The sequence below is a fragment of the Paramormyrops kingsleyae genome, chromosome 20 (assembly GCF_048594095.1).
Source record: "Paramormyrops kingsleyae isolate MSU_618 chromosome 20, PKINGS_0.4, whole genome shotgun sequence".
Classification (NCBI taxonomy): Eukaryota; Metazoa; Chordata; class Actinopteri; order Osteoglossiformes; family Mormyridae; genus Paramormyrops; species Paramormyrops kingsleyae.
In genome coordinates, this window is record NC_132816.1 from 16,109,738 (window position 1) to 16,342,057 (window position 232,320).

The 232,320-nt window shown below is 46.7% G+C and overlaps 4 protein-coding genes across 13 annotated transcripts; 1 reads left to right on the top strand and 3 right to left on the bottom strand.

Annotated features, from left to right (window-relative positions):
* Window positions 1-10,590: 10,590 nt before the first annotated feature.
* Window positions 10,591-160,149, bottom strand: ryr2a (ryanodine receptor 2a (cardiac)). 8 transcript variants are annotated; one of them, XM_072703262.1, is made up of 105 exons: window positions 159,998-160,149; window positions 115,178-115,297; window positions 110,338-110,442; window positions 103,670-103,684; window positions 100,410-100,484; window positions 99,883-99,961; window positions 99,177-99,289; window positions 98,478-98,577; window positions 95,970-96,066; window positions 92,286-92,360; window positions 91,353-91,509; window positions 90,417-90,581; window positions 89,896-90,017; window positions 89,594-89,777; window positions 87,323-87,458; window positions 86,657-86,752; window positions 85,070-85,188; window positions 82,407-82,540; window positions 82,068-82,309; window positions 79,897-80,089; window positions 77,591-77,807; window positions 77,384-77,488; window positions 74,052-74,155; window positions 72,252-72,335; window positions 71,613-71,772; window positions 70,918-71,065; window positions 69,736-69,944; window positions 69,093-69,267; window positions 68,054-68,262; window positions 67,556-67,899; window positions 67,261-67,378; window positions 66,605-66,765; window positions 66,288-66,447; window positions 65,939-66,025; window positions 64,140-64,366; window positions 63,143-63,947; window positions 62,018-62,218; window positions 61,764-61,869; window positions 61,509-61,652; window positions 61,106-61,379; window positions 60,148-60,262; window positions 59,764-59,896; window positions 59,370-59,473; window positions 58,213-58,348; window positions 57,439-57,625; window positions 55,571-55,682; window positions 55,164-55,284; window positions 54,592-54,761; window positions 53,413-53,633; window positions 52,642-52,732; window positions 52,184-52,324; window positions 51,518-51,681; window positions 51,256-51,334; window positions 50,612-50,701; window positions 50,107-50,244; window positions 49,838-49,915; window positions 48,248-48,323; window positions 47,735-47,761; window positions 46,536-46,659; window positions 46,333-46,448; window positions 46,061-46,122; window positions 45,073-45,194; window positions 44,136-44,185; window positions 43,204-43,264; window positions 42,663-42,901; window positions 42,428-42,509; window positions 41,832-41,962; window positions 40,517-40,837; window positions 39,683-39,923; window positions 38,914-39,001; window positions 38,257-38,349; window positions 37,959-38,129; window positions 37,330-37,389; window positions 36,106-36,240; window positions 35,770-35,882; window positions 35,594-35,690; window positions 34,822-34,928; window positions 34,514-34,565; window positions 34,238-34,288; window positions 31,972-32,071; window positions 31,233-31,312; window positions 30,845-30,921; window positions 30,679-30,752; window positions 29,149-29,166; window positions 26,807-26,887; window positions 26,535-26,623; window positions 26,316-26,444; window positions 26,116-26,220; window positions 25,631-25,712; window positions 23,797-25,100; window positions 23,291-23,358; window positions 23,008-23,149; window positions 22,819-22,905; window positions 22,518-22,742; window positions 21,499-21,629; window positions 21,043-21,085; window positions 20,641-20,774; window positions 20,205-20,265; window positions 19,953-20,099; window positions 19,658-19,792; window positions 17,856-18,012; window positions 17,558-17,622; window positions 14,214-14,314; window positions 12,625-12,676; window positions 10,591-12,226 (listed from the first exon to the last, which is right to left on the bottom strand). In XM_072703262.1, the coding sequence occupies exons 1-105, from the start codon at window positions 160,043-160,045 to the stop codon at window positions 12,131-12,133; spliced, it is 14,895 nt and encodes a 4,964-aa protein (XP_072559363.1). In that variant the 5' UTR covers window positions 160,046-160,149; the 3' UTR covers window positions 10,591-12,130. The 8 variants fall into 8 exon arrangements, with proteins under 8 accessions (XP_072559363.1, XP_072559366.1, XP_072559365.1 ...); XM_072703265.1 differs by lacking the exon at window positions 47,735-47,761 and having other exon boundaries at window positions 55,571-55,679; XM_072703264.1 differs by lacking the exon at window positions 47,735-47,761.
* A 1,449-nt stretch (window positions 160,150-161,598) lies between these two features.
* On the bottom strand, window positions 161,599-179,798 carry mtr (5-methyltetrahydrofolate-homocysteine methyltransferase). Its single transcript, XM_023830893.2, has 33 exons — window positions 179,468-179,798; window positions 178,605-178,807; window positions 178,070-178,159; window positions 177,312-177,381; window positions 176,839-176,931; window positions 176,513-176,619; window positions 176,144-176,203; window positions 175,602-175,696; window positions 174,929-175,029; window positions 174,702-174,763; window positions 174,384-174,451; window positions 173,774-173,853; window positions 173,236-173,348; window positions 173,013-173,153; window positions 172,736-172,921; window positions 172,291-172,470; window positions 171,885-172,001; window positions 171,669-171,809; window positions 171,071-171,160; window positions 170,820-170,972; window positions 170,454-170,561; window positions 170,077-170,177; window positions 169,560-169,627; window positions 167,249-167,369; window positions 167,046-167,127; window positions 166,235-166,333; window positions 166,059-166,134; window positions 165,663-165,818; window positions 164,510-164,706; window positions 163,766-163,966; window positions 162,699-162,891; window positions 162,470-162,582; window positions 161,599-162,110 (listed from the first exon to the last, which is right to left on the bottom strand). Exons 1-33 carry the CDS (start codon window positions 179,781-179,783, stop codon window positions 162,024-162,026), a joined length of 4,068 nt encoding a protein of 1,355 aa, XP_023686661.2. The 5' UTR covers window positions 179,784-179,798; the 3' UTR covers window positions 161,599-162,023.
* Window positions 179,799-180,094: 296 nt separating this feature from the next.
* On the bottom strand, window positions 180,095-205,176 carry LOC111853696 (alpha-actinin-2). The gene is made up of 21 exons (XM_023830894.2): window positions 204,828-205,176; window positions 198,842-198,956; window positions 198,437-198,556; window positions 198,009-198,095; window positions 197,567-197,654; window positions 196,633-196,711; window positions 194,784-194,865; window positions 193,387-193,472; window positions 192,833-192,925; window positions 192,484-192,714; window positions 191,928-192,075; window positions 190,840-190,990; window positions 188,636-188,744; window positions 187,653-187,793; window positions 187,326-187,508; window positions 186,041-186,175; window positions 184,755-184,934; window positions 183,676-183,822; window positions 182,077-182,142; window positions 181,376-181,534; window positions 180,095-180,838 (listed from the first exon to the last, which is right to left on the bottom strand). The coding sequence occupies exons 1-21, from the start codon at window positions 204,960-204,962 to the stop codon at window positions 180,680-180,682; spliced, it is 2,694 nt and encodes an 897-aa protein (XP_023686662.1). The 5' UTR covers window positions 204,963-205,176; the 3' UTR covers window positions 180,095-180,679.
* Window positions 205,177-206,012: 836 nt separating this feature from the next.
* On the top strand, window positions 206,013-229,748 carry heatr1 (HEAT repeat containing 1). Of its 3 annotated transcripts, none has more exons than XM_072703719.1 (45): window positions 206,013-206,033; window positions 207,983-208,143; window positions 208,269-208,485; window positions 208,790-208,931; window positions 209,250-209,351; window positions 209,452-209,592; window positions 209,727-209,938; window positions 211,235-211,365; window positions 211,479-211,578; window positions 211,698-211,808; window positions 211,905-212,022; window positions 212,124-212,231; window positions 212,691-212,786; window positions 212,887-212,975; window positions 213,105-213,316; window positions 214,279-214,394; window positions 214,911-215,105; window positions 215,610-215,793; window positions 216,286-216,434; window positions 216,830-217,022; window positions 217,270-217,442; window positions 218,071-218,235; window positions 218,578-218,820; window positions 219,195-219,326; window positions 219,429-219,532; window positions 219,832-219,981; window positions 220,488-220,597; window positions 220,755-220,876; window positions 220,962-221,090; window positions 221,518-221,748; window positions 221,944-222,073; window positions 222,340-222,503; window positions 222,597-222,646; window positions 222,900-223,023; window positions 223,192-223,332; window positions 223,432-223,730; window positions 224,365-224,515; window positions 224,738-224,896; window positions 225,358-225,492; window positions 226,302-226,406; window positions 226,579-226,747; window positions 226,908-227,062; window positions 227,493-227,651; window positions 228,837-228,945; window positions 229,416-229,748. In XM_072703719.1, exons 2-45 carry the CDS (start codon window positions 208,002-208,004, stop codon window positions 229,502-229,504), a joined length of 6,456 nt encoding a protein of 2,151 aa, XP_072559820.1. In that variant the 5' UTR covers window positions 206,013-206,033; window positions 207,983-208,001; the 3' UTR covers window positions 229,505-229,748. The 3 variants fall into 3 exon arrangements, with proteins under 3 accessions (XP_072559820.1, XP_023686780.2, XP_072559819.1); XM_023831012.2 differs by lacking the exon at window positions 206,013-206,033 and adding an exon at window positions 207,339-207,426; XM_072703718.1 differs by lacking the exon at window positions 206,013-206,033 and adding an exon at window positions 207,429-207,475.
* Window positions 229,749-232,320: the final 2,572 nt, after the last annotated feature.

Sequence of the window (232,320 nt, forward strand, 5' to 3'; positions counted from 1 at the left end):
CAATTTAACCACATTCACACCTGACTTTGCCTGACAGCCAAATACTAGCTAAAGGTAAGGACACTGTTCTCATTACAGACATAGGCAGAGAGATCCTTCACAGAGACTTTCTTTTCACAGAGTTCTTCTTCATGAGTCTGGCATGTCGTTAAAGACTGAAAACTTCAAAGACAAAACGTCGATTCGTTCAGGAAGATTTGAGTTGCCAGTGGCAGACGTCACCTGAATATGACAGTTTAATGTTGTGATGTCCCCCCTTATCCTCGCATCCTCTGTTTTCCATCCTTGACATCTCATAAATTTAATACTTACAAACCAAGACACACACCTATATATATATAAAAAAAATCTTTCTTATGCTCCTCCTCTTGGATGTCCCATGTGTGTCTGTGTGGTCATCTGTGTGTTTGCCCCCCAGATAGACCACATTTTAGCTACATAAGAACATAAGAAATATACAAACGAGAGGAGGCCATTCGGCCCATCAAGCTCGCTTGGGGAGAACTTAACTAATAGCTCAGAGTTGTTAAAATCTTATCTAGCTCTGATTTAAAGGAACCCAAGGATTCAGCTATGGAATGAAATTATGGATTGGGCTGTTTATCAACTCTTTGGTTAAATTATTAGCTGTAGAGGTTGGACACAAAGTTTTATACGAACAATTGTGAAATTCCTGACCTTTTTTTCTGAGGCTGATGTACCTTGTAATCTAAAAAACAGCCTGTTTTAATATGCTGCCTGAAGAGAAATGCTTTTATTTGGAGCTCCTGGGAGCTGGGAGAGAGCAAAAATGTGGACAGTCTGGCAAGGCAAGAAATTGAGAAGGAGCAAAAACATGGACAAAAACAGATTAAGAAACACTGCCCTATGATGGACAGGCATCCCCTCCAGGGTGACAAGTTCTTCTAGAGCAGTGTTTCCCAACCCAATCCTCGGGGAACCCCGGACAGTCCACGTTTTTGCTCCCTCCCAGCTCCCAGCCAATCAGGAACACCGAATACCTGGTACAGGTGGCTGGGAGTTGAGAGGAAGCAAAAACGTGGACTGTCCGGGGTTCCCCGGGGGTTGGGAAACACTGTTCTAGAGATTGTTTCCAGGTTCTATGTGACCCTGGATCACCATTTGGAAGATGGATTTAAAAATTACCAGCAAAACCACCTCAGACCAAATGCTGCATGTGGAAAACCTAACCATGTTTTGAACCAGGATTCAGCTGTGGAGAACCACTTCAATACCTTGCAAAAATTCACCTCATGTTACGGATTAATAGCCTCACTATTAACTGAAGTTTCCCTTGCGCTTATAAAATATGCCAGAGTTTAAGCAAAGAATGGATTACAACGGAGTTAATGGTTGACGGTAAACATATCATTCTTAAATTATTCAGAGTCGTATTCAGAGTTCCTACATTCAGTAAACAGTTTTCAAACCTGATAAATTAATGTTTGACAGCAGTTAAATATAAAATGATTTGTTATGATGATCTGGGTAGAGACCAGCTGAAATGATTTGCCATAAATAATGACCAGGCATTGGCCATGAAACAACAACTACTTAGAAAGGCTGCTGTGGAAATTAGGTTTTATTTTCAGCAGTGACCCGAGAACAGCATGGAACAAGACAGACATGTAAGTAAAACAAGGGCAATAACCGCATTTATTTTCTGATCCATGTTAGCTGTAGTTTTCGCTCGGCTGTTGCAACACGCAGAAATAATGTGCTGTCTGTTGTTAAATCTGTGCTGAAACGGCTCCTTCAGAAGATCCTAGCTGATGTACTATGCATCATTCTGGCACTGTCCGTATTTGTTAAGTAAACACGCATCACTTGTGCAAACACATCATGGATCTTAAGACATTCAATGAAAGACAAAGTACCCCTTAATCCCTACAATGATGTAAATACTGCTAATGATTGCATCTTGTTTCATATCTGGGCACGTGTCCATCGAGTATTTATTAGGGGAATGCAAATTTAAAATAGTTATTTCATCTTCACTGCTCCAAAACGACTAATTAACTTCCATCCATCCATTGTCCAACCCGCTTATCCTACTGGGTCGCGGGGGGTCCGGAGCCTATCCCGGAAGCAACGGGCACGAGGCAGGGAACAACCCTGGACGGGGGGCCAGCCCATCGCAGGGCACACACATGCACACCTAAGGGCAATTTAGCAACTCCAATTAGCCTCAGCATGTCTCTGGACTGTGGGGGGCACCAGAGTACCTGGAGGAAACCCCACAACGACACGGGGAGAACATGCAAACTCCACACACATGTGACCCAAGCAGAGACTCGAACCCAGGTCCCAGAGGTGTGAGGCAACTAATTAACTTTTATGTTATAATTTAAATTAGTTGGCAATAAAAAAGACAGTAGTTTTTGATCTTCGAACAAGAACTTAAAAATAATAAGGCAACTTTTAATCCATATATTATTCACGTAGCAATCAAGTCCAAATGCTTAGGAAGCTGAAAAGGGGAGCTGCAAATGACCATGAGGAAAGGGACATGAAAGCTGTATACGATAGTCGGTGTTACTGATTATCCAGAACTGAGAAGGAACCACTTTGCGATGATCAGTAGTGGCATGTAGTTCCGTGCTGGAGAATGGGTTAAGCGAAGATCACAACGCAGAAGACAAGAACCTTGTGCACCAGTGTGACAAATCACTCACTGAACTCTGCAAGCATCACAGAAAGCACATCCGCTAAACGCGAGCGCACCGTAAACTTCTCGTCGTTGCTGGGCCTCCCACTATTTTATTAAGACCCACGCCCCACCAGGAATCAGGTTGTGGCTCAACTACAGTCAGTCTCAGAAGCCTCCAGCTAAGGAGCTGAGGTGCAGATAACTCCGGGAGCCGCTGTTCCTCTCTGCCTTCAGATAAGGCCCCACCACGTATGCTTAGCGGCAATCAGAGCCACAAAAAAAAGAAAGTCTGACTTCCAGTCGCCTAGAATTTCAATTCTTCCTGTGAAGAATAGTACACTGGACAGATGGGATTAAATTTAAATCATCTAGTCGACTGTGGAGAGGATGTTAAGGAAAAGGGAGCCGGAGACTGACAATAGGGGCGGGGTTTAGTGCTGGGAAGGCGGCGAATGGGGCGCAGTGAGATAGTGATGGAGCCACCCCCCCCCCACGTGGATCTTCTGAGTAACTAATCAATCTGCGGAGCCCCTCAACTGGCTCAACAGCAGCCACTGCTCAATGGCCATCGTGGTAAAGATAAAAGGCTTAAGACCACCACGGGCCACCGTCTCCGAAATTAATCCTATTTAAAATGTTCCTTGAGCTTATCAAGGTTTACTATGTAAGCATTATAGGTGCCCTCACTAGTATGTGTGTTACTGCGGTGCTAATTTGAAATGTACTACTATTCTATTTTTACACATAAGTATGTAAGACAGCAAGCGAAGTTTTCTTTCATAGAAGCAGGAAAATATACGCACTTGGAATCAGATGCCCTGAAACCTGACGCGCTCTGCTGCCGCGGATAAACCTTGGCTGAAGATTCAAATCCAAAGACTGGATGGTAGGATAAACTGGAACTTCTGACTGCCCGTCTCACGGCGGCAAAACCAGGTACTTACCTCATTTACAACACTCTGAGATGAGATTCAGCAGCGTTTCACAGCGAGTTCAATTCCGCAACAGGTCCCTCAGTGGGTTCAGCACGAAATCGAAGACATTAGGCCCCCAAAACAAACATACACCCACTTTGGTATCCATGGCGATTCTGGAGGGAGCTGAACACACAGGAAGAAGTTAGCTTAACGCCTCAGTTGTGGCGGGGTGATAAATTCAGCCGAAAAGGGATGGACATCTCCAGGAGATGCTGTAGGACCTGACAGGTTGGCTGAGATAAGGAACTCTTCTTGTTATCTCCTTCCAGTGCAGGTTATGGTTCCACTTCAAAAGCCATGGTGAAATTGAAGAGGTAATGTATCCAGGAGGGAAATTAGGTGTTTTTTTAACAGACTGTGAAGGAAAGGCAGTGCAGGTAGCAAGAATGGTGTTTAAAGAGGAGCTCATTTCAGTGTCATGGATATGGGATCAAAGGCATGGAAGATAAACACAGATGAATGCAAACTTTGTCTCGCCATCAAAACCATCACACACAGAAAATAGCCGCGAGGTTCGTGGAGCTACACAGAAGATGCAAATTGCACTCACGCTGATGAATTGACAGATAATTCAGTTCTGTTAGCTTCACCGATGATTTACTTATTTGACGCGATTCTTAGCACCGCACAGACTATACAGTACAGATGACTGAACATGAGGCACAGGAGAGGGAGACTGAGATACAGGTTGCATGCTGATTGGTGTGGCCTTGGCGATTGGTCACAGACCGGGGAAGATGGAACACAGCTGCTACGCGCCAGTGAGAAAAGAGGTTTTGCAGACAAAGGAATAGAAGGAGGGAGCGGCAATGCAGATCCGACGACTTGCTAGCAAGACCGGTGAGAATGCAGAACCGGATCCAATCCACATTGCGTTTACAGAATCGGAACAAAAATACAGGCATCAGCAGCAAAATTGGGTCTCTTGAGACAAAACATTTTAGTTCAACCCGATTTTGAATAAGCACACTACCACTTACAGTACCTACTGACTAAACACGCGGGTGGACAGTCAAAAAACTTTTTCTGAGTTTGGCTGTCAGCACAGTTACTGTGTTTCGTCTTTGGGGGGTGTTGTGGTGTTTAGGTGCCTTTCATCCATCTATCTGTCTTCCAGCTGCTTATCCTGGTCACTGAGGGGGTCTGGAGCCCAATCCAAGCCGCACCAAGAAATGAGTACTGAGCATTAAGTGTAGTCAGTCATGTGATCCATGCCCAGCCTGCATTTCCACATTGCATCTGTTTAAGGGTCCCTGGGGCAACAGAAGATATCTACTATATTCTTTTACATGTCCTTCATTTATATTTCACCCAGGTTCCCTTTGAGCTGTGAGTCTATCAGCTGACTTATTCCTATCGCCACACTAAGAATGTTCTTTTTTGCTTCACATTACTGCTACTTAAACGCTATTGGCTCTAAGCATGCTGTACATGTGACTATCACACAGGAAGAACTCGACTGCAGCTTTTGCCGAGAGATGTAATTTTAAGAGATTTAGACAGAGGTAAAAGTAAAATGAGCTTCAATAACAAAAACGGCTTATAAAGCTGGTGAAATTAATATCAAGGTTTCACTTCAATAAGTTCGGTCTTAAGGGACAAAGCCAAAATCTATGACATGAAATAGTTTATGCAGGATTACTTTCTGAAAGAACAGGATGTTTCTTAAGGACGCGGATAGATTCATTTAGAAGATTCTTTATAATTTATATTTTAAAATGCTTTTACATGCTGGTTGCTGCCCCTTTTCTGGGAAGACGATGAAAATCCCTGGTCATTTCTGTTTGACAGCTGAAAGACTAGCATGTAAATAAAACCTTATCTTACAGAATCCCTCGGGGTCCTGCTGGAATTAATTTCATTTGCTTTTTAAAAGCAATGTGCATTCACAAGATAAACGGCAACAATGACGGGAAACATATGCTTTTGCTTATGGAATATTAATCAGATGTAAATATTCAGGCATTTAAAAAAAAAAAAAGATTCGATTTTTTTTAAACAATTGCATTCTGGATTCCTGGTAAAGAAACGTCTGGACATGCCACATGACATTTTTGTGTGCAATTTTATCCACATACGATATGACTCAGTAACAGACTCACCTGGGAGCAACAGAACGTTTGCCATTATTGTGGCTTCATGAATTTTTTTAATATATCTACTTTAGAATCAGTTGCTTTCCGTCTCACTGGGCATCTGAACATCTCTTTTTCGGAAAGCAGACAGAGGTAGAATTTCTCCTTACAGCTAGGTGCACAGTTACTTGCTAATAAAGCATCAGAGACCAGCAAGTGATCGAATCACATCGACTCATCCTTATCAAGGCAGATCAGCACGTCGCGCCTGACTGTCCTTTGTTCGGAGAGGCCCGCAGCAGCTGTATCAGGAGTAGATCGCAATCAGCAAGGGCCTGGGACCCAATTCTGGTTCCATGTTCCATCTCAGAGATGTAGTCTCTCCCCAGCCGGTGTGGGACAGGATAAAGGACATCGCCCAATTCTTGCTCACGCAGCCGTGACCTTCTGTCACTCTGAAGCTCTTTTTAGCCACTGCGTCGCTTTACATATTTATTTATTGATTTCTTTGGTCGACCGCGTGGCGTCTAAATGCTAATTTACTGGTGTACCAACTCATGTAATTGGTCAAAGATTGAAAATACTTCAGTTGAGTACCGCCCCAGGACACAGCATAAGTTCCCCTTCAGGTACGTTCATAACCTGCAGGTGGCGCAGTGGTTAAGGACATGAACGGTTTAGGTTCCGCCGGGGCCTCTGCAGCAGTATGTCAGTATGGTTTGATTTTTTTATCACTCGTGTGGATTGTGACAGAATTCTAGAATAATATCCTTGTCGGGAAGAAGCGTCCGTGCGTAGCGGAAGGCAGCAGGCGGTGCTGGCTTAAGGAGCATTTTTTTGAGGGTAGTCTCCACACAGGCAGTGGCTCCGCCCACCAGATCTGGATTCCCACATGTCCTGATGCCGCTGTGGATTATGGGAAATGATAACAACGTGGGTTACTGTTCCACTGTGCATGTATGAGTGACATCCGCTACAAAAAAAAACATGCTAAGGAAGATATTTTACTGTAGGGTGACCAGATAATCCATGTCATCCCGGACACCTTGAGCTACTTCAGGTTTTACAAACTACCTTAAAACCGAAAGGCTCCTGTGCTTGGTTAAATAGTTCAGTTCTTCTCGTGCTTTGACAGGTTTGTTTCTTTGACTGAAAGACTCATCCAGCAGTTCACATTAACATTAGTGACACGTGCATGATTATAGGAGACTGACCAATCAGCACACAGCAAGAACTCGGTACTTAAGTGAAATCCAGGTCCTTTTAATTGAAATGGTAGGTTGCAAATCCTGTCCTAGCTCAAAGTGTCCGGGATGACATGGATTATGTGGTCACCCTATTTTACTGAGATATTTACTGAAGTGGTGAAGAACGTATCACTATTTATAATAAATTGCCAAGAGATTTATGATTTAAATATACCCATGTATGTTATAGTCATATAAAGTTAACCCATCCATTTGAACAATAAAGCTTCAATCCTTCAATCTTTTCACTAAATGTCACAGCTCCCCCTGGTGTCACAGACACGGCAGTGACTATTTCAGTGCTTAATGTGAGCACGGCTACATGCTCGGAGCTCCCAGTCAGAGGCCCCCCCACCCTCACCCCCTCGCTCTCGGTCACACGGCACATGCTATGAAACCAAAGGAGGAATTAAATAAACAATAAATAATGATTATTGGGACCAAGGGCTCAGGCACGTAGGCACAGACCTAATTACACGGCACGATGGGAGAGATCTCTCGCTTTCTTCCTAAGCCCTTTTACAGACATCTCAGAGCAGCAGTCCTCCGGCGCAGAATGGGAGCGGACCCTCGTGGGGACTCCCCAGACGCATCGCGGAGGGGCAGGCGAGCACGTACGCCGCGGCCGCTCTCTCCGCCACCCACAATCCTTTGCTGTTCCGCGATACGCGGGTGCCAAGAGGCACGGGGACCCGGCCAGTGATTGTTTTCAAAGACGACCTGATGAATAGCTTTTTAATGAAAATGTTTCTCTCTCACAAAGAATAAAGATAAAAAGCGGGGGGTAAATTTTCTTCTTTATGTGCCTGAGAGTCTCATTTCCCGGCACCCGCTTAATACTCTCAGCGTGATTTTACCAAATAACAATAAAACAGTGGAGTAAGCTGCTCATATCTGACGGCTTCCAGGGCTTGTTTGCACTCTGGAACACACCTTCTCGATAGCTCTCAGAAATCCTCATTCCCCAAAATATAATGGATCCCCTTAATTCACTAGAAGTATACAAAACAACTGCTGCAAAGCATTAACTGTATCATGATAAAAAGCAGGCTATGGGTCAAATGAATCTTTCCCTGGAAACGAGTGTCCAGATACATCTGAAAATTGCCAAGCAAATATGACCCCCCCACCCACCCACACACTCACCCACCCACACACTCACCCAAATGTGGGCCCCCTTATTTAACCGCAATTAAATTCTCATCAGCAAATCGATACTTAGTGTGACCCCTATTTTAACTTGGGGATCTGATGCAATCAGGACAAATTTGCCTTTGGCTGATTCAACATCAGAGTTCAAACTACACAGTTCGTCTACGAAGTCCTCCTTTTCACTTAAAATGAATATCCCTACTCCCACTAAAGCGTAATATTTGCAGCATTAGTTATTTAATAAGTGATTATAGTTTTTGTTAAACGGTTAGATGCTTAGACTGTGATAAAAACCTTCTGTAAGAGTTAAGCTTAAGCTTCGTTGTTTACATGTTTGTTCAGAAACGGTCTGCTGTGGCTGAGATATGAGGAACTAACAAGCGTGTCTCTCGACGGTAAAGGCAGTGAAATTTTGACGGGTTGATATGAAAGAGACTACTAGAATACAAGATGTTAGGTTTTTTAAGGGCCCTGAACAGACACTCTACTTGATGTTACAAAAAGAGAGCGAGGAAATGGAAACCTGGGGCAGACTGCCGTGTGTGAACAGTTTCGACGCAGCCTACCAGAGGACGGCATAAACCCAGCTCCTCCCGGCACCGGCTCTCGCACCCAAGGCTCTGCCCTGACCGACAGCGCAGTCATTGTCACAGATGACCTTGACTTTGGCGGCACGTTAGCCTTCCGATCGCTCGATTTAAACGAGCCGCCGAGACGTCTTATCGCCATCAGCAGCTGACAGAAATCGTAACACACATTGTTCGGTTAAATTGCAGGCCGTACGAAATTTAATGCTTTATTTAGCCAGGATTTAGGATTAATCTGGATATAACAATGAACATGGCGTATATGAAGACAAAGGGTGTGCGGGTATATACTCCACATTGGGGTATGAAATGCACAGCGCCTGCTGCACGGCTCTCGCTGGGAGGGATAGTGTCTGGTCTCTGGGGCTCGAGCTACCTCTGCCTGTGTGGATCTTGGCGGTCCCGGGGGGAGGGTTGTTGAGCACGAATTGGAGCGGTGTGTGCACTATAATGGGACCAGGGGCCTCGGGTGGGAGTGGGGGCGAGTTCCATGCCATTCCTCAATTAGCGAACTGCAGCTGGGGCATGGTGTCAGGTTGCCATTCTGGTTCTTTGCCCCAAATCAGCCCCGTAATAAACTCGATTGCAGACACTCGAGCTTCTAATCTATCAGCCGACACCGAGAAGGTTCCTGCGGTCACCCCAGTTTGGGGAATAATTACTATTTATTATTACTGTGCTGAAACCTTTGAAGGAAATTGCCTTCAAAAGGTCATCCTTGGGATGGTCGTCCATCTCCCATTGGGCGCCCTTAATCAAAGCTGGTTAAGCGGACCAGAAGACGCTGGTCAGGTCTCTGAGCATCGCGGACGGCTTTGCTGCCTTCACGTGCAATTAGTTCGGTCATGTTGTGCTTATAGCCAAATCGGTATTGTGCAGCCCTGCACAGGTCCTGTGTAAATATTGAGTTGGAGCTTCCCCCATTCCTGAGAGTGCTGTCACAGGGTTACTTAAGGTAGTACGTTCAGACATAGACCCATAAGATTGCTGTCCCTGACAGAATACCGCTGGTGTACTCTGTGAGCAAGGAACCTGAATCGCCTCAGTAAAATATGAAGCTTTTTAGATGGGTTAAAAACACACATTTATCTCTTTATTGATGATTTATAAAGAATTAAATTATTTAAATTATGCCCCCCACAACCCAGCCCAAGATAACTAGTTGCGAGATAAATGGATTAAAAGTATGTCTCCTTGTTAAAGGTCTCTTCTAAATTCAAATTCTTCAATATCATCAAAGTCATATAATGTTCAAAAGGCTTCTGGGGGGTTAATAAGCTCTGTCTTCACATGAAAGGAAATGTACTACAAATTGTCATAAAATGGCTGTTTAATTTTCTGTTCGAAATTAAATGTTAGCCTAGGTGCAAAGATGTGGATTTGTGTCAGTGCGCGATGAAACACCAGAGAGATCAGCACATGTACAGGAAGTCCAGCCCTGAAGAATTCTGTGAAGAGATTGAATCGAACGCTACTTTATAAAATCACTTGATTCATCAGAGGAAAAAAAACTGAGGGGTATCGACAGGACTGATGACAGTCTGGCTTTTATCACCCTCCTCTTGACTGAAAGAATCGCCTTTCCTTGGTCCTCTGAAGAGCTGCACTCCCTTGGAGATCCCGCTGATTTAGCCACAGAGTGAAATTAATGTCATACTCGGCGTCCACCTCTTAAGGCAGTTCTGTGTGCCCCTGATTAGAACTTGTTGGCCGTTGCCAAGACGACTGTCATCAGAAGATCAGAAGCCAAAGTGAATCCAGTACTTGTGTTTCACTATCACAGCCAAGGTGAGGGGGTGACATTTTACCTGGAATGGGGGGGGGGAGCACAAATGTAATAATAATGGCTTGTGTTTGGGGTGTACGACAATTAGTCCTCCAAGAAGGTCCTTCTTGCCACACTTCAATAAATAATCTCATTTATTTTCAAAATCATGCAAATCCAAGTTATCTTAATTTCTCTTTACAGTTTACACACAATAATATAATGCAAACTCTTCATGGTACACTACTTAGTGACAATTCCCATGGTATTTTGAGCATTGTTATCAAAATTCTTTACATGAGTAAAACACCACTTATCTAAACTGGCTGCTTCCCAATTCCTGTTATTGCAGTGAGTTCACATTTTAGTATAACATGTAAGAAAGCGTGTTCGCCGCTGATGACAGGAGGATGACGGTGCGCTATGGCTTAATGACCGACGTGCGCGGAAAACAAACAAACGAAGAACAGCGAACACAAAAACCCGACGTGTAAGCAAAGCATCCTTAAAAAAAGAACACCCCCGTTTCCAGACGCAGTTAGTGGCACTGACAGCTTCTTTAATATTCTGAAGGTTTTACTTGCAAAGGTTGCCATTTCATTTGGAAACAACCAGCAACAAAATGGGTCAATCTACAGACAGCAAAGTTACAATGATGCCCCCTGATATCCCCGAATGAGTATTGCTTCGGTGTCAGTCAAAATGAGTCAAGAAAGTATCCTTACCTACATTATTTAAAACATGGTGATGGATGAACCCTACGACCAAAACTGTATATATAGCGTTTCTGCCTGATGATATTGGTCTGGAATTTACAATAAAGCCCACAACACTTTAATACCATAGATATAAGTAATCTTAAACCTAAAAAAACATTTTGTGTGACACTGACCAACTTGCGTCTTTAAACATTTTTTCTCATTAAACTTGCATAATAAACATGCAATTAATTTTCTTTTTTTTTGTCAAAGATTGATTTTTTTTTTTTGTTAAACCTGTATACAAAGATTAACTCTGTTACTGTATTGCATAAGAGCATTACCAAAAATCAAAGGATTAAAGTAAAGCAAAGGAACCGGTGAGAGGTGAAGGAGCTTGATATAACTACCCGACGCTTGTCCTGAGGTGCACAAACACTCACGCACGCACTTGCACACGGACGGCAAAGACGGCACGTGAGACGCGGACGACACATCGGCCAATGGGCGTATCAGTGACGTGCTCATGCACTCGACTTCTCTTGCTTGCATAGCTCAACCCAGGCTTGGTAAGGCACTATTTCCTAATTGCTGCCCACTCCATCCACACAAATTACGTCATCCTTGATGAAGAAATCAAGAGGCTTAGGATGAGCAGGATATTCGCCTTTTTTATACATGTGCTCTCAAAAGAAACATCTCCCATGAGTCTCCAGGAACAGTTCATATCAATGTCAGTTTTTTTCCCTTTTTCAAAATTTTCTTGTTTTTTTTCGTTCTCTTTTTTTTGCTTTTCGATGAGTTTTTAAAGCAAATGTAATAGATGAAGCATTGAGTCATCAAAACACAGCCTCTGTGCTCCAAAAGCACTCAGGGAACGATATACAGTGTATCATATATGTACAAAGTCTGAAAAGCATTCCAAATAAATAAAGTAGTCCTTAGGTAATTGGTCATTATGACTGCAGTGTAAGAAAGTTCAGTTGAGCTGGTCTTCGTACTGTTTCCGGAAGCAGTCTCCAGCCGGGAAGAATTCCCAGCAACGCTCTTGGTACATCTTCCACACGTACGACTCCTGATGGACAAAACGGCCAATGGGTTTGCGTTAGATTTCATTGGTGGGTACCGAGGATCCCCAGTACAGAGATCCGGCAACCTGAAGGCGAACCATTAGTAAAATCCATTCGGCACGCTCCATGCGCAATTCCAAACAGCCCCAGTCTGGCATTTGCTTACCCAACACTTACAGGAGCTTGTGTCATTCAGAAATAATTGGGAATATTGGTTAACTTTTTTTAAGCAGGTAAAAAGCACAAATAACCCAAAAGCTACTGCAAAAGTCACACTGGTGCGCTGAGCAGCAGGACAGGCAGCACGGGAGCAAACAAACAAGCGTCACGGATATTAATAGTCATGCAGAACGATCTGTGAAGCGTTGTCATGCGCTGTACGGGCAGCGGAAGGAGGTATTACCTGGCCCGTGTGCTCCGTTTCATCTTTGTTAATGAGATACATAACAAAAAATCTGCAAAAAGAGTAACAAGTCAACAAACCAGCAGGATGACTTTTCCTGGTGGATAAAACTCAGCCCACGAGGCTGATGTCATGTGAGCACGTCGGAAAGATTTCGGAACGGCACGAACAGTAAGTGACAAGTACACAAAAAAAGTATGCATCTCAAGAGCTACTAAGCGACAAGTAGAAATTAAATAAGTGTACGCAAACATCATCTCTGTAACAAAGGCAAAGAGTCTGTTTAAACGAGTCATTCTGGACGATCGATATGGAGGTAACATGAAAAGGTAAACAAACGGATGCAGGAGGGGGTCTGTGAAATGAGCTCACGTATCACCGAAACATTAAAATCAGCTTTCAAGTAGGGGGATCATAAAGACACCGGTGGGGGGGGGGGGGGGCTGCTCGAGTCCCTCTGAAGTTCTGAGGAAATTATGAAGTTGGGGGAGATAAATGGGATTATCACGGTGATCTGAATGGGGAGCCAGGGAGGATGCATATTTATGAGTCGTGTTAGGTATCTGAAATTACGACTGCGGCCCATTAAATAAACAAGCCCTCTGAAGGTCACAGCAGGCACTAAGGGCTTAATATTCTACACTTCAACATGTTTGATGATAATCAAACATAAAAAATTTAACTGGTACTGAAGCGAATATCTTCAAAAATATATGTCGGCTATTCAGATTCCGCAGAAAAGATGCAGGCTGAGATTTTGCATAAATTGCACTTGATCTCAAAGATTTACTGGATGCACTGGATACTTTATTTCCTGATTATCCTTCTAATTTAGTGGTATATAATTCAGTGTCATCCCCTTGCACGGCCACATTTGCCAGGAGACCTTGAACGCCAGGTGTCTGATCTTCAGACACATGCTGTTGACAAGGTGACTGCACTTGTCGAGACTCTAGGGGGTGCTAATGAGGCGGCTTATTTAAAAAAACATTAACGGCACTCATCCACCTCTGCAATTTTGTCAGTTGATTAGATGTGCATAAGACATAACTGATAAGTGATATAAAATTCCCCTCTAATGTCTGTTTAATTCATGTCAGGGTGGTACATTAATAAATGCTGCCCATTAAAATAAACTCATTTGGTTCTTGTTAAATCTACTCGGCATAAAATTACAGAAATATCTGTTCAGGTCCCACCTTGCAAACGTTAAATACTATTTCATCCTTCTAGCAGCTGTGGCCATCACCTCTTAAGTAGCTTCACGCTACTAACTTCTTCCACTAACACTTTACTTGCGAGGGCGCAAGGAACATAGTAACTCAAGTACTACTCAAGTACAAATCATGAACAAATGTATTAACTGCATGAAATACATGAACTGTTATGATAGATTAATGATGATCAAAAATGCGATCAGTACGTAACTAACACTTAGTTTCTGGTGAATTAATACATTAAGTAAGAGTGTACTACCTCATTATTCCTGCCCCTTCAGGTGTTACCCTTTTCCCTATCTATCACGCCACTCAGCAGTGTGAGAAATGTGCTGTGCGTCTCTGACCCCTCCTTCTCGAACCCCAACTCACAGATAGTTGGCCAAGTTGTGCTCCTGCAGCGTATGGGTCTCAAAGCCATGGGGTACCGTGTCAAAGTAGTCATTGCCGATTCCGCAGATGAAGCATTTGGTCTACAAAGAGAAAGAAAGTTTCTGCTGTGGTTAGCCTTTCAAGACAGCCCCAGGCTACAGCTCACAGTTAACCTTTTGCCACAGTTTACCGTTAGGCTCATGCTCCGGCTCACTGTTAGCTTCACCCTACAGCTCACAGTTAACCTTTTGCCACAGTTTACCGTTAGGCTCATGCTCCGGCTCACTGTTAGCTTCACCCTACAGCTCACAGTTAACCTTTTGTCACAGTTTACCGTTAGGCTCATGCTCCGGCTCACTGTTAGCTTCACCCTACAGCTCGCAGTTAACCTTTTGCTACAGCTCACTGTTAGCCTCATGCTCCGGCTCACTGTTAGCTTCACCCTACAGCTCACAGTTAACCTTTTGCCACAGTTTACCGTTAGGCTCATGCTCCGGCTCACTGTTAGCTTCACCCTACAGCTCACAGTTAACCTTTTGTCACAGTTTACCGTTAGGCTCATGCTCCGGCTCACTGTTAGCTTCACCCTACAGCTCGCAGTTAACCTTTTGCTACAGCTCACTGTTAGCCTCATGCTCCGGCTCACTGTTAGCTTCACCCTACAGCTCACAGTTAACCTTTTGCTACAGCTCACTGTTAGCCTCATGCTCCGGCTCACTGTTAGCTTCACCCTACAGCTCACAGTTAACCTTTTGCTACAGCTCACTGTTAGCCTCATGCTCCGGCTCACTGTTAGCTTCACCCTATAGCTCACAGTTAACCTTTTGCTACAGCTCACTGTTAGCCTCAAGCTCCGGCTCACTGTTAGCTTCACCCTACAGCTCACAGTTAACCTTTTGCTACAGCTCACTGTTAGCCTCATGCTCCGGCTCACTGTTAGCTTCACCCTATAGCTCACAGTTAACCTTTTGCTACAGCTCACTGTTAGCCTGTCACTATACTGTAGCTCTCAGCCTCATGCTACCGCTCACAGTCAACCTTATGCTACTGCTTACTGTTAGCCTCTCACTACAGCTCACTGTTAGCCTCTTGCTACAGGTTCCTGCTATTCTCTTGATGCAGTTCCCTGCTGCACCACATCCGCCAGTGCAAACATCCTGCAGCAGACCAGTGCATGAAAATAATTGTCTCTTCTCCATATGGATGCACATACACACGTAAACTGTTAAACTAGCAGTTACAGTCAGATTTTCAAATTTCTGCTACTGTATTATTCAAATCTAAACTGCAATTTACTCAGTCCAATAACTGGTATAGATAAAACGTAAAATATACACATTTAGCAGCTGGAGTGTTTTATAAGTTTATTTAGTTGGTTGTTCCCGCTATTACTTTATATCCGGAAATGGTGGCGTGTGGTTGGTTCTGGGTCATATCATAGGGAGCCTGCATTGTAACATTTCTCTCTACTGTAAGTTGCTTTGAATTAAAGTGTATGATACACAAATAAATGTAAATGATATCTATTGTAAGAGTGAAGATGATAACAATAATCAATACTTTATTGATCCCCATAGAGAAATTGTCTTGACACCTCCCTCAAATTGCTCTATTTTGTAGAGCAAGTTGTCTGTGAAGGGCAGCCAGCCGTAGCGGCACCCAGGGGTTAAGGGCCTTGCTTAAGGACCCGCAGACTTGCTGAGGCTGGGTTTGAACCGGCGATCTTCTGATTACAAGCACACAGGCTTAGGCACCTGAGTCACTCGCTGCCCCCTAACTCCTAAATAGCAGCAGTAGAGGGCTGTGGGATGTAATGATGAGACGCAGACTCAGAGTCATCTTCTTCTCCGGCTCATGTGTCGTAATGAGTGGCAGCGCCGCTTCGCACCCAGATGCTGCCAAAACCACGTAGGCCGTAATCTAAACTCCACCAGTAACATGGATCTATAAGTCACGACAGAAGAGAACACCGGTGCTCGCTTTGAACACCAGCCTTCCCCGCAATTTTGGCCCCAATGGATCTCACACGTGTATGTTTCGCTTCGTTAGTCACGTCAATCCCCCACCACGACTGTGATCTCAGGTGTGCTTCTGAGATATCCATCAGGCTGTTCAAAGCAGGCCGGCAAGGTCCCGTGATCGACCCCGCAATCGATAATCTCCAATCACTATGCCTGCCTGCTGTTTGGATTGTCACTATAACCCTTCCAGAAGCGTCAATTCTGCTTTTTGGTGGCTGGGCTGTTCTCAATGCGAAATGCTGTGCATCACTAACATCATCCTTAAGTCCAAGTGACCTTTACACATATAATTGCATTTAAAGTTAATCTAGCAAGCAGTTAATCCTAATTATAGTCCTGTTTGTCAGACAGTCCAGATACTGAGGAAGAGGCTGAGCTGATCTGTGTGACTGGCCTTGATAGCTGTGTCAGTGCTGTCCTCCCTGTCAGGCTAATCTTATTTTTATGCTACACCCAAAGAAGGACACTATAATTACCAAACATCTCTATATAGCCATAATAAAAAGCAACAAAAGGCCTTACAAAGATTCTAATAATACATTCGTCTCTTGGGATTAATTCCTGGACATCCCACGGATAACAAAATATGTGGATGCTCAAGTCCCTTATATACAATGGCATTGTATTTGCACATTACTATAGACGCAATCATCGTACACATCAGCAACAGTGTAACATTTTCTTTCTTTTAACAGTTACAGATTGCTTATGAAATATTTATTAAGTAGTGAACAAACGAGGCGAACATTGCTCAAACTATGAGTGCTGGGTAGAGACTGAGGATCTGTGAAATGGCGGGAGGCTACAGCGGGGGATGTGGATTCAATGTAGTGCTTGGTGCGCGAAGTCTACAGCGGGGTATGCCTACACATCACTTCATCAAACATCAAAGTAACATTATCTATTTATAATGTTGACTTGATCTTATCTTCCGCTACTGGCATGTACTGCCTTACTGGTTTTTCCCGGCCTCCCTTCTCCTGCATCTGGGGCCCACGAGTGGCACTGTTCCCCAAACACGTGACAATAAAATATGAGACTTGAAACACCACCGTTCCAGAGCCAGGTGGGCTGTATTCTTGTAAATTCCCAGTATATAAGCGTGAGTTTTATTTTCTCTCAGCAACCAGGAAGAGAGCCCCCCATACTTCACTGGAATCCCCATTAGCGTGACAAAGCACCTGCATGGGTTTTTAATGCATTCTGATGCACGCTGATGTCTTTTTGGTTCATCTGCTGCTCTTATTAAAACCCTGGTCTCATGTCTTCATAACCACCCCTTTGCACTCTCACGCAGTCCTCCTGCTTCCACGACGTGCTCACCTCCATGTCCTCCTTCACTTGCTCCTGCTGGTCTCGCAGCTCACCAAAAGCATCAATTATCAAACCTAGGAAAAAATAAATAAGTAAAAAAAATATTCATGGTCAGTCCGAAATCCATTCCTAAGCTGTGAAGTGGGAGTTTTCTATGAAAAAAAACATCAGATATTCTGACACTTGGATACTGCCTTACATGTCAGAAATCATAAACCGAAAATCCAAGCAGCGTGACGTTTTCAGAGGCAAAGGCCATGAAGAGCTGAATGATTCAGGCTCAGACAGGCTCAGCAGTGAGTTTCACCTTGAATGATGGCCAGCAGGATGACGATGACGAAGAAGAAGAACGTGATGTCAAAGATGATCCTGTAGATCTCGTACTCGTCCCCTGCCGGGTCTTCTATCTGGTCACCGATTCCACCGCCGGCTCGCACCCCCACGTACATGTGGAACATGTAGCACTGCGAGTGCCATAAAAGGACAAGGTCAGCGCCCCCCTCCCAGGCCAATCTGCCGTGGCATGCAGAAACGCAGGCTGGAGTCCAAGGGGTCGAAACAAACGTTATACTCCACTGCCCACTGCAACAAGTGGAACGGTGTTGATCTGAGATTTCTTTTTAAACTCGACCCTCTTTTTTAAACTCGACCCTCTTTGACCACCGTGGAATACTCCATAAAGGTCTGCATCCTTGTTTCTCTGTTCGCTTATTATGTTCAGCGGGGGGAAATTTTTCAAAAGGTCAAAAGAAACACAGAATGTTGCTTAAGGAGGGGGGTGTCAAAGCTTGGTGCCCCGTAATTGGTTTTCCTTTGTCTTGACTTTACTTAATCTGTCCTCCACACAATATGCCTGTGTCATAAAACTGGCAAGTCACAACGCCCCCTGGTGTCTGTCCATGCAGCTGTTTGACTGTAGAAGCTCATTTCCATAAAAGTAGTGGAGCTCTCGTCAATCCGAGGGATTTACTTCCTGGCGAACTGAAGGTCTTAGCCTGAGCTAAGCTGACAATGGTCTTTCTCAAAGGCACCCTCGCGTTCCTTTCAAATCCCCCCCCCCCCACTGAACCCCCCAACGGCCACATCCTTAATAGGAAAGGGGAGCTGGAAATCCGATGTGGTGGATGGCTGAATCTGAAAGGATTAAGGAAGTGGCCTCCATCCATGCTGGAGTCTCCAGGCCTCATATAAGGTTTTCACTGAAAATGACTCCCACTGTTAAAACACAAGTTGCTTCTCCAAATTAGCTATATAAATTTTTCCGTTTTGGTCGTCTCTTTTTGTTTTTCATTTCAGGCAACTGATATATCTAGCAATGTTACATTTTATCCGCTGTACAGTTATGCATTTTCCTGCAGGCATACAGAGGGGCGGCGCTACAGGGACACTGGCCGCAGCTGAAAGCTGATTGGCTCCCAAAGTGTGCCCGCCCCTGTCATTCATTGAATCAAAACATATTATTGGCTACTGATAAGGTTGGCCTTTCTGTATGAATTATGGCCCGTTATGCCCACACCTAAAAAAAAAAAATCCAAGAATTACTCTTGCTGTCAAGGTTTCAGGTTAAACTCTTCTGAAGAGCCAAGAAGAGCTAAGAACAGCAACGTGACACCTGCCAAGTCCACAATCTTTACTAAAGTGGACTCCTCTTAGCAAAAGGTTATAAAGTACCATGTTTTACGTCGCAGACATTTTCACCCTTAATTTGCATACATCCACAGGAAACAACAGAAGCCGATTACTTTGTGTGCCCTTCATTTTGTTTCAATTAACACGTGGCGCAAGTAATGGCATGGCTAATTTACAAGCCTAGATTGGGGGGGGGGGGGAACCTCAGCAATTAGTGATCACGTCAGGGCAAAGCTGATTAATTAATACCACATTTAACGAACGCCAATCATTAGGAGTTCACCGTACCTGCGTTTCCATCAAGATGAGGCGAATAATGCTGTGTGTCATTTTTACTCGAGCGTGAAAAGCTTAATGAGGTGACGACGACAACCAGCGCATCCTCTGATTATTAGCACACATTAGCGTCACTAATCAAACTACAAAAAAAAAGGGGGGGGGAAGGGCGGAGAAAACCGGAAGGGCACAGCGAACACTCACAGTCAGCATGTCGTCACACTTCATGTCCGGGGACTCTCCATCTTCGCTCTTGTTGTAGAACTTCCGGAAGAAATTGAAGGCTACCACTGTGTACAGGTAGACCACCACCGCTAGCAAGCCCACCGTAAGCACCAGCTAGAAAGCAAAAAGGTCGGCGAGCTTCACCTGAAGCTGGTGAGCATCCATTGAGATCCCTTCCAGTAGCCCTATATGTTACAGTGCTTCACCCTTGAGATCCCACAAAGACCACTAACTTCTACTCCCCAGATAGACTCCAGGGGGCGCTCCACCGTACCTGCTTGCCGTTGTGCGTGACAGAGGACAGGATGGTACGCAGGGTCTTGAAGCCCATGGCGATGTCCAGGAGGTGTGCAGCAAAGAAGAAGTTGTTGTAGTGTCCCAAGATGGACATGGTCATATACCAGGCAAGGTAGAGGAAGGACTGTAAACAACACCAATTTAAAAAAGTTATTTCATCGGTCAGATAAAAGCACCAGTCCAAGGTGGTGCTTGTATTTACAAGGATGAGTAAAGATGGCTGACATACGTTGTCTGTGAAGACCACACCCAGTTTCCAGATCTGATACTTGACATCAATGGAGTTCAACCTGTCGACAAGGAGAATCCACTCAAAGTGATTGAGAGCACATTGCCTGATTAAAATGCAATCAAATCCCAGGCAGGGATACAAAACAGACACACAAGTTAAGTTATGATCTGAATAACAAGATACAAATGCAGGCATCAGCGTCTTTGGAATTCCCTGTGGCGTTTACTTGTTGGATATCACTGCCCTCTTCTGTCAGGGAACGGATATAACTTCACGATGAAGTCTGTGTTCCCAAATTCAAAGGTAGCTTTATAGAAAAACTAATTAAATATGGCTTGTCAGTTCATGGTGCCATTGGCCAGGGCTAAGATGAGTCAACACTAAGATGAGTCAAAGCAGATTATGGCTGTCCTGGCCTGCAGGTTTGACTCACACAGCCGCCAGCGAGCTGTCCTTCTTCGGTTTTCTCTTCTCATGGGCAACGCTGAAGTCCAGGGCAGCTTTATCCATGCCCAGGAGCTCACTGATGCGATCGTGCCCATAAAACTCCCCATACTTGTCCATCACCTACAAGGGGGATGTTACCACAATGAACTGTATTTACAAGACATTATAAATGACACCGTAGAGTCTATATGCTGCATCTCACTGCACTTTATCATAGCCCGTTAAAACAACCTCAGAACCATAAAAGTAAACCAACTGCATTTCACACAATTTAGACCTTAAACAGGCACACGCTGTTTCATTCGACTACACTGTTAATCACTCCATACTCAGACACAGGCAATCAATTAATAATCATCAAAGTTGTATCCAGTTAAAAATTACCCACCTTTCTTTTAACAAATTTGTCCCAGTAGTTATTCGGGAAGGATCTGAAAATCGTAGGGGGAAAAAATTACAAAATGGCTCTTCCATTTTCTTTAATTATTATTATTATTTTTTAATGCCGTAGGCTTTCAAAGAAAGTTGACAATGTTGAATACAGATCAGTAGATATACTTGAATCCATAACACTGTAAAATCACAGAATCTTCTGTACACTGCCGTACAACCTCATTACATCTTCTAATGTTAATGTTTCCCTATGCGGGTACTGTAATACCTTTCAGAAGCAACTATTAATGCAGCAAACTTTACCCTCATGAAGAGGCACCCCTCTGACATCATATGATGCACCTCGACACTTGGAGGGCAATTAATCCATATTGGGCCCAGTTTGACCCTAATTTCCATGCAACCCCCTACCTTCTTGTGTTAATTAAAAGACTTGTTACAGTGGACTCACTGCGTGTTAATTACGAGTCTGTCCCATTGCCCTTTGATGTCATCTTCCGAAGGTTGCTCCGTTATATACAACCCATCAAACTCCAGCTTCCTCGCCACCTCCTTCTCCCGTTTGAAGATCACCAAAGGGACCTGGTGCAATTTCACATTACTAGGTAAACATGCCGCATCAGAATTTTACTGTTTCTTAAATGAAAATGTTACTTTGTAACACTTTACGGGATTTATGGTTATTGTATGTTTTTATGCATTTGGAAGTTCTACATAGAAACCAATATTGCATGTATTTCATCGTATATACTACTATGGTGCTTATGGTAGTGGCCCTGGTTTCTTGATGTATGTTATACAGATGCTATTTTTATATATATACTATAGTGCTCACAGAAAGTCTTGGGACACTTGATTAATCCAGTAACAGAAGTCCACTGGCAAGCAGTGTTTAACATAACTGCATAATCTTCTGCACAGACATACTCTTTTTATTAAGTGCCATCATTTTTTTGACTAACTCATCCAGTTCTGTTCGTGCCCTGTTGCTGTTAATCGCAACTGGATTCACTGGCTCCCAAATACTAAACACAAACGTTTGGTGTTACTGCAAAGGTGTTACTAATTAAAAAAAGCATCCAACGAGACTGCTTGCCAATGAACTTTGGAACTCCAAACAGCTCTTTCAGAATTATAATTTGGGTTTCAATTTATTACTGGTTGTTTCTAATGTGATATCTTTTTTGTAAACAAATAAATAATGATTTTTTGTAATAAAACCTACCAAATCAGCAGTATTTTTAACTGAACTAAGCAAGTGTCCCTACACTTTCTGTGAGCACTGTATTTATGAGCAATTTGACCAGAAGTGGCCACACGATCTAACTGCAAAACGATGGTGCCTGAATCTGTGACTCCCAGTTCTGTTCATATCGCTCAGTTTACGAAAGACCAGCGTTAGCAGCCAGGATTATCTGGCTTGTAAAAGCAGGTATGCATACATGTGGTGGAACGTCGCTTAGGGCTTACTTTCAGGCAGTAGTAGCCGATGATACAGAAGAAGGATATGACAGTGTGCAGGACAGCCAGGATGCGCAGTGTGGGCTCCATGTAGCCACTGCTCTCTTCCAGTACGAAATGCACTGTCACTGGCTGATGGGGAATGTTGTCCACAGGCGTCCACCTGACCCTGGGGTCCGGCGTTTCACTGCACACCACCTCCTTCTCCTCGATCACGGCCGAGGACGTGGACACCTGAGGCCGCAACGTTTTCAGACTGCGAACTGCAAGGCATGCGGAAAGGGGCGGGTCCGAGCAGACATGACCTCACCTTGTAGAAGAGAAGGATGAAGTTGATAGCGAAGGCCACAAACAGAGCCAACATCCTCATGTTGTAGAAATTCCGAGCAAAATAATTCTGGAGAGAAAGCAGACGAGTTAACATGGGCGCTGGTGCCTCAGGTGTAAATATGGATTTGAAAAAGAAAAGAGAACGAGAAAAGGAAGCCAAGACTCCTACAAGCAGCTTCCTTTGGTATGCAATGATCTTCTTCCAGAATGCAGACTCCTGAAGATCTGGCTCATCGGTCCTGGAGAGCTTCCGGATCTTCTGCTTTGGCTTGCCGCTTTTGACTTTGTCACGTTTCTCCTCGTTTTCTCCCCTGGAAAGAGTTAATGTAGCGTTGGAAAGTACAGTGGCAACTCTATACCGAAAGATCTAGCTAGTTTAAGTGACTGTGGATGCATAGAAGATGACTCAGAATGGCCCGCGGAGATCCCAGAATGCTCGGGGCGATACGCACTCTGCCTTTTCAGGCTCGCACTTGCTCTCTTCTTTTTCTTTCTTCTCTTCCTCTGGAGGTTCCTTCTCCTGGGAACAAAAATAATTATGAATGAGCATAATTACGCAAGGTGACCACCATTTATAAAGATAATTCACAGAAATGTGTAAATAATGAACAGCCATTCCTTCCTTTATTTGAGGCGGGAAGGGGGGGGGGGGTCTTCTACAGCTTTAACGTACATGCTGGGAAGTACAGCCTGGTGCAGTGCTGTGTAGCTATAATTAATGCCTTCACACTGACCTGCTCTTACACACACGCCCCTCACCCTTACGAGAACCACAACTGTGCACAGGAATAAGATGTCTGTACTTTACATTTAAAAACAGCTAAACTGATTATCTGAAAATAAATGCATTCCGCAGAGGCTGGATTCATAAATAATCTTAACAGGTACATCCGTAGTTCCAGTGTTGGCACAGTATCAAATAATGCAATATGCTGTAGTTATACATTTGTTCCAATACCTCCCGCTTCTGTGGCTCTGGTGAAGGTGGGGGAACTGCAGGAGTCGGAGGGGTCAGGATATCAGAGAGGCTGGCGTTTGGATTATGAGGTATCAGCTTGTACTGTCCGCCCTCCCTCCTCAGATCTAACCCAAAAATATCCGACAGCAGTTCCGAATCTTCAGTAGCCACTGCCAGATCTGCCAAGTCCTCTTGGGCTGAGGATCTGTCCGTGAGTCTCTTCTCGCCCTCCTCCCCTTCTCCACGGACCTCATCCTGCGTAGGGTCTGGCATGTTGGCCAAGAGGTCTGCCACCTTCATCGACTTGGCCCCCTCCACCAAACTGCCCCCCAGGAATGTACTGTACATGATGCGGAAGAAGCCCCGTGACACACTGAAGGTGAAGTGGAAGAGGCCCATCAGCACACTCCAGTAAAAGGAGATGAGCGTCATCACCATGTCCTTCATTGTCATCTTCTTAACCTTCTTCACCTGTTTCTTAAGGCTCTTCATGGAAAGCACCTTCATCAGCAGCATCACATTGTAGCGCAGAGCAAACAGCGCAGTCCTTACTGTGGTGACCGAAAAGAAGCCCATATCTGGGTTCTCTTCCTCGGGTTTCTCCTTCTCGCTCTCCTCCTTGCTGGCGGACCTCTCGCCGGCATCGGACATCTGGGCAGCCAGCTGCATCTCGAAGATGGTGTCTTCGCAGAAGTTCACGAAAAGCTCCATCTTCTCCTTTTCCCCGCCTTCGTTAACGACATCAAAGATGAACTGTCTCTTGGACTCCTTGACCTGCGGCTTCTCCCATTGTGTGCGGCTGGACTCGCTGATCTCAAAGTAGACGCGCTCGATGCGCTTGGCGCTCCCCATGATCTCGATGCGACCCAAGTAGGGCTGGAAGTAGTTAAGAACGCTCTCCGCCAGCTCCAGGAAGGTCTGAAGCCGCGTGTCATGTGGCATGTGCTCTGATAGATTTGTTAGCAAGACAGCCACGTTGAAACCAATGTCTTTAGCAGGCTCATGAAACCTCTCCACAAACTCCTCGTAGTCCAGTAGCTCATTCTCATCCGTCTCAGCACAGGAGAGCAGGAACTCAGTCTCTGACTGGGTGTAGTGTTTGTGGCTCTCCATGGCTTTGTGGAAGTCCCTCTTTGAGATGACCCCTTTTCCGTCTGGGTCATATTCTTTGAAAGCATCTGATGACGTCAGGTCTTTCAGCTTGAGGAACATGTCGAAGAACTTCAGAATCATTTCCACGTTGTTTGAGGACTCCACTAGCATGTCGACCATCTGCTTACCAATAGTTCCATTCACAACATTTCCTGTGAATCAAGAAAATACCTCGTATAAGGTTAATCACTAACATCTTCATATCTGCATGCCAACAAGAAACACCTTTCAAAATCATGCTATAACAAGCATGGTGTACAATAAACATTAAGACTTCCTGTATCCTTTTGCTAGGCAGTTTTGGAATGGCAACTAGAACCATGTGGTTAGAGAACTTGACATCAGCCAACAGGTTTATTTAGAGTATTTTTAACAGATCAGTTTACACATACAATGAAAAAGTAGAGGTGGGACCAATTCAAAAAATGTGGTAAGTGCAGACCTGGGTCACTGAGGGCAATGTAAGTGAGAAGAAAACCACATAAGCTAACTGAGATTGAGGGACACATTGAACGAATCATTACAGATCATCCCAGGCACCGACACCCCCCCCCCTCAGTTGCCATTGGTTTGTGGCTTTGCAGAAAAATCATCAGATTAATGAGTTAGATGCAAATGTGAATGTCACCCCCTCCCATTCATTTTGCATTTATCCAGGTTTGCAAAAGCAGACCAAAGTCACCTTCCAGCATGGACAGCAACATCACAACCATATCCTTCTGAAGATCCATCAACTCCTTCAGCAACTCAATCTGGCTAGAATCCTTAAAAAATACAATATTGCAGCGAATTACGAAGTGAAACAGTTTCCACGCGCTTTTCTGCAATTTACTCTGTAACACATTACATGAGGGGGCACAAGTTACTTAGTAACTCACTTACTACTCAAGTATGTCATGAACACATATAGTAACTGCATGAAGCCGTTAACTGATTAACGATGAATGAACATGGAATCAGTATGTACATTAAGTAAGTGTGTACTACTACATTAAGTAAGTGTGTACTACTACATTAAATAAGAGTGTACTACTACATTAAGTAAGAGTGTACTACTACATTAAGTAAGAGTGTACTACTACATTAAGTAAGAGTGTATTACTACATTATTTGTGCCCCCACAAGTAAAGTGTTATCATTTATTCAAAGAAGAGTATAAACACAGACCTGTGACAACTTCATCTGCATGTGAGCAAATACATGGAGAAACCCAACCACTGCATCCCATAGTCGACTATGAGCCAGACTCTGCTGGTTCCCAGTACAGGGACCCTAGAATGACAGCAGCATCTATCAGTAGCACATATGCATCAGAAAACACTATACTGGTCTACGTTCCACTGTGTCACCACAGGCTTCATCGTTACCTGTATGTACTCCGTAAGAGTATTGAAGACCTGCTTGGCGACATTGATCGCTTTGGAGAAATTCCGCTGTCCTTGCTCATCAATAACATCTTTTCCAGAATAATACCAGTAGAAATCACTAATGGACTCCTGCGGAAGAAAGTTTAATGAAACATATTGTTGTTGTCCCTACACGACATCAATAATGCATAGCTGAACACATCCCTACGTCGATTTTACCTGGACTCTGAGAAGATAATCGACAGTGGAGATGATGATGTTGACTGTAGTGTTATTCCCAGTCTGTGTCCTTAGGTAATTCTGAAAATCTACAGCAATAAACAAGAACCATTAATAGTCAATGAATAAATAAGTGCAACTGCACCAAAAAGGAAATAACACAAGCATCCTCTTTCCAAGAAGTAAAAATGAAAACTTTAAGGTGACATCAGCGGAATCTGAGCGATGAGGCGTGCAGCATCTTTCCAAGCACCCTGGAAGCCAGGACTCACCTGAGTTGTGTCCCTCACACAGGAGCTGCAGGAACCGAAACAGGTCGCAGGTGAACTCGTCGTCTTGCATGACTTTCTCCCCTGCACAGTGCAAAGGACACGACAGCAGCCTGTGAATGTCACCACCCGGCCCGGCACTCAGGATCTTTGCTTATAGTTGCAGTTCATATACAGAGCTCTATCTGAGGTGTATGGGCCATACACCTGAGAGTCCATACAGTGTAGAATGATACCATGGATGAAAATGATGAGGGTGGACTACAGGAAGGAGGCCATGACCAACAGCATTTTATATGTGTGCATTTCATGCTTGCAACAAGCCCCTTCTTCCTTGGTATCGCAGAGAGGTTCTTTTAAGTTGTTAGCCTAGCGGTGAATGATAAGATGCTCCGACATCACAGCAAGCATTGTGTTTTTGAGTTTTTGACGGCCGCATGTTTCCATGTGGGCGCCTTCGGCTCGTCCAGGGCGTTGTTGGGTACACTGAGGTCACACTGTGATAAAATGCTGCTGTTGACCATTGGAAGGGGGGGGTGGGGAGAGGGGAGGGGCGTGACAGATATGGCGGAATGAGGAGAAATGGCACGATGATGAGAAGGCGATCTGGCCAAGATTCCATGGTGCATAATGCTCTGCCACATGATGGGAAACAAAAGGTACGGAGAACCACGTGGAGAGAAAACGACACACATTTGGCCTCAAACAGGCTTGAAAGTGCTTGGTGCCAGGAAAATGCCATCTGCGATTGTGCTGCCCTGCCTTGCTCTAAACCACAGATCCACAGCCTTACAGAGCAAAAAATCAGCATTCAACCACTTAACACTTTCTAACAGCGACCGCTGCCACACAATACAGGATGCAGGCTATCGTACACGTTAGCCATCGCCGTGTAGAGCATGCACAGATAGGTCAAATTTAGGACAGGACAATGATTGTGTTTTTTTGTTTTTGTTTTTTTTTTACCCCAAACACAGCTGGGTTTAGAAGGCCTGGGCACTCTCTACATAAGAACACCACCTCCCATCGAGGTACAAAAAGGGGGGAAAAAATAAACAAAACGTCCACACAAGATGGAGACTGTGTGCCACTAGCATGCTAACGCTAACCGTCAGTGCACTTTCAGGCTTATTTCTAATGCAATGATAAACCAGATCGGAAGTCTGATTGATAAGTTATGTATGTATGGAAAACACTATGTATGCGAAACATGCTTTATTCTGTGAGTTCAGATTACTATTTTTTTTTTAATTAAGCACTTAAAATGAACTGAACATAGGATAGAAACATGACTACAACTATGTGTAACTATAGCAATTTATAATATTCAGGCAATAAAGGCATTGTACAGTCTTCATTAATAATAGTAATAATATTAATCCCCTTCGGGAAATTTCCTTATGCCTCCACCAACTTGCTCTCTGTAGGTGAGAGCAAGCTGGCTGTGAAGGGCAGCCACCCATAGCGGCGCCCAGGGAGCTGGGGGTTAAGGGCCTTGCTCAAGGACCCGCAGATGTGCCGAGGCTGGGCTTGAACCAGCAACCTTCTGATCACAGGCACAGAAGCTTAGCCCACTGAGCCACATGCTGCCCCCATGGTAGAAAATAATAATTTATAACTTATGATTTGTTGAGGTCTATCTATTCTCTGGATGCGACAATGTGATTCATTACACTGTACAGAAAATAAAATTCAGCTTCTCTGATTCAGCTTGCTCTGGTCTATCATTTTCCCTGTGCTTGATAGTTACTATTTCAAGAGTATCTGAACATGAGACTTGAAACAAAAACATGAATGGAAAATACGATATCATTGGAAACACAACACTGATCATCAACTGGATCACTGGAATAGACAAGTCAAGACACGCCATAACAAAACGAAACAGAAAAATAACAAAACAGAAGTACGACACTGACTACGTCACAGAACACAGAATCGAACAGCTGGAGTCCTCGGAAGACACGGGTGTCGAGAAACCTCCACTTTCACAGATCAGGGCAGCCAATAAGCCACATTTGAATGCACCACAGACTACAGAGAGGAGTAACACCACAAGATCTTCGACACATCCAACGACTGCAAAGAATGGGTCACTCCAAATAGCTCACTGCTCTTACATCTAGAGTGCCAGACACTGTGCAAATCCTGAGAGTGAGGCGAAAACAGCTCGATTGGCCACGGTGCTACTGCATTGGCTTTGTACAAACAGACCAGGTTGTATCGTGCTAAGGCAAGGGGGGTGGGAGCGGAGGGGGAGTTGGGGGGGAGGGGGGGGGGGACGGCTCAGGACCTGAACAGAGCTGACACAAAGCTAACGGGAGAACGGCAGAGTTCATAATTACCACGCTCATGAGTGATGACTGAAAAGGGGAAGACAATACATTAAATCAAAGAAAAAGAAGAAAAAAAAAAGAAAAGAAAAAGTAAGAAGATTACAAAGATGTTCAGTATTCAGTTTTTTTTTTTTTTTAGCACAGAAATTCGAGGGGAATATATAGTGTAGAGATAAAGAGTATGCCAAGTGAGAGAGCAGATCGGCGTCCAGGATTCATCCAAGGGTATTATGACAAAAATGTGGGTCTTTTTGTAGACGCGTAGAAAGGAGCAGATTAATTCATCAATCGAGGGAATGCGTGATAAAGTCGAAAGAGGTGAATAATTTGATACAATTCAATATATTGCTTGTTTCAGTCTGGCGGAAAGAAAGCAGTGCAATGAACGACGGGTGGATCCCTGCAGTTCTCATTCCAATTTCAGTGCGGTGATGAAGAATAGCAACGATGCCACTCGACATTGCAGACATGCTTTAGAAAACAGGGTACCCAGGCGTTGCACCCGGAGTCACCTGTGAGCGGACGGTAAAGCAGGTACGATGCACGGGGCTCCGCCCCCTTGCACTGCACGATAGGTGCAGCAGGGCGGCGCCAAATCGCAATCCCTTACGGGCCAGCAACACCTCCGTTCCCAAACACGCTGGGGGCGCCATGCTGCTGTACTCACTCCGCCATTAGTGAACATTTTTGTCATAGTACCCTTTTCGCCAGAGATATAACCCATTCAAGAGACGTTACAACCATGATGTGCTGTCAGTTTCACCCAATTCTTACAATACAAGTGTTTTGTTTGGACAAATAACCTATTCATAGTTACTTATTGCTTCATAATTTAGAAATTTCAATGTGAATGTTGCGAAAACAAACCCACTGACATAAAAGACTACAGTTTTTGCCAGGATAACGTTACTGAGTCACACTGATATACATACATAAGGGGTAAAAACTAAAAAATGTTTACGGAGACATGACTGACATATACATCGGAAAGTAAAAGTGAATATGGATGTAGACGATGTGCACGTTGTTTAAGGATTATTGTATTATCACAATAATGTGCAGTATAACTAATGGCACACAACAATGCAATGGGGAAACAAGACAAGAAAGTAAATTTTGATGGTCTGGCATAGCACTCACAAAGATAATATTTAATCTGAGCTACATCTATCATCTCATCTCATTTTCCCACCACTTCTCCAGATGACGGTTGCCATAACGATTATTAAACGTAAACTTCCGTTACAAAATGTCGCTCTTAAACCTAGGAATTGTAAATGTATTAACAGCACTAAATTCAAATTTCTTCATTTTTTGTTATTATTCAAATTCCGTTATTTATCATTCAAGTGGTAGCTTGGAGGACAGATTAGACCTTCCTTCTTCCAGAACCTTCCGTACATTTGCACCTCGGCCACGACGCTAGCGAGCTGCCCGACCCCAGAAACTCAGGACGTGTTCGGAGGTGGGTAGGCCGCTGCTTTCCGGCGGACACACTCTCTGTTGCCCGCGTCCGTTCGCGCGGCAGAGCGCGTGTACCTGAGCCCTCCTCAGTCACCATGCCCAGTCCCTCCGCTTTGTTCTGCCTTTCGAAAGCATTGAGGTCGAGCACGCTGAAAGGCAAAGGGCAGGTGCGGGTTAATAGGCTGCGGGGGCCAAGGGTGTGGTATGGTTGTACGGAGCGGGAACGTGGGAGACGGCGAACCTGCAGGATAGCATGAGGCCCGCCAGGCTCTGAAAGAACCCCACATCCTTCTTGTCCTTCAGGTAATCCAGCATTTTCTGTCAAGGGGACAACAAGAGAGCAAACTGAGCATGTGGGGTTTTGGAGGGCAAACTGCCAAGGGCTGAAGACCCTGCGTGATGAGGGGGGACAATGGAATAGGAGCATCGGTTCTAGATCAGTGTTTCTTAACCTGGGGACCCACAGTCAGTCCATGTTTTTGCTCCCTCCCAGACAGTCCACATTTTCGCTCCCTACCGATAGCTGGGATGGAGCAAAAACATGAACTGTCTGTGGGTCCCCGAGGCCCAGATTGGGAAACACTGTTCTAGGTGCTTTTCCCTCTTGTGGCTGTGTGTGACGTCCATACCTGCTGGACGGTGGAGTTCCCTCCGTTCAGGATAGCGATGCCCAGCTTCAGCGTGGACGCCACCATAGGCCCCATCTCACCTTGGAATAAGGCCGAGAAACACGGGAATGAGGAGAAATTATTGGACAGACCCAACCCAATTGTAGAGCCCACTACAATTAAAGCATAGAATGACCTTCTTCATAGTTACTGGGCACTTCATAATTTTACAATTTTCAACGTGAATGTTGTGGAAATAAACCCATCGTATCGGACGGCTATTCGCCTCCGTAGCTGTGCATTTAAAAATATATAATGCACAGCTAGTCGCCCATTATTCCTTAGTTAATGCAGCAGCACTGTCGGTTTGTATATGCTGCACATTATTCATTCATGAATGCAGGAGAGACAAACTTGCACCTGCGCTACAGCCTCCCTGACTGTGTTCATTGGTAGAGCAGCACAAACAAATGTGTTTCATTTATATGGCCTCCATGACATTGTTTATTTATAAAAACAGCACAAACATGTTTTTTTATTTATTTATAGTGTTCATTGTGCTATGTCCTTATGAAGACAGAACAAACACTCGCCTATGTGATTCCCAGCATGCTGTTTATTATGGTGACCTTCAGTCAGTGTGGGTTCATTTCATAGATTCTCTGCTGTAGATCCACAACTCTGCTTCGTAGAGCCACCACTTTCCGTGCGGTTACTCTGCTCCCTCAGGAGCTGACTGGGCAGTCCCGTGATAAGCTACCTTTGCTGGCACTGATGGTCTGCAAGACCATCTCAGCGGCTCCTCGGTCATGCAGCCTGGCCTGCTGGTACAGCAGCTTCTGCTTCTCCATCTCCTTTTCCTGCATAGACCAAGAAGAAAGGCCGGCGGTCAGGGCCTGGGGAGCTCAAGCGCAGGATTTCCCAACGTGTCACATTCCACGCATCTGCTGCTGCAGTGGTCTGTGCATCACATGGCGCAAACAAAACATGGACCTTGCATTGTTTAACGGCACCTCATACAGCAGATCTCATAAGATTTCACTGTTTTTCCTCTCTGTTAATTAATACTTAACATCAAATACTCAACACGGTTCACAAGTAGACCATTACTCCTGGGTTAGGGCGCTTACTGAGTTTATTATAAGTCAATGGGCAAGTCTGTCTAGTTCCTAATTCTTGCCTAGTAAGTTGTGTCTTTGTAGCAGAGGCGGACATTTCAGGTCCAGAAAGTAAAAATCCAAACCAGGATTTTGTTCCAACCAACCAGCTGAGTACTTTGTGACTGTGACTCTTTATATTCAACTGGTTGGTTGAAACAAAATCCTGGTTTGGATTTTTACTTTCTGGACCTGAAATCTCCACCTCTGGTCTATAGCAGTTATTGGGCCAAGACCTGTTACTATGGCACAGTATATCACTTAGAACATGGTCTAACGAAAACAAAAACATTTACCTAGTTATGAGGAGGCCTCGGTGGGGGGTTATCAAGGACTTAATGGGCAAACCTACTTCTCAATTTATTGGTTCCCATTGGGTAAAATAGATTGATTGACAATGCAAGATGATTGATAGCCATTGGTTGATAACATGATAATCCCACCCACTTGGGTTTTACACGCGTCCCTTGAGTTTGGAAACCTAATATTACACACAGTAAAGGATCCAATCAGAAGCACAACAAAAAAAACCCAGCTGGGTGTGTAAGTGTGTTAGTCTGTAGGCCTTGGGAAATTCAGCACAGAACCCTGTACAAAGAAGGGAGCCTATCAGACGGCATGGCGGGTCAGAGCTCATTTCTTTGGGACAGCATTTCTGGAGCAAGGACGGCTGGCCGAGGCACGATAGCAACACAGAGGCGGAACTGGGACCACCTTCTCTGCCTCGCTCTCTCCCTTCCACGGGGCGGGGGTGGGGGTAGAGAAAGAAAAGGAATGACGGATGAGCTTTCAAAAACATGAAGGTCAGAATGGGTCACTTTGCCCTCGAAGCATAAAAAAAAAGATAGATAACATGGTTCAGACGAAAAAGGATTTTATAAGAATACCACAAAATGTGGAAAAAAATCAAAAAAGACTAACAGAATGCTGTTACCAGAGAGCATACCACGTAACTGGAAATTCTGGTGCTTATATCTGTGATTATATCGCACTGTGGAAACAAAATTTTATCATTTCATATTGCATTTCAGAGCTAATATTCTTAACCAATCAGCAAACAGGACTCTGAGGTAGAGGAAATGATGAAAGCACTTCCTTTTTGCTAGATGTAGCCATGCTAATATCTCAGCAAATCACACTGATGTTGCCACCTCGACCTTGCTAATTGCTGAATGGCGGAGAGATGCTTGTATTACTTATTTTATCCTTAAACATAGAGGCACGACTGACTCGCAGCTGTGACAGGAGGTGAGAAAACTTTTACCTTCTCCATCAGACACTTAACAGAAGAGCATGGTTGAGTTTCCCCTAACAGCTATGACCGAAACAGCAGCACATGGCCCTTGTTGCCAGTGTCCGGCCTCATCAGTTTCGAGGAAGTCACCACTCATTCTGTGTTTCTTACAGTCCAGGTGGGGGCTACACAGTGGTGGTGGTTCAAGTGACGCCCCCTTGATTCTGTAAAATGTTTTGGGTATCTTGAAAAGTGCTATATAAATGCAACTTTCATTCATTCATTCATAATGTAGGACTACTTAAGAGGGGATCACAAGCTTATTACGCCATAGAGAGGGTGTAATGAATGAATTCTAACTGGGGTGTACAAGATCACCATTGCAGCACTGATTGCAGGTACTATCAACGTATAACTGCTTCATACAATGCAACATCAATTAACATCAACTTGGAGATAAAAGACAGGTTGTGGAAATCCAGTAGGGAGAGGTGAAGGTCGGGGCAAAATTAACACATGCTGTCTGTCAGCCAATCACAGGCTGCCGCAAGCCAGAACATGAATAACAGGGACAGAGCCGCATTTTTTAAAAGCTTTCCATTAAAATAGGTCAGAAATAGCAGGAAGTCACCTACTTCGAAACTTTTAACCTCTTCACCATCCTCATCCTCTTCGTCATGGCAACTCTGGGGAAGTTGGGAGTTTAGAGATCAGGGCCACAAATACTGCAGCACAAATTAGCATTTTAGTCCCATTTTACAGAAGCCACCTTGTCATCTGAACTCTTTTTACAATAAATTCTTTATTACGTCAAGTGAGCTGCCCTCTGTTTCATTTAACAGTTTATCAGTCCAACATGTTTTGATGTAAAGAATTTTGCGATGAAGACGGAAAGCACTTAAACACCTTACTTTTGCCATAATGTCAGCATAGGCCATGTAGAGGCAGTCGTCGTCCAGCTGACTGTTAAAAAGGATAACAAACATCAGGCCAAATTGGAATTTGCCAAGAAAATAAGTCTAAAATAAGCCTCCCATCCACAAATTTATACTAAACAGGCAAAATGATTATTAGGCAGCTAGGTGGCTACTTAATATATCCATTTTAAAGGTAAAATGTAATATTTAGGTAGGACAAATGAAGGCATGAAAGCTACCGGTCTGAAAGCTGCGGTTCCTGTAGCTTATCATTTCCCAAATATGTCAGGCTGTTCACTCACCACTTCTCCGTCAAGGCAGTGCGGCTGAATAGCTGGATAAGCTGGTGCAGAGGATCGATTCGTTTGACGCCCTCGTCCTCCTCTGCCGGCTCTTCGTCTCCCGGTTTCTAAAACACAGGCATCCTCTGAGCCCCTGCCAGCATATCCCTGGGGGAATTTACCCACCGCCCAGCCCACTCCGTCTGCCAAAGCAAGTGAACTCTAAAGCGCCACTCTCTCCCTGAGCGCTGTGATGGCAGCTCTCCATTAAAGTATGGGCTTCAACATGGGCAGCCCAAAAACATAGAGCAGTGCAGCCCGTTATTGGTCCACCCATGGTCTCTGCCTTCCTTCCCCCATGCCCGGGATGGACACCATCTGAGCTGAGTCCTGGTTGGGTCCCATGGAGGGGTGACATCGTGGACTCGACTTATGAATTGTGACACCATGGGTGCAGACTTCAATTTGCCAAATCACATAGGTTGGCACGGAGAACCGACTTATCGAAGGACTTTGGCTTTGATCTTGATCTTTGATCTTTTAGTAAGCGAGCCCCCACTCTTTCTTCTTCTATAGTGTTAGCAAGCCTGGGGGGGGGGGAGTTTTTGGTTCCTCTCCTCTATTTTTGTATTTTTCTGTATAAATGGTGCAGTAATGCATTATTGCATACTTATGTGAAAGCACCTTGTTGTGAAACTGCTGTGTTGCCGACTCTTGTGGAAGGCGCTATATAAACTGGATTGAATAAAAAAAACACACACGAAGCAGGACTTCTGCGGTCAGAGCCACTCACCGCCAAATCCTCTATTAACTTATCCTCAAAGTAATGCTCCTCTGCTTCTATCCAGGACTTCGCATAGCCCTGCAGAAACAGGTTAACAGCCCGGTGCCTGCAGGGGAGACAAATCGCGGGTGATAACTACAGCGGGGCACACACACGTCTGTGCACAGGCCTGGGAGCCATCAGACCTGGGCAGGTTGTAGAGGGGCGCCATCCTGAAGCAGGCCACCACAGCCCTCTTCCTCTGCTTGGACAGCAGCTTGTGCCACACGGCCTTCTTGCTTCTCTGCGGATGCTCAACCTAAGGAAGACCAATAGCGGTCTCGTATTACATCACTTCCTTTAACTACTCTGCTCATCCTGAGGCTAAAGCGCGCGCATTTAATACCGTATTAAAGGGACGTAATACATCTCTGGATAAAAATCAGCTAATGCATAAAACATCACTGGCTCTTCAGAAGAACAAAGCTTTAAGAATTATTGATGGTGTGAGATCCTAGTGCTCTCCTACAGTATGCACCTACCTGGTCCAGATGAAACAGCACATGGGAGATGTCCAGAACCCTCTCCACGGTCTTCTCGGGGTCTGTGGTGTCCTCATTTCGGTTGGGTAGGTCTTTATACAAAGCCATCTGCCACCGGATCGCCGGGTCTTCCAGCTGGAATATGAGGCAAGCAGCAGCCTGTCTTAATGGGTATGCTGTGGTTAACTAAAGATTCTTGGTCTTCCACATAAGCTCCCCAGTCCTGTGGTCCACTAAGCTTAAATTCCTTCTCATGTGCATCTGTGATTGCACAGACTGCTGATTATTTCTTGGGTGATGGCCAGTTACTTGGGTGATTGCCAGAGAAGTTACTCGAGGTGTGAGTGTCTTAGGAGCAGTGGATCAAGATGCAAAGCTGTTTTCTTCTGGGAAGATCACAACAATCATCTGGCCAAACAGCCTTCAAGGTCAATGCCTTTGACTATATAGTAAAAAAAAGATTTACTATATAACAATAACACAACGGTCCAATACAGGCCACGAGTATTGAAGCTATAAGCACATATGTTTGGGATTGCCTAAAAGAAGAGAGGAGTGAGGGTCTCACATGTTCCTCTCTGAACCTTAGACAGTGTGAGTACCACCTGGTTCCAGACCACACCAGAACCTGCAGGCCCCTCATCCTAATCCTAAGAACAGCTGTCCAGTGTGCCCCAACCCGGAGATCGAGACCTTACCCTACTGGTTCTACACCCACTTCATCATAAGGTTCAGTTTCTAAATCAGTAGGTGACCCAGAGCTAACTTGGGCAGAAGAGTTCGTTTGAGACGACATGCACATATGCGTGCAGGTGAATGGAGAAGGGTCATGAAAAAGGAGGGAAGGAGCGAAACGGAGATGTGTTCTCCACCGGCAGGGGCGAGGATGCAGAAGCAGCCGAAGATAGCTGTCCTTGCTTCGTTAAATGTCACAGCCATGCTGCTTTTTAAGAAGGGACACCGATTCGCCTATGTCATCGATTCCCATCTGCTTTGTATGCTAAGGTCATCTTGTTATCACCAAAATAAAAAGGTCACGCATCCGACTTTTAGCGCATCCACGATAAACAGCACAAGGGGCAAGAATCTGTGCACAAAAGCAAACTGATTAGGGTGGAACATTTAGGATGCTGAGGGGAAGCCAGTGCCAATAACGTCACAGAAAGTGTGATGCACCGATAACGTCACAGAATGTGCGATGCGGGCCAAAGCGCGCTCACTCACCTTGCCCTGCAGGTGGAGGTTATTGCGAATAATCTCCCGAACCTCGTCCTCGGTGTCTTTCTGTGGGGAACATGAATAAATCCATTACATTCATTGTCTCCTTTGGTAGCGATGATCCATATACACCATGTTCAGCTGTTTTAGAAACAACATGAAGTCAAACATACTAACTAAATGGTGTGTAGCCCTACTCCGTTCACAAACACTATACTGTCACTATTTACTTAAACTGAATTGCAGATGCTCCTCTACTTACAAACGAGATACGTACCGAACGGTCGTTCATAACTTGAAATGCTCGTAAGTCGTTATTCAACAACATTTTAGGGTATACGCAGGTACAAAGAACTAGGATGCTGGGAGTACGCTAGGAGGAATTGGCGGGCGGGAGAAAAAAAAAATTATGTTACGGACAGGAAACGGGAGCCCAATGAACACAATTTGGACTTACAGTCCTCTTCGTTCGTATGTCTGAAAGTTCGTAAGTTGAAAGTTCGTAAGTAGAGGAGCGTCTGTATTGAGAATTACTAATCATTTTGTGACTTTATTCTAGCTCCTATACTGCAGGGGGGGGGGGGGGGTTGGTATATGCAAGCACTAATTGGTCGGTTCCTCGACTGTCCCTGTACCTGAGTGAAGCGGTTCTTGGCCAAGGCGATTAGCTCCTGATCGCCGGGGGCACAGATGTTCAGGCCCACAGGAAGCATTCTCTTCAGGGCAGCCACGATGAGCGACGTCTGCATGGAGTATCGGTCTCCCTTCTTCTTCATCTTCTTCCTCTCCTGGTCGGACACGGCTCCCTGTTTCATACGAGACGTACACATCGTCTGTGCGATCTCACCTGTTCCTCGCCGTCAGAATGATCAATGATGGTATTAACCAAGATAAATGCGGCTAAAGTAAATTTCCAATTGTGTGAAAACTGACCTTAGACATTTTCGACTTGGTATCGGTGATTAAAAAGGACATGTTGTTGATCTCATTCTGGACCACAAAGTTCTGCTCCTCGCGTTTGAAGTTCTGCAGTTACAGGATACAGGTGCAGATCATTACATCATTACAGGCCTATGCAACATCAGTTCCCATTACTCTTCACTACTTATATATAAAAATATTAGAATAAAACACCTTAAAAGACCAATATTTTGTATCACTAGTACTGCATTTCACTGATCATCCATCCATCATCTGTTTGCTAATCCAGGCTGGGGTCATGTTGGACCCCCAGCCCCTATCCCAGGTAGCACCCAGGATAAGGTAGGACTGAGCATTGGATGGGATGCCTGTCCATCACAGGGCACATACATACACAGACTGTGGGCAGTTCCGAGGGACCCCACTCAGAGTACGGGGAATGGCAGAGGGAGAACATGCAGACTTCACGCACATAGAACAGAGGGAGAATCTGAATTCCCAATCCTCTAGTTACCCACTGAGCCGCCATGCTGCCCAAACATCAGAGATAACGATGAAGAACAATCAGTGCCAGTTATAACAAACTTAAACTGTACTGCAACCTGTAAAGGAACTAACTGAAACTGACTTCAGCATGGCAATTATGAGCATCAGCAATGTTTGTCTTACATGAGATTTAGCCCAAAATATGAAGACTTCGGCCACCATCCGGAACAGTTCCTCCGCCTCTGGGTTTGGTTCTTTGAGCCATTTCGCTCTGAAACAAATTCAAAGTCACTTGCAGCGGCAATTAATAATATCGGAGGTCAAGAACGAAATAAGGCTTTGAAACCCACAGTGGGGAGAATTACCATGTACTCTGAGTCGCCGATTTGTTTAACCCACTTCCCATTGGTTATGCTGTTTGATTTCATTGGGCGATTGACAGCCCTCCATGATTTGCAAAAATCCATTTCTCCTATGAATATATACAGACCACCATGTCTGTGAATATATATCCACCCATCCATGAATCTATCTTTGAATGGCTTATCCATTACTGGGACACTGGGAGGATGAGGTTGGAGCTGATATTAGGCAGCATGGAGCACCACTAAACACACCATAAAACTGCACTCTAAGCAGTATGTGCTGAAAGTAAGTCAGGGCCCAGGACAGGTTTATGAGCAGATGCATAGAAACCTGATTTACACCCGGAGCATGAGGTGAATTCGGATCCAAAGCTATTAAGGAAGGAGGTTCAGCAAAGACCTATGGACCCTCCTGCCGTTGATAGACTGCAGCACCTCGCACCAGCCCTTCCAGGAGAAGGTAGATCGAAAGGCAGATAAAATGCCTCGGGATAGATATGGAAGGTGGACATGTGGTAACTGGAAGAGAAAAAACTGTATAATCCAGCTTGCTGACGTTTGACCAGAGAACCAACCAGCAAGAGTACCTGTTGTAGTCGACGAAGCGGATGAGGAGCGGGTAGAAGGCGTAGAGGTCGCGCACCAGGATGGTGAACTCGTCCAGGATGAGCAGCTCGGCCTCAGACATCTCGCCGCGGCCCTCGGCCTTCATGCTCTCCTCGTCCAGCAGCACAGTGGCCGCCTTCTTCTTCAGCTTCTCCATCAGGGGCAGGAAATGGGTCTTGAGGAGCTGCGGCTTGGCCTTGCTGATGATGGGCTGGGAGAACACTGGGAGGGAAGGAAGGGGATAAATCAGGAATGCGGAGGACTTCTCCTCCGCAGCCAAGACGCTTCCCTAATGGAGATCAGTGGCAGTCAAGTTCCAAAATGTTTAGCGAGTGATGTGTAAAAATCTTACAAAAGTTGATCGGGGGAGTTTTACTTACACAAAAATGTCCTGAGGGCAGAAAAAAATGTTAGGTTCAGAGAGATAACCAATCAGATTGTAGAGAAGGTGAGTCCAAGCCCCTAGAGGAGGCGGGACCAACCAATCAGATGTCTTGGTCCCGCCTCCTTTAGTTGCTTGACCCACCTCCTCTATAATCTGATTAGTTATCTTTCTAAACCAATCAGCTTTTTTTATTCTGCCCGTAGAGCATTTTTATGTAAATAAACCTCCCACAAGCACAAAATCACCATAGGGTACATAATTAAACAATAAGATCACCACTCCAGGACACAACATGAAGACGGACTTGAGGGTGGAGTTTTCTGCATGATGCACCTATTAATTAGGCTCCACCTGAAAACAGTGTCTCTCCCCGTCCTCATGTCTGGCATCTTCCCCATTGGGGGGGGTAGAGACAGGCAGCGTACTGTACCTGCCAGCCGCTTCATCCAGGCCCCCTCGTCGATGCCCAGGTTGTTGTAGATGATCTTGAGGATGTTGCCCAGCAGCGTGTTCATGTGGTCGGAGGTGAGCGAGGTGCAGCAGTGCTCGGCCGTCTCGGGGCTGCCCTCGGGGCCGTACTCCCACCAGTGCGACATGTAGCTGCACAGCATGGGCAGCACCACCTCCATGACGTGGGGCATCTGCGTGTAGCGGACGCCCGACTCGGCCAGCTCCATGATCTCCTCCAACAGCTTCTCCAGAGAGGGGATGAGTGGAGTCACTTCCTCCACCTGGGCTGGGAGGCCTAGAGCTATTGGTGGGGGGGGGGGGTGGGGGGGGTGGTATGGATCAGGATGTGTATGGTTTCAATGGGGCCCTCCATCCAGTGATCACTAATTTACATGTACATAGCTGTAAATGCAAAACATTTTTCTTCGTTTCAAACATGGAAAATTATTGTCCATTTGTTTGAGGACAAGCTTCGCAATCGTGAATTTCATGAAACTGAAAACAGTGGAAATCCTCCACAAAACCATAAATGCGCATTGAGCATGTCAGAGTTTCTCTGTGTATATACACCTCTGGAAAAAAATTGAGACCTCAGAATCTGCATTCTTAAATCCTGGTTTAATCCTGGTTCTGCTGGCAGAAGGCTACACTGGGAGGCAGGCTGCTTCCAGGCGGCTACACTGCGAGGCAGGCTGCTTCCGGGCGGCTACACTGCGAGGCAGGCTGCTTCCAGGCGGCTACACTGCGAGGCAGGCTGCTTCCGGGCGGCTACACTGCGAGGCAGGCTGCTTCCAGGCGGCTACACTGCGAGGCAGGCTGCTTCCGGGCGGCTACACTGCGAGGCAGGCTGCTTCCAGGCTCAAAGTTTCTAAGACAGCAGTACACAGGAACAAGGTGAAGCAGGAGACACTGGCGATGACCAAAAAACAGGTAGAGGGCAGAAGCAACTTTCTAATGCCAGAGATGACCGTCAACTTATCCGGCAGTGCCTCATAAATCAGAGGATGCCCTCAAGTGACCTTCAAAAAGAATGGGAGACATTAAGTGGTGTGAAGTGCCCTGCTAGGACAGTTAGCACTGCTAGGACTCCTAGAAGCCCTTAAAGACCCCTACAGCAAGGAAGAAGCCCTTCATCAGCAGGGAAGAGCCAGGATGGAGTTTACAAAAATGTATATTTTACACAGACGCATTCCCATAAACTGAGAAATAAGTGATACTAAAAGCATTGCTGTGGTCTCAATTTTTTCCAGAGCTGTACATTTACTCTTGGTCAGGGCTGCGCCTGCGTGCCTTACCTGTCCTGTCACGAGAGCCCTTTGTGTTGTAGATGGAGTAGGTATTGTACTTATTCAGGTAGGGCTCCAGGAAGGACACGGGGAAAGCCCCAGAGAAGGCTGCCAGACACTCACCCAGCGCTGGTCTTTGCCTGAAACCAAAGGGCCACCAAGCCCAATCGGTCAATGCAGCCAGGGTTGAACCAATTAAAAGAGTTCATTGGCAAATGGTTTCCATTCCATAAAAAAATCTAATTTTAAGAATCAGACTGAAAACAGCAACATTAATTATCAACCACTTAATCACATACAATGATTTGGCATCAAGTCATTGGAGTCCATTACTAGAGCTTCCTCAAGTTCCCTAAGACGAAAGAAGCCATTTTGATGACGAAGGAGACAAAGATAATGGTTGTTAAAGCTTAGGCTTCTTTGGTATGTTCAAAATGACACTTCAAACATTGTTCGAGAGCCACATGAAGCATGCAAACGAGGAATCTTACAAGGACAGAAACTTTCATCATGCTGCCAAAGTTCACCATAATAGGTCAAGAAGCTGTAAAGCCAATGACTTAATGTAGACAGATCCTACTGTGGCTGAAACACATAACAAGTACCTTTCCACATAGATGCTTTTGCTAGTGCCAAGTGAATACAGGCTATTTAGGATCCTGTAGCAAGACACCTGAACATCATCCACTGCAGGGAACAAAGAAGAAACATCCCATTACACATGAGAGCCACCAATTCTATAATTTCACGGTATTCCAGAGATAAACCCAAACTGACAGTAAACCCAATTCGGGAACCCAAAGCCGGTACTTTGTAGTAGGGTGTGACTGGTGCACCTACGTATCAGATCTTCGCCGAACAGGTTCTGTCCTATGTGCTCGAAGAGGGATGACAGGACGGGTAGCAGGGCGACGGTGGTGTAGTTGATGATCTGGGTGACTCCCTTGGGCTGGCTGCGCGTGTGAGTGAACTGGCCCTGCTTCAGGTTCTCCATGGTCTTCTCTAGGTCCTCGGCTGCGTCGTCGAAGAAGGCCCGAAGAGCTGCCTTCACCATATCCAAGCCCGTTTTCATCACCGTCCTGGGCAGCCCAACCCAACAAGCCAGTAAGTGTGTTCTGCTCTACTGGATTCAAAATCCCGATACTGATAACCCAAGTTCTTCCCTGTTCCAGGCTAAATTTCCCAACTCTATTTTTTCAGCATGGTATTATGCGGTGCTCATTAGCAATCCTGTGGGCTCAAATAAACAACTCCAGTTGATGGTACCAATAATTGTCCAGCACATGTCAAAACAAAGTACATAAAGATGATCTTTAAGCTAGATGCCAGGATTCCCCCAATTCCAGTCAAGATTCGCAACTAAGGCTGCAGCATCACCTACCGTGCGTCCAGAGTTTGGCCTAGAATGTGAAGACAATTCACAATAGAGGTAGCATCGTTTCCTGAAACAACAGGAAGGTGGAGGGTTATACGGCTGCAAAGCAGGCTACAGGACGCACCTCTTCTTTGCCAATGTATTTGTATCCTGGCATGTGCAATTTAAACCCCTTTACATATGTAATACATGGAGAACCACACTCATGCACAGATGCAGAAAGTTGGGTAATAGATGATAATGCTAATGGACATGCTAGTTTCATCTTAAAGAACAAAAATAAATAAATAAAAACCCAGGGAAAGGATCTGGTTGGACGAGCCACACTTTTGTAAGCCAGTTTAAGGGTGATTAACGGGTAGGTAAGAATATTTACACAATATTTACAAATGAGATCAATGAAAGACTTAATTCTTAAATAGTTATTTTCCCTAGAATATGAATTAATTCAAGAATTGTGAATATGGCTACCAATAAATCATAACAAGGTAGACGTTAAAAAGTTTAACCAATAATTTTTTAATATTCCGTTCACCTAGAGGACTGTCAAATGTCTGACTTGAATGCTACTTTTTATACTCATTTAACCAGTAAGGGCATCCTAAAATATAATAAAAAAATTGAAAAATGTGGAGCAAATGTACAAAAAAAAAGTGGGAAGCACAAGTAGGACCAACATTGAAGCCTGACATCACTCTACAAAGCAGTTTCCTGCAGAAACACCCGCTTCAGTCCGTGCCGGTGTGCATCTTCACTAGGGACACTCTTCCCGCACATGCCCAGAGGACCGCGGGTTGCTTCCGCTCACCCTGTGCCGACATGCAGGCTGAGCATGCAGGCAAGGCCTCGGGCAGAAGCGAGAGAGCGGGGATTGGCACGGGCGAAGCTGAGAAGCCGGCACGCGCACGCGCACACGCACACGCACACGCCATCCTTACCGAACAGCGATATCCTATGTCTGACAAGAACTCCGAGTTTGCAGAACAGGCTGAAGGAGAGAGGGAGAGGGAAAGAGGAGAAAACAGAGACAAAGGAGGGAAGAAACAAAGCTGAGGATGAGTGAACCGAGTGGAACACGATGACAGCAGGATGGTTACGGCATGTTAACAGGACCGGAAGATTGAGCCGAGCTCGGCCTGCACATGACCGGACAGGGTGACACACGTTCTGGATGTCAAACTGGGTTAGTGGTACGACACTCACAGGTAAGGGCACTCTGGGATGACCTCTCATAGGCACTCCGCTTGATGCACAGCCACGTGTAAACACACCATTTCTCAAAATTAATATAAAAATATCACAGCCCAGCTAAATCTGGACACTGGACAAATACGAACTTACCCTATTTCTTAATGATACATTTTCATTTCTTTGATGTTTTTATCATTTCTGAACATTTTACTGTTATTAGTTTAAAGCAAAATCCACTTTAACGTAGTTCACTTTTAAAAATACTATTTCTTATGCTCTTATTTAAAATGAATTCGAGGAAGCACTTCTTTCCACAGCGTGTAGTTAGAACATGGAATAGTCTGTTATTGTAGCACAAGCTAAAACCCTGGCTTCCTTTAAATCAGAGCTAGATAAGATTTTAACAACTCTGAGCTATTAGTTAAGTTCTCCTCAAACGAGCTTGATGGGCTGAATGGCCTCTCGTTTGTAAATTTCTTATGATCTTATTTAAAATAAATTTGAGAAAGCACTTCTTTACACATAGTCCTGACTGAAGATAGCGTAGCTGATTTTAAGGACACATCTTAACTGATTTCCCAGTTTCTCCTACCAGTGAACAGAACCAGGACAATCGTCAGGCTCCTCCTCACAGGAATGAATTCTGACGCAAACGGAAGTTCCTGAAGGCTGGCATCTGCTCACCTGGTGACCATCTCCTTCTCCTTGTTAGAAGCGTGTCCCCCGCTGCTGAGGGGTCGGATGGCAGTGGACAGGAAGTACAGACGGTGATTTTTGAAGTACTGGTCAACCAGGGGTAGCACCACCTGTGGCAACAGAACATGAGGTTTCACCCAATTGTCAACCCAATGAAATTTACATTATTTCATTAAAACATGCAAGTATTGCATTTAAATCTTTGCAAAACTGCATCAGATTAAAACAAGATTAATGCATTTTTTTCCATGCATAGATATATTTAATACCTGATAAACTCTCTGTGGCCATTATATTAGGGCCACCTGCTGATTTACATAAAATTCTCCTCCGAACAGCAAACCGTGGATGACACTGAATATATAGGGCATGCAGACAGGATCGAGAGGTTCAGCTACTGTTACTGATTGCATTAAGACTTGCGTGATTTCAAAGTGATTTTAAGTGTGGTATAATTACTGAAGCCAGTTGTAGCATCTCAAAATCAGCCACCATCCTAGGATTTTCATACATAATAGTGTCTAGAGTTTGCAGAGAATGGTGCAATAATCCGAAACCATCCAGTATAGCCAAACACACCGTGTCAGTGATGGAGGTCAGTGGAAAATGGTGGGACCCCTTCAACAAGAAAAGCCACGAACGCCAAAGTAACAACTCAGTATAACAGTGGTGTGCAGAAAGGCATCAGAAAGACAATATACAGTACAACTTATCTACTCAAACTGTTTGTGGAGTCAAAAGTGGGTATTGAATAGTTCTGCAGTGCCTCACATTGTTTACAGCGCAAACAGTTTTTCTATTCTTGCAAGCTGAAAGAAAAATCCAGACTATATTTCCTTTAAAAAAAAAAGATGGATATTTAAACTACTATAAGAAAATGATGTCTACAATGAAGTCTCGTGTGCATTTTTTTTTTTAGAAAGGAAAACAATTTATGGTGCAATTTCTGAAGAGCAAATAGGATCAAGAGCCAGACCTTCCCAAAAAACATCTGCTGCTCGTGAGAAATCTTCTCCCCTTTAGGGCGAGTGCCCACATCTGCAGAGAGGAGGGACGTTTAAGGGTTAAGAACATACATACACACACAGGCAGTCACACAGCTGGCGATGGGGTCCTACATAACAAACCAAAAATGACCATCATTCAGCTCCCAGTCAAGGACGGAAGTTCGGTTAAAATGCCAGATCCATAAACAGATCAAAGGACACTGCATTTTGTTCACTGCTGTCATTCAGCGCCGACCCTCACCGAACTCCATCATCTGTTCTTGGGCCTCCTCCACATACTTGATAAGCTGCTGCAGGAAGGTGTAGGCAAAGCGCTTCTCGATGGAGGGCGTGTCCAGCTCCTGCTCCTTCATAGCCCTGCCAAGGAAGCGGGACGACACGATTGGCCCGACCGCAAACCGGAGCTGACCAATAAGCATCCTCGCTTTTCCCAAAAGGCTTTACCTTGAGACGGTGTAGCCGTTGATTTGAAAGAACTTGAGGATATCCTGCGCCTTCTCCCTGTCTTTCGCCTTTTCTTTGGCGGTAAGCGTGTCATAAGGAACCAGTAATGGGTGACTTCCTCCCCCTAGTGTACAAACCAAATTAGATTACATAAAGCAAAGTTTGCCCTTTTTCGAATTTTTCAGGATCTTCTCTGGCTAATACACCAAATTCGGCAGTTGATATTTTTTCCCCCCTCAAGATCACCCAGTGATTTTATCAGTTATGTCTAGGGAGCAATGGACAGCTTCCGTTCCATGAGAGGCACCATCCACGATGATTGTGCTGTTTTTGTCTTCAACGGAGCAGTTGACACGACAACCGTCCCAGAGTCAAGCACTCAAAGTGTGAAAATGGCAAAGGCGGCAGTTAGACTGAAGTGCCCTCCCCCCCAAGGGAACAGGTGGAGTGCCTCTCAATCATTCGGCCAAGATGGCTCTTAAAAAAAACGTCCAATCAGTGAGACGGGCCCCCAGCCATCACGCATTCAGGAGATTGAGGGCAGTTGTGGACGCGCGTTGAACTGCTCCTCGAGCACACAGAAACTGACATCTGAGTGTGCAGGATGTACAGTTCAGATGTGATGCACACGACAGGATGGACGGCGTACTGAATCACTTCGAAAACCAAGGATAACACCAGACTGATCAGCAAAAGGGCATGAGAACACAAATTCAAAAATCAGTGAGAGCTTTGTGTTTATAAAAGTTTCTCAGCTTAACACGAATGCACCACCCTTCACTGTTACATTATATTTGAATGAAATTTATTTTGTAGGTGCTTTTACACAAAGAGGAAACTGGGTCAGACAGTTCCTGGACCAGTTGGGGGCTAACAGCCTTGCTCAAGGCGGTAAAATCACTCTGCTAACCATGGGATCCGAACCAATGACCTTCTGATCACGGCCACAGTGTCTTGACTCACTGAGCCACACATTGCCCCCAGATCTATGCAGACCCATTCATCTACAGAATGAATGATGGTAAAGAAACTGATTGATTCAAATTGAAGATAGTGAGCTGTGGCTCCTTGAGGTTTTTATAAACACAATCACACAGCCGCGTGGGTGAACTGAAGCGGTCAGAGCCCCCAGCTAAGGTCGACTCCGTCTACAAGCGTGTCGGCAAGAAACACACCGTGAGAAAGCGAACGGGCTTTACCTTCATCTGTACACAATAAATTCTTGTCTATGAGATGTGCACATTGAACACAGGAGACAGAGAAGACAAATTGACAGGAATCAATGGGCGTCAAGACAAGGGCAGTTCCCTGAATGGCTCAGAAGGCATGGCGTTACCCCCCCATACACACACATAGGCTCGGAGTGTAGAAGACATCTACTGACAGCTGAATAGACCACATGGTTTACGTGTGGGAATACTTGGAAGAGTGTCTATTTTCTTATTCGCTTGCGACAGAAGGGCAACAACGTAAAGCGTTACTGCAAGTAACAGGTACATCTGCATGGGAATGACATGCTAACAAGGTAGTGGAGCCATAACACAGCTGTGATTGGGCACTTTGCAGACACCAAAGTCTTGGACATTGTCGGAAAAGGGGTAGTGGGGGTAGTGGGACCCCCACCCCAGGGAAGGGGCAACCATAGTGGGAGCAACAAGACCATGTTCACATGGAAACCTGCCTTCTATGAGCAAGGTAACGATGACTACTACCTTTGGATTCCAGCTCCATCTTCTTCTTCTTAGCCCAAATATTATGATAGTTCTCTGCAAGCAGCTCTGCCATGGACTGAAAAACAAGACTGGGTTGTACATTTATGCCAACGACTACAGTTGGATATTTTGCTCAAGCAGTTCAGTTTAAGCATCCATCCATTCATCCATCATGTGCCACTTATCCAGGTTCGGGTCGCAGGGGCAGCAGTCTAAGCAGGGATGCCCAGACCTCCCTCTCCCCAGCCACCTGCTCCAGCTCCACCGGGGGATACCAAGGCGTTCCCAGGCCAGCCAAGAGATGTATTCTCTGCAGTGTCCTGGGTCTGCCCCGGGGCCTCCTCCCAGTTGGACATGCCTGAAACATCTCCCCAGGGAGGCGTCCAGGAGGCATCCTAGACAGATGCCCGAAACACCTCAACTGGTTCCTTTAGATGCTGGAGGAGCAGAGGCTCTACTTTGAGCCCCTCCTGAATGTCCGAGCTCCTCATCTCAACAGTGAGCCCAGTCACCCTGCAGAGGAAACTCATTTCTGTTGCTTATATCTGCTATCTCGTTCTTTCGGTCACTACCCAGAGCTTGTGACCATAGGCGAGGGTAGGAACGTAGATCGATCAGTAAATTGATAGCTTTTCCATCTGGCTCATATTTACAGCATCTGCATTAATGTTGCACCAGTTGGGCAAACTCCCATGAACCCTCCAGTATCCTTGTGAGGGGGAAGAGCTGGTCCAGTGTTCTGTGACTAGGATGGAATCTGCAGTGTTCCTCCTGGATCCAAAACATGTGGACGCAAATCCAAAGATATAATTACAAAATCGATCATCAAACTGCAACCTAGTGTGATCTGGAGCCAGGTCATTCCTCCCAATCACTCCCTTCCAGGTTTCACTGTCTATACCCACGTTAAAGCCTTAACCCAGCTTCAAAGTCCCCCAGCAGACCAAAGCAGTCCCCAGAGGGGGCACCGTCCAGCATCCCCTCGAAAGTTTCCAAGAAGGCCAGACACTCTGAGTTGGTGTTCGCCAAGTATGCACAGACAAGTGTCAGAGACTGTCCTCCGACTCAAAGTAGAAGGGAGGTGATCGTCTTATTCACTAAGGTAAGGCTATAAGTAGACTCATCCCTGCCCAGCACCTCTCATCAGGGGCAACTCCAGAGTGGAATAGAGTCCAGCCCTTCTCCAGGAGTTTGGCTCCAGAGCCCAAGCTGTTCATCATGGTCAGCCCGACTATATCTAGTCGGTATCTCTCTCCCTCCCGCACCAGCTCAGGCTCCTTCCCTACCAGAGAGGTTACATTCCATGTACCGAACGCCAGATTTGGTAGCCGACAATCGGTCTGCCGAGACCCCTGCCTTCGACTGCCCCCCACCATCTACGCTGCACCCGAACCCCACAGCCCCTCCCGCAGGTGGGGGGCCCTCAGGAAGCAGTTTCAGCAGATGTCTCAAAAGGTCCAACTGAAGGATTCCTCCTAGTAGACTATGAATCCACAAACTGCATCATGCTTGTAAATCTGATCAGCAGCACTGCTATCCATCCATACATGAGGGATTGGGAGGGGAGGGGGGCATCTGACTGATACTCACATGCAGGTCCCTGGACAGGGTCACATTACTCATGTCAATGGGCCGTGGGGTGAAACCATGTGTGCCTTCAATAGACAGCTGAACGGGAGAGACCACATCAGAACCAGTTACTTTCACACAACGACAGAAGCTACCAAGACGAACACGTACACGATGCTAGCTGTTAACCAAAAGGCTATTCAGTCGATGATGCTACCAGAAGACCTTATACCAGTAACTATTGGTGCTCGCTGCACACGCATGCACACTGAGGCGAACGGCAGCGCCACCTGGCTGGACTGAGAGACGCGGCGGGCCCGGTTGTGCAGGCCCACTGTCTCGCCCTCCCTCATGCGCTCGATGGTCCACCCCCAGGCGAGCATAGTCTTCAGGGACTCCTTGATGGGCCACCGGTATACCTCCTTATCCTGAGGTGACATGCAGACAAGGCCACAGAGGTGTGAGATGACATTCGGGCCAAGCAAACTGATTAAAGGGCCCAATTCCTCTTATATATTCATGTTTTACACAGTGAACATAGCATATGCTTCTGTAGTTGCCTAGTGAATCTCTCTGGATCAGAGAATAAATAGCATAAATATACTGAATCAGTTAAGAAATTTTACATGAACAAATTAAAACATCCCGGTTTTGCATGTGCCCAGTATGTACGGAATAAAAGCATAGCAGAGGGTCCTTCAAGCATGTCAGCCATCAGCAGGTAGGTTACATGACCCTGGGCATTAACAGGAAGTGGAGGCATTAACAGGAAGTGCTGCCGTCAAATCGCATTACCTTCTCTGACAATGCTTTGTAGGGCTTGAGTAGAGGATGCACCTTGGAGGCGTCACACAGCTGCTCCCCGTGAACCCAGCCGTTGGCAAACTGCAACACAGGACACGCAACGACACAGGGTTCGAAACCAGCTCCGCCCGCAATCATGTGTGATCAGCAACACACGACACGTGACAAAATGACTGATCAGTCCATGTACAGCACAAGGCAACCTTATTATTAACCATTAGAATTTAAATATTACGCATAGGGAGGTAGCTGAGTATCAGTACTGTAATCCTCTCCGGTAAAATTAGCAATTAGCACTCAGGCTAAAAAGATCAGATCAGACCAGAATTCCCTTTACTGGCCAGGTACAGCTGCACACACTAGGAATTTGTTCTGGTTGCATCGGTACATACATTCACAGACAACACAGAACATAAGTTCTAAGCCGTGTACTCCAGCAGTACGCAAAACAGAATATGTATTTATTTCACAACCTATACAAATGTATCTATGTGAGAAAAAAAAACACTTTTTGAGTCAAGGTATTAAAGTTTTTTTGTTTTTTTTTTTTAACAGGAAGCCCGTTTGAAAGTTATAATTAAATACATACCATGATACCCCCCCATTACACAGAAATACAAGGCTAGACTCATCACCTTGTCCGTGGACCACTTTTCATGGGAGTGTTCAGCATATTTGTTGATGAAGCAGTCCAGCTTCTCCGGGACGGTGACACTACAATGCAAGGTTGGAGGGGGTGGGGGGTGAACAGGGGGGGGGGGGGGTGAACAGTGAGGTATTGCTTTACAGTTCCTCCACAAAGCCTAATGGACTGATTTAGCTCAGGCCCTGTTTTTCAAAAGGTCTTAAATTCCCATTGGCTAAGAGTGACTGTCACACGTTAAGACAATTCCTTACTTGGACGTGTCTGCAGGCTGGGGGGTGAAGTTGCCCTCGGAATCCATGGATGACTGTTTTTCCATCATGGCCACGTAGTTGGACTCCATGTAGTCTGGGGGCAGAGCCCCCGCTACAGCACTCAAGCAGGGTAGGGCCAGTTTAAAGAGCTCCAGGTCATACCTCTGTGTGGCAGGAGAGGGCGGGACCAGTAAATGAGTGACAGGCATTCCATCCAATCAATATTAGCTTTAGATAATCATGTCATCTAAGTCATTTACTCGGGCTGTTGCGTCATACATATTCAGTGAAATCATGTTGCATGAAGAAACATCTTATTGAATTCGCAGTTTATCATAAAGGATGTTTATTAACAGGAAACATATAGTTTATTTAAATGCAGCTTTTGCCATTAACAGATTCACTGTAAATTTCATACCAAGGTCACAATGAAAAGTTATGGTTCTGCATTTTAGGTGTGTTCTCCTTAGGTTAAATCGGCAGTAATTTTACTCTTCAACCACTAGAGGGCACAAGGACATAAATTTTCTTTAAAGAGGCGGCAATGGTACAGAATCAGAAATGGCACATTTTTAGCTTAGAGATGCTTAATGAATAAGCGAGTGAAACCTGCTTTGAATTGTTCTTGTATTGTACTTTTTCCAAAGGGGCCAGTGTTGTCTCTACCTTTTGGGACAAAGCATCGAATATTCCCCAGAAGAGCTTCCGAGACAGGTGCAACTCCTCATCCGAGGCGGCTCCGAAACTCCCCCACCCTCCGGAAAGACAGTAGTATTTCCAGCAGCGCTCGTAGTGGTTGGTCAGTAGCTGGAATAGAAACGGCCACTCAGTGGGATTCTGGGAGTGGAAACGGCCCTCCCCTTCCCGCCCCACTCCGATCAGAGCAGCGTGCCCATTAGTGCTGACATAGGCCCATTTTAGGTGTGGATGACTCATGTGCACCTGCCGGTCATGACACTTAGGTCAAAGAGAAGTCTCACTTTCTCTACAAACACAGCAGGTGGGCGGGGTCCCGGCCCCACATGGATGATGTCACAGAGCCAGGCGGCTCGGAGCTGAATACGCGAATAAAGCGGCGAGACACCCTGATCGACTCCAGCGGAGGATGAAAGCTTGTCACTCACCTTCAGGGGCATCTTGGCGTGCTCGTTCAGAAGGGGGACGTCGAACACGAGCCGTCGGAGGAGGTGCTGCATCATGGAGGGCCTCAGCTTTCTGTGGGAACGGAGATGAACACGTACCGATGGAAACACATACTGGTGGAGCTCTGAACTACAGAGGCTGGGGAGATCACTGCAGCAACGAAGGACGAGGAGAATCTTTTCAGTTTCTCTCCCTCCTTCTACAACGACGACTTCCCGATCCCAGGGGAATCCAGGAACCACACAGTCAACATGACGTGATGCATCACCAGGGTAAATTCATGGTGGTCCATTCTGATATAATATAGCATATTGAACACCACAGATCCAAATCCTATCATGTGGCCAAAAATCTTCATATAAGAAGTTCAACTTATGCCTGAAAATTCAGATATGACTGACGTGAAGTGAATGGCAATTCAAAAACGAAACTAAGTGCAACCAGAACGGAATTTATTCGTTTGATCAAAAAAACAATACTGCTCGTAAATGTAACACATATTACTTATTCACACAAGTGCATAATACATGAATATAAATGTAACTTAATGCACTACAAATCCTTAATCACCTATTAGTAAAATGCATTAAAGATGACAGTTCGCCGTATTACTCACTCAGTTCACATCCTTCTGTTTACGTGACTTACATATGAACTGAAATGCGTGATCCCATGCACACACACTAAAGCGTCAAATGTATAAGTAGAGCAGAAGCCATTTGCAGGCGTCGTGCAGTAGGGGGCGCTCTCACCCGCACATGGACAGCAGGCACTCTTCGATGGCGTCGCGCTGCGCCTTGGTGAGACAGCAGCCCTTGGACAGACGATACACGGTGTGCAGCAGCGAGTCGATGAGCGAGGCGTACGGTTCCGTGCCGGCGAACAGAGGTGCGCACTTGGTCAGCAGGGGCAGCACGGCGGTGCACAGGTAGCGGTTGAGCGCCAGGGCCATGTCGGTCGCACTGAGGGCCGCCTGTGGGGGTGGGGGTGGGGGCTGCTGAGCACAGGACTCGGGGGCAGCTTCTTAAAGACCTTGAGTTCCATTTCCCACTAGAATTATTAATCGTCTCACGATGGCCTTAGAGCAGGGGTCTCCAACTCCAGTCCTGGAGAGCTACTGTCCAGTAGGTTTTCTATCCTACCTGGCTTCTGATGAGCCACATCTGTTACCTGAGAACTGGTGTGACTCATCAGAGACCAGGTAGGATAGAAAACCTACTGGACATTAGCTCTCCAGGACCGGTGATGGAGACCCCTGCCTTACAGTATTACCATTTTTAAATTTTTTATTTTTTTTTCCCCAAAAAAGCAGGGGTCAGACAGTCCTTGGAGCAGCGGAGAATAAGGGTTTTACTCCGGGTCCAAACAGTGAAATTGCACTACCGACCGGATCTGAACCAGTGACCTTACGATCACACACGCGTATGACGGGAAGGTGACAGGTTTGAATCCCAGTGGAGCTGCTGTGCCTTCGAGGAAGATTCAAGAGTTTATTGGTGAACGCGCAGTAAGTAGCCAGTTAAGCTGGACCACGACAATCTTTCTTTGCGAAAACATTGTGTTTCATTTCCAGCCGTACAAATGGATGCTGTGAAACTGTAGCCTCAGCAAAAAGCTTCTGCCCGGACAATGAAGTAAACATAATAATAATCTAAACAACACGTGGAGATGTGAACCGCTAAAATACGATTAAAGAAGCACAGATCCGTGACCTTTCTGCTGATAATACAACATCGGGGAGGGAGGGCTGGGAATTAACGCTCTTTCTAAGTAGTGACCCGGCTGTTAAATAAGATAAGCTGGGCTTTGAGGAGGAATATCAACCTGTATTTCTGGTAATGAAGTCAGCCGCCGCGTGGCTGGGAGTCGAGTGGGCTGGAGCCAGGCTGGCTCTTACGGACGCAGGGCGGCGGCGTGGCGGAGGGACTCACCGTGTCCAGAGAGGCCGCCGCCCGCAGGTCCGGCAGGAACCCCACTTCCAGCAGGTGGAGCAGGAAGTTCTGGTCCTCGATCCCGTACACGCGGTCCAGGAACAGGACCATGGCAGCTTTGTGGTCCGGGCAGAATCCGGCCGACATGTCTGGCTCCACCACCGTTCCGTCTGTGCATATGTCCGCAAAAACAGACACACGCGAGACAGAAAGAGGCTGAACTGAAATCAATAGACAAACCCACTAAATGGCTAAAATACAAATATCACGTCTCCATCATAATGCCTTTTCATGGATTTGTTTACCCTAAAATAAAATACCCTCTCATGCAAACAAAAACAGACCCTGCTGTAAAACGAGTCTAAGCAACAACAAAAGCATGTTTTGGCTATTATCTTGGCTCATTAGTTCAAGTCGGCTAAAGAGCTCCTTTAAAATGTCTCCTTCAGGGGATGACAGATAGCATAGCATATTTCTGAGTGTTTGTCAACAGAAGATGATAAGGGAGGCCTTCGGTCAATACTCTCGATTTTGGGGGGTTATCGGTGGAGTGATTGCGATCGGAGGCTGACCTTTGGCAAGAGTGGGCATGGGGAATGGAATGCTGATCACGCCCTCGAGGTCCTCAATGGGAATTAAGGAGCGCAGGATGGCCCGGATCCGGATGGCCTCGCCCTTGCCGGCGTGGATGAGCTGGAAAGCACGGGACAGTCAGGCTAATACCTGTCATGCTTTCGTTAGCGAGCTCAAGCTGCAGCCGGGGCCTCGAGATGACCCAACCATGACGCCTTTGTCTTGCGCCAGGGTCAAAACATCCAGGTCAAACAGCTGCACAGACCGCTGAACCCAGCTCTCGTCCTGACTGAATGACCTCGGGACAACGACTGCAGTTTCCTCACACAGGGGGGGACGGCTACACGTGTTCGCCGGGTGACACTTTTATGGAGGGCGCTGGAGGGGGGTCTGGCCGGTGACTCACGTGCATCTCGGGGGCACAGCGCCCCAGGAGGTCAATGAGTGCCGCGTAGAAGGTCATGATGGCGTTGCCCATGTGGATGGTGTCGTCCTCCTCGTCTTCCAGCATGTCACTGCTGAGTAAAAATGGGGGGAAAAATAATAATGAAGGGAAAAAAAATAGGCCCTCACCTACACTGCTAACTGAACAGGAAGCCTCCATGTGTGGACAAAGAAGCACATCCATGCCACGGGGAAGAGGCCTCCTCAGAATCATAGCTGACAAAACACAATAAATGATGATCCCAAAATCCAGGTAACTCAGGGCTGGCAAGACAGCCTTTCAAAGTTTCTCATCAGGAAACGACTATACGTATATACCGTATATATTCACACAGATGTACGGTTGAGTTGACGCATTGGGACGGTGGCCCATTTCGTGTGACTTCGCAGGCGGAAGCGGGGACACTTACACAACACCTGGCGTGCAACACGGTCCGACAGATCGGGAGCAGCGCAGAATAATGAGGAACTACTTTGGGACGCGACACGGACGGTGAGTCCAAACCTGGCCCCCTCCAGTCCAAAAGTTGTCAAATAGGCGTCTCGCACCTTCGGTACCTTAAGGTTCATGAAGTGCAGCACCTCTGATCTGGCGGACACTGATTAGATGCCAGGGATACCCCGACTCTTCACTTGAACCTATCTATAACCGCATTATTACCAAGCCGAAAATAACTGAAATGTCTCTCTGCTGGGGTGGCGTGGTGCTCAGCACAGCTGCCTCACAAAAAGAAGGTTCTGGGTTTGGTCCTCGGTCCATTCTGTGTGGAGTTTGCACGCTCTCTCTGTGTTTCTGTGGGTTTTCGCTGGGGGCTCTGGATTTCTCCCATGGTCCAAAAGTGTGTAGGATAGGTTTATTGGTGCACCTAATTTGGCCCTGTGAGTGTGTGTGCGCCCAGTGGTGTGTTGGCGACTGCCCAGGGTTGATTCCTGCCTGTGCCCATTGTTCAGTGATTTCAGAAAATGGATGGATGGGTTTCTCTGCTGACCTACACTATATGGACAAAAGTCCCAGGACACTTGGCCATTACACCTACAGGAACTTTTATGACATCCCATTCTAAATCCATAGGCATCAATATGGAGTTGGTCACTCATTTGTAGCTATAACAGCTGCTGCTTATCTGGGAAGGCTTTCCACAAGATTCTGGAGTGTGTCTGTGAGAATTTTTACCCATTGATCCAGAAGAGTATTTGTGAGGTCAGGCACTGATGTTGGATGTGAAGGCTTGGCTCACAATCTCTGTTTTAGTTCATACCAAAGGTGTTTGATGGGGTTGAGGTCATTGCTCTATGTGGGCCAGTCAAGTTCTTCCACACGAAACTCACCCAACCATGTCTTTATGGACCTTGTTATGTGCACTGGGGCACCGTCATGCTGGAATAGAAAAGGACCTTCCCCAAACTGTTCCCACAAAGTTGGATGCACAGAATTGTTCAAAATGTCTTGGTATGCTGAAGCACTAAGAGTTCCCTTCACTGGAACTAAGGGGCCCAGCCCATCCCCTGAAAAACAACCCCATACCATTATCCCTCCTCCACCAAACTTTACAGTTGGCACAATGCAGTCAGGCAGGTACCGTTCTCCTGGCATCTGCCAAACCCAGACTCGTCCATCAGACTGCCAGACAGAGAAGCGTGATTCCTCACTCCACAGAACACGTTTCCACTGCACCGTGCTGTCAGGATATTCCATCATCTGCTCTACGGTCTTGTCAAACCAGTTTTCATGATGTCCCTTTTTCTCTTGTTGATGCTATAGATCATTCTCCCCATGCTTAGAACCACACAGAAAGGCCACGATGAAACCCTCATCAGAGATCCACCTACAGGGTTCTGCTGGACTCAGAGGTGGGTGAGGGACCATCCCGGGTCGGGTCCTCCGAGATCTTAATGGCCTCCTCCATGGCAGCCAGGAGGCCGTTGCCGCCCTCTCCGCGCAGGGCGGGGCCAAAGCACTCCGGCCTCCGGATCAGCAGCCTCACCACCACGTTGGCGTTCTCCTCCACACTTTCACCTGCAGAACCCCCAAGAAACTCATCTCTGCAAGCAAACGTCATCTGACACATAATCCTGTAACACAATTATGGCCATGACCAAGATTTATAGAGTAGTGATTCCCAACCCGGTTCTCGGGGACCTATAGACGGTCCATGTTTTTGCTCCCACCCAGCTCCCTGCCAAACAGTCCACATTTTTGCTCCCTGGGAGCTGGGAGGGAGCAAAAATGTGGACCGTCTGTGGGTCCCCAAGGACCGGATTGGGAAACACTGTTATAGAGGGTACAAATCCCTCTCGTCAGTGTTCCAGGCAGTCTAACAGCTGTGTCTGCGCCTTGGGACTTTGGCATGGTGCCTACTCACTTTCCATTTAAAAATTCCATACTCTTCCTGACTGTACCGGAGGTTGGAGAAAATAAAAACTGTCGAGTTGTTTTTTATAATACATAGAAGGCAACTTTGTTGCATTAGTTTGGAGACACCAAAATAATTTCAAATCCTCTTTCCCTTTTCCATATCCAGACTTGAAAAACACAAATCAAATTCTATACTTTTCCATAATAGGCCAAAATGCTAGTAAATCAGAGAAGAGAAGGGATCATACCATTGCAGAACACGGCGAATCTGAGGAAGTCTAAGTAGCGCTCTCCTTCCACAGGGTTCCAGCCAATGTCCGGGTATCCCTTAGACACCAGCATCATGCAGCTCTGGAGCCCACAGCCAGCCAGGTACTGCACCACCTACACACAAGGAGAGAAGGCAGGAGTCACCGGAGTACAGTGGACCAATCACAGGAAACCTATCGGAGGCAGACCAATCGCAGGAAACCTATTGCAGGCAGACCAATCACCAGAGCTGCCATATTGGAATACCTTTTATGTGCCTCATTTATTTGTTTGCATTATGTGTATGACTTTGCACTTTGCCTGTTTTGAGCTGTATGTTCATTCATCTGTGCCCTATATGCTGCTGTATGTACAAGAATTTCCCCTTGGGAGCAATAAAGTTTCATCTTGATCTTACTGATTACAGTTGGATGTCGCCCCGGGCCTGAATGACTGCAGCTCTATTTCTCTGGCCACAGATGATCTGAGGTTCTCGGGGGGGGGGGGGGGGGGGGGCAGAATCAGCTCTACACCCACTCCACCGTCCCTTTGGGGGGGTCACAGGAATAAACACATTTATTCCTGTGACCCACCACATCCCAAATATTGCTTCAGGGGTTACACAGCCCAGGGGGAAATTCGAAATTCGAGTAACATTACAGCCCCTAGCAGGCAGGGAAGCAGGGCGTCTGGTCGGGGTCACTGTAATCACTGAGCGGTGCTCAGCCAGCGAATGGCCCAGGAAGCCTGCCGAAATCTCCCTCAAAACCCAACATTAATCAAAACAACTGAAGTTCAGAAAAAATCAATAGGTTATTTGTAGCGCTTGGAAGAAGCTTGTGGGATCTGTAGACACAGAACTAAAAAAATACCTTGAGCGTTAAGTAAGAAAGAGCAGACTCGTTAATTAAAGAAAAATAACACAAATATATAAAAGACAAATCACCTCATTACAGAAAGATAACCCCATTAATGTTGGCTTTATACTAACGTGTCCTCATAGCCCTTGTCTCGATCTTCTTAGCTAGCAAGTGGTTCAGTCTAATCGTGACACCTAGGTGTACCTTCCCTCTTCCCTGCCCTGAATAAAAAGCTTTTATTTATTTTTTTATTCCAGAGGCAAAAAAAAAGGAGAGATAAAAAGAACGACTCTTACTTTTTCCAGGTCTGGCTCCCTGAGGGCCAGGGCCAGTTCGTTGTTATCCATCACAGAGGCGGCTGCCACATCCAGAGGAGTGGAGCCTCGCATGGAGGGTGACGCTGAAGGGGAACAAGCCACGGCAAACGGCCGTAATCAGGACGGGTACTGCGGCACGGAAAAGCCATGCTAAGCTAATCCCGGCGGAACGAGCGATCCTTTTTTTTAAAAAAAAAAATGGGTTATCAGGTTATGCACAACAGCTCCAGCAAACTCGTGACGACTTTCTAACCGCTAAAAGAAAGTTCGTGAACCGCAAAGAAAGAGTACGGGAGCCGCCGCATGCAGCGCGGCAGCACGCGCCGCCCCCGGTTAGCCGCGCGATTCCACGGCGAGCCACCGGCGCCCTTACCGAGTCCGACGCTGCTGTTTTCCAGCAAGTAACTGAGGTGATCGAACATGGCTTTTTGGTTTTGTCTACTGATGCGACAGAAGTAGCAAAGAAAACGACAGCAGTTGGCCACCATCTTAGGAAATGTGATTTCCTTAACAAAAGTAATAAAAGAGTCAACAGTAGATTACTGGTTACGTTACATTAGTTTCCATTCATATATCAGAGAAAACAAGAAGCAATCACTACTCAAAAATTCGAATACGTTATATCAAACTATGCAAATACACATCAAGATACTGTTAGACTAGATTTACATACACAGTCATCCTACAAACATTTAATGAATTTGATAAACTACCAGACAAATCAGATAAGGAGAAAAAACTTTACAGGCTTGGTTACCTTTGACTCTCCTCCTCCCAGTACATTGACCATCACCTCCATGACAGTTTCATGCATTCCGAGTGCCCTCATCAAATTCGGGTGCTGGTAGAATACTTTATTATTCATAATGTCACTGCGGACAATAACAGAAAGTCATGTAAATAAAGATGATGATGATGATGATGATGATGATGATGATGATGATGTCTTCACACACGCTGTCTCACGCGCCATGTGTGTCTCACTTGTTCTGTAATCATACCTTCATAGGGGAGTGATGATTTATTTGCTTTTATGATGCTTTTATTTAATGGACACAAGATTTTCACAGATTTTGCTGAACCATTTCAGGCTAAGTATTTTTGCTCAAGGGCGCAACAGCAAGGTATCTTCTGGGACTGGAGAAAACAACCTTTGTGTTATGAGTCTATGTCCTTAACCACTGAGCTACCTGCTGCCCTGCATATACCCTATTTAAATAACCTAATTACAGAGAAGTGCATTAAAATTATAGTGTGCATTGTGTGTGATGGGTAGATAACAATGTTGATTCATACAAAAGTTCTATCCAGTGATGTGGCCCCTTCTGGTTCCAATGAGTGCACAATAATCCACTCAGGGTTGCCAGATTTGGTCAGCTGGCTGGAGTGGGATTTTCAATTCAAGACAAGTCTGCACACGGACTTATATATATGTAGAACTTATATTACCTTGTAAATAGTCTGTAGGGTTTGCAAACTACCCCAATGTAGTTAAGTTTAGGTTTATAATGGAATATTATAGATTTGTCGTAAGATTTCTTGCATGAGTGTGAGAGTCTGAAAGCGGGAGTATCACGCCAGATGCCTGAGAGCTGGCAACCCTGATACATTTGAGGTAAATGTTTTCGTACCCTTGTTCAATGAGGGGATGAGAGGATGGTGGGGGGGTGTTATGGCAGTGGAGCACATGTTGGCAGGAGGATGAGCCATCTTACCCCAGCCCTCGGATCATGAGCTTCTCTTCCTCCCTGCCCATGCGCACGCTCAGCAAGGAGCGGATCTGCCCCAAGGAAGCCAGCAGGTTGATGGTGTCCTCCACGGACACAGAGTTAATGGTGTAGGTCTTGGGCAGGGCACGCACCTGGCCCCCGATGCCGTCGTACTGCCGGTGGAGGAGCACGAACATGGCCCTCACCAACTCCGGGTCCTCGATCACAGACTCCTGGGCCCAGCGCACCATGGTCTCGGAGATGAGTTGCTGCAGCGTGCCTGGGGGAAGATAGAGGTATCAGTGTCCCAGAGTTCAAACGGGGTTTGTAGGACGAGAACTTTGAAGCCAGGATCTGGAAGGCAGGAGGGAGGGGGGCAGCGAACATCTGCGGTCTGAAGATCGCTTACTTGGCTTCTTGGATTTTTTTTTGTTCGGCGTCTCGGACATTTTTTTCTTCAAGTAAGCCACCTTCTCCACAAGGCACATTAGCCGACCTCTGATGGTGAAGTCCCCGTCGGCTTCATTCGCCTTGTCGTCGTCGATTTCGATGCCTGCGCACGACGGACAGAGCGCGTCACACCGCTTGCAAATTCTCAGCCACGCAAGGGCAACATCGCAGAGGATGCGACTCGTAGAACGAGTCGGCCGAATCCTTGGCTTACCACAGTGAGTCATCAGGTCTTCGTGGAAGTCCAGCAACTGTTCTCTGATGTCCTCTGGACAGGGGCAGTCCTGTTTCTCGTCTTTAAAATTCAGCAGCATGTTGATCTGACAGGGAGTGGTAGAAGGGGACAAAGTTGAGGCAGGTGACCTGTCAGAAGGAGACAGCTCCGAGAGTGATAAGGGTTAGGTTTAGGGTTAGGGTTAGGGTCAGAAGGAGACAGCTCCGAGAGTGATAAGGGGATGCCTTTCTGACCTGCTCCTGCGGAGGCGAGCGAAACTCCTTGGTCTTCTTTGCCGTCAGGGCGGCAGACATGTTGAGGGCCTGCATCACCTCGTTGTACCGGAAGCGCTGGTTGTCCTGGAGGTTGGCGACGAAGTCGTCGGAGAAGGCCACCACCGCCTCGATCCGGTGCCTCACCTGGCAGTCGCACAGGTACTGCAGCAGGTGACACATCTGCACCGAGGACAGGAGGAGAACTTGAGGCGGCGACTCGAGGCAGAGCAACCACCTGCGAGTGCCCTGGGGGAGTCGAGGTCACGCCAGGCTAATTGGCCGAGCATTAAATCCAGCTGCCAGGAAAACATCTCCCAGCACCAAGGTCGTGAGATGTCAGGGTGCCGTTAAACACGAATCCATCGTCATTAACTATAATTAAACTATCAATCCGAAGACGGTGCCGAGGTGTAAAATAGCTTGTCAGACTTAAATGTCAAATGGGAACAATGCACAACCTCAAGTGATTATTTTGATTCCTTAAATAAATGGTTTTCAGTCCCAATCAAATACAGAGCAAGGTGCATGTGAATTAAGACAGTGGCAACATTGTCTAATTTCCATGACAAAACAAGAGAACATAAAAACAAAGGCTGCAGCTGTCAATCAATCTTTAAACCTCTTAACCCCAGTACAGGGTACTATATCAGTATAGTAGCTTACCCCAGGACACTAGCACTGCAAACTGGGGAACACCTAAGACAGGATGCCAATCGACACGCAAACGTTCATAGATTCACACTATAGACAATTTAGAGCAGGGGTCCCCAAGTACAGCTGGAGGCTGGAGGGCTGCTCGTTTAACACACCTGATTCAACCTCTCTGCTAATTACCACACAGTTCTTGAGTTGAATCAGGTGTGGTGGAATAGGGAGACAAATCAGAGACAAATGGCTCTCCAGGACTAGACCCCTGATATAGAGGCACCAGCTCCAGTATCTGGAGGAAACTCCATAGAACTGCTACAAGATATAGATGGACCCTTTTTAAGCTTGACAATGGTGTAAATGGTATTTACGCTTATAAACATTCTCAGTAGATTTTGTTAAGCGGGTTGCAGGGTGGCAGAGATTAAAAGGGAAAATGAGACAGCGGCGAGTCACCTGAAGCTTGACGGGCTCTGGAAGTTTCATCTGGAGCAGTCCTTCTTTAGGGACCTTTCCTGTCCTTCCAGTCTCCTCCCCGCCGGTGCCCTCTATCCTGAGCTCGCCCTTGAAGCTCTCACAGTCGGGGGTGTCGCCCCCCTCGTGGCCGGAGTCCTCGGAGAAGACGCTGGGCTCGATGAGCTGTAGGATGTTTTTCAGGTCCCCGTTGTGGAAGACGCCCATGATGAGCAAGGTGTAGAAGAGTTTGATGAGGGGCACGAAGAGGAACTCAGTGCTCCCGCCGATGGGGTCGCGGGCATGGAGGCTGCCTTCCTGGACGGCTTCGGTCAGCATCTCGATGGTCTTGGTCTTGAGGATATCCAGGGGGAACTCGGGGCTGTACTGGAAGAAGTCCCCGCCGCCGCGGACAAAGCTGGGCGAGAAGAAGTACATGCGTGGACGGAGGGAGGTGCTGAGGCCGATTCCCGGCAGGCCGTGCTTCTTCTTCTCGTCTGGAAAGAGTGTGATGCTCTTGGTCTCGTCCGTCATGGGCACGATGTACTCGTTGTTCATCATCAGGCGCGCGGTGGCGTAGGTGCTGAGGTGGATGTCGATGAGGAGGTCGTAGTAGCCCGTCCGCAGCAGGCCCGGCATGTACTTGTTCTCGATGGCGTAGAGTAGCTGGGCCTCGTCCACGTGGCTGCAGAGGGCGTGTGCCACGCGGTTGTTCCCGAGCGCGCACACGGCCGAGTAGAGCCGCAGAGTGTGGAAGTGGAACTTCAGCAGGTCCTTCTGCTCTGTCAGCTCCAGGATGTCCACAGACCTGGAGAACAAAGATTCCCAGAATGCCACTGGGAACTGTGGCTATTTTTCATTGTAATGATATCATTTGCACCATAGTTTTGATTCCAGGGCCTGGACAGCCTCAGAAACCCAAAACAATGTTGGCTGGTGTCAAACATTTGTCTGAGAATACCATTCCCATGCCCCGGCCCTCACATGCTAAGGACCTGACCTGTTCTCCTCCGGGATGTGCAGGGACATGAACTGCAGAGGCTCGGAGCACTGCACCAGCCACCCGTGGCGGTCGTTGACTCGGGACGCCTCCACCTTCAGGAAGTGGTTGGGCACGCGGCTCCACAGGACCGGCGTGAGGAACTGCACGTGCAGCCGGGGCGGGCACTGTGGGGTGGCATTTTTCCTCTCGCTCTTGAAGAGGCCCGCTGAGAGAGGCATCACGTTCTGGCAGGAAAATAACGAGTTCGGCACAATCGGTGGGAGATCCATCATTGGCTCTTCGCTACAGTGCGGTTGACGTCATGGCACTAGTGTGGATCTGACTAACAAACCACAGAATGTACCCTATGGGAATTTGACCAGACCTATGAAATATTAATCCTACAGTCAGGTTCAATAGGCCATTATTAAAATAATGCTAATACTACTGATCTACGGGCAGTCCTTGACTGACGTAAGTCAGGGCCGGGGAGGGAAGAGCTAAGTTTGTCATTTCAGGGGGGAGGTTACACTTAGCAACTTTTATCGACCCGGGGGCAACTTTTTGGGGTGGTGCAGAGTTGAAACCTCCTCTGAAATTTTGCTATGTGGCTACATGCCTGACATAAGCAATGCATTCCACAAACCTTTACGTGAGTCAAATTTTACAAATGTTGGATTTACCTTCCCATAACATTTATCATATGGGATACACACACACACACACACACACACACACACAGAGGATTGTAATTATATCTTTGTGGGGACTCTCCATTCATTTCTATGGGGAGAACTCCAATCAAAACATGACGACCCTAACCCCTACCCAGCCCTAACCTTAACTATAAGTAACCAAACAAAATATAAGACCTTTGGCATTTTTACTTTTTTGGGTCTTTGTGGGGACATGAAAAATGGTCCCCACAACGTCAAAATAACAGGTTTCTATCACATTGTGGGGGACATTTGATCTCCAAATTGCCATATAAACATAATCAACACACACACACACAGTCGTGGAAAAAATGACGAGCCCTCTCTATATTTTTAAACAAATCTGCATTTTTAAATCCTGGTTTAATCGTGGTTCAGCTGGCAGAAGGGTTCACTGAGCAGCAGGTTGCTTACAGGTTCAAAATATCAAAGCCAGCAGTACATAAGAACAGGAGACACTGGAAATGACCAGAAATCAGCCAGGTAAAGGGCAGAAGTGACTTTTTAATGCCAGAGACGACCGTTAACTTAGTTTCTCATAAATCATGGGATGACATCAAGTGACCTTCAAAAGGAATGGGAAAGATTAAGTGCAGGTGTGAAGTGCACTGCTAGGACAGTTTGTATCAGGCTCCTAGAAGCAGGATTAAAGTCCCATAAAAATAGGGAAGAACCAGTCTGCAGTTTGCAAAAAAAACAAAAAAAAAAAAAAACATTATTCATAGACACACACCCATAAATTGAGAAATAATTTCAACAAAAAATTGTTCTCTTAATTTTTTCCACGGCTGCATATATACATAACATTTCAAAGACACTTCCAAATACAATCTGACATCAATGTTTCACAAATGCCTTACTCAAAGCTTTGTAGTTTAACAGTTCCCACAAAGAGGCGGCTAACATGAATCCAGCGCGACAGTAGAGTAATGAAAAGCCATACTGCAATTGTTTCATCCTTAAGTACGAGGACGGTGTCACCACACGGCGCTTCATCGCGGCAGGTGTGGCCCCGGCCAGGGCCCTCGGGAAGCAGTGCATCCTCACATGCCATTCGCTGCTCTATTTGTGTCTACCGCCAAATCACGGCCGCCCACTTACCTTGATGCGGCCTAGTTCAAACTGAAACACGTTGGGGCTCGTGGCTTGAGCGAATACCGCGGGGAATAGCTTGGTGCTGGGCTCCACCTGCCGATACCCAGAAGCCGGGGCAATGAGTTAAAAATACAGGATAATGCGGCACATAGTTAAGCAAAACATATATCATAACACGGGCAGACATGGTTTTCTAATTCCAAACAAAATTGGGCTAATATGGTGACGACAACAATTCTGTAAACTTGTCTATCTCGGATTTTGTACCACGTTTATCGATGTACAACGATTGAAAAGTTATGACTGCAACAGGACCTTTCCTGGAACTTGAACCCGGGTAGCCTCCTCTAATTACCTGGTAGTAAGTGCTGAGATCTTTTCCATTGGAGGTGAAGGTCAGCAGTCCATTGGCAGTATCCACAAGACAGCCAATCTCCAGGCCATTGTTGTTACGACCCTGCCCTGGACTGGTGCTCTCTCCTGCCCACACCATATAACAGTTGCTACGCTTGATGCTAGTATTTAGAGAGAAATGCAAACAGATAGGTTGAGTATGTCCATGGGTCAGTCAAACTTAGCTCTTCCCAGTTAGCATCTCAGGGGATAGTCTGTGCCTGAGATGGAAAGTGGGTGATTTCACATGGCAGCCGTGAGATTTTAGGTGTGACTGACCTCTCATGGACCTTGCCCTTCTCGTCCCCCAGGGTGACAGTCACAGTGCGGACCTTCTCTAGGTCGAAGGCCGTGTCGTACTGGTGGAAGTCTGAGGTCACCCAGCCGACCCACACACTTGAGGGTTCCTGGCCGGGAAAGATCCTCACAGAATAATAGTACTGAGGAGAGATACAGACGAGAAGCCATCAACAGAATTACAAGGAGACGTTCAGTACTTATAGCTATGAACTGTCAGTAGGATAGTTTGGTGCATGACATTACCACAGTAAAACATTCACTCAGTTCAACTGCCATTCAAAATCTCATATTGCATATTCAACATGCTAACCAGTAAAGAGATCCATGACAGTAAAAACACTACTGGCTCTGAACAGTAAGTTCAAACGACCTAAATATCACAAAATCAAAATGATTATGTAGAGGCAAGGTTTGCTTAAACTGTGGCCATTGTACTTAGTATTAAAGACTATAAACATACTAAAACTATTCACCATTATCTTCTTCATGAATTATTTCAAATGTAGCACAGGAATAGAACAGAAAACGCATACTTAATGATCGTATTTCAAAGAACTGATCATAAGTCAATGAGAGTCATGTCGGGCCGCGATTCAGTCCGAAATGCAATGGATCATATTGACAGATGCCCTCACCGTAGATGTCTGCATGAGGTACTCATAGTCGTCCCTCTCGTCAGCTAGCACCTCCTCTGAAAGGCGGGCAGATGAGTGGCTGGTGCTGAAATCCGGCTTGGTTCTCTTAAGCATGAACCTGTGATAAAGATGATGGGGCAAGCGACCTTGTAGCTCAATAGGTAAAATACGAAGAGTCAAGTAGAACTGTATTTGTTATAATGGAAAACTTTCCGTACAGTGAAAAGGTTATAATACCTAAAGTTAGATCACAGATCTATTCATAGGAATTACTTATGTACGCTATGATACCAACCTCTGCTTGAGCTTAGATGGCTTCTCTTGGTTGTAATCCTTGTGGTTGTTGAACTCATCTTTATCTCTCTCTGAGCCATTGGGGCCCAAGTGACCATGAGCAGTTTTCATAAGGACCTCAAAGTCTGAGACAGTCTCAAAGTCATCCAGGTCCTTCTTGGGTGAGAAGAAGCTGCCATTGGAAGGCAGCGTGGCCCCCGGCGACTTCGAGAATCCCTCGGCACACTCCACCGGCATGCTCAAGCGATAGAACACGATGTCGGTGTTGCTGTTCTGCGACCCGAAGGACCTCTGCGTGACCTTCAGACAGGGAGAACCATCGATGGTTCCATCGATCCGGGCAACCTTTTCAAAACAAAATGTAGAATGTAAAATTACAGGGCTTCCGCCTCAAGCTGATGTCCATGCAGGCAGGTTCCTGAAGGCACTTCAGCAGTTTTTGTGGTAATAAATGACCAATATTGCACTGGGGGAAAAGGTTACGAGCCCATCGCCTCACCTCGATATGCTCGTGATTTTGTGGTACCGGAATGAACTGGGGCAGCCTCTTGCTCAGCCACATAGTCAGATCCCTGTTCATGTTGACGGCGAAAGGTTCGAATCCCTCCTGCAGGCCGCAGATAGTGAAGTACTTCAGCGTGCTGACATCCTTCCCGAAGTTCATCCGGCCCAGCTGACATACGCCCAGGCTGCACACGGGGATGAAGCCTGTGGGGAAAGGGCAGCGATATACTCACATACCGGTGCAATCTGTTTTATACTGTAACGAAAAAAGGTCTGAAAAATGAGACTAACAACAACCAAAACTTCAATGTTATTAGTGAAATTATTTTGCACAAAATGACGGATTTGAGTTGCTTTTATACTAAATGGCAGTCAGTAGGTGGCACTCATGTCAAGATGATCTACAGTCAGAACACGGTTGTTACAGATATTACCCATAACTCAAAGTCAACTGTAGAGTCATTACATCTATTATAAAAATTAATGTGTACTCCGCTGTTATTGTTCACTTCTGTAATATACCATCAGCAGCGTTCAGTGGCTCTGAACATACCACATGACCAGCTCAAAACAATTTCTGTCCTTCACAGGGAGGCAGTGACCCCACCCCCGTCATGCTTTCAGCACACTCAGTCTCATGCACTCGTTATCCTACAGTCATTAACGAAATGCATTCGCTGATTCATTTGTTCAAACAAACAGTACAATCATTAGCCTCTCTGGTCACATATACAATAAAAAGGAACGTTACCTTTTCAATTAAAATGTTTAATTAATGTAGCTTTCACACGGCATGACATTCATACTCGTCCTTTGGACATATTAATTTTTCAGAATACGTTACCTGAATTTACCCTGCCCCCGGTTTTCCGTTGAAAGACTGTCTTTCTTATTGTAATAATAAAAATTGCAAGTCATCCACACAAGTGCCACATGTTGAAAATGTTTAACAAGCTTGAAGGGCAGAGAAAGGAAACAAATTTGCTGGAGTTACTTATTGCCCAATCTTTTCTTCTTTAGAGCAAAACACCAACCTTCGCAAACTTCGAAGTCCTTGAACGCCAGCTCTGACCCGGAGTCATCGAGGAGCACCTCCCCGTTGAGCGTGAACATCATGGTGTGCTCGTTCATGTCGACCATGCAGCCGACCACGTCGCCGGGCTGCCAGGAGCGGCCAAAGTGCTCGTTGCCTTGGTGCCACCGCTGAGCCTGCGATGTGGAGCCGAACATCACAGCCCTGAATGCTACTCCTATTTTCTACAAGACTGGGAGCACCTCCTTTACACAGAAAGAGCCATGAAACATTTTAATTTTCTATACAGCAATCATCATTTTTCCAAGGCTTACATAGTTCTATTCTGATACATTTTCTGCCCTAAAAAAATAAACGTTCATCTCCACTCCGAGCTCTGACAGCAATTGCAGTATGAATCATTGAGCGTGTAAATGGCTGCTCACTGCAGGGTCTGACAGCCTTCGCGCGGATTTGAGTGTTTCCCAGCTCGCTTCTGCAGTGCCTTCTTGGACCTGCTAACAACCGGCTTGATGACAAGGAGCAGCATATATTCGGCAAGGTTGAGAATGGCGTTCACCCTCACCCGCAATGACGCACCTTGGCAAAACCCCTCATTTGATTCCTCGCTCAGCAACTGAGTCATACAAAGGTCCCTCACTCACTTTGAAGCCGTCGAAGACGAAGGCCTGGTCGTCGGAGCCCAGCTCCCAGTCCGGTAGGCAGTCGGGCCGGGCCCAGCCCACCCTCATCTCCCCTGCCGTCACCACCTCGAACTCGAAGTACCACTTCCCGGCATTCACGCAGTAGGTCTTCTCGGCGCGGAAGATCCGGAACCGTTCTGCCGTCATGTTGCTGATGTCCGATCTGGCGGCTGGAATGCAGAAAGGAGAACGGCGCAAAAAACAAACATGTGACGCCGGTCATGAGTCTGATTGGACAATGGCACGAGGTGGCCCCAGCAACGGCGTTTGCTTCCATTAAAACCACTCAGTTGTGTGTGGCCCCCTGTTTGCCACAAACTGATACTATGCTAGAGGGGGCAAACATCTTGAGTGGGGCCCCGCAGACAACAAACCCACATCTGTGTGGCCCCCTTGATGAAGATATGCTTTATATGATGACTCATGGAGTAGAGAGAAGACCAAAAAAGGTCAATGGGAATTAATTTCATTCTGCATGCTGTATGGTACAATAATGTCACTCGATGCACCACAACAAGAAAACAGTGGCAGGGACCAGGAAACTCGATGGGGATCCAGTTTCAACATCCAAACTGAGAAAAGTTTCCCAGCAGGAAAGGTTTTTCCCACTGCTGAACCCAAAATTACAAGGAACATTTCCAAGAACAATCCAGGGGACCGTTTTTCCGTTGCATGGAGTCCGTGTTGATATCAGATCAACGTGATCCTCAGTCTCATGCCTTTGCAGCTATGCACAGATGCATCCTGCCTGGGGCATATACATGTGCGGGGTCACAGGAGCACTGGCCCAAGGTGATTGGCCCCCGGAGTGCCCCTCCCCTGTCACTCATCAATTCAAAATATATCATTGGCTATTGATAAGGTTGGCCCTTCAGTATGAATAATTGGCCCTCTTATGTCACCTCCTTAAAAAATCCTAGAATCTCCCCTGCATCCCGCTGCAATGAAGCCATACATGCTATCAAACTACAAAAAAAAACATGCCATTTCATCATATATCAGACTTTTAAAACATTAGGAATAGATAAGTACAAAAAAGGATTGCTTAAAATAGACTGGACGAGGTTTTATTGACGTGGTCAATAAATGCGATTAATTTAAGGAGTCTTCACATAACGATGGGAGGCATGTGCCAGAATGTACCGTGATCTTGGTCGGGGGCCTCCAGGTTGTACCCATATCCCAGCAGGGTGCGGACTGCCTCCCTCAGACTGTCTTTGTTGGACTTTTTGGTCCGTTCATCCAGCAGGGCATACGGAACGAGACGAGGATTTCTTCTGTTCTTCACATCCTGGTACGAGACACATGAGACACGCGAGAACGGGACAGATGGTCATAAACCAAGAAGCGTGCTCTGGGATTCTCCAGACTCACGGTCGCGTAACCCACTCTTCATCCGTTAAACCCCCCCCAAATTAAAAAAAGCAAAAATTGTGAGCCCACTGAGAACTTCCGACAACTTTTGACGGCTTGTGAGACTCTGGCGCATACAGTATACAGCGAGTTCTTCATCACTCAGCAAGAATAACCCAGACAAGAAGAATTCTGTACTGTAGCTCCCTATCCATATACCAGGAAGGAGTCAAAGGTTTAATAAGTAACAGGTTTCTTCAGTCTCCAATAAGGGCACCAAGGAACGAGGCAAAATGAATGACCCAACCCAATGTTCTTGACAGGGCACCAATCCAACCAACCTTGGTGCCCATATATCTCCCCCTGCAGCCATTGCATTAAAAATGAAGGACCAGACCCATGCTGGATGCCCCAATTCATTCATTTCTGCCCCGCCCCCCTCGCCACCATTCCATCCCCAAAAGACCCAAGCTGTCAGATCACACCTGCTGGATGCCATAGGTCCAGCCTTGCCGGATTCTGTCCCGGGCCCAAACGTTGTGTGCGTTCTCTGCCAGCTTGTCCACCATGGCTTCCTGGGAGGACGACAGCTTGATGTGGCTCAGATCCATGGGAGCAGGCTTGTACCCACTCGACAGCTCATAGCTGCACAGAGAGAGGTCCGGGATCACACCTTGCGTCATGACCCGTCGTGTCGTATCAAGGAGAAAGTGATCATGGCAAGAGACAAGTGCACTTCACTGCTGAAACCACAGCTACAGAAATATGTACAGGAGTTAAGTCTGAGGTGACCCAAAACAGTATTCCCACTTAATTCCTCATGAATTAGCCCACCTTCCTGCCAGTGCCAAAATGATGCATTATGAATTATGCAACTGTGCCAGAATTCAAAAACTTTAAAAACATCCCCATCAAATTTATGCCTTAGACCACCATTTCTCAATCCGATCCTCGGGGACCCACAGTCGGTCCATGTTTTTGCTCCCTCCAATCTCCCTGCCAGACAGTCCACATTTTTGCTCCCTCTCAGCTCCCAGCAAAAAAACATGGACTGTCTGTGGGTCCCTGAGGACCGGATTGGGAAACACTGCCTTAGACCAACTTGAAGAGCTACTTGGTTTTACTTGGTAGAAAGCTTCAGGCTCTTCACTTTGTCTTCTGCGTGCTCGTCAGCCACCCCCACATGGCATCCAAGGGCAAGCAGCGTTCTTCAGAGGAAGAAAACAAAGGAGCTAGTCCAAAGACGTCTTTGCTGCCAGAATGCCTACTGCTCAGCCTGCACGGGTATTATTACCGATAATTACTGCTGATAATTTTACCTGCTTTTGACCTTCATCAAGGGTGATGTAGAGCATATAGATACAAAGTAGCAGAAATACGTGTGAAACAAGCACCACACAAAGGAAGTAATCAAGGCAGTCAATACAGGTGCTCAGTAAGTGTATATTCAGAAAGTAAAAAGGCTAACTCTCCCCAGGCCTTGGAAATGACAGACAGCTTGTTACACCAATGAGAATCCAGAGATAAGAAGAAGCATTACGATGCAGGTATAGAACCAGTCCGAATACTTATTAGCTAGTTATGGTTTGGCATTATTATACCAAAACAAATAAATAAATTTTAACTTGATAAACGAGCGAGGTCTTGTAATACGAGTATCATGTATACGCTTTGTCTGCCGAGCGTCACGTGATCACAACTGAGTTCGTGGTTCTTCTCTCGCTCTCGCTGCGGGATTGTGGGTAATCGTTTCCGAAGCTTGGTCTAGTAAAAGCACCACCCGAATAAGGGCGTAGCAGTGCGAGCGATTAATCTGTTTAACGACAATGCAATGTCCACATTTCCACAATATCGAAAAAGAGACAGAAGCAGCTGTCATTGGATAGGTTCCCTGTTAAAGTCGCACGAAAAGAAAAAGATTCCAGTGAGCTAACAGAAAGCAGTGATTCCGTTAGTTATAGTGAAAGTCGTCCTACAAAATAACCCTCCTCTTCTCCTCTCTCTCGTCTCCCTCACACCATTTCAAAGGTAAAGTGCAGGTTAATTTGCTTTATGCATTTTTACTTTATATTTTGTATTAATCATTTTTATATGAATATTTTTGTGTTGTGGAACGAACATCTGAGTTTCCATTATTTCTAATGGGAAAATTCACTTTGATATACGAGTGCTTTGGATTACGAGCACATTTCCGGAACGAATTATGCTCGCAATCCGAGGTTTTACTGTATATGCAAACATATTTGTGGAGATCATATGCTGAGGACTCATCTGTCACACAGTACTTCAGAATATGATTTAATTAAGAGACCGGCTTCCGGTCCGAAGTTCAGATCAAGAATACAGTATATGAATCGGGTCGTGCCACTCTGACCTAGATGGCCTGTTTTGACAAGGCTGCCCCTGAAATTCTGAAATTAATTAGAAATTACCAGCTATCCCTAATGGTGTGTAATTCCACTCAAAATACTGTTACAAAAAACATTTGCATATAATGACATTTAGACTATCAGTGTCTGGGGTTTCAAGAAATACCATCATAGCACATACAAATTAATCATGGATTTTTTTTTTTCCACTCAAAAAAACTTCATATAGAGATAAGGGATCCTTGCTCATTTCAAATCTGTAACATAAAAAGTCTAATCTCCTTTTAATTGTGCTACACATAACCGAACACTACTGACACTGTGTTCAGCACAGCAAAGACCTTCAGAGTCTAACTACACAGATCCAGAGACAAGATGATATCAGCAAATGTTGTGATCACCTAAAAGCCTTAATTTTATGAATTCTTATAAGATTCTTCTATTATTATTTTTTTTAAATAGCTTCACAGGCTTCCCAGCCATTTGCAGGAGCTTGTTTTTCTTCTGGAATGTTCTTTGTCCAATAAGTAATGAACTGCCTGCAATAACACTTACTTCAGTGTCTCCAGAGACATCTGTAAGTTATAGCTGCGCTCCTGTTCCGGAAGCTTGCAGAACTCCACCAGGCACGGGTGTTGTCTTTTGTTGTCGTCTCGAATCTAGAGCACAAGGACAACAACTCATAGATGTGTCTCATAAATATTCCTCCTTCTGACCTTTAGTCAAATATATGATGATTGGAGAAATTGTGAAGAAAAAAAAATGTCTTTGTGGGTATCTTACAAAGTTTCCCAACCGGTCCTCAGGGACCCACAAACAGTCCACATTTTTGCTCCCTCTCATCTCCCTGCCAGTCAGTCCACATTTTTGCTCCCTCTCATCTCCCAGCCAGTCAGTCCACATTTTTGCTCCCTCTCATCTCCCTGCCAGTCAGTCCACATTTTTGCTCCCTCTCATCTCCCTGCCAGTCAGTCCACACCAAAACATGGACTTTCTGTGGGTCCCTGAGGACTGGATTGGGAAAAATTGATGTAAGCATTGGATCTAGTCACTGTCCTTGCCAACGTGCCCCCGATTTGGCTCAAAATCGTACAACAGACCTGGCAACACCATCGCCCCCCCTCCGCCCGAAGGCCATTTCGGGATCTGTTAGGAACGCAAAGCAGACAGGAGCGACGTCCGAACACCCCCGTGCCCTGCTGGAGGCTGACCATGGCAGTGAGGCATGTTTAATTAGCGCTGGTGCCCATGGCGACCTCCAAGGCGTGCTCAGAAGGGCAAGTAGCCAGTGCCAACAGAGAGCTTTCACCCAGGGGAGGGGCAGGGGAATGCTGGTCACCAGCAGGGTGTGTGCGTGTGTGTAATTATTACACTGTGGGGACCAGACTTCCCCACAATGTGGTAAAAACCTTTTTTATCTTCTGGGGACATTTTTTTGGTTTTTGGTTAAGGCTGTCATAGTTGGGGTTAAGGTTATGCCCAAAGAAATTAATGGAGTGTCCCCATAAAGGAATGAATATGTGTGTGTGTGTGTGTGTGTGTGTGTGTGTGTGTGTGCATGAGTATGTGCTTTTAACTCAGTAAATTTCAAATGCTGTTCCCTTCCATATTCAATGGGAAACACAGGGTTAGGGGAATGTGACTCTGAAACTTAGTAACTTATGCCAAGAAAAAAACTAGTTAAATAATGAAATCAGTACCCAATAATGTAATTAAATGCATCTTAAATAAGAAAGAATAACAATATTGATAAATTATATCATAAACATCTCCTATGGGTCTTATGAGTTTCAGGAGAATTGTCTAATAGCCACTTCAACCGAACGCGCCGAACTTGATTGGCGAGAGTCGGGGGTGGTGTGTCACAGCCACCATGTGGCCGGCATGAACACAGCACAAATGCAGCTGATTACGGTATTCGGAGGGGCACCGCCTCCACTACAATCTGATTGGTTATCTCTCTGAATCATTTTTTTGTTCTGTCCTCAGAACATTTTTTGTGTAAGTAAAACTCCCACGAGTCACAGGAAAGCCCCAACATAGGCACCAAGATGAAATAAGCATGAAGGATAACCTGGGTTTCTTCAGCTCTTGACAAGTGATTGATTGCCATGGCAACACACAAGAGCACCCAAACCCCACCCTGGGCCACCGGTCCGGCTCACGGTCTTAACATTTGAGCAGCACTTAGGCGGTGTTTTGCAAAGCCAGACATTTCATGTTGAGGTGGATATGAAGCTCGCGATTTTATAGCGAGTTAGGAGGCTGTGTCTGTGATCAGATGGTTGCTGGTTTGAATCCTAGGCTCAGCAGAGTGATGTCACCATTGGGCCTTTGAGTGAAGCCCGTAACCCCCAACTGCTCCAGGCACTGTCCGACCCGGCTTTCTCAAAAATGTATGTCGCTTTGATTAGATAAATAAAATGCGAAACTAAATATAGGCATCTGCACAGAAACCCATCTGAAAGCTAAAACAAAGCTATTCGCACGTCATGCTGAACACGTCCCACGTCCTGCCGACTCGCAGGACGCTCTCTCTCTCTGTCTCTCTCTCTCTCTCCATCGAGCACCCATCCGTCTTTGAGCCTAACTAGAGCATGTCAAGCTCGTATTCAGCACCCCCCGGATATCTCGCACGTATTCTGATAAGCAGGGAAGGGCAAAGCGTTGTGGTGTCGTATATATAAAATATTTTTAATATATATTAAATTATAATTTACGTGTATTTCGTTTGTACATGCATGAAACTCTTTTTTTAAATTTTCAGTCTTTTTTTTTTATTGTTTGGCAGTCGTTTTTACCCAAAGCGACATATGTTTTTTTGACAGTCCGCAAAGCAGCTGGGGGTTAAGGGTTTTGCTCAAGGGCCCAGCGGTGACATCACTCTGCTGACTCTGGGATTTGACCCGGCGACCTTCCGGTCACAGGTACAGCATGCTAATCCACCAAGTCACACACATCAGATGGGAAACTCTCCCAGTAAGAGGTCAGCAGCGGCAGGCAGTGGGAGGAGGACAGAGCAAATGGGTTGGGTTAGCTCAGCCGAGCAGCTCCGAGTCCGAGCACGCGGCTCGGCAGCACCCGGGTGACGCGGAAACCGAAATAACACTCAGGGAACAGCAGCAGCTGGAACGAATGAGAACACAAATGTTCCCAAATGGTCCCTGGAAGCACAGGGCACAGTGCAGGGCACACTGTAGACGGCCACTCCACTGCAGGGTGACCACTGGCGCTCAGGCGCACACTATGGGCAATTCAGAGACTCCAGTTCACCTGCAAGTTTTTGGACGGTGGGAGGAAGTCCACAGGAACACGGGGGACAGCATGCGAACTCCACACGCGCACGCCGAGAGAGACAGGAAATGAAATCCACAAACCTGGAGGTGCAAGGCCGGGGCGCTCCCCACTGGGCCGCCCACTCATGCAACATGCAAAATATAATCTCAGGAACCTACAGCACATCACAGAGGGGAGCGGACCGCTCCGAACTGCTATAACGGCCAAACAAACCCAGAAAAACAGCCCTCTCAGCGAGCAAGATTCGCAAGGCTAGTAAATCTCGACCAATTCTGGGAAAAAAAACAAGCTCTACAAATCAAACCAAAGTCACGAACAGCTTAATGATGAGGGGCAATATCAGAAATCACTGTAAATGTCTTCTAGAATTGAGTTAATCAATTTCACATATTTGTAACATCTGCCAAGCAACAAGACACAGTCCTGAATGATGACCTACGATCACGGCAACAAAACCACCATCTGGACAGCGGGCTCACTGCCGAAAGAAAATTTTTATTTATAATCACTGTAACCTGCAAAAATGTGTCAAAAAGAACTGAGAGAGGACAGCTGCCGACCGTCTAAGGTGTGAGATGTTTGTCACTCACTGTTCCGTAGGTCCAGCCAAGCTCGATCTTGTTCATGACCCAGAGCTCATGAATGTTCTCTGCAAGCTTCTCCCGGATCCGCTCCAGGTGAGGAGGTAAGACGATCTGAAAATTTACGCCGGGATCAGGCGGATGTTCGAGTGGCAGGGCGTGGGGGGCTCGGTCAGCTCCAAACAGCTGGCATCCAAAAGGCCGCCGCAATGGTACCTGGCTGGTGTCCACAGGAGTGGGAGTGAAGGCCGCCTGAGTCAGGGTGATTGTGGGGCCCAGCAGGTCCCGTGTGCCGCTGTGGTCCTGCTTGTACTCCTGGCTGTGCTCCACCCTCAGCTTCTCCCTGGGCAGCACAGCCTCGAAGCACGGCGCGTACCCAGGGGGCGGCAGGAACTTGAACTCCCCGTGTCGGCCCCCCAGCAGGAAGCGCACTCTGCGGGGTCAGGAGACCACAGCTATAAACAAAACCTCACATATCTTTATGTATATCCTGGGATCCGACTCTATAGCGCTCTGGGTTCTAAGTCCAGTCCCCAAATGCTATACACAAAACCTCACATAATGTATATCCTGGGATCTGAATCTATAGCCCTCTGGGTTCTAAGTCCAGTCCCCAAATGCTATACACAAAACTTCACATAATGTGTATCCTGGGATCTGAATCTATAACTTTCTGGATTCTAAGTCCAGTCCTCAAATGCCATACACAAAACCTTATATAATGTATATCCTGGGATCTGAATCTGTAGCGCTCTGGGTTCTAAGTCCAGTCCCCAAATGCTATACACAAAACCTCACATAATGTATATCCTGGGATCTGAATCTATAGCGCTCTGGGTTCTAAGTCCAGTCCCCAAATGCTATACACAAAACCTCACATAATGTATATCCTGGGATCTGAATCAATAGCCCTCTGGGTTCTAAGTCCAGTCCCCAAATGCTATACACAAAACTTCACATAATGTGTATCCTGGGATCTGAATCTATAACTTTCTGGATTCTAAGTCCAGTCCTCAAATGCCATACACAAAACCTTATATAATGTATATCCTAGGATCTGAATCTATAACCCTCTGGGTTCTAAATCCAATCCCCAAATGGTATACACCTCAGCCAATTTATATCATGGGATCTGAGTCTATTACCATCTGGGTTCTAGGTCCAGTGCTTTTATCTTTACACCAATTAGTGTGGAATTTTGAGCAACAACCAAATTCAAGGATACAAACCCTGCAAGTGCTGCCTTTTTTGTTAATTATCTGAGGGATAAGCCCTGACAACATGCATTATTATTATTATTACTAATTTATAAGTTCTGTATTGCAAACACAGTAAATGTATTTCTTAAACCTTTTAAACAGTTAAGGCAAAGGTATCCACTCCTTGCTGCACTAATGCTTCCATATTTAGTCATTCTTGACGTCTGCACTAACATTACAGTATACTGTGTCGTCTAGTGTAAACTGTCAACTCCCACAAAAACGCTTTATATAAACCTGCACTGTGTCAGGATCTCATAGCAGTGATTCCTGCACAGTGCAGGAGCAGAACCCAGGCACGTGGGAAATAAGCCTAGCTGGGGCTCTGTCACGTCCCACAATTCCCCCGCGAAGCTTGTTTGGGAATTCTGTAAAGGTTCTTGGATCAGCTGGGCAAGAAACATTAGCTAGGGGGTGAAAGGACAGGGATGTGCTAAAGATGACCAATGTCTCGATGTAGGGTGACCTGGAGGACATTATAAATATTTAAAATCAAGCAACAGAGAGATGCACCAATTTTCTACATCAATTCCTCCAAAGTCATTTAATTTTAACAGGTTTCATTTAATTAAAAAAAATGCTAAATCAAAACGCAAGAATGAAATATTCAAGGATCTAAAGCCAAAAATCGCTATTAAAAAGCAAGCTTGTTCAAAATTAAACTAAAAGAAATTAAAATTAGAAGTAAAAATTGAATCACAAAATGAAACCTAAAATGTCTCGCTAAGGACCTCCGTCAGGCTAATCCCATTAGCCAGCAGCCAATGACGCCAAAGGGTGCATTTCTTGAAGACGAGCCAAAATTTCACGAAATCTGCCGCCATCCACACGGCCCGGCCCTTCGGTCCTCCTCCACAATCTCATAACGAGATTAGCCCCGCTTTGATACATTAACCACGGCGCAAAAATCAGTCGGCTGATGCCTCGCCCCTTATTGAGCCTCCGGAATACGTCTGTGTCAGAAGACGCCTTTCCACAGTCAGCAGAGTGGAGAAGAGCAGTGTAATATGAAATCAATAGTAAAGCAGTTAACCCACCGTTTTAGGGAACCGGCGCGATTGCATTATGACAAAGTACACTGCATTCATCACACGCTATCTGCCTCACACTGGAAAAAAATATAACCCTAGCCAGCAAGACACAAATAATTGAAAAATTACTGGCCGTCGACAAGAGTGAGACTAAGTACCAAGGCTGAAACGGGCGACGGGATGGACTGTCAACGGGCTATTTTTTTTTAGGGCGGGAGACTGGGGCACTCACTTGACCCCGGCCGAGAAGCTGACGACGGGGAAGAAGAGGCCGTCTGAGTTGAAGTTCTCGAACATGCCCTGGACGGGCTGCCCGTTGATGCGGAAGGAGATGCTGGGCGCACTGAGGTCCAGACAGCAGCTGACCACGTCATCCGCCCGGAGAAGATGCTGATTGGGCGAGCTCACCGTCCGGGCGACGCAGCCTGTCCGGGAACAGGAGGGTACATCAGCCTGCACGGAAATCCACCACCAGGGCCCTCCAGATCGCAAGATACCCCGGTCAGTAATGACTAAGAGATGCTATTGATTTCTCCACAAGCATCGCGAAAGCTAGCAGCAATTTATGGTGTTTGCGAATTCGGTTTACACAATAAAATAAAACAAACCAAGTGATATATTTATGAGTAACCATGTCATGCTGTGGATCTATATCCCGTCACAGCCTATAGAAGAGAAACATTGATATTCCCATCTACGGCATTCCGCTGCGTGACTTACATGGCTTCAGTCACTCATTTATACCATCACCAAGCAACAGGTGTGTTCCAAACACAAGAGCAGCATGGTCGAATTACACAGCAAACATACAGTACAGCCGTTCTTCGTGAAATACCACAAAGGCGAAACATGTTTACTGTTTCTCACACAGGCTTTTCAGAGACACCACACCTCTTCCCAAGACGCCTTCGGTTTTCACAAGCAATTGTGCCCTTCTCATCCAAAATAACCAGAATTTTTTTGTCCGATTATCGTATAGCGACACAAGGGTGCAGTGTGTCCCAAAGCTCTCCATGTGCCCTTACAAAAGGCTTCTATGACTGAGACAGGTAGGTACACCATTCATTCCTGCATCAATGAACAAGCAGCCTTTTAGAAAAAACAATCAAGAATGTTTAATAAAATTATCCGGATCTAAAATAATTTTATCCTGAAAATCAGGTAAAAATAGCTATTACAGTAACAAAAGACATCTACAGTAAACCACTGCCCAGTGGTCAACATGTGCACAAGGGTTTCAATTCTGACTTTAGCACATACAGTGAGCTTTTACATTTATGCTGGACTCTTGTCTCTGGTTGTGAAACAGTGACCAATGGAGGAGCCTGTTCTAGCAACACATTTAATTAAACAAATTTGTGGTAAGAAGTTGTGTTTCAGTTCTGCTCAGCTGCCATTACATCCATCCATCCATCCATCCCCTGAAACTGCTTGTCCTATTCAGGGTCAGGGGGAGCCGATCCCAGAGGCTACAGGCGCAAGGCAGGGAACAACCCAGGATGGGGCGCCAACCCAACGCAGCCGGATATTATTATGAATACTAAATAAATACATTTTGGACCATTTTAGGTTTAAATGAGGTGTTTAAAGGAAAATCTGGAATTGTGTTGGAAAAACATTGAGTGAGGCGTACGGAAATGTAGGAAAACCGTGGATCTTGGCAGCTATGACTATCTGTACATCCAGTTAATAGCTTCCATAAGCAAGTCTTTTCAAATCTATAGGGTCCTGCCAGGTGAATACGTTAAGTAATTGTGTCCATTTTAAATTTAGTGTAACAATGAAGTCTAAAACTGCGAACGGTGCAGGGTCACGGATCTGAAGTCATGTCCGATTCACTGTGCTGTGAATCAACCTACAACTGCAGGGTCTGGCACTACCAGCCAATCGGAGCGAGTTTAACATTACTTTCGTTACAGTTTCGAAAGTTTTAAGGTTTCCACTCTACTGACAGCCAAATGTGGGATGCTATCATCTGTAGGAGTAACCAGACCATGAGGTCCTCCTGTGCAAATCCTTGATAAAATCTCGAGGCTGACATTCCATGTTGAGTTCAGCGGGGGCTCAGGGGTAATTAGGGAGGAGCATTTTCCGTGAGGCATATGAAATCGTACGGGAAAAGCACGACACTTGGCAGCGACAAGGATCTGTAGACAGGGATGCATTTTCCTAACTGCTGCAGGCAAGTCTATTTGGAAGAGCCCAGATCGCTCACCTCTACGCTAAGCAGGACAATGACTTGGCTGCACACTCCTGCATTAGAGGGTGAGTGATTCAGATAGTAATCACCTCCCTGACTGCCTGTCTCCTGTACTGCACTCTGGGATCAAAAAAAATTACAGTAATGGACCGCAGCCTCGGGAGAGACGAAGAGCAACCAGGAAGCTTCAGAAGCTGCCTCACCTGACCAAAGATGAAGACCGTCAAAGCCGTAGGAGTAGAGATCGTCCCCCACGCCGTTGCCTCCCCAGCCCTCTCCACCCCCGGGGTAGGGGGAGTAGCCGTCAGTCGTTGCCCAGCCCACGCGGAGATGGGTGGCCTCGGCCGTGACGAACGGCGCCACGTGGTCCACGATGAGCTCATAATACCACTTCCGGTACTGGGCAGAACCTTCGCTGATGCCCAGGAAGATGTTCGGCCTCATGCTGCAGACGATCGATAGGTGACATGTACCATGAGGAGACTGGGAAGTCTGGGAAGAAACCTGACACACAGAAAGAGAGAACGGGAAAAGGCGGGTACCTGCTAACATGGTTGACTAGCCGCGTCTGGAGGAGCAGATCCCGGCCGGGGAGCAGGTTGTCACAGATGAGGTGCTGGTTGGAACGCACTGCCACTCCGTGGCACACGCACAGAGAGCAGAGTACGTCCAGGACCTGTGAGCGATGTAGACAGATTATCATCTCAGCTTCCCCTATTCTCTTATTGGCCCATGGATCCAGGGCAGGTCCAACCCATTTCGGGGTCCTAAGCGAAATTTGATTAACCTACCTGTCATTCTGATAGGCTGATAAAATGGGGGAGGGGCTGGTGGCCATTGAGCCCTAAGCAGCCATTTAGTTTGTATATGCTTCAGGAAGGAAGTCAGGCACACATCTACATCCCCAACAGAAACATACAGCCTACTGGTGCAAGACTCTGCGCTGTATCATTTTCTGATATAGCTGGGTGCCGTATGATAGATAACCGAATCCACTGATACACTGATAGTCTAAATATACGGTTGAATAAACACCCAAATGAGACGTAAATACATCATAATTAACACTCACACACACTCATATAAAACACCTAGCTAGGTAGCCTAGGTTACATTAGTCTGCCGCATAATATTAAAAGGACATTTAAATAAATGGCACGAAGAAGAATACAGACAGGAACCAAAAAGGCAATTAAATCAAGTAGCCAAATTAATCAAATCATCAACAACTGGCTATTCAAAATGGGAATAATATGGCAGACAAATGAAATCTGCTGTCCCGGCTGCGACTTGCCGTCAAAGCAGAACCGCCTCTGCGAGACTCTAGAGTCAAGAGTCGTCAGTTAAAGAGAAACACCCCCCCGCCCCGCGTCCCCCGTGATGCTGAGCAAGAGCGACTGGAAGAAGCCAGAGGCTGTCAGGCGAGAGCCACTCACTCACAGCAGCCCCCCCACACTACGCAGGGGGTGGCAATAAAATGATCTGGAGGTGTCCCATGCGCGAACATCATGTTGACATCTGGATCGAAGGATGGAGAAGCACAGAGCTTGAGAAGGTGAGACTGACTTGGACCAACAACTGCAGAGGCATGTGCTAACCCAGAGGAGCTGGAGATCCAGACCCAGGAATGTGGATGTCAAACCTCAAAGGTCAAAGGGTCAGGAGACCAAAGGGTCAGAGAGTTGGTCCCAGTCACCCTAAAGAGTGACCAGCTCCATCAGATGCCTGGAGAATGACAATATTCCTAGCTTCCCACACAAACCAGCCTGACCATAAAGGCGCCGTGTGACCGCATCCATCGCAATCGGGTGCAGCGTCAGCCTTGGGCATTTTCAGGGTCATGTGACTTTGATCACAGACCACCAGACAATCCAGTACTTGTGTCTCCATTCTCTTTTATGCATCATTTTCCAGATGTACGGTTTAATCTCTCTCTCATGTATACTTTACCCCATGCTAACAAAATGGGCATTTTGTATTTTCTCTAATTTGGAACAATTAATATACTTGATTTATTTGATTATTAATTGGCTTAGCTGGCGTTTTCAGCTGTGCTCGATCAGAGCTGTTATGGGGTAAGCTCCATACAGCCATCAGAGTTTACCGATCAATTTTATTTCCCTCTGGTTTGATATAGGATTCCATGGGGGCTAAACTCCCTTCCTTTCCGTCTTGAGGCGACCTTGCAGTGACAGGTGGTGTGTGGATTGTATGACTGTTTGCCCTGCAAAATGCCACACAGTGCAGTCCAGACCTTATCAGTCATCCGGGAGACACCAGCGCGCAGCTTCTGCAACTAATCCGCGCGTCGCTCGTAATACGTAACTACGTAACTTCTTACGATAGCATCAAAATCATGAACACTGACTATAACCGTTTCTTAATGCTGATGATCTTTCACTCAGCCCAACAGAAATATCAACATGCTTGCAAATTATTGCGGCCATTTGCGAAATTTATATATACGGCACGTTACGTGATGCTAACCCAAGAAAAATTTCTAAGTACAATCCGTACAACACAATATGGCTACTACGTTCCCTCATAGCGGGACTGGACAATTAATTGCATTTTAATTTCAATTCCAATTTTGGCATCCAATGATTATCAAACAAAATAATCAAGATTAACACGATTTTGCAATGACGATTCGTCGTGTTTCATAAACCCAGCGTACCCCTTTGCATTTGGACCTCACTACATAGTATAAACATGATCCCCACACATACACACACACACACACCATAATCACACACATGATCACGGTGACCAATAGCAAACCACCAGGTGGCACGCATGCAAATGTAGATTGAACATTGACTCACACACAATATATATGTAGATAAAGCTATGCATAGTGGTTGGTTTTCCCCAATAAAGGAAGAAACGATTGAATAAATCGGTTCAATTGAATATTACAATGTAGATCTGATCCTGCTCCACAGAGCTCAGTTATTACAGCATATGTAATATACTCTCAAATCAATCTGTGATGTAATAGTATTGAGAGGCTATTTGAAAATAAACCGAGCAGAAAAACTGGACCTCTTAAAAAAAACAGGCACATTCGTGGGAGAGTGATACGCTTAGGTGCCCACATGCCGCTCTGTCGCAGCTCCATTACATCTCAACTCGTCTGGATTAGCGCTCTAATTAAGACGCGCACGGTGATGGGCGTGGCGCTGACGTGCGGCTGCTTTCAGACCTTGTGGTTCCTCCCGTGTTTGTCCAGGAGGGAGATGATGGACTTGATGTGTCCTTCCTTGATGATGTTGAGAGCTTCTGGACTTTCCACCAGCACACAGTGCAGAACCTCCAAAATGCCTAAAATTAGAGGAAACGGATTAATTCCTGCTCAGGCAAGCCCCGTACAGTGAAAAGAAGGGACGGTAAATGGAGGGGGTGTTATCAAAGGAGAACAATGAACCGATTTAACTCAGCTTGGCTCACAAAGTTAATTCGGAAGCTTTGAGCGCATCGCACACGCCTGGCTTCCAGCAGATTCGGGCCTGCGGCTTCTTCACATGGGAAACCAGCGCGGAAAATGCCGGAAATGCCGCAGGACATTCCTGTCGCAAAGCGGGCGCCCCAGAAACGCCAGCATCCGTCGGCAGTGAGTGGGACGGGAAGCCGGTGTGACTCACCTTCGCCAAAAAAAGCTTAGGTGGGCTTTTTAAGGCCGGTGACTCATCTTGCGGGCCCCATCAAAAACGCCCAAAATGGATACTCCCTCACCCACGAGGCCTAATCTCGTCAGGTGCACACCGAATAACAACGGCAGAGCGGGGGCTCCGGTATGTGTCGTGCGGTGGGGGGGTGGGCTGGGAAAGCATTCACTAAATCCCTGCTGGGGCGTAGTGACAGGTAACTGCTTTACAAGGCGCAGCTCAGGGAAGCGTATCCCCCAGCAAGGCCGTGGTTAAAAAGAGAGAGGGGGGGGGTGGCATTGTGCACTGGAGAGATCTGCTCCCCCCCACATCCCCGCAAAATGAGCGCAGCACAAACGGAGAGGCCTGGCGATGGGCTCTCCGAGAAGCTCCTTGCTTTAGCTGCATGCTAACCTCTTCTCATTGCCCCCCCCCCCCCCACATTCCATGACTTCCCGGTAGACTGGAAGAGGGCAGCCAGCTCCGAAGTCCCCTCGCCTCTCATGGGATCGCTTCCGACATTCCGACTGCGGAGAATCCCAGCTTCCCGTGTGAGAGGGAACCCCCCCCCCCGGGTCCCACACGACACCCCCGACTGCCCGCCGAAATGCGGGGTGGGTGAGTATATAGGAAAGATGCCTGAGCTTCTGGCTCTATCCCACAGGTCCCACGCCTCCAGCACGTGGGGAACTGTTCCACTTCTCCTTTCCGCTATTGCGGTGAAACCATGACAACAGCGACATCCCATAATGCCTGCTGGAGATGGACGTCCGAGTGTGCCCAGCTTCCTTTTCAGTATTTGTGAAAAGTATCCGACCCACACCCTGTCGCACCTGCTGTCGAGTGCTGGCCGGAAAGCACTATTCCTAAACTGTTTTTAGCAGCAAAATGACCCGGAAACCAAGATGCGAAAAGCACCGTGTCCTTCTAAATCAGAGAGGTGGACTGAATTAATGTAAATCCTGTTTTTAAATTATTGCTGGTGATACTCAAGGCTGTATGATTTTGAGTGTACTGTATAGGTTCCTTTAACCCTTAAAATACTGTAACTGAGTAAAAAAATGATATGTACTCTGTCAGGCACCTGTCACGGCCATTTAGCGCCCAACAAACCTTTCCCCAGCCCATAATGTTTTTCAACGTACCAGATGAGGCCTCCAGCCGCTCCAGCCTACTGATGAGCCAGTCCAGGGAGCCCGAGAACTGGGCACAGTTCTTCCGGTTACCCCTTATCAAGGCGGCTGAAGAGAGGAAGGGAAAAGATGCTGTGAGCAACACGATTCCCTCTTCGAGATGCGCCTGAACGTGGAGGCGTGAGATCCTGTCACTGAGGGCTGATAAGGATCACCAACAGCTGGATCAAGTAGGAAACTCGGCCATTTAAACACGGTATCTTGCAATCTCTACTCTGGTAATCGGAGGCCTTTGCAGGGGCGGGGCCACAGGGGACCTAGCTGATAGCTGATTGGCCCCCAGGGTGCCCCTTCCCTTGTCACTCACAGACTCAGAATATATCATTGGTTGGCTCCTCTGTATTAATAATGGTCCCTCTTAAGCCCCCCCCTAGAATCACTGTTAGTTATAATGTAACGTATTATTTGAGCTTCGGCAGAGCCGTTGACACAACTCCTAGCTGATGTGCATTCTGGGTAATTCCAGGCAACGGATATGGAAACCACCGCGTTTGTCAATGCTTCAGCAGCATGGCAGGTGGCGGGGGGGGGGACTGTTACCGGGAGACAGCCCGTAAAGGCCGGGCTTCGTAGCACTGGTGCTACGCTAACAGCCGATGCTGGGCCAGTCGCTCTTACCCAGAAGCTCGTATAACGAGTTCAAGATGGACTTCCAGGCCACTCCGGCTTCCCTCCCAGCCACGTCGGCGAAATGAGCGGCACTGCTGTACACGTGCAGGCGGTCGATGCACTCCAGTACCAAGTTAATCATGCCCTAGGAGGAGAGAGATAGGCTGTTTTTTTTTTTTTTTTACATGTTCCTCCAAATACCCGTGCATGTGACCTGGCCATGTGACCTGGTCATGTGACCTACGCCAGCTCAATTCCTTGACTTGTTTAAGGAAAGAACTTCACTTAACCATTAGTTCCCAACTAGAATGAAACATCAACATATAAGACATGCATGTGGATTGAACTGAAAATGTCGGTCTATCAGTTAAAAGAATTGTTGATGTGTGTATGAGTGTATGATTTATCATTAACTCATGTGTACTGAGATATATAGCTTAAGACACAAATTAATAACATATTAATTTCAATTATATACTGACAGGGACAGCAATGACTGTGAAAAAATATATTTACACTCTACAGGATCACTGTGTGTATTTCAAGTATAAGGCACCTGAACAAAATCCTAACTTATTCACATCCATGTTTTAGTTTTCACAAGCGCACCCGGAGTTTGAGCAACTTTCCAGTGATGACGCAGTGAATCCACAAGTAACAAGGGTTGTTGACCTACAACCAGGCAATGGCTATTAAAAACAGTTGAACACTTGCAATGAGAGCGATAATTAAGAAGCTTCAAACAAATGCAGCTGTGTGCCCATCTGCCGAGAGGAAGATGCAAGCCTGATTTGCATCCATGCGCAGTGAGGAGTCTGATTCCAGTGGCATATTCTTCTGCACACAATAGGATCACAATAGGACGGTTACAACAGTCGATTGCATCCTGACGTTACCAAGTCTCCAAAAACTACGATTAAATGCCACCAACATGCCAACAAATTATTTGGAAAGCAAACCAGAAAAGCTTCTACTGACGTCAGACAAACAGAACTGCCTGATTTTTGTTACATGTTACTGCAATTCTGATCAAAAGTGGGTTTTCTGGTCATATAGAAAGAAAAGACCTTTTTTCAGAGGTGGTTTGGTGCAAAATAAGAAAAGATCATGAAGAAAATGACATAATCCCCGCTATGACTAGCAGTGGACCTATGATGTAGGACCGTTATTCTTCGAAAGGCCTTGATAATCACGGTATCATGGACTCTATCAAATATTAAATTTTAGACGAAAATCTGGTTGCTTCTACTAGGAGGTTAAGAATGAGGAAGCCAGAGGCTGTATCTCCGAGCAGGACTTTGTCCCAAATCGGACCTCCAAATGCACACAAGAAGGGCTCTCTGACCAGGGAATCAAGGTCTCAGATCCCACCTCATCCAGCATTGCAAGAGAAGATTCAGTTTTGTTGTCATGGCAAAAGGAGGGTATATTTAATGCAGCCAATAACTCTTGCATGTGTGTTTGGAGAAAAATGTTTTTCTACGAGTCTATTTTCTATATTAAGAAAGGTTAGATTTTTTTGCCATAATTTACTAAGGGTGCCAATAACTGTGGAAGGCACTGTACGTATTCCGGTTATATAGCATATGCCTTTATCCAAAACAACGTACGCTTGGAAAAACAGGGTCAACTAGGGATTAAGGGCCTTGCTCAAGAGCCCGACGATAAAATAACCCCAAGGGGATTTGAACCGGCGACCTTCTGATCACAGGCACAGAGACTTATTTTTAGAAGCATTTGACTTCAAAGTTACTTGTCTAGGCTTACATGATTCTTTCAGAATACAGCAGCCACTTTCTCATGCAGGCATTTTTAGCACCTGGCTTATTTTAGATGTAATCAGATACGGCTTTATTTGGGGACAGCGAAGAGTGATGCACACGGGCTCTCGAGAGCAGACCTTCTTTCAGTTCTACATTCCCACCTTTTGACATTCAAAGATTCCAAAGTATAGTAAAGAGGTCACCTATTGTGGAAACTGTTCTTCTTTCGCAACGAGGTTTGGCAACACAGTCAATTACGTTGAGCGATGGAGATGAGGAAGGGCTTTTACAATGGAAGGAGACAGCTTGGTGCACTAAATATTGAAGGCAGTAACACTGAATGTTTTGGTGTTATTTGCTGAAAAATTGGTCTATCAGTCTAATCAACTATGGTCTACAACAAAAGTATTACGAAAGTCCGTCCTCCATAGTCCTGCTACGATTATGTCTTCCATGCTTAGCAGATGTGGAAAAAATATCCTGGGCCAACATTTGCCAAGTAAGGGGGCACATTTACCTCTTCCTGGAAGAGATTCTGTCTGTTCTTCAGCGCCCGCAATCTGTTCTGCTTATCCTCATGCTCCAGGTGCTCGTCGGGCGGCTGGAAGTAGCCAATCAGATCCTGCAGGCTCAAGCTGACCGACTCGATTGGCAGGTCTAGCGTGGAGGTCTTCCCCTTTTTACTCAGGGCATCGAGTCCCCTGGAACAGAGGCAATGAAGAAGGTACCGTGGCTGACGGAGACTTCCTGGGTCTCTGGAGGCTGGAGGAGATGCTGGAAAAGTGCCGGCCCAGATGGGGCTTAGTGTGGGATTGGTACCTGATGAAGCGATTGAAGAGGAAGACGGTGCTGCGGATGACCCGTGCAGTGCGGGACTCCTCGTGCTGTGAGCGCGACAGGGTCAGTCCATCGTCCATATGGCCCTCATGGTGCATGATGGCCTAGAAAAGTCAACCACCACCATGTGTGACACCTCTGAGCCCAGAGAGCATCTTCTAACCATCACCCTTCACCAAACACAACCACCACCTACCTACACCTCACCAGCAGCTGCATGCCAACCAAAATGTCACCGCTAACCAAGAGTTTTATGGCTTTCTAACACACCCTTCCTTAGATCTAGCTCAAGGGCATCTTGTCGGAAATAAGACATTAAGAAAAGACAATGTCAAAAATGACTGTTTCTTTCGCCCGTCTGCAGATCATTTCACTATTTAAATGTGCCATGATGTCACGGGAAAGTGACGAATGGGGTCCTCGGATGAGGCTATAACACGGCCCCATTGCAGCAGCACTTCATTACATCATCTGCACTTCGTACAATGGCGGGCTTCGGCTACCTTGCGCTGCACGCCGCCCATTCTGGCGCATTTGGCGTCGACGGCCTGGTAGGTCAGCCACAGGCAGGTGTCCACGTGCTGAACGTAGCACACGGAGTCGCCGTACTTGATGTCGGGGACACCCATGCCGTCCACCTCTTTCCTGGCCCCGAAGTCCAGCTTCTCCTGTGGGGGGGTTTGGGAAAAGGGGGCAGCTCGATTGACAGGAAGTGGCGTGATTCGGCTTAGCCGCCACCCTCGGACTGACAGGGACAGATAGGTCTGTATCTGCGGCCCATGACAGGGACATGGGTGCTGGAAACGCTTGTTGGATGTAATCTGGTATCTATGTACTCATTAATTTGTGTACTTTTAGCATGACATGTTTCTTAAGTGAATGTTTCTCTCTTTCTAGGAGCCTTAAGATAGCGGAAGTTAAGACATGTACAGAAAAGATTAGCTGTTGTAGATTATAACTTCTACGCAAGTACTTTTTAACTTTTACATGGCAAATGCGTGCTTCATCTGCGGTATAATGGTTAACATAATTCACACATAAGATGAGTACGCATTTTCATTGTCACGACGAGAGATTACGATGTGTCTCACTTTATACAGCGTACAAGTATGTACTTGCATACCAGACAATTGCACGGCACTCCAGCACAAAAATGAGGGGAGACATTTCGAGAGAAGGAAATGCGGCCAAAAAGAGCTCATTAAGCTCTTCTTATGGGAAACCATGAGTCTGAGAATCGGCTACGAGCAGAACCGCTAAGTTGATGCAAGTTGATGCACATCCGAGGTCCCGCAGAAATGTGTAGTTTAACTGGTGAATCACTGCTGTTTGGTGAGGGTGGGGGGGGAGGGGTAACAGATGTATGAATGTGACCAGCACTGGGAACCAGCTATGGCAACTGCAACAGGGGCCAAATATCGGACGGGGGTGGGGCAAACCTTGGAGGAGCGAAAGCAGAAGGCCGTGGACTTGACGTCGGCCTTCTCCTTCTCCATGAGCAGTAGGCCCCGGTCGTCCGTCAGGCTGAGGTATTTTCCCGTGGTGACGTGCCTCAGCCGGAAGGGCTGACCCCAGCGGATATGGCTGCCGCTCCACCTGGAATGTGGTGGAGGAGACACCTCAGCCTACTTCCTGGACCAGGTCGTGGTGCCCAAGTGCAGCAAGTTTCCTACATCGTTGAGATGGAAGCTGGCTGTAAGCAGGGGTGCTGCTAGAGATTTTGGGCCCCAGGAAAGCATATCATATTGGGCCCCAACCCAGACTAATCCGATTATGTTCCAAATTTTTGGAATCGCCCTGACTTTCATCAATCAACATGCTGAATCAAAGCCAAATAGGTGAATAACGACAGCGTGGGACGCTAACCCGGAAAGGGTTGCAGTTCCAAATTTTGACGCCCGACCCCCCAACAATTTACTTGATTTATTCGTCTCAGCAGTGGCTGCCGTTTGTGCATCCCGCTTTTGTTTGGCGCTGAACTCAAAACGTCAGTGTGATTAAACACTGCCGGCTCTGTCAGGCTGAATACTTTTAATAGCACGGATATAAACCGCTCCAAAACAGAACGCTGCCTAGTATGTCTTCATGCAAAGCAGAGACACTCTGAAGTCTCTCTTTATTTGCCCAAATGTTATATACTGGGCTTAATGGGAATCCTCACTGGTAGGCAAATTAACGTAGGCGAGAGTCTCCGAAACGGGAAACTAATTTTAAAAGCGTAAATTATCAGTGTATACAAATTCCTCCATGTTGTATGACTGACCTCAACGGTGACCTCTGAGATCTCCGAGCCACTCCGGTGTGTGATCACGGCCCAAGGTGCTCGCTACCTAACTGCCGCCCCCCTTCCCCGCGACACGGGTTCGACTTACGCGACTCGCAGCGTCTCCAGCCTCCAGAGAGAGCGCGCGTGGATGGACACGGCCCCGCCTTCGTAGTGCACCGTCCTGCAGGAGGACAGAGAAGACGTGGTGAGGGTGTCCGACTTCCAGGTGGACAGAGGTCTCCACACGACCCCGAACTGCAGGTCTCCAGGATGAACAGGCACAATGTATTATTCATAAAGAACAATAGATAATCCAGGAGGGAGGTACTCTGCTTCTTGCCTTTCTGTCAAAAATTGTAGCACAACAATATCTCAGAACGTCACCTCTGTCAATTATTTTGTCTCATCATTTTCCAGCGATACTAGAAAGTTTTGTGACCCTTTGAAATTTTCTCTATTTCCGCAATAAAGAAAGAGAACCCAATTAAACAAATGACACAGAACACTACACTTGTTCCTTTATTTTTTGGAGGAAATTGATCCAATGTTATGCTTTCTGTTTGTGGAAAAGTATGCTGTCAGGTCGGGGAACAGGGTCAGCCTCTATCCAAATCATAGGATTTGAACCCACGACCTTCTAGAGGCAAGCACAGACCTCGAACCCCTGAGCAGCACTCTGTCCAGTGTTAGATATGAATTATAGCTTGGTTATGCAGGATCTGTGTGAATCTCCTCTATCCTGGCTGTAGGAAGCTAGTTTACCATTTGCCACTTGTTCAAAGATGCAACGCTGTTCGGGCCAACTCTGCCAGACCCAGGGGGCAGCAAGACCCCCCGACTGCCCCTCCCCACCTCGGCGGCTGCTGTGGAGATGAGTCATGTTTCCTGGTCACAGGAATGTGCAGAGGACAGGCCTGTGTGACCTCCAGCGCTGAGGGCTTTGTGCTGCCTCAGGGATCGGCTACATGTGTGAGTGGCAGCTCTCTCCCTCAGCCTGACAGACATCCTCAAACAGGGGGGACACAAGCTCACGCACGCACACACACACACACACGCAAACGCACGAACACACACACACACACGCATGCGCACACACACACACACACAAACGCATGCACACAAACACACATACGCACGCACACACACATGCACATACACACACACACACGCATGCACACACACACGCATTCATACACACAAATGCACGCACACACGCACATATCTTTATGGGGACCACTCATTCATTTCTATGGGAAAAAAACTAACGCTAACTATGACAACCTTAACCCCTACCCAGCCCTAACCATAACCATAAGTAACCAAGCAAAATACAAGTGTTTGCATTTTTAGTTTTTTCATTGCAGTCACAGATTTTTATTAAATTGAGTTTTCCTGGTCCCCATAAGGGAAAAAAACGGGTATTCATCACGTTGTGGGGACATTGTGTCCCCATAAGGTAAGGTATACCCGCTCGCACGTACACACACACACACATACACACACACACACACTCATCAACACAATGCCAAAATAACAGGTTTTTATCACATTGTGGAGACTACGGTCCCCTCAATATAACACACACACACACACACACACACACACAGGTTGTGACATCAGCTCTTGCATAATAGAACTGCCAATGCCACGGAGGTCAGAGAGTTAAAAGCAAGCCAGATCTCTGCTTCTCTTTTCAGAGAAAAGATTTCAAAGATGTGCTTTCATTAAATAAAAAAAAAGAAAAGAAACCTTTTAAGCGTGATGCTGTGACAGCCATCTGGCCGGATCCAAGCAGCAGTCGGCAGCAGTAAAACACTGGTGGTGCGTATTTGTGTATATTTATTGGTATATGGTGGTAATGTAACCGTAATGGCTGTTATATCCTCTCTAACAGCAAATCGCAGGGCCACAGCTCAAGGAAGCCAGAGATGCTAAACCAGGCAGCACATTCACCAAGCTGAATTATGAGCTCTAAGTCACATTTGCTAATGTTAAAAAAGAAGATTTTTATATCTCCTTATTCTACACTATGGTCAAATAAATTACTTCATTATGCAATTATTTACTCACTGTTACAAAGGAGGCCCGGGGTAGCGGTGAGTGGTTCTGTGGGCTAATACCTGTACCGGATGGTTGCTGGTTCAAATCCCAGGACTAAGTGATTTCTCCTCTGGGCCCTTTTGCGAGGCCCTTAACCCTCAATTGCTCAATTGTATGTCGTTTTGTATAAAAGCTTTTTGCAAGCAAGTGTAACACAAAAAGAGAATTTCCCCATGAAGATGAATGAAGCATCACTATTATAAGACCCATCTGTGATCCATAACACTTATTCAGTACCGGGTGACGGTGAGCCGGCAGCCTCTCGGGAAACACAGGTCATGTGACAGGGGGTACCCTGGATGGGGCGGCAATTCACGTCACGCTTTTACGGTGTAAATAACCTTTCAAAATATGCTGTCCCAAATACATAGAACACGCAGTTCTCAAAAGACCAGATGAAACAGTTGTGCTTTAAAAACACTCCCACATTCAAAGATCAGCTTTAAAGTAACTCGGAGCCAACCAGGCCTAGAGGTGTCGCGAATTACGCTCTGCGTGAGAAACACCTTCTTTTCCTTGTGAAAAATAGAACATTTTTAACGCCGGCGTCTCTAAGGTCACCACGTCAGTGTGAGGCAGACCGGAACAGTCCAAAGTGTTGGCAGTGAATCGAGCCACATGGCTCAGTAATGGGACCAGTATTCAAGGAAACGGTGTCCTTTGTGAGGTAACGAGGCCGGGTAGCTATGGGACAGACGGCGGGCGGCAAAGAAAGGTGGCCTTTTGGGGGGGAGGGGATGAAGAGAGAGCCAAACAAGCAGGTTGGGGTCGAGTCTATTCGGACTGGGGCATACGGAATTCGTTCCGGTTACTCAGACACCAAGAAAAACTCTAAAACACGCTAAACTCAAACAGATCTCAGAGGACCAATCAGAACTAATCAGTAATCCCTCGTCACATGCAGATTAGCGTTCAGAAACAATAATGGCCTGTAGCAAACCAAGGTCAGGTAACTGACAAGCACAACTTCCTGGCAAATCACGGAGAGTCAAAGAAAGCTCAGCCAGACATCACTGTGACAGAGTGCTTATGATGTGGCCTCAAAACCTGTTTGTCTTCAAAGACGGTGCAATGTATCATCATGTGACAGGAAGAGGAAGTGAATCTTGTTGTCGTTCATCATGGATTTGAGGGTGATCTTGCAACGTAATTTACAATCCATCCATCCATCCATCCATCTTCCAACAGCTTATCCTGGTCAGGCTCATAGAGTCTTGCTTTAACCCGACTCCTTTAATGATTTCTTTGCTAAGTTATCTTCTCGATTGCTAAGACATATCCTGTGCCAAAAAAGCAACGCTGTGCGCTTGTTTGCAATGTGAGCCACCATTTCCCTCCTCTTAATACTGTCATTTTTCTATTAGTCAATATAAATGAAACACATCCTTTGTTCCACATCCTTTGTGCACGTTTTCCCACATCTCTAAAAGATCAATCTCTGTACTCTGCATATGTATCTCCCATTTACGGACAAACCAAAAATAGAAGTTTTGTTTGTTTCCTTTAAGACATTGTCTACCAGTGACACTCAAGCTCTACAGCATTGTGCTTTGTCAGCCTGTCACTAACCCCCCCCCCCCTCCCCCTCAACGGAACCAGGAACAACTGCGGCCAATCAAGCAGAAGATGGTGCTAACAAGGCGGGACCTCCAAGGCTGCCAGCCAATGGGAGACCACACTGCCTGCTCACCTGCGCTGCTCCTCTCCGTGCTCCCCAGATGGGACTGTCAGGCACTCGTCCATGTGGCCGTGCAGCAGTCTTAGCACGTCACCACCGATCAGGTAGCCTGTGGGGAAAAAGGACAAGGACGTCTGTTAGCCAGATCCACAATCAGGGCTCGATCCTGCGAGGAGGAATAACAGCACTAACAACAAGAGAACAGCAACAATAATAACTAGATGCCGTCGGAACGATAACAATGTACAGTGGGTCCCCTGTTTCTGCAATTTCAGTAACCACGGTTTCACTGATCTCCAGAAAGAAATAGGAAAATTCCAGAAATAAACAGTTCATAAGTTTCAAACTGCAAGCCAAGTGAGTACAAGTTATAGCACCGTGAAATCTGCCACCCGGTCATCTCCCTCTGTCCCCGGCGTTTCCCTTCAGACCTCTCATCCAGTCTGCCTCTACTGTTCTCACTGATCACACTCATTGCCACATTACTGCAGCGTCTGAGTTATAAAAATGTATAAAAAAGCATGATTCTCACTGCTCCGTCATCCCCTGATGCAAGATATTTATTCATGGCTCTATTATCTCTTGAGAATTAGGCTAAAATGTCACAATCCCTTTCATTTGAGAGAAGGAGAATAGCACTGTACAGTATTGTGTACTAACGTAAAATGTACTTTATTATTACTGAATTTAATGCTGGTAATGTCTTACTGTGTGTAATTCACCCCTGGTCACTGGGGGACTAATGTATTTCCCAGACACCCCTATCACCCCCACCCCTCCCTAATCCCTAATCTCCCACAACCCCCAACCCCCACAATCTAATCCCCCCCCCCCAACATCTTTATTAAAAGCCTAACTCTGAGTGACTCGTCTAAGTGTGATACTCTTCACCAGATCAGTGTTTCATGTGCCACCTCAATGCGCCGCTGCTTAAATATTAGTGTGATTCATTGTCTTAAATTTTGATTAGTTCCAGATCTTCACCGCTACAATGTGCCTGCAAAGTTTAAAAAGATCTGCTATCGTGCTAATGAGATACGTGTCTGCGGAGGTGGACCGACCCTAAACCCATATGCACTCCTCATGCGCGGAGTACACTAATAATAACAGGAATACTTCATCCACGAACACTGCCCTGTACTGAAGATAAATGAACAGATGATGATAATGTTGAATTATTTGTTCTTGTAATATAAATGCTGTTTTTACGCATTCCTCTGGTAACAATGCAAAATGACAGGCCCTCAGCCTCATAGTCTCATGTAACATAACAACACAGTACAGTTTCCTAACCTTGTTATGGTTCCGTACTGCAATTATGCAGCCTTATCCAATCTGCTGTGCTTGGCATTACACTTATTGGTTCCTGAACAGTTTAATGAGTCTTTAAATTCAATTCCCAGCCCAAGAAGATGAGGTATAAAAGACACACAGTGTGTGGTGTAAAGGACCATTGAGGTTTATCTTTCACTTCCATTCTTCCTTCATTCCTTTTCTGCTTCCTTTTTCCCTTTCATTTTACTTTCTTCCCACCTTCCTTCATTCCTTCCATCCTCCCGTAATTCTTTCCTTCTTTTCTTCATGCCTTTTATCTCTCCCTCCTTTATTCCTTCCTTCCTTCTGTATTTCCTTCCTTTATTCTTTCCTTCCTCCCTTAATTCCTTCCTTTCTTTCATGCCTTCCCTCCTTTGTGATGTCTTATGTTGGGGTAAATCCTGCTAACTGCTATGTGCAACTGCACAAATTACCTCCTCGCGACTGTAAAATCTCTGCACTATTTACTTACTGCCGGTTTGCACCTTGCATGCCCTATTACTGTGATGTTAATTGTACTATATATATGTTACTATATGTTGCACCGGGGCCATGGAGAAACGTTGTTTCATCACTCTTTGTACACATATGAAGCTGCTGATGACAATTAAGTAACCTTTTATCCTTCCCTCCTTTATTCCTTCCTTCATTTAATTTCTTCCCTTTTTCCCTTTATTTCTTTATTTCTTCCCTTTTCATTTCTTCTTTCCCTCCTTTCTTCATGCCTTTCATCTTTTTCTTCCCCCCCTCCTTCATGCATTTTATCATTCCCTCCTTCCATAATCCTTCCTTTATTCCTTCCTCCCTCCCTTAATTCCTTCCTTCCTTCATGCATTTTATCCTTCCCTTCTTTATTCCTTCCCTCCATCTTTTCTTCCTTTATTCCTTCCTGCCTCTTCATTCTTCCCCTCCTTCCTTCTTGCCTTTTATCCTTCCCTCCTTCATTCCTTCTATCCTTAATTTCTTCTCTTTTCTTCCCTCCTTCCTTCATGCATTATTTTCCTTCCCTCCTTCCCTCCCTCCTTTCTTCATGCATTTTTTCCTTCCCTCCCTCATTCCTTCACCAACAGGCTTGGCCGAAGCATCCTTTCCCTCAGCCGACATCATCCTGAGCTTTTCATGTTGGCGCGGGCCAGACCTCCCGGGCCAGACCTCCCGCCCTCTCCACCCTGGCTCCGCCCCCTTTCGCAGACGCTCAGCCCGTACCCTGAGCGACTTCACTCCCGGAGCAGATGGGCGCCACACTCCAAAGGGTCTGCTGGAAGGCGGCGTCCACATGCAGACTCCCGTTGCCGTAGGACAAGTGCTGATGGATGGGGGGGGGGGAGAGAGCACGTGTCATGAATGTGCAAAGAGATGAAGGAAGCAGCCATCAGTCTTTACCATGCAGAGCAGCAAATGAGTCTCTAGACTGCGATCTCACACTCAATACGCCATTCGGGTGTGATTGTCTACAAGCTCACGCCCATTACCGTCTCCCTGTTCCACAGTTCCGATTACACTCAAACAGTTCCTATCAAGTGCAGTGTTGCTATACCGATATATTTAACATTTTATTTACTTAGCAGATGCTTTTATCCATTTTCTGAGAAAGCAGAGTGAGAAAATCACTGGAGAAACTGGGGGTTAAGGGGTTAAGGACTTCGCTCAAGGGCCCAAGGATGATATCACTCTGCTAACCAGGGGATTTGAACCGGTGACCTTCCGGTCACAAGCACAGCGCCCCCGTATTATATTCCTGTGAGCCCCTCCCCCTTTTGTGCATGACTTTATGCTGCTCACCTAACACTAGGGGGCGGTGCCTATCTTCATAACTGGGAGATAGCCAATAGGGCTGCAGCTGATGTTTGAGCTATTTCCTCATCACCCCCCCTCCCATCCTCCTCCCTCAAAGCCCACACTCACCAGGTACCGTTCAGACGAGACGCTGACCAGGATCAGGTCGTCTCCCACTCGCACCTTCTCGCCCTCTGACCTCTGCTTGGAGGCGGGGTGGATGGTCCACCAGCATGCCTCTCCTACACATGCATGGGGCAGCAGGTTGGGGGGCAAGGGACTGGGTTAGATATCAGCCAGTGCAGAATGATGAGCAGCCCTGACACGTGGCGGGAAGGATTATCCTGAGCTGTCAATCAAAAACAACCTACTTCCTCCTAGTTGGGTTATGTGCTCCAGGTGGGTTAAACAAAGGGCTCAAAGCCTCTGTTCTCACCTCAGTACTGATGTCTATGCTTTTTCTTCCCTAGGAGGGCGCTATTTAACAAGAACCAAACATCTGTAGCTGAACAGTACAGAAGCAAAGGTACCAAGTGTCCCGCATGCCCACTTACGCTGGCAGCCCTCCCACCTGGCACTGAGACCAGGCCCCGAGGGGAGGCATGGCTCCCTGGCATCGGGTTTACCCCAGGGCACCGCCAGGTGGGGTTGGGTTTCAGTGTTTTCGGAAGCTCAATGATGACACACGAGCTCAAGACGGGCGCTTTCGTAAATGCGGGGAACGTGCGACAGCACTGCACGATTTACGTCCACGGTACGCCCACTGACGCAGCCCTTCTGAAGGTGTCGTTATGTTCATGGCGACGTCATTGCAACGGTGAGGGAATCTTCTTACCGGTCGTGTCTTCCTGCAGGCCGACATCGAACGCCAGTTTGTCGGTCGAAGAGCGCGAAGTGGACAAACAGCAAAGGTACTGGAGATGGGGCAGGGGGAGAAACAATTCATTATTTACAAAACAGGAGTCATGCAGTGCTCCTAAGCATAGCAAACGTCTCCTGGAGAGATCCAGCCAGTGCACAGTTCATTCGCATTAGGCACTGTATTTGACTTCTCCAGAGGTGGACAGTTCATGTCCAAAAAGTAAAAATCCAGACCAGTATTATGTTTCAACCAACCAGTTGAGTACTCTGTGACTGTGACTCTGTATATTCAATTGCATGGCTGAAACAAAAATCTGATCTGGATTTTTACTTGAACTGTCCACCTCTGGAGAAGTCAAATACGCTGCCTAATGTGAATGCTGAATATAGAGGACCTTGATATTGCAATTCAGACGGGCAGTCAGCAGGCAGCCCTAACTTAAAGAGACAGGGCACAGAAGGTCCACAGGCGGGATTCTGGGGGGGGGGGGGGGTGCTCACCATCCCGCTGTAGGAGTGTCGAAGCAGCACAGCGTGGCCGTATAGGAGGGTGCGGTGTCCTCCTCCCTGGGCAGTCTGGGAAAAAATTGGAGCAGGCAGATAAACCTGGAGTAGCGATTTTTTAGTTAATTCGTAAAGTGGGGGGGGGGTATTGCAGGGAGATGTAAAGTCTGGTTACAAGCACATTCATTCACGTTACCTGTGCCTTATTACCAATATAAGACGGAGTTCCCTTTCGCCTCACTTCCTGAAAACATACACTACACCCAGATGCGTCCCCCAAAACAGCTGCTCTCCTCGATCTCCCCCACTTTGCTAAAACCCGTCTCCCCTCATAAAGACACATAAACCCCCCCATGTCTTCCTCCCATCTCTCTGTCACCCAGTTCTGTCGAACGCTCCTGCCCAGAGCAAGTCTCACAAAATGCACGGCCCATTTTCAGACCGAGAACTTCTCCGTCACGCTACAATACGACTAAATGGCTCTTCAGATCTGGGGCTGCCGGTTCGTTCAGCTGCTGGCTAGACTGCAGGAGGACAGAGATTTGGAAACAGCCCCAGTGAGACATGGGAGCGACCCAACAGCAGTGAATTTACGATCATAGGGGATAAGATGGAAAAATTTATAGGTGAAAGATTTATAGGAAAAAAAAAAACTATTCTGCACTATGTAGGAGAGAGTGTGGTTCTGAGCAGAAACAGCAAGCTAGATGTACTTCAAAAAACACTGGAAACTTACTGTCATAATTTAATAGACTATATTATCATTTTTGCATAAAATAAATATCAGTATCAGTAAAAATTGTCCTTAATAAGATTCCTTTAGGACGGGGTTCTTCAAATCTGGACCTCGATTCCAGATCCAGGCCTTGTTTTCAGTTCTCCCAGGTAGTTAGTTTAATAATTACTGATTCTGATTGGTCAGAGGCTTCATACCTGACTGACAGGTAAAGGAAGGCTGGAAAACCAGCAGTGCTCAGACCTCGAGGACCGTGATTTGAATAATAGGGCTTTAGGAGTCAAATCATTTCAAGGTCAAAACTTTGCCGTGACTCCGGAATAGGCTCAAGAATCTCACCCATAGCTAACGTCACATGCCGGAGCAACTTTTGTAGTCATCTCAGAGGCCACTTGCGTAAACAGGAAGTCAGCTCTGTCCATCTCAGAGGCCACTTGTGTAAACAGGAAGTCAGCTCTGTCCATCTCAGAGACTGCACGCATAAACAGGAAGTCAACTCTGTCCATCTCAGAGGCCACTTGTGTAAACAGGAAGTCAGCTCTGCCTCATTCTCGATGTACAGAGCCAGCCGGTGACGAGTGGACCTTTTTTTTTTTGATAAGCTAAATTCATATTTTTAGACTGTCCTCACACTCTTTAATTTTTTGTAAAGCTTAAAAATAAAAACGCAACCACGCTCTCGACCTTGTTCAGCCAATTCAGCAAACCAGGCTGTTTCAGATGGCCTGGTCCCTCTCTCTGGCCCAGGCTATAAAAAACCAATGGCCTCGCACCCTCCGGGGTAGCTGCAGTCGATTTCACCTTGTCCACAGGCAGCAGCCCAGCGGCTTCACCAAATTACTGCTAAACTAACATCTATTAGACAGGTGTCTGGGCATGTTCATTTACGGCCCTGCTTCCCCTTTAATTTACAATGGTCAGGTACCGCATTCTTCTGCGCAGTCTGTACTAATCGCAGACGTAACTCAACAAGAAAGCCATGTTACGTCTTCCGTTCTCCCCTTATGAGTCGCGGTAGTGGAAGAGGAGAAGAATTTGCCCGAATCGAGTCATTCAGCAAAACCAAAACAGGTTCATAAGGAATTGAACAAAAACGACTCGCTCTGGAAATCTTGCTACTGCTCTGATCTGTTGAAACCAGAGAGGGGAGATATCAGATGAGTCATCTATAAAACGTAGCTTTGGAGGCGATACGGCAGTATTTCCCAATCTGATCCCTGGCGACCCACGTTTTTGCTCCCTCCCAGTTCCTTCCCGGGATCCAGTGTCAGCACCGGGAGCTCAACTGGAACTCCAATGGTTAGAACCAATGTGAAGAAGGATGCTGTTTAAAAGACCAGGGTGGTCAACTCACGTTTCACTTAGCTGGCTTTCCTGGACTGGGTTCATAGAACATGATGGTGATATTACTGGGATTATTTAACGTTAAGGCGTGCTCCTTAGCTATTAATAAACCGATACTAATGATCTGATAATATATTACAGAGACAGAAAGAATCATTCACAAGTCAGATCATATCTGGAAATGTATTATAATCAAGTTTTGCTCCTAGTACTTACAAAACAGCTTGTAAATCACTTGCAAATTTAAAACAATGGGCTAGTAAACATGATCAGAAATCATTTATAATTCTGCATTTATAACCTATTTTAGGAAAGACTTTAAAAGGAGTAAATACTTAATAAAGGAGTGAGATTTCTTCGTACGACATTTCTAAACTTGATTATAGGTGAATATTTTTATTTTATGATATATTATCAAATAATTGTCAACAGTTTATTAATAGTTAAGAAGCAGACCTTAAACAAAGTCGTTACCGAATTACTGTACTGTAGGGCTCACTTTTGTTGGAATGCTTGCAAAATCATCAGGATGGGAGGAGGGAACGGGGACTTTAACTGGGTGAGAGGAATTAACACAAAGGAGCCGTTTTGGGGTCAGCAAAAGGGCCATTGGTAGCGAAAGCAGGAAGCCATCGAGTCTGCGGGGAAGGTCACATGGTCTGGTGTGAGGGCCGGAAGATACAGCAGTTATGTGTCATTGATAATTAGGCACAGGTGAATGAAGGGGGCTTGTCACCTGACATCTACCCCCCCCCCCCCCACACACATACACACACACAATCTTACAACAACATATTGCACATTGTGCTGAAAAACACCACACAACACCACAGCCGGCATCACAAACCACAAGACCCCGCTCACTGCTCGATGATTGGCTGATGCTGTCACCGCCCAGTTTACTGCTGCTTATAAACACACAGGGCCTGCTATAATTAAATGTCCACAAGGAGAGCATCTCCCAACTCTCAGGTTGGTCTGCAAAGCACACAGTGCCCCATCCAATTTACCGGGCCGTCGATCCCGGCTGTCAGTCACCAATAGCTGTGATTTGGGCAAATACTGTTTGTGACACCCAGGCAACCAAATCAGACGGGGAGAGAGGGAGTGAGGGGTTAGAGAGAGCAAGTGTCAGACAGATTACAAGCGAGTAGCGCAACAGAAATGTGAAACTTACCTTCATCATGAATTTCTGTGGGCATGAGAAACAGAACAAACAGAGACAGACAAGTCAAACAAACAGCAATGAATCTTCCAGCCGCTCGTCCCGTAGGGGGCAGCGTGGAGCAACATCACCCAAGTCAACATCACGGATGGGGCCACAAGTGCTGATGTGAGATGCTAATTAATGCAGAGCTGGCCTCCAAACACACTCAAATCCAGAGAAATGCACCCAATCACCAGGTAAGGAGAGCATTTTCCCTAATAACTAAAGAAAGCCGTTACGGTCGGCTCTGCTTTAATTGTTTATCATTATAATTGCAGGCGTTAATGCGTTTAATTGCTTAATGGTTGGTAACAGACTCCCCAGTGTTCCTACACCTTCCAACAGCAAAGTCGGTCTTTGGTAACATACGCAACTGGATCTCAAGTATTTCGTCCATTCAGCTTTATTCTGAAATCCATGTAAGCTGGAAAGCGACTGAAACAAATATATTGTTTATCTAATATAATCTATCCTTCAAGACTTCTCTCTCTGAAATATCCAAAGTAATATTCTACATGTGGATTTCCCGATTTGAACAAAATCCCAAGGATGAAGACCAGCTTCTGCACAGTCCTGAAGCCAGAGTCCCAAAGAAGGAGTTGAACATTCCTTCAGGAACATACATCGCCAGGGTCCATTATATTGTCTGTCCATCCATCCATCCATCTATCCATCCATCCATTCATTCATCCACTCGCTATTGGAAAGACCAGGGAGGTCAACCCACAGCTCAGTTAGCTGGCTTTCCTGAACTGGGTTTATAAAATGTGATGGTGAGATTACTGGGAACATCCATCCATCCATCCCACTCATCTAGTAAGAGGCCACTATGTAAACTGCATAATGTTAAATAATATAAGGCATAAATATTGTCCAGTGTTACTGGCTTTCATTAATGGAACATTACTTTTGCTGACTTCATTTTATCCTGTTCCTCAGGATTATATTCATGTCCTCATGTTCCTTTTAATGTGTGTCCGTTTTACACTGAATGCATATCTGTCTGTGCACTCCAGAATGCGGTTGAATTTCCCTCTGGGATCAATAGCATTCATTCCAAATCTAGTTCTAATTCGAATAAATACTTCAGAGATGTAATATAAATGAGTGTATGAGCTGCTCTTCCGCAGCACATGGAAGGTAAATGATCGTGTCTCGGCAGAGCAGCAGCGACACTCGGCCGTTGCGTGTAAGTCTGGTCTCATTCTCCTAACCTTGGCTGACATTTACTCTGCTCCCACTTTGCTATGTGGGACACTGCAGGTGTGTTAAAATAACGCACCCCTGTGACGTGACGCAGAAGCTCCCAAGCAGCAGCAGCAGCCCCGCCCCGCTCCGGCCCAATCCGAAGGTCACGCGCAGCGGCCAGGGACGGCCCAGATGCTTTTAATTCATACCTCCAGGTGGGCGTTCCCTGTCCGTGTCCCGTTTTTGGGCAGAAAGCACAGAATCGCAGCTTCTTTTTTTTTAAAAAACCTCTTTGATTCTGACTTCCCTTACAAAAACCAAGATCTGTGAATGGTGAGATCCTCTGAACGGAGAGCTCGACGGGGATGTAAAAGATCCCAGGTGGAGAGCTACCGCGGAAATCCATAATGTAACTCCGAACAGATACCGTGGACCAGCCCTCTCAAGCACGTCACTCCACCTGATCCAGGTCTCACCTGCAGAACCCACCCGCCGGACACACGTCTGCAGGAGCAGGTGTGGGATGTTCCAGCAAGCATGACCGCTACTGCTTTTTGACGATGAAGGTTCTGCCCTTCCACATGGGGGCAGTGTATACTCTCCAGGAACTTTTCTCATAACAGACCTACAAGCTCATTGTATGGAGCTACAAAGAATTCTGTCTTTTATTGTAATTTTCTTTACACTGTTTGCGCCACAGCGTACATACAAAAATATGGCACGCGTTTTGGTCACAAGAGGATACAAAGCTTGCCACGAAAATGTAACATTGCATCTGACTCAGGCTTTGTAATGACAAGTGCATTTTTATTAAATAATTTATGAATCACGCTTCTGTGTAATTACAGAACCTTAATGCATTTTTCATGGATACAATAGAGAGTTTCTGAATGCAGGTGCATTGTGTGTGTGTGGCTGCCGCTGTAGTCTGCGCGCACGTCCGTCTGCGCACACGCAGTGTGTCTGCGATGGCAGTGGGACAGTCGAACCTGGCCCAGTAGTGCAGACGTAGTTGTTTCTCCCACATCAAATGAGAACTGCAGCCTTTATCAAGCACAGAAAATGAAACTCGAGGGAAAAAGACAAGCTGGCAGATAAAACGCACAAATCATAAACGGTTTCCTCTCTTTAGGAGGCTAAGTTTTAAACAGCACAAACCATAGATTCCTGTCTTATTGCTGTCAATGAGATCTTCACAGGTAGCAGAACGGCTTGTTTCTCTAGCTAACGTTATTTTTAAAGGGATGGGGCTTTTTTAAACGCCATAGCGCATTCAGGTTGAGATGATCCCTTTAACTGCACTGTCCCGTCTCTCTGAAATGTTACCATAGGCTGGGCTCCATCAGGACGGTAAACCAAGCTGATTGATTCAGTATGGCACCAACTTAATGAAGACAGGGATCTCTGGAGAGGAACACTGAACAAAACTGCTCCAAAGTCCTCTCACCAAAGGGGCCTTAAAATCCATTTCAGTCGAAATAAACAGAAAACCTGAAACGAACACTCAGAGAATTACACCCTCCTCCGTTCCGGCAGCTCAGTTAAGAGTGAAGACCAGACAGGCATCAACACCAGCCTGGGACGTGTGGTCGCTGTTGGACCTTTGAGCGCTGTTGGACCCTGGGTCGGCGATATGTATTGCTCCATCTCTGTAATCGTGCCAGGCTCTGTTAATTACCAAGTATGCCATAATGAGTAGAAATGTTCCTTTGATGGCTGTGCCAACAAACAAAAACATCTAATAGTATCGTCTGAAGCATCACTGTTTCACCCAGGCAACCAAATGGTCTGATGTTCCGGTGGGGGTCCCCTAGAACATACTGTAAATATTACTGATGTGTTCTATTAATTTAGAACCGAGCACGAGTTCCGCCCTCTGCCCTCTCTGTCTGAGTGTTATTATTTCTAACTTTCTAACAAGACATTTTGCATGTGAAAGACCAATTGATGTTGAGCTGTAATTAGCCGCTATATTACGCATTTATGGCTTATTAATTCGTCTAATAAATTTTTAATCTGCTTTTCGAAAACGTAATGGACAGCGCCGCTCTTAGGCTGCGCACCGCTCATCGCTGGAGCCCGCAGACGAGACCGGGCCGACAGTTAGAATGCGATTGCCGCGGTGTGTTCCCAGCGCGAGGGCTGTGGTGATTAAGGTGTCTGTCATCGGCGAGGCAGTCTTCCGGTGGACCACAGGTCTGGACCACAGGCATGAAGGAAAAAACATGGACAGCCTTCATCGATGGATTTGGGTCTTCACAGATCCAGAGCTTGTTTCCTATTCCAAGTCCTCGGCGACCTGCTCGTCAGCAAATTAATGAAGAGAGAGAGAGCCCTTATCTGCTTACGTAATTGGAGGCATGAGAGAGCATTAAGCTCTTCATACTGTAGGAGGCCAGGGGCAGAGTGCGGACAGAGACGGAGGCATGCAGATCCTAAATAGGCAATCCGCTACGGTACTCCTGCTCTTCCTGGAAGTGGACGCCCCAGACTTACTCATCCTGTCGTTTGAAAACCGACTACTCCACCCGTAACAGAACCCTCGCCACTCACTTGATGAAGCCCCACGTTCAGCTGCCCCCCTCTCTTATCCCCTCTACCCCCCATCCCTGGAGGTCAGCTTATCTGTCAACAGTCCATCTGATGCCTAGAATTCAGCCGTTTAACTTATCTCATTATTTGAGACTATCTGCATTGCTGCATGTGGGATTACATGCACTCTACCCCACCCCAAAGACCCCCCCACTGCTGCGTGAATCTGTCATACTCATACAGATATCCGCAGAGATTAAACAAGCGATTTCTGTCGTGCAATGTTAAATCTGATTACAGGGCCAATGAAACAGCCCTTAATCTCAGTAATCTCCCGGATCATTCATCCTGCCCGTGCATCCAATGCTATACATTCTTTCCAGCACCCTGAAGCAACCAGAACCATGACCCCCCCCCCCCCCCCAATTCCAGGCAACGCCTGGGTAATCAGCACCGGACTCTCACCGGAGAGGGCGGTCTCTCCTTCCTTTATATCCGGTGCTGATTACCCTTTATTAAGGTTATCTAACTGAACTCCACACATGAAAGCAGGGTTGCTGCCATACACGGTGTTGTGTGAGCATTTTCACCATTTTCACTCATCATTTCCATTTTTACTTTTTTTTGCATCCCTGTTCAGCTTCCCACGGATGTGCCTGGCCTACTGATGAAGTGTGGAGCCCTTGCACGTTGCATTTTCTCTCTCTCTCTCCCCTCCTCCTCCCTCTCTCTCTCTTCCTCTCTTTCTCCCCCCCCTCCTCTTTCCCTTTCCCTCTCTCTCTTTCCCCTCCTCCTCACCCCTCTCTCTCTTTCTCCCCCCTCTTTCCGTCTCTCTCTTTCCCCCTCCTCCTCCCTCTGTCTCTTGCTCTCTCTCCCTCTGTCTCTCTCCCTCCCCCTCGCCCAGCCATATTCCCCCCACCCCCACCCCCCCCCTTCTCTCTCCCTCTGGGTGACTGACCATCATTAGGTTGCTGTGCAAACACCCCTACCCTGCCCTCCGCGGACCCCGAGGAGGCCCCGCTCGCTCCTCTCCGTGCTGCACGCTAAGCACGCTAAGCGCTGCCCCAGCTACCCGCCGTGCCTCTCCGCTCACGGCTCAGGCAGACGGACCGATACCTATATCTGTCCTGTCATTTTAACTGGTGCAGAGCTCTCGTACGTGTCACCACACAAATCTGAGCTTTAGGCTATGTCTTTACCCCCCCCCCCCCAAAACACACACAGTTGTCTGGGATCCAGGAAGGGAAATAATTACTAAAGGCTTTCCCCAGCTATAAAATGCAAGTCATAGAACTGAACGGTGGGGGTCTCCCCTGTGACAGGGTACCAGTACCACTGCAGTACAGACAGAGCAGAAACATGGTGGTTTGGCGCGTGTGACAGGTATGTGTGTGTGTGTGTGTGTGTGTGTGTGTGTATGTTTGTTTGGTCGTTCGTTGAGAATACAGGGAGACACAGATAGGGGGCGCCACAGCCAGGGATACGGATCGGCCATCGTCTCTTAACAGAGACTTTCTGGATCTCTGTGCCTGAACAGAGACTGAATGATAACCTAGCAGAGATAAAGAGGTCTCAGGCAAGTTTGTCTTTGCGCTAACTCTACCGCTATTATTTTGAAAACAATAACTGCTGCTTCATAATAACCACAGTCACTTATAAAACACAAACCCTTTTCCACTCTTAAAATGTGGCAGCTTCTGTTCCCTTCTCATCTTGGCTTGATGCCATAATGACTTCATCCATTTTTTTTTATTAAATCCATTTTACTAATTCAAATTGCAGCAAATCATATGCCAAATGCATGGTGTTAAAGAACACTGACGACAGCTGCCGGTCGGAAAGTTTAAATTTGTAAATTGCTACTTAAACCGGGGTGGTGTCACGTGGAAGCAAGTGGATTGGACTATTCAGCCAGCCTCCGCAGGATGAGACACCGAATGGACTGTACCATTCAGTCAGTCTCAGCAAGACGAAACACCGAATGGACTGTACCATTCAGTCAGTCTCAGCAAGACGAAACACCGAATGGACTGTACCATTCAGCCAGCCTCCGCAGGATGAGACACCGAATGGACTGTACCATTCAGTCAGTCTCAGCAACACGAAACACCGAATGGACTGTACCATTCAGTCAGTCTCAGCAAGACGAAACACCGAATGTACTGTACCATTTAGTCAGCCTCTACGGGACGAAAAACGGAGTGGACTGGTCCATTCAGTCAGTCTCAGGAAAACAAAACACCAAATGGACTGTACCATTCAGTCAGTCGCAGCAAGACAAAACACCAAAGGGATTGTGCCATTCAGTCAGCCTCTCCAAGACAAAATACGAAGTGGACTGGACTATTCAGTCACCCTGTACAAGACGACACACTGGGTGGACCATCCAGTCAGCCTCCGCAAGATGAAACCATGAGTGGAATGAGCCACGCAGTCAGCCTCTACAAGATGAAACAAAAAGTAGATTGGACCATTCAGTCAGCTTCTACAAGATGAAACACAAAATGGACTGGGTCATTCATTCAGCCTCTGCAAAACGAAACAACGAGTGGACTGGACCATTCAGTCAGCCTCTACAAGACGAAGCAGAGAGTGGACTGGACCATTCAGTCAGCCTCTACAAGACGAAGCAGAGAGTGGACTGGACCATTCTATCAGCCTCTGTAAGATGAAACATTGACTGCACTGGACCACTAAATCGACCTCTACAAGATGAAACAACGAGTGGACTGGACCATTCAGTCACATGCCACAGCACAAATCTCTGGTCGCTGTGCCTTTGCTCTATCGTTACTAATTCCTTAATGCCGTACTCTGGGGCAAGCCTAACAGCCCCGTCAGCATACCCCGCTGGTCTGGAGAAGATGTCCATTCCTCTGCCCCTGATCAGATGGCAGGACGCCCGTTTGATTACTTGCCCCTTCTGCTTTCTCCTCTGTGTTGGCCAGCATCTCCTGCAAGGCCCGGACGGACAGCGATTGCTCCAGCACGAAGGTGCAGATGGACAGGTCTGGAGGAACATTCTGGAAGACATAAAACCAAGCAAAATCACACTCCGGTGTCATGTGACTGTCGAGTCAAACCATTTACTGATAATGCCCACAAGTGTCCTTCTATTAAACATTATCATTAAATACATATTAAGAGTTTAAGCCCATTGGGTGAAACCTCAGCAAACAATAATGAGAAAAGGCATCTCTTTTGACTCAAAGGTGACGGCATAATTATCACTTAACACTTTTAGCATGTTATGCTATATTTTACCAAATCATAAACACACATACAAATAGGGGACAGGGTCAAAAACAATGAATACATTCGAATAAATTTACAATTCACAAAAAACGGCTCACTTAGCATGACATACAGAAAAATGACTGACAGTTGACAAGATAAACATGGCTGGTCTCAATCAATAATATGTATTGATCTCTGGGAATATCATGATTAATGTAATTTCAAGCTTTAGGTGCTGGAATAAGGGTGATAATGAGAACAATGTGTATTTCCCCCTGTATCCCAGTATCGCGCCAAATTAATTTATTCTGGCTGAGACAGCACAAAAGCTCAAATTTGGCTGACACAGTCCCCTAGAGCACACTTGACGTTAGGCGATAACCTTTTCCCCGTTCAGCGGGAAACGGTGGCCAGGAGTCCGAGCCGCTCGTTTAAAGCTGCAATCCCTCTCGCGGATTCACCTGGATTGGCCACGGAGCAACATCGCAACCAAAAAAGGCAGAGACCAAATAATCAGCGGTGGGCACAAGTAACCGAAAAAGTTAACTTGAATAACCTTTAAATCCATTTACTCCAAAGTTTAATTTGATAATGCTAAACCAATAAATCGCTAAAAAAAAAAATTGCTGCAGCTAACGATAAGCACTAACAGCTAACGTTTATTCTGCGAATTTAGCTTTGGTTTGGTTTTGAGCTCTGAAACCCTTTAAAATATACCTGGAGAGCTGAAATTCTAACCAGTTCAGTAATTTAGTTTAGCAGGGTTGGAGTGATTACCTGGGGTTATTTAAGGCTTACCAAACTGGGAATCATTGGATTCTGTAGAGTCTCTGGAACAAATTTTCTTTCCATTATATTGTGTGTGCAAGACATGAGCATTTTGCAGGAGTCCTATTCCACGACTGGCTCATGACATTTCGCCCTCAGTGAAGCCGTTTGGGACTACAAACATGGTGCTATTTACCCAGAACTACAAAGGAGGATCTCAGCTCTTTATTAGTCTATTGCTCTGTCAATCAGAACCCGGAAACTAAAGGAAAATAACCAGGGGCCAAAGCAGGATTTCTTGCTTAGCCAGATAACTTGTCGTATTTAGTCTGAGATAAATTTAAGTGAATGTACGAAGGAAAAGTCCATTTAAACTATGGTACCTGAAATCTGACATGTTACGTGACTAAGTAAGAAATCCAGCTTCATGATGCAGGCCTCAGTTCTCTGCTTAGTTCAGGGTACCACAGTTTAAATGGACTTTATCGTTGTTCACATTTAGCCCAGACTACCTTAAATACGACAAGTTATCGACAAATCACATCTTGTGTTTTTACGTAATCAGCCAACAGCGTGCCATATACAGTAGACTGTTGCAGACACACTCACAGCAGACTGGAACAAATATGTGTGATGGTAGGGCTTACTAATGTTTTTGATTGTTAAACTTTATTTACTTTAACTGGAGAAAAAACGTTAGCAGATTTATAGTTGGCGGAACTAACTTTAGTGAAAGCTGATTGGTCCACTAACGGTTTTCAAAGTTAGTGGAAATGTTAATGTGCTAACAAAAAAGTTAGCTTCCCTAATTAGCGGCTAGTGGATTAGCGGAACCCTGTCCAGCACTGTTTATAACGTAACTTTTTCCGAAGAAACAGAGCAAGGCAGCAGTCAATTAACTGGCCTTACTGTGTTATACGCTCGGTTTTACAATCATTATATGTGCCTTTGTTTTTTAGTTGTACTGATTATATCAAAAACATTAAAGTTTTTCTGTGCTTTTTTTTACATGTCCTATTGAGTAACGTCCGATTGTTCTCACGTACGAGGTCCTATAGGAGCCTTAATAAAAATATATCAAGTGACGTCCAAAGCAGAAGCAGTGGATGTTAGTGGACGTATTTTACCGCTTCTACGGCACGCAGCAAGAACCAAAGCAAATCGATTGCGCTACCAGCCACGTAATAGTATACTGCAGGGGTCACCAACCTTTTTGAAACTGAGAGCTACTTCACGGGTACTGAGCCATACGAAGGGCTACCAGTTTGAAACGGCCTCCTAAACTTATCTAAACTTCATGTATAATAAACATGTTTTAAATGCTTTTTTTTTTTTTAAGATATTGTCATTTTCAAATGTATATAAATGCAAATGCGAATAAAGGAGAATAGCAACAGGATAAAATTACATTTTAGACGCTGCTCACTGATGAGTTGTGCTATTTTTAGAACAGGCCCGCGGGTGACTCATGTGGTCTCTGGGGGCATCCTGGTGCCCACGGGCACCATGTCGGTGACCCCTGGTATACTGTATATAGCTAACGTATAATATTGTACATATATGTAGTTGATAGCAATGATATATATTACTTATTTTTATTATGTTAATGTGTATTTTTTCGTATTTACTGTTACTAAAAAAAAGCACATAGCTCATACCATGGGACAGAGTGGTGGCTCTGAGGCTAGGAAACTGTACCAGCACTCATGAGGTTGTTGGTTTGAATCCTATGAATGCCAGAAGTGATTCTACCCCATTAGGCCCTTGAGCGAGGCCCTTAACCTGCAATTTATCCTTGGTATGATGTTAACCTACATCCAGCCCAGCAAGCAGGTCCTTTCAGGGTTGATGACAGGATCGACACTCCAGCCACCAGAAAAAAAGCTTCACACTGTTCATTTCCATTCAGACTAGTGAGGTGTTGAGGTATCACCTGCTACATGGCTGCACTCAGGTTCTCATCCCTGAGGTGGTTCATCGTGTGGTGGGTGCAGCAAGATGCTATATCAGCATGTGCTCCTTACCTCCTCGACGAACTGTGTCTTATATCTTATGCTGTACAATATATTTGACCTCTTCCCTATAATGATCAAGATATATCCAGATTGACTTACAGCCTCACTTCCAGAACGTAATCCGGACATAAATCGATGGATACCTGAATTGTATGGCTTTTGTATTTTATTGTTTTGAGAATGTTTTTACCGTTGCATGTGCTCTTCCCTTAAGAAAGAGAAGAACCCGGGGAGTTCAGGTGAAAACTAGCCTTCTGTTGAAGCTCGGGGAGAACTGGAACTCCAGAGCCCGAGCCCCAGGTCGCTGTGATCTGCAGCGCCTGCCTCCACCACCACGGCTAGCTGTCACCGCGATTTTCGGAGGCATGCCGCTCAAGGGAGGCTTCATAGGGAGTAACACCCCCCCCCCCCACCCCCCATCCCACAGAGAGCAGGCTGTCGGCAGGAGTCGTGGGGAATAGCAACGCCGGCATCAGAGCCTCTCATCTCACTGACTCCCCCAGGAGGAGAAAGAGGAACCCACACCCCCACCCAGTCAGAAGAGCGAGAAGCACTCGTCTCAGTGGGAGGGGGACTAAGGTTAAGGGCCCGCTACAGACATCAGGAGCAGCATGCATGGTGTGTGCTTTGTCAACACCCCGCGGGTGAACAACTGCCTCTGAGTTACTGGGTTCAGGGAGTGACCACCGTGCAGCTGGTCATGTTATATGAAGAAGCAAGTTCTCTGAATGACCATGGTTTGTGAATGACCATGTCCTGTGAATGATCATAGTGTGTGAATGACCAAGTCCTGTGAATGATCATGTCCTGTAAATGACCATGTTCTGTGAATGACCATGTCCTGTGAATAACTATGCCCTGTGAATGACCATGTCCTGTGAATGATCATAGTGTGTGAATGACCATGTCCTGTGAATGATCATAGTGTGTGAATGACCAAGTCCTGTAAATGACCATGTTCTGTAAATGATCATGTCCTGTAAATGACCATGTTCTGTGAATGACCATGTCCTGTGAATAACTATGCCCTGTGAATGACCAAGTCCTGTAAATGACCATGTTCTGTGAATGACCATGTCCTGTGAATAACTATGCCCTGTGAATGACCAAGTCCTGTAAATGACCATGTTCTGTGAATGACCATGTCCTGTGAATAACTATGCCCTGTGAATGACCAAGTCCTGTAAATGACCATGTTCTGTAAATGACCATGTCCTGTGAATAACTATGCCCTGTGAATGTCCATGTCCTGTGAATGATCATAGTGTGTGAATGACCATGTCCTGTGAATGATCATAGTGTGTGAATGACCAAGTCCTGTAAATGACCATGTTCTGTAAATGACCATGTTCTGTAAATGACCATGTCCTGTGAATAACTATGCCCTGTGAATGACCATGTCCTGTGAATAACTATGCCCTGTGAATGACCATGTCCTGTGAATAACTATGCCCTGTGAATGACCATGGTCTGTGAGTATTTGAACCCTTAGGTACTACCCTATGCCACTTGTATATTATTAAATCATTATGTTGGACTGAACATCCATGGCTAACCATTTAACTAAAAGAGGTCTAAGTGTGGCCACATCCTTCTCCTCCCTCCTCAAGAGGCTCTGAATCATCATTTCTGAGGTGTGACCATGCCCATACCCAACCATGCTGTGCTGTCACATGACAAAAAGACCAGCCACCCCCCACCCCACAGGGAGTGTGAACTTCGTGGGGCTCAGTCTTACCTTGGAGTTGGAGGTGGACTCGAGGAAGCAGAGTCTGTTCCCGAAGCCCTCAGCGGCCAGGCATAGCTTCTGCTGCTCCTTGTGGATGGTGGTGGAGCACTGCAGCACCACCTCGTCGTCCTGTAGGGGGCGCAGAAGAGGCCATGATGATTTTAAAAAAGAAAAAAAAAAACAAGAAATACCCACCATTCCTGCCAAGGGCACGGCAAGGATCTAATTCAACATCACCCCATCTCTCCCCACGTCAACTAAACCAGAATTAGCTAATTTCCACACGAACATCCAGCCAGGCCAGCTGGGCATTCTTCTCAGCGGACAACCCGCCGGATACAAGCATTCCGTCATTTCAGATTAAACAAAAAAAAAACAGACTGCATGACGCAGGGACACCGCAAAGCGATTTGCTGCTAAGCTGGAGGCCCCGTCCGTCAGCGTGAGGCGTGACCCGACTGTCAGAGCACGCCAGCAGCTCGTAGCAGGGGCTAAAGGCTCCCTTTTCAGCTGACTGACTGGCAAAGGAAACATGGGGGGGGGGGGGGGATCAGCCCCCGATTTTCTTAGTAAGAGGAGAAGTCGGGTGCCGTATGAGAGGTCTTCAGGATCACCGCGATCAGCCTGTAGGCCTGGAACGAGCAAGCGATTTCGGCCAGCGGAGACGCACGCGACGGAAGGCCCTCATGGCTCTCTGGAGGATAAAAACGTCGTTATAGCAACTTACAGCAGCCTGATAAACGGCCTGGATTCATGCTCCCTTCATTCAGCTGGTGATCGGGCCCAGTGTGACTTACTAAGTGTGAAAAACATAATCGTGTCAAAAAAAAACCATGAAATGGAACCCCCCTTTAACATGGCCTGAAGCTGCTGTACTATGTCACTTAGTCTGATGCATGTAGTTCAAGCTATGATATTTACACAATAAAACATCGTGCTGCATCCATTTATGAAGTTCTTGGGTGGATGAAAACCATAAAGGGTCGAACGCGACACTTCACGTCTTAAGTCACACAAGCTCACCATGTGCACGTGACCGGACTCTCCGCAATTTCCATTATATTCCGAATAAAACTCATAAGCCGCAGAACCGAAATTTGCAGCTATCTTTAGCTCTGATTGGATGAACCGAAATAACCTGAAACCAGAGATAAGAACAACGGCTTCACTCTATTTTGGCTTTGCAAGGATAAGGGCTGTGGTACAGCAGTGAGACAGTCTGCTTTCTGAACATGGAGGCTCAGTGCCTTAAAATAAACACAGGTTAGAGATAACTGTGGTGGAAATTAGTCATATTCTGAGGGAGGGCCTCATCAAAGAAGAGCAGAAGCTCGTCTAACTGGACTCTAATAGGTGTAGAAACCTGTCAGAAACAGTTTCTCTAAGAAATTGTTAGCCTACCAGGAATGTAAGAGACACCAAAGTATACAGATTCCTCATACAAAGGCACACGGCTTCACTGATCATTAACAACACTAGGCATCGACTGTTATACTGCCTGGTCAATAACACTGACCAATATTAAGGTTTCACAAATGCATTGGGGGAAAAAATCAGCTGATAAACTCTAATGTCTGTTTACACATTTATGATGCGAAAATGAGCTCTCTCACTGGAGAAAATGTCGAGAAGCTCTGCTTCCTGTATTATAACTTACCACTCTCAGCCCGGGTCCATTAGACAGGGAAAGGATTATTACCAACAGACTGAGAATGGCGATAGCGTACTATACCACACAAAAACCTTTGGTCTAAATGTGATATTTAAAAAAATATTTTTAGCTCAATTTTATCTTGTTTGAGAATTCAGAATTGTGAGGGTTTATGTTATAAATTCACATGTTTAAAGTTTTATGGTGACTTACATGTGACTTATTTTTTATTCATATTGTTTCAACCTTTTGTGAGTTTCTGCTATTTATTTGAATTTCAGAAACTGACAATCAAATCAGTCAGCAAAGCATGTTTACTAAAAGGACTGGTGTCTGTTTCAGTTTTAACCATATAAAAACATTACGGCAAGTATTATTAGTTATCGGAATCTCTATCAGGAATGGAGATTAAACTTTCACATGCATCAGGCCCTAAAAACCACTACTGTGCTGAAACCAGTACCTGGATCTACCGCTGGTTTATTTTATGTTCTTTTTTCTCGCGCCTTTAACCACTGCGCCAGAATTCATGTGAGACTGAAGGGTGATGAAACAACATTCTGTCGCACGGTGATAACAGTGATATTAGAGACAAAAGCATTGGCTATAAAAGGTAGGCGTCTCTTCAATTATTTAATAAAACTTCTCACATTCTCGAACGTTGCGATATGGAGGTTTGTATAGAGTCATGCCAGAATTTTTCCCAAAGACCCTTCGGCGGTTATTGTCCTGGGACTGAAATTAACGCTGAGATTACAAACGACGCCAGCCAAGTCTCAGGCACAAGTCCAGCTAAATAAATCCAATTCGGCACAAGATGTCTGCCGAAACAACAGTCATTTCAGTTCCATCACTCTCTCCTGACAGGGCCGGGCTAGGAAAAGAGGGTAAAATGAAATATAACGAAGTAGGGCTCCGTAGCTGCACCTAGACAGGGATGCATTGTCATAAACGAGCAAATAAACCAAGCAGAAAAAAGGAGAAGATTCATTTTGGTCCACTTTCTTACAGAAATCAGGGACCTATTCAGGGGTGGGACCAAAGAGCACTGGGCCCTGCTGAAAGCTGATTGGTTCCCAGAGTGCCACCTCCGCCTGTCAGTAACCAATTCAAAATGTATCATTCGCTAATGATAAGCATTGCCCCTCAGTATGAATTAAAGCCCCTCTCTTATGTGCCTCGCCGTAAAATATCCAAGAATCTCCCCCTGATAGAAAATCACTCTGCGTGTGAGAGTTAGTGGAGGATGACATGGCGCTGGAATAACTCAGGTGTGTGTGCGAGTGTAGTTGAAAGCCACAAGGCCGTAAGAACCAGAGCTGATATTTCTGATACAGGTCAGTGAACTTTACAGACACAGGTCCTCCACAGTGTTGACATTAAGGCATGGTTACAGGCTATGGGGATCACTGGACGAGATTCACCTTCACAGGTTCTAACTCTGCCTTTACATTTTAGAATGTTCGTTGTATGGCAACAGCAGCAATGGGGGTTTCAGGGGGGTTTTAGAATATCAAGGCAGATTCTGGATTGTTATGAGCCCCAGCTAGTGTGTCCAATACAGATATGATCCTTCTCCCAGATAAACCTGCTTCCCAGTCAGGCTAAACTGTGTTTCCTGAATACACACAGGCAGCTGTTAGGAAGGCAACAAGCATGCTGCCGAACAACCACAGTGTGTATTTCAACTCAACACTGAACAACCTTTAAAGGTTACGTATCTGACTGTCAATGAAGATAAACATTCTTTAATAATTAGTAAACACCAGTTATCTAAGTTTTGGTGGTTCATGCATGCCAAAGCCACAGCATAAAATAATAGCAAATTATGTCAGGATCCATCCCTGCCTTGTCTTGTTCTGTCTTGTTTTCTCCATTTGGCCAGCAGGTGTCACTAGCCATCCTGTTCCCTTCTCAGTCTTGTAGCCCTTAAGTTCCTAGTTTGTTCTGCCACTTGCTGGGCTGCCTTGTGGCTAAATGGGCTGAGCGTGTGACAGAGGACTGACTGCTGTCCCTGCCGTTGTGGGTTCAGGACCGGTAAGAGACCAGCCTCAACTCTGTTGGATATTTTGAGTTTTTTTCCCCTTTGTTATTTTGTAGTAGGTCTTTGTTTTGTATGATCATTCCTGCCTGTGTCTGCCTGGTTTTGTTGTAATATTTTGTTTCACTTGTATTCCTGATGTTAAACTCCTTTCCATCCTGTTAATTACCCTCACTTGTTCCTTGTTGCCCTCATCTCTTGTGCTTGTGTAATAAGTTGACTCACACTTGTCCCTCGTCATACCCTTGGCTGTGTAAGTTCTTGCCCTTGCCCTTGTTCCTCAGTTCTTCACTGCGTATGCCAGTGCTTAGATGTTTCTGTCTTGCTGTGTTTTGCTCCTGGTTTTGCTGTCTGTGTATGTGATTGTTATTATGGGTGTTTGTAGCTATTGTTGCCCTGTGTTTGCTGCTGATCTGCTATGGTCGTTCCTCAGTTGCCCCTGCCTTTGTTTTGTCATTTACCTGCTTTGTTTTCACCCTTTGTGATCCTTTGCGTACGTGTCTGTTTTAGTTTATAAAGTCCTTTGCTTATTTTACCATTCATTCCTACAATAGAATAACACACTGGACTGGGTATGCTTCAGTTTTTATACATCCAAACTGTGTTATTTGTAGATTTATTTCCAAGGCAGAACCTGTCATGTTCTCCTAATTCAGTATTCAAAGCTGAACCTCACAAACGTGACCAGGCACCTATTAAAGCACCCATTGACTGTTTATTATCAACCATGGCACAAACCTTGCAAATTGATCCTCAAAAGTCATCTTATATTTACATTCAGGAGCTAAGGCACGGTGCTTTGAAGGAGGTTGCCCTGGATTCGCTGGGTGGATTTAAAAGAAAAAAAATCTACGGATCTTAATGCAGTACAGCAACCTCACTGTGAGCAGGACAAGGTGGACTACATTGAAATGCCTTGCGCGAGCAAAGCAAGGAAGATATGGTGCAGGGGATCAGGGATGCTGTTGAGATCCCAGGGCTAAGAAGCAGAGCGAATCAAATAGAGAGAGGAGGTGCGAATTAAGAGACATAACGCAGAAATTTACTTTGTTACTAAGACAACGTCTCAAAGAAATATGTCTTATTTGTTATCTTTATTAAACATTTCTTCTGGGAAAACAAAAAAATAGCTAATAATTGATGTAAATTGAATTTAACGGAGTGAGAAAAAAACTTATAAAGAGCTGGTCAGCCTCCTCTTTTTCGTGGAGCTGATCTGCGCATTAAAGATGAGGCATCCGCCAAGAGGCGTAATCGGTGAGCGGAGAATGTTTTTCTCTCCCGGGGGACGGAGCTGCTAGACCGGATTTCTCTGCCTGCGAGCGCCGTAGACACAGAGGCGCGGACGCCACTACGAGCGCGGAAATCCAAATTTAAATTTGGAAAAAAATGCGGACTTAAGATCTGGCGGAGGAAATCGGGTTAAATCGCAGAAATCTATAGTACTGGAGGTACAGTGACAGCCCTTTTCTTAAATCCTTACATTCACGCCCTGGTGTTAGCCCGTCTCACGTGGGAATTCCTTTTTAATAAAGATCCATCCGTCTTCTATACCCGCAGGGAATAACCCAGGACGTGACGTCAACCCATCGCAAGGCACCTTAGCATGTCTTTGGAAGGGGGAGGGGAGCAGGGGACCGAAAAGACCCAGGATAATGACATGGAGCAAACATGCAAACTTCACACAGATAGACCTGGAGCCAAGGTTTGAGCTCTGGTCCCAGAGGTGTGAGACAGCAGGACTAACCGCGCCACCCCAAAATGAACGATTCCTGTTTAAATTCAGTTACTCATATACAGCTGGCTTTTTTCACCGTCCAGCTTAAATGTTTATTTTTTCCCCCTCCTTTCTTCCTAATGGCAACACAGCCGTTCTCCTGCCACATTTTGGCCCTGAAACCTTTTGGCTGGCAGCCTAGTCCTTTAGCAGCACAGGGCACCTGCGGGCGCTAACTGACAATGCAATTAATGGTTTGGAGTCCCGCTTCTGAGTCACCCGTTTACATCCCCCCCCCCCAATGCGCTCCTGCGGGGGCCATCCATAGTGCTATGGAAATGCTTTCTGTTCCACTTGTTTACCCGTGGCTCCCATGCGTAAGCCCTGCTCCTCCAGCCCCGTGCCCTTTGCGACGATGACCGCGGTAAGCAGAGTTACACTTTGCCAGGTCACATGCTCACCGAGCATCACTTACAGGGATATTGGCGAAATAAACCCGTAACCCTGACTGAATGCCCTACACTTTGTGCTCATACGAGGACCCATGCAGTAGTCAGTAGTCAAACACAAACATTTCCCTGAGTGTTACCAGGAGACCTTATTTTTCCAATCCGGAAAAATCCTTACCCATAATCCTGCACTGCTCTGTATGCAGTAAAGCCTCTTTTTAAAATGCCTACTCATCTCTGTTAGGGATTTCCTCAGTAGAGCAGAAGTATATCAGTATATCATAAAAACAGCATTATTTACCATTATAAATATTGTCTCTCTTTGTGAAGAGTACTTTAGTGGAGATCTCTAGTTTATTCCTCTCCACAAGACTTCCCATTGATGTGCCTTCCTACCATAATAATATAGAAGTTGCTTCAAATGACAGCTGTTACCAAACACTGGAACAATAAGCACAGATGCACCATTTCTTCTCCATAGAGACTTTGACCAGTCACACTGAGTCCAGTAAAATAAAATCGCTAATATCGTGCGTGATTAACGATTGATTGGTCTTACATTTGCCCTATGTCAATGGCTATAGTGTTTCAAATGTACAGGATGGTATGCACACAGTGTGGCCCCCCTTCGGAAATTAGCGTCTATAATTTTTAGCTATCATTCTGAGAATGAATCACTCATTACTCTGTACAGGCACTCCCTGCTTCCCAAGAATTATTGCTAATCCTTCACAGTGCTGAGCTTATATCTTTCACTTGCAGGATGTAGACGTCTTTGACAGATGGAGTACAACCCAACACACCACGTAACCATCCTTCCAGACTATAGCGCTGAATCATTACGTGCAAGAATGCAACTGAGAGAAGCTCTTGCTGGCGATAAAAAAAATATATATGTGCATTAAACCAAAATGACAGAATCAGTCTTGCTGTTAAATGTAGAGGGAACTGAAAAGTTGAGCCTGTATTTAGTAATCACACTGAGTTATTTGGCATGCTGTCAGCTAAATGTTTTGAAACAGCCCAAACATTACACCACCTTAATGGAGTTGATACAAGAGGAAAAGGACACAGACTCCGGCCCAATTGGTGATGCTGTGGATGCTGATGGAGCAGAATTGACCAACTGGAAGGTTGTTTCTGCTCATTCAGAAACGAGAACGTGGGGGACACTAAATCTCGACATAAAAAGTGCATCACGGCTTGGAAATGTCTTCAGATGTGGTAGGAAAGGCACGCGCACAACAGTGACCTACAGCCGAATGCACAACAGGTGTTAAAAGACAACAGGAATCATCTCCTTACGTTACCGCATCTGGCAGATTAAGTTGGATCACAAACCTTTTGTCTCCGAGGAATGTTTGTACTGAACTGCTGCCATCCTGAATCCACCACTGGCTTGTTAACACAGCACACTCTCTCATGACACAATATGAATGGTGTACACAAGAATTATGGGATGGACTGAGGGAATGTTTCCGATCTTAAGATTTTGCCTAAGTCCTTTTGAAGCAATACATGTTCCGGAAATGTATTCCACACAGCTCAAACTGTTACACAGATACTGAACATCATCTTTTGGGGACAGACAAATATCTACCAGATATAGCAAATCTTAAATGACATTTTGTTCCACAGCAGCCAAACTAAGTCTCCTTCTGATTTACCCTGTGGTGAGGTTGTGTTTCTTTTTTTTTTTTGTTTACTATGCATTGATTGGTTGTAGGCTCTGGACCTCTAATGCGAATATAAGGGGCTATTGGCCAGTTATTATGCAGAGTCTTATGTCGAGTTATGCCTGATGCCCATATGTAACTCGTAATACAGTATGCGTACAGTAACGTATATGTGACAGAGAGCTACAATATCGAGAGGTGCCCAAACTGACTTGTGTCTGGTAGTCCCGGTCCCAAATGTGCACGTGAGTCAACACAAGGCTGTATTTGTTAATAATTCAATTAAATGAAAACATTATTATTCAGAAGTATGTATGTATGTATTATTATAGACAACCACTGATGGGAGATCAAGACGGTTTTAATCAAACTCTCTGGCACATTAATAGTTAATGCCACGGCACCGTGTGATGCTTACTGGAGATGTGAGTGATGAGAATTGGGACTTGGGCTGTTTTCGGGGGCCACGCTGAAGCCCACCGGAGGTTTACGCGCGTCCACACAGCGGCGAATGGAAGTTCACGGCTTTGTGATCAGCATATTGTGCCGTGGGTCCCGGCTCAGCGTCAGCAGAGCGCTGCCAGTGGCAGAAGACCGAGCATCGCCCAAAGGGACGTCACTCGTGCTTGGGGACAGAGAGCATGAGACAAAGCGACTCTTTGGCTTCTGATTCACTTTGTGTCAGATAAGTCAACACCACACTTTCTTGGTGGCATCTGCGGAAGGAGAAATAAATACTGAATTTTACATTGCTGGAGGCAAGGCTGCAAAAAAAAATCTTAAATCAAAGATATCCGCTGCAATTTGAGCTATGTTTAGACCAAGCTCACCCCGCTGTGAATCCTACTGTGACGGCTTCTCTGTTGATCCCCATTAGATCTGAAAGGCTGTGTGTCCACCTGCAATTCCCCAGCTAATTCAAAGCACGGGGAAAATGCGAATGCATGAGTTGCGATGCTCACAATCCCTTAGCACATAGTAATGCAGATGCCCGCAGCCGGCGTCTTCGTCTCCTACCGAGAGGCTGGCCGTGCTGATGGTTGAACCCAGAAAACATACCCCTGACCCATCCACCCCCCTCTCTCCATCTTCCACACATCGTAGCCCCGAGAATGACGACGATCGACGATACAGTCCGTTTCATCCATTCGCCTCAGTTTTATTCCATTCTGCGCGTTAGCATGCAGCACACCACCATTGTCCCGAACTGCTCATATCTTGGAGGGGCGGAGAAAGCGAGGAGTCAGGTCCCAAGGCAGGGAGGCCCTTGACAGGATGCTAGTCCATCATAGGGCACATCGGTAAGGCTGGCAGTAGGGGTGCTGAGGGTGCTTCAGCACCCCCTCTGGTGGTTGGTGGTACTGCAGTGTAAGAATACTGTAGGGCTGAGTGTGCATGCATATAGCTCCGTCAAAACAAAAAAAAAGAAAAAAAAACAGTGTTATCTTAATTATCTTGCATTGGCTCTGCAATTTGCTTTGCAGAAAAGAGGTCACTGGGGACAGGACGCAAAGAGAGGCGTCACAGCAATGCAAATATACACACAGAAAGTATTCCGACCGAAGAAAGCAAATGTCAGCATGAAACAAAGCGAAGTCCCAGACGTTTCAGCCATTTTAGGTCCAAAAAAAAAAGAAGATGAGGTCACCCAATCAACTGGTCTTTCCGATTTTCAGCACCCTTAGCTCAAAATGTCTTCCCACACATATGGGACACACACACACATGCATATTACCGATAATCGACCTAGGCAAGAAATTAAAAAACACTCACAAATATGGAGGACATACTTCACACAAAACCCAGAGGTGCAAGTCCATCACGCATCCCTCCGCTGCTGAACATCCGCATGACTTGAGAACTCATTTCCGCATTGAGGGCAGGCCTTCTTATGGCACAAAGCAGGCCAATAGCACCCGCTGTGTTTCAGCTGTAAAAATCTGTTGTAGCTTTGGAAACTTCAGGCTTCAACTGCTCAGATGCATAAACCACACAAAACAAAGTGGATTTTGAGGGACCACGTCAGGGCACAAGCTGCTGACCACATTAAAAGACTGCAGACTGCAAGCGAGCTCCCATTTAATTTCACTCAGCCTCCGGTAGCACATATCGATTTAGTTTCTATTATATATGTAAATGCCTTTCTCATTCCTGCAAACTGACAGCACGCACTCCCCAGAATACAAAAAAGCGCAAACCATTTATAAACAGCTGTCGCCAACATGTACCCGGACTGCAACTGAGGAAACTCGACGGAGCAGGAAAATATGGATGTTAACAGAGGTTAAAAACATTACATTCCTTTTCAGCGCAGGTTTGCGAGGCATTCTTGGAGAAATCGACCGCAGACGAACCATGTCGCAGCCAGATATTAATAATTTATCCCAAACCAGAATTTGGGCAAAATAAAAGCAGTGTGACATTACTGTGAGGACTCCGGGTGATGCTTAAAGACTGAGCTGTGGCAGTTCCGAGTGGCAGCAGAGATTGCGCAATCACGCTTTAAAATTGACCTTTAGTGGCGTCGCCAGGCTTTACGCGCGTCATTAATGGAAAGCCGCCCGAGTTAATCCCGCACTCCAGCCCCATCCTGACCACTGCAGCTCTGCTCAGACACGCCGTGGTCCCGCTAGCTTGGGGGATATTCACTCATACAACCTACATGCGCCCCATCTAGCTAGATAGTTTAAAAAAAAAAAAAAAAAAAACAGCCCCCAACCCCCACCACTGCGTAGTTAAAATCTATAGAGAAACGTCGAGAGATATAAATCATTATTAAACAGCCTATTGAAAAGAAAATCAACAGTGCTAAAGAAACGAACTTGAAACGGTATAAAGTTCTTCGTTGCAGGAGTCCAAAGCACTACAAAGCAATCAATCCATAAGCAGCACAATCACTTCCAGCTACACAAAATATGGGAAATAAACACATATATAAGAAGATTTTCTTTGAAATTATGGTGTATACTTGCATTATGGGCAAGAGTACGGCGTCCAAAGCAGTAAGGCACAAACCATTAACTTGATAAATGGATTCTGTCTGAATAAACTGAGAAATATCCCTTCAGCCTGCTTCGTAGTTAAGTAGCAGCAAACTATGACATTTTTGGGGGAGCAAAAAAATCAATGATTTACTGTGATTTCTTATAGTCCGTTGACCTAATAAAAAACTTAATCTAAGGGCAAAGTTAGTCAAAACAATAGGCTATGGTCATGGGCGTAAATCATAGGGGGGTTGTAACCCCCCAATAATCAAAACCAGCCAATACAACCCCCTGGACCCCTTAAATGTGTGGAGACCTTAACCCGCCCTCCCCACGGTCCTAAACCCAAAGTTATACCCTTGGCTATGGTAATAATACAGTAATAATAGTTAAACCCAGCAAAAATATGCAGTGTGTCATTTCAATAACGTGTTATTGCTGTTGGTATTGATCATTACGACAAATGAGCTAGTGGTTATTTTACACCATCAGTGAGGAAATGAACCTGAAACGCAGCTACTTGGTATCTGATCCGGACGACCCGCGCTAACTTGACGGCCATTTAGTGAAATGGCGAAGCTGTGTCATTTTTAAATAAGCCTAAATACCAGCCGCTTCTGGGAAATCTACTACAATCAGCCCTTTGCCGACGCTGAATATATCAAATAACAATAAAACAAAATTAAAACATGGCTGGATAAACTAATCAACAATCTCGAAGTGCCCTCAGTGACGCCAGAGGCACTACCACGCTAGTAAGTCTATACACCAACACGTTATAGATATTTCAGCTATTTTTAAAACGTTTTTGGTACCTACCCGGTTTATACCTACTATTATATAGGCTAAGTATTCTCGTTTGTAAAATCCCCACCGAATGACTACATTATAAATAGTCATTTATTATGTCTAGGGAGAAATCCCAAATTGCTTTAGTTAAAAAATGTCCTGTTACCCTAAGCATTTAATTATCCGTCCACAAATCAAGCTAAAACATTTACATTCATTCTGCTACATTAATCATAATCATCATCATCATAACCAGTGTCCTATAGGCCTAGTTTTAACTTAAAAAACGGTCGCAAACAATAAAACTGCACTTCGAGATGGAAAAACAAAGGGACAGTAAACGTTGGCAGGCAGAGTGAAGCTGCTTTTCGTGCAGTTGCCCTTAATCATCAGCTGGAACTATATCCTCTAGCTATCTGCCAATAAACTAATGAGGTTCATCGTATATCGAGAAAATAAGGCTTAATAACCATAAATAGTGTATCGTTAAGATTATAAATAATCTTCTAGTGTAGAAATGGGTGATAACTTGTCACTGGGAGAGTGTTCTCGATGGATATCCCTAAATAAACAGAATAAGAAAATAATAAGAATAAGAATCAAGAAGGGATATTTGGTAACAATTAAATAGCCTACTTATTAGAGTAAGTCGCTGTTCTAATAGTAGTTAATCATGTAACCTATTCGCAGAGTATATTCACATGACGGTATATGGGAAATGATTTCCCTGGACTGTCAAACAGGCGGCTCAGGGTTATTTAATGGAGCGATCAAACGGCTTTAGCAGCCTAGTCCGTGTGTGGGAGTCTACGGGGAGGTGCAGCCTCTGCAGCAGACCCGTACAGACACACGGACGGCGTGCCAGCTCCGCGGGGCGCCGATGAAGGAAGCGTACTTCCGACGAGGTGGTGTTACTAGAGAAGGCAAGGCAAAGGAAGGACTTCAAGAAATATAATGCTTTCTTCAAAAGGCGTTCGATCCTATAGCGCGGTGGGAATCGGCAGCCAGGGGCTGCTCCTGTGAGCACTTCCCGCCGCCTCTGGGGCCGGACTCTCTCGCCTTCTCCTCCCCACAGCTGTAGCCATGGAGAAGCGTAGCGCAGCCCTTCCCACGGCTGCCATCATGCTTCCGCGGAAAAGGCTACCGGCGTCGATCTGCGAGAGAGAGGCGCGATTGCCGCAGTGGAGCGGAGGCAAGCAGGCGGCTCGGAGCGGGACTCCCCCGGGAGAGAGCCGGCGATGCCTGCTGAATCATCCGCAGCCTATTAGCAAAGCGGCTGTCTGATATATTACACCGCGCATCCACATGCCCCCTTGCAGAAGTGTATGTGTGTGTGTGTGTGGTGGGAAAATGGGGAGGGGAGTTTCAGCCTCAGGGATAGATCAGAACATACTGTGGGACCCTCAAGATTTTTTTCCCCCCCATAGCTCTGCTGTATGGGGATTGATGTCTGGTGTGATGTGATGAATATCACAGGAAAAGCAGCGCGACGGGGCTACTGTCTAACAGCAAGATAACCTGCTTCACACATTGCATTTCAAGTGTCGCAATTAGAAAAAAAGTTAATTATTCATCCAAATGCCGCAGCAGAACCATAGCCATGTTAAAGACGACATACACCGCAGTGTGGAGGCTGAGTGCACGCCTGTTGTGTTTCTCCTTTTCCAACTTTATAAAACATTTTACATGCCAGGGTTCTCACAGAGACAGAAAGGCGTTTCGTATAATTTGAAAGTATGCAAATGTTTTAACGCAGTGGGGGATGGTTTTTTTTATATAGAGAAAGGCTTTGCATTTAAAATTGATTAGTGACTGACGTGGCAATAATGTTTCCCTACAGTATAGAGTCGATTGCAGCATCGTTTCCTCTCGGTGTTAATGAAGCATCTGCTCTGAAAGTTGTCCGTCATCCTCCAAAGACTCTAACGCCGAATCAGACATTAAAATGGAAAATCCTCGACTGGATTAAAAATGGAAGCATACGTTAGGGGCCACGCTGCATAACGAGAGAGAAAACACGCCATATCCTCCCGGCTATCGATGAAGATCGCGACGTCCCTGCAGCCTGTCCGCCGGCGCTTCTGAGTCCTGATATCTACAGGCTATGGTGCTTATCGCTGACATTAACCTACCCCAGACTCGTGGTGCGCACAAGAGTTTCTGCATATAGCATATAGATACGGTCTGAGTTGCCGGTTTGCTCGTGGTGTGCTGAGGGTGGGGTCCTGTGCCGGGGACAGCCTGCCGTGATGAAGCATCACAGGCTTAGGGTTAGGCGCCTAGGTTGGGTGTAGTACCCTTACACGCCGATGGAGGGTACTGTGCAGAAAACACCGCCACTGCCGACTTCACGCAACCTGTAGATCTATCAAACGCGCACGATCGACCGTGCGCTTGCATAGGCTACTTTAAAGTATATCTCAGATATATAGTTTTTAAACTTTTCCACTTCGCAGAAGAGCAATGCGTTAAAATAGCTGACAGCTGGGAGAAAATAGCTTCCTGAGATACTCCAGCAGGTAGCTGAGGGCTGTGGTATGTGGTATCTCAGTACGTCCACAATTTCATTCTCCTGCTCGCTCCATTTCCCAGTGGAATAGCCCCCCTCCCCTCCCAGCTCCGCAACGCAACACCAAATTACTGTTATCTTCCCACATACATATCCGTCTTGGTCTGTTATCACTACATTTTTGGTTTTATTGCTATGGTTAACATGTAGCTGCAAAAAGTGCATACACGGTACGTCATTAGACTAATTAAAAAAAAGACCTTGATCCAGGTTACATATTAATGTTTTAGGCGGCATTTACATAAGTGCTTGAGGCACGTCTGCCGCATTAATTTCGTACTTAACGACCTTCATGGTTTAGTCCAGGTAACTTTTTTTTTTACTGAATCTAAAAAGAGACACGGTCTGCATTTAGAAGACCTCCGCTCATTAGTCTTTATTTCTAAACTCTGCCATTCAATAATCAACCAATACAGCAACCATTAGGGAGCACTGAGCTGTACTGAATCTGTTTAGGTGACGACGTCGCTAAATTCGGTCAAGTCACAACAAATCGCAAGGTGTGTGCCCTCAGAAAAAAAGGGTAAAAACTTGTACCTTTACTTGTCACTGGGGCTGTACCTGCAAGGGTTTGCCAATTGTACCCTTAGCTGTAGGTAAGTGACCTTTTTGTAGGGACAGAAACAGACTCTGGAGGAACATTTCTATACCATTGATGGTACATTAATGCTGTTTGTACCTTTGGGATGTTCCTCAGTCCATTTCTGTATCTTAATAGGTACAATTACAAGGGTACAGCACCAGTGACAAGCAAAGGTACAAGTTTTCACCCTTTTTTTCTGAGAGTGTAGGAAGCGGGGGAAATGTGTACACCCCAGTATTTAATTCGGCTTCATCTGCCCCCCCACCCCAAATAAGCAGACCTAAGTTGTGTCCACTGAATACCAAATACACCTCTGGTATACTTGTGATAAACATCATCACAGCAATTTATGTCAGACTCTTAAACCACAGTTATAACACCAGACAGTATATTTCGCTAACTGAAACACCAAGTTGTTACAACCATCGCGTATATCGACCATGAACTCTAACCCCAGCTGTGTATCATGTCATACCTCCACAGGCATCTTTCTGACATGCTTTTAGAAGGTGACGCACCACCTTCTGATGTTTGATACACTTTAAATGGTGGTGAGGCGAAGGGGCACCGGGACCTGAGCTGGCTGTGATTGCTGTGAAGCCGGTGAGAAACGGCCTATGGCAGCTGGTGGGCAGCATTATAATCTCACACGCTGGGGCTTCAAAGGCCGATGTGCTGGGGGAGGGGCGGAGCTACACCTTCTATAATGGGGTGGCCAGACTAGACCCAATGATTGTACTGGTGTGGCACTGGGGTAGCATGTCGGGGGGGGTTTCCTCGCTGTACTTTTTGCAGATTGCGAGTATTATTCATTAATCATGTCAGAATCAATATCAGAATCCCTTTTATTAGCCAAGTTTGTTTCCATACAATTTGCCTTGGTGATATTTTAACGAGAGTAAATATTCAACATTTTGCAAAGGCATATATAGCAAAGTAAAAACACTACAATTAGTATTTGGGTAATATAATAATTATACTGTGAGTGAATGGTGTGTGAATGTGCCCTGCGATGGGTCGGCGCCCCATCCTGGGTTGTTCCTTGCCTGTAGCCTCCGGGATAGACTCCGGACCCCCCGCGACCCTGAATAGGACAAGCGGTTACAGAAAGTGGATGGATGGATGGATGGATGGATGGGCATTCTTTCCAGTCAGCTGTGGGCTTTCCTCTGTTTTCAAAAGGCAGATGTTATTTGCCCCCACATATCAGCAGCCAACATCTGGCACCCGGGTGTATATAACAGGCAGATGCGGTCTGTAAAGAAGCGAATAGATGCCGTGTGACTATCATCACCCGGGTGCAAACAGACACTCCGTGTCACAAACACATTTCTGCTCTCATTCATGATTTGATCTGTGTGACGGGGCTGGGATTCTGGACTTTCACATGATCTAATGGGCAGAGCCTGAACAATGTCTGTACTGATATTGAGAAAGGTACAGTGCCCAGTGTTGTGGTGCCCAGATCTTCTTGAGGATTCAGAATACGTTTGAATCCAGTAATGTCACTGCTTTAAGGATGCCCTGAGATTATTTTTGGGGATAAAAAGGTTGGACACTGCAGGCAAACTATGCTAAAAAGGGTTAGGAGGGTTTGATCCTGTAACAGGAATCAGCTATTTAAAGTTTGACACCGGAATCCTGTGCTCTTTCATACCGGATGGTGTTAGTCTGCCGTGCGGCAGTCTGTGCACGGCACGGTCAAAAGGTGCCTCACACTATGAGGGTGTAGGCAGGGGTAAGCTTAAAACACGGCTGCTTCTCTTTGCTGAGCCTTCCTTCTGTGAAAACCCTCCAGCCCTGAGCCGCTTCTGTACGATAAGCATGCCAGAGAGGCTGTCTCCAGAAGATTCCCCGCAGGCCTAGTCACAGCTGGGCAGACACAAACACACACTCTCACACACACACACACACACACACACACACATACACACACACGAAGTTGATATGATACTTTAGGCAAAGCTCATGTTTTGCCTCATTAGCTTTGATGGATTTCCTTATACTTTAGACTTTCCGCTCACTGTAACCAGCATTTTACTCCATCAATTTCTCTTTCTCTCTCTCTCTCTCTCTCTCTCTCTCAGTCACAGTGTGTGGCTCAGCAGGTTAAGACCCTTTGATCGGAAGGTCGCTGATTCAAATCCCAGAGTCAGCCAAGTGATTTCACCGTCGGGCACTTGAGCGAGGCCCTTAACCCCCGATTACTCCAGGACAAAAACAAATGCCGCTTTGAATAAAAGCATCTTCTAAATAAGTAAAATGTAAATTTAAGTCACTGCCTCTTCCAACCACGTGTGGCGGACCCTGGGCGGCCCTATCACATCGCCTCAGTCACCTCTGCCCCTTAGATGGACATTGTTTCAAACCTGGGTCATGTGCTTGGGGCCGACCAATCATTATTTAGGGATCACTGCCATTGAGCGCAAGCAGGAAACCCCTGTCTGCACATGAATGGGGATTAGCGCTTAGCATAGCATGCTACAGGGCACGGCTAACGGCACTGATGGTGCCCATGATGCCATACAGACAGCAAAACACCGTAACGACGTTCCAGCTCAAGGCATCGAATTAATCAAGCGATCAAACAAAAACAACCTTCACTGGCAAATAAACAAAAGCAAACAGAATAATCTAGCCAAAATAAGCAACTTACATCCACGTTTATGCCAAACAAAGTATCCCCAAGTCCTGAGAAATGGACCAATTCAGTTCTGCTGTGCGCATTCGTATATGTGCTTAAAAATGAATTGGCTTTGCCCAAGTGAAAAGATGAGATAAATTACCCATAAACGATGGAAATAGCGATCAAACGTGAAAGCAATTTTTACCTTTTAGAAAGTGTTTGTCTTTACAAGCTGATTGCTATATTAAATCAGCTTTATGACTGCAAATGACTTTACATCAATATACATTTGATTCCAAACATGGAAACTGAGTTTATCTACAGTACAACAGACAAACTGCAATAATTGGATGAAATATGACTTATAAAGGGTGTGTATAGCCAGATAAGATACGTGAGCTTTATATATTGAAAATTATGACAGATCCGGACAGGTCTCGCTAAAAATCATGGAAATGGCTTTGTTGGACCAGTCCGGTCCATTAGCAGTTGGAGAGGCCCCAGTTGGGGTTGCTGGGAAAAAAAAAAGAAAAGAAAAAATTAGCAGTAAGCGAAACACAAGAGGCCCAGCGTGAAATATCAGTGACAGATGGTCCATCTCCGTCCCTCCCGACGTCAGCAGAGCAAGGCACCCGCCAAGTATTCACCGGCGGAAAAAATAAAGTCAGTCACACGCTCGCGGCCTGCCGCAAAGGCCCCGCCCCCTTGCCAATGAGGAGGGCAGCGTGGTAAGGAGCGTGCCCACGAGCTGCCATGTAGGGGGGGGGGGGGGGGGGCGTCAAACATCACCCCGCATCCAACCCCCCCTTGGCGGCCCTTAGATAGAGTCCAAAGGGAGTCTGGCATCTACATCAGCCTTCGTGCACCCCCCCTCCCCCCCCACCCCACTGATAAGGTGTCCTATGCAGCAGCAGGAGATGCAGAGGTGCTAAGAGACACACAGCAGACTGACATCAACATCCAGGACGTGTCTGTCCTTTATTCCCCTCAAAGAAATGGGGAGGGTTCAAAAAATTAGGGGAGATTTCTCTACTTTCTCTAGCTATTTCACATCCATCTTATATTTTAATACTTCACGTTCTTGTTTTTTAATTTATTTAACTTAATGTTATCTCTCTTCCCCTAATACTCATATGTGCCTCAGAGCGTCGCTGGGGAATCGCACGCATTGAGCTTCGTTGTAACTTGTCAGGATGACAATAAAGACATTCTAATTCTAAACTTTCAGAAAGTAGAAATAAAAACTCCAAATGAACAGACCATGCTTGAAAAGGAAAAAAAATTATGCCCCAATATAGCAGAAGGTCTCGCTATTGTGTATATGATGTGCAGCTGGGTTACTGATTGCCAGAGGTTTCCTGGGTAAATATAGCACAGTTAACGCCATCATCACAAGAGGGGTCATGAGAGCAGGGGGCGACCAGATAAGAGCGATGGATAGATTGTTCAATTCCTGCACACCCACACACAGCCAGAGAGGCACAGCCACACACAGCCAGAGAGGCACAGCCACACACAGCCAGAGAGGCACAGCCACACACAGCCAGACATCCACACACAGCCAGACAGGCACAGCCACACACAGCCAGACATCCACACACAGCCAGAGAGGCACAGCCACACATAGGCAGAGAGGCACAGACACACACAGCCAGACAGAGCAACACACAGCCACACATCCACACACAGCCAGAGACGCACAGCCACACACAGCCAGAGACGCACAGCCAAACAAACACCTTCACATAGTAGTGACAGCACCCTCCCTCTCCTCCTGAGAGATTTTGGTCTGTTTTTTTTCTTTCTAGCGGCTGTTTGTAACCCAGAATGTGGGGACAGATAAGGCTTAGCGGTGACCTCAGCAACGTCCGCGTGAAGGTGACCGCACTGAGGACGGGTCACCGTGAGGTACAGGGGACTATGGGGAGAGACACACAGGACAGAATGCAGGCCAATCGCCTCCTTTACTGTTACATCTCCTCTAACCGCAGCATGGTAATAAGAACAGGGAAAGTGTCTCACGCCATTATAGGATTAAGGCGGGAAGCATAAGGGCAACAATTCATACAAGCCAATGATATGTTTTGAATCGGTGAGTGACAGGGAAGGGGACACTCTGGGAGCCAATCACCTTTCAGCCACAGCCACTGTGGCCCCGCCCCCCATATACACCCTTGGAAAAAAAGTGTAGACTAAAAAGTGACGGGAATGAGAGGACATCCGAGTCACAGAAACATGAAGGAGTCACCCAACAGAAGACATCAGGAACAGAGAGGGTACAAAAACACAAGGCTGTGGTTAGGGGGACCGTCAGCTGCATCTGTCAAAGGGCCTTACTGATTCCCCACAAAAGCCTTCAACACGAAGAGAATTCAACGATCCTTTAAACCCTTCGTTTTGTTGCCAGGAATGAAGGACAAAAGGAGGACTTTGTCCTCGCAGACGAGCATTTTTTTTTCCTGGGTGAAAAGTGCGTCCGTAACCCAGGGAGAAGCGGCGAATTCCTCGTGCTGCCCACTCACGGGTCTTATCAGCTGACCACAGACGCTGCCCCATCTGCAGCGTAATTACCCTGAGCGACCACAAACCCCACCGTGGTCACACCAGACTGCTCGGCAAACAACGGCCATTCACACAGATAAGTTCAGCTCAAACCCACTAAGACACACAGAATACACACACACAGACATACCCCGATGTCATCAGCCAATCATACGTTTTGAATTGGTGAGTGACAGGGAGAGGGAAACTCTGGTGGCCAATCAGCTTTCAGATGGGCCCCTGTGGTCCTTTTCTCGGTGAATAGGATTTACAAAATCGTTCTGCAACCCTGTTCTGTAGAACATCATTTTGTCCAACATGGCTTCCACCCTAACCGATCATGTGAAATGAGATGCATGGACACCGTCTTTAGGGCACAGCAGTACATCGCCTTCTGGAACTTTCTAGAGCTTTCTAGAGCTATGAATACCACTGGTTTTCCCATTTAGTTGGCCAGTAGGCATTTAAAGGTCCACTGCTCCTAGTGTCCCACAGCTTCTCAACCCCCAAAGCACACCGGCACGAGCGTCCGCCGCACAGACCGGCAGAAGCACCATCGCCCGTGAAGTCCAGCGCACACGGCCTCGGATCGGAGCGACACTGCAGGGGACCCCTTGGCTAGACAGAATCTCCATAGGGATGGCGATTCTAAAAAAACATCAGCTTTCAGACTATGGTAACGGTCAAAAAAATGAAAGTATTCAGGGCCTAAGGGAAAAAAATAATGCAAAAGAAAGAGAAGTAAAGGAAGTACTCATAATTAAACTTTGAAACAGAAGTGAATTAAATATCTACCAACACAGAAATGCAATTATATAAATACTAAATATTTATATATTTTGTCATGGGATGTCGCTATTTTTGAGCATAAATTAATGGCATGTACGATGACATTTGACATTAATTAGCGCTTCAGAACATAACGAAGGCAGTCTGTGGGACGTGGTCTGCATTACTGCGTCTGCGGGCGTCGCGGCCTGTCCGCACACGTGCGGTTTACCACAGCGGGTCGGTAAAGGGCCCCGGCAGCCAGACAAAAGGCGAAGAGTCTCAGTTGGTGGGGGGGGGGGGGGTGTGACTCTGCATCCTCGAGTGGGTCGTGTAAGATGCGCCATTTCAGTAAAATGCCCGGCTCTATGGACTCCAGTGGGCTGGGGGCTTTCTGGCAGCATGCAGCCCGCAGCGTTTACCGGTGCCGCTCATGCCTTCGGTCACTCGGTCACCCGGCATGTACGCTCGCGTGGGAAAAGTGGGCTGTTCGAATGAGCACAGCTGCTCGCGGCTTTAACTGCATCTGTGTACCTTTCACGGGCAGAGACCGTGACGAGACACAAGGCCATAAAGACGGCACAAACAATTGTGAACAAACAGTGTGAGCAGCCAGGGAGAGAAGACCTGGGTCCACTGAGCCGGTTACGGGGGGCGGACGGAGGTTCGCAAGTCCAGAGCGACTCGTTCAGCAGTGGGGGGCATGCAGCACTTTGGGAGGGGGGTTAGAGTGGGTAAGAAAGCAATGTGTATCTTTCTATATATAATAATTTATTTGGTAATGCTTCACATTATATGTACCTTCATAGTGCATTTATAATGCATTCATAGGACATTCATAAGCAGCATGTAAGTGTACCTTAACATTATACCATATCTTAACAGCTTTAATATATATAACAAATATTATATGACAATATGATTATAATGTTTATTATCATAAAATGTTTGCTATTGTATATTAAAGCTATTACTGTATGTTAGGATGTTAAGGTATACTTACATGCTGCTTATGAATGTCCTATGAATGCATTATGAATGCATTATGAAGGTGCAGTTAATGTAAAGCGTTAACGTTATTTATCTGTTTAATCTTATAGTTTTCCTTCATTTTCGCAAATGAAATTTCAATTCAGTTTCAACGTCAATTCAATTTCAATATCATTTCAGCTCAATTCGAGTGAGTGACCTAGAAGGTAAGTGCCTGACGGATTACAGCATTCACACCAAATTTAGCCCCTCTGCAGGAATGCTCCTGTATCCAAAGTGGAAGAGGGGGTGGGGTGGCACCCTCGCCTGGTGTGCTCGCTCAGGCCCGAAAGTGCCACTCCCGTCCCCCCGCGAGGCATCGGCCAGCTGCCGACAGGGTGACGGGCTGCCCGGCTGGCTTTGATCCCGGCCAGAGAGAAGCTATACCAGTCGTGGCATATGCGATCCGTCCTGAACGTGAGTGCCGTACCGCAGATAACCAAGGGCTTATCCTGGCAGCTGATGGATCGTTTTACTTCCTTCCAGGGATGACAGTACCACAAGCAGAGGGTCCGTTCGAGGGGTGCCGTGGAAACGGTGCTGATATCCGTCACACGCGTGCTGATTTACTGCGGGTCGCTGGCCGATTTTCTCCTCCGTGGCACTTTCCTTAGCGGCCTCGTGTCTGCCCCCGTGCCGCTGTCCTCTCCGGCAGAATCGTCTGGCACGCCGTGAGGGAGGCACGCCGGCCGGCCGGATCCGTCCGAGGCAGAGAGCTTAATAAACACCAGCCCTGAGCGCTCGCCGGTCAATTTCGGCCAGGAGACCCCGGCCAGGCTGAAGGACGGGGCACTCGGAGAGGAGCTGGTGAGACATGACGTGCCCACAGCCAAACACCGGCCCCGAAGTGACCCCGAGCGGGAGCCAGCGGCCGAGGACAGGGGCAGGACGCCAGGGAGATGCCAACCAGCCAGTGCAGCCCAGCTGGCAGGTAAGGGGGGGCTGGCAGCCATCGGGGCAGGGCAGACGAGTTCATAACGGCCTGATCGGGGCTCAGGAACGGGCTGTTTGTGGGCCCGGTGGGGGGACTTGATGGATGCCCCCCCACCAAATGTTTGCTGTGATAGAAAGACGTGGGGGTTCACAGCCAGAGCTGCAATGCAGATGATAGCAGCTCAAGCTCCGTTTCAAAGGCACCAAACCCTGTGGGTGTCACACATACACACACACACATACACACACACTCACTTGATGCAGACCTCCCAGAAACACCCCCCCCCCCCCCCACCATGAAGGGCATCCAAAAACAAGCTGCCCTTGCCCCCCTTTCCCTGTGCTACCCGCCCAGGCCCGTCGGGGGGGGGGGGACTAAGGTCCTGTATTCGGGTCGCCCTCCCATAAGGCGAGGACCGTGAGGGTCATATGAGTGCATGCCGCTCCGAGCGGTACCCCACCGCATCGCGCCAAGTCAGCCTGAGCATTATGGGATGCCTTTCTGCTTGGGCCTGTATCCTGGGTGATTTCAGCCTGATGATCATTTAGATATCAGACGGAAAATACCATCAGTATACACCCCCTCCCCCCCACCACACACACTCAGGGAAACGAGCCAATAAATCAATGAGCCAGTGATCTCTGAGGGGAAATCGAGCACCAAATACAGCTCGGCCTTCACCACACAATTAACCGATAATGGGCAGTGATCGCAGTTCAGTCAGGGGCGTATAATGGGGGCGGGGCCACTGCCCCAGCTGAAAGCCGATTGGCCCCTAGCATGCCCCCTCTCCTATCACTCACCATTTCAAATAATGTCATTGGCTAATGAAAAGGTGTCCCCTCGTACGCACTCCCCACCTTAAAAAACCCTAGAATTGCCCCTTAATCCAGTGGCCTCGATGTGTCTCTGCCAAACTGCCCATAGTTATATGTTAACAGCACTCCTAGTCTGCATTATCACACGGACACTGGATTACATTTTAGGTTTGCGTCTTTCATCTAGTAACTGCACAGCTTTATCTCTGATTTTACTGCCGATTAACGCTTAATTTCCCATTGGGGATTAATAAAATCATCCATCCATCCATCCATTCATCCATCCATCCCTCGTGGAACATTTCATTCTGTAAACCAGAGCTGCCCCACCCATGTATCAGTCGATCGTGGCATGGTGGCGTCCTACGCTTTCCAAAAACGACCAGAGATTGAGCTGTTCTGAGATCAGATTCTCGAGGGACGGGCGCCAGAGGCTGGAGCCGCTGGGTCAGTGGCGTGGCGGGCAGCTTGGGGCTCAAGTGGACTTAAAGGCAGGCAGCCGCTCTCCGGAACCCCAGGACGATTCCAGCCCGGAGACCGACAGCCTCTTCATAACCTGTGAATTTTCACCAGGGGAATGAAACTCGGTGCGTAGGAGTTATCGTAGTGGGGGAGGGGGGAGCAAAAGCGAAAGTCTATTGTCAGCTAATGCGTTTCCAGATGACGACAACAGTTCGATTCAAGCTGAATACTAACACATTGTGTTGCTATGGTATGAGGGTGCTTAGCAACACTTAGCAACGTGCCACTGCTGTAGTATTTTATGAGAAACATTGCAGCTGTTATAAGGCTGTCATAGCTATTCTGCCTCTTATTTGTCTATTTCCGTACATATAATTTCCTAAAGGACATTCGCGGTAAAGAGCAGGGCCTTGGACTGGATAAACTGAGGGATGGAATTCTTCTGGGCTAAAGCTTACTGCCGACCAAAAATGTCTGACTTGTGTCTATGGCAGGGCTGTAATGTAATGTAGTAAATGTGCCCCGGGCCTTGGACTCAGACCGGCACTCGGTGACTCTAATCCAGCTTCCTCTTCACTATGACTTCAGCTTCAGGCAAATTATTCTGACAATCCCCTTGCCTTCACCACTCAGTCTTACGCCCGCAGCCAACCACATTACTGGGCCATACTCTGGGCACAGCACTCATTTTCCCTCTGCTCCATGTCTCTCCGATTCTCCGTCTCCAGTCATTGAAATGCATCCGCAGAGTCGGCTCTCTGCTGAGTTTTCAGCTCCGTGTCAGCGCCGCTGATGGCCGACGTAACACCTCAAACTGAACCCCATCCCGCAGCTCGATTACCAGGTTTTTTTTTGCACCGCGCAAAATTTCCACATCGTTCAGCGGATCTCAGACATGCAAGAGACTGCTGAATTCCACCGTCAAATGTCTGTTAAGCGTGACCGGGGTAGAAAAGTCGTTTTTTTTTTCCCCAGAGAAAAAGATGCTTGTTGCATAAGACCCTTCAGCTTTGTGTGACGGTTGCTTATGACGGCTCTCACAAATCTCTATGTTTATTCAGGAGAGAAACCAAGCTGTTATATTCAAACTAACATGCTATTTGATAGGCAGTGATTTCGTAGTCTTACATTTGAGGGGGGGGGGGACGCAAATCAACCGGGCCAAAATCAGCGCCGTCTCAGTCAGGCAAAGATATTCCTGAGAGATCCTGAGGGATTCGAGGCGGGTTGGCCAGTCGAGACGGGAGTCACTGATCGTAACAGACCGCGCCAGTGCAACTCAAAATGCCAGTGATCCGGCCATATTTGTGTGGGAGGAAGACGGCAAGACGGCCACATGTAACACACAGCATAAGATCAAACTGCAAACATGATGAATAACCTGAAGGAGAGCCATCAGCCCAGACACAACACACTTTGAAGATCAAAGGAGAAGATTCCCAAAATACAACAAAAAGCTGTAGACTAGGGCCCGGTATCACAAAGCTGAATTTCTTGCATAGCTGGGTAATTTTAAATTGGCTCTTGCTCAACCAATTTAAGGTAGTCTGGGCTGAATGTAAGTGAACGGAAATAAAGTCCATTTCAACTGGGGTATCTTAAAACTGACAAATTATCCATCTGCGCAAGAAATCTTGTTTCGTGATACAAGTCCCTAATCTTAATACCATCACAGAACCTTGTGCCCGTGATCAGAAGGTCTTCAGTTCAAGTCCCATGGCTGTCAGAGTGATTATACTGCAGCTGGGCGCTTGAGCAAGGCCCTTAACCCCAACTGCACCAGGAACTGACCCTCCTCTTTCCGATCCTCACTTGCACATTGCTTTTGGACAAAAGGGATTCGCTAAATGCGTAAAATGCATCAAAATACGACTGAAGACTAAGCCCATTCATGGCGCTTTTCCACTGCCTCCAAGAACTGAACCATACCCAAGCTGAACCGCAAAGAGATGGTTTTCAACTGTAAATTAGACGAGCCGTATCCAGGATGCACTCTCGCTGACACGGCCCTGCTTACTAACTGGGCCGAGAGCATTACTAATCCAAACCGGTTGCGTCAGCATCATCTGATTGGCGGAAAACGCGTGGAGAAACCAGTGTTCTGAGTCAATACGCATGGATTATCTGAAGAAAGAAAGGGCATATTCTATATGTTATTCATTATTAGTAGCATCACACATCGTGATGCATTGATGCATTCCTGATATATTTCCAACCTCCTACTTTATTTTACATCACCGTTCCTTTCCAAACCCTGCCACGCCATTTCAGAAATTCCTGCACACCCAGTCATTGTCCAAAAATTATTGATCATTCCAAAGTTTAGGTCTGTTTGACAGGGACATTATAATCCTACATGGCAGTGTCATCTCCAATATTTTAAATACACTGATAATTGATTATTTACTGTATAATGTAATAGCTTACAGTTGCCCCATATCTTACACCTTAATTTTTTACATAAAATAATAGTTTTTTTATATATATATTTTGTAGCAAGTAGCCTGTACTTGTATATCTAAGCCACCCAAAAACTGCACAGATTTGCAATGATACATTAATGCAGTTTCCATCAATCACTGGTTTTACGTCATTCTGTCCCCATTCTTTGTTGTATTACTTAATGTTTTTTGACTGGATTTGCACTTTGTAGCCAGTCACTGTCCTCCTCGTCCCTTTTGCCACTGATTTGCAGTGTATTGTAACTTGCAGTGTATTTTTTTACTAGTCCCTGAACAAGGCTGCAGTGCGTGATGCTGCAATCTGCACCAATGCTGCACGTCTGTAGGGCGCCTTGTCGACTGCCTAAAGATACAGTAAGTTCTTTGAACGTATCTCACTGACTAAAAAGACACAGTACTGTCTCTTTCTATTAATCAGCTGTAGATCTGACTGATTATGAGAGACTCATTAACGCAAACACAAAAGGCTCAGATTCCGGGACACATATATAAATTCTGTGGAACTGCTTTGTGCTGGAGGTTCCCCGTGATAAACGACTGGGGTTCCTGATGTATAACCAAATCAAGTGCATATAAATAGTAATTAATTTGATCGATAATGAGCACCGATTAGTTTTTCGGGATGTTCAAATTGACTTATTTCAACATTTGACGTGTAAGACGACATGGTACAAAAAGGATTTTTCTATTAGTATTGTATATAAGGGCCTAGATTTGGGTTTGGATGATAAGGACGTGTCCCTATGAATATTGTGGGAGTACCGTGTGTGTTTATGGGGGCGGGGGGTTCAGGCTGATTTGGCTATGCTGAAACCAAACCTGCCCCCTTGATTATATATGGGTTAGTGGTTGCAGGGACTCTCATTAAGTCAGAAGTGGGTGTTCAGTGCATATCGACCACCAGCATGGAGAAGCGTATCTGCCCTTGACAATACTTATGGCTGGCCCCAGGAATAACACGGGATTAAGGCTGTGTGTGTGTGTGCTGGTGACAAACAAACTGATGGGAAAATACATAGCTGAGAGTGTGTGTGTGTGTGTGTGTGTGCGTGCGTGTGTGTGTAGGCATGCGCTGGGCCCTGCAATGGGGGTAAAACACAGCCCCCCCCCCATCTGTGTCTGATCTAGCACCCTGGTTGCCGAGAGCACTAGCCTTCGTGTGTCATCTTCCTGTGTGTAGGGAGGACTGGCAAGCACAAGTGTCTGTGTGCGTGCGTGTGTGTGCGAGCGGGTTTACCTATCCTTATGGGGACATAATGTCCCCATAACGTGATGAATATCCGTTTTTTTATACTCTATTTTATAAAAATCGGTGACTGCTATGAAAAAACTAAAAATGCAAAAACTCTTGTATTTTGTCAGGTTACTTATGGTTATGGTTAGGACAGGGCAGGGGTTAAGGTTGTCATAGTTAGCGTTAGCATTTTTCCCATTGAAATGAATGAGCGGTCCCCATAAGGATATGTATACCCTACATGTGCGTGTTTGTGTGTGTGCGTGTGTGAATGCTCCTTTGGCACAGACAGATCTAACCCATGGAAAGCACAGCCTCCGCAGTGAACCTCTTTACACTGTTTTAGGTTTATTTTGTAAAGTATTTTGAGAAATAATGGATTTTTGGAGATACGTGTTTTCCTATCGGACAGCGATGACGTATTTTTAAACCAGCACATCCCTGGCAGTCAACACCGGTCACTCCAGTCTAGAGTTAAATCAGTATGAAAATTTAATATCACAAATATAGTCACTAAAATTATCACGGTTGTCTGTATTATCAGGGTATTGTTAGAATGTGCTGAAACTGTTCAAAAAGTACTGATACACAAACTGAAATCGTTTCACCAAGTTTTATACTGAAAGCCACAAATAAAATGAGCAGTCTATGCACTTTTAGTGGGCATAAACATTAAAATAGTAACACAGCCAATACCTAATGCACACACATGAAAATCATATCAAACACGCATTAACCTTAAAAACCTCCTGAGTGCAGTTACTGTCTTTTCAAGGACACAAAACATACCCCGAGCACCTGCTTCTGAGACAATGTTGCTAACTTTCATTGATGCTGGACACTATTAAACATGATTTTTCCAATTGCGGTAATCAGCCACGAACCGGTACTACTAAGCATCTGGAATTTTACCATGAAACCGGTAACAGTTTCATCCCTACTGGTCGAACACCAGCGATCGGCACAGAAATCATGGACAGAACTCAAGCCTGGGGCAGGGACCCGAAACACTACCCCTCCCCAATCCCATTGTGGGACACTAACTCATACCGGTGGGTCACGGGGGTTTTTACATTAACCCAAACTGTGGAGGGGAGATTGTCTGCTGGCTTCCCTCACACCAGCCACAACATAAATACATATTTTATATATAAAATATATCCATACATTGATCTATCCCATCCACCCATCTTCCAACCACTCCTCCAGTCCAGGGTCGTGGTGAGCCTGGAGCCCTTCCCAGAATCCACTGGGCACAAGGCCGAGGGCGCCCTGCCTTGTAAACATAGCTGCCTGGATATACGCGTGGTGGTGGACGGGACGAGGCTGAGGTTTCCCTGCAAAGTGCCCTTATCGGCTTCTCTTAGTGCCCAAACCACAAGCCGCATTTTGGTTTATTTGACTTTATTATTATTTTTTTTTCTGGCCCTCACCCTGACAGATCTGTCATTCGGTCCCCGATCCCCCGCCTCGCACAGCTCACCGTCCGTTCCAAGCACGCCCTGGTGGCAGATTATTTAAAAAAAATACAAGTGATTCATGTGAATATTCAAGCAGAATTTGTGCAGAACTCATGATCAGATTACGTCCTTCAGAAGATGGGGAGGGCTTGCCCGGAATAATTGGATCCATGCGGCTGGAGTGATTCAGGCTCCATCTTCTGAGGGAAGATCTCAGCGGCATTAAGCCACTGGGATGTCGAGGTGTGTTTGACAAGCTCAAGGGGGACGTGCCGGAAAGGGGACATTCCTTGCCAATGTTTAACACCAAGAGGGACACGCTTCCCACAGTGAAGTATGCTTCAATTAGCCCCCCACAAGATAGCGGTTTGTAGCAGCTGAATGTCACATGTGACCTGGGGGTCTTTTAAAAAATGCCCCACATGTATGGAGTCTCACCACCAAGCAGGTAATCTGTGCAAGAAAGCAGGTTCTGAATATACATGGTTCTCTGCAGTAGCTCTCACGCCTTCCCTGAAATCAGGGGGGCACAGCTGCCCGTCCTCACTGGAGGAATATTAAGAGGCTTGCCATGTTAGAAGAAGAAAAATAAAAGAAGAAGAAAATGGTGACTTCAGCTGGGGGTTTGGAGGATTGAGGCTGGGATTGGGAGAGCTGAGGCCCCTAGAGGACCATGCTCACCAGGCTCTGCCAAACCAGAGCCAGGGTCTCCCCCTTAACCACCCTGGCAGAGAGGGCCCCTGTTTCGGCAAGCCTGCCGGTGCCAAAAAATAAAAAAACAAATTCACGGCTTCACCCGAGCGGTGGAGGTGACCATCACGTCTGCGGCCGGTAGAGGAGCGCTTAGAAGATCCCTTCCTGGGTCCATAAAAGGAGACAGGATTTCAGGTTCCCTCAGCTGACAAGAGGCTTCCTCAGTAACCCATCCATCTATATTCCAACCGCTTACCCTGGACAGGGTCGCCTAGTGCCTGGACCCTGTCCCAGGCGGCATAAGGCACCAGCTTGGGGTACACCCTGGATGGGATGCCAGTCCATCGCAGGGCAGGTACACACACCCACTCACACACATAATCATACACCGCGGGCGACTCAGAGATGCCAGAACGGAACATCGTTGGGTTGTGGGAGGAAACCAGTGGACCTGAAGGAATCCCACGCAAATACAGGGATCATGCAAACTTTATACAGATAATCAAACCCTGAACTCTCGCTTCGTGAAGGTAAGGAAAACCATGCGGCACTGGAAGGATGAGCTGCCCCCAATCTGTTAGTCACATGACACGTGGATAAGGTCACCTGATCCAGCAAAATAAAGTCTGAAATTGTGTAAAAGCAGCGAGTCCGCGCCTCGTTACTGAGTGCCAAACCGCTCTCTCCTTCAGACGCATGACTCCGAAATGCAGCTCCTTCATGCGACAGAGCAGCAACACATGCATTACTAAGCAGCCAGCGTTTGGTCCCAGCCGGCCCGGGAGATAATTAAATACCCCTAGTAGGAGACGCTGTGGGGGAGTGGCGAGGAGAGAGGCTCCGGATCAATGCCGGGGCGGCGTATCCTCCATGGGCGGCTCGCTCCAGGCACCGCCGTCCGCAAGAAAAAACAGAGCCTCAGAAATCACAGCGAAAAGCCCCCCAGGCCTGCAGGATGGCCGGAGAGCCTCGGAAAGACCAGGAAAGATCTTTTAAAAGCCCCCAACCCTGCCGGACGACTGCGGCGATTTCACTGTTCACGGACACAGATAAGAACACTACTCCAGAGTAAATGGCAGAGGTTCAGATTCCACCGTGTGTGTGGCATCATCCCATTTCCCGGGACTAGCTGTTGGACTGTAGGTTGGGGTACTTTGAGGGTCAGACAGGAAACGCCATTTCAGACGTTCCAGGAGCTGACAGATTCTCACGCCCATCTAGGTGGGAAATGAACCTCACCCGCTCATCCTGCCGTGGCTCAGGCGTTGAGCTGTCATCCGTCAGTCTAACAGCCACCTCCTCAATCACCTGACCGAAACCCCCCCTCTGCAAATAGGCCCGTCCATATAAACCATCCCAGAACCACGTCTCGTTTCCGCTCCGTGACGAGGCACTCGGCCGACCGCAGGGACAGAGAAGATCCAGCGTGGCAGAGGGGCAAGCGGCGGGGCGCGGCCTGGCCGGGATTAATCACGCCCCCGGCCATCGGTGCCCCACAGTGGCATCACGGGCGAGCCGGCACCCGAGCCAGGATGTACGGCCACCCACCAGCGGGCAGGAGAGACGTGCGATTCCCTCTACAGGGGGCGCTGTGTCTGAGCAGACAGCTATGAGGAGGAGAAAATTCAGGGAAGCAGTGGAGAAATAGAGCTGGGGAGGAGCCAGATCTTTTTTGTTTATATAATGTGTTTTTTTTCCCCAAATAAATAAATAAATACACTTTAAAAATGGCCGCCTGTGCCCCCGCCCCGTTGTGGCTGTGTGGCATCAGCGTCGCGTCTCCCTGTCTCATCAAAAGCTGGCCCGGGCCCAAGACCGCCACCCACCAGGTCACCCGCACGCCAGTGGGCGGGGAAACTGCGAGCCGTTAACCAATCAGCAGGAGGCCTCTATGCTAGCTGTGCGCATGGACCGAGAAAGCCCTCAAAACAACACTGTGGAGGGGGGGGGGGGGTTGCATTTTCTTTTAAAGTATAATTTCTAAAACTGTTGTCGATTTTGTTGGGGAAGTAGGCTAGTTAGCGGTTAGCTGAACAGAACCCCCCTCCTTTCAGGGGGAAAGAAGAATAAAAATCGATGTTCAGTCGCCGCACACAGAGCCCCTACTGCAGGAAGCGGGCGCCTGTGCTTTAACCGCCGTCTGGTGGGGGGGGGGGTGGTCACTAGAGGGGTCTGGTGTCAGCACAGCTTGGGGGGGCTGTTCTTATGGCTGCCGTGCACTGCGCAGTATGCAGGGAGGGGAGAAGTAGACTCACCACTGAAGCGAGGAGAGGACGGCAGGCGGGAACGCAGAGAGGGACGGCGGCAAAGCCGAAACATGCGGCTGCTTTCAGCCAGCTCCCGCTTATGTTTACAGGACAGAATGATGGACCACGTGAGCGCACCAACCTACATGCGGTGGGCTTGTGAACACGGTACACGGTACACGGTACTGCCAGCGCACACCGCGAGGTGGGCGGCCCATCTTCCCGGAAATGTCATCTCTCGCAAGACGGCGAGGATGTTCCCGGGAATCCAGAGGGCCGCCTTCTTAGCTGAGCTGCTCGGGCCGTTGCCGTGGCGATCCCGCTCCCTCCGCGATAAAGCCGGTCATGTTACCCACGGCTACCGCCGCCCTCAGAGTGAGCCGTATTTCATCTGGAACGGACCCGGAATCACACCGCATCTCCTACCGGGAGCTGGGTGGGAGCAAAAACGTGAACTGTCTGGGGGTGCCCAAGGACTGGGTTGGGAAACTCTGCTCTACACCATTTTGTTTTTTTTGGTGATCAGTGGTCATTGTTAACACACCACAACACATAGTGCGCAACAACGAAATGTGTCCTCTGCATTTAACCCATATGTTACTTTCGTGACATAGCAGGGGGCAGCTAATTCAGCGCCCGGGGAGCAGTGCTTGGGGGCGGTACCTTGCTAAGGGTACCTCAGTGGTGCCTTGCTGGTCGGGGATTCAAACCAGCAATCTTTCAATTACAAGTGTGCTTCCCTAACCATCAAGCCACCACTGCCCCATCACATACTTCTTTTTCAATACTTCTTCTCCTTCCTCATCTTCTTCTCCCACTCCTTCCATCCTGGTTTCCTGCCTTCTTATGTCGAATTCCACTCATCCCAGTCCTGTCCCCCTTGTCCTTCACCAGTTATTCTTCCACTCTCCCTGCCATCCTGATCCTCCCTGTCTGCTCTCTTCCATGTTGTCCTCCATTTTCCTTTGCCGCTCATCCTACATCCCTTGTTTTATTTAATTATCCAGCTTATACTTCTTCTTAGAGAACAGAGATGGTTACTGTCCACTAAAAGACATCCCCCCCCCACTGATGCACCTCATTGTCAATCACTCATTTCTATGGGAAAACCCAAATCCCAATAACGACACCCTTAATCCCTACCCAGCCCTAAACTTAACCATAAGCAACCAAACAAAATACAAGACTTTTGGCATTTTATAGTGATGGGAAAATGAAGCTTCATGAACCATTTGCTGTATTTTTTGACGCCACTAGATGGTGCTCTTGGCTTGCTTTGGGGCCTGTTTTGAGCCCTTTTTTGTGGTGTCAGAAAATACAGCCAGTGGTTCTTGAAGCTTCATTTAGTCATCACTAGCATTTTTACTTTTTTGATCGCATTCGCATTCGTCGAGTTGGTCCCCAAATGTGATCTATGCAGCCCCCCCCTCCACACACACACTCACACACACACTATTCCCGTTCCCAGCAGCGGTGTTTAACACCATTCAAACCTCAAACCATGTATTGGTGCCCCCCCCCCGCTGTTGGCCACACACAGTCACTACACAGGAGGGGGTGAGGAGCCGCAAAAGTATCTTTTTGCGTGGGGATCCAGAAACAACATCCCGTCCCTGCTGGTCTCCCCTCCAACAACATGGGAATCCCCCCCCCCCCGTGACTGGAACACTCCACCAATAAATCTCTACAGTGCATCCAGAGTCCATTTAGCAATTCCAGGCAGAAAGAGCAAGCAAGCAAAACAAACAGATAAATAAGAGATGGTGACTGCATACAGGCAAAGACCCCGGAGAGTTTTCCCATGCCAGCGTGGGCTGGCCGGATCACACACATCCCCGGGAAAGAAAAAAAACGGAGGGATCTGGCGTTACGCAACCAGCGGAGGTAAAAATAAAGTGCTGAAGGCAGCCAGTTCAGCAAGTTGGAAAACGCAGGAGCCCCCCACACAAACTATGCGTCGCCGGGGGCAACGGAGCGGTCCATCTGAGGCTGAATGGGGGTCCGGGATCCCGCGCATCCTTCTGTTAAAGCGAGCAGAGCAGGGCGGCGTGACTGCGCCGCATCAACTGCTCTCCGGGTCGGACCGGCAGCCGGCAGCATGGAGTAATTGCACCCACTGCGAGTTTAGGAGCTCCATTGTGGTAAGAGATATGGCTCATGGAAAGCAATCGATCCCTTCTCCCTGACTTCCTAGGGGTGACATCATCGACTCTGGTATGCCAAGCTACAGGCCAGTCATTTTCACCCCCCCCCCCCACCCCCGCACCCAGTGTCAGAGGATCAGTGCGGGAAAAGAAGCAGCAACGGAGTGAGGTGGACCTTCAAAAGAAGATCATAATGAGCATCCATGCTGAGGAACCTCCGAGTGCGACTTGGGGGCGGAGCACTGTGTGGGATTGATGCTGCTGTCATGCGCTGCTGCTGCCGGTCAAGCCAACGGCGACTGGGATCTTGGTTCAGGCCCAAGGAAGGGTGACATTGTGGATGTAACTTACCAACTGCGACATCGTGGGTGCAGACTTCAATCTGCCACCCTACACAGGCCGGCGTGGAGAACAGACTCATTGATGGACCACAGTCTATACCTTGCTTTTAGCAAGAGAGCAAACTCTTTCTTTTGCCATAATGTCAGCAAGCCTGGGAGGGGCAACCTTGGACCCACAGAGGTTTTTGTTCTCCTTACTTGGGAGTTTTCGTTCCTCTCTTCCATTGTCATCATGCTTTCCTCCTTTCATCTCTTTGTCTTCCCTAGTCCATGCTTTTGTATTATTAAGCTGGAATGTACCACAACACATCCATGTTGTGAAAGGCGCTATATAAAAATAAACTGAATCATATTGAACCCATAAGGCGACACAGGTGGCCGCATAGGACACCATCTGCTAAGTGGGCGCTGACTTAGCAAGCCGACTACACTTTGCCTTGGTCGGGGGGCGTCAGTGGTGAAGCTCGTCTTGGGTGCCATGTGAGCTTCGAGCTATACTGGCAGTGTCCCATTCAGCACAGATAAGGCCAAGCATGCTGAGATACGCACAGGTCCCAGGTTATAAATGAGAGCCATTTCCTAAGTCGAATTTGTAGGTAAGCGGGAAAAACACCTATAAAAATACCTGTTGGACTCTGATCAGCTGACAGACTTCCTCACGTTTCATGTAAACATTAGTTGGCACTGATGCAGTGCATTGTGGTCGATATGCTTAGCCAAAGACAGCTTCCATACAGTATTTGCTATAGTGTGGATAAAGTGCACATCAAGCATGCTGCACTTGGCATATTTGAAGAATGGGACACCCTTGAAGACTTGCATAAGTGTGGTAATGTGTGAGAGTGGACCAAGTGGGAGAAATGGGACAGAGCCCCGGTGTGCCCTGTGTGCCGCCCACTCCATTAACTTGCCCCGAAGCCAGAAGGAAGCCACTCCCCTCCCCATGAGCTCTTCTGTGGATTTTCTCCCATCAGGGGGCTTTGAGTGCACCAGTGAATGGCATGTATCTGGCAGCGATAATGGCTAAACTGGCAGCCAGGAGGTAATCCCCCTCCCCACCCCACCGATCTCCTCACACCCTTACAGCTTCTGGGACGCGATCAAAAGGAACAGCAATTCAGTTCATGTGCGACAGCACCCCACACCTCTTCCAATGCCCCTCTATCCAATTTTTCAAACAATTAGCTTTCGGAGGAAGATGAAGCCTCACACCAAAAACATAATTTGCTGGTTCAGTGCAGCGGAGAGTATTTTCCCTTCCTCCTGCCACCCGCCCCGGCAGAATCCACACCTCCAGACAGCTACGCCTCATCCACTCTGCGCTCGGCTACCGCTGTCTGTCTGCACGCCAGAACATCCCTTACATAAGATCAGTGTGATTCCTGATGACACACACTCCCCAGGAAGGAGCACAGCATGCATTGGGATCCCTCCACCACGGAGACCTTCTGTGGTCTATCCCATTGCATAGCGCAGGGGGGTCAAACTCCAGTCCCGGGGGGGCCGCAGCCCTGTACATTTTTGGGTTTCTCCTCATTTAACACACCTGATTCAACTCCTTGTGCTAATTACCACACAGATCTTGAGCTGAATCATTTGTGGTGGAACAGGGAAAGAACTAAGCTACACAGGGCTCCGGCCCCCCAGGACTGGAGTTTGACACCCCTGATATACAGTAGAGCTCAAAGAACCACCATCCAGATCATGCTGTTGATATTTTCCTACTTACCGGATTCACTTACACTTACACTACCTGGGCATTTACTGGCAGCTCAGCCTAGCTGCACTAATGCCTATTTAATTCCTTGACAGCCATATGTTTGTAATGTGTTATTTGCCTCACTTCAGACAAAAGCATCTACTAAATAATTAAATGCAAACATAAATGCACTGCATGGCCCACACCCAGCAAAACACCGCACATGCATTTCTGCTACAATGAAACTGATGCATTCTCATAAAACCCTGAGTACCACAGTAACAATAATAACGTATAACGGGGATGAATGTTAAGCTTTCTGGTTTAACACCTGAAATGCTCTTGCAGGGTTGCCAACTTTGGTCAGCTCGCTGGAGTAAAATTTTCAATTTGAGACAAATCTTTTCAATCATTCATGTATGTAAGAGTTATATTGCCTTGTAAATAGTCTGTAGGGTTTGCAAACTACCCCAACGCTTTTGATGTAGCTAATTTTAGGTTTATAATGAAAAAATATAGATTGGCCATAAGATTTCTTGTATGAGAGTGTCAGATGCCTGAGAGTTGGCAACCATGCTTTCTGGTCACCTTCTTCACTAATATTTATGACAATAGGGTAAATATGGTGAAAATTGGTTTCACCAGTTTCAGCACTTCCAAAACAAGCATCCTTCCTCCATTTACCAATTGCGTATGCGCAAACAAAGAGTTAGAGATCAGTTTAAAAGCATAGGCAGGTCCTTAGTAGTACACGCTCCCGCACCGACACCGCAAGTTTCCCGTTCCTCTGGAGCGCCGTCCGCGTCCCGAGCTAAACGGCCGACGGCTCCCGACCGCGCTCCGAAAGCCGAGGATGACCGATGATGACGTTCGCCAGCTGCCGAGCGACGGCCGATAACTGCAAACGAGGGGCTCAGGCACGGGGGGCAGCTAATCGCAATACTTCCTGCGAAATTTACACTTACATTTAAACAAAAAAAACCCGATGTAAAAAAAAAAAAAAAAGTTCTATTCTCTTCTGTTCGCTTTTGTTCTACATTTCCATCCATCAAAATGATGGACAGCGTTTGCACTATTGAACCAGTGCGACATTTTTCGTCTAATTTTTACGAATCATTTTCCTCCTTTCCTCCGTGACAGGGATGCATAATATTAATCAAAACTGGAAAGCTCTTTCGATGCAAATAATGCTTTAAGAGACCGAACTGATGATTAGGCTAATCACAGATCTGACGGCTGATAGGGCATAACTACAACCACAGGCATTTTCAAAATCAATATCTTCACGGTGAGATGAAGCACATTTCCAGTGCAGGCGGTAACCTGCGCTCACTTTTACCAACAACCAAAACGTGTCGTTATGACAAGAAATTCATCAGCTCTTTTCAAGAAGAGTGATAGCGCTTCAAATACAAAATCTACTGGTTTTGATCCTCAGCGAGCCATTGCCTTTTTTGCTGTTTAATTTTGTACCCAGATCGGTACCCCTCTCAGGCTGCTGCATAGCTGAAATACCTCCGTCTGACGATACTTTCACAGCAAACAAACGTCTCCTTGTTCGAAAAGTGAAACGCGCTGAATTTGACATAGTTTGACAGGTTGGTCAAACTATGTTATTGGTTATACTGGAAGACACATCGACACCTTTATTCTGGAAAAAACTCCTCTTGTACCATTTAACCCATCTCCTAGACCAGTATTTACTAAAGATGGCCGATTAACCAAACCCCAAACTGTATTAAGTCCATAACAGGGAGGTTTCTAGCTGTGGGGCTTGACTTTCTTTTTACTTTTTTGAAGGCATCAGGGCTAAAAATACTCAGGGCTCAGCTTAAAATACTCAAAAGTGATTGGACCTAACGGCCCGCATGGTCCATAACATACCATAAGTCCTACAATAACCACACCTTCAAACGTGGGCACGGTTTCTGGTTCCATCTCGCGCACACTGCAGGAGTTCGACTGCAAAGCCAGGTTCTCACCTACGGTCACAGCTAAGGTCAGACACACATTCAAGCCTTTAAGAAAAGTCTGTTCGCTGGCATCGATAAGGGCAGAAATACAGCAGAGAAGCTTCTCAATCTAATCTAATAGTCTAATTAACAAGAAAAACTAATAAATGACTCAGTGAGCAACAACCTAAGCAGAAGATAGCGGAAGGCTTTTGGAGAGCTCGAGGCGTGATGCTGTGCTGAGATTTCCTCACCTTCGGCCACTCCCATTGTTCGCTGGCCTCTACCTGAAATGGGGTCTGAATTTCCCGGGACTGTGGAAGGACCGAACGCCCAAGACATGCTGGATACAGGAGCCACTTCATCATGGACAACCAGTGTGGAATTCCAGGAGAAGGACCTTCACAGTGCAACAGATTCCAGGTCTGATCCCTGACGAGAAACCAGGGGTCACCTCACAAGCTTTGTGGGGGCTCCAGAGTCCCTGTGCACCGGCGAGATTTATGAAGCGAGACGAAAACACCCGTAGGTCGCCATGTTCAAATATCACCAAAATAAATCGTCCACCGGGGAGGGCATCAAGAAAACAAAAAAAAACAAGCAAAACAAAGAATTCTCTTGACATACAAAACAGCCCCAATACACTCCCTACCTTCTAAAACTCTCCTACATGTTGATGGTTTTCCTGACAACCCAGAAATAACAATGCATTACCCAGGTAAGACAGGTTGTTTTTTTTTTGGGGGCCGGCACTGAAAAGGTCACCTTTTGCGCTGCCCCTCTGTTTGCATGTCTGTCTCCCTTCAATCGATGAGAAAGGTCAAGTTCAAAGCCTGTTGTCCTTCAAAGGAGCGAACGGCAGAGTTCCTCCACTGTCTCCCTGCCAGATTAGGGGTGGGGCGGGGGGTGTTCTCCCCTGACTGGGGCTCCGAAGCTTCATGCCCAATTGGATAATTAACCTGTTACTCTTTTTCGGGCACAATGTGGACACCCCAACTCGGGGCCTCAGGAGATTAAGGGGGGTTGGGTTTAGGGCCTAGAAGGCAATGGCTGGTAGGCCTCTGCTGCATCGCAGTCTCAGCAAACAGTGCGTTGCCCAACATCAATTATGGATCATGTGATCATCTGCAACACAGCCCGGCTGGGCGTTCACGCTGACACTTATGTTTTGTGACTTTTAATTATTCATGCGAGAATTATGAACGGGTGCTCAGAAAAAGGCCACCATGGGGGGAAACGAGCGTGTCGGTGGACGGCTTTAGGATGTAAACATGTGGAATGGAAACAGGGCTCCACAAGGGGGATCCCCGACTAACGAGGGCCAACATGGATGTGCTCAAATCTAACAGAAGATGCAAGAATTCTTTTTTTTTAAATCACCATGAGATCATGAGATCACAGGAGAAGCCTGAGCCAGCTGAGTGCTGTAGATTTGAAGCGAAGTGAGGTACAGAAAACACAACAAACGAAGTCTGTTCCGGATGATTCTGGCTAGAAGCATCCTACTCTGGATCATAAAATTAGCTTCTTCGTTATTATACAGCTACATCACGGCACCACTCTGTTATTTTGGCTTTAGCACACTAGCTAAGCCTGCTGGCCGACGTGCTCTGCGGGATGGTGTAAAGTGTCCCTACCAGCGCCCTGTCGTCCCCAGACAAGCAGCCTCTGGTGACCTACTGCCGCTCCCCAGTGATTCGCACTGATAGCGAGACTCAATACGCTTCAGCCTGAATTAAGGCGTGGCACCTGCAACCACAGGGGAGTTTATACTGAAAGATTCTTCGTTCTGATTGGCTCCTCTTCGGCCCTTACTGGTTAGGCCTTGTTGCAGGTGTGATGTCCCGGAGGGAAACTGCTGTTAGACCCGAGGGTAAACCGTCAGATTGTACACCCACTAAATCACTCAGGCACATGTGCAACATTACCTCTATATATATATATATATACTCACCAACTTATTTATTGCCATTACTATTTTTATATAGAAATTGTTGAATGTAGCATGGACTATTGTCTTTTTTTGTCTATTGCGTAGCAATGTACTGTGCAGTTTGTAATTACAAACAATTTCCTCCGGGATAACAAAAGTATTCTGATTCCGATTCTGACTGAAGCAGAATTGCTATAATAACACTTTCGGCTGAACTGACGTATGTGATCTGTATGTCATAAGCTGTAAGCTGTGCAGAAGTTTCCGGCAGGCAGCCAAATGTAACAGTGATGAGTCACTGGTCAGTCCACTCTGCCCCTTTTCCCTCGTCACACTCATTTCAGCCAAAGCCAATCTGCCTTTCCGCACCCTCCTCAGGAAACGGGCATTCTCCTCGAACCCCTAAGTAACCCCAACCCCGCTGGCTGGCTTTCAGCCGTACCCCAAACGCCCGGGTATCCAAGGTGGAGGCCGATCCTCGGCTCGGCGCCCCTCCCATGCCCGCTTTGGGTGCCCCCGCCATGTGGACGGCAGGCGAAGTTCCACACCGATGCCCATCAGTCCCCCCCACCCCCCCCCCGAGTGTTTTGCTCAGGATACAAGTAAAATAAAGCTTTCAAATCAAGCAGATAGGGCAAAACCTCACTGCTGATTCCAGCTAAAATACTTAAGAGGCAGAATTAATATTTCTTCTGCATCATATGTATTTTGTGTCGTGCGTAATAAAACACACACACAAAGTATACAGACCTCTATGTCCTTCCCGGCTTCGGTGAGGTAATTCAAACACAAATGTCAAAGTATCAACAGCAGCATCTCAGTGGGACTTTAACCTGCACATTTTGACAGCAAGAAGAAATGCTACCAAACTACCTGCCCCAGATCTCGTGTCCGGTTACCCTGCATGACACTATTGCCCTGAGTTTGCCCGTAGGATGCTGGGAGTTGCTATGTCACCCTTATTTAACCTGTATGACCTAGTGGTGCCCCAATTTTGCCTGTAGGACCCAGTGGTGCCCCGATTTTACCTGTATGACCCAGTGGTGCCCCAATTTTGCCTGTAGGACCCAGTGGTGCCCTAATTTTGCCTGTAGGACCCAGTGGTGCCCCGATTTTGCCTGTAGGACCCAGTGGTGCCCACGATTTTGCCTGTAGGACCCAGTGGTGCCCACGATTTTGCCTGTAGGAGCCTGCAGCACACTAATAGGCTGCCGCTACGCTGGTAGCATAGGTACCCGTTCCACCTGCCTGCTGCACAAGCCAGGGTCCAAGGCCGAATCACTGAGTGACGCCTTTGTCTGCAGGGTGATGGGGGGGCGGGGGTGGGTTGCCACTGCTGCAGTGCTGCGCATCTGCAGCAATTCAAGGCCGGGCTTCCCACAAGCGAGGACGAGCTAGCCCCCTTATTTACCCATCCATCGACAGATAAACACAGTCCATCCTCAGCAAGGAGCTGGCAAGCGTGTTCCTTATATAATGTGAAAAATCGGCACTGTGTGTTATTCAGAGCAAGCGGAGAAAGACAAAAGCGCAGTTACATGATCGGAGAGCTTGGGGGGGGGGGGGGGGGGCGCGCTGTCTGAGTGCGGGGGATTGCCTGGAGTCCAACTGCGCGCCTTCATGCGTGTGCGGCGCATTCGGAGGCGATCACGGCGGTTGGGGTTTCCCAGTCCTTCAGCGCTGAACCCCGGAGTGCAGGGTATGAATTAATACCCAAAAATCCAACCAGGTGCAAACAGCGCCTCTGCCAGGTCGGTGAGCGCAACGACAGAGATCCTCTCAGCGGAACAGACTCACTGCCAAGAAAGATTCACCCGACAGGGGGACTGATGCAGTACTACCGTCAGAGTCAATCCTCAAACCCACCCCCCCCACCCCCCGCACACACACACCCACAGCCCAGAGAAGCCGTACGAGCGCGTTATGTAAGACGACGCTAGCGGGCCTTCTGCCGCAAAGACCCCTCCTCCCCATGCAGACAAAAGATGAGGGGGGAGTCTGTAAAGACAATCGCCACAGCAAATAATATCATCTAGAAATTAATTAACGCAGGATTTTTTTGGAAGACGCACAGACAGTGGGGGGACTCTATCCACAGCGACAGATCTACGTCCTGCGACAGGCTCAGGGAGCCACCAGAGCCCCCCCCCCCGCCAACCCCCCCCCCCTCCACTGTAATTAGAAAGTAAATCAGACAGCCACAGCAGCAAACCACGGAGGACTCTATTAGCCAGGACAGGCTGAGAGTCCCAATTCGATTAGACGGGGGCTTCTGCAGCACAAACCCCTACATCCCTGATGGGGGGGCGGAGGGTTAGGGAGCACCGTGATGAAGAGGGGGTGAGGTGGCCTTTTTTCCAGAACAAACAGCACATTGCTGCGATCCCCTTCCGGCACGTTCATTTTGCTGGACGGACTCCGACTTACGTTCGTCCTGCTACCAAACAAACTAACAGTCCCCCCCCCCCCTAGGTTAGTACTGCAGCAGCTCCCTGTAGTATCTGTGCTGCGGTGGGTGAACAGCATGAGACAACACTGATGGCATGGGGGTGGGGTGGTCAAAGGTCAGCCATCAGCACCTCAGGACACACTAGCCCCCCCCCCCCCCCCCAACTGAATTCTGCATGTCGCTGATAGATGGGAAATAAGACTCGCTCTAGACAGCATTTATGTAACTGGAAAGGATCTCATCAAACATTGATGTGGTGGAGGGAGCACTTATCTGAGGAAGAAAATCGCACCGATCCTGCGGGTGCCTCACACTCCGAAACCAGCACCCCCCCCTCACCTCCCCCTCCCTGTGGAAAATGGCATTGACAACCAAACCGTCATCACAGAATACCTAAATAAGTAAATTAATCAATTAATTCAAATTAAAAACACATTTTAAAAGCAAATTTGATAAATTATTCCCACATAATCGCAAGATGTTTAGCGAGGGCAGGTCTCAGCGCCACTCAGTACGAAACCTCCCCCGTTTATCCAACCACGTCAAAATACGATCTGAAGTTTAACGCGACATCATCATCAAATCTAACGGGAAGTGCTTCGATCCATCAACACGTCTCCCTGTCCCACACGACAGCAAGAAAGGGTGACGCGATGACAGAAAGCATTGCCAATAAGCATGCCATCTTTCATTACTACTTCAGGGTGATCTATTTGTTGTGATTGTCTCGGGCTTATTATGCCAGGTCGGCTGTGACAAACTGCAGACGTGGAGCGTGATGCGAATGGGAAATCGCCTCCGCTCCGCCTGAATTTTTCACACAGCTCTATTTCGTATAAAGTTTTTACATTTTTTCCCCCTGCAACTTTAAATCTGAATGTCTGAATTTTTGCAAAGTTTTTACTTGGATTAGAAAAAAATACACGCAACATGCACGGTTTTTTCTTTTTTTTTGTGTGATGTTGCTCAAGGTCAGATATAACAACAGCAGATCAGAAAGGTGGCGAGCCAAAGGCGCCCCAGCCCCGGGCGCTAAAGACCCCCGAGTGTCCCGCCGCCCGCATTAAACCCAGCCAACCTGTGGCGAGCGCACATATGTTATATAATTATGCAAATGGACCAACACGGTCTTGCACCGTTATCCCTACCGGGAATGACTGACAAGTGATTATTCTTTCTGTTTGAATCTCCTGGCAAGCAACTTATGGCTTATTCGGTGATTCATGAACCACCTACTGACTGGACTGCTCACTCTTCATTATAAAGAAATAATGAATAAATATTACAGACGCATTATAAAACGCATTAATTCTCCGACAGTAGGCTATAAATTGTAATCAGACACAAATGCACGATTTGGCATTCCGTTTCTTAACCGACTTGTACATGTACATCTGATTTTAAAAACATTAATAAAGGATAAATCTTGCAGTCCTCAAAGCCAAACCACCCGGAGACCCCGATCTGTGTGTAATAACCTCCCCCGCAGAGACGACAGCCAAGAGGAGCAATCACCCGCCGATTTACATTGAAATTCTGCATTAGAAGTAATGCTGCAATAAGAGGGAGGGGGGTCTATGGTAAAATGGCCACTGCAATTTCTGACCACTTTTACCTGGAATCGGCGTTAAAACTACGCCCGCCGTAATAAACTGCACAACAACCTGTACACCGAAATTGCAAAAAGCAAATGCCATCGCTTGTTTAATGCAAACATATGCTATAACAGATCTGAAGGGATCTTAAGCACTGACAGTAGCTTCAGGTAAGTCGACTAGGGCAGTTTTTGAATAGCAAGGTTTGTGGCACAGCAAATCGTAAGCAATGCATTGACATAATGCACACAAAATTACAGCGTGGAGAGCAAACAGGCAAATATGACCCCGCCTTCAAAATGCACCTCAGCTACTATGACAGGAAAACGCTTTGGGTGGGTGGGGTAAGTTATCGTTAAGTAATGCCGGTTATTGATCGACTCCATCTTGACAGGAGGAGGGCTGGCGGTACATGGCGTTCTGCACTTGACCGACTAGCGGACTTGTTTCCTGGGCTTTGCGGGGATGACGGAGCATCGCCGGCTGTTATCTGCAGTGCTGGAGCCCCGCTTACCCGCGGACGGGAGTGGGGATGTGGCCAGCAGGAGTTTTCAACTGCGCCTGTCAGCGGCATTGCTGGTCCGCACATCACCCCCGATGACAGTCATGCCTGGGGGTCGCAAACCCCAAGCCATCACCATCACCGTCACGGTCATTATCCACTTCCCCGTCCCTTTCCAGTATTGGGATCTGGATCTCGGGGACCATGGACGCTGCAGGTTTTTTTTTTTTACGACCCCCTCCCACACTATAACGTAGTGTCACGGTCGGGAAAAAAAGGTGCCTCTTGGTGAAATTAATCACCGTGCGCGTTGGGAACAGATGCAATTTCACGCTTTTTAAAATCACCATCGACAAACGCGCCCGGGCGTCCGGCGGCATTTCGGGAGACAAACTCAGGGATGCAGGAGCACGCGGCTCTGCGGACCAGCTGGATCTGACTCGGCAGGAAAGGAGAGGAGGGATGAAATCGTTCATACTTACAGTTCGCAGGAACTGGATCTCATCTTCGCCTTCCCCCCCTTCGGCCATCGTTAACCGCGGTTTAGAAGAGCTGCACGGAGAGTTGTGCAGGAGGAGGCGGCAGGTTGAACGCTATAGCCCTGTTAGTGGCCGTCTGAAAGGCGAGCTCATTGGGCAGCCGGCATACCCAAAGGGAGGAGCCGGCCAGGTACACGGCGGAACCCTGAGCCGAGCTCGGCGCGCCCCCTATCGTACGGCCACTGTACTGCACGGCAACGGACCTCCGCTCTTTTCGCCACGATTTAGGTCTGGGGCATGTACCTAAAGTGCCCGTTTGGTCGGTGTAGGAGAAAATAAAGGCTTTGTAGTTGTAGACTTATAACGACATATTTTTTTAAGGTTAGGTTAAGCTTATGTTGAAAGGATTATAATGTTTACTGTGCTGCTTTACTGCACTGAAGGGTTACGGTGGTGGTCTTTTTATTCTCAGGCGAATGTCTAAGTTTGTATTATTAAATGTCTCATCCATATGCAAACATACTGTACTTACATATACGCACGCAGGCACGCACGCGCGCTCACACACGGGAGATAAACAACAATTGTCTTTTTCATTGTGATTATCATTCCTTGTATACCTCTTTCAGTTACCTTATCTAAACAGGGAATAGATTTACCAAGCAGAAATTTATAAAGCAGAATATGACTTGTAATTGTCAAAGTGATTATGCAGAACTGGTTTATGAGTATTCATACGATACCCTACCCAGATGATAACTTTGAACTCCACAGATACAGATGTTTGTTATTCAGGATGTGCTCAAAGTAAGCAAAGTACAGACATAATCAGAGTCACACAGCACAGGCTCATGGAACAAACTGCCGCTCGGGGTGACTTTATTTGGATTGCCTGTATGCAGTCACATGGCACACAGTGCCGCTGCTACAGGAAGGGGAATTTCAGCAGCCATTCCAAAGGAAAGAGATCCACGCAGATCCAGCGTAACCAGAGCCGCCATAGAGCTCGGCCGGCGGGACCTTAGCTGCCCGTGACGGGCAGCAAGCCCATGGATGCCAGGTGACACCCGTCCCCCCCTCATTCGCCTTGGTGTGCCGAAAATACAAATCAATAAGTCTCAGGTCTGTTGTGTAAGCAACCAGATCGCCAAGGGGGTGGGAGGAGGGGCGGAGGAACAGCGCCCTGCATTTCAACCCGCTGCTGTGGCTGCACGGTTATGGCGGCACCTGGCCACGTTGCTGAATCAGGGAATCGGGCGGCTTCTCAAGGCGGAAGGAAACTCACTCTTCATTAGAACATTCCGGACTAACAGAGAGGTCACCCTCAGTGAATGTGACACAGCCAATACAGGACAATTAGCCCCCCCCTCCTTCTAAGACATCCTTTCCCTTCCACATTTAGATGGCAATACAGCCAATTAAACCAGTGATTTTCTAATAGTCTTGCACTGCGTCTCTTTTCTGGTCGTTCACCTCTGTTTAATTTAATAAACTCTGAGGTTACAGCTTTATTCTCAGGTGACACCTGCTTAATGTTCGGTCACATTATTTACTTGGTGCTGATATTCCCTTCGATTGATTAATTGGCGCCGTTATACAGCTGCTGCTGATTTAATGTAACAAACTTTAATAAGTGGTTTTCAGACATTTTAAAGGCTGGAACTGAATGTTACACATTTTAAAATGCCACCGTTGGCAACAGCATTTGTGAAGTATACAGTGTAGCGACACGCAAACCAGAATCGGGAGACATACTGCAGTCATGGATTTTAGTTTAAAACCATTTTCAGATATTCTAGTACAGATCTGTCATTTCTGCATTAAAAATATGATAAATCTAAATTTAAAAAATGTAGCTAATTATAAAAAGAGTTCAATAAAGTCAGAGTTAATCTATAAGATAAACATAAGCACAGAAAGGTGCTTAAAAACCTGAAAATCGAAACGCTTTAGTGTCCAGTCCGAGTTGACATGTAAACAATGTCAGAGCAGCAATTCAGGATGAATGGAGGGGGTGTGTCCGAGCGTGTCAGTCAATGTTGTACCCCAGGATTGGTCCAAGCCACCTTTCCACTTCACCAATGGACATCTCTTTTCTTGAAGCATAATCCTCGACCTGGGAGGAGGCGACACATACAGACAACATACAGATTTACGGCCTGCTTATATAAAAGCTGTCGGTCCCAAGCAACTACCCAACAGTAGAATTCAGTACCCAAGGCAGAGACACCCCCCTGCCCCCTTCACCAGGCATGCTGAAACCTGTGAACGTACTTCCAGGTGACATCTAATGATGATTAAGACTCCTGACGCACCTGAACGTCCGGCCCAGAGAGATAAGCAGTGATGTCACACTTGGCCGGCTTGCACCGCACCATCTGCCGCCGCATCAGCAGACCCGCACGGCCCCCCCCCCCGGCGAGCCGACTCGTCCCGCGCCCCTCACACCATCACAGCGAGTGTCCGGGTCCCTACCTGCTCCTTGGTGATCTTGCCAACGGCGAAATAGGTCGATTTGGGGTTGGAGAAGTAGAGGCCGGAGACGGCGGCGGCTGGCGTCATGGCGAGCGACTCGGTTAAGCTGATGCCTTAAAAACAGGCGCAGGCACGGTGGGCATGGTGCGGGGAACCCAGAGACACGGGCGGCGTGCAGGTGTCCGCTAAATGACGCGGCAAGAAGGGCGGCTGACACAGATCGACTCACCAGTCTTTTCCTCTATGGAGGCCAGGTTCCACATGGTGATCTTCTCCGTGTGGTCCGGCTGGCTGGGGTAGCCGGGTGCGGGCCGGATCCCCTGGTACCGAACCCGGTGCAGGTCAGCCGCCTCCAGGTCCTCCTCCGCCGTGTAGCCCCAGAATTCCCTGCGCACGCGGGCATGAAGCTCCTCAGCGAATGCCTGGGGGGGGGGGGGGGCACTCTATAAACAGCCAGGCATCCAGGACAAGGTACGGCTGCTCTACACGCCATATGCAGCTTTAACAAAACACGGGATCTGGGTGGGCTGAGGGAAGTATGCAAGTCTGGAGACCAAACTCCACATCTGAACAGGCTTGATGGTCTCCTAACCAGCGAAGCCATAAACTGACCTTAAATGAAGTGTTTATGTGCTCTTGATACTATCGAGCAAGGTAATAAAATCTTAAGTTTTCCGAGTCTGTCTTTGTTATGCCATATATGTACAACTTCCTAATTTGCCGGACGATCTGGATAAGCTGTGCATGGTGTAAGAATCGTTAAGCTTTCATTCAGCAGCAGTTGGGGGACAGCTTCTCGTGTGTGGTCAAAGTTACCCTGGCCTGCAGCGACAAAGTTGTGCGCCATCGTGCAAACAGATAACGATCATCTCAAAGGCATCAAGGGAACAAAACAATGCAACTGGAACAGCACAAGTAGCAAGTTTTAATATCCACAGTCTAAAGGATGTAGTAAAATCTGAAAAAGTAAGAGAGATATTGACAGATATATGATGTGTAACAGGTATTAGTAACAGCTGTATATCTGTAGCGCAGGCAAATAACTACGTGTGTAACAGGTGTGTAAACTGGACTGTTATCCCATCCGGGGTGTCCTCTGCCCCAGTACATCCTGTAATAGGCGGCAGACTAGCCACAAGCCTGTACTGGGTAAGTAGTTAGAGAAAATGGACGGATGCACGGATGGAAGTACGTACATCTGGGAATATACACGTAAATATTATGCAAAACGCGAGTATCGTTTAAGATGAGATCAGCCCCTGACGACGAGGACAGTAGGTGTGACTGCAGCCGTACCTCGGCTAGACGGTCTGCCAGGGCCTTGACCATGATGCTGTTGTAGACGTCCCCCTTCTTCTCAAAGTCGCGGCTCAGGTCCTCAGCCCCGAAACAGGCTACGGCAAACAAGCCGACGTAGTCAGGAATGCCGCTCTCCCGGGGCGCCACAAAGTCCGACAGGCACACGTAGGGATCGGTGCTGGCGGAGTCCTTCTCTGCCTGGAGACGCGAAAATCCCACCGTTAACGTGTCCATAACGGCCTTGGTCCTCGGCAGAGGACTCATCAGAACAGGGTCCACCATTACTGTGTCTTCAGCTGATGACTCATGTTTAGATTACAAGGGGTTAATACCAACCTCTTCAATGTCTGGTCATTGAGGAGACTGTTTTCTAACAGAGAACTGCGAGCATATTTCAACCAGAGGTTCTCGACTCTGGCAGCCGGCAGAGTGGATGAGGGTTTTATGTCTGTTTTATAGCTCAGTAGAGAGACCATTTCATTTTTTCCCAATTAGCTGAATAATTAGTTGAATCTGGCGCTTAACTGATTAGTGAGATTGAAAACCCGTACACAATGCAGACCACAGCAACCTGCTGGAGGTGAGAACAAGCTTATAAGCGGGGATCTCCAACCATGGTCCACAGAGGCTTCCATGGGAAGTACCAAGTGAGGTGAAGCAAGGCTTTTGGGACCAGGGTTAAGCGCCCCCTTGTAAGAGTAATAGGAACTGCAGGAAAAAACCATAGAGAGGAAGGGTCACCTGCTGGCGCAGACCATGGAACTTGGCAGCGGGCTGCATGCTGCGCGGCACGGTGTCCTGAGCATACACGTGGATATCGTCTCCCACGCTCTGCGCGGGCCAGAATCCAACCAGGCCCCGGGCCTGCAGACTCTGGCTGTCAATCAGCTCGTTAAGGAGTTTCTGGGCATCATCAAACACCTTCCTGGCCTCTTCTCCTGCGACGTCAGTTTCATATCAGTGGTTACACAATGAATCGATTAATGAACCAGTTTTTGTTAACGTATACTTATTTCCCAGGAACTTATGAGAAACACGTGACAATGCATGAGATTACATTAGAGGAGACTGAAGCTGAAAGCACAATCTCTGCCCGGAAAAAACATGTGTTATATAAAATGTACTGCAAAAACAGTACATGCCCGGCATCCCATCTTGGGAATATCCCTGCCTTGTGTCCCAAGCTGCCTAGGATAAGCTCCAGCAACCTGCCCCCCCCCCCCCCCGACCGTGACCAGGCTGAGTGCTTGGAAAATGGATGGGCAGCTGAAACGAGAACATTGTTTTCCAAAAATAACAGCCGAAAACACCTCCGACTCGCGGTATGGCGGACGCAGCTTGTCCAAGTGGAGACGGAACCTGCACCCCCCCCCCCCCCCCCGCCCCCACCCCCGAGAGCAGCATGGAATGACTCAGAAACTGGGAAACCATATCCACTCCTTGTCCCCCTCTCTGACTGATATCTGCAGTAAGAAAGAACGAACACTCAGATGCACATAACCTCGTTTCTTTCGACAAGAGAAGCCCCCCCTCACCCCCCCACCCCCCGCTTGTAGGTGTATGCACCACCAGGCCTATTTAACCACGTCGCTCCGACTAACAAAACATGCGCAGAAGGGAAGCACAACAAATACCCAAGAGCCGGTGCGTCCCTTAGAGGAGTTGTGACTCCGGCCAAATCGTCTGCATTAAGGTCCGCCGGCGGAGATCTACGTTTCCCAGACACGCGAACTACCTGCCCGTTCAGGAATCTTTATACACGAGTGACTGCAAACGCTGGTTTATTAGACCAGCTGAAGAATCAGCTTTATCTTTAAGAAGAGTCATCTCCTTTGTTTCAAGAATGTAAATAATAACATCCATGTGGAATGCCCAGGGCAGTGATCCCACATACCTACGGTTTTGTCTTTGAAGATTTTAGGGTACCCCCTGTTGGGGTACTTGCCCCGGAGTTGCCACACGTCGAAGAAGGGCTTCCAGTCGATGTAGCCGAGCAGCCGGTGCAGGTCGTAGGCTTCGAACACGTGGGTGCCGATTAAACTGGGACGCACTGGGGGGGGGGGCAGGGCAAAAAGTCACCGAGACATCGGTGTGACCTCAGCGATTGGTCAGACACCCAGAAAATGCCCAGTCATGAAAGGAAGTGACACACCTATGGAAAAATCCGTTTTACTACACGACGGCGCTGCCATGCTAATCCCCTGCCTCTTGGCATTCCTCGGTCTGATTAAACTAGCGGCGCCGTCCCGCTATCGCAGCATGGCCGCCGTGACAGACCTGTCCCACGCACCTGGTCTTGGTTGCGCCAGCCAATCCACATGCAGGCCCTTGTCGCGGGCCTGGCCCAGGGACAGGAAACGCCGGTCCTGTCAACGGCGGAACAGCTCAATTTAACGGAACAAACAGAGGAAGACAAAAGCGAGGCATAAAAACGCCCAGGGCGTTTCCCACACCTTCCCCCCGCACCTTCAGTGTGTCATAGTGCTCCTGTCTGATCTCTTCGTATTCCTCCTCGACCTCCTTGAAAAAGTCCTCCCTCAAGTTTTCATCCAAGAGCTGAGAACACTTCAAGAGAAAACCGGGAAAGAGAGCTAAGCGTGGCAGGAAGGGCATGCTAATGACCCGGAGTCGAGGCTCCGAAGATGGGCCGTACTTCGCCGCAGCGCGCGGGTGACAGCTCGCAGACTCTCCCGGGCTCCCACTGCGGCCCGTCCGCCCCTCCTCCCTGTCCGCTTCATGCCCGGATTAAAAACATTTTGTTATTACAATCCTCGACTCTCCTGGCAGATTCTGTTCCACAGAATGGCACGCGACCGATATCTACTCAAAACACCCCCCCCGTCCAGAGCAGTTACTATATGTGGAGGTTCTAATTCAGAGCACCAGAGGCCTGGGGGTTCTCTCTCGGGCATAAAAGGAAATGCGGCATTCCTCGGATTTTACTGGGGAGGGTGGGGGGAAACAAAACCTTCAGCCAGGGCTGGCTGTCTTATCTATACCACTCATCAGACAGCATGCAATTTAACCTGAGGTAGATCTGATTACCACCTCATTATGGGATGCCATCTGATAATTATCGAGCTCCCAAATCTGTCGCATTGTCTGTGTACAGCAAACAGGCCCCTCCCATCTAATAAAAAAAAAGTGTTGCTCCTTTGCTCTCCTTTCACCTTTAAAGCAAAGTCCTGCAATATTGACTGATTAACTTTTCTGGCACTCGAAGAAAACTTTAGAAATTTTCCTCCAAAAACAGAAGAGGTTCAGAAAGTCAACTTACCACGACCACGCTCCTGGATGCGTCCAGCACGTGGACAACGGGGGCACTGTAGCGGGGGGCAATCTTAACTGCAGTGTGAGTCCTGTCACAAAACAGGGGGGGGTGGTAAGGTATCCATTCTGCCAGAGGACAGAACTCAACACGCACCTTAGAAACTATGGGTGCACAATATTTGACAGCCTAGAATCTACGGCCACACCTACTTCGATGTGGTGGCCCCTCCAATCAGCAATGGGGTTTTCATCCCGAGGCGTTCCATCTCCATGGCAACGTAGATCATCTCGTCCAATGAGGGCGTGATCAAGCCAGACAGCCCAATGATGTCTTTGATAGAAAAGAACCCCCCTGATTAGTCTCAACAACAGCAGCGTTCTGGTTTTCTAAGGGGGCGTGGCTTATAGGGAGGAAGCATGTTGTGACCAGGATTTTGAGATCCTCCAGTTCCACAGTCCTGTAAGAAATTACAGTTAATACAACCATGTTATGTGTGTGAACTATTTTGGTCCTCAGTTTCCAAGTCAGAGGCTGTAGTTTTTCATTTAAGTGCTCTGTGACTGACTCCTTATACTCAGCTGGTTGGTTGAAACAAAACCCTTGTCCAGATTTGTACTTTCTGGACCTGAACTTTCCTCCTCTGCGGGTAATTGATTACTTTTGTGAGTTACTTCCCCAACACTGCCCTCTCCATAGCTTCTCAGAAGGTAAAATGGGGTACACTGCAGATCCTCGGCCTGATGTCTGTAAGGACTCTCACACCAGCTGATTAGAACAGTAATTAAAATTTGTTAAAAAAAAGAAAAGAATGCTCACTGAGATGCTCATTAGCCTCCTAAACTCCATACTGGATTTTAAGGAGGAGCGGACAAGAAGCGTAGTTTTAGCCCTTGAAAGTCTCAAATTCCCCATCTTTACAAAGGATCTCCAGATTGCTCCTCTGCCGGCATCCATGTCTGTGAGGCTTTGAGAGCCCTTGGATTCTGTCAGTATCAGACAACATGCAGGTATACCCACTTGTAAGGTAGGCCAAACACATCTTAACTGCATTTATTCCTGATGAATTAAGGCTGAGAGATCTGATGGCTTACTGAGCTTACTGATGCATCTCATCAGCTTATAGCACTGTGTAATTGTCTTAGGCAGTCAAAGGAATTTATCTGAGCAGTGAGTGTATATTTGCTCAGAATAAAAAACACACTTTAACATTAGAACGTGCAAATTAACAGTAACACAATAAAACAACAAGAATTTCTTGCGTTCTCCAAAAAGTTACTGATATCTGGTTGGATGGCGAGATGAGCATCACTTCAGTTCCCAAACCTCTCCTCAGGGGCACCTCAGCCGTTCCATGTATTCGTTAATTAATGGAGCTGGTGGTGAAATTTAACGAACTCGATTAGTTTAAAAAAAGTAAACGAGATATTGATTAGCTAAACAAGGTTGAGTGTATTGGATGGTTGCTGTAAATACTGGGGTGACTTTAGGAGAGGTTTGGAAATGGCTACACTGACACACTTTGACAGGCATAATGTCATAGCTTTACACCAACGTGAACATCATTTAAGCAGCATTTTCTTTGACTGCATAAGACTTTTACACAGCACTGTATATACACACATCAAATCACTGCAGGTACCTTCACGACGATACCCCTATAGCAGAAACCTGCCCCCTTCTACAATTCATAAATCTCCAAACGAAATCTGGGTTCTCACTGGTATGTCAGGGGTGGTGGGTAGGCCACGTTTATAGGCCAGGTCAAAACCCGACACTGTACGACAGCAGAAGTGCTCCCCCAGCTGGACAAATGTAGAAACGCAACTACTCGCCAATTACCATATGTGATAATTGCCTTAAAAGCAATTAGTCATGGGGTAACCATGCATCTCAGAGAACACAACACAGACCAGAGTAACACACTGATGGGAAAACAGAACAGAATTACCGAGGCGAGTAAAGCAGAACGACCCAGAAGCTGTGACTTATTCGAGCAGAATAAACTGACATCTACCAACTGAGAGGAAGGTTGTTTATCAGACGTTACTCACTTAACTGAGTTTAGAATTTTACCCATGTGAGTACACTTATTCACCCAGGCTGTCACATTTCATCAAAATTGAGTTATGACCAAAACCAGTGGTCTGTACTACGAAGTGGGGTTACTGGCTTATCGGGGTAACTTGTCGGATTTATGGTACTACAGTTTAAATGGACTTCATATTCGTTCACTTACATTTCGCCCCGAATACCTTAAATCCGACAAGTTACCCCGATAAGCCAGTAACCCCGCTTCCTAGTACAGGTCCCTAGTGTGTTAGGCTCTGATTTATCTCGTGACAAAGTATCTTAGTTCAGCTATACTGTTTTTTTTTTCTGAGAATCATTGTCGGCGTAGTTACTATGTTTCACCTGTGTGGGGCAGTACTGGCGTGTTGCTTAAGACATGAGACCTGCTGCCAGATGGCTGGCAGGACCTTCACGGGGCCGCAGGGGAGGGGGACTCTCACGACGACCTACCTGCTTTTTTGTCAAGCGCCTCTCTCAGGATTTTATCACACGGTGTCATAACCCCGAGATCGATCACTCTGAATGGGAGGAGAAATGGAAATGTAAGGGATGCATCTTTGTGTAACTTTACAGGCCCAAAGAGCAAAACATTTCAATTAAACGCAATGTACACGCTACCAGGAAGTCTATTAGCAGCATGGGAACCCACAAGACGACTACAGAGCATTACTATTTCAATTGGAATGATTGATGCTACTATTTATTTTCCAATTATTCCCCCACCAAAAGCAATTCAGGCACACGCCACACTCTGAAGACCACCCCCCCCTCCACCGCGCTTTCCTTGAAAGATAAAGTAATTTACAGATTCGCCCGCTTAAGTGTAACGTTTTCCTCACTTCATCGTGCCGCTCTCTCTGTCACGAGACTGTCACGGACGCTTGCACTTCAGATGGAGGATTTCCACGACATGCGGGCCACTATTCAGGCAGTAAATAAGGCCCGTAACCGAGGCAAGTGGGCTCACCGAAAATTGTTGCATCCCAGGACCACGGAGACGATGTTCTTGCCGATGTCGTGCACGTCGCCCTTGACGGTGGCCAACAAGATCGTGCCCTGATAGGGATCCTGCACAACAGCCACGCAGAGAACACGTGTGAGGTGGACAGGCGTCATGGGGCGCGAAACCTCGAGGGGTTAAATCCTGCCGTACGGATTATTTAGATTCTCCGATGGTGCCGGTGAAGGCTTCCACCATGTTTGGTTTCAGGAGAGCATAAACACCTTCTGGCGCTTGGCTCTAAAACGGCCGAAATATAAACACGCTCTTTGGCGCCCGGCTGCTTCCCGAGCTGGGATGGGAAACACCCTCGTCAGGACGTGACGGGTGGGATCCCGACTCACGATTTCCTCCACTGACCCCGTGGCGGCCATCATGGCCTCCCTCTCTTTCTCCATGAAGGGAATGAGGTAGCCCACCGCTTTCTTCATCACGCGGGCGGACTTGATGACCTGCCGTGGGAAACAGCGGGTTAGGGGGCCATGAAAAGGCTCCCCCCCCCCCGTCACATGGCACGCATACCAGATACACAGCAACTCAACTCTGCTAAGCTGAAAAAGCACTAAAACAATATGCATCATTGTTTCTGGATGCTGTGACCAAATCAGCTTCGTTTTGGTATAGAGCCGTGGATTTTTCACTCTAAATTCCCATGTATGAATGGGTGTAACACCCATGAGTTTAAATCACGCCCCCCCACCCATGCCCACCTGCGGCAGGAACATCTTGCCTGCCCCAAACAGGTCTCCAACCATCTTCATCCCGTTCATCAGGGGACCTTCGATGACATGCAGGGGTCGTGGGTAGCGATCTGTCTGGGCCCGGGCTTCCTCTGTGTCCTCCAGTACGTACTTCTCGATGCCCTGACCCCGGGGAAAAAAATAAACAAACTGTAAGAGCCCGTGAACACAGCCATTGGGTCTGGGAATTCGAATCGGATCGGAATAAGCTGGATCCGGACCTTGATGAGCGCATACTCCAGTCGCTCCTCCACGCTGCCCTCTCTCCACTCGTCCGTCTGGATCACCTTCTTCCCGCCCTTAGCATTGTTCTGCAAAAACGGGATACCTCGTTCCACTATTTCATACCATCATACCATCATACGCGTTTCACCCCGATATACAATATACGACGGTATTAAAAAGGTCAATCACGTAGGCTACTGCAAACTCCGGAATCAGAGACAGTTTAAACAAGATCGTCAGCTTGGGAGTTGAGCGCTAGGGAAACGAGAAGACAATTTCTTGTCGAAGAGATAAAAGGATCACGCTTTGGCATCAACTGACACGTACGCGATATTCATTGACTTTTTTAACGTAAGTGAGGCTCCACTCAATCGCCTCAGTACAGCATCAGTTTCATATATTGAAGAGGATCGGCATTTTTTACAGTATTAAAAATGATACTTTGGGGATTTATAAATACCGGGGTATACCGTGATAACGTCATACCACCCAAGCCTAGTCGGAACGCCAACGAACCCAGTCCAGATGTGGTAGGAACAGAACAGGTGCTTCTCCAGCTAATTCAACAGCACCAACTTGCCACACGGTAAGTACCTGGGCATAGAGTAGGAGTTTCTCTGTGGCTTCGGGGTCTCTGTTCCAAATGAGGTTCTCACACATCTGCAGCAGCTCCTTGTCGATGTCATCGTAGACCGGGAGGTTGCCCGCATTCACGATGCCCATGTCCATGCCATCCTGGGGTCACAGAGATCTTCTCTGAACACGCCGCCGGAGCAAAGCGGATATACCTGCCTATCCACCACCGTGTACCTTGATGGCATGGTAGAGGAACACGCCATGCATAGCTTCTCTGATGGCCTCCATCCCACGGAAGGAGAAGGAGAGGTTAGATAGGCCTCCGCTGACCCGGGCCCCTGGGAGAGTTTCCTGCGGGAAGCAAAAGTACTTCCAGGTAAAAGGTCGCACATTTCCCAGATACTGCTCCAAAAACTCCTAAACTGGTCCATTATGGGGGGAAGCTGTTTTCCTTGTTACCTCCAAGCTGAATCCTAAACACTAGCCTGTATCCCCATGGCAGGGTTCCATACGCATCCATGAAAATGCCTCATCACGGCTGCTGAGATGATGTCACACCCAATTCATCTAATTTAGCATAATGGCTGGGCTAATTCAATTTCTTGGACACGAACCGCGCTGTAATAAAAACCAGCACTACCTTGATGAGTCTGGTGGCCTTGATGAAGTTGATGGCGTACGTGTTGTGCTCTTCCATACCAGTGCCGATGGTGAGGACGTTGGGGTCGAAGATGATGTCATTGGGGTTGAAGCCCACTTTGTTGACCAGGAGGTGGTAGGCTCTGGTACACACCTGCAGCTTGTGCTCCGTGTCCGTGGCCTGCGAGGGCAAAGGTAGTGGCACACACCCCCACGGTGAGCCAAGGCAAAACACCATGTCCACCGTGGGACATCTGATCTTTCTTTTACAGTGTACACTCTACCTACCTACATGTGAGCCAAGGACGGTAATCACCATGGCAACAATACAGCAAGTGTCCCAGCTTCCATTCAGGATCTGCTACTCTTGATCCCGAGGGACCCACAAGTAAGGGTGCGAGCGGCTCTGCATCCCACACGAGGGATCACAGAATGGCGAGACTGACCTGGCCCTCCTCGTCGAAAGCCATGACGACCACGGCGGCCCCGTAGCGGCGCACGCTCCTGGCCCTCTGCAGGAACTCCTCCTCGCCCTCCTTCAGGCTGATGCTGTTCACGATGCACTTGCCCTGGCAGCATTTCAGGCCGGCCTCGATCACGGCGAAGTTGGACGAGTCGATGCACAGGGGAACCTGAGGAGCATCGAGAAGACACCTCAGCACGGAGATACGGATATCTGGGCAAACGCATGGCTTTGGATGACAGGATGATGTCCTCGCTTACCCGGGCAATGTCCGGTTCAGATGCGATGAGGTTACAGAAACGCGCCATAGCCACAGGACCATCCAGCATCCCCTCGTCCATGTTGATGTCCAGAACTTGGGCGCCCATCTCAACCTGAGTCTTGGCTATGCTCAGGGCTTCCTGGCGGCGCCGATCAAACGTGCAGACGTGAGATGAGACCAGGAGGCACACCAGCAAAACCAACACCAGTGAACATGCCCACCTCGTATTTTCCCGCCATGATCAGCCTGGCAAACTTGCGGGATCCCGCCACGTTGCAGCGCTCCCCAATGTTCACAAAGTTGGTGTACGGGCCGATACGAAACGGTTCCAGACCTTCATAGAGAGGGACCGCAAAAAACACAATGTTTTCACCGCCTGAACGTGATACTTCAGAAGTTTTATGGTGTGAAACTGATGTGTCAAAATCGAAGAAAATGTCTGGCAAATTTAGCTGAGCTTAGTGATACTGGACACCATATCTGATGGAAATGAGTAATTCTGCTTAAAAAATACTCTATAAATTCTATGAAAACTATCTATCTAGTTCAGGGTAAAAAGTTTTTACCCTGACCAGGAACAGTGGCTGGAAGACAGGTGGAGAGTCTGAATCTTAACTGACTGGTGCTCTGTGGAGCATTAAGTAGGAGATACACCAGCGCAGTAACTAAGAGGATCTACAGAGTGGGGAAGCCTCAGTCAGAGGCTCGAAGGAGCTGCTATTTCAGGCGAGCAGGATTCAAAAGCGGCTGACGTCCAACCTGACAGGAGCATGTAGTCTCCGAAGATGTTTTCCGGCGGCACCCGCGGTTGACAGTGCCGCACTGCGTCAGCAATGGCTCTGGGGGGGGGGGTGGGGGGTGGGGAGGGGGGTAGGTTTAAACCCACAGAAGTGGATGCGTAAGGCCACTGAAAGGAGAGATGAGGTTTTTGACTGCCTGTAAGGGCGCGATGTGCGATGGCCACAAGACCCACGTCCATTTTCACGGCTGTAAATACAGGGATCCTCAACCTGCCCATATATGGACAAACATGGCCAGACTGATCCGTGCGCGTTTTGATAGAAAATAAAACTATGTGGGCTGCTGTATTTAAACTGTATTTTTGATTGTGACTGACAGTGTTTAAAATGTCAGTCATATTCACATTTATATTCTATTTATTACAGTTTTCTTGCACTTAAACCATCAGCTCAGTGTGTGACCCATGGATCATCCAGCCGATAAAGATACTTTGACGTCAGATCAGACCCGCTGGCGCTGTCGCCTTTCAAAGTCTCTTTGCCCACGGTGCCCTCAGCGTACCGCTCTCCGCAACAGTACACTTAGAGCTCAACCGATCCACTGGAGCGTATGCGAGCACGTTCCTTACCGGATGTGAGCGGGAGTTGTTCCGCAACAACCACCGACGATGTTCACCAGCCCGTCTTTCGCAAATTCCTGCACATAACATGAAAGGCCTCGTGTAAACACAGATGCATTCATTCATAAGCTCAGTCAGTCAATAGAGATCAGCTAACTTTATTATTACTGTAATAAGGGCGTTGAGACGAATTACGTGCCCTTGACGTTACAGACCGCTTAACGGGACTAAATATTCACTATACAACACAAAAGCAACAAACAACCCTGGGATCCTTCACTGATTTCAATGCGCCTTTTAATTATCGGACTTCCTAATTAATCTCACCTTTATGTGAGTGGCCGTTACTTCCGGCGTTTCATCATAGCCTCCAAAAGTGTTTGGAAGACCTAATTATGGAAGGAACCACCATTTTATCACATACATTTTAATATACATTGTGCATATAAAGAGATGCATCTAGGCACACCGTATATACATAGACATAAGTACATATGCAGGGACCTGTTTATACACACAGACGAGCCGTCAAAGTGCCCTCAGACTCCGCCCACCTGCGTTGGGGTAGCAAACGACAAAGGCGGTGGTGCTTTTCCCGATGGCTTCGACGAAGGGCCTCATCTCGGCGGCCCCCAGCGCACAGTTCAGCCCGATGCTGGAGAGAGATCAGGGGCAGAAGAGCAGACAGAGACAGAGACAGAGACAGAGACAGAGACAGACACAGCAGAAATCACAGTATTAAATACCCTAATGCTATTTCAACATGAATCCACTCAGCCACCATTAAAGCTGAAGCTTAAATATAATTCTCTTATTTTTCTTCATTGCTGCATAAAGGATGTTATTGACATTTTCTCTGCCTATGAAATTAAACTTTAAACTTCAGATTTATTACTAGATACTTATCATTAAGTCCTTTTGTATCGAGGACTAAACCAGATACTGAAATATGCTTAACCACAGCATCTACAGTACAACTTAGATGGCTCTCCGACTATTTGACTGTCGACGTTATCTGATTATAAACTAAGTGCTAAATATTTACTAGGAGCAGAGTGAGAGGAAGTGCTTGGTATTAGCTAGGTTAATGACGGTGAATAAATTGCCTTAGTGAAATACGTTCGTGCCGGTAACATGGGAACATGGGACTGCTCAGCGTAATCGCCGACTCTACGAAAGTCGCTCCCCAACCACCAGGGTTTGCAGTGCTGGCTGCTCCACACTCACCAGAGCGGGTTGCAGTGGGACACGCTGATGACGAAAGCCTCCCCTGTCTGTCCCGAGAGCGTGCGGCCGCTCTTGTCCACGATGGTCCCGGAAACCTGGCAGGCGGGGAACGGGGGTCCCGAGAGGTGGAGGGTTATGGACCCGACATAAATCGACACGTGACATCCATGACATCCATAAATCGACATGTGACATCCATGACATCCATAAATCGACACGTGGCAAAATAAACGCAACACATACTGACGCTGTCTGTTTTTGTTAATTGCTCAGACACTATCCACTAATTATTTTTCCAACATTTATTTATCTCATTAACATTCCTTAATATTCTGTTTTTCAGGATTCTATTTGTGCAGGGTTTTTTGTTCACGCTGTGTGTGCGCTGTCTGTGCACCATGTCTGTTTGGCATTATATGCATGTCTGTCTGTGCACTATGCACTTTGCTGCTCCATGCACCAGAATTTGTCTGTGGGGATGCAGAAAGTTTATCAGACCTGATCTGATCCGAATATTAACAACAGTTAAAGTCGGGACTTACGATGATAGGCCTGCGTTCGTATTGTTTTTCGAAGAGCCGGTCGATTGCAAACAGGGCTGCCTTTTGAAAAATAAGAAGAGGAACATTAGCTGCTTGCTATGAAACAAAAACAAATGCAAAGACACATTTCATTCCCTTAGGGTAGTGTGAACATTGGTTCAAATCCCAGGGTCGGCAGAGTGATTTCACCACTGGGCCCATGAGTAAGGCCCTGAGTATTTGATATAACTGGGACTGCTAGTGTCCGTGCGGCATCATCACTGCTTCTCCCCTGTAATTCCAGTTGACTGGACGATGAACGGTCAAAGAGAAGGTCACTGAAGTCCATTAAAACTAAGTCCAATTCTAACCAGGGTAGGGGAGAGCTACCTTGGCATTAGCAGTGTCGAAGATGGTCTCCACCAGCAGAAGGTCCACGCCTCCGTCCAGCAGGCCGCAGACCTGCTCGGAGTAGGCGTCCGCCAGCTCGTCGAAAGCTGAGAGAGACAACACATGACAGGGGCGTGGCCCCAGCTGAAAGCTGATTGGCCCCCAGAGTGGCCCCTCCCCTGTCAATCACTGATTCAAAACATATCATTGGCTAATGACAAGGTCTGCCCTCCAATATGAATTATGGCCCCTCTTATGCCCCCAGCCTTAAAAGTATCCTAAAATTGCCCCAGGACAGGGAGCTAAGGACAGCGAAGGGCACATACTGATGTTCCTGAAATCCGGCCTTTCCACCGAGGGGGACACCGACAGGGTCTTGTTGGTGGGTCCCACTGCCCCGGCCACATACCTCTTGACACCTTTCAAATAAAAAGTCACCATTACAAAGTTACGCTCTGCCTACGGTACCACAGCGACATAACAGAAGATATCAGTGTTTGAAGAGAGGGATCAGTCAGTCCATCGGGGAGCCAACCTTCTGACCTCTAATTCTTCCTCAAATGCAGACACTTTTCTCTTAAAATGACACGTTAAAGGTTTTATATTTTTGCCAGTCATGCCTGGGTGGTTGGTACAGCCTCCATCCTCTAAGCTCTCCTCAACGTCTCAATTTTAATAAAACCACTAAGGTTTAACTATGAAAATAGCTGTAATGCCTCTGTTCAGGTTAGTTTTTCCAAACCGGTTTAAACTGGTAATTAGTCACCCTGGGGCTGGGATGAAGCTGAGCCTGACAAACCTGTCTGCGCGGTGACATCATCCGCCGCCTTTCTGGCCACCTCAGCAGATGTTTTGTTCAGACGGTACGCCTGTGGCACAAATCACGTATTAGCAAGTGAAACAGCATGTTCTGCTCGCGGCTTTGCACCCGTTAGAAGGCGGCTCGACGCCCTGCCCACAGCTGCAAAAATAATCACCCAACGGACCTCCGATATCATGTGACCATTCACTTCAAACCACATACTTATAACGATGCTGCCATCTTGTTCGTTCTGCGTCACGCCACAACCCTAGAGAGCGCAGTATGTTTTCTATGCAGCAGACCCACATAAGGAGGCGACAGCCCTTGTAAGATGGAAGCTGCTGTCTTTATTAGCAAACGTTACTGGTTTATATCTAGCAATGGCACAGACGGGGAGGCCAAGAATTCAAAGTACACTCACAGTCGCACACTAATGAAATGCACGCATTCCATGACAAACATTATACGGGTAGAGCGTTTGAATTTTCACTATTTGGTGAAAAGCATGCTGGTAACGGCATAATTAGTGCTGCTGACCAACCGTGCGGCGTCAGATTATGTCAGCCAATCGTGGACAGTGGGTGGGATCAGAATAAACATAGAGGTTGGCCTTGGGGACACTGCACAGGGGCTGTGCCAAAACATTGATTCTGCAATTTCATCTGAAGATATGGCCACCTAATGGTCACCTTAAGAATTACCAAAGATATGCAAACGGTGCAATCACAGAGGCCCCTGACTTGCCACTCTCTTACCAGATTCTCCAATCCATAGTCAGCCTGTGCAATGCTTGTGCTGCTGAACGTGTTGGTCTCAATGATATCAGCTCCGGCCAGCAGGTACTCCTTCAGACAGGCATGGCAGAGAAGACACTTGTTAGTCTTTTAAAGGATAAACACTGTCCTGCACACATGTGCCTACTGTGCTGCAAGAGCGATTGGAAGAAGCACATGTAAATAAGGATTATTTCTGCTGCATAAGAACTGCCACAAAATGATTAGAGCTGCAACAACAAATAATGTAGCGTAACTGTAAAAACCTTTTTAATAAATGTGTGCAATTATAAATTAACCCATTCGCAGAGATTAAAGGATTACCATGATCTTTTGATGTACTTTTAATTGTATTTCATGGACCCCTTGAGGTGATCATTTTGCTATGACTTTGACATGAATATTAAACTGTAATTGCTATTCTACAGATTATTTTTTGTTTTAAGTGGACATCAGGCAATGCAGGGCTTGGATCCAGCGTCTGAGCAGTGGAGCAGCGACATTAACAGTATGGTACCTTGTGGATCTTGTAGATGACGCTGGGCTGAGTGATGCTCAGTAGATCGTTGTTGCCCTTCAGGCTCTTGGGATGATCTTGAAACTCCGCCCCTCTGAAGTCCTGCTCCTCCAGGTTCCTCTGCTGCACCATGGTGCCCATCCCACCATCGAGGACCATAACTCTCTTCCGGAGCACCTCCTTGAGCTCATCTTCCAGGCCACCTGTTTCACATTTTTCGTCTTATCTCGCTCCAGCAAACGAACCCGCTGTTGCCATTTGTCAGCATGTCGCGCATCTCCAAGCATTACGGTACCACGTAAAGCGATCATCATTATTAATCCAAAATATCTCACTAAATTGTCGGAACACATCTCTGGCAAGACAACTATCTACTCCTGAGCTGTATGTAATTTCAAGATTCATACAAAGGCGACACGCGTCTTCTCTCACTAGCAATTCTCATTATCAAGCAAGTTAATTAAACCAGTGCCAATGTTAACTGTCACTATACCCATACTGAAGATATTTGGTAGACAAGTAGTAAAAGAATATGGCAGCAAATCCATGTTACTTAGCAGATAATGATGGCAAAGTTCAGAATTACACAGCAGATATAATGTTACTGCAACACGCGGTGGCAGCCGACTAACAACCTAAATAGTATTTTGCAAGCTAAACAAACACGCGGTTATAGTTCGCTAGCATGCATTTAGTTTTTTTTTCGTTTTACAAAACTGGCATGTTATTCCGGTACTTGACTAGGCAATACGTGACAGTCAAGTCCAGTCCCAGGTTGGGTAAGCGACAGCACGCGCAGACAGCACGCGGAAGAGTGGCAGCCCCGGCACGCGCGGACAGCACGCTTCGTGCACAGTTCATACCCGGTCCGGATGAATACTCGTGTATGGTTGGGGCCATCCCGCAAATCCGTGATCCGACTGTAACTTTCCAGGCTGTCGCCTTGGGGCCGCAAGGTAAGCGCGTAACGCCACCTTTCTGGTCCGTGAACGCGCAACTTTCTCGGACGGCCTTGAGGGATCGGGCGCGAGCGGCACGCAACCGGCGACCGCAGAGCGCATGCGTCGAGTCGCACGTGTGTGGCACGGAAGGGTGGCTGTGTCGGCGCTGTGGACTTGACCATTTATCCACGCTGGATAATAATCTGATTGTGTGAACATGCTGGATCATAGTTTTCATCCTTGTTCGTCCAGGTCACACAATCTCTGGGTTTGTTTTGCTAAAAAAAATAAAACCTCTGCACTTGAACAGGCGCCACGTTGTCAGTCTTTACAAAGCAGTACCCGGTGACTCACTGAGTCACGCCCCTTCTGTTGAGTTTAGACAAGGGTTCTCAGTGCATCGTAAATCGTTAGGAAATTTCGGTGATTACTTTTGTGGTGCTACACAGAAGCTAGAAATGCTTGCTGTTAGTCGCATTATTGAACGAATAATATTAAAACGTTCGCGTGTATAAAGCCAGTAAATGATAAAATAAAACAATGAAACGATTAAATTTCTTAACTGGGTTTATTTTACGTTCGAGTCTGTGGAAAAGTACAAACAGTTTGCTCAAATTTTACAATGCGTTTTAACATTAACACATTAACTATTGATTGACCGGTTCTGGCTCATTCTTCTACGGTATATAGTGTCCCAAACACAATTTAGAGTAGTACGGGAGCAGAATGAACGCTACCAGGGACAGCCTGTGTATTTCCTTTTGGGCGAAGTCTATCATGGTTTGTGTAAATGACGACATAGGCACGAGCGTAAATTGTTATTTCTGGTGTTTAGTGTGCTGCACCAAGTTCTTTCTTTAAAGTTATTTACTTAATGTTTTGAGATTTGAGAGTAGGTTTCGGTTAACTCTTCTTGCATCTTTGTGCTTCTATAGCACGTGATCCCTTTGGATTTTAACGTTTTTAACATTGCGTTTAAATACTAAGGACTACGAGGTACCACACGTTAATATATTATCCATACTGCATAACATGTTGTTTCTTTTTATGCAGTTCAGGATTCACAGGGAGAGGAGAGAAAAAAGCGAGTCGTGGAAAGGGGGATTTAAGAAGGCAGCATGAGACAGGCGACCACTAGAGGTCGCTTTCTCCATACAGGGCGGTGGAGAAGGCCGTGTAGTCCAGCGCTCCCGGCACCTTATCGGGCCCGTTGTAGGGGGGCATTCTCATGATGCAGTACTCGGCCTGGTCCGGCGGCAGCTCGCGGCGCAGCTCCTCCACCAGGATGTACGGCTGTGGGGGAAGGAAGGTGCCGCATTTATCGCGGTCAGAAAAGGAGCAGCTTTCAGTTGAGCATTTTTTCCCCTGTGTCTTATCAGTGCTCTGGTAGCAACTATTTTCCATTCTCTCACAGACATGAGGGGTTAGCAGCGAATGAGGACACACTGCCCCCTTAGGTCCTCTGAGGGTGCGAGATATAAAGTCATGAAACACAAACACACATAGATATACACAATATATATATATATATATATATATATATATATATATATATATATATATATATATATATATATATATATATGATTTATAAATAAGAATAATAACACTAAATTAAAGCAATGGACAATGTTTTGATGGCACAACTAAGCTACTAATGGAACACTGTCTGGTTGTCTCTCACATGACATGCTTATAAGAATGAGTGTGTGTGAAGTATGTTGACAGGAGGGGCCCCAGAAAGTAATCTGTCTGCCTAGTGTTCTGTGATGGCTTAATCCGGCCCTGGGAGTGTGAGGGGGGAGGCGGGGCTGAGGAGCGGCTAAGAACCTTATCAGTGGCCAGGATCTTGAAGGAGGCCACGACCTGATCGGCCGTGTCGGTGTCGCCCGTCTCCCGGGTCATGAAGTCGACAAAGGACTGGAAGGACACCATGCCCGTCTGGTTGGGGTCCACCAGTGTCATGATGCGCGCAAACTCCGCCTCCCCCTGCCAAGTGGGAACGCAGCCGGTTTAGAGTCAATGGCCTCCAGAGCGGGCTGGCCTCCCATCCATCCAGCTATGGCCTGGACTGTTATCCTCAACAAACAGATGTCTCAGAGAAGTAGAAAGCTCACCCATAACCTTTTGGCGTTCATCAACACTAAGGAAATACCTTAATGTCGCACTCCGGTGCACAAGGGATCTTCAGCAGTAATATAACTAAAATAATAGTCAAATGAGTTTGCACCTGTAAGTGTGTGGAGCAATATATGCACGTATTGGGACAGCCCTAAATACTTGGCCCGGTTGACTACTCCCCCAGCTGTTCCAAATTCCGTGCACTGACTGGCACCAGCAGCTGGATATCACATGTCCTAAAAAGTAAGATGGTCCTCTTGCATCAACTGCTGATGCAACTTTTTCTATATTTGTGTCAGGCAAAATCAGGTAATGTGAAAGCAGTTTATATATCCGTACTTTGCTGTGCCCCCTGTTGGGTTGTTGCCTCTGTGTGAGACTTCACATGAAGGCACGTGCAATATTCTTACCAGAGCATAGCCCATGGAGATCAAGCAGGCTCTGAAGTCATCTGTCTCCATCCCTCCTTTCTTCTTCTGTGGGACATAGTCGGAGGAGGGGGCACGATACCGGGGAAGCGGACAGGGACCAGGGCGACATCATAGGCAGAGAAGAGAGAGAGGCCGCTGAAACAGACAGACAGACAGACACACACACATGGACACACAGGCCAGGGATGACACACACAGGACAGACAGACAGGGAAAATGGGGACACGAGAGACGACAAGTAGGACAGATGGACAGAGAGCAGAGAATCGTTTTAGTGTGTTTACTTTTGCCGGATGACATTTCTTTGAGGGAATCAGCTGGTGTGTTCATAGCACTATATAAATATCGATTTATATATCGATTCAGATTCCCTTTCTGCTGATTGTTTCAACAGCAATTTGGAGACCAAACAAGAACGGAAAGAGTTAAAATCATGCAAAAATGATGAGAAAATCGATCATTCTGCATGGAAAAGCAAGCAGTCGGCTGGTTCAGAAACCGACGCTCCCGTGTGGGATGAATGCGGCGAGAGCCGGGGGAACGGAAAGGGCTCAGTTATCATCCGAGCCACAGATCGTGAGGATTCGCAGGATCTGCTGTTGTCACGGAATCCTGGCAGGGGTGCCACGCGGATCTTCGGAAAGGGGACGCCAATGTGTCAACCACGGCAGAAAGGGGACCAGGTGGCACGGCGAGGTACCTGCTCACCGCTTCCGGCGCGGGCCGGAACCCTCAGGCGCACCACGGACACGAGCCACCCTAGAGCTGCGGAGGCTCATGCTTCATGGCATCCACGGGGAGGGAGGGAAAGGGAGGGGGCAACGGTCACTGGGGTTAGTGAGGTTAGCTGGGGAAATGCAGAGCAGAGGGCACACGGTGGTGTTTACTCAGCTTAGAGATCAGGAGCTAGCTCTGATTAGCAGGTGAACAAAGGTGGCGTGTGTGGATTTGCCATTTACTGGGTCATCAGATACTAGTATCGTCAGGAATGGCAGCAAGTTGTCCATCTGGAGCTCTCTGACCACAGAGTGGAGCTGAACCGAAGAGCAAAATTTCCAAAACTCACTCACAGTCTTTTTTTGTTGCTGTTGAGATGAGACGGCCAATGACCTAAAGTCACGCTTCCTCATCATATGTTACCGTATTGGGAACCAGAACTCACTGTCCTCATGTAATCCAAAGAAGAACTTTTGGTAAATTTCCAAAACTCACTTTTCAAAAGTCCACAGAAACGGTCTGAACTGGTACCCAGTGGACTGGGTGAGTTCTGGAAATTTTCTCTTCTATTGTTCACTTGTTCAGCAAGTCAAACTGTTCATAGCATCTTTACTCCAGCTGCCGTGGGCTCTGATTTTCATTTTAATTTCCTTTCAGCTTCTTTACTTCAGTATATATCGAGTGAACATTTAGGTGTGGAATTAATTCATTTTCAAATGGTTAATTATTAAACTATTAATTTTTGGGCTGCTCTGTCAGAGTGGCACATGCATGTCAATAATCAGGGGTATACGCCAAGCTCCGTGTAGGTATACTGCCAAGGCAAACTCTGCAGGAAGCCCTCAGGCTGGAACAGTGTACCCGGTCGAAGTGGCTGAAGGAGGAGCGGAACTCTTTCATCTGGGTCTGGCTGATGCCCTTGGCGTCGCGGGTCAGTATCTGCGTCTCGATCTCGTTGATGGTCCGGGCGACGGTGGTTAGCAGCAGCTCCCAGCCCACTCGGATATGCTGCCACCGTGAGGGGAGATGGGGAAGTGCGCTCAGAGCCGGCATACCGCTATGTCACAGGCATGACCCAGGACCGGCGGTGCCAAACCACATTACAGGGTGTGTCCTCACCATAGTCACTCTCCCATAACACAAATAAGAGATGCACACTGACATTTTAAAAAAATAAACTGTTTATATATAGAAATTCTACATATTTTCCATTCTACTGCAATACTTCTGAGTCATGGTACTGGTGAAAGTCTGGCTATTAACACTGAAAGCAGGTCACACACCAGAGGGGACTGGTCCATACAGGTACAGGAGATAGTAGCTCCTGTTATTTAGATTAAATTATAAAACAAGTAACTCTGAAATAACTCATTGCTATAATTTTATTGTCACTAAAACATTTCTATTCTTTGGAAAAGTTCACTATTATATCCTCAAACTTTAGCCACTATACATCACCGATGATGTCATAAACTACTCTAACATTGATTGGTTATTCATTTGTTATATAATAAATAGTCATCCATCCATTTTCTGTACCTCTTGTCCTATGCAGGGTTATGGAGGACCAGAGCCTATCCCAGAAGCTATGCGCACAAGGTCGGGAATAACCCAAGACGCCCACATGCCACACATGCCATTCATACCAGCAGACAATCTGTTAACTCCAATTAACTTTAACATGGTTTTGGACTGATTAGGAAACTGGAGAACCTCGAGGAAACCCAGCGAGGAAACGGGGAGAACATGCAAGCTCCACACATATGTAGTTATGGCTTGAACATTGGTCCCAAAGGTGTGAGGCAACAGTGATAACCACCACACTGAGTCATGAATGATTATAGATTATATTACATTATCAATACTCATTGTGCATAGTCCTGCCAGCCCGAGTGGAATGTAACCAAGGTGTGTGCAGAGCCCCCGGCGCAGGCTGATACCTCCATGGTGTAGTTCGTGTGCTTGTTGTCGAAGATGAGCGACTCCTGGATCAGCTGGTGGTCCTCCTCCAGCTTGTCGATGTTAGGCTTGTAGTTGATGATGGCTTGCTCGTACTGCTTAAGCTGCGTCATCTGGTCCTCCAGCGTGCTGCTCACCTCCACGGAGCAGTGGCTGATCTCCTGCAGGGTGCCAGGTGTGGTCGTGGCTTCGGTTAGACCCGCTCGGTAATTCACATTGTGTTTCTCAGTGATATTATTATTATTATTCGTTTTTTGTTTACCTGAAGACAGCAAGAATGATGAGTGTATCACTAAATCAAGCACCTCAAGATGGATGTAATTACAGTATTTCAATAATAAAAGCTTTATGAACCATTTTCTGTATGTTTTGACCACACTAGATGGCGCTCTTGGTTTACTTTGCTTCATGCATTGAGCCCTTTTTTGAACAGAGAGCACCATCTAGAGGTGTCAGGAAATACAGCAAATGGTTCATGAAGCTTCATTTGGCCATCACTAATTACAATATACTGTACATCATAGGTAGGCAATCTTATCCTCAAAAGGCCAATGCTTTTCCTCAAAAGCCCAGGTTTTCAGGATAACCTTTAGGTCAGCTGTTCAAACCCAGGTGTGAGGACTCTTCAACTAATCAGTCCTCTGATTAGTAATCTAATTGGGTATGCAAAAACCCACATACCCAATGACCCTTTCTGGATAAGATTGCCTACCTCTGTTGTACACCAGTGTTTCTTAACTGGGGGGTCATGACCCAAGAATTTGTTGTGGGACCATTTCCATTGGGTCACGGAGTGTGTGGTTCAAAGCGAATTATTTTGAACATTTTTTCTAGTGCTGGACTTTTTTGTTTTATTGGTTTTTTGTTTGTTTTGTTTATTATTTTTATTTGCAGACAAAGGCAATCTGTTACTTTTACTGTACTGTGTTCTATTTGCTATTACTCCACTATTTTGTTGTGAAATAAATTTGGTTCAAAATTTTTTAAATTTGGGTTGTGACTTATTGACCAGGGGGTCAGGGGGTGCCGGAGTGCCAGTTCATTTTGCCTCCCTTTTGAGGTTCTGAGTAACCCTTTTTACAGCCTGGTCAAATTTTGTTGGTCAGCAAAATTGGGGACACGAGAGTTGAGCACTTGACCCTCAAAAAGTGTCCGCATGATCCTGTCAAGGACCAAGGAAATATGTAGCTCCTAAGGCTAAACCAGCTGAGAACCACTGCGCACATTGTTTTAATTCTGTTACTGGGAAAGGTTAGCAGTGTCCGACCTCCATCCTGGTCTGGATCCAGGGTCCGATGAGGTTAGCCTGGGCAGCAAACTGCCTTCGGAGGCGTTCGTTGGAGTGCTGGCGGGCAAGCTCTTCCTGAAGGGAGCCGTCTCTCTGAGGAACCAGCTTCTTTACCTGCTCGGGCACACGTGCACAGGCTTCACAAATCTACACACCCACTCTCTCTGCTGGCCAGTCTTGGTAGTGCACTCTTATCACCCAAATGTCTGAAGGTCGAAGGGAAGTACAGTGCTTTCTGGATTATTTCTAAGCAACCTTCAACTCGTCATGCTCTGCCTTTCTTATTTTGCCAAATTGTTAACAGTATGCAGTTCAACAGCACATCTGAGTACAATCAATTAAAAGCTTAATTACTTTATGTTAAGTAAATAATATATTTAGACATCTGAGACCCTGATCAGGATAAGCAGCAGGGAGATTGATGGATGCATATTTGCATATTCAGTTGAGCTTGTGACCTTAAATTCCCAGGGTATTTACTCTACTAGTCCAACTGAAGAGGTTTTTGTTCCTCTACCCCACTGTCCTCTGGGTCTTCAGCTTGCACAGTCGACTATGTATGTTTATAAACAGTGTACACATGTAAAACACAGTGGTGCGGCTATGTACGGAAGCACATGACTGAATTGAAATTAACATCATGGTTGTTAATCCTAAAAAAACATCTATCAAAAAATTAGCACCATTCTGCTCGAGACAAAACCAGCCTCAGTGGTCACAATGATTCACTGCCACGATGCAGATAACAGAGGAAAGGAAAGAAAACAGGAGCGAAGATAATTCTGTGTCCTATCTTAACAACATACTTAACATAACGTTCCCGGGGTACTTCCCACTGAAAGGCAGATCAGGTAACCTTGAAAAATTCCTGCTATAAAAATAATCACCGTTATATGTAGATAAAGGTTAAAAACATTAAGCAGTGTTAGCTATGTCAATCCTTCATAATCAAGCAAGCTTACAGTATATATCAACAATAATAACTAATTCAATAAATACGAATCTTTTTTTCCCCCCTTACAATATCTTGCTATATCTGACTATGTCTGTATCTAACATGTGGAATCATAAGAGGAACCAGAAACTTGGAAGCGTGTCTGATGTATAGAAGATTCTCAGCACCAAATGGTGCATTGCTCTGTTATCCTGTTTAAATAATGCACATCAATCTTCCAGCCATCTCCATGACAACGGATTGCCCTTTACATCATGTCTCCTGCCTCATGAAGTGATTGAGTCAGTCATGTCTGAGATGAAAGACTACCTTGTCCCACTTGATGCAAATCTCCTCGGGTGTGATGTCGCTGTAGGGGTTGGACAGGTTGCTGGTGATTCCGTAGCTCTGGGCAATCTTCTGCACCTCGTTGTAGATCCCGAAGATGGCCTGCCTCTCAGTCTCCGCTTCTGGAAGTGTGGCTTTGAACTGGTCATGGGCGGAGATGAGACTCTGTGGGAGTCGGGGAAGGACGGACCAGAATGAGACACTTTGAATGCGTGGCGTAGCGTTTCATTTAGGCACGCCGATGTCATAGTGATGTCACACCGATATCACAGTGATGTCATAGTGATGTCACAGAGAGCAGCGGGCCACCTGAATCTCCTCGATGGTGTGTACGATGAACATGTCCTGCAGGTCCTCCATAGCTCCCTCCATCCAGTTGTTAAATGGCGCCGCCCTCTTGGCAAACTCCAAGTGCAGCTGATCAATGGTCTCAAGCAATTTCTCTGTCCTCTGAAAAAATGCAAGCAAAAATAAAATGCAGTTTTAACAATTTAATAACATCCATCTATACCCAGGGCACACACAAATTCATACATAATCATACATTACAGGCAAGTTATTTATGTCACATTATATGAAAGATAATGACAAGTTCGCATCCAGAGATGATTCCATAAGAGGGCGCTGTTTCCCACATTACATTTATGACAACAGGACATAAAGGATCCACAGAACAGTTAGTGCTATTTCTGAAACTTTAATTATAATAAAGGGTTCACATCCATTCAGGCTACATATTGTCCACCCTCGAACGCTGCAGTGTGCTAACTGTGGTGAAAGTGAACTATCTGTTTCAGTAGAATTGAGTGGGGACTCAGAGGACAGCACTGTATTCTCCACACCGGCCACATGACTTCCATCCCTGGCTCTGTACGTGTGACCTTGCATGTTTTTGTGTGTGTTTTTCTCTGTCTCTTCATGAGTCTCTTCCTGGTACTCCAGTTTCCTATCATTGACCAGACTTCATCTACATGGATTGGTTTTTACAGGGTGTATGATTGTGTGTGTGTGTGTCCTCTGATGAACTGGCATCCCCCCACAACCTGGTTGTCATTTGTCATCTTCCTTCGCATCCTGACAGGCTGATAAGATGGGCTGCCCCCTGGTGGCCGCTGGGCTCTAAGCAGGCACTTAGTTTGCTTATATCTTGGGTTGGCCTTGGGTAGATGCATGTCTGAGGGTCATTAACATGCCCTCAGCACTCAACTGTAAAACCCAGTACATGGTGTGTCCTCTTCTGCAGTGTCCTTCACAGACCATTATCTTCATGTGGTCCATGCTCACTGACCTACCTCCAAAGCCTCCCTCCTCTTCTGGGTCAGGGTCCCCAGCTGGTCCCACTGGTCACAGATCGTCTGGCAGCGCTCATTGATAGCCGCTGCGGCATGGTAGTCCAGCTCACTGGGGGGGGGGGCATTAAGGATAGATAGGTCCTGTTGCCATCCAAAGGCTATTTGCCAGAATAAGCCAGACAAGAACATAACCAGCTGCACCGGTTGTAGCCTAATGCACACACCATTAACACCACAGTATTCCCCCCCTCCCCCACACTTAGCACGGCGCACATTTCATCATTTGCCTTACTGCTCGTCTTATATTAAAAGGAAAACATCATGAAAAATGCTGAGGAATCAAGCTTTTATTGTTTGGACTCCCTGAGGCATGAAAACATTAAAAAGTGCAATTCAATCGCATTCAATCAAAAAAACAATATTTCCTGTCATTAGTCTGTTGGATCCCTTAAACACTTATAAACTTCCAGAAGTTTAACTTTCTCTATAAAGCTGAAGGGGGCAGCTCACCCTAACTGTGGGTTTGCCCTGTCAAAAAAGACACATGCCAAAGTTACTGGAGGAATTCGGGTCAGAAACACAGATGAACAACCCAGTGTGGATGAGGTTCAGACTGAGCATGTGCAGCCGGTGTCCAGCGATTGGGCCACTGCAGAGTCCAGTGGCCAGTACTGATTCTATATTCGTTTTAGCTCTTAGCAGAAGGATCTACTACAATAATGCCTTAGAGCTTAGATTCTAGCAGTTCCCAGAGATAGAACAGCTCAAGGCCAGCTAGCTTACTGCTCCCACTATAAGCCAGAGAGTAACTGATAGCTGGTGTGAAATATTACATGTGGTTGGGGCTCCTAGGTGGGAAAACTGCACTGAAGCCCCCATCTGGTGTCCCCCCCCCCCTCAAAGTGCCATTCAGCTGAATCATAGGTCAAAGACATTTATCTCATCTCACACCGAACAGCTACTGGGATGCTGTCCCATCACCTGCCTGTAGACGAATTGCCAGTTTTGTTAAGTAATCCTCCCCAGGTCATAAATGCTGAACTACCCAGTGCCCAGGGGTCATTATAGCAAGTGTATCGGTGACCTTTGACATACTGGACACTGTTCTCTAAATTTAAAGGCACAGAGCACTGTTTAACTGAACATATAACTAAACGTATAACTAAAACTGAGATGTTATTATCAGTGCTATCTTTCCAAAATCTCCCCCCACCCCCTGAAAGCCAATCAACTCTCTAGGTGGAGTGACGAGGCAGTGAGAAGGACTTGGACAGAGGAACTGAGGGGCATCTAAACCTGTAAACTTTGACACGGGCGGTATGGTGGCAAAGCCCACCGGCCGGTCAGCATTCCTGGACAGAAAAGTCCTGAAATAGAATGGGTCAAACAGTACAACCACCAGACTGGGGGGGGGGGGGTTGGCAGTGGGCAGGACAATCACTGCTGTCACTGAATGAAAAGTGGCAGGTGCTTCAGCTCTTCATATATTTAGATCCCCAGACACCACGAGCCCCGGGGGAGGGGGGGATCATTGTCCCCCAAGCACCAAATCCAACATAATTCTAATTATTTGCCCCCTTGCAACTTGACAGTGTTTCATACCAATGCTTACATTTTAACTTTTCCCTTTTAAGTTTGCTTTTTATAAGTCTTACGTCCTTACTGTACCAGTCCAAAGTGTTTGTTCCAATACCCTAATCATCATGCTGATTCTTTTCATCAAGTCCTCGTGTTTAATGGAAGTAAAGACATAATTAACCTTATAGAGCTCTGTAGATCTCCCAGCGGTGCAATTATTCTCCAAAACCATTTGTTAGTTGAGGACGCAATCCCCACGGACACTCCGCTAGCGTGATGCTAGCTTTAGAAAGTGTCTTTTCCGGTTTAATTACTTTCCGCTAATGAGACCACTCTGTAAATGAATTAGTTCTCTCCCATTTGCTAGCCGGCATGCCCATCTCTCCCCTCAAAAACTGCATCACGGCTCAAAATAGACGGAGCTCCCCGTCTGTTGACAAGCCTTCCTCCAGGAAATGGGAAGCCATTGATAAGAAGCTTCTGCCGAGTGGGGTCCCCACGAGCCCCTCTTCCAGAAAGAGGGACTAACGCTCTAGCGAGAGGTATGTGGAGGAATTTTTGGATGCGTGCAGATGGGGGGTAAGGGGGGGGGGTAGGGTGAGGTGCGCCAGCGCAGCGGAACGTACTTTAGCTCTTGAGCAATGGCAGCTATCTGCTCCACTCGGTCCTGGTGGGCTGCCAGGTCGCTCTCGAAGGCCTCGTGCCTCCTGAGCAAAGCTCGCAGCTGCGTCAGCGACGCAGACTCGTAGTCCTTCTGTGACAGTTGCTGATCCTTACCTACAGCGGTTAAAAACCCAGCCGAGGGCCCAGCATGACCCTACATGTGATGTGCAGGCTTTTATGCTTTTTACCCGTTTTACACTCGCATATTTTAACATGCAGGGAATTTAAATTTACAAAAAAGATAGATTGAAAATCAGTAAAAGATTCAATTCCATTTAAAATCAAGTGTCACTAGGTAAACAGTACTTATAATTAACTGGACTTAAATAACTGGTCACGTAACCAAGGATAATAGTTCTGCTAGACATATTAACCATATAAACCTAATTAGACATAATTTTGTCACATGTAGACAAAACATGGTCCAGATTTCACGTTTTTCGTTCACAGCGAAGGCTCACCTATTATTGTCGGCAAGCTAATTTCAGTGTGTCTGAAATGAAGCAGCCCTTAGAAGTGAATTTGAAACACTGTAGTCAGGTACCACTATGAGCATTAGGGCGTTGGGACATTTTGAAGGAGGTTAAAGCTAAGGTAAAGTTGCTGCTTTGATGAAGATCCTAGTGCAGCGGTTCCCAACCCAGTCCTCGGGGACCCATAGACAGTCCATGTTTTTGCTCCCTTCCAGCTCCCTGCCAGACAGTCCACATTTTTGCTCCCTCCCTGGAACAAAAACGCGGACTATCTGTGGGTCCCCGAGGGCCAGTTTGGGAAACTCCGGTTTAAAGACAAGAGTCATTTCCCTGTCAATAACAGGAAAACAGGCATGCTGGTACAAATGTGGACTGCCTACCAGGGAGCTGGGAGGGAGCAAAAACGTGGACAATCTGTGGGATTGGGAAGACAGACTTACAGTCTTCAGACATGAAAGGTGCGGGCAGCACGGCCAGAATGCAGGACTGCATGTGTGCAACCCTAACCCTAACCCTAACCCTAACCCTATCAGTGAAGCCAGTCTCTGTGCCTGCGTGCGGCACTGAAGGGTCCTCACCCAGTGCCCAGGTCTCATGGGTGGCGGCCTTCTGCCTGAACTTCTCAGCCAGGTGGTCGAGGCGCTCGAGCCTCCGGATCTCGCTCAGCAACCACTCCTCGTAGCCCTTCTCCGCCTGCTCCAGGCCCTGCCAGGCGCCGGTGATGTCCTGCTCAGAGCAGAAGAGCCGCCAGGAAAGACGCAGTGGTGACCGAAAACGTAACTAGCTGCTTAATAAAGAGCCGCTTCAAAACGCAGCCAAATTGTTACCATCTGTGATATATCATATAATTTGAAAATGATATATGGCTGCCGCGTTAAAGAGGAATTATTACTCTGCATTATTCCACGTTTTCTTTCTGAGACCTGATGCCTTTTCATTATTTTTTAATGATGCATCCTTCATCCTGAATATCATTATGTGAATCATTGGCAGGGAAAAAGCAATAACTCAACTGCAACACAAATATGCAACAGTGGTCCTCTTGCATCGAGGTGAAATTATGTGCTGGTTAGAAACGGGACGTTTCAGCTCCTCCCACCACTAGGGGGCGATGGGGAGCATCAATGCACTTACCGATACCATTTTGCCCTCAGAGGGCATGAAGGCGGGCCGGTTGCTGATGCGCAGCTTGGTCTGCAGGGTGTTGAAGTTGATCTCCAGCTGACACTTCTCCTGCACCTTGGGCGGCTTGTGCATGCGGCGGTAGTCGCGGAAGTCCTCCAGCTTCCTCTGCATGGCCTGCATGGTCTTCTCTGGAGTCCGGTTCTCCAACCAGGGGGTCGTGCGCTGAATCCACTCCAGCAGCTTTTGGGGATGTGGGGGTGGGTGGGGGGAGGAGGACACCAGGGTTGGTCGCTGCATCTGTGTAGGACGGCGGCTTGAGCCAACGTCTGACAGGAAGTCACATGACCCGGCCTGGTACCTCGCTGGCCAGCTTCTCATACTCCTCCATCAGCTTCTCATTGTCCTGGTTCACCCCAAGCACTTTGCAGATCCTATTGGCCGCTGTCTCAGCCTGTGGATGGTGGAAAAGTCCAGCTTTCTTAAGGGACAGCAAGAGGACATGGAGGAATGTTCCCCATTTTGCCTTTTGCACTGTGTAAATAAGGTTTTAGGCACAAGTCATAAGTGTTGCTAGGCTGGTATTAGTCTAACAGTGCCGAATTCAAAAAACCTACAGTGGTGAACTGCACAGAAAACTGATACAAGGTTACGGTCACAGTAATTGTTATTAGCGATGTGCTAATGGGGAACATTAGCTGGTAAACCAGCCTATGTGTTACGGGACGCACTGGTCCTGGGCTGGTTCTCCAGGAAGGCAGCGCTCATATGAAGGGGAAGAGGGATGAAGGCGTTTTGGGGATATGAAACGGCGTGGGGGTTTGTGGGGCGGAATGGTCCAGAACGAGTGAGCTGAAATGTTAGCTTCTAGTCAGGTTTGGTAAGGGGGGGGGGGGACTCTGCAGGACCCCCTACCTGCTCAGCTCCGGCAAAAGCGTGGTAGAAGCAGGACACGTAGGTCATGATAGCTCTCTCGTCGGGCTTGGGGGTGTTGACAATGTCTGGGGTGGGGAGGGGGGTAAGAAAAAGGAGGAGAAGGGAGATGAAGAGAGAGGAAGGAGGGAGAGAGAGAGGGAGAGAGAAAGAGCTGCAGAGGGAGGAGGACCATGGCAGATTTTTGGAGGAAAATGAAAGTATGGCCATGGAGACTCTGCGCCGTACCTTCTCAAGCACGGTAAGAAGTGACTACCACTGTCACCACTCCCACCTTAAAGTTACCTCTTTCCTTCTAGAAAATTCTGATTTATGTTTGAGCTCTTGCACCCGTAGCCTCCGGGACTGGCTCCGGACCCCCGCGACCTTGAACAGGACAAGCGGCTACAGAAAATGGACGGATGGATGGATGTCTGAGCTCCCCGTCAATTCAAAACTGCTCTTGTTAGAGCTGGGGAAGGTGGGAGGCATAAGAGGTGCCATAATTCATATGGAGAGGCCAATGATATGCTTTGAATCGGTGAGTGACAGGGGCAGACGGGACTCCACGGCCAATCAACTACCAGCTGGGGTCAGTGCCCCCCGTGGCCCCGCCCCGTACACGCCCCTGGTTAGAGTTCATTATCATTGGCTGGGAATAGAGCATACTATCTTCATTCAGCTTGAGGAGTTAGGGCCAATCCAACTGAAAAATGAGAATCAAAAATGGGAAATAAAATGGGGGGGTTGACAGAGCGAAAGCGTGCCATCAGGGTGCCCTCACCTTCCGGGGCCCCGCAAATGCATGATAGTAACATGATACATAGGTCAGTACCGCCCTTTCACCGGGTGTGGCTGTGTTTGCCACGTCTGTGTGGAGAGAACAAGGTCATCCTTTCAGTTTACCCACCCGCCCCCACACAGTCACCCATGTGTCCCCCCCCAGAGTGCCTCACTGGGGTGGGGGGGGCATTTTATGAACTCATAAATTACCCTGGCAAACTTTGGTACGAGCCAGCAGACCATGAAACATAGGCTATCTATCAGAGTGACTGTTAATACATTCTGTCCCTCTGCTGCCAAAGTCTGCCAATACTGTCTGACTGCGATTTTCTATTTTTACTCAAGAACAACCAGGACACCAAAGCCAGCTCAAGGAGAAACACAGCAGCCCATTCAGATTCTCCTGAGGCAAATTCATTTAGATATAATAGTCTCAGATTTATCAAAAGTTTTATCAAAACTCTCTAGGAAGAGCAACATGCATTTCAGTGTCTATGTTTTGCTGAGAGCACATGAATTAAACAGCCTCTTGTTATACTGTCTGTTATTGTCACCGCAGAGGGAGGAAGCCTCAGCCTATTGCGAAGGCAGTTAGATTCTGAGAACATCTGAGTCACCTTCAGCATCCAGCATTTTGGGGATATCCAGGTGCTTCTCAGCGATTTCCAAAGCCAGGTTCAGGTTACCAACAGGATCGTCCTGCATGGAGAATAATGTACTTGTTCACCTCAATACAAAAACATCGCAATATACAGAGGATCGTTCCAGCTCTTCAACACTTCAGTTTATAATATTAATATACATTTCATTCAAAAATAAATTCAATTTTCATGGTCGGTTCTCATTAAACGTCAGTATTTTATTGACTTTTTTACTCCCAAGACATTCTTTTGTTTTAACATGTATGAACAGTTATTAAAAAGGAAGAATGTGGACCATGTCCTAGTGCCCATAATGCATCTGGGTTGTTAGCAGGTGTTAGCAGTTTCCTGGATTGCAATGTGAGGCAGCATGCTAGCAAACACGGGTAGCCCAACCTCCTGGGACACACCAATCAACCACGATGTTCCTGGCAAAGCAACGTCTATCACTCAGCTCTGTTCAGGTCATTGGACGCAGATCAAATTGAAAAGGCACGTGTCGCCTGACAGCGTCCAATCGGACGGCGAATGATTAGCATTAGCTCAAGGTAGCATTCCTGAACTGCAGTTGCCCCGCATGGTTGGATCAAGATGGTTATGGATGTCTGATGTGGCCAAATTCCTGCCAAGGGCATGACAGCCCCAGAGGGACGACAACAAGAGGTTTATTCCCAGGAGAGAATAGAAGCCCACTCCCCAACTGGCATCAATTGTGACTTCCATAGAGCCCCAACCCAAAGGACAGTGACAGCTTGGAGTAACTGCCCCCCCCCCCCCCCCCAGTCACTGAAGTGTAACTCGCCCAATCACAAGATGACATGTCGACATTTTGTCCATTATGTCTCCCCACCCAGGTTTACACACAGAGGGCAGGGTTAAGGCAACAGAAATGTGAGGGGGCAGCATAACTGCCCATCATATCAGCAGTAATCCCATGTCTCTCCTAGAATAGGGCTCCCCCCCCCCCCCCCTCAGCTAACGGCACAGCAAATAAAACCTCAAGCTGTCTGCGAGCTCCTGTTGGACAGGAATGCCTTTGAGATTACCAGGAGGATAAATCTTTCAGGAACACAGACAGAGAAAAGGATTTTTGTTTTGACTGGTAAACAGCATTGCTAAACTGTAGGTCAAGGCCCACTTAAAAACACATTGTTGAGGATATACAGCATATCATATGTAAACATACAATATTGTGGTAAAATGCTTTGTTTATTATTATTTTTAATTATATTTACTTCATTTGTTTTAGTATTGATTACAGCATCCGTAGTACAGGCAATTCACCACAGTACAGGCACGAACCCGACAGATAAATATAATGGCTTTCACATTTGTTTCACATTTTTATTCCTCTGTTCAGGAAAAGAGTTGCTGTCTTGGTGGAACATATGCCTTTATGTGATCGTAAGTCACTAGTGGGCCAAAATAAAAATAAAAATCCATCATACACCTAAATCAGGAGGAGAAGCAGAGCAGCTATGGGTGAAAAAAAAACCCAAAAGCCAGTTCTGGGAGCAGGATATCTCTTTATATCACAGAAAGGCTTTATTATTTGAACATTTCCTATGGATGATGGTGTTAATGACTAGCCTGCACCTCCAGGTGTAATAAATCAGCCAGACCACTGGGGGTCACTGTTGCATGCAGGGGGAATGAAGCACAAGCAGTGTGGACAAAGTCCTACCAAGATGACCCCTCCTCACTGATATGTGACATTTTTGTGAAGCGAGAAGCCCTCCCCCACGGTTAGCCCGAGTGACCACAGCAGAGCTATCACTACCATGCATGACAAACCCCCCCATGTCATCACAACAGCACCAGGGACCTTATTCAGCTTGGTGAAGTCTATGAGGTCCGGCCGGTGTCTGTGGATCAGGGCGCAGAATGCCAGGCCGTCTTTCCAGCTTGATGTTCCGGAAGGGATGGAGTCGGAGAGAGAGTCACGTTAAGACTGCTGACCAAGGCGGACTGAATTGAAGGAAGTGTGAGTGTGTGTGTGTGTGTGGATTATGTTTATATTACATTGTGGGGACCAAATGGCCACCCACATTGTGAAAAAACTGTTGCTTTGACATTGTTGGGACCATTTTTCAGGTCCCCACAAAGATGTGTGAATGCAATCAAAAAACTAAAAATGGCAAAAGTCTTGTATTTTGTTTGGGTTCTTATGGTTAAGGTTAGGGCTGGGTAGGGGTTAAGGTCATTGTGTGGGGATTAGAGTTTTCCCCATAGAAATGAATGGAGAGTCCCCACGAAGATATAATTAAAAACCTGTGTGTGTGTTTGTGTGTGTGTTTTGTTGACAGTCTGGTTACTGAGTAACTATCTGACTGATCCGGACCACCCACACATTCCTGCCTGCATTCAGACCCATAATATCTGCACCGGAGGTCAGACAATGCATATTGGAGCCAGCATGCCTCCCTCGGCAAATCGATACGGCTGATTGGATGGGGGAGATAACAGTAAATCAGAGCCCATCACGGCCTCCGACACAGTAAAAGCGGGACACGCTATTTACGGTGTCTGAATAACGGCGCTTATGTAAGCATTATCTGGCTACTGCGCTTTATAACCTGAGCATGAGACCTTCAGATCCCTTTCAGCTCACCAAGGGCATCAGTCATCGACATTCATTACCAGTTTAACAAAAAATGAAGTAATGAAGCAAAATGAGATTTTTGAGCCCAACCTGGGCCATGGTTTGTGCGAAAGACAAGCGAGCTTCTGAGCAGAGACTGAGCCTCCCTGGCGCTCACCTGATGTGAAAGTTTTGGACATTGACATTCCTGTAGGGGGCAGTCTTCCTCTGGCACCATAGAAGAAGTCCTTCTTTGGCAGAGGTTTCTGCATAAAAGGTTGCAGTCAATTACAATGTGGTTGAAAAAACAATTATGCAACAACAGTTGTTATTAACTTATATCAGAAAATAATGCTATTCACATGCTGAGAGCAAATCACACAGATTATTGTAGAACATGAATCGCAAAATTATATCTCAAGACGTTCCCAGCCCTGAACCTCAGGGGCTACATAATCCAGTTTCCCTTTCAACCTGAGCACGTTCTACAACTAATCATTTCCTTAGCTGACGAAAGCTGTGGTCAACTTCCATAGTCAGATTTCCAAATACATTCCTCTACGTACAATGGCCCAGGACTAGGAACCTTCACTTTAAATGAGACACTTTGGGTCTCTTGCCTTCAACTGAGATATCCTGAATGGCGAAGCGGAGGATGATGGTCCAGATCATTCCCAGGGTCATCTTGACATTCCCATCCACAATTTCTACAGAAACACATAAGCAACGTCATGTTCTTCCCTCTGTTCATGCGTAACGATCATCACCCATCCATCTAAGACTCTTAGACATTTTTGTCTAAGTATTAACTGATCATGTGTTTTCCCTTAATGTTCTTTAGACAAATTAGCAGAGTAATGTCTCCATAAAAACAGAATCAAGGTGCTATAGCCATTTTGTTTCCTTCATGAGTCATGACGTACACATGACTGTCAGTTGTTTTAGTCTACAGACCCATGCAATAAGCACTTCAAGGTATATTCAAAGCCTATGAATCAGAAATTTGCCTCCAAGTGTCACCAGAAAGGATTTCAAAGTGGTCTGTTACCTTCTGCCCCAATGGAGACAAGTTTCACGCCTTTGCTGGTGATGTAGTCTAGAGCTTTGTTGACGTTGGCTATTTTGTGGAAGCGCATCTTCCCTCTGTCAGGTTTGGGGAGCCTTTCACCTGAAAGTTAAGCGATAATTTCAGCAACTTCTGTCATACTTGTGCGCAGGGCATGAGAGGCATTTGGCCCGTAATGTGCTCCATGCTCCAGTGCACAGGATTTGCCTGATGTCTGCCAGACCAGAGCAACAGGTGAGCGTGTTCAGGATGCATCCCGACCTGCTGGCAGACATCCATGCTTTAACTGGAGGTAGTGAGCATTACAGACCGTAACGGGATCGTCCACAACAGCTCGGCCTTTGACCTTTCGAGAAAGACAAAGGCGGTAAGCATGAAAACACATACCCGAAATGACTTCCAGGAGTAGCATGAGTTTGAGGCCGTTCCTGAAGTCCTCCTCGATGTTCTCAATCTGTGTCCCCGCTTTCCTCAGGTGGGAGTTGCACCAGGCCGTAAACGTCTACAAACGGGGGGAAATCGCAGCGACCTTCAAGGCTGCAGAAGCTTTCCAAATATGCACTGCTTTTGGTATCTTTAACAAACATTACGTTTTCAAAACAAATATAAAACATCTTTCTCAACCCTCATTGAACTGACTGTACATGTCTGTGACCATCAAATGGACAAGCAAAAAAAAATATATGGATGAATGGATAGATGACAAACTACACACACCTGAATGACAGGCACACTGAGGATTTAATGGGTTCTAAAGTGCTGCTGTGCACGATATTCCTTGCAGTGACTGGACACTATAAATATGTGCTTTATATAATTTGCTTTTATGATAAATTATTCAGTACAGGCCTACAGCTGTACTGTGTGCATCACATGACAAGGACATTGGTTTCCTTGGTGACAAACGCATGCATGGGTACTTATACATAAACTTGCCACCCCACCAGTGCAGGAAGGTCCTCCTCAACCCAAACTCCATGGAAATCCAACTTTCCTGGAAAGCCATTAAAACTCTTCTACATTTCACTCCCTAAAGGCAACATTTAATGTGATTGTTCGCCTGTTCTTCATGCACCATTATCCCATAGCAGGAAGAAGGCTGATCAATAGTGGGAACAAAGACCGATGTAAATCGTAAAGGGGAAGCATAAGGTGGTACTGATGGATGATCAGCGAATCAAAGCTGGCCTTAAAAAAACGAATGAAGGTAAAAAATGTTATACTGCGCAGAACACTATACAGAGCAACAGCGTAGGTTTGGTTTCAACATCGATAGGAACCAAATCAGCCTGAACCGCCCACCCCGCTAAACACACACACAGTACTGTCACAACGTTGGTAGGGACATGTCCCTGTCATCCACACCCAAATCTACCCCCTTGGTATACAGTCATCAGAAGTCTTGTAGGGACCTGTGTTTTCTAAACTAAGGGTTAGGGTTAAAAATTCTGACACAGTAGCATTCGAAGGACGACCGGGAATCAAACCTATATTTACCTGGATCACCATTCGGAGGATATCTGACCATTCACCCATTTTTTTAAATCTCCTAACGCATGTCAACGTCTCTAGGCCTCCCCCCCACCCCCCCCCACCCCCGAATCATCACTTGAATCAGCTCATTTTACAGCTATTATACGGCCGCAAATAAATTGACGTTTCATCATGGGGCCCAGCGAAATGGCTGGTCTCTGATTCGCGATAATATCAGTCACTAAGACAGACGCCGATGAGCCACCGTGCAGTGTGATGTGTCAAAATAAATGTCAATTTAAAACCTAGATTCCCTCTCAAAGTCAAAGACCAATAAAGGATGGTGGAGGGGCTGGCAATTCAGTCTGAATGCTACATTGTATATATAAATATATAAGATAAGACAGCTTTATTGCCATTATACTGCAGTACAATGAAATTTTGTTGACATCTCTTCTCCTGCAGCAATTTTTAAACAATGACAACAGGATAACAATGGAAAACACTGATTTAAGACAGAACAGCAAAAGGGGCAATTCCAAAATAAAGTGCAGACGACGGACAGAGCGGTGGCATCATAAAGAAGGCCTTATTCATGTCGATGGCCATCACTAGCTAATGTTATGTTTTGAATTGGTGAGTGACAGGGGAGGGGGCATTCCAGGGGCCAATCAGCTTTCAGCTCTGCCACTCTGCCCCCACCCCTCTATATACCCCTGTATATAAAGGGCTCTTGGCTTAACAATATTTGATGACCTGCGAGTTGAACCACCATACAACCGCGAACAATAATGAGTCCGTTTAGATGAGTCCATTTGAAATCTCTTCTCATCCTCTGCAACTGTGATTCCAGTGACTTGATTTGATGTTACAACAGGTTAATATAGCTCACAGGAGGGATAGACCATCAATATCGGTAGTTACTGGATCCAGGTATCAATACATAAGATACGCCAGTGTTTCCCAACCCAGTCCTCGGGGAACCCTGGACAATCCACGTTTTTGCTCCCTCCCAGCTCCCAGCCAATCAGGAACACCGAATACCTGGTACAGGCGTGCTGGGAGCTGAGAGGAAGCGAAAACGTGGACTGTCCAGGGTTCCCCAAGGACTGGGTTGGGAAACACTGGGATACGCTATGTACAAAATAATGTGATGCCTTAGTAATTGATCCTTTACAAATAATCAAGTTATTTTCTAGCCATTTACTATTAGCCATCAAAACAATACATTTCCTTTCAAGCCCTAAATTTTAAACATGACATTCAACTCATGCATTCAGGAGCTATAAGCCGAAACTGTATCACAGCAGAGAAAAACAGCTTATTTCTGCTCTGCCAAAGTGCACCTGGCTGACCTGTAATTATTTCCTAGCATTGGAGTTCAGCTTCATTGTGTGCTACAGGCCTGTCATGCCATAATAGAGAAAACCTGATGCAACACTGCCCCCTATTGTGCCTTACAGGCAAATGGCACATTTAAATGGATGATACCATTGCTGAACTAACAAAAAATGTTAAATGTTTAATGGCATACAGTTACGATATCTAAAAAGGTAATTAAGTGCGGAGTAAATATTTATGCGATATACCAACGTTAGATGTTCGAGAACCAGATAGGGGAATTGATCAATGTCCATCACTGGCAGAAATGACATAGCAGTGAATTACAGAAAGGATGAAACGTGGATAATCTGTTTTCCATAAGGGATTTGATCTTGTAAATGTTTTCTCATCACCAGTGAGAAAGCGTCACTGCTGGCCGGGATGCACCTTAGCAATTACGCATCCAAACGTGGCCATGTCGGCCCAGCACCTGCCATCGGCACGGCCTGGAGGATGACTGACCAGTGAAGCAACCGTAGCTCTCAGTGCCCAGCGTGTGGGCACGGGGCGGTGGGACGGTGGGGGTCACCTCCAAGCCGGCAGCCATGGGCACATGTGGATTTAACAACGAGACGACAAAAGGTCTCTCTTTACAAACAACTGGTCGCATTCCAGCCATCAAGAGGGTTTATATTTAGACTGGTTTAGACCGGTCTGGATGGCGTTAGGGGAAAGGTACTGTGGCTCGGTCTTAATAAGAAAGGTTCTGATATTCATCCCGTTATACGTATGTAAATAAAAGATACTACTAATCACATATCTTTACTCACTCTTTCCCTGTGTGATCCTACAAAACTATTTTCTCAACCCTGTTATTCAACAGATTAAATACTAACTGCACATCCATATACTCAACAGATTAAATACTAATTGCACATCCATATACTCAACAGATTAAATACTAACTGCACATCCATATACTCATTTGTTACTATGATGTAACATTGCTCTTCCACCAACACATTTTCCATACAACAGTAACTTTCACCTTAATAAGTTATGACTCCAGTTTAATAGCCGATATTTACAGCAACATTAGTCTGTTAACTGCCCCAATTCATTATTATTTTAAGGATATTTATTTAAGCAATGTTCAGCTATTGTGCATGTGAGTCTTTATTCACAATAGTCCTGACTGGAGGTCCATTGTACTCAAAGAAGTTCCTTCGCTGACACTGGTCACTGGTGGTGATTCTATATTAAGCATAACAGAGGCTTTGGAACAAAGGCAGAATTCCAGTCGACGAAGGAAGCACATGTGATACCGTCTAGCAAAAGTGGCACTGGCGTCTTAGAAGCACCCGAGCGCTAAATATATTTACTAACCATTTCAAACGAAGGGCACCAGTGACATTTACAGTTCTGCTCTCCAGGTGCAGACCTACAGGATTAGAGTGCCCAAATTAATGGCCTACTGTTAAAACCTTCTATTAAAAATATAAAGCATGAACTCTTGATGCTCCAGTTGGTCCAGCAGCACAGTCACTACATTTCCAAAACACATACCTGTAGATTGCTGAAGGCGGCAAGAATAATAGCGCAAAATAAAGATCAAATAAATAAGAGCAGTAATGTTGGCAATACAGACAGCCCCCAGGCTAAGAACGTCCGACTTACAGACATCTCTTACTTATGAACGGGCAGCCATACAGCCTATTGTATCAAAAATTCGGGTTAAATACAATGATTCGTAATAACGAAAGAACACAATACTTTGTGATGCTCATTAAAACATTACGCAGCTTCAACAGTTCGTCGGCTCAAGCTACAGTACGTTACCATTTGTAGTAACTTTGTTATTGTTATATTATTATTACTATTCTTGTGTTACTGTTTAACCGATTTAACTACATATTCCACTTAAAGACAGACTTGTTCATAACCTGGGGACTGGCTGTATTCAAATCCTGGCAACCCTTACTACATAAGCAGGTGAAGAATGGATGAATAGATGGATGAATAGATGGATGACTGGATGGATGACGGGATAATATTTTACTGTCTAAGCCACGGGTGTCTAACTCCAGTCCTGGGGGGCCGGAGCCCTGCACATTTTTGGGTTTCCCCTCATTTAACACACCTGATTCAACTCCTTGTGCTAATTACCACACAGCTCTTGAGCTGAATCATTTATGGTGGAACAGGGAAAGAACTAAGCTACACAGGGCTCCGGCCCCCCAGGACTGGAGTTTGACACCCCTGGTCTAAACAGAAGAGACATATGTTAGTACAGAAATGCCGTAAGGGGGCTGGGAGTTAGGACAATTCCAGTGACCCTTCAGTGACAGGGGCCATAAGAAATGTGGAGCATCACTGGATTGGTTGGGGTAGGGGACCCAATGTGCTTTCATGGGGCCCAAAATCTCTAGTGGAGTCCCTGCATCAGTAACGTGAAATAAGATGCAGTTACGAGGATCCTTTTCACTGGCAAAATGTGGACTTTTAGCATATAGCTGACCAGTCCAATGCATTTACAAATAAAATATCTAAAAAATAATTTCAGAAAATCTCCCTATTTCAGGGGACATCAAATTAATTTACTCCAAACTACAAAGAAGCATTTAAAAATCCGTAAATTCCCACTCAGTAATGCTTATTTTAAAATATTCACACACTAAAACATACTTATAGAATGTAATTGGAGATACTAAAAGTCAGTGTTAAAATTAAGAATAGATACATATGAAGAGATAAACACATTTCTCCTTAAACTAACATGCTGCCCGCAGAACTAAAGACCAACACTTAAAAAAAACAATGTGGCACTGTCACTGACAATAAAGCGATCGTGTTGCCAGAATTTACTTTACAAGAACAATATTTATTTTAAAAAATGCATACACTAATTCCATGTCAAGGACATTGGATTAACCCACGACATCGACCTTCGGGTGTGCGGTTAAAATTAGGCACCGCATCCATTCTTATCCTAAAGACGTCATGCTGTAATGCCGGCATCTGTTGACAGCTCTCATAGCGCGCGCCGAAGGCATGCCAGGGCTCGCGGTCACCGCGCGCTATTGTTACCCGGTGCCCAGCCGCATCCGACCATAAAATATTTGCCTGTCCCCTATTCAGTAACCCTTAATCACAGGCTTTGCCAACTCTCAGGCATCTGGCGTGACACTCACTATTTCAGACTCACGCAAGAAATCTTACGACAAATCTATATTATTCCATTATAAACCTAAAAAGTGCTACTTCAAAAGCGTTGGGGTAGTTTGCAAACCCCGCAAACTATTTACAAGGTAATAAAACTGCACATACATGTAAGTGCGTGTATCGAAATGAAAATTTCTCGCCAGCCAGTTGACCGAAGTTGGCATCACTGTAATCAAGAGCCCATCGCAGGTAACTTTTCATCACGAATCGAAGAGCCGTTGCAAAAAATTTAACTCCGTGCGCAGAAAATCTGAAAAAAAAAGTTGCTCCCACCATTGTAATAACACGTTTAGGCGCTTTCAAAATATGCTCTTATTCAACAAACTGCATTCTCGCATTTAATTCTGCTTCTTACCTTCCTCTGTTGCTTTTCCCAAGCCGGATCCAACAAGAGGTCCCTGTCCCATTCATCCTCTTGCGCCATGTAGTAGTCCTGCTCGTATCCATTGTTATACTGCGCTGTAATCTCTTCTTGGGTCATCATCATCATTTTTGCAGCTTTATGCAAAATTCGCCAAGCTGGTTAATTGGACGGGGGTGTAGAAATAACGCCGTGTGCGAGTATTTTTTGGGTCGGCGAGTGTATTTGCGTGGTGGTGATGGCTCGGTGCTGATCGTGCTGGGCTGAGCTGTCTTTCTCGATCTGTCCTCCCACTCTTTCTGTCTCTCCCCCCGGCTGCCTTGCCGCAGTTAGGTCGGCAGGAGCGACACCTATACCAATTAATACTTGTGCGTCACGTGACAGCGTGCCTGTCAGGCATGGGGAACATACAAACACGCTCGTGTGCGCGCGCTGATACAGTCGTGTACATAGATGCGAACAATATGCCAATTTTGCAAATTATTTTTAAAAATCCCGCCAATCATCAGACTCAACTTCCACACAAAAGAAGATGGATAGAAAAATTTACCCTTTCGCATTTTATATTTTATACACAGTGTTCGGTAAGTTACTCACAAAACTAATCGATTAAAACAGAAGTGGAAAGTTCAGGTCCAGAAAGTACAAATCCAGACCAAGGTTTTGTTTCAACCAGCCAGTGGAGCACTCTGTGACTATGACTCTTTATGCTCAACTGGTTGGTTGAAACAAAACCTTGGTCTGGATTTGTACTTTCTGGACCTGAACTTTCCACGTCTGTGGCTCTGTCTGAAATGGATTACTTTTGTGAGTAACTTCCCCAATACTTTATATATGTATATTCTATACAAACTGAGATTACTTTATTCAATTATTAACTATTCATTATTGTAATTACACTTCACGGCAAAAAAGAAATCCCTGTGTAATAATTAATATCGTAAAGGAGGAAAACGATTCGTTACCCGTGTGCCGTAATGAATGACTTTTGTAATGAATACGAGTTATAAGTCAGCGTATCATTAGATGCATTAAGGCAGAAACGCGCGTCATATAATAGTATATCAAGGTCAAAATTATAACGGTTACACATAGGCCTATTTTATATGTCGCTATATTGTATTTTCATATTCCAACGTGCATATATTTGAGCATTTGATTATAAGTGTAATGACCGGCGTGCGGCGAGCGGGGAAGCAGGTGAGAGAGCCGTGAATTATATCAAAACGGGGTTTATTTAAAGTGGACAGGACAAAGGGGAGCACACGGCAAACTACGTCAATGACACACCTAGGGAAACAGACTTGAGCGGGGACTAAATACACAAGACAAGCAGAAAACAACAGGCAACAGGTGATCACAATCGGGGTAGCACGCGTAGGTAATGAGGGGGCGTGGCACACACGAGGATCGTACGAGCAGGTCATGACAATAAGTATGTTTCGTATGTACATGACAAAAAAATTTGAAAAGCTTGGAATATTGAAATTACTCGTTATTAGGTAGTAATGGTGCGTTCCATTTGCCCTGGGAACTCGGATTCCGAGTTGGATTCCGAGTTTCAAAGCCGGAAGTGACGACATGCGCGCTCCCGTTTCTCGGAGATCCGAGAATGATCTCGGATAACGCAGAGGATCCCGAGTTCAGAATCGAAGATGGCTGCGCCCTTTATCAACAGAAGGGAAAGTTGTAGTTTTATCCTGTTTAAGCACTACTTCTCATTTCTGGCTCATTAAATCGGTCGCACACACTATACCGTCCAACTTATCTGTGGACGTGTTGCTACGGAGTTTTATACGTGAAGCACCGCGCGTAATGTGTTATCAAGTGATATGGCTAACAATGGCTACCAATTAACCGGTCTAGAATTGGATTTCATGATTAGTCGGATTATTTGTCGGATTTAAGGTAGTTCGGGCTAATTGTAAGTGAGCGAAAATAAAGGCCATTTAAACTGAGGTACCTTAAATCCGACAAGTTGTCCGGCTAAGCAAAAAATCTTGCTTTTTCATATGGGTCGATGGTATTGCTACTTCTTTGGCAAATGGAACGTATCCAACTCGGTTTTTCCGAGTTTTTACCGGATGTGACGTAATCTCGGATTCCGAAAATCGGAATCCGAGGCAAATGGAATGCATGATATGTCTTAAGCTAATTAAACAGTCGTATATTTGCTGTTACTGGCCAAGAAAATCTGACGACTCCTATCAACTTTTAAGAGTGCAAATTCATTTTAAAGATTCTACTCGCAATGACTTTAGCATGATTAATAAGTAATGAGATGGTACTTTAATGATCCCCGGAGGGGATCATACTATTTTGAAACTATATTTAGCCTAAAGTAATATTTTCCGTTACAAGCAAGTACCTTTTAAAAAGAAAGGTTCTTTCTTTTTAAAGTACATTTTAAAAGGACAAGATACTTGCTTGTACCTTTAATAGTCACTTTTAAAAAAGGTAGCATGCAGGTTCATCAAATAACCAATAGATGGCGCTTTGACAAACTCATTCAATATCCATCTGCCGGTAGATGAATTTTACTTCCGGGGCAGAGGTGAAACTACACATGTGAGAGCAAGGCTGTTGTAGCGAGGTGGGTTTATGTTGCTGGTATCACGTTTCTATTAGTATGTAGTCATCTTGTGAGTGTAATCAATATATTTTTATTATTATTTGGGAAATGTAAATAGTTGCGTATAAATTATTTTTGTTTGGTCATTTTGGGTTTTGTGATTCAGTTTCATGTACTTGCAGACTTCTGTCAGTGTTCTTATTATTACACTGTTGCACGTTTAAGTGACATGATTTTATTGCGTTAATTGTTAAATGTTTAACATACTGTAGACGTGTTCGCTTCTTTTTATAGACTGAATATACGCCTCATAAAAAGCTATTATTAATATGAAATATCAGGCTTCAGTGAAAAGTAAAGGGCTTACTATTGGGCAGCGAGCATCAGTTTGTCCGTACGCTGTTAAATGTGTACGTACCTAAAAAAAAAAAAAAAAAAAAAAAAAAAAAACAGAGAGGGCTACGTTTTTATATAAAAAATTTGGCATGGTGTTCACCCCTACTCTTAGGTGCTTTTGATTTTGATTCTTCGTTTGCCAAACTGATTGTGATGAATGACATTTTTGTTACATTTTTAGATTGCGGGAATCAACGGAAATGACATCTTTAGCGCATCAGCTCAAGCGGTTGGCTCTGCCGCAGAATAATGCCAACCTGTTCACCAGGAAAGAGGTTGCCTCTCTTCTCTTTGATCCGAAAGAGGCTGCCAGAATCGACAGAGACACTTTCTTTGCCTTGGGTAACTGATTCTGTGACCGCCCAGTAAACACTGTGTTTGTCAGATTGAAGGGTTTTACTTTACTGGGGGGTGTTTTTTCACTTAACTGATATACTCATACTCATTTTCTGTTCTGTCCCTGTCAGGTTGTACGGGTCTGGAGGAGCTGCTGGGAATTGATCTTTTATTTGAGGAGTTCCAGGAGACGCTCTTCAGCCAGGCCTCCAAGGGGCTGGAGCGCAGCGTTCAGTCCAAAGAAGTCAACCAGAAGCTGGACACTTCCATTTCATTGTTTCTGACTCGCCTCTCGCCTTACTTCCTGTTGAAGCCGGCTCAGAAGTGCATCGAGTGGCTCATCCACAGGTGAGGTGTCGACCACCCAGCTGCGACTTTCCAAACAACTACTTTTGCTTTTGGAAGTCAGGTTTTTGGAGCTCGCTTTGAATTCCTCGTAATTTGTTTGCTCCAGCACCTGCCTTCTCTCTCTCTCTGCTATTTACATGTTCTTCATGTGTTTGTGTTTCTGACAGCATTGAGATGTGCTGTTCAGATAAATTTAGACATTTGTCAACTGCAGCCCTGCATTGGGCTTGGTCTAGCTAAGGCTGTTTTTTTTTCTGGGGGAAATGTTAATTGTTAATTTTGGTCTTACTGATATTTTCAACAGGTTCCACATCCACCTCTATAACCAAGACAGCTTGATAGCTTGTGCTCTGCCGTACCATGAAACCAAACTGTTTGTAAGAGTTATCCAACTTCTGGATATCAAGGATCCTACTCATCGATGGAACTGGCTGCATAGCCTCCAGGTAATGATTTGTTAGCTCAGCTGATTTGCCTGTTTGGGACTTCAGTGTGTTTAGCAGTGATGCTAATGTTTACTAGAATTCCAATTGGGCTTTTTCGGAGTGATGTCGTGCGGTTCAAGGTTACTTATTGTCATCGTCAGCTGTTTATACGTACATAGTGAGATGAGACAACGTTTCTCCATGGACTGCAACATATAACAATACTCCGGGCAGGACAAAAACAACACTAAAGAGTGCAACAGTATAACAATATAGGGCAGTGGGGTATTAAATATCGTAATATCGTGGGATGATTTGTATGCTGCTCGTCTTGGTCAGATTCCTGGAGTGCCACTGGCCAGAGGAACCCTCATCACTCATTGTTACAAAGATCTGGGCTTTATGGACTTCATCTGCACACTGGTTACCAAGTCAGTGAAGGTACTGGTATTTGGAGCCGACCTTTAGCCAAACATACTCTTGGATGCCGCGTCCTGCTTCGACTGACTGGTCCCGGTTGTTGTCACCCGCTGTCCTGCAGGCCTACGCAGATTCCGGCGGAAGCTGTCCTCAGCTCCGTGTGATCTTCTCCTTCTATGCCTCCACCGTCGTTTCCGCGTTGGACGCAGTGGAGAAAGTCACAGACACACTGATAGCCAAGCTGCTGCCATACATCCAGAAGGTGGGAATCGTACCTTCTTGCCCATCTATCTGCATTTAAACGCTTGACGCGAACTGTACGTTGGCGTATATTCTGACGTGTTCTGCCTGTGACCTGGGCTTTCCCTCTGCCCGCTGTTTCCTGGGCGTCGCCAGGGCCTGAAGTCGTCGCTGGCTGATTACAAGGCCGCCACCTACATGGTGGTCTGCCAGCTGGCGGTGAAGGTGGTCATGGAGGCCCACCTCGTCAACACGCTCGCCGTGCAAATCAGCAAGTCCATCGTTGGGGTCCCTGCACTGCCCAGAGAGGGCTTGGGGTGCCTCATAATCCTGCTGCAGAACCAGAAGACGGAGGCTGTGGGGAAAAAGTGAGCTTAATTTCACTCATTTAGGGCTCTGTGTTTCATTTAGTCTGTAACAAGCCAGTTTTATTGTATGTTTTTGATCAAATAATTTGAAACTTTCTGTAGTATTTCCATCTTTTTAGAGCATTTTAGCATCTTGTATATTTAATGCAGGGTTCTTCAAAACTGGACCTCGATTCCAAATCCAGGCCTTGTGTTCAGTTCTGCCAGGTAGTTAGTTTAATAATTACTGATTCTGATTGGTCAGAGGCTTCACACCTGGCTCAGAGGTAAAGGGAGGCTGGAAAACCAGCAGTGCCCGGACCTCGAGGACCGTGATTTGAATAATAGGGATTTAATGCATCCAACAGCATTTGGAAATGGTTCCATTGCCAAGCGAGACCTAATGCCGCTGGTGATCATAACTGAGGTATCGATAACTTATTGCCCGCAGTGCTTGTCACTGTAGGCTGACGTCTCTGTTTGACAAATGAAGTAGGGCTGGGCGATATCATATCGATGTTATATCACACATGCGCAATAATCACCAGGGCTTCAGATGACAGACGAAGCATTTGGCCGGACGCCAGCTTTTTTGGTGAAATACGGACATTAATTTACACCCATAATCTGGTAAAAGGATTAGTAGTTTGGCTTAAATATTAATGAGATGCTTTTTGTGATACCCAAAAGTAAGTAATCTGTATAAACTTTGTTTCTTAAATTCGATTAGCGTAGCACCCCACATACTACGGTTTGGTATACTACGGTTTGGTATACTACGGTTTGTATACCTCAGTGCAATATGCACTGAAGTCGCGGCGAAGAAGAGCAGCTACCACATCTTTTAAGAGGAGATCTTGTGGATAAACAACGTAAAATGACGTGTGACGGTACTTTTTGCAGTTCAAATTCTGACACATTTATGAAACATAAGGATATGCCGTATTTATACTAATATTGACTTTTGGACGTCATACAAAGCCTCATTAATATTTTAGCCATACTACTAAACTGCTTAAATTGTGAGCATAAATGTCCGTATTTCACCGAAAAGCTGACGCATGACCAAATGCATCGTCTGTCATCCGAAGCCCTGGTGATTATTGCGCATGCGTGATATAATATCGATATGATATCGCCCAGCCCTAAAATGAAGGTCCCCCGTGGATTCTTACATTTGTAGGTACTGGTTCAGTTCCGCCAGAATCGCTCCAGTAAATTGTCCAGCTATGAGTTCCCCAAGGCACCTTTTTTTTGATATTTTGTGTGGGTTTTTTGTCTTTATAATTTGAGTCTCCCCCTCCCTCCCCCAAACAGAGCCTTTGGGTTCCTGTGTGCCACCCCCACCCTGGTCCCCACACTGAAGGACATTGCGTCGATGTATGACATCAGCCCCTTGCTTCGTTACCTTCTGCCTCGCCTGATTCGCTGCGTCGTTACCACCAGCGGTGAGTCAGTAACACCCCCCCCAACCCCTACCCCCCCACCCCCAACTCTGGCATGGAATGACAGTGCAGATGAAGACTCAGAACCACTTTGACACTGTCCTTTCTTTTCCAAGGAGACGGAGAGTCTTCGGAGACTGCAAACTACGGAAGCCTTCTGGAGTCTGTCCTTCAGGACCTCACGCTCTCCAGCGGCCTGGACATCACTGTGGCAAAGTACTATGTCGTCCCCGCTGTGGTGGAGACTTTATGGAGAAGCCCAGATTCCGTGTGGTTTTTGCAGAGTGTCAGATGTGCGTCCTCAGGTTGCTCACCCAAGCGGTTTGTCATCGCAGGCTCCTTCTCCAAGAGTTCCTTAGCCATGGTGCTGAGAGTCGCCTCTCCGCAGATGAAATCTCCAGCCTCAACCAGCGACTGACACCCCTGGTCCGAACGTTTGAGTCAAAGTAAGCCCGTCTCAGTGCTCGAGCTGTGTCCCGCTACCTGGGGAGACATCAGCTGACCCCAACCCCCCCCCTTCCGCCCACCTCCTTTGTCTTCAGGTACCCCGGCGCCCTGGGGGCCGTACTGGAAGGCCACCTGTGTGACACCTCCAGCCAGGAGGAACAAGAACTCTTCCACCAGTTCATCTCCCTGTCAATGAGTAGTGGGAAGTACAAGGTGTGTTTGGAGATCCCCCCCCCCCCCCCCCCCCCGAGGTTGGGCAGGAAGGGGGAAGTAACTCAGGCTCTCAGGCTCATTTGATGTTCCTCACCATCTAGATTTTGGCTGCCTCCGACACCTCCCTGCTCCTCAGTCTGAATCATCACCTCCCTACTGTCCGGAACCTGGCACTCAAGCATCTGAAGGAGATCCTCCGTGCAGGAAAGGTACGTTTCAGATTCTACCTGTTTGCTTTTCACAGAGCTGATGGACCCTGTAATGCACAAGGGGATCCCTTGCATCTTGATAGACCCCTGTTAGACTAACATGCGGAGGTGGAAAGTTCAGGTCCGGAAAATACAAATCCAGACCAAGGTTTTGTTTCAACCAACCAGTTGAGTACAGAGAGTCACATTCATAGAGTACTCGGTTGGTTGGAACAAAATCGTGGTCTGGATTTTTACCAGACCTGACCTATCCACCTCTGCTAATATGCTATCTGGGCGACAGGTTTTCTAGTTAATGAGTGAAGTTAGGAGTACGCCGGGTTAGGGTGGGTACCGCTTACTGAGATGCACGGGTCTTGCTGTGTCGCCTCTTAAGAGTGTTGATGGTGTAGATTTTGGTATCCTAAGATATCCTGTCGGAAGGTCATGGTGTCCATCTGGTGATTCGTTTCTCCTCAGGAGGGATTTGATGAGGTGTTCCTGAGAGAGGCCGTCCTGGAACGTATGAAGGATGACGTCTCAGAGGTGGTTCTGTCGGCCATGACGGCTTTGGAGGCGAGTGAAGTTTTAACGGCGCACGGAAAAATTATTTACTGGCATACGTGCTTTTTACGCATCTTTTCTAATTGTTTGTTGTTATTGTTTAATTCCACAGGCAAATTTTGAGCTCCTAGGTGCTGAGGACACAGTCTCCTGCTTGATGTCACTTCTCCAGCGCATAGATCTTTCAGTGGCAGCAAACTGGTGAGCGACGTGACGTTCCTGCTTTGCCACGCATCACGATTCGTTGCCATGTCTTCGAGCCGCTCCAGCCAGCTGGCAGCCCCCCCAGGAGAGACCGTGGAGTCATTATCTCTCCTCTCTCCCCTTAAGGTACCCCGTCCTGAAGGAGGCAGTGAAGCTCCTAGATGACAGCCGTCTGTACGGAGAAGACCCCGCCCTGAAAGGCCGCCTGCAGAAGGAGCTGCTGCCCTTCCTGGTCGTCACCTGCCCCCACCCGGAATACCCCGAGCACCAGCTGTCCAGCCTTATTGCCCGCTCCACCATAATGTCCCAGAACCCCCTCACGCGGGGGTACTCCGAAGGTGACCGCTTTGTTACAAAGGGACCAGATTGTCATTCTCGATGACAAATGCGCGTCTGCAAAAATCCAGTATTTCAGGAGTGGGAAAATTTTCTCAAAAATTAGTTTGCAAAATGAACCAAAAACAATAATGACACACCCTTAGCACCACAAATAGAAAACTATCCTTACACATCCATCAGTGAACGATTTAATCTTTTAAATGGACTTTGGATTGTAGTCAGTGAGGCAAATATGCCATTTTCAGCAAGATACAAACTAATTTTGATTTATATTCACGATTAACAATGATCTTAGCTAGCTAGCTCTCAAGCTTGCATTGCCAGAATTAGCAATATGAAAGGATCCATACAAATGACCATCGTGAATACCAATGTTAACGAGTTGAAACATAACTTAAAATTTAGTATTGAAGTACATGACTTCATAAAAAATGGGCGCATTCCATTTATAGTAAAAAGTCGCAATCGTTAAGTGGACATACAGTTTTCACAGGACAGCGATGATATACTCCCCCGTTATTCAAATCACGGTCCTCGAGGTCCGAGCACTGCTGGTCTTCCAGTCTTCCTTTACCTGTGAGCCAGGTGTGAAGCCTCTGACCAATCAGAATCAGTAATTATTAAACTAACTACCTGGGAGAACTGAAAACACGGCCTGGATTTGGAATCGAGGTCCAGATTCGAAGAGCCCTGATATACTCTGTTTAAAAATGTATGAAAGGTGTGTTTTTTTGATTGGTGTCCTAGGTTTTGCCTTTGCATAATTACAGAGTGGGGCGTGGGATTGTTTCTACAACAATAATATTGCAAGATTTTATTGGTTTCTGCTATTACAGGAAGGATGTTTTCAAATTAAAATGACACATAGTGCCTTGTTATTATTCCAAGGAATGAAAATGGTTTTAGCTGGTGTTTAGTAACTTTTCTTAAAAATGGACCACCTTCCTTCTCCCGGCTGCAGTCTTGGAAGGTGTGGGGGCCGCAAGCCCAGACGTCATCGGTGCCGCCAACCAGCAGCTTGTCTCCACGATGATCGGGAATCTGTCGGCGATGAGCGCCGCGTCCAAGCGCAGCTCTGTAAGTGGGCCCCAAACCTCAGTGTGATCTCGCCTTGCTGAAGGACTTCTTTCTCAGGCAGTCTGTGCAGTGGGGAAGTGAAGGTTCATATTTAATTTGGGGGGGGGGGGTATATTATTGTCCCTGCACTTAACTGATTTGTTCTTGTGCGATTTTCAGCTGGATAAATAGCTGTAAACGACGCAAAATTATCCCAACCAAATCCTCGGGAACCCCCAGGCGGTCCGTGGTTTTTTCCCCCCCCAGGAAACTCTGATCTAGGCCTTTTGGGTGTCTGCTGAGCTCCTGAATGTCGCGTGTCACTTCCTGTCTGCCTGTTGTGGCTCTGTGTTCTTCTGCACTTATGTCCTCTAGAGATGACCAAAGGGAGTGACTGAAGGAGATGAGATGGTCAGGGGAAACACTGTTGTGTGCAGTAGTTACTACTTAATCCTTAAAGCTCAGCATAGATTAAGCAAACCTTTGGTTTGTGTAGGAATGTAGGGTCTCAGGTGTTTCTGATGTTTTGTCTCCAAGCTGGAGGGCCTGGCTGAGGTGGTCGGCAGCCTGCGTGGTGGTGTGAGGGAGCGAGCCGCCTTCCTCATCCTGACCTTTGTGCTGGTGAAGGGCCTGGACGGCCTTCCTGAGGCTCAGCACCTCCACACAGCCCAGCGGGTCTTCAGCCTGCTGGAGCCGCAGCTGCAGGAGCTCACGGCATGGAACCTCAGTCAGGTGAGGCGCCTGTGGGGGGCGTGGCCATTATAGGGGGCGTGGCCACCATAGGGGGCGTGGTCATTGTAGGGGGCGTGGCTGTTATAGGGGTTGTGGCCGTCATAGCGGGCGTGGCCATTTTTCTGTCTTGTATTTATGACGATTTGCGAAGCTGACACGTTTACTATAGTGAAAATTATTAACAGCCAATGAGAACTAGAATTTCCTTTATTTTATGTACTTTAGTTACATGTCGCCCACTACTTACCCTATAACCATGAATTTCATTTTAGGTGAAAGTGAATGTTAACTTCCTACTATGAATAAATGTTTCCTTTTTACCTGTATGATAGTGTAGTTTAAAAGAAATAGAAGCTGAAATGGAGTATTCTGTATTCTGTTTCCACGAATCGCATACTCCTGATCAGTATCAGTCTGGGGTTCTCCGTTTAATGGTGAAACATCTCAGTCCTCATTTACAATCAGATTTCTCTCTTAATAGTCACTGTTTGATTCGTGTTCCAGGACAGGTCATCCCAGCCGGCAGAGGAGCTAGACCTCGCAAGCTTCCCCCCGTCGGACAGACTCCAGGAGTACCTGGACCGGGTCCGGACCGGCGATGCCATTGAGCTTCAGCAGGGGGTGCTGCTAATGGCTCTGCTCCAGGTCTACATCTCCAGCCTGAAGTGTGCCATCTCCCCCTTAAAAGGTACTACAGCTTGGGCTCGGGGCTGCAGGCTTGGTGGGGGCCCCTTGGCTTGGGGCTGCAGGCTTGGTGGGGGCCCCTTGGCTCGGGGCTGCAGGTACAGTAGGGGCCTCTTGGGCTTGAGACTGCAGGCTTGATGGGGGCCCCTTGGGCTGAGGACTCTTGGGGGCCCCTTGAGCTCGGGGCTGATCATTCAGTTTGTAATTCATCAATGAGCCAGTGTATTCAGCATTTCCCTGGACTCTTGCTCTTGTAATACCTGCATTGAGTTCAGTGCTTAGGTCAGCATATAGGATGGATGTTACGTAAAATGAGTGAGGAATGATCTCTAAACCATTTAAGGGAGCCACGCCTTGCAGTGGCCTTTAATAGCACCCGTCCTATCCATGTGTCCCTCTGGCCTTGTGTCCTGCCTGATTGGGTATTCGTTACCGCAGTGCTGACCAATCATAGTGCATGTCTGTGTGTAACTGAAACACACCCCCCATCTCTCAGGAGAGACCTGGTGGAACCCGGAGAAGCTCGACAACGCCACCTGCTGCTACCTCCGCCTGCTGATCCGGCTGTTTGAGACCACTGTCACTGGGGCCAGCCGGGGGCCCCTATCTCAGGGCTTCCGGGCCCTCATGCGGCGCCTAATTCAGGTGTGCCCCCCCCTTTTGGTTTTTTTTTTTCCCCCCAAACAAATCTTAAATCATTTGAGACTTGTTTGTTCAGGATCATATTCAGGGTTGTTCAGGTGTTACCTGGAGGAGCTGTATGGAGGGAGAGGTGTGTGAAGGAACTTCTACTGGCTAATCCAATCTCAAACAGCCTAAAAAAACTGCCTAGACCCTATACTTAAGGCTTCAGTCGACTGCAGAAATTCCGTTCCCAACCATACAGCTGAAATGTAAATCATTGATTTTTTTTTTTGGTAGGTTTTAGGTATTGTGCAGTGTTATTCACAACCTGTAGGGGGCAGCATAGAGCAGTTACCCTTTCGACTGTAGCGGTGTGACTTCTGGCCACTGGACCTCACTTCTGGCCCTGTTTGCAGGTTCACCTGACCGAGCCTACCCAGCTGTTCCAGTTCCTGGCGCTGCTGTGGGGCTACGCAGAAAGCCTGAGCGACCAGCTGGAATGCGGGGTGAGTGCAGTGCTGCAGACGCAGGCACTGTACGTGGGCCGTGCCCTGCTCTCCGCCCAGCCGGCGAAGACCCTCAAGCAGCTGGCCTCGGCCTCCTCCCCAGGTATCGACCGGCGCTCCAGTGACAGCATCCTAAGCTACATGGGCTTCTTGATGTTCAGATGATTCCATCTTGAGCCAAAGTAGCTTTGCCATTTAAATTTGAATGTTAAATATAACAGGTTTTTGAATAGCACTTTTAACGTAGCCTAAGTGTTTGTCAAAGCAGTTTTTAATTAACATTGGGGCCCCCTGGCTCTGCTCGCGTTGTCGAATCTGAATATTGATGCTGTGCACCCCCCCCCCCCCAGTGGTACCCTCCCTGCTGGCATGCCTGGGCTCCCCGGTGAGGGAGGTGCGGCGGGCAGCCATAGCCGCTCTACAGACCCTCTTGGGGGTGGACGGCTCGCCGTATTACCAGGTCACCCAGAGCCTGCTGCGGGAGACGGAGGAGCTCGTCACGGACACCTCCCATGTCAGCCAGGTCGGGCCCCCTCCCCCTTGCCAGTTGCAGTGATCCTGAGATGCTGCATAAACACTGACTGAGTAATCATAACAATCTCATAAATGCTAATAACCTGGATGTCCAAGCTTTCTTTAGTTCAGATCCTGATATTATTGATTGTGTTTGTTTTCTCTGTATTACTGGGCTTTCCAGTGGTTCGCTGGTAGTGTTACTTACCCGTCCTCCCCAGTACCTTAGATCTGGGTGTTCCTCCCCAGCCCAGTGGAAGGCAATTCATCTGGCTTCTTCAACTCTAAAGGTGGAAAGTTCAGGTCCAGAAAGTACAAATCCAGACCAAGATTTTGTTCCAGCCAGCTAGTTAAGGATAAAGAGTCAGTCACAGAGTGCTCATCTGGTTGGTTGAAATTAAAAACTTCTGGTCTGGATTTGTACTTTCTGGACCTGAACTTTCTACCTCTGGCTTTTCTGTCACTTTAGAATCGTGATCTGTCCTCGAGTCCCTCATAGCCTTTTCTTCTGTTAGCCACATTAGTAATGCATGTATCAGCTTTAAATGGCCTGTCCTCTGCCCACCCCCCCATCTCCTTTTTTGAAGTAGCAAAGGCCCCCAGCTTGCTTTTTGACATGCAGTGGTATCCTCATGCAGGCTTTGGGTAAGATGTACACAGAGGCCGTGGCGGCGGGTGCCAAGGCCCAGGGCAGGAAGGTGGTGGCGTCGGTGGGTCAGATCCTGCAGTGCCTGCAGGCCCCGGACTGCCCGTCATACACGGCCAAGGCTCTGCTGAAGCTACTGAAGGAGGTCGATGCGGAGGTAGGAACCGGCTGCTTCTCTGCCATTTATTGGTTGACTTTCGGGGGCTGGGATTCAAACCCTCACCCATGTGCAGAGGTGGATAGTTCAGATCCAGAAAGTACAAATCCCGACCAAGATTTTGTTTTAACCAACCAATTGAGTACTCTGACTCTTTATACTCAATTGGTTGGTTGAAACAAAATCTGGATTTGTACATTCTGGACCTGAACTACCCACCTTTGCCCATGTGATGTATGTTCTGCAGTATAAAGATGGTGTAGTCTATACCATAATACTACTCCCTATAAGGAATGGGCTGTGATGGGTTTCCCTCATGGTTCTGGTTCTCATGTTGCCCAGTCCGTCCTGGAAGCACTGCTTCCCGCCATGGAGCGACTGCTGGATCTTTACGGGCCGGAGCCTCCCACTTTCCTGAAGGACGAGGCTGTGCTGCTGCAGCTCCTGCTGGGCAAGTTCACTGAGCGGGCGGCCCCCCTCCTGGCCCGGCACCAGAAGAGCCTGGAGGTCTTCATCCGAGCCCTGGGCATGTCCGTGGAGCCGTTCCCTGGCATGGCCAGCTTCCAGCTCCTGGCCCTGGATCAGGTGCGGAATCATGAGATGATCCTTTATTCAGTGCCTCTCCGTTAACACCCATCTTCTCTCGTGTGAAGTATAATCATAGTGCAAGACTGAAATTAGTGGTAGCCCTCCAAATCCTTGTACTTTATTCCAGGGCTTTGAAGCTCTCAGATTGTTTTTGCTCCTGAACAGATGGAGGAAAACATTCAGAACATCCTTCAACGTAGCTAAATTGGCATTTGAGAGTTTTGAGTTTTGTATCCAACCATAATCAGTCTTGGATGGTGCGCTTTGCGCTGGCTCCTGTTACCTTGACCTCGTCATCTAACTCATGGCTGAAACCTTCATGAGTCTGTAATATCACGATTGACAAGAACCCTTTTGGTGTCTGTGCCCAGATTACCAAGCAGTTCTTTTCGGCCCTTGGGGACACAGAGGTCCAGCAGAAACTCCTGGGGGCGCTGTTCAACCTGCTGGTTGACTGCAAGAATCCGGCCTGCGCCCAGGCCATCAGTAACGTCTTCAAAACGGTGATCCCCTGCCCCCACTTCAGACCCTGGTATCTCTTTCAATCCTGGAAACTGGGCTTCATGGCCGTTCTTGCTTTTACGGATTTTTTTTGTCTTCCCCAGATTACCGTGGATGCGGAGCTGGTGGCTGCCGAACTAACCCCGGCAGACAGACCCAAGGTGTCGAGCACCGTACAGCAGACCCGCAGGAGCAAGATGCATCAGCGGTGTGTATCTGAGCCGTGCGGGGAGCAACGTCCCGGAACTGTCTTAGAATCATTAGCTTTGGGCTTTTGCTATCAGATACATTACATATAGAAGTTTATCTGCGGCAGGTGTTATGTGGGAATGTCATAGAGAATGGAGATGTAGGGATACATAATTTGCATGATCTTATAGTGTCATAAGTAAACTTTGGTTTAAATTTGTTTAAATATATTCATATTTGTATAGTATGTGATGTAATTTTAAGTGTGAGTTGTGAGAAGCATAGTAATGATGTGTCTGACGTTTAATCCCTTTTTAGGAAGGGCCAGGACACTGTTCCACGTCCACCAGAAGGGGGCGCCGCTGTGCCTTGGGAGAGGGTGACGCTCGTCTTGGAGCTGCTCCAGCACAAGAAGAAGCTGCGGAGGCCCCAGATGCTGGTCTCCGCCCTCTTCGCCCTCCTGTCCAGGTAAATCCTGCTGGACATCACTTCCTGACTGCCGGTCGTTATGGTAACCGAAGCTTTGGCTCCGACGGTACTGGACCCTGTTAAAGGCGAGGTTCTTTAGTCCGATGGGTTGTGTCACTCATTTTCTTTGGCGGGGATTTTAAATCTAATGCAAATGTTAATGTGTCACGCTGAATTGACTGTCAGGAATGCAAGTGTATAATGAGACTGTCTTTCGACCGCAAATTTGAGCAGCAGTGACTCCTGCTGACATCTGGGTGGCTTTCACCAGAACGTTACATGTGAGGCCTCAGTTCACGGTTCCTGACACTTCCCCTCCAATACTTGGGACTCTGTCTGGTGATGAATATATTACTCATAGAGTATGTCTTATTAATCAGACTGTCAAGACTGGATCGGTTCAGCTTGATCCCGTAAGGATGGATGAAGGGATCGTGGTAGGATGAAGTTGTCATTTATCTTCAGAGGTTCTTTGATGTTTCTCTTCTTCCCCGTCTGGTCCGCAGGTCTCTGGAGCCGGTTCAGTCAGACCAAGGGAACATGGAGTACACCAAACAGCTCATCCTCAGCTGCCTGCTCAGCATATGCCAGAAGCTATCCACAGAGGGCAGCAAAGGTACGTGGGTGAACGGTGAGGAACAGGGGTATGGAAAGGTTCCCTGGGGGTTTGGGACCCCGTGTTTGAAGATGGAGGGCCTGGTGTTTGAGTGTCACGTTTAAGACCAGCCTGGCTTAACTTACACTCATCTTGTGCTTTCCTCACCGTTGTGCAGAACTGCTGGAGGAGGAGAAGTTCAGTGTGGAGCTAGTGGTCCAGTGTGTGAGGAGCTCCAACGTGCCTCAGACCCACCACCAAGCCCTGCTGCTGCTCGGCGCCGTGGCCGAGATCTTCCCGGTAGGTCTCCTCGGCCCAGACCGCCTAGTCCGTTGGGAAGGTTTGATAATTTTAATAATGGTCTCCCTCTCTTCCTCCAATGCAGGAGAAGGTCCTTCACAACATCATGTCCATCTTCACCTTCATGGGCGCGAACCTCATGCGCCTGGATGATGCCTATAGTTTCCAGGTCATCAACAAGACGGTCCAGACCGTAATCCCCGCCCTCATAAAGGTATGTAACCTGTAAATCTTAAAAAAAAAATAAAAAAAAATAAAAAATCCAAAACATCTTAAAATCAAAATTTAAGGTCCTAAAATCTGACAAATATTTTACTATTAGGTGTTCAATTCTGGGATGTTGCCAAGAGGCTTTGAGTGATTGAGTAATCAATTAAACTCTCATAACGAGAATATGACTTACCATAGTATAATTTTCTTCGTTTTTATGGATTTGCGCTCGTTACCTTTCTTGTGTTTTTACGTTGATGTTCTGCCATCGTCCTCTAATCTTACCTGCGCTTTTATTGTCGAAGTCAGGAGAATCAGGCCTGCAAAAGAGGGAAAATGCAGATTCAACGACAAACGGGCTGAGGGTAATAAATGCAGATCGGTTGTAAGAGCCGCACAGTGACTGTGGACCCCCGCTTGTCCCCCCTCAGGCTCAGGAGGGCGGGGCTTCGGCACCGGCGGCTCAGGTGGAGCTGGTGGTGGTGCGCGTGATGCACGTCTTCGTGGACGCCCTCCCCCACGTGCCCGAGCACCGCCGGCAGCCTGTACTGGCCCAGCTGGTGACCACGCTGGGCCCCAGCCGCTTCCTCTGGCTGCTGCTGATGCTGCTGTTCGAGCAGCACGTCTCGCGGGCCCCTCCTGCCGAGGCGGACATCAACAAGGTGGGCCTGGTTTCCGAGATCCGTCATGGCGGAGCCTTGAGATTCTCAAAGGAGAATCGTTAATATGCGTACCTCAGATCGGTCTAGGTCGCTTTTATAGCGGTAATTAATGAGCTGTGTTTAGTGAGTAGGTCTGTAAAAGAAGGCGAGAGATGGTATTCAGCCCAACGGGGCCGTGTCCTGTCATCGCTCTAGGAGACTGTCCTGGAGAGGGATGTGGAATTCTGGATATCTGTGAGCTGTGAGTTCGACGCACAGGATCAGCTCACTTCGCTCATCAAGATCCTCCAGTACCTGAGTATGCTGCCCCAGGACAAGGATGAGGGTACGAAAAGCCCCTTGACTAATTTAGGGTTATATAGCTATATAGGACTCCCATATTCGAGATCTGATTCTGTTCCATGAGTATGTCATCTATACCATCATCGTAATGATTTAAATATGGGGAATTTTTCAAACTAAGGGGGTCATTTTTCCATTAATCAAAAACGTGAGAGTGGCTTCAAATGACCGTTCATTAGCTGCCGATTGGAGGTAGAATCCGCAATGGATTGTGGGTAATGGAGTTGCACTACATTGCCATGCCTACAGATGAAAGGAAGACGAAGACTCCGCGCAGAGGGCAGAAGAAGGAGAGCGTGGAGACCCTCCTCTTCAACACGGACACGCACAGTGGCAAGGAGCTGCGTCACTACAAGTTCCTCTCCGTGTCTTTCATGGCGCAGCTGCTGGCGTCACACAGCTTCGTGAGCAAGGTAGGTCCCTGGGGAGGGAGGCCCGGTACTGCGGTGTCACTGTAGCTTGGGCTACGATGCCATAGCTGTTTTATTTATTTTTTTGTATCACAGGTGGTCGACTGTAGTAACACACCACACGGAACCCAGCATCTTCAGCAAAGGTAGGGTTGGATTTGGTTTGCTTGGTCAAGCAAGATGGCTTAACTAGTCCTTTTGTTTAATCTGCACTACTCGCTGGCCCGGCTCTTCGTTATGATCAGCTGTGCCACCTCGGGGCTCAGATTTCAAAGTGGAGGGTTTTGGCTTTATGAGCAGTTGGCACGTGTCTAGATTAGCTACCGTCTGAAAACGAGGCTTTTCTCGTGCTGCTGAAGTGGTCGCCCTCTTACCCTGGGTCCTCCTGGCGTGTTTTAGCCTCCTGGAGGAGATTCTGAGCTACATCAACAGCGTCGCTCAGTGCGTGGAGGCCAACTCTGATAAACCCACCGCCAAGTTTTGGAGGGCGCTGCTCAACAAGTCCTATGACGTTTTGGACAAGGTAATGAGCAGGTCCACTCAGATCTGCCACTCGTGCACTCAAACTGGATCAGGATCTGAACTGTCTGATCCGCTCTACCTTATTTTGAGTAGAGGTCTTGTGGGCCTGGGTTGGACCCGATGGTGGTGTGTCCATGTTTTCAATGCCACCGTGTCCCTGTGTGCCCAGGTGAACGCCTTGCTGCCCACCGACACCTTCATCCCAGTGATGAGGGGGCTGATGGGTAATAAGCTGCCCTCAGTGCGACGAAAGGCCATGGATCTTCTGAACAACAAGTTGCTGCAGAAGACTCCATGGGAAGACAAGCAGGTGAGAGATCAGAATGCCATTGCCCAGCTTCTCAAGAGCCTAGTGATGGAGAACACTATGCAGTTTAGTTACTGACTCTCCGTTACACCTGCCCTGTAGGTCCAAGTTCTCCTGGGGCTAACCGATGACCTGTTGACCATCGCTGGCCGAGGCCGGCGTGAGGAAGAGACGGAGGAGGACGAGCAGGCCATCAACAGGCAGACCGCGCTCTACAGCCTTAAGCTGCTGTGTCGCAGTTTTGGCTCTGCCCACCAGGGGGCCTTTGTACCAGTGCTGTCCTTTGCGGTGGAGCTGGTCGCCTCTCCTACTGAGGATCGGAACGTCATGGGCAGCGCCTTGCTCTGTATAGCCGAGGTTACCAGCGCACTGAAGGCTCTGGCGGTTCCTCACCTACCAAGGTATCTCACCGCATGCATCTATAGACGGTACTGACTTGTTTGACCAGATCTGTTCTTGGGTTGTCTTTAGACAGAACTCAGTCATTTCAGTGAAGGCTTAGGGGTCGTTGCACTGTTCTCCAAAGACACAAACCTGCAAGATTTGGCTGCAAATCTTCACTGAATATTTTTGAGGGGTTGAAGACTGCCTCGACCAGTGTTTCGCAGCTCTTCTGGGACCCCCAGACAGTCCTTGATCGTTTTGTTTGTCCTTGATCGTTTTGTTTGTGCTTGATCGTTTGGTTTGTGCTTGATCGTTTGGTTTGTCCTTGATCGTTTGGTTTGTCCTTGATCGTTTGGTTTGTCCTTGATCGTTTGGTTTGTCCTTGATCGTTTGGTTTGTCCTTGATTGTTTGGTTTGTTCATGATCGCTTGGTTCAGGTGTGCTGGCAGGGTGCAAAAATGTTGACTGTCAGGGGGTCCCCAAGGACTGGGTTGAGAAACGCTCCCCAGACCCTACCCATATCCTGTGGGAAACTCGGAGACAAACAGCCCAATAAAGTGTTAGCGACTGCAGCTTTTGCAGGTTGATGTTGGTCCTGCTGTTCGGGAAAACCAAAAAACGAAATGCCACTGTCAATCTCCCCTTCTGCAGACTGATTCCAGCCGTCCTGCAGACCCTGAAGGAGAGGAAGGAGCTGCTCACCAGCGAGGTGTACCTCCTGAGCGCCGTGACGGCACTCCAGCGCGTGGCTGAGACGCTGCCCCACTTCCTGAGCCCCTACCTGCAGGACACACTGCTGCAGGCGAGTTCTCCTTCTAGAACTGCTAGCATAGCATTAGCAGTTCTGAGCTGGACGTATGCTGGTGCCTGGTGGGCCTCAGACCTGCTTGTAATGAGGCTAGTGAAGTAGCTGGTTTTTGGTTTTAAGGGAAAAAGCATATGCGTGGCTGTTTTAACCAGATAGGCATTAGATCGGCGCCCCTGATTCTGACCAGCCAGTCGATGGCCTCCGCTTCGTCCGCAGGTGGCCCGCCTCGTGCGAGTGACACAGCGGAGGACGGTGTCCCCACAGCTGGGGGTGCGCCTGGGCTCACTGAGGACCACGCTCGCCACTAAGGTGCCCCCGAGGGTCTTCCTGCCTGCCGTCGCTAAGTGCTACTCCTGGGCGGTTGATTCCCAGCAGGTAGGTGTCCCCTCCATCAAGCCAAGGTTCAAAAACTAAACAAACAGCTAGTAGAGTCAGAAGATTGTAGCTAGTTAGCTGGTTAGCAGAACATGCTGCTTCAGTATTTCATAGTTACGGTTGAATTTTATAATAAAGGAGATTTTTTATATTTCAGGCTGCCTTCATTAGTCTTATTAAACAGCAAACATAAAAACTCAACGATATGAATAATATTTTAAGATCACAGTTCTGCATACCTCTGACCTGCATTTAAGGGAGCCCTGTATTCTATAACACACCTCCAACGTGTTCATTAACCCTATGTTGGTAATAAGGCCCTTTAGTAGGATAGGTATCAAATCGTTGCTGCTTCCTGTGTAGCAGAGTCACTTCCTGTGTAGCAGAGTCACTTCCTGTGTAGCACTTGGCACATTAGGCATTCGGTCGTGGTCATGGTGCGGCTCTTCCTTCTGGAACAGAGTCGGCTGGTGCCCCTGGTGGACATCCTGAAGGAGCACATCTCACACATGGAGAAGGAGCAGCTGACTGCCCACCAGAGCGAGCTGACCACCTTCTTCCTCAGCGCCCTGGACTTCCGAGCCCAGCATTGCCAGGTAGGGGCTCGTGACCGATCGGAAACCCCCCCCCCCCCTTTATTATACATGAATACTGTTAAATCAGATATTCTCCTGTGTAAAGAATTACCACTGTAAAGTGAAAGTCATTTACTGCAGTTAGGTCAAATCTACATCAGGGTTCTCCAGTTCTGGTCCTGGAGGCCAGAATCCAACACAATTTGCGGACTTCCTTGCTCAAACACACCTTAATCAGTTAATTACAAGGTTTAGTTAGGTCTGTTTGGGCAGGGAAATCGGCAAACTGTGTTGGATTCTGGCCCTCCAGGGCTGGAATTGGGGAATTCTGGAATACTGCAAATTTTATTTTTTTAGAGATTATGTGGGGGATGAATTCAGCCAAGGTGGATGTATTTTATTTAGCCCAAGTAGAGAATTCTGAAATCAACAGCTTAGTTTAATTGTTGAGGAAAACCAAGGCTCTTTATGGCTCCTGAATTAAGGCTCTTTTGACACGCAGTGCATTCTGGGTCATGGTTGGCTTTTGAGTGGGTTGCTGGGATCGCAGTGAATAGAGGGGAGCTTATCTTTGCAGGGAACAGAATGGCTTTGTGCTTCACAATGAGACTGCCCTGCCCTGCCCTCTGTTCAGCTTCCTGTCTGTTCTGGAAGAATCCACACAATCCTTCCCACTCTGACTCGTATTACATGATTTGTTTCATGTTTTTTGGGGAGGAGAGAAACAGTGATTATTAACCATTTCTTGGAAACTGCTGTTTTTTGGTCCTGTGTGTGACTTTGTGTGTGAAATTTTCTGTCCCATTAAACAACTATTTCTGCTGTCATAGGGCAACCTGGAGAAGGCGAATGAGACGGAGGGCTGTGTGATCAGCTGCCTTCAGGTCATGGTCCTGAAGCTCTCTGAAGTCACCTTCAGACCCCTGTTCTTCAAGGTGCTTCTCACAACTTCTCGACATTTCTGCGCAGAATTAGTTTGCTCTACCTTTTCATTTCTCGCGGATCGGTAGGCGAACTGTGTCATGAAAGCGTTTGGAACCGTTTTGAGACCAGTGCTTTTCCCATAATGCATTGCGGACGCTCACTGCTCTTTCGCTCTACGCGTAGCTGTTTGACTGGTGCAGGATGGAGGGAGCCTCCCGGGATAGAATGCTGACCTTCTGCCGTCTGGCCGACTGCATCGCTGACCGGCTGAAGGGGTTCTTCGTCCTCTTTGCTGGGCACCTGGTCAAGCCATTTTCCGACTTCCTCAACCAGACCAACATCGCTAAGACAGGCAAGTGCCTGATAGAGCACTGCAGCTTTACCTGAGCTTGAATGTCTTCTGAAAAATGGCTGAAACGATTGTTTTGGGATGTACAGGCAGTAGATAGTTATTCTGTCTGGATGTAGTTTCTGGAAGCCACTATCCTCACCCGTAACCCTTACTTCTCCAGACAAGGCCTTTTTCGACTCTGACGACGGCGTGGAGAAGAGCTGCTTGCTCCTGCGATGGGTGCTGGACTGCCTGCACAAGATCTTCCTGTATGACACACAGCGTTTCGTCACCAAGGAGCGGGTGGACGCGCTCATGACGCCGCTGGTCGACCAGGTGCGCTTTAACAGGAACCAAAGCGGGGGGGGGGTTTGTGGGCCGTGCTGTAACCGGGCCCGATCCCCTCATCCCTCCAGAACCGAGAGTAAATGCTGATCCAGGGTAGAGATGCACAATTAACACTTTCTGAATCACAATCTTGATTCATACCCCTGTATGATGTCACCTTTACATGACACCAAGTCTACCATGGATCTGCAGTGGTGAAAACCTTGCCAGGCTTATCGGCGCAGATTAGCAGAGTGACGTTACATCTTTTTTTTATTATTACGTGGAAAATGGATCAGCCTCCACCACATTTAATAATGAATTATAGACGGGAGGTACTTTGAGCACCTTGAGCACATCTGAAAAAAGTATAGAGGAGGGTAAGCCGCCCTATGGAACCGCATTCTGCCCCGAGAGCTGACCGACCTTCCGTCTGCAGCTGGAGAACATGCTGGGAGGAGAAGAGAGCTACCAGAGACGGGTCACACAGCACCTGGTGCCCTGCATCGCCCAGTTCTCTGTAGCCGTGGGAGATGACGCCCAGTGGAAGACGCTGAACTACCAGATCCTTCTGAAGACGCGACATAACTCAGCCAAGGTAAGGAGAGGATCAGCGTATGGCTTTTAACGGGGCCTGGCGTGGCGAGACGGGCACAGCTGGTGCCACTCATTTTCTACGCCCACTTTGTGGCATTAAGGATTGACATTGCTTCATTCCCAGTGAGAGCTTTCTGTAACGTGCCCTCACTGTTTTGAAAGAATGATATTGTTGCATAACACTGGTGAAACAGGTGCAGAAATAGGTCAGTTTAGAAAAGTTCTGACCTGTAATCCGATCATTACCAAACCAGCCATGAGACTGTAGGGGAGAAAGTGTTCTGTGTTAGTCCGTTTGAATTTGAACACAAAAAGCACAGAGTATCACATTTCAATAGGAATCAGCGAAGCATCATAACACAAGTATTCTGCCATTCGTCATCTTTTACTGTACTTAAATGTGGTCATACTATGGTATTTAAACTCACGCAATCTTTACTGGAAAGACATCTGGTGAATCACTTGTCAGTGTCATTGTTAGTGCCGTGATGCTGATGTACGATGGATATTTAAGAACACAGAAGGCAGTTTCCTTTTAAAATCAATGCGTCAAGCACCACTCTTAAAAGGATCAGTATGAAAGCAGATATTGATTTCCATTTGAACACGTGACACTTCGGCTTCTCGCCTTGCGACCGCGCATTGCCACGCCTCTGTCTGCGAGCCGTGCAGCTGAGTGATCAGACCTGGGATCTGCCTGCGTTACAGGAGGTCCTCTGCTCAGGACTGGGCTGGCTTCGATCGCGGTCCTCTGCGTTTGTGTCAGCTCACAGCCAAATCGCTACACGTTCAGGTCCCAGGTGTTTTGGGAGTGGGGTGTTTTATTCCTGAATGACCAATAGGCCAAAGAAAATGCTTTAAAAAAAAAAAAAACTACTTTTAAAGAAAGCCTGACCTATGTCTTTAATGTACTGCAAACTTAAAGCTGCATTCTCAGCTGGTTGGCTTCATCTGAAGCTCTACTTCAGAACTGTCAGTCGTGCTGGACTATTTTCATTGGGTCATGGAGTTTGTGATTGGGAAAAAATATTAAATTCTAATGTCATACTGTTGTTGTTGTTGTTGTTGTTGTTAAATCATAATTTGGGTCGTCAAATTACATACAACAACGTGGGTCCTGAGGCTAATGACCTAAAGCTGCTTTCCATGTCCCCCCCCCCCCACCACCACCACCACTTGGCCCCAGGTCAGGTATTCTGCTCTGCTCATGCTGCTGGAGCTCGCCGGCAAACTCCGTGAGAACTACATGGTCCTGCTGCCCGAGACCATCCCGTTCCTGGCCGAACTGATGGAAGGTGCGTCACTTGTGCTCATGTTATCCAAAAATGGGTATTACTGTCAGATATTACTCTGAAACGTTCCATGCCAAGCGTCGTGTGTAAATCCCAGAGGACACGCTTCTCATTTCGAAGTCCTGACTCAGTATTAGCCCCTGGCTGTATAATAAGCTTAAATGTATATTTTGGCCTTTCTGCAGAACACCCATGCAGAGGTGGAAAGTTCAGGTCCAGAAAGTAGAAATCCAGACCAAGGTTTTCCTTCAACCAACCTGTTGAGAAGAGTCACAGAGTACTCAATTGGTTGGTTGAAACAAAACCTTGGTCTGGATTTCTACTTTCTGGACCTGAACTTTCCACCTCTGCACACATGATGTCATCTTCTGAATAGTACAGCTACTGAAGTCTAATGGCAGTTAGTCTTGCTGGGAGGTCCTGCCCGTCTCCCCCCTCCCCCCAGTGCTAACCGCAACATGCTTGTGTTACAGATGAGTGCGAGGAGGTGGAACATCAGGTGCAGAAGGTCATCCGTGAGATGGAGGTCATCCTGGGCGAGCCTCTGCAGAGCTACTTTTGACCGCTGTCCCCGGGAGCAAGATCGTGACTCCAGAGCCGTAGCTGCTGCTGTTTCAGCCGTTTATCCATGAATCGCTTCCCGGAAACGGGTGTCAGGCGTCACCCTTTGCGATCAGTGCAGATCCACGGAACCAAAATGATCTGATTTGTACAGGTTTGCCAGTCATATACCAATGATTGTGCTCACGTATGAAGTGTAACTTTTTTTTTTAATTTTAAAATAGTAAAGAAACTTTTTCAGAAAATGTTTTGTCCGTTATTCTTTTGTATAGCCAATATACAACTCAACCTAGTAACTGAGAACATTAATTATGTCTGTATGCACATTGCTACCCTTAAAATATATGTGTGTTATATGTACTCAACTAACCTTGCTTACATTTTTTAACCGTTTTGAACTAAAGCGTAACGTAATATAATCCGGAGGCGCCCGCCGGCCTGGCGAACTTCATCGCCGCCCACTGTAGAATAAAAAATATTAGGTAGCGCTCTGGCCAGGTCAATATACCTTTGGTGGTGTCCAGTTACCCAGATAGTAAAAACAACCAAAACAGCATGCTTTCGTCACATTTTACTTAGAATATTATTCTTCGATGTAGTAAAGCACTGCAAACGTAAGCAGCCGGCTACAGGACACCAGAGTGCCTCGAGCATCGGCAAAACAAAAACCGCGTACATCTCATAAGGTTTGTGTTTAGCCTTAATATACCGCGCAGTGTCCAGTGAAGTGTTTTAGACCGCGGTTAAGTTTAGCCTCATATTCGATATTCAGTTTTCTGGCTTTAATAACATTTAACGGAAGTAAGGTGGGGCGTTTTTAATGACAGAATTGTGATGACCAGTACAAAGAAAACGATGCACCCCGATTATTTTGTGCTTCAAACCATTTCGTGATTTGTGCAAAATCGTGTTAATAGCTAATATAATAGGTCCTTTCAGCTGTAATGACATGGTGGTTTAGCATTTTGGGATCATGGTGACTGTTGTATACCCCTTTGTTTCCCAGACTGCTTTACGTACAATTTTTTATTAATTTTTTTAATGCTCGAATGTATCCGTATAATGTGTAATGGGACAATACATGAATGGGTTAATAACTTTAAAACTAGACAAGACAGGCACTTCTAGTGAAGTGTGCATTGATCAGTGGACTACAGGGAAAAATGCACACCCCTTGGATTTTCAGATTATTTTTGCCTGTATTTTGTCTGTATGTATTATATTGAATCCACTTTCTCTCTAACAGTAATTAATAAGTTGTATCCAAATTAGCCTACATGCCATTGAGGCAAGAGCAATGTTTCTCTGTGTCTCCTGCTCTGTTCCCTGAACAAATGCTTACATCTTTTATAGCCAAAAACATGACAGTTTACAGTTTACAGGGAGGCTTCAGATATCTGTAGACACCAGTAACTTTTGTTAAACTGAACTCATTATCGGGTAAAGGCAGGGTTGACTTTTTCATGATCATTCTTGTGATTACATCACCCTGTTCAAAACAAGTTAATCTGACTTCCCCATACGTTCCTTAGTTCTCTCTTCACGTGATCTTGACCCACATTTCTTATAAATGTTTTCTGCAGCACCCTTACTTCTCCGATCAGCTCTGTACCTTGACCTTTTTGCTAAACAAGCTACCATACCAAAATATGTTAGTTCCTCTTACCTATAATAATGAAAACCTATTACTTAAGCAAGCTTGCATTATACACTCACCTAAAGGATTATTAGGAACACCATACTAATATGGTGTTTGACCCCCTTTCACCTTCAGAACTGCCTTAATTCTACGTGGCATTGATTCAACAAGGTGCTGAACGCATTCTTTAGAAATGTTGGCCCATATTGATAGGATAGCGTCTTGCAGTTGATGGAGATTTGTGGGATGCACATCCAGGGCACGAAGCTCCTGTTCCACCACATCCCAAAGATGCTCTGTTGGGTTGAGATCTGGTGACTGTGGGGGCCATTTTAGTACAGTGAACTCATTGTCATGTTCAAGAAACCAATTTGAAATGATTCGAGCTTTGTGACATGGTGCATTATCCTGCTGGAAATAGCCATCAGAGGATGGGTACATGGTGGTCGTAAAGGGATGGACATGGTCAGAAACAATGCTCAGGTAGGCTGTGGCATTTAAACGATGCCCAATTGGCACTAAGGGGCCTAAAGTGTGCCAAGAAAACATCCCCCACACCATTACACCACCACCACCAGCCTGCACAGTGGTAACAAGGCATGATGGATCCATGTTCTCATTCTGTTTACTCCAAATTCTGACTCTACCATTTGAATGTCTCAACAGAAATCGAGACTCATCAGACCAGGCAACATTTTTCCAGTCTTCAACTGTCCAATTTTGGTGAGATCGTGCAAATTGTAGCCTCTTTTTCCTATTTGTAGTGGAGATGAGTGGTACCCGGTGGGGTCTTCTGCTGTTGTAGCCCATCTGCCTCAAGGTTGTGCGTGTTGTGGCTTCACAAATGCTTTGCTGCATACCTCGGTTGTAACGAGTGGTTATTTCAGTCAAAGTTGCTCTTCTATCAGCTTGAATCAGTCGGCCCATCCACCTCTGACCTCTAGCATCAACAAGGCATTTTCGCCCACAGGACTGCCGCATACTGGATGTTTCCCTTTTCACACCATTCTTTGTAAACCCTAGAAATGGTTGTGCGTGAAAATCCCAGTAACTGAGCAGATTGTGAAATACTCAGACCGGCCCGTCTGGCACCAACAACCATGCCACGCTCAAAATTGCTTAAATCACCTTTCTTTCCCATTCTGACATTCAGTTTGGAGTTCAGGAGATTGTCTTGA

Bases quoted from the DNA above. Each gene is read 5' to 3' on its own strand.
- ryr2a (XM_072703260.1), bottom strand. From the start codon at position 160,045: ATGGCCGAAGGGGGGGAAGGCGAAGATGAGATCCAGTTCCTGCGAACT. The intron at 38,350-38,913 runs GTAAGACAAACA...CTGTAACTGCAG, and splicing joins TATTTTGGGCTAAATCTCAT to AACTTCAAACGCGAGGAGCA. The intron at 26,221-26,315 runs GTAACGATGAAG...CTGTCATTCTAG, and splicing joins CTCTTACGGAGTACATACAG to GGTCCCTGTACTGGGAACCA.
- heatr1 (XM_072703719.1), top strand. From the start codon at position 208,002: ATGACATCTTTAGCGCATCAGCTCAAGCGGTTGGCTCTGCCGCAGAAT. The intron at 223,024-223,191 runs GTAATGAGCAGG...CTGTGTGCCCAG, and splicing joins CCTATGACGTTTTGGACAAG to GTGAACGCCTTGCTGCCCAC. The intron at 223,731-224,364 runs GTATCTCACCGC...CCCCTTCTGCAG, and splicing joins GCGGTTCCTCACCTACCAAG to ACTGATTCCAGCCGTCCTGC.
- LOC111853696 (XM_023830894.2), bottom strand. From the start codon at position 204,962: ATGATGATGATGACCCAAGAAGAGATTACAGCGCAGTATAACAATGGA. The intron at 192,926-193,386 runs GTAGGGGGTCCT...CACCATCCACAG, and splicing joins CTTTTGCCGGAGCTGAGCAG to GCTGAGACAGCGGCCAATAG. The intron at 183,823-184,754 runs GTATCAGCCTGC...TCACGGTGGCAG, and splicing joins ACACGAACTACACCATGGAG to CATATCCGAGTGGGCTGGGA.
- mtr (XM_023830893.2), bottom strand. From the start codon at position 179,783: ATGAAAACTATGATCCAGCATGTTCACACAATCAGATTATTATCCAGC. The intron at 175,697-176,143 runs GTAAGTCCCGAC...CCCGCCTGCCAG, and splicing joins ACGAACGCAGGCCTATCATC to GTTTCCGGGACCATCGTGGA. The intron at 173,854-174,383 runs GTAAGGAACGTG...CCCCCCCCCCAG, and splicing joins ACAACTCCCGCTCACATCCG to AGCCATTGCTGACGCAGTGC.